We start from the raw sequence: 288,358 nt of genomic DNA, 5'->3' as shown, positions 1-288,358 counted from the left end.
TGGAGATTACTCTATATCTTAATAAATTTGGGTGACTTGATTTAAACCTTCAGTTTTACAATACAAAAGACCATTACCCTTCAAATTTCTTATTTTTTCATAGTCCCTGAGGATACATTCTTGAAAGTCTAAGTAATGTATATGTTGAAGACTGATAGCTGATACAAAGTATCTTATCATCTTCACAACTGCTCACAAGAAATTAATTAATCATTTTTGACTGTTATCAACTTTACTTAAAGACTCCAAGAGCAATGAGAGGAAACTGCATCATGGACTGCACAGTCTTCTGCCTCCTAACTGGTTTTCCCTTTAACATTGCAGTGGCTTCCCAAGCCAGTAACTCACTGTGTGATTATCCCCACAACCTCCTGAATAATAAACTCTAGCTTCCCTTCCCTCATTGGACCTATCCCACTTACTCAGTCCTGAGTTATTCTGCTGATTAATAAGTCATTCTGCTAGTCTATCCCTTTACACAAGTGTCTAAGAATAGTGCTCCCTTGTCTGAAAGTCACTTGCCATTTCCTGATGTTTATATGCTGAGTCTAGACTCTAGTCCAGCATTCCAGGATCCTGGCAATTTTCTGCTTCCACCTTCCAACATACATCACAACTAAAGCCACAAAAAGCACATTCAGGCCTGAGGAGCATGGCAGCTTCTGTCCTGGAACTAGATGGCTGAACCAGAGATGTCAACGGCTGCTGTACCTTTTCCTGCTTCCTCACTGCTCTCTGAGGACCAGAGCCTCTGTTCTTGAGACACCTTCCATATACAAAGCTTTCAGGTACTTCAGTTTCACACTGCCTGGCACAAAGTCAGTATTTTATAATCGTGTGATGAACGAATATATGACAAGCAAATATACAACCATGTTCAAAATCTTCCAAGGAGTTTCACTGCTTAGAGGATAAAGCCCACAATGTATTCTGACGTCAAGGGCCTCAGAGTCTGCACACAGCCTGTTTTTGCCCAGCTTCTCAGTGGTATCCACCCTGTAACTTTAGACTCCCTTCAACTCTTGTCAGAAATATTAAAGGCAAGCCCTGCCTCATAGAGGCAATGGGGAGGGATGAAGAAATGAGAGGGGGCTACGCCTCTGATTTTACCTGTGTAACTGGTGATACCCTGGCGAATTTTTTCACTCTGGCTCGCTCTCCACCTAGAAGGAAGCAGAGTGTCCATGAGCCTCACAGACCTCTTCCAAAGCAACAATAACACAGGCAGTGGCCAGAAAAGAACATTACCAGTCAAATGGTACCTTGGGCAGAGGGTATGAAGTTTCCTCCTTTAAAGGATAACTCAAATGAGGAAATGATGAGCATGATGAGATCTAAAGACCATGGTTTCTTCTAGCTAAAATTCTTCTACCAGATGTTCCCTCTCCCATCCTGAACCTTACGATCTTGATGCATTTTTCCCCTCAAGAATTCTCAAATGTCATTTGATTGGGCAGATAAAAAGACTAAGGTCTGGAAAGGGGCAATGATTTTCCCAGGGTCACCCAGCAACTACAGGAAAAACCAGGACTAAAACCCAGGTTTCCTGGAGCGTGAGCTTGCTCTTTACACAGCACCCTGCTGTGTCCCATTCTGTGGAAGGTGGGACACTTGTTCTGAACCACCTTCAACTCTTGTCCTCTCCCAACTGATCCACAAGGGACATGTAGTAAAAAGCTTTGATTAAGCTTTAGTGAGAGTCCTTATCCTTAGAATATGGTCTCACATCGAGGAGGTAGAAGGGTGTGTGGAGCTGCAGGCAGCATGAGAGGAAACAGGAGGTTCAGAAGGTAAAACCCTTAAAACCCTGTCTCCCTGAGGATTTGCCACATGGGACTATGGAAAGAGTGTAACTTTGTTCACAAATTTCACAAGGTACAAAACCATGTATATCTTATTTTGGGAAAAAATTATACAAAATTACAAATGCATACTTACCAATGAAAACGAAATATGGAAACAATGAAAACTGTAGAAAGAATATCCATGAAAACCCACAAGAACATATAGAAATTTGGTGTCTGCAAAACAGAAAACAGTTATAGGCATTTACAGTTGGAGAAGATTGTAGATCATGTGGATCAAGTCCCTTGCCTGAGCGGGAATGGAGAGGGAGCAGAGCAGGAGGAGGAATCTTGATTCCCGGGACTGAAGTCAAACACAGAGAATACCTGCTGCTAACCTAACAATCCCCCCTTATATGTGCCCAGGGCTCTACAAGGACTAAAACACTTCACACACATCATTTCCTTGGACACTCAACAGAGGTCTGAGAGAGTCCCAAAAATAGCACATAGCAATTCTTCTCTGGACCCAGGACTACAGCCCAAGTTGCTTGACTTCCAGCACTCTACGTGTTCATGGTACAGGTTCCCAAACCTGGCTGTGCATCCAAATCTACCTGAGCTGCAGCCTTTCGTAATACAGCTTCCTGGGCCTCATTAGTGACTCAGGAATCAGAATTTCTGCATCTCTAACAAGCTCCCCAGCAACAAGTAACCAGTCTGTGAACCAGCATTTAAGAATCATTCTTATAAATCATCATGCTTCAAATAAAAATGTTGAAATTATCATCATTAACTAACATGCCCACTTCTCTAGGCTTCTTTCCTACATCACCCATTTCACAGCTCCATTATCTAGGTTCTACTGAGTAATTTTTTTAATTCCCTGGCTTGATCCTCCCTTTCTACCTTCATTTTTTCCACCCCCAATACTATTTGATGATACTAGGTCTGGCATTTTTATCTTTCTTATGTCATTTCCATCCTAATTCAAGATCTTTGCTTGGTCTGATTAATAATGATAACAAGAACAACAACAATAATATGAATGATCAAGTTAATGATGAGAACAACAATTAACACTAATGAGCATTTACAGGAGCGAAGGTAGTATTCTTTGCATGTGAGGTATATTTTCACAGCTAATTCTCACAACAGATCTACTAGGCAGGCAAAATAAAATCTCTTAACGAACTTCTCCTAAGCCAAGGCTCCTAATCCCCAGTAGGCAATTGACTGACTGATGCCTTGGCCTGCTGCAGGCTGCCCACCAGATCAGCTATACAGTCACTAAGAATCAGTTGTTCTTACTGCCCATATGACTTAGAACACCTGTACTTGTTATAAATGTGCAGTGTAATTATTGTTGTTGTTTTAGTCACTACGTCATGTCTGACTCTTTTGTAACCCCATGTACTGCAGCCCCCCAGGCTCCTCCGTCCTTGGGATTTCCAAGGCAACAATACTAGAGTTGGTTGCCATTTCCTTCTCCAAGAGATCTTCCCAACCCAGGGATCCAACTTGTGTCTTCTCCATTGGCAGGCAGATTCTTTACCACTGAACCACCTGGGAAGGAGTTTAATTAATATTATATTAAATCTGTATGATCAGAGTTTTGAAAGTACAACATTTTCCACACACACACAAAAAAAGTCAATGCTTTGAAAAACTCGATGATGACAGAAAAGGTTTTTTAAAAATAAACTGCAACTGAGGAGTGGATTATAAAAATTTGCAGATTCCTCATTCTCCAAATGAACTGAAATTCTTGTACATCAAGGAAACTAAACTTAGAAGTCAAAGCTGGTGCACTGGGAAGCACATACAAGCGAGAGAATACAAAATTCAGTCAGCTGAATGCTCTCAAAAGAAAGACTTTGAGGCTATATCAAAAGGTGAATTATCTAGCTTCATTTTTTTTTTTTTACATGATGGTGTCCAGTTTTCCAAGCCTCATTTATTGAAGAAATTGTCTTTTCTCCATTGTATAGTCTTACCTCCTTTGTCATCAACTAGTTGGCTACAGGTGCATGGATTTATTTCTGGGCTTTCAATCCTGTGCCATTTATCTATAATTCTATCTTTGTGCCACTATCATACTGTTTTGATGACTGTAGCTTTTTAATATAGACCAAAGTCAGGGATCCTGATCCTTCCAGCTCCATTTTTCTTTCTCAATATTGCTTGGCTATTTAAGATACTTTTTGTATCCATAAAAATTTTAAGATTTCCTGTCCTAGTTCTGTGAAAAATGTCACTGATAATTTGATAGGGATTGCACTGAATCTGTAGATTGCCTTAGGTAGTACAGTTGTTCTGACAATATCGATTCTTTCAACCCATGAATATGGCGTACCTTTCTATCCATTTGTGTGTCTTTGATTTTCTCATCTGCATCGTACAGTTTTTGGAGTACAGGTTTTTTGTCTCCTTAGGCAGGTTTATTCCTAGATATTCTATCATTTTGATGCAATGGTAAATGGAATTGTTTCTTGAATTTCTCTTTTGGACCTTTTGCTGTTAGTGTATAGGAGTGCAAAAGACTTCTGTATATTAATTTTGCAACCTGCAACTTTACCAAATTCATTGATGAGCTCTAGTGGTTTTCTGGGAGCATCTTTAGGATTTTCTATGTATAATATCATGTCATTTACAAACAGTGACAGTTTAAGTTCTTCAAGTCTGGATTCCCTTTATTTCTTTTTCTTCTCTGATTGCCATAGGCAGGACTTCCAAAAACTATGCTGAATAAAAGTGGTGAGAATGGACATCCTTGTCTTGTTCCTAACTTCAAAGGAAATGTTTTTGGTTTTTCAGTGTTGATTTATGATGTTCTTTGTAGGTTTGTCAAATAATGCCTTTATTTTGTTGAAGCATGTTCTCTCTATGCCCATTTTCTGGAAAGTTTTTATCATAAATAGGTGCTGGATTTTGTCAAAAGTTTTTCTGCATCTATTGAGATTATTATATGGTTTTTATTTTTCAATTTGGTGATGTGGTGTAATACACTGATTGATTTGTAGATATTGACAAATTTGTGCATCCCTGGGATAAATCCCACTGGATAATGGTGTATTATCCTTTTAATGTGTTGTTGGATTCAGTTTGCTAGTATTCTGTTAAGGACTTTTGTGTCTGTGTTCATCAGTAATACTGTCCTGTAATTTTCTTTTTTTGTGATAGCTTTGGTTTTAGTATCAGGGTGATGGTGGCCTCATAGAATGAGTTAGGGAGTTTTCCTTCCTCTACAATTTTTTTGGAATAGTTTCAGAACATGTGCTAAATCTTCTCTAAATATTTAGTAGAATTCACCTGTTAGGAGCATTTAATCACAATTTCAGTTTCAGTGCTTGTGATTGGTATGTTCATATTTTCTATTTCTTCCTGGTTCAGTCTTGAGAGATCATACCTTGCTAAAAATCTGTCCATTTCTTTCAGGTTGTCCAATTTATTGGCATGCAGTTGCCTGTGTTAGTCGCTTATGATCCATTGTATTTCTTTGGTGTTAGTTGTAACTTCTACTTTTTCATTTCTAATTTTATTGATTGTGCCCTCTCCCCTTTTGCTTGATGGATCTGGGTAAAGGTTTATCAATTTTATCTTTCAAAAAGAAAAACAGCTTTTATTTTTCATTGACTGCTCCTATCATTTTCTTCATCTCTTTATCATTTATTTCTGCTCTGATCTTATGATTTCTTTCCTTCTGCTAACACTGGGTTTTCTTTGATCCTCTTTCTCTACTTGCTTTAGATGTGATGTTAATTTACTTGTCATTTTTCTTATTTCCTGAGGTAAGATTGTATTGCTATGAACTTGCCTCTTAGAACTGCTTTTGCTATGTCACATAGGTTTTGCATCATCATGTTTTCATTTTCTTTTTTTTTTTTTTTTTGCTTGAAATGCTTTTATTTATTTTATTTTTTTTTAATATTATTTTATTAGTTGGAGGCCAATCACTTCACAACATTCCAGTGGGTTTCGTCATACATTGACATGAATCAGCCATATAGTTACACGTATTCCCCATTCCGATCCCCCCTCCCACCTCCCTTTCTACCCGACTCCTCAGGGTCCTCCCAGTGCACCAGGCCCGAGCACTTGACTCATGCATCCCACCTGGGCTGGTGGTTTGTTTCACCATAGATAATATACATGCTGTTCTCTCAAAACATCCCACCCTCACCTTCTCCCACAGAGTTCAAAAGTCTGTTCTGTACTTCTGTGTCTCTTTTTCTGTTTTGCATATAGGGTTATCGCTACCATCTATCTAAATTCCGTATATATGTGTTAGTATACTGTAATGTTCTTTATCTTTCTGGCTTACTTCACTCTGTATAATGGGCTCCAGTTTCATCCATCTCATTAGAACTGATTCAAATGAATTCTTTTTAATGGCTGAGTAATATTCCATGGTGTATATGTACCACAGCTTCCTTATCCATTCGTCTGCTGATGGGCATCTAGGTTGCTTCCATGTCCTGGCTATTATAAACAGTGCTGCGATGAACATTGGGGTGCACGTGTCTCTTTCAGATCTGGATTCCTCAGTGTGTATGCCCAGAAGTGGTATTGCTGGGTCATATGGTAGTTCTATTTCCAGTTTTTTAAGAAATCTCCACACTGTTTTCCATAGTGGCTGTACTAGTTTGCATTCCCACCAACAGTGTAAGAGGGTTCCCTTTTCTCCACACCCTCTCCAGCATTTATTGCTTGTAGACTTTTGGATAGCAGCCATCCTGACTGGCGTGTAATGGTACCTCATTGTGGTTTTGATTTGCATTTCTCTGATGATGAGTGATGTTGAGCATCTTTTCATGTGTTTGTTAGCCATCTGTATGTCTTCTTTGGAGAAATGTCTGTTTAGTTCTTTGGCCCATTTTTTGATTGGGTCATTTATTTTTCTGGAATTGAGCTGCAGGAGTTGCTTGTATATTTTTGAGATTAATCCTTTGTCTGTTTCCTCATTTGCTATTGTTTTCTCCCAATCTGAGGGCTGTCTTTTCACCTTACTTATAGTTTCCTTTGTTGTGCAGAAGCTTTTAATTTTCATTAGGTCCCATTTGTTTATTTTTGCTTTTATTTCCAATATTCTGGGAGGTGGGTCATAGAAGATCTTGCTGTGATTTATGTCGGAGAGTGTTTTGCCTATGTTCTCCTCTAGGATTTTTATAGTTTCTGGTCTTACATTTAGATCTTTAATCCATTTTGAGTTTATTTTTGTGTATGGTGTTAGGAAGTGTTCTAGATTCATTCTTTTACAAGTGGTTGACCAGTTTTCCCAGCACCACTTGTTAAAGAGATTGTCTTTTTTCCATTGTATATCCTTGCCTCCTTTGTCAAAAGATAAGCTGTCCATAGGTTCGTGGATTTATCTCTGGGCTTTCTATTCTGTTCCATTGATCTATATTTCTGTCTTTGTGCCAGTACCATACTGTCTTGATGACTGTGGCTTTGTAGTAGAGCCTGAAGTCAGGCAGGTTGATTCCTCCAGTTCCATTCTTATTTCTCAAGATTACTTTGGCTATTTGAGGTTTTTTGTATTTCCATACAAATTGTGAAATTATTTGTTCTAGTTCTGTGAAAAATACCATTGGTAGCTTGATAGGGATTGCATTGAATCTATAGATTGCTTTGGGTAGAATAGCCATTTTGACAATATTGATTCTTCCAATCCATGAACACGGTATGTTTCTCCAACTGTTTGTGTCCTCTTTGATTTCTTTCATCAGTGTTTTATAGTTTTCTATATATAGGTCTTTTGTTTCTTTAGGTAGATATACTCCTAAGTATTTTATTCTTTTTGTTGCAATGGTGAATGGTATTGTTTCCTTAATTTCTCTTTCTGTTTTTTCATTGTTAGTGTATAGGAATGCAAGGGATTTCTGTGTGTTAATTTTATATCCTGCAACTTTACTATATTCATTAATTAGCTCTAGTAATTTTCTGGTAGAGTCTTTAAGGTTTTCTATGTAGAGGATCATGTCATCTGCAAACAGCGAGAGTTTCACTTCTTGTTTTCCTATCTGGATTCCTTTTATGTCTTTTTCTGCTCTGATTGCTGTGGCCAAAAGTTCCAACACTATGTTGAATAGTAGTGGTGAGAGTGGGCATCCTTGTCTTGTTCTCATGTTTTCATTTTCATTTGTCTCTAGGTATCTTCTAACTTCTTTCATTTCTTCAGTGATCTATTGGTTGCTTAGTAACATATTATTAAGCCTCCACGTGTTTTTGGTTTTTTACATTTTTTCCCCTTGTAGTTGATTTCTAGTATCATAGTATTGTGATCAGAAAAGATACTTGATGTAACTTCAATATTCTTAAATTTACCAAGACTGACTTCGTGGCCCAGCATATGGTCAATCCTGGAGAATGTTCCATGTGCACTTAAGGACAATGTGTATTGTGTTACACTGGGATGGAATGCTCTGTAAATATTAGTTAATATCTGGTCTAATGTGTAATTTAAGACTTGTGTTTCCTTATCAATTTTCCTGTCAGAAAGATCAGCCCATTGGTGTAAATGAAATATTAAAGTCCCCCACTATTACTGTGTTCCTGTCAATTTCTCACTTTATGGTTGTTATTGTTTGCCTTATGTATTAAGGTACTTAATATTTGGGTGGATATATATTTACAATTGTTATACCTTCTTCTTGGATTGTTCCTTTGATTGTCATGTAGTGTCCTTTTTTGTCCCTTATAACAATCTCTATTTTATAAAGTCTATTTTGTCTGATATGAGTATTGCTCATATCAAAATCAATTTTCTTTTGATTTCCACTTACATGGAATATCTTTTTCATCCCTTCACTTTCAGTTTATATATATATCCCTGCGTCTGAAGTGGGTTTCATATAAACATCATACATATGGGTCTTATTTTAGTATCCATTCAGCCAGTGTATGTCTTTTGATAGGAGTATTTAACCCATTTACATTTAAGGCGATTATGGATATATATTTTCCTATTACAATTTTCTTAATTGTTTTGGGTTTGTTTTTACAGGTCTTTTTACTTCTTTTTTTCTCCTGTGATTTAATGACTAACTTTAGTGTTGTGTTTGGATTCTTTCTCTCTTTTGTGTATGTGTATGTACTGTAGATTTTTGGCTTGTGGTAACCATGGTTTTTTTTTTTTTTTTTTTTTTTTTTTTTTCATTTATTTTTATTAGTTGGAGGCTAATTACTTTACAAAATTGTAGTGGGTTTTGTCATACATTGACATGAATCAGCCACGGATTTACATGTATTCCCCATGGGGTTTTGACATAGCAGTCTATATATAAACAAGATTGTTTTAAGGTCTTTTAATTTCACATGCATTTCCAATATCCTCCATTTGTGCTCTCCTCACAATTGACGGCTTTTATGTCATATTTTGGTGCACAGATGATTTTCTATCTTTACTGTATGTTTGCCTTTATCGGTGAGTTTCTCCATTCGTAATTTCTTCTGTCACTATTTGTGGCTTTTTCATTTCTCCTTAGAGAAGTTCCTTTAGTACTTGTTGCAATGCTGGTCTGCTGGTGCTGAATTCTCTTAGCTTTTGCTTTTCTACAAAGTTTTTGATTTCTCCAATGAATCTGGATGAGAGTCCTACAGGGTACAGTGTTGTATGCTTTCCTCTAAGAATTTTAAAGTATCTGGTCTTACATCTTTAATCCATTCTGAGTTTGTTTTTGTGGTAGATTGTTTATAAAAATGGCCACATTATTTGATTCAAAATGCAGGCCTATGTGAAATGTGACTGCACTGTCACTTTCCTTTAAGAGGTAAAGACTGTTTTTCCCCCTGACCCACCTTGAATCTGAACCTAATCATGTGATTTTCTTTGGCCAGTGGTACATTTACAAACATCACACTGGGAGATCCTTAAGAAAGCATGTGCACTGGTGCTTGACCTCTCTGCTGCTGGAAATCCAGCGCCAGCAGGTGAACATGCACAGGCTGGCCTCCTTGAGGATGAGTGACCAAATGAAGGAACTACAGTCATCCCAGGTAAGAACCTAGACATGTGGATGAGGCCATCCTAGACCACCAAGTCCAGTCAAGCTGTCTCAGGCTGGAGAAACAACTCAGCCATCATACGGAATGTGACAGACAAATATTTGTTCATTTTAAGCCACTAAATATTAGGTATGTTTTTTAAACATAATAAAATGGTAATAGACTATATATAACTTATTTCATGATGTCCTGTTCTAACTTTTTCAACAAACAGAACACTAAGCAGACCCATGTGTGTTGGATAAAACTGCTTCTATTGTACTAGTTTTATCTCCAATTTACAAATAAACAATCTAAAGCCCAGCAAGTTAGATAACATTTCCAAGAGTTAACACAGTAAGTGGTTGAGCCAAGATCTGAATCTGCATATTCTGACCCTGAGAATGGACTGCTTAGGAAAGCCTTTAGGATGCTGGTCACCTCCTTAACCAAAGTTACCTTCAGTCCTTTAAACGTCCTTCTTCTAGAAAGAAGTTATTTACTTACATCCTTTTACACTCTTTGATTTTGAAACATATGAATTTATTATAAATTTAAATATTATCAATCCAAGTATTGAAATAAAAAGTTTTATTTAATATATCTGAAGGGACAATTTTGAGTCATTACTGATTTAGGGGGTAGGATTATGAAGGATGCACTGCTTTCTAATTTACATTTTTGTAATAACTGAATTTTATATAATGAAGTTTACACTGCAATTTTAAAAATCAAAACATAAGAAAAGTATATAGTACATACAAGAAGAGGGATAATATGGGGAAAGACAAGTGAAGAGGCTTCACTTGTGCCAAGAGACCTGCCATTCTAGGTTTCCTTGAGGATCATCTGTAGAAACCTCCCTAAGCCACCAAGAAAGAAGGAGTAGGCAATTTTACACTGCCACCAGAGGGCCTCAACGAAATACCGACCCTACAAGACTGTGCCCTTTGCCCTAACTACCTTGTACCTGCTCCTGACCTTGAGCAAGTCAGAAAAAAAAAGGGGGCCAGTAAGGCTGGAAGAATGGAGAAGGCAACCAAAAATATTCAGTCTTCTCATTTAGGTTTCTCTGCCTAAAGCTTTAATTTTCAAGGCAGTTTAGAATTTGAGTTATTATTCTGAACTACACATTTTGATCCTGAACTGAGGATCAAAATTTTTGGTGACTAAACAGTACGTTGAGAGATTATCTAAGAATGACTAGAAAAACTATGGGATCTGAGAGAAATCTCACTCACAGTAAGGAAAAGTCTAGCTCACATAGCAGTTCAAAAAGTCAGCAAAGAGAAATTAAGCTGTTTTCTGTTGTTGCCTATTGTGTCTGACGCAGTCATCCTATTTACACACTGATAAGAAAAATGGGCTCTGTAGCAGTTAACTGGTTAGCTGGGGTTCCCTTCATAGATACCAAGTGATGGGATTCAGCTGGAAGTATAACTCAGGTGTTCAGGCCCCCATGCCTCTGATCATAAGCAGAAACAGGACAGAGGGGAAATCAAGCTAGGTGATGGACACTCACACTCCTTCTCAAAAGCATTTTGGTCAGCACCCACAGTTTTCACTTTGGAATTCAAGTACACTTGAATTCCCACACCTCATGCCACTGTCACTGTTGCTCTGCCTGCAGGTGGGGATGCAGTATCAACACACTGGAGTCAGACACTGTGAATCCTGCATCATGTGAAGCTTCAAACTTCAGATTCCCCGTGCATTACTCCTAGTGGCTAGCTCAGAGGGCTGAATTACAGTATCCAAGAAGGGCACATTGTGGGGATTCAATAAACAGCCAATTATTTATACCAACAGTAATTTCTCCCTGAGAATAACAGAAGGATCTGAGTGAGAGAAGGGACAATGCCATATCTCCAATGTCACATATCATTTCTGCTCTTAAGTAGCTACCCTGGGGACTGCACAGTGGGCAATGTAGGGGTGGGTGGGGACAGAGACTCCCATTGTATCAGTCTAGGAAGAATAATCTGAACAACCAGCTCACCATGAAGTAGTAAGGGTAATTCATCTCATTCAGGACTTCAATGTTGTCTGTGGTCACGGAGTGAATACTGGAGCACCAGACCAATGAGAAAAGCCAAGGTTCATTGACGACGTATAAGTTGATGCTGATATTAGCTGCTTTATATTCTCTGGGAAGAAAAGGAACCCACAGGAGATTTAGATTTAATCTTATTTTTATCATCTAAAAGGTAAACAGCCACAATATCTGTGAAAGACTGTAGCTTAAATCGCCAGAATTAGTTGGACATGGGACGACTTATGACATGACACGTAGAATGAGCTCATGTTACAGTGAGACCCAGAACTGCATTTAATACCTTTCCTCCTCCATCAACAGTAGTATGCATGCCCTAAGGGGAAAAGAAATAAAGGAAGAAAAGAGGAAGGAAGGAAGAAAGAGGGGTAGAGAGTGAAGAAAAGATGGAGGGGGAAATGGGAGGAAGAAAAGCCCTACTAGAATTAGCCAATTTCCATGGTATAAATATTCCTATGTATGAATGCATGCTAAGTCACCTCAGTTGTGTTCCACTCTGAGACCCTATAGACAGGCGCTCACCAGGATCCTCTGTCCATGGGATTCTCCAGGCAAGAATAATAGAGTTTCCATGCCCTCCTCCAGGGGATCTTCCCAACCCAGGGATGAACCCACGCCTCTTACGTCTCCTGCACTGGTAGGCTGGATTTTTACCACTAGCACCACCTGGGAAACCTTAGCCCAATTTCAACCACCACTGTTAAAACAGGTTTGCAAACCTCTTTGGCTCCAATGAGCTAGTATGAGTGAGCTCCACATACTACTGTGAAGCAAATACATTTACTTCCTTCAGAGAACTTACCACTCTCTACTCTACCTGCTTTCCTAACGGTCTTCTTTACTTGACTGTAAGCGTATTAAAGCAGAGATTCTGTCTTATTCATTTCCATATATTCAGTACCTGCTTCATAAATAGTTAACATGAAGTAATAAATAAATGAATACCTATCTGGTAAATATTTACATTTCAAATTTTTAAAAGAATTTTCAAAAGCACTGAGTAGGAGAAATGGAACCCAAATTTCCCTGTGCACTAAATGTCAGTAGATATGCACACAGTATCTATAGCTATGGAAAGAAAATAAGCAGAAGAACATCTAGTAATTCTAATCAAGTTCTCATCTTCAGAGAAAACTTCTCACAAAATATACCATACAAATCCCTTCAAAAATTTTTGTTTTAACCCTGAGATGGCACAGTATATTGGAAACAGCTCTGTACAAGCCTGGGTGTGAATGCAGTTTTGTCATATACTAGCTTGGCAGGTTCTTATTAGGCTCAGTGTATAAATTGGAAAATAAAAAATCATACTACTACATTTGCAGGAGTGCTTGCAATTAGTTACCTAGTATGTTGGAATTGTCTCTAAGACAATTCTACAGATCACCTAAAAGATTTTTTTAATAGAAATAAGGAAATAGTAATAAAAACCTACTTTTCAAAACTTTTTGAAACCAATACACAAAACCATTCCATTTCTATATAGAAATTGAAACAATACCATAAACAATTACTCCAAAGAAAAGTAAATACTTAGGTACTAACTTAACGAAACCTATAAGCCATAAACTACAAAGAACTGATGAAAGTCATCAAAGAAGATTTAAAAAGTGAAGAGACATATGTGTTTATGAATTAGAAGACTCAACATTGTAAAGATGTCAATTCTCACAGTGATCCGCAAGCTTAATGCAATTCCTATGAAAATACCAGAAAGGATTTTTGTACAATTAGCCCAGCTGATTCTGAAATGTATATAGTAAGGCACAGCCCAAAATTAACTAAAATGATACTAAAAAAGAATAAAGTGAGAAAGAATCACACTACCCAATATTAAGGCTTACTATATAGCTACAGTAATCAAAATACTGTGGTCTTAGAGAAGAGAGATTAGTGGAACATAATTTAAAATCACAAAGAGTTGGACACAACTGAGCAACTGAACAATTTAAAAGCCATAAACAGACCCCACACAAACACGTCAAAATGATAATTGTTAAAGGTGCAAAATTAAATCAATGAAATAAAAAGTGTTTTTCAACAAACAGTACTAGAGCAATTGCATAGGCAAAGGCAAAAAACAGAAAACTTTGACCCACACCACATAATTCATATAAAAATTGACTAAAGATGGATCACAGAGTTAAGTACACAATGTAAAATCATAAAGCTTTTGGGGAAAAAAACAGAAATCTTTGAGATCTAAGGGCTAGACAAAGAGCTCTTAGACTTGACATTAAAAGCAAGACTCATAAAAGAGAAAATTGAAAAGGTAAACATAATCAAAATGTTAAGACTTTGTGGAAGTCTTTGCTTTGTGGAAGACTCTGTTAAGGAGATGGTACACTCCTGAAACAGACTGGGACAAAACATTTGCAAACCAAATATCCAACAAAGAACTATACTCACACAAAAAACTCTCAAAATTTAACAATAAAAAAATCAAGCAGTTCAGTTAGAAATGGTATGATAAGACATTTTGCTGGAGAGGATAGACCATGGCAACTTAGCATATGAGAAGATGTTCAATATCATTACTCACCAGGGAATGAAAATTAAAACCACAATGAGATATCACTACACACATAACAGAATGACTACATTTAAAAATAAATCACAATGCCCTAAACTAGCAAGGATGGAGAACCTTTGGATCATCATACATTGCTAGTGGGAACATAAAATGGTATAGGCCCTCTGAAAATGTTTGGCAGTTTCTCATAAACTATATAAAACTTATAAAGTTCCTTATAAAACTCGTCAAACTATCATACCCCAGGATTTGCATTCTTGGGCATTTATCCCTCAGAGGTAACAACTTATATTCACAGCAGGCAATTCTGGGAAGACAGCAGAAAAAGAAGCACCAGGAACCTGCCCCCATCTAAACAATAATTGCACTGGCAAAATCTACCAAATGTAACTGCTTTGGCTCTATGGGGTTTACTGAAGTCTTGAAACTTCCAGGGAAGTTTTATAAGTTATGGTTAACTTTGGTCAATTTCAGTAATTAGCACAGTATCAATTATCCACTCTGCATTCTCAGCCCTATCACAGGCAGCTGTGCCCATGTTCCTGGAGCAGCTTGCACACAGCTTATGGAAGCCAAGATGGGCCAAAAGGTCACTATCCTCGTGTATCTAGGGTACACCAAGATGAACTCAAAGAGATCCACCCTATGACATATTATAATCAAACTTTCAAAAGCCAAAGGCAAAGAAAAGACTCTTGAAAGCAGCTTGTTACATACAATGATCCTCAATCACATCCTGAGCAGATTTCTCATCAGAAATTTTGGAAGACAGAAGGTAGTGAATCCACATAGTCTAAGTGTTAAAAGAAAAGCCTGTCAATGAAGACATTTATATCCAGCAAAGTCTGTCTTTTACAAATAATGGGTGTTATAGGAAAAAAAATCTGACTCCATATTAGATCTGTTTATTCTAATATGCAAGTTAAATTGCATACTCTATTGCAAGAATGCTGCCTACGGCCTGATATATATAGCACAGTTCATTCTCAAGGCTATGACTTATTAAAGTATAACACTTTTCCATTTACATGGAGATTAAAAGTTGTGGAACACAGAATAGCACTTATCTTGTTGGAGGTTTTCAGGAACATTGTGATGTGACCTACGTGGACAGGCGCAACAACAAAAGATACCAAGAAGTTCCAACAACCAACCACATCGTCTCTCCTTTAGGAACATAGAAAGCCCAAATTCTAACTTGGATAAGATGGTGCTTTGGGACATTCATTCACCATATTCTCAGTCTGCTGGCTTTCCAAAGAAAGCTGCTACTCCTTGACCCAGTAACTGTCATGTAGCAAGCAGTATGAGCTTGGATTTAGGTAAAAAATTTTGGTGAATTTAGAGAGGATCCCTGCTGCTCATGGCCAGCTATCCCCAGCTTAGAAATTATTGGATAAGGCCCTAGAAACTACTGGGACCACTTATGCTGAAGATCTACCATACAAAATTCCCCCAAAGTGGCCCCAGCTATCCCAGCACTTGGCAGTTGGAATGAGCAATTGGTATCTGGAAGTCAATAGGTAAGCTGTTGCTGCGTATAAACCAAAAACTTTACTCCTCTCTGTTTGGGGCTTTTCCTCTCAGGCATAAGTCAATTTTTTTTAGGGTACCCTGCTGGAGAGAGGAAAGAGTTGCTGATTTTTATCCGATTTTCAAACTGGTTTATCTGTTTCTTTGAATGAAAGCATCTGTGTGTGCCATTTGTTTGTCTGTCTTATATTTCTGTCTTTAAAACCACTATTACTAAAGAACGTCCTCTGGGGAGTGGTCTGATTACAGTTACGAACCCATGACTAAGAAAAAGAGAATATTCTGTTGTAACAATGTGTGGTCACAGCACCTGTCTGGAACTCCAATGGGATTTATATGGTTATCTTGAGACCCTGTGTACCATGTACTGCCACCTTTGCTGTGTTAATTGCATAATCTGTGATCTCCTGTGTCACTGAAAGTGAAAGTCACTCAGGTATATCCGACTCTTTGCGACACCACGAACTGTAGCCCACCAGGCTCCTGTGTCCATGAAATTTGCCAGGCAAGAATATTGGAGTGGGTTGCCTTTCACTTCTCCAGCCTGTGTCACTGGTATATGTAAAACCCCAAGACCAAACTTAAGAGTTTATTTAGAATTATCTGTTTGCCTTTAAGCTTTTGTTTCACTTTGTTTTGGAACCATTTTTTCATTTACAGTCAAATCAGTCTGTGATATTTAAAAGTTTACTGATGTCAAATGGAAGAAAGGAACATACACACACAAAAAAACTTGTCTGTCTGTGTCTGAGAGTGAGACATTCCCAGTGAGAAAAGAAAATTCCCACTTTGTTCTTAAAACTGAAAGCCTCAGCCCAGAATTCGGCTGATAGGTTTATGCCAAGGCAAAATGGTTATAAGATGATCAATTGCTATTTTTGTTTTACAGTAAAACACTAAAAAAGACTATACAACTCTGCAATTAGAGCTATTCTGTAAAGACTATGGGGAAGAATGATGAAATGCCCTATGTGCAAATATTTGTGCTATTACATCAGGGAAAATTAAAGAAGAAAGGGAACTAGAGTGAGGATATGTTGTTTAAAACCTTTACCTCTCTGCCTGAGCCACCTGCGCCAGCCACTCTGGCTGCTATGTGAATATATCTATGTCTCATTATTTCATTACTTTCCTGTACAGTCAGAGCCAGTTCCCAATGCTGGGGCTCAGGAAATGTTCGAACTGGCTCCCACACCTTATAGGGATCAATTAGAAAATCCTGTATTAGGTCCTGGAGCACAGAGTCTGGTATTGCCATCTTAGACCTGTTAGAACACCAAGTTTGGACCAGGAGTCACTCCCTGCTCAAGTCAATTTCCCCTATGCCATTATCCTGTGAGGGCCTAAATGCAAACAGCGAGCAGGATGGTTTCAATAAATTATTTTTAATTCAGTAAAAAACAAATAAAGACTCCTCTGAATTTTTTCAATGAATTTATCAAGCCCACGGCAGATCCTGGGGTCTCTAAAAGTGCTAGAAATGTAAATATGATAAAATTGCAGACATGAGATGGTGCATTTGGAATGAACCCTTCTCAGTTGGTAGATGCTGCTTTTAAAGTATTCAACAACAGGAAACAATAACAGAAATAAGAAGATGCAAACAGAATGCCACTTTTTTGGCAACAGCATTTGATTCACAGAAGACAAGTAACCAGAATAGCGGTAAGCCATCACTAAGGAAGGAACAATGCACTTACTGTAAGGAGGAAGGACAGTACAAAAAAAGATTGCCCTGGGCTAAAACACCAAAAACAAAACAAAGAAATATAGGAACCTTTCATATGGCAGAAAGGGAGGAAAACTCTGATGAATGAAGAAGCTCAGATTCTCTCTTGGACTTGAGGCACCCAATTACAATTTCCCCACAGGAGCCCAAGGTAAAACTGACAGTGGGGAATGATCTGATTGACTTTCTGATAGACAAGGGTGCAACATACCTTATGGTAAACACTAGGGTGGCACAGAAAACATCTCGATCCATCTCAGTCACAAAACTCTCTAAAGAAGTACAAAATCATTCCTTCTTACAAACTCCAGAATGCCAACTAAGGGACCGCATCCTGAAATACAGCTTCTTATATATGCCAGAGTAACCAATCCTTTTGAGTTGAGATTTCCTTTGTATATGAAATGCTCAAATAACTTTTTTGCCAGAACAGCTTGACATCAGAATCCTACCAGAACATGCTTTAAGGCTAGATGGGGGAAAAAAAAAAGATTATAGATGGCATTCATGAAATGCCCTCTCCAAAAAAGAGACAGAGCTCTTTATCCCCACCCCCAAGGGAATCATGATCTGAACTACATGGACACCTGCAAGAACAGAGGATTCATACACCAAGAAGTTTGCACCAACCAACCACAACCCCTCCACTTGTAGTATAAATGAAGACTAAGTTCTAAGTTGGCGAGATGTTTCTATGAGATACTAGACATCTTCTCAGTCTGCCAGTTTTCTGAACCAAGTTGTTAATACTTGCCCCAAAAAACCATCTCAATTTACTGGCTTGTTGTGGAGCGAGAAATATGAGCATGGACTCAATAAGAGGTGGAAATTAAGACATTCCCAAATGAAAGCTGAGGGAGTTCATGGCCACTAGACTGACCCTGTAAGAAAAATTCAAGGGAGTCCGCCAAGGTGAAATAAAGTCATGAGATAGTAAATCAATGCTGTATGGTAACATAAGGATTTCAGTAAAAGTAAATACACGGGCAAATTTAAAATCTAGCATTACTGTAAAACTGGTCTGTAAATACAACGACTTTAATATGTCTTTATTTTTCACATAATTTAAGACTGAAATACTTAAAGAAAAAAAAACACACAATCATTAGTCTAAAAACCAGTATTTTTGTAACTCTGGTTATCACTCCACATGTTGTTTTCAATATCATTTGAGAAATGACTACATTTAGAAGTATCATTAGTTTATATTTAGGGGCACACAATGAAAAAAGATGTTTTCTGACATCAACAAGCAAAAGGGGTAGGAATGGACCTGTGAAGGAGAAGAGCTATTGCATATCATTGAATTTAAGCTGGTATACATTCAATCACAGTGTCATAATATTACATGGTAAGTGCAATTCCCATGGTAACCTTAGGGAAATTAGGTATATAATATGTAAAAAAGGAAATGAGAAAAGGATTTAAATGTTTCACTACAAAAAATAACTAAACACAAAAGAAAACAGTAAGGCAGGAAATAAGGGGTAAAAGATTATAAAGTATACAGAAAGAACAAGTTAAAACATGACAGAAACAAAATAACAAATATTTACAGACATGACAGAAGTAACATGACAACAGCCCCCCTTATCAGTAATTACTTTAAGTGGAAATGGATTAAACTCTCCAATCAAACAGAGATTGGCAGAATGCATAAAAGCACATTTCACGGTGTTTACAAGAGACTCAATTTTAGATCTGCTATACAACAAAGTGAATCAACTATTGGCATACATGTATTTCCTCTCTCGGACCTTCCTCTTACCCCACACCCACCCGTCTAGGTCAGCCCTAGTCAGCCCCAAAGGAAATCAACCCTGAATGTTCACTGGAAGGACTGATGCTGACGCTGATACTCCAGCACTCTGGCCACCTGATATGAAGAGCTGATTCATTAGAAAAGACCCTGATGTTGGGAAAGATTGAAGGCAGGAGGAGAAGGGGACAACAGAGGACAAGATGGTTGAATGGCTTCACCAACTCAATGAACATGAGTTTGAGCAAGCTCTGTCCTTCACCAGGAAATGGTGAAGGACAGAGAAGCCTGGCGTGCTGCAGTCCATGGGGTCACAAAGAGGCGGACATGACTGTGTGACTGAACAACAACAACTCTGGGTTTTATATCAAAAGTGTTATAACAAGAAGAACACAAAGGGCAGAAAGTAGTAAATAGAACTGTGTTGCCCTAAGGCTTTAATATTTTGTATTTTATATTATAGAATAATATTAATTTACAGTAGATTATAATAATAATTATAATCCCTACAGCCACCACTAAAAAATAATTCAAAAATGTAGAAGTCTATAGAGGAGACAGAAAAGAACACTAAAGAATTAGAAATTAACTAAAAAATTAAAACATAGGAAAGAACAACCAAAACAACTCACCAAGAATAGAGAAGATAAATAGGAAAAAATGGTCTTAATTATAATGCAAACCCAAGTATACCAGGTAAACTAAATATTAATGAACCAACAATTCTCATTAAAAAATAGAGATAATCCTCATAAATATAAAAGCAAACACCAATGTTTATAAATGATGCACTTTAAACATAAATATGCAAAGCTGTTGAAAGACAAAGGACAAAAAAAAACAACACACAAACACTAACTATAAGAAAATGTAGCAATATTAATAAAAGCAATATTTAGACAAGAATTATAACCAGAGACCATGGATATTTCATAATGAAAGGGTGAATTCACCAAGAAGATCTAACAATTCTAAATTTAAATGTATTTTTTAAAAGTGTTTAAAATATAAGCCAAACAACCACAGTAATAACAATAACAATAAACAGAGCTAAAGTGAGAAATAACACAAATCAGCAACCAGAGTGGGAGATATCAATACCCCTCTCTCCACAATTGACAGACGAGGCACTTGGAGCCCTTCATTTCTCTGGTGTGTGGCAGACTGCTCACAGAGGTAAGAGGCAGGTGACATGATCTAATCTTGTCGATATGGTAGCTACTTCTTTTCTAAATAGAATTATATTTACTGTGAAGAGAGGCCTTATGCATAGAATATTTTTTTAAAAAGATCTCCTGGTTGAATATTTATTATATATTTTGTAAGTAATTATAGAATGTGGATTTATGAGGCATGGTTCCCTGGAGAAGGTCACATAAACTACACATCTCTTTGGGAATATTAAATGCAGATGTTCTGTAATGCAAACGCTCCCCTCTAAGTGAAACAGCCCTGCAGAAACTCACTTGGCACTCTTGTCTATTACTGTAGGCCACAGAGTATGAATCCAATAAAAAAAAAACCCTGTGAAGCTGCCATCAGTGACCACCTCTCCTTGCGCTGTCTAAACCTCTTGACTGACTGCTGTACCTCTGAAATCAACAGTAAAGCTTCACAGCAGGTAAGTTCTCTGCTGTGTGCGAGTTTGACCTGCAAGAAACAAAGCGTTAGCTTTGTGTTAACCCAACAGAAAAAGGGGAAAATACAGTATTAAATGTTTAAAAAGACTGTCAACCGATTTAAACTGACCAATATTTACAGAACACCACATCCAAGAGACGAACAGAGCTCATCATTTTTAGGTGGACATGGGAAATTCATCAAGATAAATGATTTAGTAGGCAAGGAGACCAGTTTAAATACATTTAAAGTATTGAAGTCTTAGAGACTTGTTCTTTGATCACAATGAATTTGGAGAAGGAAACGGCAACCCACTCCAGTATTCTTGCCTGGAAAATCCCATGGACAGAGGAACCTGGCGGGCTGCAGTCCACGGGTCACAGAGTTGGACACAACTGCATGACTAACACACACACACACACACACACACACACACAATGAATTTAAGTCAAAAGCAAATAACACTAAGGATAGGTGCATTAATACATTTTTAAAAAGCAATTCATTTCTAAGTAATCTATGAGTCAAGTGGGAAATAAAACACTTTTTAAATGTTTTAAATTGGATGTTGTGGAATGTAAGTAATGCTTGTATGGTAATTTAAAGCTTTAAATGTTTATGCTAGAAGAGAAAATTTAGAATCAAACACCTAATTTTCTACCTAAAGAAACTAATAAAAGAAGAGCAAAGTAAACTTAAAGGAAATACAAAAAAAAAAAATAAAGATAACAGCAGTCAATGAAATAGGAAAGAAAATCTGCAACAGAATATAGCTAATGAAGCTAAAACTTGGTATTTTGAAATGGTTAGTACAATTCATAAACCTCTAGCAAGACTGACCAAAAAAGGGGAAAACAAAAATGTCCAATACCAAAATGTACTGGACCTAGAGGTGACAGCTGAACAACATTCTGAATGTACTAAATTCTACTGAATTTTTACTTTAAATTGGTTAATTTTATGGGAATTTTACCTCAACAAATTAGTTTTCAAAATTAAAAATTTTAAAAACACTTAAAATTCCCACATCAGAAATAAATCAGAGGACATCTTTGTAGTCATATAGTTTTGGTTAAAACAATGTATTTAAAGCATTCTCAGTCAAAATGGTGAGGTCACAATGTCTTGCACTAGTGGTCTGATCAAAATGAACACTCACCATAGAAACTGTATTGGAAATGTGATCGGAATAAATATTCTGATCATAAACAGTATATGACTAGCAAGGTACAACTGCTGAATTTCTTAAAATTCAGTGTGTCTTGAGGAGAAGTGCTTGGAATAAAGTCTGGTTCATGAATAATCACAATCCACCCTGTAGTATAGGTATACTTAAAAAACCCTTATACTCCTCTACTAGAATCTATGGGTTTCCTTACAAAAAGAATCATATCTTGCTTGTGTTGACTTTTCACTAAAACTAGTTGGTCTATATACATATTACTATTTGTGAAATATTTGCTGAGCTAAATTAAACTGCTTTTCTTTTTTGATGTTCAAAACCAAAAGATTTATTATAGACAATTTTTCAAAACAAGTAGCTTCCAAAGTGTCACATTAAACCATGTAAAGTTTAGATAGTGAAATAAGTCACTGAGTCATCAGAAATAGCACTATTCAGTTTCAGTATTTCTACTGCTTATGGTTGCTGATTTCAAGTACCTAGCCTTGAGGTTGGCAAGCTTGCCCTACAGCAGCAACAAACAAGTTGCTAGTCTCAAAATCTCTCAATAGTGAGATACACGTTAGTTGAAGTGAGATATGGCTTTTATTTTCAATTTAAGTGGGTTCTCAAATGGGACTAATACTCTATCATTTTTCTGGCTATGTAAGAAGTCACATATGGAAACTTGAGTTTTTTGGTGCCATTTTTGTGACATGTCTTTGTGCTGAGGGTACACCATTTCTGACTGCCTGAATGGCGTGCCACATTAACAGCTCCTGCTTACCAGTTCCTAAGAGTGAAGATATGCCTGAGTGTTGGGACAGCATTTGCATCTCCTTAAATAATCACAAAATCCTGGGCTGAAGTTGAACATGCACCTAGACACAATCATCTAGCCTATGGCTCTCAATGGGAGCAACAATCATCTTCTCAGATGACATGTGGAAATATCTAGGGCATTTAAGATTGTCACAATGATGCAGTGACATCAGTTCAGTTCAGTCGCTCAGTCATGTCCGACTCTTTGCAACCCCATGAATCGCAGCACGCCAGGCCTCCCTGTCCATCACCAACTCCCGGAGTTTACTCAAACTCATGTCCATCGAGTCGGTGATGCCATCCAGCCATCTCATCCTCCTGCCCCCAATCCCTCCCAACATCAGGGTCTTTTCCAATGAGTCAACTCTTTGCAGTGGCATCACTGAATGCTAAATATCCTACAATGTGGAGGAAGACTCCTGATCAACACAGAACTGAACACTCTCCAAAGTTAGTAGTGTCTCCTATTGGTCCAACCCACCTTCAACCACAAATAAACAAAAAGAGAAACTTCTCTAAGGACACGCTGCTTCTCAGAACCATCCACAGGAATGAACTAATTAGTCAAGACAGGAATAAGGGGTGAGATCCTTCAGAGAGAAACTCTAGAAAATATCCCGTTTGATTATAAAAATTGTTATGGGGATAACACTGCAGAAACTTGTCTAAGTCGTAAGTGTGGTCATCACTTGTCTGATGGGTAGGCCAGGCTTTGAACATGAGTCTGTGGTCTACCAACCACTTGACACATAATAAAAGCTCAATAAATGGAAGCTATTATATTTCAACTACTAGTAATCTAAATAATAATTATGAGAAAAAATTTAACTAGAAACATTTCCTATATGAAAATAAGTAAAAGGAGACAGAAATACATATACATATATGATTTTCTAATGTTGAAAGAAAAAAAAATGACATACTTTTTATCAATTCCCCTATGGTCAAAGAGCCAGGAAAAGTAACACAAGTGCATCCAGCAGCCGAGTGCATGGCTTCAAGTACAAAAAGGTATCATTGGGAATTCCTACTGCCCCCGAGAGATTGTGGATATACATCTGTAACTACAGCTATGTTGATATTTACATCTCTTGACAGATGCCTGTAACTATATGTACATCTACATCTATATCTCCAAGGAAGCTGTGTCTTGGAAGCATTTAGAATTATCTGAAAAATTATTTTAAAATCTAACAGAAAGGGTATAGGGGTTAACATGAGCAGTGACTAATAACAGTTGACTTTGAAAAAGGTACCATTTCATTCCCAGGTGCTTTTAATTCTGAAAATCTGTCCCTAATTATATATTTGTAAATGTGGTATCTGAACGATTTTACTTTATTCTCATACTAGGCTATTTTAAGTTTTTTCCCCCTTTTATTTATTTTTTTAATTTATTTTAATTGGAGGCTAATTACTTTACAATACTGTAGTGGTTTTTGCCATACATTGACATGAATCAGCCATGGCTGTACATGTGTTCATCATCCTGAACCCCCTTCCCACCTCCCTCCCCAGCCCATCCCTCATGGTCATCCCAGTGCACCAGCCCTGAGCACCCCGTCTCATGCATCGAACCTGGGCTGGCGATCTGTTTCACATATGATAATAAACATGTTTCAATGCTATTCTCTCAAATCATCCCACCCTTACCTTCTCCCACAGAGTCCAAAAGTCTGTTCTTTATATCTGTGTCTCTTTTGCTGTCTCACATATAGGGTCATTGTTACCATCTTTCTAAATTACATATGTATGCATTAATATACTGTAATTGGTGTTTTTCTTTCTGACTTACTTCACTCTGTATAATAGACTCCAGTTTCATCCACCTCATTAGAACTGATTCAAATTCACTTTTTAATAGTTGAGTAATATTCCATTGTGTATATGTATTACAGCTTTCTTATCCATTCGTCTGCCAATTTTAAGTTTTTTGAAATAATGATTTAATTATGCCCTGGGTTATTCCTATAAGAGATCTAAATATCTGGATCACAAAGCCATTTATAAGGTACTGTAATCTATCGGGTAATGGCAGAGGAAATCACCAACTTTTTGCGCTCTGACTTTCACTGATAACATTATATATATAAAAAAAAAAGAGCAACAATGATAAGAGATTGGAGCACAAGGAAAAGGTGCTGGAGACTGTCCCAGGAAGAGAGCCTATCATTGATAAATGTTTGTTGCCAGAGGGTGGGAGGGGCAAGAGGAGGAAAATAGGGGATTCCAAACAGATAACCACACACACATATCCTGAGGAGGAACCTAAGTACCTTGGTTGGGATGCAGATTTTGTGCAAGTAAAGCAATACATGCCAAAAGAGATGTGATCAGTTACCTCAATCCATTGTTGTACAACCTCTTATAGTCAACATTTATTCTAGTGATATTTTCATCTGCAAGTTCCTTAAGGGTATAATATGTGCCCACATGCTGAAAACCAGGAGCTTTGCTCTTGATATACTTTCTCTCAGAACCTGGTAACCAAGCAATCTATAAGGAGAAATAGGACATCTTTCAGTGGATAATCAGCAGTCCAGACACAAATAGCCCCATGTAGAATGGGAGGAGAGCCATTCCAGCATGGGTACATTTTACAGGGAGCAGAGAGAATCCAGCCTTTGGTGAAAGAGTCAACCTGACTTAATATTGTCTAATGAACATTTTTAAACAATTTACTTTAAATTGGAAGATAATTGCTTTAGATTGTTGTGTTGGTTTCTGCCATACAACATTTAACAAACTCCTATAATGAGGCTTTCACCAGGGTTGTTCTGGAGCTGTGTTTTCCCAGTTAACTTCATGGGACCAAGGGACCACGGTGATGTCATACTAGCCAAAGTGGATGAGGAGTTGGTAGGTGTGGATGAAAAGTCAGAATTATAAACATCTCCTCTGGCTGATGATGCTGAAAATCATCTTTGAGCAGAGCCATATCCTGCTAACAGGGGATGCTATTATGACTCATCTGTGGAAATAGTTCTATTTGCAAAGATACATACTTGTTTCACTCATAGCATTCTTCCATATTTTGAAATTTTAAGACATTTGGAAAGATTAGCTGCCAAAATGCAACAAGTTCTGAGAAACATGATGAACAAATCTATGCTCAAATAAGAACCAGATGTCCTTTCTATATTATTAATGAAAACCAAGTCCTCAAAGCCTTAGTGTTCCATGCTCAGGCCTTTTCTAATAGATGTATGTTGGTGATGGTGAAGGTCACATTGTATAGCAATCACACACATTCCCTTTTAACACACTGGTGACATTTCATTTGGTTTGGAACAGCAAGCAGCCTCAATGTTTTCCCCAATGATGTAAATTTAACTGGGTCAATCTTAGATTGCCACATGTAGCTGTATAAGCAACCAACTCCATTTCTATAGAGAGCAGAATTATTTAAGGATCCCAGGAAAGATCTACAAGGTAGGTCAGGTTCAAACACTATGCTCTTGGGACAAGCAATCCACCTCCCAACCTCTATCATAAATACTGAGACAGACATACCAGATGTTGCTCAATCTTAGAGTCAAGGATCACTCTTACTACAAGGTGGATATATGATTTTCTGGAAGGATGTCTTGGAGGAGGAGCATTAAGATCAAATATCACCAATTTTTTTTCCTTCTGTGCAATTTTCAATAAATCAGTTAGTTTAGCAATCCTCTGATTTCTTGCTCTTTTCTTATCAGCCTCTGATAAGGGTTTCATATGAAAAAATGGTTTGATCTGAAAATAAGTATATCAGAGAGAACATTGGCTCCATCAAAAGCATTTTCCAATTCTCCTGCACTTAGTCCCACACCCAGCCCTACCTCCATGTTGATACATTACCATTCAATCCACCAGGACTTCTGAAATACTGGTCCTGAGATAAGAGTTGCCAAGAAGAAAAATTAAATGTAATTTCCATTGGAAGTGATGGTATTTTTAATGATTTATTCTATATTATAGAACCTGTTGTATTTGCACTAAAGGTTCTTCCTATTCTTCTCTAGAGCTCCCTTTTTAAACTTTTTTAAAACTCAAGGTAATACAATTCATTTTTAGTTTCAATGGTTTCCCACATTCTCTCTCACTATTCTAGTTATGGGCAATGAAAAAAAAAATACACTTTAGCTTCAGATTGAACTGGATTCAAACCCACCTCTATCATACATCTGCCTCCCTTGCCACATTTACCTGTTACAAACCTTTCCTCTACTTGCATAGCTTAGTTCAAATGCTACCTCCTCATGAAGACTTCCTGAAATATTTCTGAACTAAAGAGACTTTGAAGGCATTAAACTCCAATGACTAATTTTACGCCTCTTTAATTCTGTTCTCTATACTTACTTATTTTTATATGTCTAAAACCAAATTCAAATCTTGGCTTCATATGCTTCTTGCTTTGTAACCTTGGTAAAACCATTTATAGTCTCAAAGTCTTTATTGTTCAAACTATAAAATGGGAAAGGGGAGGAATAATCTATGTATTTCTCATGATTATTTTGATAGTTAAACACAGTAAAATATTTTCTGGGTCTAGCAGAATGCCTGGTACACAGAATACTGCACAATTCGCAACGGTCCCCTCACTTTTCTACTTCTACTCAGTATAACTTTCTCACAGTGGGAACTGTCAGTTTTTTTTTAAGACACAGCATTTTATCTTGCACCTCAGTCATATATATATATATATATACAGTCTATATTAAACTTAGTAGATGGCTACTTTTATCATTATTTGCCAATTTTAGATCACTTGGTAAAGTCGGTGACAGATGGCTATCTTTCAGAAGGAAGCAGTAGCTACCTCACATTTTCTCAAGACTATAAAGTAGCCTTCCTTTGTCTCAACACAACTTAATCTTCATTCTTCTTCTACCCTCTGTATTTCTTCTTGCTCCCATAACACCCTAAGAAAGCTGCTCTTTCTCACTTTTTTCTCAAGAAAGAAAGAATCATATTTTATAATACCAACAAGGCAGATCATCAGTGTTGAATTAAAACCATGGTCGAGATCTGAGCTGAGTCAATAAATCTTTTCTTAATCCTCACAAACATAGGAATTTGCTTCATAACTCAAGATTTCCTTAGACTCTACCAGTTCTACACTAAATGATTCACTTAACTGCTAGACCTTCATGTGGGAAAAATGGTGGAAAAAGCTGGATGAGAAAGATCAAAAATGGATTTAAATAAATCATTTGTGCTTAATTTCTAAAATGCCCCCAAATGGTAAAGGGAATAGGAAATCTATTATACAAGGATATTCATGAAGCCTTTACCTTAAGGACAACTTGAACAAAAAAACTGAAATAGCAAAAACTATCAAGACTAACAGGATGGCTTAAAACTAGATTCCAGTAGTTTTTAAGTGGTAATATTGGTAATCTAATAGCTTAGGTAAATCAGGCCTCACCTTAAAATACTCAGAAAAATATACTGGAATGGGACAAAGCCAGTTTAGACTATCTCCAGCATATGACTGAACATTTTTAAAAGGCTCTAGTAAGTAACAAACTAGAAATGAAGACAAATTCTCCACAAAACACCTTGTTTCTCAAGTAAAAAACAGTATTAAATGGTTTTCAGTTCTCTATGTCTGTGCTTAGAGAAATTATAAGTAGAAGGGCTGCTGGATGATCCAATTTATCAATTTGTTAAGAAACAGGACAATTAGAGTTGTGGCCAGTATGGCAGAGCAGAAAAACCCTCCACTCTCCTTCTCCCATGAACACACCAGAACTACAACTACTGGCAGAACAAGTATCTATAACAACCTAAAGACTTGTAGAGGACTTCCCTGGTGGTACAGTGGATAGAAACCCACCTGCCGATGCAGGAGACATGGGTTCGATCCCTAGTCCAGAAAGATTCCACATGCCGTGGAGCAACTAAGACTGTGTCACAACCACTGGAGCCCACGCTCTAGGGCCCACAAGCCACAACAAGGAGCCCCTGTGCCACAGCCACTGAAGCCTGAGTGTTGCAACTCCAGAAGCTTGTGCACCTAGAGCCTGTGCTCAGCAACAGAAGGAGCCCCGACAAGGGGACGCGTGTATACCACGAGGTACAGTAGCTCCCATTCACTGCAACTAGAGAAAGCCAGAACACAACAGTGAAGATCCAGCACAGCCAAAAATAAATTAAAAAAAAAACTAGTAGAGAACATTTCCACAATTACAGACATAAAAAAGGAATCTAGAGACATTATACAGTTAAGACCCATATGTGAGGGAGGCAATCCACAAAAGGAAGGATAATCACAACTGCAGAATATTCTCCCCAGAATCATGGGGTCTGGGCCCCACATAAGACTCTCCAGTCCAAGGGTCCTCTATTGTTGCTCAGCAGAAGAATGGATAAAGAAGACAGGATACCTATATACAATGGAATATTACTCAGCTGTAAAAAGGAACAAAATTGGATCATTTGTAGAGATGTAGATGTATCTAGATGGTCACAGAGAAAAAGTCAGTCAGAAAGAGAAAAACAAATATCATATGTTAACATTAGCATATATGTGGAATATAAAAATGGTATAATTGTTTTATTTGCAAAGCAGAAATAGAGACACAAATGTGGAGAACAAATGTTTGAACACCAAGGGGGAAAAGGGGATGTGTGGGATGAATTGGGAAGTTGGGTTTGACATATACACACTATTGGTACTATGTATAAAATATACAACTAAGGAGAACCTACTGTATAGCTAAGGGAACCCCATTCAGTGCTCTATGGTGACAAATGGGAAGGAAATCCAAACAAGAAGGGATATATGTATATATATAGCTGATTCACTTTACTATACATTAGAAACACAACAGGGTAAAGCAACTATACTCTGATAAAAATTAATTTTAAAAACACAAACACAAAAAAATAAATAAAAATAAAAACACAAACACATGGAGGCTAAACAATATGCTATTGGACAGTCAACGAGTGACCAACAGGTCAGAAAGACAAAATTTTAAAAATAGCTGGAGACAAATGGAAACCCCGAGATCCAAAAATCTACTGGATGCAGAAAAGGCAATTCTAAGAGGGATGTCTACAATGACACAAGTCTACCTCAGGTAAAAAAGAAAATCTGAAAATATGCACCTAAAGGAAAGTACAAAGTGAAAAAGTAAAATCCAGTCTTAGTCAACGAAAGATATAATGAGGATCAAAGCAGAAAGATACAAAATGGAGACTAAAACAACTAAATAATAGATCAACGAGCCTGAGGGCTGGTTCTTTGAAAAGATAAACAAAATTCATAAAACTTTAGCCAGACTCAACAAGAAAAGTGATGAAGGACCCAAATAAATAAAATTAGAAATGAAAGAGGAGCTACAACTGACACCACAGAAATACAAAGGATTGTAAGAGATAACTGCAAATAAAAATATGCCAATAAAATGGACAACCTATAAGAAATAAATAAATTCTTAGTAAGGCACAATCTCTCAAGACTGAATATGGAAGAAATAGAAAGCATGAACAATACAATTACTAGTAATGAAACTGATAACCTAAAATTCCCAACAACAATACTCCAGCTCCAGCCAGCCAGTTTAACAGGTGGATTATACCTAATCTTTAGAAAAGGGTTAACATCTGTCCTTCTCAAGCTATTTCCCAAGCTTGAAGTTTCATTTTTAAATGGAATCTAAAAACCAAAACATGCAAACATAACAAAATCAAACAGCATCACAGATGTAGAGAATAAACTAGTAGTTGCCAGAGGGAAGGGAGGATGAATAAAATAGGTGAGATTCAGAGGCACAAACTTCCAGTTATAAGATAAACAATAATAAGGAAATTATAAAGCATAGGGAATATAGTCAATAATATTGTAATAATTTTTATGGTGAGAGGGTAAACAGACTTATTGTGATCATTTTGTAAAGCATAAAAATATCAAATCACTAGGTCGTCCATCTGAAGCTAATATAAATTCTAAGTCAATTATACTTCATTTCTTTTTAAAAAGGACAATTATGCAGCCTTCTCAAAGACTCCATTTAGAAGGAAACACTACCACTCAACAAGTAATCCTGAGGAGAACTAGCCAAAAATATAAACAGCAATATCATTTTTTATTGAAACAAGTGCCACTACCTTTACTATTCATCCTACTATGGTAGAAAATCAGATTGCTTAGTGCTTAAAACCACTCAAATGGTGGGAATTTTTAACAATATTAAGTCCTTTCCCATGAACCAATCTATAACTTTTACTTTGAGACCACTGTCATAACACCTCTTTGTTCTCTGCAGCCCATTCCTAAAATTTTTATGCTAGGAATCTTCTTTGCAAAAGAATAGCCAGAATAAAAGCACCACAGAAAAATTAGTATCAGGAGTTGCAGAAAATTGTACTGAATATTATTTGACTATCAGTATGGACACTAGTATATTGATTCAAAAAGTAAATAAATGGTCATGGCAGCAGAATTCCTGAGAGGAAAAGAGCAGGAATAATTACAGTCAAACCTGTAAGAGCTCACATTATCTGTGTTGATAACTTTTGCCTAAAATCTTCCTAGTGCTGAATTTAAGGAAGATCTAACCCAACTACAATGGCAGACTTAATATAACAAGGATTAATTATACCTCATTTTAGTCCAACCAATATATTTCATTTATTTTTCAAAAAAAATTCCAAACTCAGACAGTTGGAGGATATAAATTCATTCAGTATCTGTGAGTTTTTAACCAGTTATATCCAAATGTACTCTCTCTGGTTCTATATTTACTTTCTTTGTGTCCTTAACCTAGCTTATGAAGATCATCAACACTTCCCTGATCAGACCAAAATCAACAATTGGCCTGGAAAGTTAAGTTTCAGGTTTTACTGAAGGGTCATCCTACCGTTCCTTAAGTCTTAAACCAAGATCTTAACTCTATGCGGTAATCCACATTGAAATTCTAAGATTGAATTTATAATTCTATTCACAAATCTTCTAAGGAGAAATTTAGTTCTATAAAACACAGACAGTTCCTTATCCAGGGTTCAGCAAACTTATGTGTCAAGAGACAAGTGTCAAATATTTTTTTCCTTTGTGTGAGACACAGGTCTGTCTCAACTACTGAACTATTACAGTGCAGAAACAGCCATAGACAATTCATAAGTGAATAAGCATGGCTGTGTTTCAATAAAAATTTATTTACTGACACTAAAAACTTGAGTTTTGTTGAGCTGTACACATCATGAAACATTATTCTTCTGATTTTCTCCAGTGATTTAAAAATTCAAAGACCATACACAGCTCTCAGGCCACACAGAACAGCCGCTGGGCTGAATTTAGACAGTAGGCTGAAGTTTGTCAGCTCCTGATCTAGGCCATGATATAAGGTTGGGCAAAAACTTCATTCAGGATTTGCGCAACATCTTACAGAAAAACCCAAACCAACTTTTGGGCCGATATTGGCTAAGGAAGAAATATAACATAATGAGAGATTATGAATCATGAAAAATTATCAAAAACCAACCAACTAAACAAAATTAAGATGATTTCTGGGAACCTCCACCACAGCCTCAGCCACAGGCATTATGGCTTCTGGAGTAACGGTGAATGATGAAGTCATCAAAGTTTTTAACAATGTGAAAGGCTCCCAAAAGTGCACCTTTAAAAAGTAAGATGATTTATTCTAGCTCTAAAGATATCACTAAAAAGAAATTTACATCTATTATTAAACATGAAGTGAAGAAGTGAAGTGAAAGTCACTCAGTCTTGATCAACTCTCTGTGATCCCATGGACTGTGTAGTCCAGAATACTGGAGTGGGTAGCCTTTCCCTCTCCAAACGATTTTCCCAACCCAGGGATCAAACCCAGGTCTCCCACATTGCAGGCAGATTCTTTACCAGCTGAGCCACAAGGGCAAGTAAATGGCTTGCACAGTCTTAACCAGTGGACTGCCAGAGAAGTCCCAGCAAGACCTTTTCTGATCCACCTCCTAGAATAATGAAAGTAAACACAAAAATAAGCAAAAGGGGTCTAATTAAACTTAAAAGTTTTGCACAGAAAAGCACAAACAAAATGAAAAGAAATCCCTCAGAAAAAGAAAATATTTACAAAGGAAGCAACCAACACGGTATTTATCTCCAAAATATACAAACAGCACATGCAGTTCCATATCAAAAGAACAAACAACCCAATCAGAAAATGGGTGGCAGATCTAAACAGACATCTCTCCAAAGACATATGGATTGTTAAAAAGCACATGAAAAGATGCTCAGCATCACTAATTAATGGAGAAACGCAAACCAAAACCTGAATGAGGTATCACTTCACAGTAGTCAGAATGGCCATCATCAAAAAATGCACAAAACAAAAAATGCTGGAGAGCATGTGGAGAAAAGGGCATCCTCCTCGACTGTTGGTGGGAACGTACACTGGTACAGCCACTATGGACAACAGTATGGAGGTTCCTTAAAAAACGAAAATAGAGCTACCATATGATCCAACAATCCCACTCCTGGGCCTATATATAGGGAAAAATATGGCCTGAAAGGACACATTCACCCCAGTGTTCATTGTAGCACTGGGTACAATATTCAGCACACAGAAGCAACCTAAATGTCCACAAACAGGAACAGATAAGAAGATGTGGTACATATATACAATAGAATACTACTCAGCTACAAAATGGAACAAAATAATGCCAGGCGCAGCAACAGAGACAGACCTAGAGACTGTCATACTGAGGGAAGTAACCCAGAGAGAGAAAGATAAATATATGGTATTGCTTCAGTTCAGGTCAGTTCAGTCACTCAGTCATGTCCGACTCTTTGTGACCCAATGAACCGCAGCACGCCAGGCCTCCCTGTCCATCACCAACTCCCAGAGTCCACCCAAAACCATGTCCATTGAGTAGATGATGCCATCCAACCGTCTCATCCTCTGTCATCCCCTTCTCCTCCTGCCCTCAATCTTTCCCAGCATCAGGGTCTTTTCAAATGAGTCAGTTCTTCACATCAAGGTGGCCAAAGTATTGGAGTTTCAGCTTCAAAATCAGTCCTACCACTGAACACCCAGGACTGATCTCCTTTAGGATGGACTGGTTGGATTTCCTTATATGTGTTAAATAAAAAGCCTACAAATGAATTCACCTACAAAACTGAAGTGGAGTTACATATGTGGAAAATAAACTTATGGTTATGGGCTGGGATGAATAAATTGGAAGACGGACTGACACATTTTATTTGCTATTTTACAACTCATTTAATGGCAGAATACATAGTCCTTTCATGTGCATTTGTAACAATACAACAGGTCATATTCTGAACCATAAAATAAATAAACTTTAATAAATATGAAAACATACAAAGTATGTAATCAGACCAGAACAGCATTAAACTAGAAATCAATAGTGAGATAACTAGAAAATCTGAAAGCATCTGGAAATTTTAAAAGAAAATTTCTAAATAAACCATGGACCCAGCAATACCACTTCTAGGCATACACACTGAGGAATCCAGATCTGAAAGAGACACGTGCACCCCAATGTTCATTGCAGCACTGTTTACAATAGCCAGGACATGGAAGCAACCCAGATGCCCATCAGCAGATGAATGGATAAGGAAGCTGTGGTACATATACACCATGGAATATTACTCAGCCGTTAAAAAGAATTCATTTGAATCAGTTCTAATGAGATGGATGAAACTGGAGCCCATTATACAGAGTGAAGTAAGCCAGAAAGATAAAGATCATTACAGTATACTAACACATATATACGGAATTTAGATAGATGGTGGCGATAACCCTATATGCAAAACAGAAAAAGAGACACAGAAGTACAGAACAGACTTTTGAACTCTGGGGGAGAACGTGAGGGTGGGAGGTTTTGAAAGAACAGCATGTATATTATCTATGGTGAAACGGACCACCAGCCCAGGTGGGATACATGAGTCAGGTGCTCGGGCCTAGTGCACTGGGAGGACCCTGAGGAGTCGGGTGGGGAGGGAGGTGGGAGGGGGGATCGGGATGGGGAATACGTGTAACTATATGGCTGATTCATGTCAATGTATGACAAAACCCACTGAAATGTTGTAAAGTGATTGGCCTCCAACTAATAAAATAATATTAAAAAAAAAAAAAATAAATAAATAAATAAATAAACCATGGGCCAGACTTCCCTGGTGGTTCAGCAATAAAGGATTCACCTGCCAATGCAGGAGATGTAAATTCAATCCCTGGGTCGGAAAGACTCCTGGAGAAGGAAATGGCAATTCACTTCAGTATTCTTGCCTGGGAAATTCCATGGACAGCGGAGCCTGGAGGGCTACTGTTCATGGGTCCCTAAGAGTCAGATAGGACTTAGCAACTAAACAATAACAATAAAGAAAATTTAAGGGAAATTTTAAAATATTTCAAAATAAATGAAAATTAAAATACAACACATCAAAATCTATGACACAGTTAAGGTGGTATTAGAGGTAAATGTATAGCATTAAATGCTTATAATGGAAAGAAAAAATAACTAGTAATCTAAAATTGACACTTTTCCAAACTACATAAAACCTAAAATCAAACCCAAAGCAAACATAAAAAAGAAAACATAAAGATCTGAGCAGAAATCAACAAAACCACATACTGCATCTCTAATAAGATCAATACAATGCATAGATCTCTAGGGCAGGGGAGGAAAGACAACTATAAATTATGAAAATCAGGAATTAAAAATGGAATATAACCATTGATCCCAAAGTCATTACAAGGATAATAAAAAATCTTATGAAATCTTAGATATAAAAAATCTATATCCATTCATTCAACCACCTTGATGATACAGAGCCATTACTCAAAACACACAAACTATCAACAAATACTGAAGAATTTCAGATGGCATAGGCTTTCAGTTCTAGAAATTCTACTCAGTTATTTTTATATCTTACATCTCTCTCATGTTATTTTTCTTTAAATCCCTGATACACTTGGAATAACTTTTGAAAACTACCTTTCTCTTAATTCTATCAGCTTTTTTTTTTTCTGAATCTTTATATGTAGTTTTTCTCTGGCTTTAAGCCACATTTTCAACCTTCTTCGTGTGCACAGTAATTTTATTACTGGATCTTATGCACTGTAAGATGTCTGGGTATTGTTGTCTCTCCTAGTTTGTTTTTTTTTTTTTTTTTGGTGGTGGTGATTTAGTCACTAAGTTATATCTGACTTTTGGGACCCCATGAACTGTATCCTGCCAGGTTCCTCTGTCCATGGGATTCTCCAGGCAAGAAGACTGGAGTGGGTTGCTATTTTCTTCTCCTGGGTATCTTCCCAACCCAGAGACTGAACACGGGTCTCCTGCAGTGCATGCAGATTCTTTACCAACTGAGCTACAAGGGAAGTGCTTTTTTGTGTGGGGTGGGGTGGGGTGGGTTATATTATGAACAAATCAATTGGATTTTTTTAAAGTGGGTCTAAAATAGCCTTTAATTTAGAGCTGGTTTAGGCTTGTTACTATGGTATGACTTTTCTGGGGTTTTCACTGAAGTTCCCTCATGTCCATCTTCTAATATGACTAGTTAGAACTTGAGTATCTTCCAGACACATGTGAGCTCTTGTTGTTCTGTCACTCAGTCATGTCCAACACTTTGTGACCCCATAGACTGCAGCATGCCTGGCTTTATTTTCTCAGGCTCCAAAATCACTGTGGACGGTGACTGCAGCCATGAAATTAAAAGATGCTTGCACTCTATCCATTGTTTCCCCATCTGTTTGCCAGGAAGTGATGGAACCAGACACCACCATTTTTGTTTTTTAAATGTTGAGTTTTAAGCCAGTTTTTTCACTTTCCTCTTTCACTTTCATCAAGAGGCTCTTCAGTTCCTCTTTGCTTTCTGCCATAAGGTGATATCATCTGCTATCTAAGATTATTGATACTTCTCCCTACAACCTTGATTCCAGCTCATGCTCACCCAGCCCGGCATTTCACATGATTCTGCATGTAAGTTAAACAAGCAGGGTGACAATATACAGGCTTGATGAACTCTCTTTCCAATTCGGAACCAGCCCATTGTTCCACGGCCAGTTCTAACTGCTGCTTCTTGACCTGCATACAGATTCCTCAGGAGACAGGTAAAGTGGTCTGATATTCCCATCTCTTTAAGAATTTTCTACAGTTTGTTTTATTCCACACAAAGGCTTTAGCATAGTTAATGAAGCAGAATTAGATGCTTTTCTGGAATTCTCTAGCTTCTTCTATGATCCAATGAATGTTGGCAATGGATGTGAGCTCTTGATGTTGTTGTTGTTGTTCAATTGCCTAGTTGTGTCTGGCTCTTTGCAACCTCATGGACTGCGGCACATCAGGACTCCCTATCCCTCACTGTCTCCCAGAGTTTGCCCAAGTTCATGTTCATTGCATCGATGATGCCATCCAGCCATCTCATCCTTTGATGCCCTCTTCTCCTTCTGCCCTCAATCTTTCTGAGCATCAGGGACTTTTCCAATGAGTCGTCTATTCACATCAGATGACCAATATACTGGAGCTTCAGCTTCAGCATCAGTCATTCCAGTGAATATTCAGGGTTGATCTCCCTTAAGATCGACTGGTTTGATCTTGCTGGAGTCTTCTCCAGCACTATAGTTCAAAGGCATCAATTCTTTGGTGGTCTGCCTTCTTTACAGTCCAGTTCTCACAACCGTATGTTCTTAGACTGGTTCAAATAAAAAGCTCCCTATTAGTACTTTGCCCAGCCTTATAGAACTTCACCCTATTTCTGTGTCTCATAGATATTAACAACATATTCAAGTCAATCCCATGCAGATTTCTAAAGGCCTTTCTCTGGAAAGCTTTCTCACTTTTGAACTTCATCCCTCAAAATTCCAGACACTCTGATCTCCCAAAAATCCAATCTCTTTCTCCTCAAATTCACAAGACAGCTATGCTTTCCTCCTGCTATAAGACCTGGAAAGTACATCCAGGCAAAACACGAGGGCAATTATAAGGCTCTCCTAGTATTCCCTTCTCTCATGGATCACAGTTCTGCACTGATTGTTGTCCAGTATCTGAGAATGACTATTTAAGATCTTTGGTTTAGTTTTCTAGTTGTTTAAGGCAGGAGAACACAACCAGCACCTGCAAATAGTCAGAGCTAGAGGTAGAAATGTCCATGCTTCATATATAGCTCAACATTGTGCATTAAGCCTTCAAATATGGGAGGAGTTGTTAAAAAGGGAAATTTTTAATTTCTAGTTAATACTGTGCAGGTAAAATGATAATAGAAATACACTTCAGAGATGGACAATTTTTTTTAACATAATAAAGAATGGATTGGAAGTACTAGGAGAGCTGTTAATGTTCTCAATGTCCATAGTGTGATCTTCCTTTTTGGGCAGGTGGGGGTGCTGAGTGGAATGCAGGATCTTAGTTCCTTGACCAGGGACTGAACCTGTGTCCCCTGTATTGGAAGCATGAAGTCTTAACCACTGAACCAAGACAGAAGTCACAGCATGTTCTTACTCTTAAGGGAAAGAGAAACAGACCACATCTTTTGAAAATAGTTATGCATTATAGCCTATTAGCAGGCTATTGTATTCTCCTTTCTGACACTGCTATTTACTATCATATAATAATCAAATTAATTTTAATTATCATGTGATTTCTGCTTTATTCCCATGTTCATCTGAAGGTTTTTCCTACACGATACAGAACAGAAATAGGAAAAGTTAACCTCAAAATCATGTTTGAGAGGACTTTACAGATACTCTCTTGTCTACTGATATGCAAGGAAGAAACTCGTGGAAACAGCTTTCCTAGTGTAAGCTAACACTGCCATCTCAATTAGATACCAATCCAACTAATCAGGGGACTGAGTCACAATTTCCAAGATTAAATTTTAGAGAGGAGCAGATAACTCCCCAGAAGTACATTGATAACCCTAGATATAGCAGGACATTACCTACAGCAGATTGAACAAACTGATGAGGGCAATCTAATCATGCATATTCATCTTTTCCTTTTGGAAACTGTTGCTACTCCTTTCTTCATATTTGGCCACATCGTGTGACTTGTGGGATCTTCGTTCCCTGACTAGGGATTGAACCCAGGCCCTCAGCAGTGAAAGTGCTGAGTCCTAACCACTGTACCACCAGGTGGGGATTCCCTGTTAGTATTCTTTTAAACATTCTACTTCCTCAGGGGTGTATGAGAAAACCCATTCTCTTTTGACATTTTTTCCGTTACACTTGTGCAAAACATTCTTTTATTTAGTAATTTGTTCTCACCACCCCTCTCAATTCAGGTAAAACTTGCTTTTACTGAGCCACTATGTTTCATGGCAATACAGTCTTTAGCAAAAGCTGAAAATATGTACTCATTTACACTGGGAGATATTGGAAAAATTGATTGTGTCATCAACTGAAGGACCATATTTGAGAATACATGTCATTCAATCTGAAAGAACAAGCCACCAGTCCCCACTAAGGACACATGCATAACTGGTATTTGGAATCAAAGCCCACAGCTTTCCTAGGCAAACAGTTTGGTGTCCCTTGTTGTACTCCATCCCAGCATTATAGTAGGAAGAAAGATCACTGATTACCAGGAACAGGAGAGAGAAATTTGCCCACATTTGTAGGTATATGTGTGAAACCTGATTCAAGTGAACTTCTCAAGTCATAGTAAGAATAAGAGTCTGGAGCAATAGGAACTATTTAAAATGAAATTCTAGATTCCCTATACATGCTCTAGACAGAACCTCATTTATTAAGCTTAATAGTTATTTAACACAATCTGAATCAAGATTTGCTGATTATACAACAATAAATATTATATATATTAACTGATCCTTTAAACTGCACTGGATACAAATTAATAAGGTTAAATAACACAAAATCACAACAAGACCCTCCTCTAAATAATCTACAGAGGTTACTTATGAGCACAAGAGGGAACCTAAATTATTCAAAACTTAGAAACGAAGCATAAGTTCATTGTTGAACCCTCCAATATCATCATAGCACACTGTTTAAACAAGCAAGATGACCTAAAGATCATCTGATGGGAATGTACCTTTCTTTGAATTGTTGTGTCCAATACTTTGGCCACCTGAGGCAAAGAACTGACTCATTGGAAAAGACCCTGATGCTGGGAGGGATTGGGGGCAGGAGGAGAAGGGGACGACAGAGGATGAGATGGTTGGATGACATCACCGACTCAACGGACATGACTTTCAGTAAACTCTGGGAGTTGGTGATGGACAGGCAGGTTTGGCGTGCTGCAGTTCATGGGGTTGCGAAGAGTTGGACATGACTGAGCGATTGAACTGAACTAAACTGATTTACAATGTAAAGTTAGATGTTGACTTCTAGAAAACTGATAAAAGAGGACAGGATTTTTGTCTAGTAGAGATGCAAATGAGTTTTCATAGAGAAGACAACTCTAAAATTAAGTTTTATTGTCACAGAATGTATTAACTGAAATAATACACTAGGTTTGTATCAACTTAGCAATGCAATTCTTAGCATTTCTTTGTTGCACTGAGAATTTTGCACGCTGGTTTCTCACTTTTCTCTTGACTGGGTTTCATCATCCTGTTTGTTCCCATATTAATGTGCTAAATAAAACTTGTACCTAGTTCATTATCTTTATGCATGAGATAAATTTCTCTGTAATCTTGAGATTTATACTTTCACAAAAGGATATAAAAATGTTCCACACAAAGGTTGGTTTTACTAAAAAATAGGAACTCAGCTGAGCTTCCAGGGACAATTCCCAGAACTTCAGTATCTGTTTTTATTTCATTATAGATCAGATTAGGTATTTAATTTTCACAAGTATCTCAAGAATAGTAATTATACTGACAAATGATAATCAACTCACCACCACCATCAATCCATAACTATACACAACCAATAAAGAGCACCCAGAAAAACCTTCACAAACAAAACCAATTTCTTTACTATGAAAAATTATCCAAACATCCAAATCTTTTAAATCATGTGCCAACACCACCTTGACTTCCTGCCTGCACAACATGGAATCAAAGAAAGCTCTACTATGAAACCTAAAAATAAAGCCTCCTAGATAATCATATTTAAGTCAAGCTTTCAGATACCCTTCAGTAACCAGAATAATTGAAAAACTAAACACTGTAAACTTACCACCTAAACAAGCTAAAATAAAACTATTAATCCTATAAAATAAGCAAAACTTTATAACAACAAATCCAATTCCATCACTTACAATAAGACTCTCACAAACCATACATTACACATCAGATTAATAACGGCCTTTTCATTTGGAATACATGTTTGTTAAAACATTACCTATGGCAAACTAGTGAAAGTGAAAGTGGCTCAGTCATGTCCGACTCTTTGTGAACCATGGTCTATACAGTCCATAGAATTCTCCAGGGGTAGACTTTCCCTTCTCCAGGCAATCTTCCCGACCCAGGGAATGAACCCAGGTCTCTCACATTGTGGGTGGATTCTTTACCAGCTGAGTTACAAGAGAAAAGTTTGCTATATGGCAAACTAAGCCTATACTAAAGAAGCCTCTCGAGTCTGTATGTTTCTATTTATTCATGTATGATGAGATTTATATACAGAGCTTACACACACACAGACACCTGGAATATCAGATGGTTACCACTATTTATGGAAACAGCATTTGCAGGCTATATACTCATATGAGAATAAGCATTCTGAGGTGATACAGTCATTATAAACCAACATTCAGCTGTCCCTTAGAGTAACACTTGTTAACAGAATGAATTTGAGGTGGATAGCTCTCTCTTTACCTAAGTCTTAACTTGTCACTTTTTAAACATGAAAAAGGATCAAGTCAGTCTTCAGGATTAACATGTAATATAAATAAAATTCCATTCCACCTAGAACATAACCAAGATTATCTGAAGATGTATTATCCTAATTATACAATTATCTAATAAGAGAGCTATTACCACAGCTAACCCCCAAGTATTATAGCTCTGCTGCCAGAGGCGCTAGCAATATGAATACCTGCTGTCTGACCTGCTCAGATATTTGTTGTCAAAATCAAAGACTCAAAATGAGTATATCTGATTGGTAAAACCTAGGTTGCATGGATTCCCTATAAACATATGATAACCTGGAAAATGTCAGTTGTTTTTTCTTAAACTATCTTGAAAAACAGACTTGACTTTTTTACCCACTTTAAAACATTCAGGATAATTCTAAACTGTCTTACTCACACACTGCTGTATTCTCCTCATAACATGTTTTTCTGATTCTTTTCCCAGTGTATATCCCATCTCTTCTGTACCTCTCCTTTTGTCTCCCTCTCCTTCCCTTTCCCCTTCCTTCCCTCTTTCTTTCACAAACACACACACACACACACTACACATCTTCTTGCTCCACTCTACTGCAATATATGAAACAAACCACCATTATTGCCCATGGCTCCCCTCAGCAATAACCTTCTTTCAGATAAAATGATACCTTTGCATGAAGCTCTCCAATTCTCTCAGGTAGTACCACCTCACAAGGGCATCAAAATTATACTGTACACAGTGTGTTTATTTCTAGGAATGTGACCATGTATAACAAAAGGATTCAGTTTTTTGACCTGGGAAATGTATCTTACCCATGCATCTGAAAACCACTTGCCCGCATTCAGAGTTGACAGGAAACTCCATTCAAAGAAGGAAGGGTTTCTACTGGAGGCATTTGGCATGACCTCCTTTATATTGGTTGTTCTTGTCAAGTCATAGTCATGCATGAGAAAAGGCACCCCATCAATACTGCAGGCATGGGGAGAAAAGAAAAATGGGAGAATTGGCAGAATACAGTCAACTTGGCAGACAGGGTTCTCAGAAAGCCCACCAAGGTCAGAAGTCTAACTAAGGTTCCTTACTCCCTCCCATATCACAACAAAGGACTAAGTGCCAATAATTCACACGTTATCAGTATTTTTATGCCCTAGGGATCTCTTTTTGAGGTTTGTAAATATCATATTATTTATGGTGAAAGTGTAGCTTCCCTATCCAGGGATTTTTTAGAATGGAGGAAAAGGTAATGACCTGAGAATAAGGCAAGTAGGGTAGGGATGAGGTAAGGCCCTGTGCTCCCCAGAGCCACACGAACCAGTTCAGTTCAGTCACTCAGCCCTGTCGACTCTCTGCAACCCCATGGACTGCAGCATGCCAGGCCTCCCTGTCCATCACAAACTCCTGGAGTTAACTCAAACTCATGTCCATCCAGTCGGTGATGCCATCCAACAATCTCATCCTCTGTCATCCCCTTCTCCTCCTGCCTTCACTCTTTCCCAGCATCAGGGTCTTTTCAAGTGAGTCAGTTCTTTGCATCAGGTGGCCAAAGTATTAGAGTTTCAGCTTCAGCATCAGTCCTTCCTATGAATATTCAGGACTGATTTCCTTTAGGATGGACTGGTTGGATCTCCTTGCAGTCCAAGGGCCTCTCAAGAGTCTTCTTCAACACCACAGTTCAAAAACATCAATTCTTTGGCACTCAGCTTTATTTACAGTCCAACTCTCACGTCCATACAAGACTACTGGAAAAACTATAGCTTTGACTAGATGGACCTTTGTTGGCAAAGTAATGTCTCTGCTTTTTAATATGCTCTCTAGGATGGTCATAGCTTTTCTTCCAAGGAGCGAGCACCTTTTAATTTCATGGCTGCAATCACCATCTGCAGTGATTTTGGAGCCCCAAAAAACAAAGTCTGTCAGTTTCCACTGTTTCCCCATCTATTTGCCATGAAGTGATGGCACTGGATGCCATGACCTTAGTTTTCTGAATGTTGAGTTTAAAGCCAACTTTTTCACTGTCCTCTTTCACTTTCATCAAGAGGCTCTTTAGTTTGTCTCTGCTTTCTGCCATAAGGGTGGTGTCATTTGTGTATCTGAGGTTATTGATATTTCTCCCAGCAATCTTGATTCCAGCCTGTGCCTCATCCAGCTCTGCATTTTGCATGATGTACTGTGCATATAAGTTAAATGAGTGGGGTGACAATATACAGCCTTGACTTACTCCTTTCCCTATTTGGAACCAGTCTGTTGTTCCATGTCCAGTTTTAACTGTTGTTTCTTGACTTTCATACAGCTTTCTCAGGAGGCAGGTTAAGGTGGCCTGGTATTCCCATCTCTTGAAGAATTTTCGACAGTTCATTGTGATCCACACAAAGACTTTGGCGTAGTCAGTAAAGCAGTAGATGTTTTCCTGGAACTCTCTTGCTTTTTCAGTGAACCAACGGATGTTGGCAATTTGATCTCTGGTTACTCTGACTTTTCTAAATCCAGCTTGTACATCTGGAAGTTCTTGGTTCACGTATTGTTGAAGCCTGGCTTGGAGAATTTTGATCATTACTTTGCTATGTGTGAGATGAATGCAATTGTGCAGTAGTTTGAACATTCTTTGTCATTGCCTTTCTTTGGGATTGGAATGAAAACTGACCCTTACCAGTCCTATGACCACTGCTGAGTTTTCCAGGTTTGCTGGCATATTGAGTACAGCACTTCAACAGTATCATCTTTTATGATAAAAAGCTCAACTGGAATTCCATCACCTCCACTAGCTTTGTTCATAGTGATGTTTCCTAAGGCCAACTTGACTTTGCAATCCAGGATGTCTGGCTCTAGGTGAGTGATCACACCATCATGGTTATCTGGGTCATGAAGATGTTTTCTGTATAGTTCTTCTGTGTATTCTTGCCACTTTTTCTTAATAACTTCTGCTTCTGGTAGGTTCATACCATTTCTGTCCTTTATTGTGCTCATCTTTGCATGAAATGTTCCCTTGGTATCTCTAATTTTCTTGAAGGGATCTCGTCTTTCCCATTCTGTTGTTTTCCTCTATTTCTGTGCATTGATCACTGAGGAAGGCTTTCTTATCTTTCCTTGTTATTCTTTGGAACTCTGCATTCAAATGGGTATATCTTTCCTTTCTTCTTTGCCTTTAGCTTCTCTTCTTTTCTCAGCTATTTGTAAGGCTTCCTCAGACAGTCATTTTCCCTTTTTCCATTTTGTTTTCTTGGGGATGATCTTGATCAGTGCCTCCTGTGCAATGTCACAAACCTCCATCCATAGTTCTTCAGGCAACCTATCAGATCTAATCCCTTGACTCTATTTGTCAATTCCACTGTATAATCCTAAGTGATTTGATTTAGGCCATACCTGAATGGTCTACTGGTTTTCCCTACTTTCTTCAATTTAAGTCTGAATTTGGCAATAAGGAGTTCATGATCTGAGCCACAGTCAGCTCCAAGTCTTATTTTTGCTAACTGTATAGATCTTCTCCATCTTTGGCTGCAAAGAATATAATCAATCTGACTTCAGTATTGACCATCTGGTGATGTCCATGTGTAGAGTCATCTCCTGTGTTGTTGGAACAGGGTGTTTGCTATGACCAGTGCATTCTCTTGGCAAAGCTCTGTTAGCCTTTGCCCTGCTTCATTTTGTACCACCTTACCTGCATCCTGAGAAATGTGTAAGCAGATCAAGAAGCAAGTTAGAACCAGACATGTAACAACAAACTGGTTACAAGTTGAGGAAGGACTATGTGAAGGCTGTATATTATCACCCTGTTTATTTAACTTATATGCAGAGTACTTCATGTGAAATGCCAAGCTGGATGAAACACAAGCTGGAATCACGACTGCCAGGAGAAATAACAATAATCTCAGATATGCAGATGACACCACCCTTATGGCAGAAAGCAAAGAGGAACTAAAGAGCCTCTTGATGAAAGTGGAAGAGGAGAGTGAAAAAGTTGGCTTAAAACTCAACATTCAAAAACTGAAGATCATGGCATCTGGTCCCATCACTTCATGGCAAATAGATGGGGAGACAATAGAAACAGTGAGAGACTTTATTTTCTTGGGTTCAAAATCACTGTGGAATGTGACTGAAGCCAGGAATTTAAAAGATGCTTACTCCTTGGATGAAAAGCTGTGACAAACCTAGACGGCATATTAAAAAGCAGAGACATCACTTTGCTGACAAAGGTCCATCTAGTCAAAGCTATGGTTTTTCCAGTAGTCATCTATGGATGTGACAGTTGGACCATAAAGAAAGTGACCTATGCTTTTGAACTGTGGTGTTGTAGAAGACTCTTGAGAGTCCCTTGGACTGCAAGGAGGTCAAGCCAGTCAATCCTAAAGGAAATCAGTCCTGAATATTCATTGGAAGGACTGATGCTGAAGCTGAAACTCCAATACTTTGGTCACCTGATGGGAAGAACTGACTCACTTGAAAAGACCCTGATGCTGAGAAAGATGAAGACAGGAGGAGAAGGGGACAACAGAGGATAAGATGGATTTGATGGAATGAGTTTGAGCAAGCTCCTGGAGTTGGTGATGGACAGGGAAGCCTGGCGTGCTGCAGTCCATGGGGTCCAAAGAGTCAGATATAACTGAGTGAATGAACTGAAATGAAGCGCACTTCAATCTCCTGCTGTTCAAGGGTCAACTATGTACTCTTTGTATAATTTTGTGGTTGCCCCAAAGATTCCAAATACGACCCAACAGATCACATTCTACTAGTGTCAACCATCTACCACTTCAAGTATTATGTAGAAAACTGAATACTTTTTAGGTCCCTTTACCCAACCTCCTTCCATTATGATATACATGTCTTAAACATCTCAAAATATACTGAGACCCATATATCAAACAACATTATCACTTTGTCTTTAACTACTGAACAAAATTTTTAAACTCTGGAATAGAAGAATCACCTATTAATATTTATCTTTTTAAAAAGACGTTTATTATTTTTGGCTTAGCTGGGTCTCGCCTGCTGCACATGGGCTTCCTCTAGTTTCAGGAGTGGGTTTACTTTCCTTTGTGGTGGGCGTGCTTCTCATTGTGGTGGATTCTGCTGTCCCAGAGCACAAGCTCTAGGCATGCGCATTTCATTAGTTGTAGCATGCGGGCTCAACAGTTGTAGTGCACAGGCTTAGTTTTCCACATCTTCTGTGATCTTCCCAGACCAGGGATCCAACTGTGTCCCCTGCAGGGGCAAGTGGCTCCTTAACCACAGTACCACCAGAGCAGTTGCCACCTATGTATTTTTTACCCTTTTCTTTGCTTTTTTTTTTTATTCTTCATGTTCCAAGCTGTTTTCCTTACCCTTGTTTTATTGAGATATAACTGACATATAGCATTGTATTATTTTTAGGTGTACATACAGCATGATTTGATATATGCATAGGAGTGAATTTTAACATCATTATCTTTTGTCTAAAGAATTTTCCATTTCCATTTGATTCTTCTTTACTTCTCTTTCTCTGCTAACACCTTCTACTTTTTCAACTAACAAGTGTTCATTATTGTTTGTTGGAGACATATTATGATGGCTGCTTTAAAATTCTTAGAAATAATTCCAACATCTATTTCTCCTGCTGTTGACATCTATTGATTACCTTTTCTCACTGAAGCTGAGTTTTTTCTAGATCTTGCTATGGAAAACTCTGGATTGTATCCTGAGCACTTTGAGTATTTGGAGATTTGAAATCTCATTAAAATCTATTTTAACAGAGATTCAACATATCTAGGTTCAGAAAACATGTCCTGGACCACATTTGTAAGATATGGTTTAATGCCAACTTAGTTTTCAAAGACTCTGCAGAAGTCATTCTACAACACAGATTAAGTGTTCCAACTGATTCTCAAACCTTCTGCTGTGCTGTGTCTGTGTGGTTTCACGCATAGGTTATACAAAGGTCTGCCAAGGATTTTATGAACAGGTTTTTAAATTCCCTTTCTCTAGCATGGCAATTCCTCAGAAAACTAAACATAGATTTACCACGTGATCCAGTAATTCCACCTGGGTACATGCTTAAAAGCACTGAAAACAAGTTCTTGAAAATATACTTGTACTCTAATGTTCATAGCAGCATTTTTCAAAACAGCCAAGAGGCAGAAGCAAGTCAAATGTCCATCAGAGGATAAATGAAGAAGCAAACTGTGATATATATATATACAGTGGAATATCATTCGATCTAAAAAGGGAAGGAAATCCTGTCACATGCCACAACATGGATGAAATCTGAGGAGTGAGTGAGTGAAGTCACTCAGTCGTGTCCGACTCTTTGTGACCCCGTGGACCTACCAGGCTCCTCCGTCCATGGGATTCTCCAGGCAAGAATACTGGAGTGGGCTGCTGAAATCTGAGGACATTATGCTAAATCAAACAAGAAATAGTCAGGAAAAGACAAATACTGTATGATTCCATTTATGGGTGTTATTTAGGGAGTCTGATTCATAGGAACAAAATGTAGAATGGTGGTAAGCAGGGGCTGAGGGGAGAGGAAAGGTGGAATTGTTATTTAACAGGTATCAAGTTTCAGATGTGCAAGATGAACAAGTTCTACAGATTTGTTTCAAAAAAATGTGAATATATTTGATACTAATAAATTGTACACTTAAAAGATAGTTATGATGGCAAATTTTGTTATGTGCTTTTTAAGAGAACTTTTAAAAGGAAGGAAATTCTGACAGATGCTACAATATAGATGAGTCTTGACATGCTAAAGTAAAATGAGCTATACTGACATCATGCTGATGTGAAATGAGCTTAACACAAAATAACAAATACTGTATGATTTCACAAAACAGTCAAATACATAGAGAAAAAATAATGATGGTTGCAGAGGCTTGGATGGAGTTATTATTAACATCTAATAAATAGTTTTAGTCTGAGAAGATGAAAAGTGCTAGAGATCTATGTGGTGATGCTTAAAAGAATGTGGAGGTACTTAATGCCATTAAATTGTACCCTAAAAGATGGTTTAAATGGTAAATTTTATGCTAAGAATATTTTACAATAAAAAAATATTTTTTTCTGGAAAACTTTTCTCAATATTTCTCTGCTCACTCTCTAGCTGAAGAAGAAAGGAAACGGGTACCACCGCTTATACCAGGACAGAAATCATTACACGGATCTGCTCATAGTCTCCAGAGCCAAAGCCGCAAGCTGTGACAGGGTGGGGAGTGGTTTCTGTGTGGTACTCCCCTGAGTAGGACTGGTATTATCAAAACATTTATATCATATTGGATGACCCTTCTACCAGTTATTGGGCTAGAAATAACAATTTTTGTGGAGCTTTTTTCTGTCTGTAGCTATAGATGTTTCCAGATCAGCTCTCTTCAGAGTTCATGTCAGGATACATGAGGAGAAACTGAAATTAGCAAGAGGAAACTTGCTGCCTATTATGAAGTTCCTTTGGTGTTATGAACCAATCCAGTCCACATTCTATTCTTCACCATTCAGAGTCTTCTGTTAGTTGCTTTGTGAGTTTTGTCCAGTATCTTATTTAAAAAAAATTTTTTTTGGTAATTAATGGAGAGAATATGGTGGAATACACAGTAGTAGTTGCAATTTGCACATTCCCCAGAGTCCTGTGTCTCACTTTCAGTAATTAGCCAATTTTACTACTTAGTAATTATAATATGATTTTTCCTGTTTTAGTTATTTTTGTGGTATTCATGTCTTAACTAGACTATGACTGATAAGCAATATTTATTAATGATGAAGTACAGACAATAGCCATCAGTGTGGATGGTGGAGATATGTAGAGGAGGTGGTCATAGGAAATGAAGATGTCAACAGAGAAACTGAGCAGTTGGGAAGATCATCTACAATGTAGTTGAAGTCCCAGAAGAGAAAAGGACAATGGGCCAGGAGCTCACTGTCTCAGCACCATGACCACATTAAGCCATGACGATGAGGAACTTGCACAATGAAATGGAAGCTCTGAAAGAGCATCCAGTTTCAATCCTGATTCAAACATTCTGCATGGAATAGTTGTCACCATTGACAAGAACCCTAGTCTGGGGTCAGGAAATCTAGTTCTAGTTCTGGCTTTATCATGTACATTCTAGCCTTATGTCCTCAGCAATACATTTCTCTTTTTTGAATTCAGGTTCAAACCACAGTGCTTCACTGTGAAATAGGATGTTCATTTCTTTTCTGTTTGCCTCACAGAAGGCTGGGAAGGGAGTAGTACATGCCACATTCTCTAATATAACCATCCGACAGTTCATCTCTATTTTCGGCTGCCCAAGTACATACATTCTACAGAAAAGCATGTGCTTTTTGTCCTCATTCCTGCTATGATCCAAGTCTTCCTGTGTTGTCCTTTGGACATTGCTAGAGCTTACTGCCCAAATCCATGAATATTCTCCCTCACAGATTCTCAGATAAGTCCTTCTAAAATAATAAGCTAATCTGTTCTCTAAAACCTACCATGGCTGCCCAGTACACATTTAGGAATCTCTGTGATCCAGTTTCAGTAAGCCTTGCAGCCATACCTTCCCTCTCACATAGGCCCCTCACATCCCCAAAGTGTACTACTCTTGGCATCCATACAGTCTAGCTCATGGATCTACAAACTTGCTATTTCTCCTTTGGATGCCTTTAACTAAGCTGTTGCCTCTGCCCAGAATATCCTCATTCTCCATCTCTGCTTGGGAAGATACTATTTTTCCTTCAAGGCTCAACCCAAACACTGTTCTGAGCACACAGATCATTTCTCACAAAAGAGGTGACCTCTTCCTCCTCCATTGAGGTTCCACTGCATTTGCCTTACTCTTCTCTGGAAGGCACTCACCACAAATGGTCCTATGCTGGGTTTATTTGTAAACATGCCATGTCTCCTTCACTGGCTGCAAACAGCTCTTAGGCACGCCTCTGTCTCACTCCTCTGCCTCTCATTAGCGCTTAGAAGAAGATAGTAGGAACACAGGTGATGCCGAGGAAATGTTAGCTAAACAGACTGCTAAGCTAGGGCACAGAGGTAAGCTGCAAGGATGTTTGCAGGGAGGACAAATTTGAGCTATGTGTGGAGACTATATAGAGTGTGTGATTTATGAGAATGTAGGGGTGCAGATATGTGGTCTGTAAAGGAGAAGTGATTCATGTATGTGTGTTATGTGCAGATGTGCCAGGTGAATAAGGGAGAAACTCCCAGGGCTTGCCCTCTCTACAGCTTGGGCCAGGCTGGAGTCATCCACTGGTCTTTTCTCCTCCCACCCTGGTCCCTTCTTTCCTACCTTATTTGTATATCACTCTCCAGTCCATGGGCCCCATTTTCAACAGCTTTCTCAAAGGACATCATGGTATTCTCAGGCCCCAGCTGTGGAAGAAAAGGACATCAGGCCTTTAATTTCAGTCTTTTCTGCCAACATCCATTTTAGCATAGGAAGGGGGCACAGTAATGAAAGGACTTTAGGAAGCAGAGTTTGGTTCTCTTGGCTTTTTGTTCTAAGAACCTGCCTACATTCTCCTCTCCCAAATCTGGTTTGGGAATTCTGCTCATCTGAGACAATGTCACTGGACCTAATAAAGAGAAATGGACTGAGAATTAGGAGAAATATGTCCAACCTCTACAAATAATTACTTGTCATCTCAAGCCAACCTCTTTATTTCTCCAGGGGTTTCTGAGGATCTGATGTGCCCTTGTCTCATCCACACCCATGCACACCCACATCCATCAAGCTCAAACTTACCCTGGGTGCACCTCTATGTCCAAAGAAGGTCGGCTTGGGTGCCAATTTCTCCCTCTCCTGAAGGCAGGGGGAGTGAGTCCCAAATGGCACCACATAGAGACATAAGAGGATAAAAAAAAAGGGCAACCCAACAGCCACTTGTAGAGCTGAAAAAGTTGGAATGAGAAAGTGATGAAAAAGAAAAGAGGAATGGAGAACCATCCTAAGCAAATAAGTATCCCCCCAAAATAGTTATAGTAAATATCTAATCCATGGGTTCATTGGCTCTGTGAACTCACAGATTTACTATTTCTCTCAGGTCCCCCACATTTCAATTATTTGAAAGTAAAAGGCTATTCAAATATAAGCATGATTATTAAGTTAAAATTATTGCAAATGAATCTTGGAGTGTGAAGTCAGTGGGCCTCAGGAAGCACTACTACCAATAAAGCTAGTGGAAGTGATGGAATTCCAGCTGAGCTAATTAAAATACTAAAAAAAGCTAGTGGAAGTGATGGATTTCCAGCTGAGCTAATTAAAATACTAAAAGATGAAGGTGTTGTACTCAATATGTCAGCAAATTTAGAAAACCCAGCAATGGCCACAGGACTAGATAAGGAAAGTTTTCTTCCAAATTCCAAAGAAGGACCATGCTAAAGGATGTTCAAACTACTAGACAATTATGCTCACTTTCCATGCTAATAAGGTTATGCTCAAAATCCTTCAAGCTAGGTTTCAGTAGTACTTGAATCAAGAACTTCCAGATGAACAAGCAGGGTTTCGAAAAAGCAGTAGAACCAGAGATCAAATTGCCAACATCTGTTGGATCACAGAGAAACCAAGGAAATTTCAGAAAAACATCCACTGCTGCCTCATTGACTACAAGATAGCCTTTGTGTGGATCGGAACAAACTCTTGAAAATTCTTAAAGAGATGGGAATACCAGACCATCTTACCTATCTCCTAAGAAACTTGTATGTGAGTCAAGAAGCAACAGTTAGAACCTTACATTGAACAATGGACTGGTTCCAAATTGGGAAAAGGAGTACAACAAAGCTATATACTGTTACCTTGTTTATTGAACTTATATGCAGAGTATATCATGCAAAATGCCAGGCTGGATGAGTTACAAACTGGAATCAAGACTGTTGGGAGTAATATTAACAATCTCAAATATTTAGATGATACCACTCTAATGGGAAAAAGTGAAGACAAACTAAACAGCTTCTTGATGAGGGTGAAAGAGAAGAGTGAAAAAGTTGACTTAAAACTCAACACTAAAAAAACTAAGATCATGGCATCCAGTCACATCACTTCATGGCAAATAGAATGGGGAAAAGTGAAAGTTGTGACAGATTTTCTCTTCTTGGACTCCAAAATCACTGGGGATGCTGACTGCAGACATGAAATTAGAAGACACTTGCTTCTTGGAAGGAAGGCTATAACAAATCCAGACAGCATATTAAAAAGCAAAGACATCACTTTGCTGACAAATGTCCATATAGTCAAAAATATGGTATTTCCAGTAGTCTAGTAATGATGTGAGAGTTGGACAATAAAGAAGGTTGAACATCGAAGAATTTGTTTTCGAACTGTGGGGCTGGAGAAGACTCCTGAGAGTCCCTTGGACAGTAAGGAGATCAAAACAATCCTAAAGGAAATCAACCCTGACTATCCATTGGAAGGACTTATGCTGAAGCTCCAATACTTTGGCCACCTGATGCAAAGGGCCGACTCACTGGAAAAGACCTTGTTACTGGGAAAGAATGAGGACAGGAGGAGATGGGGGTGACCAAGGATGAGATGGTTGGATGGCATCACCAATTCAATGGATATGAATTTGGGTGAACTCCAGGAGATGGTGAGGGACAGGGAGGCCTGGCGTGCTACAGTCCATGAGGTCACAAAAAGTCGGACATGACTTAGCAACTGAACAACAACAAAAAATTACAAATACAAATTAACAAGGGAATAAACTGTACAGGAGGCAGGAAGGAGAGGGAATGTTAAGGAGTAGCTTCTCAGAAGGAGGAGGAGTTTGATTGGTTATGAGAAAGCTCTCAAGCCCTTAAAGATCAGCCTAAAATGAGTAGGTATTGATGGCAGAGAGGAATAGTGGAAGGGATACTAGTTGAAAGAAATTCAAATACAAAGCAGACTTTAATACTTTTTAATTTTGTGACTCAGACTTATTGTTTAACCTCTCTGGATATTCATTTTCTTTATTCTGAAAAATGGAGCTATTCTGCTACTAGTATTACCTCATGTAATTGATATGACACTACTGACTCATCATAGACCCTCAATAATCGTTGTATTTCTCTCTCTCCCCCACTCCTCTCTTAAACACACAGACTAATCACAATACCTGTTATCACTGGCAATACCCCAATATTTACTATTTTATACCTCTGAGGATTTAACCTATTTGTATATTTTAAAATTACCATCCATGTCACTTTCACACCTAGCTCTCCAGCTCTAACCTCTCAATTTCGTGAGCATACTACAGCATGTATTTCTTCTTCTTTCATTACTTGTAATCTGGTAACGTCGCATTCTAGCTAAAATTCAGGAAATAAAAAAAAGAGTTCATTATTGTCCCCTTTAAGTTTTTGCCCCCAGAAACATTTCCTACAGTTCACCAGCCACATACACACATAATGGGAACACTACCAATCCTATTTTTCTCTTCCCTGCATCCTTGGACAAGTCAGGAAGCAAGCACTCCTTGTTTAACCAGTAATAATAAAAAGAGACATAGACAGAAGCAGGTTCTTCTGGTTTCTCAGTAAGGGTGCTGAGAGTTAACTCCATTCTCAAAACAGCTTCATGTACAGCTCTGATTCTTATTTGTTTCCATGATATTAGGACAAAGAATGAAGAGGAAAGCAGTGGCAGAGGCAGATATTTCTGCTTCTGTGGAAGTCTTCAGACATGACAGAGACTCACCAGGGACTGCTTTGAAGGACTAAGATGTATCCAGGGGATATCTGCACCTGGTTCTTGAGTTGAAAATAGTAATATTTGAATACAAACTAAAAGAACTATGAAGTGTACCATCACTGGTCAAATAAAAATAAAACACCCTCTACCCTCCCTAAAACTACTCCAATCTACTCCCCGAAAGTTAATGAGACAAAATACTTATTTTCCTAGAAGGAGAATGTCTCTTTAGAAGAGGGACTGCTTAGCCTGGGAAATGCTATGATAGGATGTTACAACAGGCCATGTAGGGTTGTGAGTTGATCACAAGGAGCATGCTTGACTAACGAGATAAATGAGTTTCAAAACAATACAGTGGTGCTTTGCTTGTTCTGCTCAGTAAAGTACAGATGTTAAAGCCAGAGCTGGAAGAATCAGGCAAGGTTCCACCCACAGGACATACCTTCTCCTTCCAAATGGATCAAGTAGAAGGCCACAGGCCATGAAAGCAAAACCATCATAGATATGCTGCTCAGGTGTATGTAGGGAGCTAAGATCTGTGAGAAAATTGAAAAGTCAGCCTGAACGCATCTGGATAGACAGGGCTACAACTAAGAATGGCGCTTACCTGCAGTGACAGCCCGATGGTGAGCCACCTTTCTTTCCAGTAAGTTAATAAAATCCATAACAAAAGTGAGAAAAACGAAATCATTATCAAAATCAGGATCTGGGGAAACAAAAAGAATGTCCTGACTTCCATGTAGTAGGCTTTGATCATAACTGTCCTTGAGAAATGTATATTTGTTCTCACAATTTCAGTGACCTTATTCCTCATCTCCTTAATCTAATCACCCCTCAGACCCCCAGTACTACTTGGATTTAATCGTATTGCTGCCAAGTTTAAGTTATGTAGCATGGCTGGAAAAAAATTATACAGTTATATGGTCTAATGTCTTTACTAATTAATTATTTCCACCTCAGCTGGGTCTTCAATACTGCTTGGCATATCTCACCAAGTTTCAACAATGGCCATTTTAAATATTCAATACCACTTAAAGTGATCCAGTAAAATCACAAGTCAACAGTATTTGTAATTGCCTTTTTAACATGTCTTTCCCAAAGAGACTACAAGCTTATGAGGCCAAGGACAATATTTGGTTAAGATCATATTCTCACTGCCTGACACACAGTAATCATTCAGCAAATAAATATCTGTTGGACAGATTTTAAAAATCTACTATTCATTTTATAGCGAAAGAACACTGAAACCAAGAAGATGCCATTTTAACTTGTTCCCCTTCAAATGTAGTTTTCCTACATCTGTGGTGCCCTCTAGAGACTTCTGTACCTATGAAAGCAACTGAATCCATGATCAAACTTCACAAAATAATTCCAGGCCTTACTGCCTGCAAAGGTTAAGTTTCAAAATTCCAGCTGAGTTATTTCAAATCCTGAAAGATGATGTTGTTAAACTGCTACACTCAATATGCCAGCAAATTTGGAAAACACAGCAGTGGCAAAGGACTGGAAAAAGTCAGTTTTCATTCCAATCTCAAAAAAGGGCAATGCAAACGAATATTCAAACTACCACACAACTGTACTCATTTCACATGCTAGCAAGGTAAAGCTCAAAATCCTTTTAGCTAGGCTTCAACAGTATGTGACCCAAGAACTTCCAGATGTACAAGCTGGATTTAGAAAAGGCAGAAGAACCAGAGATCAAATTGCCAACATCTGTTGGATCATAGAAAAAGCAAGGGAATTCCAGAAAAACATCTACTTCTGCTTCATTGACTATGCTTAAAGCTTTCGACTGTGTGGATCACAACAAACTGTGGAAAATTTTTAAAGAGATGGGAATACCAGACCACCTTACCTGTCTCCTGAGAAACCTATACGCAGGTCAAACAGCAACAGCTAGAACCTTACATGGAACAACAGACTGGTTCCAAACTGGGAAAGGAGTATGTCAATGCTGTATATTGTAACCCTGCTTATTTAACTTATATGCAGAGTACATCATGCAAAATGCCAGGCTTGATGAAGCTCAAGCTGGAATCAAGGTTGCAGGGAGAAATATCAACAACCTCAAATATCCAGATGACACCACTCTAATAGAAGAAACCCAAGACAAACTATAGAGCCTCTTGACAACAGTAAAAGAGGAGACTGAAAAAGTAGACTTCAAACTCAGCATTCAAAAAACTAACCTCTTATTTCTTAAAAAACTGGAAATAGAACTGCCATATGACCCAGCAATACAACTTCTGGGCATACAAACTGAGGAAACCAGATCTGAAAGAGACACGTGCACCCCAATGTTCATCGCAGCACTGTTTATAATAGCCAGGACATGGAAGCAACCTAGATGCCCATCAGCAGATGAATGGATAAGGAAGCTGTGGTACATATACACCATGGAATATTACTCAGCCATTAAAAAGAATTCATTTGAATCAGTTCTAATGAGATGGATGAAACTGGAGCCCATTATACAGAGTGAAGTAAGCCAGAAAGATAAAGAACATTACAGCATACTAACACATATATATGGAATTTAGAAAGATGGTAACGATAACCCTATATGCAAAACAGAAAAAGAGACACAGAAGTACAGAACAGACTTTTGAACTCTGTGGGAGAAGGTGAGGGTGGGATGTTTCGAAAGAACAGCATGTATATTATCTATGGTGAAACAGATCACTAGCGCTGGTGAGATGCATGAGACAAGTGCTCGGGCCTGGTGCACTGGCAGGACCCAGAGGAGTCGGGTGGAGAGGGAGGTGGGAGGGGGGATCAGGATGGGGAATACGTGTAACTCTATGGCTGTTTCATGTCAATGTATGGCAAAACCCACTGAAATGTTGTGAAGTAATTAGCCTCCAACTAACATAATAAAATTTTAAAAATTAAAAAATTAAAAAAAAATAAATTTAGTCCTTCACCAAAAAAAAAAAAAAAAAAACAAACAACTAACCTCTTGGCATCTGGTCCCATCACTTCATGTCAAATAGATGGGGAAAAAAAGGAAACGGTGACAGACTTTATTTTCTTGGGCTCCAAAATTACTGCAAATGGTGACTGGAGCCACAAAATTAGAAGACACTTGTTCCTTGGAAGGAAAGCTATGACAAACCTAGACAGTGTATTAAAAAGCAGAGGCATCACTTTGTTGACAAAGGTCCGTCTAGCTAAAGCTACAGGTTTTCCAGTAGTCATATATGGATATGAGAGTTGGACCATAAACAAGACTGAGCACCAAGTATTGATGCTTTTCAACTGTGGTGCTGGAAAGGACTCCTGAGAGTCCCTTGAACAGCAAGGAAAACAAACCAGTCAATCCTCAAGGAAATCAACCCTGAATATTTTTGGAAGGACGGATGCTGAAGCTGATGTTCCAATACTTTGGTCACCTGATGCAAAGAGTCAACTCACTGGAAAAGACTCTGATGCTGGGAAAGATCGAGGACAGAAGAATTTGGCCACAGAGGATGAGATTGTTGGATGGCATAATCGACTCAATCAAGATGAGTTTGAGCAAACTCTGGGAGATAGTAAAAGACAGGGAAGCCTGGTGTGTGGCAGTTCATGGGGTTGCAACTGAACAAAAACAAAGGAAGAAATATTTCAATTTTAACCAACTCTTCCTGAGAATAAAGAGGGAATTCTCTCTAAATTGTTTTTTGAAGCCAACAAAAAACATTGATACTCAAACTGAACAAGACAATTACAGGAAACAAAACCTACAGTCCAATCTCTTCTATACGTAGACACAAATAGATGTGAAAATTTGAAGAAAAAAAAAACTGTTAGCAGACCAAATGCCTCATAACACAGATATTTAATAGACAAATCAGACTCAACATGAATTTCATGTGATTCTGTGATCTTACTCAACACTAAGCTTTATTAATGATTTAAGGCAACTGACAATTATAAGGTACAAACAGTTTCCTTTAGATAAATCTGTCAAATGTCAAAAAAGGTCTTTCCTTTCCTGTATTAGGATACATGCTCTAGTCTGGAACTTAAAGCGTGAGGTGTGTTTTGAGCAAAGTATGAGAAAACATTTTTCTACAGAAGAAATCTTTTGCATTATGGGGCATCCTTTTCTTTTATATTCCATTAACTATACAACTCCAGCCAGCCATGTCTCACCCTATAAATCTATAACTTCCAGGTTTATTTATTACAAGCAACCTAGATATACAGGTTAGAAACTGCTAGAAATTTTCATAGATAAGGACTCACCATTATCTTTTGGCTAATTAAAATGTTTAGTACATTTATACATGTTTCAATGCGAAGGTTGGGTTATTAGCTATTTAAGAAGTTTTGATTGAGGTCATTCATTGCTCTTTGAGCATGCCTAGGTGGAAGAGAATGCACTATAGGCCTGGTGCTCTTTCCATCTAGGTTTGTTCTTTGCAGGTTCAAACTCCAAGCCCTAAAGAAATTCCCTTGCCGGGGAGATTTGAAAGCCAAGGGTTTAAAGGCCCAACCAAGTTAGTTATCTTCTAAGGGTACTCCAACTCTTCTAATACCCAGCTCCACCACTTCTCAATGGCTATGGATTCATAACTGGAATTAGATCGCAGAATACCTTGAAAGATGAAGCCTTCATTAAATATATTGACCAAAAACAACCCTGTGTGTGGGAATGAATTCTAAAGGTGCTCACTATACAAGGAGAAAGGAAAATAATATTAAATCAGGCTGAATTTATTGATATGGGCTTCCCTTGTGGCTCAGCTGGTAAAGAATCTGCCTGCAATGCAGGAGACCTGGGTTCAATCCCTGGGTTAGGAAGATACCTGGAGGAGGGAAAGGCTACCCACTCCAGTATTCTGGCCTAGAAAATACCATGGGCTATATATATACAGTCCATGGGGTCGCAAAGAGTCGGACACAACTGAGCGACTTTCACTCACTGTGCACTGACCAGCAATTCTAAGCTCAATATATAAAGTATATATATAGTTATATATAAGTTCAATATATAAGTATCCAGATATTATTCATCTCTAATTGTTTATTTGAAAACTTCACTCAGTAGAAACTCATGCTTAATAAACTGGGATGCCAGCAATTTCTTTGTATTGTATTAAAGAAAGAAGACTTCATTCAGCATAGCGGATGAGAATCTGCCTAACAATGCAGGGAACGTGGGTTTGATCCCTCATCCAGAAAGATTCCACATGCCACAGAGCAACTAAGTTCATGTGCCACAACTAATGAGTCAGTGCTCTAGAGCTGGTAAGCCACAACTACTAACCAATGCTCTATAGCCCATAAGCCACAAGTTCTGAGTCCATGTGGTGCAACTACTTAAGCCTATGCGCCTAGAGTCTGTGCTCCACAAAAACAGAAGCCACCCACAATGAGAAGCCTGGGTACAACAAGGAAGAATAGCCCCTGCTTGCCACAACTAGATAAAGCCAGTGTACAGCAAAGAAGACTCAGTGGAGCCAAAATAACAAATAAAGAAAATTAAATTTATTTCTGTCTTTGTGCCAGTACCATACTGTCTTGATGACTACGGCTTTGTAGTACAGCTGAAGTCAGGCAGGTTGATTCCTCCAGTTCCATTCTTCTTTCTCAACATTGCTTTGGCTATTCGAGGTTTTTTGTATTTCCATACAAACTGTGAAATTATTTGTTCTAGTTGTGTGAAAAATACTGTTGGTAGCTTGATGGGGATTGCATTGAATCTATATATTGCTTTGGGTAGTATACCCATTTTCACTATATTGGTTCTTCTAATCCATAAACATGGTATATTTCTTCATCTCTTTGTGTCCTCTTTGATTTCTTTCACCAATGTTTTATAGTTATATATATATAGGTCTTTTGTTTCTTAAGGTAGATATATTCCTAAGTATTTCATTCTTTCCATTGCAATGGTGAATGGAATTGTTTCCTTAATTTCTCTGTTTTCTCATTGTTAGTGTATAGGAATGCAAGGGATTTCTGTGTGTTAATTTTATATCCTGCAACTTTACTATATTCATTGATTAGCTCTAGTAATTTTCTGGGGGAGTCTTTAGGGTTTTCTATGTGGAGAATCATGTCACCTGCAAACAGTGGGAGTTTTACTTCTTTTTTTCCAGTCTGGGTTCCTTTTATTTCTTTTTCTGCTCTGATTGCTGTGGCCAAAACTTCCAAAACTATGTTGAATAGTAGTGGTGAGAGTGGGCACCCTTGTCTTGTTCCTGACTTTAGGGGAAATGCTTTCAATTTTTCACCACTGAGGATAATGTTTGCTCTGGGTTTGTCATATATAGCTTTTATTATGTTGAGGTATGTTCCTTCTAGTCCTGCTTTCTGGAGGGTTTTTATCATAAATGGATGTTGGATCTTGTCAAAGGTTTTCTCTGCATCTATTGAGATAATCATATGGTTTTTATCTTTCAATCTGTTAATGTAGTGTAAATTTTAAAAAATGTAATCATTGTTCCCTTTTAAAATAGTATGGAAGAAAAAATCCAATAATTTATTGACAAAAGGTTATCATTGTTGACGTTATTCAGTCACTAAGTCATGTCCAAAACTTTGCAACCCCATGGAATGCAGCACACCAGACTTCTCTATCCTCCTCTATCTTGAGCAGTTTGTTAAAATTCATGTCCATTCGGTCGGTGATACCATCCAACCATCTCATCCTCTGTGGCCACCCTCTCTCTCTGCTTTCAACAGTTCCCAGTATAAGGGTCATTTCCAAAGAGTCAGCTCTTCACATCAGGTAGCCAAAGTATGGAGCTTCAAGTTAACCATCAGTCCTTCCAAAGAATATCCAGGGTTGATTTCCTTGAGATTGACTGGTTTGATCTCCGTGCTGTCCAAGAGACTCCCAAGAGTCTTCTCCAACACAATTCAAAGGCATCAACTCTTCAGAGCTCAGCCTTGTTTAGGGTCCAACTCTCACATCCATATATGACTACTGGAAAAAACATAGTTTTGACTATATGGACCTTAGTTGGCAAAGTGATGCCTCTGCTTTTTAACATACTGTCTAGGTTTGTCACAGCTTTCCTTCCAAGGAGCAAGCGTCTTTTAATTCTGTGGCTGCAGTCACCATCCACAGTGATTTTGGAACCCAAGAAAATAAAATCTGCCTGTTTCCACTCTTTCCCCATCTATTTCCCATGAAGTGGTGGGACCAGAAGCCATGTTCTTCATTTCTTGAATGTTGAGTTTTAAGCCTGTTTTTCACTCTCCTCTTTTGCCTTCATCAAGAGGCTCTTTAGTTCCTCTTCACTTTTTATCATTGAAGTGGTATCATCTGCATATCTGAGGTTGTTTATATTTCTCCCGGCAATCTTGATTTCAGCTTGATTCATCCAGCCCAGCATTTTGCATGATGTACTCTGCATATAAGTTAAATAAGCAAGGTGACAATATACAGTCTTGATGTACTCCTTTCCCAATTTTGAACCAGTCTGTTGTTCCATCTCCGGTTATAACTGTTTCTTCATGACCTCCATTCGGGTTTCTCAGGGGGCAGATAAGGTGGTCCAGTATTCCCATTTCTTCCACTTCATTGACTATGCCACAGTCTTTGACTGTGTGGATTACAACAAACTGAGAATAATTCTTAAAAAGAAAATATTGGAATGCTATCACCTATGGTCAGCTAACCCATTCCATATTGTGCCCTACAGGAGGTCTCAGAGGACACTGAGAAACACATTGGTGAGGAGAGTGTCAGCATCCTTGAGCTGCACTTGAGCTGCATGGCCACTGCAGTGGCCATGCTTTATGCCTGGATAAAGGTGAGAGGTGCTGCCACAGAAACTGGCTTCCTGAGTTCAAAGGCAGTGATGAGATTCTGCCGTGGCAGAGGCCAAGTAGCAGCGCTCAGTGACAGAGGCAAGGTAAGCATGGTTTCTGTAATAGACACAACCCTGGAATGGTAATCAGAATGGTTTAACCCACAGGGACTCTTGGTAGTGACAAATTGCTCATGGTATCCAAACTCCAAAACCTATGGGAATCTCAGTAACATCTTTATGGTCATGCTTCAATTTCCTCTTTCCCTGCATGATCTTATTACTTCAATTTCCATTCTTTCTAGCTCTTAAATGTATACTTTCAATTCATACTTCCCTTTTGAATAAGAGGAAATTTAAGGGACCACTCAGGGCATTTGACATGTTTCTGCATTTGAGGAAATACAAGGAAAACCACGCCTGAAAAAGTCTATAAATACCAAGAGGCTGTGCTGGAGATGCTCAAGCCCATGGCAAAACAAGACAAGGGAGGCAATGATGGAAATGAGCTGCATGTCTTCAGATGCTGGGTCAGTAATGCCTGTCTCCTCAGAACAAAACAGATGCTTTGTACTTTCTTGTGTATTTTTTTTCCTTGTGTATTTTTAAAGGGCTCCAAACTCAGGAAGAATAAAAAAGACACCAGCAGAGAAATTTTAGAGGGTACAGGAAGATAGGCGTTGAATCCACCAAGAGTTTCAGTCAAGATCTCAACAGAAAGATCTCTGAAAACACACATGGAAAAATCCATGTGGTAAAGAGCCAAAAATTGCAATTTCTTGGTCCTAATGGAACCAAACCCTCCCTGTGGGACTGTGTTCTTTACCCTATCTCTCCTTCCCCTGAGCCTTACTCTGGAAGAAAGGTAAAAGGATAATCATGTTCTCTTCACCACTGTTGGTTTCCAGGCCTGGGTCATGTGAAATAGGGTAAGGAAAATGTTTCATAAAGTTGGAATTCATTACAATGAACTGAAATGTTTAATAATTGAAATGGAATGCCCTTGTAACTATGAAGGACTGGGAAATTAATGGAGCTTGCTCAAGATTTTATGGGGATGGGAATAACAGACACACATAGTAAGTTTAACACAGAGTAGTGAGAAAAAATAACATTTGGGTTAGCATGGTCAGTAAGCCAGTTCCACCTGTTAGAAACTGAATCATTTCAGTTGAAATAGTGTAAGCAGATTTCTTTTTTCTAAGGGAGACAAAGAAAGGGAAGCTCTGTATTTAATACTTCATGCCAAAGAGGCATATTCAGTCCTTGTCTCAGGTCTCCTATTTGAAGATTCAGATGCCCTACCTTATGATACCAGTGCAGGTGTAGTCGCTGTTTTTCCCAACACAATAAAAGTCCAAGTACCTGAAACAAACAAAAAAAAAAAAAAAAAAAAAACAACAGAGGAGAATAATTTGAAATGAAATCACCACGATGCTACCCAAAACACTGTTGTCAACTCAACATTCCTTTCAGTCCAGCATTATATTCACTTCTCGCTACACCTGCCCTTTTCAGCATCAAGGGTTTGTCACACTATTCCTCTGCCTAAAAAACTCTCCCCTTCCATGCCACCAACCCTTCAAACAATGCTCCATGTCACTGCCTACTTGTAACTTTCACCAGCAACCCAGAGAGAGTTTATTATCTTCTCTGCAAATTTGTAACAATCACCACACCGATATTCTTCCAGAATTCCTACCAACTTATTTTCCCTGTGCAGAAGCTTATTCCTAGTATTATGCAGAGCTAGTAAGAAGAGATCAGGAGTGAGGGGCCAGCTCTTTGATAGTCTCATTGAATTTCCTTAAATTTTGCTTCCTCTTCTCATCTAATCAAGTTTCTCCTATAAATGTGCCAACGATAAAATAATAATACTGAAATATTAAAAAAAAAAAAAAGCTCTTCTTTGAGGAACCAGTGCCATTGTTAACAATTGTTAACCACTGTTGTTAATGTTGGTATTAGTCAATAAATCTTAATTAGATTTGAATCCAAGTCTATGCAATCATCAAGTCAGTGTGGAGATGGAGACTGAAAACTGGAGTCTTTAGATGCTAAGGATATTAAAGAGAGTTTGAGTGCATAAGGAACTCACCTTTTATCAAAATAATTTTATGGATATGATTTTATTTGTACTTTACCAATGTACAATACAGGCGAGCTGGTTAGTCTATGGAGTATGGTTCTTGCCTCCGGCATGAGAAGTCCTGAGTTCAGGTCCCAGACAAGACTTTGGGCTTCCCTAGTGGCTCAAGACAGTAAAGAACCTGCCTGCAATGTGGGAGACCTGGGTTCAATCCCTGGGTTGGGAAGAGGCCCTGGAGGAGGGCGAGGCAATACACTCCAGTATTCTTGCTTGGAGAATCCCAATGGACAGAGGTGCCTGGAGGGCTATAGTCCATGGGGTTGCAAAGAGTTGGACATGACTAAACAACTAACATTTCCACTTTTAGGCCCTATAAAATGCCACTTCATTAAACATCATTATCACTCTCAATTGAAAGAAAAGAAACTGAGAATTAGAAGAGTTATGTGACTTTGTTAAGGTTACAAATAACTGAAAGATAAAGAAATAGAAACCTGGTCTTCTCTGTTGCTGCCACTATATCCAAAAAGGGGTAGGACAGAGTAGAAGCTTGTTAAAATACATGACTTACTAGACACTGCAAGTCCATCTTAGAAGTTACCTATACCATTTTATGCTTATTGTGTATGAAGTACAGTTTTGTGGACAAATTCTTGCCCCAAGAACATCATTCATCTGCATCTTCCCCATTAAAAACTAATCTCTGTCTACATACACTCTCCATGCAAAGACTTCCAGAATGATTATCCTAACTAGAAATCTGATTTATGCTAAATGCCTTGGCCTATTTTTCAGGCCTTGCAAAATCTTTGAAAATCCTATCGCTTTATCCATATTCCACATTATTCTTCATTATACCTTATATGTTAGCAGTACTGATTCTTCTGGAGAAGGAAATGGCAACCAACTCCAGTATTCTTGCCTAGAGAATCCTATGGACAAAGGAGCCTGGCAGGCTACAGTCTGCCCTCTTGCTACAGGGTTGCAAGAGTGGGACACAACTTAGTGACTAAACCACCACCATCACTGATTCTTCCTTCTTATCTAGTCAAACTCTATGTATGTCTGTCTTACTGACTTTGTCATGATATCCCCATGTTCTGGAACATTTTTCCTCCATCCCCATAAACATGTCTAAATGTAACGTCCCTTCAAGATCCCCCTCCTGTGCCACCTCTTCCAAGAAGCCTCACTTAATCTTCCTGGCTGGAAGTTAACTCTTCCTTCTCAGTACCCAGGTAGAACTTTATTTAGGACCCTCTAATGACAATTATAATGCTCTGTGTTCCTTACTTTCTATGTCCTAATTCCCTACTAGATTCTACACTCATTGAATTAAGGACAACTGTAACTTTAATTCTCATACTTATCTCTGAAGTGCCCTGGATGAAAACAGAAACCAAATGTCTTTGATCTCTGTAACCTAAGTACTTATCACTCATATATTTTGCTGAAAGAAAAATTAGTGCAAATGTCAACTGATGTGAAGGTTGGGTTCTTTAGTATCAGGGAAGAAATCAATGGAGACAAGAAATTATGAAACCAGACAAAGAAATACATGTACTATGTGTAAGTGGGCACTGAAAAACTCTAGTTACCTAAAAGTTAGTCTCCCATAAGCTTTCCAGTTCTGAAGACTCCTCTGCTGCCTGGCCTACATTTCTCAAACTACAGACTCTGTCTGGTGTGAATTTTCCACACTACACAACACTACTATGACAGGAAACAGGCAGGGTCTCTATTACCTAAACACATTGGCTAAAATGTAATTTGCACCTGGATTAGGGGATTAGCATTTGCACAGCAGAACAGGTTTAACTCACTAGATAATTTGTAAGGCCCAGAAAGACTGATCCTCAAGAGATGGGCTATGAAATGAGTAGTTTAATGAGTAAGTGTATTGCCATATGAAGATTCAGGTGTCTAAAATGACAACACTGAAAGAATTAGAAAATAGCCGTGAAACATAGGAAGAGAAAAAGGATGTTCTGCCACCCTTTCAAAGGATCAAAGTGAAAAGACACACCCTCTAACAGCACAAGCCTTTTTACCCCTCTATCCTTCCTGCCTAATAATTAAGTGGCTGATGAAAACCCAGACTCTGCTAAGAGTGATCTGAGGGCTCCCAGCACCAATTGGGAACCATACCACAGACAGAGCACCTCATTAGGCTACTCAGGAAGGGAGTGGGAGAAATGGGAAATATTACTTACCAGTAGCAATGCTGTGTAGGTAGCCAGGATCCCAAGGAAACTCAGCAAGACAAGGGACCAAAAGAACCAGACTCCTGTACCTAGGAATATAACCCTGCAAAAATGTGTTTCAATTTCTAAGATAAAGAAGTTAGTAGTATCTCTGTCAAGTATAGGGGATAAGACTGGACTAGATGAGGCATAAGAAAACAGGGGAATAAGAAGAGGAGCAATTTGGGAACAGTTATCCTTTGCAGGTATTTAGCTGAGAAGTTTTAATTTTGCTCTACAGACAATCAGGTACATTAATAGGATTCTGTACAACTTGTATGCTTTTTAAAGTGATTTAGAATAAAGACTCAAAAAAATATATACTCTTTAAAAAACAATAAAATGCAGAAATTATGGAATGTCAAAAGAGAAAAAGTCATCCATAAGTTCACTGCCTTCATATAGCTAATATATGCCAATGTGGCAGATTCCTTGTCCTTATGAATATGTTCTCTTACATAATAGCAAGCCACTATATTAACATCTATATCCTGTGTGAGCGATTTGTAGTCCTCCTTGTTCCTAAAGTAGTTTAAAAGTTAAAACTGCTAATAAACTGATTTAAGTTAAACAATGTTATAATTATTCTAAATATTATATGTCATAGAATTTAGACTCTTCATTTCAAGATAACAGAAATTATTTCCTCTCCTTATGAGACCTAGAGAAATTATGTTTTAATGATACAAAATATAGATTATTGAACATATTACTACATTAAATATAAGAAAAAATTCTCTTTAGTCAGGGGTGAGAAGACATACCAAGAGAAAAAGTTAGACAAGCAGTCAACCTAGCAAGGTTGATCCCAGATCAAGACACTGGGAAGAGTATCCTGTAAAACATGACCTCACAGCCAGGAATCAGAAAATGTGTAAGTGATGTTAACAAATTAACCTAATAACGCCAACTAATACAATAACTTCACAAAAATATAATTAAGATAACAATCAGAAAAGAACAATAAAAAATATATTCAAGATCTTCAGAGAGATAAAGGACTCATATCCACATAACAAGAATAGAATGTTTATATGCAAGCAGAATAATGATCAAAAAATGAAATACAGGGGGAAAAACACGTAGGATAGACATAAAGCAGCCTAAAGACAGCCAAAGAATTAATTACATGACTTATCCAGCAGCAAAATTGACTTTATATTCCAAATGAGAAAGAAAAGTTTGGTTTTGTCTTCAATGGGACCTCTATCTTTTCTAATAATTTCTCTAGCCACATTATTTTCTCCCCTCATCAACATAATGGCCTTCTTATCTATTTTCACTCACATGTAAATATTTAATATTAGGTCACTTCCAAATTCTCCCACCAAACAGGTGAAGGTCCCATCTACTTGCTGAGTACTGCTAGCAAAGGAAAAATTGTGGGAGACTTGCAATGTGGAAGATCTGGGTTCGATCCCTGGGTTGAGAAGATCCCCTGGAGGAGGGCATGGCAACCCACTCCAATATTCTTGCCTAGAGGATTCCATGGACAGAGGAGCCTGGCGTGTTAGAGTCGATGGGGTCACAAAGAGTTGGACTGAGTGACAAAGCACAGAGACCTACTAAAAAGAGAACCAATTAAGAATTCTACAAAGGAAAATACAGCAACAAAAATTAAGAATGCAGTGAACAAAGTTAATAGCAGGTAAAACACAGTCAAAATAATTTGTTTAGCAAAAAACCAAGTCAGGAGACAAATATCAAGAAGGAAACAGAGACACACAAAAAACATGAAAAGTACAGAAGAAAGGATATGACACTTAGGGGAAGAAGAGAAAAAGCCTAACACACATGAAACTAAAGTTTCAAAAGGAGAGGCAGCAGAAAATGGGATGAAGGCTTTGCTGGGGGCTCAGTGGTAAAGATCCACCTGCCAACGCAGAAGACACCGGTTCAACCCTTTATCCGGGAAGATCCCACAGGCTAAGCCCGTGAGCCACACTACTGAGCCCACAGGCTGCAACTACTAAAGCCCACACATCCTAGAGTCTATGTTCCACAATAAGAGACGCCACCGCAATGAGAAGTCCGTGCACTGAAACTAGAGAGTAGCCCCTGCTCATCACAACTAGAAAAAAGCCCACATGCAGCAACAAAGACTCAACAAAGCCAAAAATAAATAAGCAGATACTTTAAAAATAGTTTTAAAAAAACGAAAGATAAAGCCTAAGAATTTTCAAAATGATTAAAAACACTGGATTTGTTTGGGATAATTCAGAGAAGTATTCACTGTTGGGATTAGACCTTATGCTATTACAGAAAATGCTAGAGAAGGTTGTTACATCTGCTCTGATAGTTGATCACTGGATGATGTTTATGCCTCTAATTTAAGTACTAGTATATAAGGTTAACTACTAGTCACATATCTTATGTTCAATGACAGAGAAATGAGATAAGCAAAAATTCATATATATATATATATCTCCTTACATATTATATTACAAACATACATTTTATTCATATAGATATATATCATTTAAATAGACATATATATGTGTATATATACACACATATATCTGTATGTTGTTGTTCAGTCTGTAAGTCATGTCCAATTCTTTGTGACCCCACGGACTGCAACACGCCAGGCCTCTCTATCCTTCACTATCTCCTAGAGTTTGCCCAAGTTCATGTCCATTGAGTTGGTGATGTCATCCAACCATCTTATCCTCTTGCTGCCCTCTTCTTCTGCCTTCAATCTTTCCCTGCATCAGGGTCTGGGAAATCCTCTGGTGTCACTAGTGATGATGTTGTGTTAGACTATCTAAGAGGAACATTTTCAGTTAAGGTTGCTATTCAGCTGCCTTTAAAGTAGGGAGATTATTCCGGATTATCAGATTGAATCCAGTGTAATCACATGAGCTCTTAAAATAAGTAAAGAAGGCAGAAAAGGAAGTCAGAGACATGAAAAAGGAGAAATCAGAGAAATTTGAAGCATAAGAAGGAGTTGAAACACCACTGTTAGATTTGAAGATAGAGAAGGTCACAAGCTAGAAGCTGAGAACAACTTCCATCTGACAATCACTAATGAATGAGCACTTCATTTCAACAACCAGAAGAAACTGGATTCTGCCAACAACTTAAATAAACCTGGAAGTGAGTCTCACTCAGACCCCCGGTTAAAAGCACAAGCCAGCTAAGCACCTTGAGTACCCAGGTCATACTTCACTTCTGGCCAACAAAACTGTGAGATAAGAAATGGTATTCTTTGGGGTCACTCAATTTGTGGTAATTTGCCATGGCAGCCATGGAACTACCTATGAAACTACTGTGGCTTTAGGATCAGGGGGAGCTCACTCTTATATTTACACCTTCTATTTATGATGGAGTATTGCTGTGGGGATTCTGAATGATTTTGAGTATGCTTATTGGAGTATGCATTCCAGAACTAGAAAAATAACCACAGGGTGGTCTAGGGACCCACTATGCCCAGTGAAGATATGAGTCTGAACCAGAATTCTATCGACTACCTAATACTCAAAAGTTCCTACTCTTACTAAGGAATCATAGCAGCATTTTATATCTCCAGTTATACATTTCAGAAAGTTCACAGTCAGTGTCCAGGAATCTCATAAAAGTATTTCTTCTCCCCCAATGACAAGAAATCTGGTAAATTATTAAAAGTTCTTCTAGGAGAAAACTAGGAGTAAGACTGATAGCATACAGTTCTGGCTGCGCAGCAATGTCTTTCACCTTCTGTCAATCCCTTTGCTCCATTCAAGGGCCAATTTACTCGGTAAATAAGTGAAATAAAGAACAGGAAAACAATGACAAAATAAACAAAACTAAAATTTAGTTTTTCAAAAAGATAAGCAAAATGACAAACCTTAACAAGACTAACCAAAAGAAATGCCCAAAACAACAGCAGCAACAAAACAGCCCTAAACAGACCCAAGAATCAAGATTGCTGGGGAAAATATCAACAACCTCAGATATGCAGATGACACCACTTTAATGGCAAAAAGCGAAGAGGAACTAAAGAGTCTCTTGATGAAGGCAAAAGAGTAGAGTGAAAAAGCTGGTTTAAAACTCAACATTCAAAAAATGAAGATCATGGCACCTGGTCTTATCACTTCTTGGCAAATAGATGGGGAAAATGTGGAAATTAGTGTCAGATTTCATTTCCTGGGTTCCAAAATCAATGTGGATGGTTGACTGCAGCCATGAAATTAAAAGATGCTAGCTTCTTGGAAGAATTACTATGACAAACCTAGACAGTATATTAAAAAGCAGAGATACCACTTCGCCGACAAAGATCCATACAGTCAAAGCTAGGGTTTCTCCAGTAGTCATGTATAGATATGAGAGTTGCACAATAAAGAAGGCTGAGCACTGAAGAATTGATTCTTTTGAACTGTGGTGTTGGAGAAGAATCTTGAGAGTACCCTGGACAACAAGGAGTTCAAACCTGAGTATTCATTGGAAGGATTTATACTGAAGCTCCAATACTTCGGCAACCTGATGCGAAAAGCCAACTCATTGGAAAAGACTCTGATGCTGGGAAAGGTTGAGAGTAGGAGGAGAATTGGGTGACAGGGGATGAGATAGTTGGATGGTATCACTGACTCAATGGACATGAGTTTGAGCAAACTCTGAGATATAGTGAAGGACAGGGAATCCTGGCATGCTGCAGTCCATGGGGTCACAAAGAATCAGACAGGACTTAGCGACTGAACAAAAACAATAAATTACATTTCTAAAAAGCCTCATACTTAAACAGACCCCTTTCCCCATCAAACACCAAATAATGGGTAAGATATATAACAATCAAGGCTAGAGAAGCTGGAAAAACTGAGAGTTGTCTTGGAGTAAGAGTTTGGCCAGAAGGGTACTCAGATCACACATCATACCTGTCTTTAGAGTTTCAGGAAGCCCTGTAAGGACAGAGAAGAGTAAGACGCTGGAGGTGAGACAGATATCAGGGTTCATGGACAGAGATCATGAAGACCAACTAGTGTAGGCATCAGTAACCCAGATCAAGAAGTTGAGGAACAAGGTATCAGGGAGTCATCTGAATAGAAGGACTGGGGACACCAGAAGCACACAGAAAGCTTCCCCTTGAGCCAGATTTGGTCTAAGAGTGAGAGTGAGCACAGGTGGAAGAGAAGTATAGTAGCTGAGGGTGCTGAGCATGCTTATGCTTCCCCAGAGTCAGGCCTCCCATCCACCAGATGCAGAAAATCCAACTTTGTCCACCCTCCCTCTTATGTAAGCAGATTTTTTTCAGCCTGAAGTAAGATCCATGTGGTAATTATACCAAAGAGCCCTTACACAAATGAAAATACAAAAAGTGAAACTCACCAGTCAAAGCCATTGTATTCATTTGAAGATTCTATCCATGTGAAAAGTAAAAACACAGACAAGCAAAATGACGTAATCAGCCATGGGTAAAATAATCGCTCTCTCTGGGAAGAGACAGAAGGAAATCTCATTTAACTCCATTTATTTATGGCACTTCTGCAACATCTGTTTATACTCCCCAAAGGTCTACATAGTTACAGTGCAGCATTACCCTCCCCTGACTGGAGAGACCACTGTATTCTTCTAACCCTATGGAATTTTTCAAAACTTTATTTATAACATTATCCTGAACTAGAGTTCTGTGTTTATATGTTTATATCTGATGTCACAGTTTCTGCTTTGATGAAAAGGAACTTTCATTACACTTCTATGTATTTCCAATCATGGTCTCTCAACAATCATCTGTTGAATTAATCTACCTCTCCATGTATCAAATGTATGTTCATTCACTGAGTAATTCATGCATTAATTATTCATCATTTCCCTAATGAATAGTCACTTATCTACCCACATTTGGGGGAGAAGAGCATTAGATTAGGGAATAAGTCTTTTTTTTTTTCTAGTAGCTATTTTATAACAGTAGCTATAATGCTAGGGACTTTACAAATTACTTACATTTACTTTAATTCTCATATGCAAGTTATATGAGTTAGGTATTGTTAATCTCATTTGGTAGAAGAAAGAATTAAAACTCAGAGAGGTTAGGTTAAATGACTCAAGGTCACACAACCAAGCAGGGAAACAGCCTGGATCTGTGAGCTCAAAACCAAGATGGAAATGATCTTTCTGGAAACGTGTACAAACTGAACCTTGAAGACAACCCTTGCACTGAAAATTGTATCACAAACTAGCTGAACAATACAATATCAAACTCTTCCCAGGACTATGACTGTATCACAAAAATGAAAAATTTTGCCTCGCTGGGACACTGCATCCAAGCTATTAAAAATGTATAAAATAATCCCTGCCCTGTACAAATTATATGGTTATTGTGAGCACTAAGAATAAGGAAACAAAATGGTAAACAGAGTACTCCAAAATGGTGAGAGATATGATAGGTAACAAGGCACTAAACCACCACTTCTGGAGTAGAAATATGAAGAGAACAGGTTTTGACTCGGATTTATACTCACTCTCTACACAAATCATGTGTGGACTTTTAAAAATACGTATCACATAGTCACTCCCCTGCTTATAACCCTCCCAAAGCAGTCTACTGTATAAGAATATCATCCCAACTGCCTGCCCTGGCCCAAAGGTCGTACATGATCAAGTCTTGCCCATCCCTGACCTCATTCCATTCTACATATTAACTCCATTATTGAACTCCAGACATACTGGTCTTCATGCTTCTACAACATGATCAGATCTGTTCCTTTGTTGTTCAGTTGCTTAGTCACGTCCTACTCTTTGTGACTCCTTGGACTGCAGTACACCAGGCTTCCCTGTCCTTCACTACACCAGACTTCCCTGTCCTTCACTATCTCCTGGAGTTTGCTCAAACTCAGGTCCATCAAGTTGATGATGCCATCCAACCATCTCATCCTCTATTGTTCTCTTCTCCTCTGCCCTCAATCTTTCCCACCACCAGGGTCTTTTGCATTGACTTGGGTCTTTGCATCAGGTGACCAAGTATTGGAGCATCAGCATCAGTCCTTCTAATGAATATTCAGGGTTGATTTCCTTTACGATTGACTGGTGTGATCTCCTTGCAGTCCAAGGGACTCTCAAGAGTCTTCTCCAACACCACAGTCCAAAAGCATCAATTCTTCGGTGCCCAGACATCTTTACAGTCCAACTCTCACATCCATACATGACTACTGGAAAAACGGTTTTAACTATACAGACTATTGTTGGCAAAGAGATGTCTCTGCTTTTTTAATACACTGTGTAGGTTTGCCATAGCTTTTTTTTTCAAGGAGCAGGTGCCTTTTAATTTCAAGGTTGCAGTCACTGTCTGCAGCAATTTTGGAGCCCAAGAAAAAAAGTCTGTCACTGTTTCCATTTTTCCCCCATCTATTTGCCATGAAGTGATGGGACCACATGCCATAATCTTCGTTTCTTGAATGTTGAGTTTTAAGCCAGCTTTTTCACTCTCCTCTTTCACTCTTATCAGGAGGCTCTTTAATTTCTAAGAGTTTCACACTTCCTGGTTCCCCTGCCTGGAATATTTCTGTCCCCATGTGTATACAAGGCTGATTTGATTTTTTAATTTAAGAGATTGTTCACATGACATTGCTTAAAAGCAGTCTTCTCTAACCACGCTCCCATTTTCCGATGTATTATCTTCAAAGTTCTTATCACTATATGAAACCATCTTTCTTCATTACTGTTTTTTATCTAACTCATCCCACTACAATACAAGCCACAGGAAGGCCAGAAGCCTTAGTGGTCTTACTCACTGTGGAGCACATTCAATGAACTTGTTCTTGTTGCATAAACAAATTTCCTTACTTTGATTCTCACTGCTGCCACACTTGCTCAAAACTGTTCAAAGGCTCCCCACTGTTTACAGAACAAAGTTCAAACATTTTAACTTGACAAAGATGCCTCAAAATTTGATGAAAACATTCCTTTCTGACCTGATCACTTACCATTTGTCACCTTATCTGCTCATAAATTCAACACCAGAAATTCACTTTTCCCTAAACACCACTATACTTCTCTATCTCTGGACTTCTGACCACCTGAATTCCTCCACCCAGAATCCCCTACACCATCATTCCTCTAAGTGGAAGATGACTTCACAAGTCAGTGACTCCAAGAACAGCAAAATGATAGCTAACATTTATTGAGTGCTAATTGTGTGCTGAGCCCAATTTTAAGTTTCCACATAACGCTTCTCTCCTCACAACAAACCCAACTGGTGGTTACTGTTGCTACCATCTCCATTACTCTAATGAGGAACCAGTTCACTGGAATGTTAGGCAACTGGCCCAACAGAGGTTAAGCTCTAGTTTGGAGATAGTCAGTGATGAAGCCATAAATTTAATCCAGGCAGTCTTTCCCTAGAACACAAGGAATTTTCTCTTTTGTCACATGCTAGACTCCTTCCCCTGAGCAGAAATAGGGCTTTGAGAATTATCTAAGGACTTTGAGAATTATGTAGTTTAATTCCCTATCTGTAGAGGGGCTCAGAGATAGCACAAAACCAGCCCAAGGGCAGAGATGGAACAAGGACTAAAACATTGTCTCAGGCCCTGGTTCAGGGATTTTTTTCCATTATACCACACTGCCTCTTCCAATGGCATCTTTCCCAGGAAGCCTCCCTTCTTTCACTCTATGTCCTTCTGTATAGCTCTCTTATGACTTACTACATCATCCTTAAGTAATAAGTATCTGTTGAATCAATTTGTTCTTCTCTACTTTTGCCATTACTATGCTAATCCAGGACACCATCAGCTTTACCTTGAATATTGCTGTTGCTTTCTCTTTGAAGGCAAAGACATCTCCCTGCATTACCCTTGTACTTTTTATTGCATCTTCCATATGAAACCATTCCAAAACACAGCGTGGGCAACATTAGAAGCTTAAAATCTTTAGGGATTCTCTTTTCCCCCGATCTTAATTTAGGACTATTTCCTACATGGCAGAGGTCAAATTCTTAAACCCACACGACATCTGTCCCATTCTCTCTCTACACTCACTTCCCATCACTTCTCCATTCATATCCTCCACTCCACCCAAATATACTAAGCCCTTTGACTCCTCCAGTATCATTTCTTCTGCCATCCTCCATTCTTTCCCTATCTATCTTTCCCTATCCATTCTTTCTGATAACTTTACACCTTCTAAATAAAGTTATTTTTGACCCATTAAACATGATGCATGACTGTATATGTAGACATACACACAGAGAGACATGCACACTATATAGCACTTCTCTCAAGCAGAGAATACACACTTTCCCATATCTAAGAAAGTGTGGTCCGTCTCCCTGCCAACTCATATACCAAAGAGCAGCAGCAGAGTGGACGTCTAGCTTTTTTCTTCTGTTGGGCTTCCCAATTGCAACTGTAGCAGCCATTAAGGAAAGTCATATAGCATTCATAGTTGAAGTAGTATTTAATCCAAGAATTAAAGTTTTTCCATCTTCCTGTCTCTTCATTTCCAGTCTCAGCCCTGTTAACATCATCCATGGTTCACCCTTTTGCTGAAATGGTAAATAAAATAGTCAGAATCCAATAGCTTCTTCATGTTTCCTACCCCCACTATTCTACAGAAAAGTCCACCAATAATGGACAGATCTTTCAAAAGATCATAATCTAGGAAGATGAACTGGATTTGATGTAGAAGAGTAGAGCTTCATCCTATCTTTCCTACTAACTAGGTGAGTGTTTATTGCAGATATTGCATCATTCTAAGTTTAGCATTCTCACTGCTAAAATGGTACCATGTTCTCTACCCTAGTTAACTAATAGATGTTGAAAAAATTCAAACTAGATAATATATATGGAATGTGTTATTAAAACAGTAATATGCTCTTGCTGCCAAGTCACTTCAGTTGTGTCCGACTCTGTGCGACCCCATACACGGCAGCCCACCAGGCTCCCCCGTCCCTGGGATTCTCCAGGCAAGAACACTGGAGTGGGTTGCCATTTCCTTCTCCAATGCATGAAAGTGAAAAGTGAAAGTGAAGTCGCTCAGCTGTGTCTGACTCTTAGCGACCCCATGGACTGCAGCCTATCAGGCTCCTCTGCCCGTGGGATTTTCCAGGCAAGAGTACTGAAGTGGGGTGCCACTGCCTTCTCCAATATGCTCTTGAAAGAAGTACATTAAGGCTGCATATTGTCACCCTGTTTATTTAGTTTATATGCAGAGTACATCATGAGAAATGCCAGGCTGGATGAAACACAAGCTGGAATCAAGACTGCCAGAAGAAATATCAACAACCTCAGATATGCAGATGATACCATTCTAATGGCAGAAAGTTAAGAGGAACTAAAGAGCCTCTTGATGAGGGTGAAAGAGGAGAGTGAAAACACTAGCTTGAAACTCAACAGTCAGAAAACTAAAATCATGGCACCCAGTCCCATCACTTCATGGCAAATAGAAGGGAGAAAAGTGGAAATGGTGACAGATCTTATTTTCTTGATTGGATGGCATCACTGACTCAATGGACTTGAGTTGAGCCAACTCTAGGAGATAGTGAAGGACAGAGAAGACTCGCACGCTGCAGTCCATGGGGTCACAAAGAGTTGGACACAACATAGCAACTGAAAAACAACAATAATGACCTTGATATAACCTGAGATCTTAGAGACATGGTTGAAGTATATGAAAAAATACCATCCTTGACTAATGAGCTACTCAGACACACAAGTGTCTGCCCCTTGTTTTTCCTCCCACATGTGGCTTTTCTAGAGTTAGCTTCAATTAAGAATTATGTAATATTCAGAACAGCAATGGCTGAAATAAGCTTATTTTTGCTTTTGCCAACAAAAAAATTTCAAAGGTTTAAGGAAGCAATTATGTGGTATGCTGCTTTACAATGTCATTAGAACCCAGACATCTTTCAGTTTGCTCTTCCACTACAACACATGGCTCCTCAGGGTACAAAATGGCTGCTCAAAGTGTATCTATCATTCCAAATTCCAACTAACAACAAGAAGAAAAGAACAAAGAAGGGTGCTTCCCCTTATTTTAAGGACGTTTCAAGAAGTTGGAGATGACATTTCACTAACAAGGGCTTTCTTACAAGCAAAACAACAACAACTAGATATTAAGGACATCTTGACATCAATACTGCATTTTCTCATCCTTCTGTGCTCAGATAAGGCTCTCAGACATATGAACTTTCAAAGAATGTATGGATTTGGGGGAAATTTTTAACGAAATGTGGCTTCCTTGGTGGCTCATATGGTAAAGTGTCTGCCTGCAATGTGGGAGATCCAGGTTTGATCCCTGGGTTGGGAAGACTGCCTGGAGAAGAAAAACACAACCCACTCCAATACTCTTGCCTGAATAATTCCATGGACAGAGGAGCCTGGTTAGGCTACAGTCCATGTGGTTGCAAAGAGTTGGACATGACTGAGCAACTTCATTTTCACTTTCTTTTAATGAACCAAAAATAGTCTTAGAGATCTTATATCAGGCAATTATCTCTGCCCATGGAAACTTTCTGTTGTGCTCCATTTTGGTTTTTTTGGAAAGGCACTCCAGTGTTGTAGCAAAAAGCAAATAGTCTGAATGTCCACTTCAGGTTAAAATGAAGTAAGAGGGCCTAGGGTAATAACTTTCACATTAAGTGTTTTAAAAACCAGAGCAGCAAAACCTTGTAATACACCTATAGCACCATGTAGCATACTCAGATGGGTATTGCCTGGGTGGTAGGAAAAAAATTAAGCCTACATTAAAGGCTTCTATCGTCTAACCAGACAAACTTAAAGGTAAGTTTCAAAATAATGAAAATATTATTTCCAGGTTACATAAGTTATGGAACAGATCAAGAATACTTTTTTAATATAAAAAGCAGCCAACAAAGCAAAATTCACAATGCCTAGCACCCAATGAAAATTATCAGGATTTTTCCTGATAGAGGCCTCCACGCTGGCTCAGTGTAAAGAATCCACCTGCTATTGCAAGAGATATGGGTTTGATCCCTGAACCAGGAAGATCCCATATGCCATTGGCAACTAAGCCTGTGTGCCACTATTGAACCAGTGCTCTAGAGCCCAGGAGCCACAAGTGCTGAAGCCCACACAATCTACAGTCCATTCTTTTGCAGCAAGAGAGGCCACCACACACACACACACACACACACACACACACACACACACACACACACACACACACACACACGAGAGAGAGAGAGAGAAACCACCACAATGAGAAACCTGCACACTGCAACTAGAGTGTAGCTTGCTAGAGAAAAGCCCAGGCAGCAACAAAGATCCAGTAGAGCCAAAAGTAAATACATAATTTAAAAAAAAAAAAAAAGCAAAAATTCACAATCCCTAAATAAGAAAAAAATCAATCAACAACAACTTAGAAAGTTTCAAATGACAGACTTAGTAGGCAAGGACATTAAAATGTCATTACAATTGTATCCCATGTTCAAGACAGCAGAAGAAGGTGTATATTTGAAGGAAATACATGATTTTTTTTGCAAATATCAACAAGTGTTATTTATTTCACTGATATTTATAATACTTATTCTTTGCAAAATAGTTCTTTTAAAAGATGTAGACTGAACTTCTAGAAATGAAAGATATAACATGTGAGACAAAAAATACACTGCTAAGATTAAGAGGAGACTGTAGAAAAAAAGATTAGAAACTTGAGAATTTTAAAAAAAGAAGAGAAACTGTGACTTGCAGAACAACTTTAAGCATTCTAATATAAATGTGACTGGAGCTGCTGAAAGAGAGGAGGCGACAAAGTAAGGGACAAAAAATATTTGAACAAATTACCATCTTCCAAAGTTGAAAAAATTATAAACCCACAGACCAAGAAGCACCACAAACCCCATAGAAAAGGCACATACAAAAAATAAAACACATCCTAATCAAGATGCTTAAAAACACTGATAAAAAGAAAATCTCAAAGAATGACTCTTGTACATTCTTTCAAAAAATGAGTTCTCTTTAAAAAAAAAAAATGTGAAGCCAGAAAACAGTAGAGTAACATCTTTAAAGAACTGAAGAAATTATTTTATAAAATTTTAAAACAGAATTTAGCACTCTGCAAAAAGAGTTCTAAAAAAGATAGTGAAATAAAGATCTTTTCAGCTATTCAAAAGTAGAAAGACAGAACTTCTATTAAAAGAAACAGAAAGTCTTAAAGACTTTCAACTAAAATCTTTAAGAAAGACTTCCAGTAGTTAAAGAAAGTCTTTCAGTAAGAATGAAAAAGAAACTAGATGGAAATGCACATTTAAAGAAAGGAATGGGATGCCCTGGAAGTATTAAATATATAGGTAGTATACAAAAATGATTTTCTTATTTATAAAATCTACTTAGAAGATAACAATGTTTGAAGGAACAAGTATAAACAATGAATCCTGCAGCTTAAAACAACTGTAGAAGTAAAATGTATGACAGTAATACTTCACAGGCCAGAAGTAAGGAAATGAAAGTATACTGTTTGTTGTACAGTTCTCTACTACATGTGAAGTGGTATAATACCACTTGAAGGTAGACTTGGATAAGTTAAAGACATACACTATAAACTTCCAAAAGATCTGGCCACCTGATGCGAAGAACTAACTCATTGGAAAATACTCTTATGCTGGGAAAGACTGAAGGCAAGAGGAGAAGGGATGACAGAAGATAAGAGGGTTGGATGGCATACCAACTCAATGGACATGAGTTTGAGCAAGCTTCAGGAGTTGGTGGTGGACAGGGAAGCCTGGCGTGCTACAGTCCATGGGGTTGCAAAGAGTCAGATATGACTGAATTACTGAACTGAACTGACATAATATAATAATCCAACAAAGGAGATAAAATTAAGTCATAAATGAAGCAAATACCAAATTTAAACCTAAAAATAATAAATGCCAGATTTAAACCTAAATGTTATCAGTAATGCCATTTAATGTAATGAATTAAAAGCTCCAAATAACAACTGTCTAACTGGATTAAAAGAACAATAGTCATATACACTTTAGAAGAGCTTGGTTTGTTGAGATAGGAGATTAAAAAAAAAAAAAAAAACATAAAACTTGTGTATGTATCAGTGCTTCATCACCAGGATAGTGTCATGTACCAATCAAGGACAAAAACCCCACTCATATACAATCCTAAGAATTTATTGCTAATACATTTGAGTTGACTGACTATTCAGTTCTGTGAAACCAGAAGTCCCTGAACTTTAAACAAATGGTGAAGTAAAGTAGGAAAATGATGGGGCTTTCCAGCCGTTTGACCCATGCCTTAGTACTTACCCACCTCAATAGGTCCCTGAGTCACTCCGCCCGATATGCCACATATACCAGTGTCCCTGTTCCTTGGCACCACCAGGCTCCCCCATCCCTGGGATTCTCCAGGCCAAAGTACTGAAACAGGGTGCCACTGCCTTCTCCATAACAGTCCTAGTATTTGTCAAAATTTTGTAACCAAGGCTTTACTTCCTATGTGACAGCAATTCCCTCATGCATATATCATTAATAATATACCATAGCTACAAAAAGGAGAAATGATATTTTTGACACTGAATGGCCATGATATTCTTTAGACTCCGGAGAAAACTGATTAAAATAAAGTCTTTTTTGAAATTGCAAAACCAGTTCTTCTTGCACATGCAGTTAGGAAAAGGTTAACTTGTTAAAAAAAAAAAAAAATACTTTTTTGGAGCTCCAGTTCTTCCTGGGAAACAAAAAATAGGCCTAAGAAAAAACCTTAAGTTAACTCTTATCATGTCCTTGGGATACACAGCCCACTCTATCTAGGACTCCAGCCATTAACAAATTGGTGGAACTCAAAATAAATAAATAAAACAAAAAGATATTTTTAAATTTGAAATGGAGAACTATGCCTATCTATCTAAAATTATCTATGTCTCAATGTATGTATTTGTTTTTGGATAATATAAAGTTAATAAGCTCTATTTAAATTCAACTTCACACGAACTGAAAAATTTTCAATATTAAATATGTTTATTTAAATATAAATATAATTTAAATATAATTATTTGTTAATCTAATTAAGACATGTCTTAAGTCATCAACATTATATAATACTTTCATTATGCCTTGGTTTAAGGTAAACTAAATTTGTCAACAAAAAGGTAACTCTTTATATATATATACAAATATATAAATGAGATGAAAACTTTTAGATAATTATATTTTTAATAGAATAATCTATTATTATAATCTAAAACAATCTCTTAGGATTGGAGTGACTTAGTTTCTGGAGTTGTACTGAACTAAATAATGGAAGTTTGTTGAATGGCTGGGTCATTTCCAAATGAAGTAGGATTTTGAAGCATTAACTGATGAACATTGGCTTACTCTTACAAGGGGTTTTTCTTGCAGAAGAGCTGAAGAGATTTTGAGCTGTTAATGGATATAAATATATATTTATATAGGAATGGATATATATATAATATAATATGATTTGATAAATATATTCAACAGTCTATAAAATACTAACATACAAGACACTTCATAGTTGCTAAAGTAAAATATATGCTTTTAATCGAAAGATATAAGAAATAGCAAATAAAATGATGAATACAAAAATATCAAAAAGGCTTATGACAAATGAAAGAAAATTTTATGGCAAATAAATGTAACTCATTGTCTCCTGAACTTTCTTTCTCTTCCTTCTTACATGTCTCGATCAATACAAATTCTTCTTTTCTAGGGGCAACACCTCTTTAAGGTAAAACTACACAACATGTTATAACCCACCTATCAACTTACTTCACGATAATGAGAACACCTAATTCTATAAAAACAGACAATGGCTCTGCCTATATTTCTAAGCAGTTCAAACTCTATACATTCATTCTCTATTAAACAGATTACAGACATTCCTTATAATCCACAAACACAAGACATAATTAAACAAACACATTACACACTGTAACTGCAAATAAAAATTAAATAAGAGGAAATACACAGGAACACTTTTATCTTTCTTATCCAGAACAAACTTTACTAGATTCTAATGTAATATATTCTTTAAGCCTATAACTATTAATAATATAACTTTATTTCTGTTTCCAATCTGTAAGATTCTTAAAACAAAACAACATCAACTTCAATGCCTATTTCACAATACAAAACAAAAACAACATAAAAAAAGACACCATTTCCCGAATAAATTATTTGTTCCTAAGAATATAAAAAATGTAAAATATTCACCTTCTTTTCAGGTCTGTCTTGAAAGTATAATCATCTTCTTTAACACACTGAACAGAGAGACTCAACAGTTGCTAAGCTGCATTTCTTTTTCAAGGACAAGGTCAAATATATTTGGATGTGAGCAACATTTCATTTGTCAAGTTGTTCTGCATCACCTTTTCAATAATTTCACTTAGGAAAAAATATTTGAATGGTTACTCCTAATCCTTTGCCCCAAATAACACAAACCACTTACAACACAGTCAAATCCCATTTCTTTTTATATCAGGAAAAATGTATACACTGTATGAAGAGAAAATCAACCCATTAATTCAAAACCACAGCCAAATACCAGTCCCAAACAGATTTCTGAATGATTATTTTTTCTTTTGGACTGAAATATTTCCTAAGAATGTTTTCATCATTAACGTTTTCCTTTATTTTTATAACTATTGTTAATATAACCTTATTGGTTTTAAATTTTTAAATTTACCACAAAGAGATGTTTTGACAAAAACAAAAAACAAAAAAAAAGTTTTGAAACATTGAAGGACACCTCCTTTCCTTTGCCCATTTGATATCAAGATGGGTTAACTAATCAATGGAAATCTAAGAAACTAATCTTACAGGGAAAGGGGTATGCTTCTATTTCTCCAGATGGATCCAACGAGCTCACATGACTTCCTTTTCAGAAGATTCAACCCAAGGGGGCCCCCAGCATTCAGACTAGAGATGAAACAGCAAAAAATCCAGGAAGAAAGAATTCCAATACAAGCCATGGCGACTTTAAAAATTTCCAAAAAACGCCGCACTCGACATCATCAAACTTATGATCTCCCTACTTGGGGACAGATAAAAACCCTTACTAATCAAACTGAAAATCTGATTTCTCAGAAGGGAATGCCTCAGAATCCTGAAAATATTTTTCTTCACTATGCTTGCTTTGCATGCTTTTGCTTCCCCCGCTCAGGCTGACTTGATTGATCATACTTATTGGGCTTATATACCTAACCTTCCTTTTATTGTAGGTTATAAAATGGACAGATATAGGATCAATCATATCCACTAATGAGTCAACACATATGCCTCCTCCTTGGAACTTGAAGGGGCCCTCTCATCCTGAAGAAAAAGAAAAACTAATTAATATCTTTCTAGGTTATGAAATCCTTCCTTTGTGTATGGGCACAACAGAATTATGCATAAATGTTAGCTGACAAACTTAGGCCTTCCCCCTGCCTCCAAAAGAGGACTTTCTGATGCTTCTTGGATTACTCACTGGCCTTTCTTTGTCCATGAATCATGTTTATACTACTAAAACTTTAGGAAAAGAATTAAAGAAAAAACAAAGAACACTATGCAAAGGGTTTACTAATAAGAACTTTAAATATATTCCTGTTCATTAAGATAAATGTCAGGCCAAATCAGGAAAATTAATGTTTATAGCTAATCATACAATTGTCAATTGGGGACCCCACAGTATGTGGTTATTGAACTGCTCAGATGATATTAACAATACTATGTATTATTATATTACTCAAGTAACATGGAAGGTTACTAATACTACAATGGAACATTACCATGACAGAGGACTTCTTGGCTAGCTTGACGATGGAATGGCCCCCACCTTGTCCTCTAATCATCCTTGATAAACAGACTGGGCCTAAACAATGGGACATCTGAAAACTTGCTGCAAACACCAAAGAACTTGGGACTTGGACCAGACATTTCACAGGGACCAATCATAGCTATAGCAATTATTTCTTTCATGATAATCAATCATATTTTATACAAGCCTATGTTTCACTTCTTTTTGCTGTAGCTATAGGAAATTTACAATTCAATAAGACTTTACATTCTGTAACTTGCATAAATTGTAAATTATATACTTGTCTTAACTCCTCTATTTCCTTAAAAGATGACTCCCTTTTGATTCTTCGATCTCAACATAATCTATGGTTACCAATAAATCTCCAGTGGCCCTGAGAAGAAGGTCCCCAAGGCTAGACTTGCTTCCCAGTTATTTACTAAATTGCTCTAGCGATCTAAACGATTCACTGGATGGCTGATTTTTGGCATTATAGGATTAATAACTATTTGCACCATTACTGCCATCACTAGCGTTACTTTACAAACCTCAATTCAAACACATAATTTTATCCAAAATTGGACTAAAGATGCTCATACTATGTGGGCCACTCAGGCTCAAATAGATGAGGATATTCAAAAAGAAATACAGGAACTGAGAAGAGCCATCAAATGGGTTGGGGATCAATGAACAGATGTACAAAAACAGATGATGCTAAAATGTGATTGAAATTCTACTCAATTTTAAGGTACTCCTGTTCATTTCTATAATAGTGCCTACAACTGGAAACAAACCAAGTTTCATTTACAAAACATACATGATAATGCCTTTATGAATGTACAGTTATTACAAAAAAGAAATATGTGAAACCTTTTCTAATAATCTGCCCTCTTCCACTAGTATGGGAACTTTAGCTAAACAATTAGCTGATGAATTATCTGGGCTAGACCCACAAGGATGGTTTCAAAGCCTTACTCATAGCATTGGGTCTAGAACCATAATTTTGGTTAATTGTCTTAACAATTATATTTGTTGTCTACCGTTGCCTTCATGCAAAGATTGTCAAAACTAAACAAACTCTGATGGTCAGAACTCTTCTTACAAATATTATAAATAAATAAGGGGGAATTGTCAGGGAGTGTTTGACAGGAGGATTCCTACGTGCTGTCTCTCATGAGTCCTTTGTCCCTCTTCAAGCGGAACAGAACGCTGCTCCCAGGGACTGAAGTCACTGTGTGAGGCAGGCTTGGGTCTCCTTCAGTAAACATTCTCTTTAGGACAAAACTGCTTAGTCTTGCTCCCCCTTCATGAGATATGGATTGTCTCCTGAACTTGTGACTAGGATTACCCCTTGTTCCCTTGGTAACGGTTACTGTATGTTTGGTTTTCTGATCTCTATCACTCCCGAAAGAAGTTTCTTGTACCACAGCCTATATGTACTCATAGAAAAATCATTAAAGCACCTTTGCTCCATCAGAGCTTAGGTCCCCGGGTCTTTTTTTGTCTCTCTCTCTTTCTCTCTTTTACTTTCTTATCATCGACTCCGTACCACCAGGTTCTGGTCCACTAAAGGACCCCAACATATTCATCCTGCTTTTCTAGACTGGCCTCAGCTAATATGACCAGACAACTCTGCTCCAGGTGGCCTGAGTATATTCTAATGGTGATGGAACTTGTCCAGGAGAAGAAGTCCCAAGGTACAAGCCAAATTCAACCTTTTGCTCTACGGGATAACTTCATGTCAAAGTCAAAAGCAAAGCATATCAACTTATGGTAGGAAGCAAATGTAAATTTGAATAGCAAAGGGTATGAAGAAAAGGCTGTAACTAAAGAAAGGGTGAGAATTGGGAACAAATGACATCATGTATCTCACTGGTTTACCAGCATATCAAAAAACCTTGAGGGAAAGAAACATTAGTAGAGACAAAGAAGGACATAATAATGAAAAGTGATTCTTTTAAAAATCATTTTTCATATATATGCATCCAATCACCTAGCCTCTAGAGGAAATATACCTAAGTTCACAATAATACTGGGAGATTTAGCACACTTCTCTCAATAAAGGATATAATAAGCAGACAAAAATTCTGTAAGAATTCTGAAGATTTAACAACTCTACTAATAAACTAGTTTTTCCATTTATAGAATACTGTACTCAATATATGCAGTATGTATATTCTTCTCCAATGAAAATGGAGCATTTATCAACAGTGATCACATACTGAGCCACACAACTGATTGTGTTAAACATCTAAGAATTGAAATTGAAACCATGTCCCATAGGGTTAAAAAAAAAAAAAAGCCACCCTGAAACTATGCACCATAAGATTACCAGAAACTGGTGAGTAACAGAAACTCTTAAGCTTGTCTTATAGATCAGCAGATAACAGAACATCTTGTTTTTAAAAACTCTCTGCTTATAGCCTGCCTTCAATGAGCAAGTTTCCTTAATTATTTCTTGCAGAATGGATACTCTTCAAGCTTCACGTAGCTTAGGAACTTAAGAGTCAGTTCCTGTCCAATTTGAGCCAGCTTGATTATTCAGGACCATCAACCCTAAAACTGCGCATGTACAAGTGTCCAGTGGGTGACCTTTTGACTTCAAAAGGCCACAAACTTAACCATATAATCATGCTAAACTGCCTCCACTTATGAACATGTATCCCATGAAGAAGAATGTAACTCAGACACATCTACACAGAAGACCAGTTACCTCACCTTTTCCACACCTCTGATTACCTTTTCCCATGCAAGACCACCCAACTTTTTTATCCCATAAACATCTGAAGCCCCACACTTTCAGGAAGCTGGATTTGAGATTTATTTTCCCAGCTCTGAGATTTAGTCTCTGTTGCAAACCTCAGCATCTTAGTGTTTGGTTTCCGACATATCAGGCAAATGATTCTGTAACAAAGTTGGTAATCAGTCAGGAGGTACGTGCAGATGGACTTTTTGCCCATAGTTTATTAGTGGCTTTCTGGTATTGAGCAAGCAAGCTCAATGAGCCCAACAGATGGATAAGCCCAAGCAGCTGCCTGGTCCACTGGGTCCAGGGACCACTCCCTGGACTTCCACGGACATGGGGCCATTGACCTTTGGCACATAATTTTGCTTTACAGCTAAGAAATAATTTGTGGGTCTGGAACACACTTTTGGGTGGGTAAGCTCACTAAAAATTACCAGGGAAGACCCATTAAAAATTACTTATGCCTAAATTGTCTAAATCATGGGTTAGAAGTCCTGCTGGTGGGAATTCGGCAGAATCATGGGATAGAGGTCCACACTAATAGATACAATACAAAATGTTTTAGGTACTGAGATAATCTAAACCTGGATTAATATCCTGGGCTTCTGGCTTCTAGTTTTATTTTTGGCCCTATTTGTCTTGTCTATGTTTGAACACCTTATTTGTTAATAATTGGCTATATAGGGGTTAAGAAATTGGAAAGATTTGCATTGTATACTAAAATAAAGCTATAAGAAAATGGGAAATTTGGCTTCTAAAGCCTACCAGCTCTCAGACAGGCAGTGACCTACTGGAATTCCAGTTGATTCATGAACATGGAGCCAATTGGTATGGAACCAATATTTGCAAGTACTTATTTAACTGAGAACTGAAGGAAACCTTACTCTAAAATGGCCAAGATGGGAGGGGATCTTTTGACATTTAAATACTTGGATTTTTTGCATATGCCATTAAAGAAGCTGCCTTGATAAAATATCTTTTCAAAATTCTGATCGTGAAGGAAGATAAACATTCCTAGGAAAAGGCTTAAAGTTATCACCCTATCATGTTCTTGAAATGCAAACACAGTCCACAAAGCCAGAGATTCAGTTCAGTTCAATTGCTCAGTCTTATCAGACTCTTTGCAACTCCATGGACTGCAGCACGCCAGGCCTCCATGTCCATCATCAATTCCCAGAGCTCACTCAAATTCATGTCCACTGACGGTGATGCCATCCAAACATCTCATCCTCTGTTGTCCCCTTCCCCGCCTGCCTTCAATCTTTCCCACAATCAGAGTCTTTTCTAATGAGACAGTTCTTTGCATCAGGTGGACAAAGCTTCAGCATCAGTCCTTCCAATGAACACCCAGGACTGATCTCCTTTAGGATGCACTGGTTGGATCTCCTTGCCGTCTGAGGGACTCTCAAGAGTCTTCTCCAACACAGTTCAAAAGCATCAATTTTTCAGTGCTCAGCTTTCTTCACAGTCCAACTCTCACATCCATACATGACCACTGGAAAAACCATAGCCTTGACCAGACGGACCTTTGTTGGCAAAGTAATGTCTCTGCTTTTTAATATGCTATCTAGGTTGGTCATAACTTTCCTTCCAAGGAGTAAGCATCTTTTAATTTCATGGCTGCAATCACCATCTGCAGTGATTTTGGAGCCCAGAAAATTAAAGCCTGACACTGCTTCCACTGTTTCCCCATCTATTTCCCACGAAGTGATGAGACCAGATGCCATGATCTTAGTTTTCTGAATGTTGAGCTTTAAGCCAACTTTTTCACTCTCCTCTTTCACTTTCATCAAGAGGCTTTTTAGTTCCTCTTCACTTTCTGTCATAAGGGTGGTGTCATCTGCATATCTGAGGTGACTGATATTTCTCCCGGCAATCTTGATTCCAGCTTGTGCTTCTTCCATCCAGCCCAGCGTTTCTCATGATGTACTCTGCATATAAGTTAAATAAGCAGGGTGACAATACACAGCCTTGACATACTCCTTTTCCTATTTGGAACCAGTCTGTTGTTCCATGTCCAGTTCTAACTGTTGCTTCCTGACTTGCATACAGGTTTCTCAAGAGGCAGGTCAGGTGGTCTGGTATTCCCATCTCTTTCAGAATTGTCCCCAGGTTATTGTGATCCACACAGTCAAAGACTTTGGCAGAGTGAATACAGCAGAAATAGATGTATTTCTGGAACTCTCTTGCTTTTTTGATGATCCAGTGGATGTTGGCAATTTGATCTCAGGTTCCTCTGCCTTTTCTAAAACCAGCTTGAACATCTGCAAGTTAACGGTTCACGTATTGCTGAAGCCTGGCTTAGAAAATTTTGAGCATTGCTTTACTAGCATGTGAGATGAGTGCAATTGTGCGGTAGTTTGAGCATTCTTTGGGATTGCCTTTCTTTGGGATTGGAATGAAAACTGACCTTTTCCAGTCCTGTGGCCACTGCTGAGTTTTCTAAATTTGCTGGCATGTTGCGTGCAACACTTTCACAGCATCATCTTTCAGGATTTGAAATAGCTCAACTGGAATTCCATCACCTCCCTAGCTTTGTTCGTAGTGATGCTTTCTAAGGCTCACCTGACTTCCCATTCCAGAATGTCTGGCTCTAGGTGAGTGATCACACCATCGTGATTATCTGGGTCATGAAGATCTTTTTTTTACAGTCTTTCTGTGTATTCTTGCCACCTCTTCTTAATATCTTCTGCTTCTGTTAGGTCATTTCTGTCCTTTATCGAACTCATCTTTGCATGAAATGTTCCCTTGGTATCTCTAATTTTCTTGAAGAGATCTCTAGTTGTTCCCATTCTGTTGTTTTCCTCTATTTCTCTGCATTGATTGCTGAGGAAGGCTTTCTTATCTCTGCTTGCTATTCTTTGGAACTCTACATTCAAATGGGAATATCTTTCCTTTTCTCCTTTGCTTTTCACTTCTCTTCTTTTCACAGCTATTTGTAAGACCTCCTCAGACAACCATTTTGCCTTTTTGCATTTCTTTTCCATGGGGATGGTCTTGATCCCTGTGTCCTGTACAGTGTCACGAACCTCCGTCCACAGTTCATCAGGCTCTCTATCAGATCTAGTCCCTTAAATCTATTTCTCACTTCCACTGTATAGTCATAAAGTTTTTTATTTAGGTCATACCTAAATGGTCTAGTGGTTTTCCCTACTTTCTTCAATTTACATCTGAATTTAGCAATAAGGAGTTCATGATCTGAGCCACAGTCAGCTCCTGGTCTTGTTTTTGCTGACTGTATAGAGTTCTCCATCTTTGGCTGCAAAGAATATAATCAATCTGATTTCAGTGTTGACCATCTGGTGATTTCCATGTGTAGTCTTCTCTTGTGCTGTTGGAGCAGGGTGTTTGCTATGACCAGTGTGTTCTCTCGGCAAAACTCTATTAGCCTTTGCCCTGCTTCGCTCCGTACTCCATGGCCAAATTTGCCTGTTACTCCAAGTGTTTCTTGCCTTCCTACTTTTGCATTCTAGGACCCTATAATGAAAAGGATGCCTTTTTTGGGTGTTAGTTCTAAAAGGTCTTGTAGGTCTTCATAGAACCATTCAACTTCAGCTTCGTCAGTGTTACTGGTTGGGGCACAGGCTTGGATTACCGTGATATTGAATGGTTTGTCTTGGAAACGAACAGAGATCATTCTGTCATTTTTGAGATTGCATCCAAGTACTGCATTTTGGACTCTTGTTGACCATGATGGCTACTCCATTTCTTCTAAGGGATTCCTGCCCACAGTAGTAGATATAATGGTTCTGAGTTAAATTCACCCATTCCAGTCCATTTTAGTTCGCTGATTCCTAGAATGTCGACATTCACTCTTGCCATCTCCTGTTTGACCACTTCCAATTTGCCTTGATTCATGAACCTAACGTTCCAGGTTCCTATGCAATATTGCCCTTTACAGCATCGGACCTTGCTTCTATCACCAGTCACATCCATACCTGGGTATTGTTTTTGCTTTGGCTCCATCCCTTCATTCTTTCTGGAGCTATTTCTCCACTGATCTCCAGTAGCATATTGGGGACCTACCGACCTGGGGAGTTCCTCTTTCAGTATCCTATCATTCTGACTTTTCATACTGTTCATGGGGTTCTCAAGGCAAGAATACTGAAGTGGTTTGCCATTCCCTTCTCTAGTGGACCACATTCTGTAAGAGCTCTCCACCATAACCCGTCCGTCTTGGGTGGCCCCACACGGCATGGCTTAGTTTCATTGAGTTAGACAAGGTTATGGTCCTGTGATCAGATTGGCTAGTTTTCTGTGATTGTGGTTTTAGTGTGCCTGCCCTTTGATGCCCTCTCGCAACACCTACCGTCTTACTTGGGTTTCTCTTACCTTGGAGGTGGGGTATCTCTTCACGGCTGCTCCAGCAAAGCGCAGCTGCTGCTCCTTACCTTGGACGAAGGATTAATTTTAGAATTTAAATCTGGACAGAGAAAGAGGGGTGGGGGAATGAAGAGGTCTTTTAAACTCAACGGAGGAAACAGAACTTATCCCAACTTTTTTGTTTCTATTGTTTTACAAACTGCTTTATACTGTAATACCTAATTAATGACTAAGTTTTTAAATGAAGGTGTGAGGTCTCTAGGTATGTATTTGTGTACTTTATAAGTGTGACATATCTTTACCTCTGAATGCTTTTAACAAAATGAATTTATAATTGAGCTCTACTTAACTGGCTTATAGGAAATCAATTACTTATATAAATTCTCAGAAACATGGGGGAAAAAACCTAACCTGAATGAACTTCAGGTTCATGATAGCTGGTAAATATTGAGTATTAAATTCACATCTGGTATTAATATTAGTTTAAGATTGATTTAATTAACGTAGGCATATCTTTACTGTCACCAACATTAAGTCCAATACTTTTATTGTATCTACTTTAACTAAAAGTTAAAGTTAAATTCTTTCTGTTGCAAAATGTTTCTGCAAGAAAAATTTGATATGATGAAACTTTTAAGAAAATTAAATGTAAATGTCTCACAGACCTCAAACTAATGGTTACCAAAGGGGAACATGGGGGGGAGTGATAAATTAGGAAATTAGAGTTAACATATACACACTACTATATATAAAATAGATAACAAGGACCTACTGTATAGCACAAAGAACACATTCTTCAATAACTTATATGGGAAAAGAATCTGAAAAAGAATGTTGTATGTATGTGTGCGTGTGTGTATGCATATGTGTGTATGTGTGTATATATATATATATATATATGATTGACAATGCTGTACATCTGAAATTAACACATCATAGTAAATCAACTATTCTCTGATAAATTGTTTTAACTAAATGTAAATGACATAAGAACCTTCTTGGTGAAATCTTTAGGAATAATGAATTTGCTGCTCTGCTGCTCAAGTGCTCATCATATCTGATTCCTGGTAACCCCATGGACTGTAGCCAGTCAGGTTTCTCTGTCCATGGAATCTTCCAGGCAAGAATACAGGAGTAGGTCGCCATTTTCCATTTCACGGATCTTCCCAGCCCAGGGATCAAACCTGCATCTCTTATGTATCCTGCATTGGCAAGATGGTTCTTTACTACTGCACCATTTGGGCAGCCCAATTATATTTTAGGCCTATCTATTTAAAAATACTCTCTCAAAATATTCGGTAATTTTAAAGTTTAGAGTTTTGCTAAATTATGTTCAATGATAGGAAGGCATTAAATATCCAGATCACTTCTAAATAAGATAAAATATGGCAACTTTAATTGCTAAACAAGTCTAAGTTTACCTACTTTTATCGTCTTATGAGAGAAATATTAAAGATACTTCGGGTTCATCGGATGTATGTCTTGTACCACATTGAGGAAAGAAACTATGCTATGAGAAAATGTATGCTGCTAGAGGTGTAGAATATGTTCATAAGTTAGCCAATCAGAAAATTCTGCTATGTTCACAACTGCTTGATTCTTCGTTTTCACTAAAGACTAATATTTTTAAGAGACAAAAACTGTAAAATATATTTACTTAAACGGGCATGTTAAAAGACAGAAATGTTAAGGATCTAATAGAAGACGAAGGTATTAGGAAGGGGTAGCAAGAACACAGAAGAACTATACAAAAAAAAGGTCTTAATGACCTGGATAGCCACAATGTTGTGGTCACTCACCTAGAGCCAGACATTCTGGAGTGTGAAGTCAAGTGGGCTTTAGGAAGCATTACAGGAAAAAAAGCTAGTGAAGGTTGATGAAATTCCAGCTGAGCTATTTAAAATCCTAAAATATGATGCTATTAAAGTGCTGAACTCAATATACTAGCGTATTTGGAAAACCAAGCAGTGGCCACAGGACTGGGAAAGGTGAGATTTCATTCCAATCCCAAAGAAGGGCAGTGCCAAAGAAAGTTCAAACTACCATACAATTGTGGTCATTTCACATACTAGCAAAGCAATGCTCAAAATCATTTAAGGGAGGCTTCAGCAATACATGAACTAAGAATTTTCAGAGGTACAAGCTGGGTTTAGTAAAGGCAGAGAAATCAAACTGCCAACATTTCAATGGAACATAGAGAAAGCAAGAAAATTCCAGAAAAATACCGATGCTAAAGGCTTTGTGTGGATCACAGCAAACTGTGGAAAATTCTTAAAAAAAAAAATAGGAATACTGGATCACCGTATCTGTCTCCTGAGAAACCTGTATGCAGATCAAGAAGCTACCGTTAGAACTAGACATGGAACAACTGATGGGTTCAAAATTGGGAAAGGAGTACAACAAGGCTGTATATTGTCACCATGCTTATTTAACTATTTGCAGAGTACATCTTATGCTTTTTCAAAAATGCTTCATCTTCAAGAAGACTCAAAGAAAGGACTAATACAGGTTTTAGATAACTTTCAGATCACACCACTGAACAGAAGACGAAATTTTAAAATTCTAATGGAAACCCTGATGGTTTCATAAAAATGTTAACAAAGTATTAAGATCAATGATTAGATATATAGGGTGGAGTGATCTGATGAATATGGTTATAACTTTTATCATTTTTATCTGAAATATTACTGGCTTTTAATCTATGTTTTCCAGATATAGGGGAAGCTTTCCCCTTAAGCTAGTAATCAGTTGAGGCAATCTGGTAAATTATACCATTTTAAGTAAAGTTGAAGCCTTTATCTTTTCTATCCAATCCCTCCAGAATTGGGAAACTCTTTTACTATGTTTATTTTCATGGAAATACAGTTATTTGAATGAGTTAAATAAGAATTTGTTCTCCTTACAACAGGACACAGTTGAAAATATTGCTGATATTATCATGGTTTTGACTGAAATGTCCTATTTGAAGAATACATAATCAAATATGATCCAACAGCTATAAGGAACTAAAGTGGACTCTATGGAACCATAAAGCCCCTTGAAAAAACAAACCTAGTTGAGTAACAGAAATTTAACGGTATATTTTCTGACTGCAGTGCAGTCAAGTTAGAAATCAATCATAATATGATAATCAGAAAACTCCACATTTCAGGAAATAAACACTGTATTTATAAAAAAAAATTATGGGTCAAAGGAAAATAAACACAATTAAAATCAGAAAAAAGTTTTAACTGGTGATGAAATTTCACTAACTGGTGTTGCAAATGCTGGCCTGTCAAAAAAGGTGTTGTGAACAAAAGTTTTGTGACTAGGAGGAACATAAACTGCATGAATACTAAATAAAAGTCAGCATTTTAACCAGAATCATTACCATAACCATGTACCATGTATCTACAGATACTTCACATTTACTTCCAACAGTCAAGAGTAGCCAAATTCACATAAAAATTAAGTAGTATTTAGGAAAAGACTAAGACTCTGTTTCCCTGGGAAAAGGAAATGGTAACTCACTCCAGTATTCTTGCCTGGAAAATCCCACGGACAGAAGAGCCTGGCAGGCTACAGTTATGGGGTAGCAAGGAGTCCGACATGACTGACCGACTGAGCACAGGGACAGGCTTATCAACATGATTTCCCTCCAACAACTTTTCTCTGGTTTCCAAACCCATACAATCAAAACTGTACTGAAATGTCCATCTGGACTTCTTACAGGCATCTCAACCTTATTATGTCCTAAACTGAACCCCCGACCTTTCTCCCCCAAACCTACTGCTCTTATGTTCAGTCCCAACTTAGTACAGGGCACCACTGTTCACAGAGTTGCTTGAGGTAAAATCCTGGACATGCCGCTCAGGACTGAGAAACGGAAATACGTCCTGCCATAAAAATAAAACTAGAAAACAAGACAGAATATATAGAGCACCCTTCACATCTGCGGGGACTTCCAGAGAAGCCGAGGCACGAAACCTGCCCAGGGGCTGTAGGGCTTCGTGGGGCTTCTGGGACCCACTTAGGTGGAAGCCCTCGGTTCTCAAGCGACCTCCCGGCAGCAGGGGTATAACGGCAGCTCCGGCTTCACCCGCGGTGAGCTGATAGGATACAGTGCCTCACTCAAGTACGCCGGCCAACTTAAGAGTGTTAACGTACCTTCCTCTTTCTAGAGATACTTAAGGAAAGCACGGAGCTGGACTCAACACTTACGTGACTTCAAGATCCCAAACCTAAATCTAGAATTCAGGGTAGAGAAGACCAACGTCTTTCAAGATGGCGGCCAGGCAGAACGAGGCCTAAGGGGGCAGTTGTGGGTAGGCGTGGCCAGGGGCGTGGCCTTAATGCCCAGTCAAGCACCAAGACTGAATCTAAAGTTAACCCCAAACTTACAGTGCACCACACTTTAAATGTCTTTTAAGGTATACCATGTTTCCTTCTCTTCTTTTAAAAATAAACTTAATTTTAACCAGTCATTTAGTTCAGGCATTAACTATTTTTATAGCCCACGTAGTCACTGATTGTCCCTTCTTTTCAAATAATTTTTCTTGCTTTCTTTTTCTTCTTCTTCACTGCAGGCTCTGTCACCTTGGACTTTTTGTGACCTCATGGACTATATCCCGCCAGGCTCCACTAGGTCCATGGAATTTTCCAGGCAAGAATACTGGAGCAGGTTGCCATTTCCTCCTCCAAGGGATCGTGTTGACCGAGGAACGAATCTGTGTTATTTGCATCTCCTGCCCTGGCAGACGGATTCTTTACCACTGTGCCACCTGGGAAGCTTTTCTTCACTAACCTGCTTCAAAAATGGACTTGTTTTAGCTTTCTTTAATATCTGATTCTTCTGGCTATTTCTCTAGCTCTGACCTCATTTTGAGCTCTAGATTCTTACATCCATCAATCTACTGGTCATCTTTGTCTGAATGTCCTTCTGTAGACACCTCAAACTCAGTAAACCTTAACCTGAATGATCTTTACCTTCAAATCTACTCCATCTTCTGTGCCTCCAAATTTATGAATGACAAGATCTGAAATGGACGCCTCATTCTTAATAGCTTACTTTCCTTTGCAACACCCCTCCCATTTATACCAAACAAATTCTGGTTATTATACCTCCTATTCACTTCTATTTATTTCTCCTACTCATTCCCTTGTTGATTTCAATGTCCACTAGGCCCCTAAGCAACTCCTTGTGTAGTACTACTATGGTTAAGTTGTTAAGGTAGTTACTTAGTAGACTCCCAAAGAATCTCACTACTTCCCCAAATTCAAGTAGTGATCTTTTTAAAATGCAAAGTTGAATATGTTTAAAATTCATTCCAAAGGTTAAAGTTTAAGCTCCTTCAATTAGATCTTTTCTTTCTCTCCAGCTACATCTTCTCCCAACTCCCCTTCATCCTCATTCATATTGAAACTCCAGCAAAACCAAATCTCTTGTACTACTCTCCTATACCATTATGTACCTTTCTTCATGTTTTCCCTACTGCAAGGCTGACCCATTTCCCATCTCCAGCTTTCACCCAGTTAACACTTCTTGTTGGTGTAAGACTCAGTTCAGGAAGTCTTTACTGATCATCACCACATATTCCTCACCAACAGATTCAGCTGAATACTTCCTCCTCTTATCTTATATGTCCCTTGAAATGGTTGCACCCATTGAGGTTAGGTAGCAATTAAAGGATTAAGAAATCTTTTGATATGATGATTTTCTGAAACTTCATTCTGACTTCTTCTTTAGACATCTTTTCCTCTTCTCTTATCAACAGAAAATGAAACAATCTCTGGAGGTTGGTCCCAGGTTAGGGCAAATATAGGACTGAAATTAAAAGATGCTTGCTCTTTGGAAGAAAAGCTATGACAAACCTAGACAGCATATAAAAAGCAGAGACATTACTTTGCCAGCAAAAGTCTGTATAGTCAAAGCTATGCTTTTTCCAGTAGTCATGTATGGATGTGAGAATTGGACCATAAAGAAGGCTAAGAACTGATGCTTTTGAACTGTGGTGTTGGAGAAGACTCTTGAGAGTCCCTTGGACTGCAAGGAGATCCTACCAGTCAATCCTAAAGGAAATCAGTCCTGAATATTCATTGGAAGGACTAATGCTGAAGCTAAAGCTTCAATACTTTGGCCACCTGACGTGAAGAGCCAAATCATTAGGAACGACCCTGATCCTGGGAAAGATTGAAGGCACGAGGAGAAGGGGACGACAGAGGACAAGATGGTTGGATGGTATCACCAACTCAATGGACGTGAGTTTGAGCAAGCTCCAGGAGATAGTGAAGGACAGGGGAGCCTGGTGTGTTGCAGTCCATGGGGTTACAAACAGTCAGACAAGACTAAGCAACTAAACAACAACAACAAGGTCTGATCCTATCACTCCTGGTTTTAAAGCAGAAGCAAGACAAAATTAAAGCATGCTAAGCAGAATATAAAAAGGATACCAAAGAGTTTATCAAATAAGTCTAACCATCACATCTTTATTTCAAAGAACATAAGTACTCAATTTCTGTGGGAGTCTTCAAACTTGACTATAAAAAAGTCAATAAAGAAAGGTGACTTGGTGACATGATGTAATGAAAGAGACCACAGGCTCCCACTGCTATTTGGGAAATATTTTCTCCCAGCTTTACTGTCCCAAAAGAACTGACTCAATTTTATAGAATCATTATTCACCCAATTAAACTTTTATTTTGTAATGAATATTGTTCAAAGTCTAATGGACCATGTATGATCCTACACAAAATATGTGATGAACTCATAAAAGTTTATGCTGGAAGAACTCAATTATCTTTTCAAGACACTCTCAAACCTGCAAACAAAGATCGTCAGTCATTCTTTTAAAACTCCACCCTCCTGTAGAATAGGGGCTCTGAGTCAAATAGTTTCCATAATGAGCAAGCCAACCTGATAAAGTTTTTTCTAGTGATCACTGTCACACTATCATCTTGGGGGGAATTCTACTAAAAACAAAGTAAGAGAGTTTGCATTTGCTATTGTCCATAAAGCCTGTTTCATATACTTTATAAATATATGTACACACGCACACATTGTCATGTGTTATTTAAACATCAAGGATAGCATACTGTCACACAGGCCTTTCTGTACAGGAGTGGCTTATCAGAAAAATATAAGAACCTAGTAATATTACAAAAACACAATCAATTCCTAACTTGCCCTGCAGCCTATAGACTAAGCAATATCAATCCCGACCATTTTTTGTAACTTTCTAATTATTGTAAGAGCAATTCTATCATTCACTGCTTGGACTAATAGATGACTTACGAGTTGTTTTAAATATCAGTTACTTAAATCTGCAAAATAATAAAATTGACACAAAAAAGGGATAAACTTGAGACCTCACCTCACCAGCTGAGTGGCAGCCTCTGATTTCTCTTTCTAGGTAGTATGCTGGGCAGTATGCCAGACCCTAGTCAACTGTACAGCAATGTATCAAGCCCAAAGGCTGGATGTTCTCTTCACTAAATACATATGGTATTCCTAGTTTAAACACTATTCTTTTTACTAAAAGTAATGAATCTTCTCATGTTTCAATAAAAGCTCACTGAAATTAGTACTTTTTGCTTTTAATATACCTAGAAGAAGAACTGAACAGCAAGCCTGAAAGAGCTACTGAATGGTAATATTAGAATTTAACCCCTTAACAACGTGACAAGAAAAGCAAGAGAATCCCATGCTTTTATACAGAGTATCCTCAAGTAGCCTGAAGTGGATATAGGCTGTTAAAAATGTTGATTGATCTTTGATTCTGTGAACAGAAAAGCAGTTATTGACCAACATGCTTAAGCATAACATAGTTGTTATTCTTGTATAAAACCTCCATTTGAGTGCCTGTTAAAATCAAGACATAAAGTCTGACAAACCAGGTAATTCCAAGCATTATAAAATAGGTCTATATTTGCTATGTGTTAGCGATTGTGTTAAATGCTTTGCACATCCTATTTTATTTCCTCAGAGTCTTAGAGTTAGATACTATCATTTTTCTCATTTCACAGATCTAGAAACTGAAGCTTAGAAAGGTTAAGTAGCTTCTCCACAGTCACACATACCTCTGACAGAGCCAAAAATTAACCCAGCCCATGTGATTCCAATTACACTGTGCTACACTGTTTCCTTAGACCTGGGCTCTCCAGTTAGTGGCTATTTATGTTTTAATTAATAAAATTAAATAAAATGTAAAAGACAAATCCTCATTCATTAACCACATTTCAAGTATTTAATGTACTGAACAACACAGGTAGAGAATCCATTACTTCAGAAAGCTTATCAGATAGTTACAATTTGGAGTCACAGGTAACTGGGATGCGCTTCCTCTTTTCTGATCATGAGGATTACATAGCACACCTTGTTACTTTAACTTCTAGGAGGTTCAATTCTAAAGTTTAAGCTCAAGTATAGCAATATTTTAGCCCCTGTAATCAACCTGTCTCTGCTTATCTTTCCCTTGTTTCAAAGTTTCCAAAGGAACTTTTTGTTCCTTTCCAAAAATCCTTGCTGCAGGTTTTCTTAAACAATTTGAGTAAAAGGAGTAGAATATAAATATAAATAAATAAAAATAAGGACATAAATAAATAATGATGATCTGAATTCTACATGACCTTCCTGGTATAGTATGCAGAACAGGACTCATGATGAACCACCTATATGCTATCTACAACAAACTCACTTCAAATGTAACAGTATGGGTTGGAGTAAAGTAAATGAATGGAAAAGTGATATCATGGCAACATGACTCAAATGAAAGCAGAGGAGGCTACATTCATGCCAAATAAATTATATTTCAGAGCAAATATAATTACTAAAAACACAGAAGGGCATTATATAATGATGAAAGGATCAATCCACAAATAAGACAGCAATCCTAAATTTGTGTGCAGCAGGCAACAGAATTGCAAAGTATATGAATGGAAAACTGATAGAAGTGAAATGCAAAATAGACCCACAACAGTTCGTCTTCATTATCAAAGTTTCAAAAATTTACAGGACAACTACACTGAAAATCAACAAACACTTAAGAGGAATTCAATAAGAACATCAACTGATAGGATCCAACTGATATTTACAGAATAATCCACCCAGCATCATCAGTATGTACATGCATTTCAAGCGCTTATGGAACATACACCAAAACACACCATATTCTAGGCCTTAAAACAGATCCTGTTTTAAAGGAATTTAAATCACACACAATGTGTTCTGTGATACACTGGAATCAAACTAGAAATCATAATAGGAAGATAACATGAAAATCTACAAATATTTGAAAATTTAACCATACACTGTTAAAAGACCTATGGGTCAAGGACCAAGTCTTAAGGTAAATTTTAAAGATACACTGAACTGGAAGATGGTGGAATAGGAGATTGTGGGGGTCATTGCTCCTCATAAGTATATCAAGAATATATGTACAAACGGAACAATTCTCTCAGAGCACCTACTGAACATTAGCGAAAGACTTTGAACACATAAAAGAACAACAACAACAAAAAAATCCTCTAGTAACTGGGTAGGATGAAAGGGAAAAAAAAAAAAGAGGAATCAAAAAAGGGACCAGCAACTCTGGCAGGAAGTTGAAGGGGAGGGGAGGTCCCTGCATTTAGAAAAATCTCACGATGGGGAAATCAGCTGGGATAGAAAGGGAGATCAAAGGTCTTGAGACAGACAGGACAAAGGAAGAATTGCTTGCACGGTCTGTGTGGCCATGTGAGCTCTGTGCATCCCAGCCTGAGTCATGAGGCTCCTGTTATGGAGAGGGGCTGGTGCTGCAAAGTGGGTTCTGGAGCATGGACCAGGGAGGGAACTGCTGTGAAAAGACAGCCTAAGGAGGGACAGGAGTAAGGAGCAATACAATCAATAAAATTTGCAGGAAAAGTCCAGGATCCCACAGAAGCAAGGTATCATTATTGAGTGGTATGCAAGAGGCAGGGCCACCAGTACAACCCCTTTCCCCACCCACCAGTTTCTCTGGTCCATGTGGGCACAGAGAGGGACTCACACAAGAGCAAGCATGCCCCAGACTATTGCAACTGCCTGTCAGTTCCTAATGGCTGAGGCAATCCGCACACACCCTAACTGTGGCTGCTGCAACCGCCCCCCCCGCCCAGGACTGAAGAAGTAAATGTGCCCCAGTGAGGCCTTGCTTTGCTCCCTGTTGCCTGTGTGGGGAACACGTGCCTGAGGGTGACGCACATGAAGAGGTAGAGGCCAAAATAGAAGCTGAGCCCCAGGGGCAGTGTCACTAAGGAAGAAAAACGAAAATATTTTGCCCAGCTCCTCAAGTCACACATTAAATTCTCACAACAGGCTTGGTAAATCCTACATCTGTGGAATACCTGAATAGACAATGAGCGGTCCCAAAATGGTTATCAGTCTAGCCTTAACAACAGTGGACATTGGAGGCAACTATACACAGTACTTGGGCCAGATGAGAGTCTGAACCGGCACCACAGTTCCAATAGCAGGTCCAGAGACCTATCTACAGATATTGGAGGGCCTCCTGTTGGAGGCTGAGATTGTCTGCGGTTCACTGTCGGAGCAACAGCGCTGACAGAGGAGGCCCCAAGGAAATATTCTTCTTATTCTTTCCTTGTTTATTTTGTTTTCCCAGTGGATGGTGGTGTTGTTTATATTATTTATTTTTTTTAAGTGTACATTTTTATTTTGCTCTTTTTACTTTTTGTGGTTTTCTGGGGTTTTCATCTTGTTTTTATGCTTTTTTTTTTTTTCCTTTTTTATTATTTCTATGTACTTATTTTTCTTTGTTTTTTCCTGTACGTGAGCTTTCTGTTTTTGTTTTAGTTTTCATTTTTTTGTTTTATTATTTTAGCCTTATTAACTGTTCTCATGTTTGAATTCTTTCGTTTGTTCTTTTTCTCTTTTCCTTTTTTCTGTCTGCTTCTTTGTTTTTGTTAGTTTCATTGTTTTTATCATAATTCTTGAATGTTGTGTGTCTGTCTGTTTTCTTAATTCTTTGAGAGAGAGTGTGTGTGTGTGTGTTGTCTCCAGGTTGCTGCTGTGTGTTTGGTTTTGATTTTGCTGTTTTTTGGGGGGTTTGTTTTCTGTTAATTTTCTTTTCCTTTTTCTTTTCTTTTTTGTCTGGCATGGAGCATGACTTGTGGGCTCTTGGTTCACTGGCCAGCCATCAGGCTTGGGCCTCCAGGGTCGGAATATGAAGTTCAGGATGCTAGACCACCAAAGAGTTCCAGGGCCCAGGTAATATTAAATAGTGCTCTGCCAGAAGTATCAACCTTGACACCAAGACTCAGCTTCACCCAAATGCCTACAGGCTCTGGTGCCAAACACTTCACACCAAACAAACAGCAAGACAGGAACACAGCTCCACCCATTAGTAGACAGGTTGCCTAAAGATGTACTAAGCTCACAGACACTCTGATACACACACTTGACACAGGCAGAGGCAAGGAGCAAAATAACTGCTGAGGACCAGAATTTAAAAAAATGAATGAGAAGAAACAAGGACAGTCTCAGAGACCTCTGGGACAACATTAAACACACCAACATTCAAATTATAGTGATTCCAGAAGAAGAAGAAGAGGAGAAAGAGCCTGAGAAAATATCTGAAGAGATTATAGTCAAAAACTTCCCTAATCTGAGAAAGAAAATACTGAATCAAGTCCAGGAAGCACAGGGTCTCATACAGGAAAAATTCAAGGAAACATACGCTAAGAACATATTAACCAAACTAATAAAGATTAAATACAAAGAACGTATATTAAAAATAGCGAGGGAAAAGCAACCAATAACGCTCAAGGGAATCCCCATAAGGTTATCAGCTAATTTTTCACCAGAAAAACTGCAGGCCACAAGGGAGTGGCAGGACATATGTAAAGTGATGAAAGGGAAAGCCTACAAAAATATCACTCTACACAGCGGGGACCTCATTCAGATCAGACAAAGAAATAAAAAACTTCACAGATAAGCAAATCTAACACAATTCAGCAACACCAAACTAGCTTTACAACAAATGCTAAAGGAGTATCTCTAGGTGAGAAATACAAGAGAAGGAAAAGACCTACCAAAACAAACCCAAAACAATTAAGAAAATGGTAAGAGAAATATACATAGCAATAACCTCCTTAAATGTAAATAAATTAAGTGCTCCAACCAAAATGACACAGACTACCTGAATAAATACAAAAATAAGACCCATATATACAATATCTACAAGAGGCCCACCTCAGAACTAGGAACACTTACAGACTGAAAGTGAGGGGATTAAAATATATTCCAATATTCCATGTAAATGGAAATCAGAAGAAAAGTGGAGTAGCAATACTTACATCAAATAAAATTAGACTTTAAAATAAAACCTATCATAAGAGACGCGAAAGCACACTACATATTGATCAAAGGGTCAATCCAAGAAGGAGATAAAACAATTGCAAATATTTATGCACTCAACATAGGATTACCTCAATACATAAGGTAGCAAAGAGTAATAGTAATAAAAGAGGAAATCAACAGTAACACAGAAATAGTAGGGGACTTTAAATATTCCACTTATACCAATGGAAAGAACCTCCAGAGAGAAAAATTAATAAGGAAACAAAAGCCTTATATGACACATTAGACCCAGAGATTTAAGTGGCATTTATAGGACATTTCCTCTGAAAGCAGAAGGATACACTTTCTTTTCAAATGCACACAGAATATTCTCCAAGACAGATCACACCAGGTCACAAATGCAGCCTCAGTAAATTTATGAAAATTGAAATCATATCAATCATCTTTTCTGACTACAACACTATGAGATTAAAAACCAAAAACAGAAAGGAAAAAAAAAAACTTTAAAAAACACAAATACATGGAAGCTAAACATGCTACTAAATAACCAACAGATCACTGAAGAAATCAAAACGGAAATCAAAAAATTCTCAAAAATCAAAAAATTAGAAACAAATGACAACAAAAGCACAATGACCCAAAACCTATGGGGTGCAACAAAAGAAGTTCTAAGAGGGAAGTTTTCAGCAATACAAGCCAACCTCAGGAAATAAGAAAAACATCAAATAAAGAACTTAACCTCACACCTAAAGCAAGTAAAGAAAGAAGAATCAAACAAAAAACAAAAACAAAACACCAAAGTTAGTAGAAGGAAAGAAATCATATAGATCAAGGAAGAAATAAGTAAAACAGAAACAAAGAAAGCAATAGCAAAGATCAAGGAAACTAAAAGCTGGTTCTTTGAAAAGATAAACAAAATTGATAAACCTTTAGCCAGACTCATCAACAAAAACAGGGAGAGGATTCAAACCAATAAAATTAGAAATGAAAAAGCATAACTTAAACAACAGAAACCACAGAAATACAAAGGCCTGTAGGAGACCACTACAAGGAACAATACGGCAATAAAGGGGATAACCTGGAAGAAATGGACAAATTCTTAGAAAAGTACAGCATTCTAAAACTGAACCAGGAAGAAATAAGCAATATGAACTGACCAAGTAATTAAATTAAAACTGTGATTAAAAATCTTCCAACAAACAAAAGTCCAGGACCAGATGACTTTATAGGTGAATTCCGTCAAACATTTAGAGAAGAGGTAACACCTATCCTTCTCAAACTCTTCCAAAAAAATTGCAGACGGGAGAACCCTCACAAGCTCATACTACAAGGTCACCATCATCCTGACACCAAAACCAAAGATAGCACAAAATAAGAAAATTATAGGCCAATATCACTGATAAACGTAGAAGCAAAAATCCTCACAAAATAGTGGAAAATCAATCCAACAATACCACAATCACATACCATGATCCAGAGGAATTTATCCTGGGGATGCAAGAATTTTTCAATACATGCATATAAATCAATGTGATACACCACATTAAGAACTTAAAAGAATAAAAACTGTATGATCATCTCAGTCGAGACAGAAGAGATTTTGACAAAATTCAACACACATTTATGATTAAAAACTAACCAGAAAGTGCACACAGAAGGAATCTACTTCAACAAAGACTACATATGACAAATCCACAGCAAACATCTATTTCAATGGTGAAAAACTGAAAGCATTTCTTCTGACACCAGGAACAAGACAAGGATGTCCAATCTCACCACTTTCATTCAATATAATTTTGGAAATCCTAGCCATGGCAACCAGAGAAGAAAAGAAATAAAAGGAATCTAAATTGGAAAAGAAGTAAAATGGTCAATGTTTGCAGATGACATGATACTACACATAAAAATCCTAAAGATGCTACCAGAAAACTACTAGAATAAGCAATGAATCTGTTAAAGACAGTACAAAATAAATGCACAGAAATCTCTTGCATTCCTATACCTTAACAATGAAAAATCAGAAAGAGAAGTTAAGGAAACAATCCCATTTACCAACACAACCAAAAGAATAAAATACCTAGGAATAATCGTGTCTTAGGAGGCAAAAAGACCTATACTCACAAAACTATAAAATACTGCTAAAAAAAATTAAAAATGACACAGAAAGGTGGAAAGATATATTCTTGGATTGGAAAAATTAATAATGTGAAAATGATTATACTACCAAAGGAATCTACAGATTCAATGCAATCTCTATTAAACTACTAATGGCGCTTTTCACAGAATTAGAACAAAAGGTTTTAGCATCTGTATGGAAACACAAAGGACCATGAATAGCCAAAGCAATTCTGGGAAGGAAAAATAGAAGTGGAGGAAACAGACTCTCTGACTTCAGAACATACTACAAAGCTACAATAATCAAAACATTATGGTAGTGGCACAAAAACAGAAATGTAGATCAATAAAACAGGACAACAGGATCAATGGAGAAGACAGTCTTTTCAAAAAGTGATACAGGGAAAAACTAAACATATACATGTAAAAGAATGAAATTAGAATGCTACCTAACAGCATACACAAAAATAGGCTCAAAATGGAATAAAGACCTAACTGTAAGACTGGATATCACAAAACTCTTAGAGGAAAACATAGGAAAAAACAATCTTTGACATAAATCACAGCAAGGTCTTTTTTGATGCACTCCCTACAGTAATGAAAATAAAAACAAAAATAAACAAATGAGACTTAATTAAGCTTAAAGCTTCTGCACAGCAAAGAAAACCATAAACAAGATGAAAAGACAATCCTTAGAATGGCAGAAAATATTTGCAAAATAATGCACAAAGGATTAATCTATAAGGATTAAAATATAAAAACATCTCATGTAGCTCTATATTAAAAAAAAACAAAATAAAAAAGTGATGGGCAACAAATACTGGAAGAGATGCTCAAAGATTACTCATTATTAGAGAAACACAAATCAAAACTGCAGTGAGGGATCACTCCATACCAGTCAGCATGGCCATCATCAAAACATCTACAAACAACAAATGATAGAGAGAAGGTAGAGGAAAGGGAACTCTCTTGCACTGTTGGTGGGAATGTAAATTGATACAGCCCATCATACAAAATGTCGGGCTGGATGAATCACTTGCTGGAATCAACACTGCCAGGAGAAATATCAACAACCTCACCTGAGGTTATAATACCAGATATATAATATATATATTATATATTAAACATATTATATTAATATTATTGTATTAATTATATATTATTAATTATTATATAATTAGTAATTGTTATATTGATTATAATTAATATTATATTTAATAATAATTTATAATTTATATATAAATTTTATATATTTATTCATATATTATATATTAATTTATATTTATATATTTATATATAAAATATATATTTTATTATATATTATTATATAATTATATATATAAATTATATATATTTATGTATATATTATTATATAATAATTATAATAAATTATAATTATTACTATATTTAATAATAATTTATAATGATTAATAATTGTTAATGTTATTATTAATAATATTGTTAATATTCTATTAATGTTAATATATTATATTGATATATAATATTATAATATATATAATATAATTGACCACCATTCTAATGGAAGAAAGTGAAGAGGAACTAAAGAGCCTCTTGATGAAGGTGAAAGAGGAGAATGAAAAAGCTGGCTTAAAACTCAACATTCAGAAAACTAAGATCATTGCATCTGGTCCCATCACTTCATGGCAAATAGATGGGGAAACAATGGAAACAGTGACAGATTTTCTTTTCTTGGGCTCCAAAATCACTGTGGATGGTGACTGCAGCCATGAAACTAAGACACTTACTCCTTGGAAGTAAAGCTATGACAAATCTGGACAGCATATTATAAAACAGAAACATCACTTTTCCAACCAAAGCTTGTCTATTCAAAGCTATGGTTTTTCCAGTTGTCATGTATGGATGTGAGAGTCGGACCATAAAGAAGGCTGAGCACTGAAGAACTGATGCCATTGAATTGTGGTGCTGGAGAAGACTCTTGAGAGTCCCTTGGACTGCAAGGAGATGAAACAATCAATCCTAAAGAAAATCAACCCTGAATATTCACTGGAAGAACTGATGCTGAAGCTCCAGGTGGCTTTGGCCACCTGATGTGAAGAAATGACTCACTGGAAAAGACCCTGATTGTGGGAAAGATTGAAGGCAAAAGGAAAAGGGGATGGCAGATGATGAGATGGTTAGATAGCATCACTGGCTCAATGGACATGAACCTAAGCAAACTCTGGGAGATAGTGGAGGACAGAGGAGCCTGGCGTGCTACAATCCATGGGGCTGCAAAGACTAGGACACAACTTAGTGACTGAACAACAATAACAATGGATTCCTTAAAAAACTAGCAACAGAACTACTGTATGACTGCAATCCCACAACTGGGCATATATGCCAAGAAAACCATAATTAAAAAAAACACATGTACCCCAGTGTTCACTGCAGCACTTTTACAACAGCCAGGACACAGACAGATGAATGGATAAAGAAGATAATGGAATATTACTCATCCATAAGAAGAAAGAAAACTGGGTCACTTGTAGAGATGTGGACAGACCCACAGTCTGTCATATTGAGTGAATTAAGTCAAAACAAGCAAAACAAATACCATATATTAATGAATGTATATAGAATCTAGAGAAACAGTACAGATGAACCTAGCTAGAGGGTAGGAATAGAGATGCAGATTTAGAGAATGGATGTGTGAACATGGGGGAAGGGAACTGGGAGGGTGGGATGAACTGGGAGATTAGATTTGACATAAATATAATACCACGTATAGAATAGATAGCCAGCGGGAACCTGAGGTACAGCACAGAGAGCTCAGCTCGGTGCCCTGTGATGACACAGACACGTGGGTGCAGTGGGGGTGAGTGAGGGAATACATGTATACAAATAGCTGATTCACTAGGCTGTACAGCAGAAAGTAACACAACACTGTAAAGAAATTATACTACAGTTGTTTAAAAAAGGCTAGTTGGAAAACAAGAAATCCAACAAAACTACTCCAGTCTCTAAAATAAATGGATACTTCTGATGCTAAAACCCACTTTGCCAGGGTTGATGAGTGAGAATACAGTAAACCTACGGAGAGAAAAGGAAGAGCTGTCCTCACCTGGTAGGAGCTACAGGTTACAAATTTAGTGACAAATTCTAAGGTGTCAATCTCCTCTGCAACCATGCTGTCTGGAGACTTTGGCCAGGCAGTTTAGGCCATAAGACTTACTCAAGGTCAGGTTTGAACTGCTGGGATGACTTGGCTATGAAAGTGTCCAGGTCAGGCACACAAGCAGCAAAGCATCCCGCAGTCTGGTGTATATACTAACCGTTTGTTGGTCAGTCGCTCAGTCGTGTCCGACTCTGCGAATCCATGGACTGCAGCACACCAGGCCTCCCTGTCCTTCACCTTCTCCCAGAGCTTGCTCAAACTCATGTCCATTGAGTTGGTGATACCAGTCAACCATCTTGTCCTCTGTTGTCCCCTTCTCCTGCCTTCAATCTTCCCCAGCATCAGGGTCTTTTCTAATGAGCTGGCTCTTCACATCAGGTGGCCAAAGTATTGGAGCTTCAGCATCAGTCCTTCCAATGAATATTCAGGACTGATTTCCTTTAGGATTGACTGGTTGGATCTCCTTGCAGTCCAAGAGACTCTCAAGAGTCTTCTCCAACACCACAGTTCAAAAGTATCAGTTCTTCAGTGCTTAGCCTTCTTTATGGTCCACCTCTCACATCCATACATGATTACTGGAGAAACCATAGCTTTGACTATACAGACATTTGTCAACAAAGTGATGTCTCTGCTTTTTAATACACCGCCTAGGTTTGTCACAGCTTTTTTCCACAGAGAAAGCATCTTTTAATTTCATGGCTACAGTGATTTTGGAGCCCAAGAAAAGAAAGTCTGTCACTGTTCCCACTGTTTCCCCATCTATTTGCAATGAAGTGATGGAACCGAATGCCATGATCTTAGTTTTCTGAATGTTGAGTTTTAAGCCAGCTTTTCACTCTTCTCTTCCACCTTCATCAAGAGGCTCTTTAGTTCCTCTTCACTTCTTAGGTGTTCTCTTAACTTCATGGGCTGTGTAGTTGTTCCTTAGGATTGGGATCAGCTATTATTTCTCTCAGTAATCTCTCTGGTCCCTTCTCTCTCTCTTCTGCTGTTGTCATTACCCTAATGTTGCCCTTCCTAGAAGAGTGAGATAGATTTAGTGGAATTTCTTCATTCTTACAAATATTTCTCTTTCCTTTTCTATCTGTATCATTTTAAAATTTCTATCTTTGAGCTCACTAATTCTTCCATATATTCTGCTCTAGTTCCAATGTGTTCTAATGCATTCTTCATCTTATTTACTGAATCTTCAGCTCTAGATTTTGTTTTCTTCTTTTCAGATATTCGATCTCTTTGGTAAATTATTCCTCTGTTCATTAATTTTATTTTTGAGCTCATTATCATTAAAATGCTTTTCTGAGTTTTCTTACAGCCCGTTGAGTTTCTTCATGACAGCTGTTTTCAATTCTTCACCAGTTAGGCTGCAATATTTTATGACTTTTAAGTTTTGTTTATGAAGAATTGTCATTTCTTTGTTTGGTACAGCATTACTATGGTTCTTATGGTGACTGATGAGTTGTTTCTCTGCTAAGGCATTTGAAGTAGTGAAAAGCCTTTCGACTTGGTTCTAACAATTCAACAGATTAGAAATGACAGGTCTTTCATTTTCCAGTAGGTGGCAGTATAGCACATCTGATTTCACTTCGCCGATCTACCTCTGATTATACTTGAGAGTGCACACTTGATATCCCCCACTGTCTGTCAGAAGTTTCGCCCCTTGCCATTACTATCACGTTTTGTGCTTCCATGGTCACTGACACCTTGCTACTACCAGTGTCACCGGTGATGCTTCCTGGGGCACCAGGATGATGGACTTTTCTGTTGCTTCTGGGCTCCTGCAGGCTTCACTCCTGCGCATGGGGTGGGGGTGGGCAGGGAGCTGGGTCAGGTGGACACCTCTGCCACGTTCGTGCCGTCAGGTTCTCAGGCTCCCATCCACTACTGTGGGTAGGGGTGGGGGCAGAATTGTTGGTAACTCTATGGCTGGAGGCGTAGTGCTCACTGCTTCCCAGTTACCTTGGCCTTAAGAGTCACTGTAGCCGGGAATCCAAAGTCATGTGCACCACCTCTGCTGCTGCTCCTGGATTCTCTGGGACTGTGGACTAAACTGTTGAGACCAAGGGCCTGGGACTCTGCACTGCCTCTACTGGTTCCCTGGTTCCACCCCCCTATCTATCTTCAGATGAGAATTCTCCAGCATCGTGATGTGTTGGGCATAGGCACCATTGTTGAGTTGTGGATATTTTATGGTTATAGATTGAGGAGAGAGTTATCTCAACACAAGAAGACCTTCTCCAAGACGCATTACACAAAAACTATCAAGAGTCAATGACAACTATACTACCCAAGTCAATCTACTGACTCAGTGTAATTCCTATCAAATCACCAATGACATTTTTCATAGAACTAGAACAAAAAAACTTTTTAAAATTTGTATGGAGACGCAACATACCACAAATAGTGATAACAACCCTGAGGGAAAAAAACCACTAGGTTCTTTTGTTTCCTAAAACTCTATAGAGAAGGGGATTTCATCACTTTCCTCATCAACATATTCTGTTTCCACAGGTGATGGCTTTGAGTGGTAATATCAACAACTACCAGAATCAAGAGATACTGGTTTTTGTGCCAGACTTCTATTTCTTATCCTTATGTTCCTAGGCAAGGTGTATCACTCTAAGCCAGAGTTCTCATCTATAAAACACAGTAATGACAGCACATCTCTGCCTACTTCACAGGGCCACCTTGAGGAAGAAATGAAGTGATATGAGTATAAAAACACTTTGTAATTGGTTAGGAGCTAGAAAGATGTAAAGAATCAATTAAAGGATCATTATATCTAATAACCACAAACCTCTTTTTTAAAAAGCCAATGACCTTAATTCACTCATTCGTTCATTGTATATCAGTCTCTGTTTGAAGTTCTGGGGTTATTTTAAAGAACAGAACAGATAAAGTCCCTGGTCCTATGGCTTCCATTGTAGAAGATGATATAGTCAAAATTAATCGTCAAAATGTCAGGTAGTAATAAGATAAAGATAAACATAGGAGAGTAGAGATTGGTTCAAAGTGGGGAAATATTACTCTAGACAGAGTAGTCTTGGAGAGGTCTCTACAATAACAAGTTATATAATCACTGGACTGAATGAAATGAAAGAAGAAGCCATTCGACCCTCTGAGAAAAGACTGTTCTTTGCAGATGGAAGAAGTACAATGGCTCTAAGGTGGAAACATGTATAAGAAGTGCATATGATTTAAAATGGTTGAAGTCTGGGTAATAGCAGTAGGAATCTCTGATGTCCTACCCCAGGGTAGCTCCCATTCAGCTCACCCCACCTCGATCAGAAAGGAGCTTCTTCCAAGGAAGGTATGCTGTAACTACTTGATCCAAGAGGGCTCACTTTCATCTGGAGCAGTGGGCAATGCCCAGGCCCAGCGGTGCCATCTGCTACTAGCCTAAGATTGCAATACTGAATAGGGCAAACAAATTTCTGCCTGACGTTGCTCATAGACATAGCAGACTTTAGAGAGAGGCCTCAAATTCTTCATACACGCCTGACTGTGTGAACATATATAAACTTCCCAAATTAGATGAAAGATATTAATCTAGATATCCAAGAATCTCAATAAACATCAAGTAGTAAAATATATACAGTTTCACACACAGACACATCATAGACAGATGCTTGAAAGTCAAAGCCAAAGTAAAAATACTAAAAAGCATTAAGAGAAAAATGGCGCATAATATAAAAGGATTAAAGTTAAAACCTAAGTTAAACTTAAGTTTTAATATAAGTTAAAACCTAACTCCCAATCTGAAACAATGAAGGTGAGAGAGCAATGAGATGACTGACATACTCAAAGGGATGAAATTGTTTAAAAATCCCAACCAAGAAACCTATATCCAGTAAAACAATCTTTAAAAAATGAAAGTGAAACAAAGACATTCCAATATAAACAAAGACTAGGAAAATTTGCTTACCACAAGACCTGTTAACATATAATACTGAAATAAATCTGTCAGGCTGAAAAAAAACCACAAATGGTAATTCAAGTCCACAAGTACAAATGAAGAGCAGAAGAAATGGTAAATATGTAAATTAACATGAAATATTCCATAAATAAACTTTTAAAATAAATTTTATTAACATTTAAAAACAAAAAAAACTATGAAACAACAGTTATAACACTTTACTGCTGGGCTTATACATAGATGCATCTGTACATATGTGTGTGCATGTGCATATGTACATGTGAGTATATGGTAATAATATCACAAAGCAGAGGACAGGGAATGAAGCTGTACTGGAACCAAATTTATGTATTTTATTGGAAAGCACTTTGTGTTGATCTGAAATAGAATATAATAATATATTGAAATAGAGTATAATAAATTAAAATGTATATTTTAATCCTGAAGGCAACCACTAAGAAATATAGTTTTTATAAAAGAAGAAAAATAATAAATTAATTTATTCAACAAAAGAAACAAGAACAGAAAAAGCTAGGTTCCATATACAAAACAAATAGCAAAATGTCAAATGTAAAGCTAAACATATAAATAATGACACATTATAGATTCAAAGACATGAGTAAGTTGAAAGCAAAATAATGGAAAAGACGTATCATGGAAACAATGATTACAAGAGACTGGAAGTGTCCATGTTAATATCAATTAAAATAAGCTTTAAGAAATATCACCAGAGATAAAAAAAAAAAAGGATGTTTCATAATTATAAGAGTTGATATACCAAGATTTAACAATTATGAATGTATATGCACCTAACAAGAAAGTGGTTTTGCATAAAACAAAAGATGACAGAATTAAAGGAAAAAAAGAAAATTCTACAGTCATAGCTGAAGAGCTCACTACTCTATCTCAATAATTAGCAAAACCGGAATGAATATTAGCAGGGATATTCAAGACACAAACAACTGTATTAATCAACCCAATATTCCACCCAAGATTTGCGGAATACAATTCTTTTTAACCACATATGGATCATTTTTTAGCACAAACTATATGATAGGTCATAAAACACATCTTCATAAGCTTAAAAGGATTCAAAATAAATAAAATGTATTCTTTGACTACAGTGGAATTAAATTAAACAACAAGAAAGACATTTCTCCAAAATGATAAATGACCAATAAACACATGAATAGATGCTTAACATCATTATCCATTAGGAAATACAAATCAAAACTACAGTGAGATACCACTTCATACCCACTATGATGGATATAAAGAAAAGACATACGATAACAAATGTGGGGGAAGATACAAAGAAATTAGAACTATAATTGCTAGTGGGAGTGTACAAAAGTACAGCCACTTTGGAAGGCAGTTCCTCAATAGGTTAATTATAGAGTCGCCATATAATCCAACAATTCTATTTTTAGGTAAACACCCAACAGAAATGAAAACATATATCCACACAAAAGCATGGCTATTCATATAAGCATTATTCATAATAGCCAAAAAAGTGGAAACCCAAATGCCCATCAACTGATAAGTGGATTTTCAAAATGTTGTATACTGATACAACAGAATATTATTAAGACACAAAGGGGAATGAAATACTGATACATGATAAAACAGGAATAAACTTGCAAACTTTATGCTAAGTAAAAGAAAGCTAGAGACAAAAGATTACCTGTTGCCTGAATCCATTTACTTAAGATTGTTTAGAAAAGGTAAATTTATACATATAGAAATAAGATGAGTAGTTTCCCATAAAAGAGCCTGAATGGCCAAAGCAGTCTTGAGAAAGAACAGAGCTAGAGGCACCAACCTGCCTGACTTCAGACTATGCTGCAAATCCACAGTCATCAAGACAGTACAGTGCTGGCACAAAGACAAATACAGACCAAGGGGACACAAGAGAAAGCCCAGAGACAATCCATGTACCTAGGTACAACCTATCTTTGACAAAGGAGGCAAAATTATACAACAAACAGTCTCTTCAATAAGTGGTGCTGGGAAAATTGAGCAGCTACATGTAAAAGAATGAAATTAGAACACTTTCTAACACCACACACAAAAATAGACTCAAAATGGATCAAAGACCTAAACGTAGACCAGAAACTATAAAACTCTTGAAGGAAAATATAAACAGAATACTGACATAAATCACGGCAAGATCCTCTATGACCCACCTCCGAGAACAATGGAAATAAAAAAAAAAAAAAAAATGGGACCTAATTAAACTTAAAAGCATTTGCACAATGAAGGAAACTATAGGCAAGGTAAAAAAAAACAGTTCTCAGAATGGGAGAAAATAATAGCAAATGAAACAACTGACAAAGGATTAATTTCCAGATGCAGATCAATTCCAGAAAAACAAGCAATCCAATCAAAAAGTGAGCAGACCTAAACAGACATTTCTCCAAAGATGATATAGATGGCTAATAAACACATGAAAAGATGCTCAACATCATTTATTATTAGAGAAATGCAAATCAAAACTATAATGAAATATCATCTCACACCAGTAGAAGGGCCATCATCAAAATGTCTAGGCCCTACAACAGATTTCCCAACCTGGGGGTCCAGCAAAGGAACTGAGAATCCTCAGGGAATTTGACTTTGAAGGCCAGTGGGATTTGATTACAGGACTCCCACGGGACAGGGAAACAGAGACTCTTAGAGGGAACAAACAAAAACCTTGTGTGCACCAGGACCCAGAAGAAAGGAGCAATGGCCCCGCAAGAGACTGAGACAGACCTGTCTGTGAGTGTTCGGGAGTCTCCGGAGGAGGCATGGGTCAACAGTGGCCCGCCTCAGGGTCAGCTACACTGACTGCAGCAGTCCTGGGACGCACGGCAGGCTGGCATAAGTCCTCTTGGAGGAGGTTGCCATTACCCCAACCATAGTTTGGCCTCAGGCCAAACTACAGGGAGGGAACACAGTCCCATCCATCAGTATAAAATTGGATTAAAGATTTACTAAGCATGGCCCAGGAGAGCAAGACCCAGTTTTCCCCACAGTCAGTCCCTCCCATCAGGAAGGATCCACAAGTTTCTTATCCCCATCCATCAGAGGGCAGACAGAATGAAAACCACAATCACAGAAAACTAAGCAAACTAATCACATGGGTCAAAATGTCTACAGTCAATAAATGCTGGAGATGGTATGGAGAAAAGGGAATTTTCTTACACTGTTGGTTCAATTCAGTTCAGTTCAGTCGCTCAGTCATGTCTGACTCTTTGTGACCCCATGGACTGCAGCACACTAGGCTTCCCTGTCCATCACCAACCTCTGGAGCTTACTCAAACTCACGCCCATTGAGTCGATGACACCATTCAACCATTTCATCCTCTGTTATCCCCTTCTCCTCCCGCCTTCAAACTTCCCTAGCATCAGGGTCTTTTCCAGTGAGTCAGTTCTTCACATTAGGTGGCCAAAGTATTGGAGATTCAGCTTCAGCATCAGTCCTTCCAATGAATATTCAGGACTGATTTCCTTTAGAATGGACTGGTTGGATCTCCTTGCCATCCAAGGGACTTCAAGAGTCTTCTCCAGCACCACAGTTCAAAAGCATCAATTCTTCAGTGCTCAGCTTTCTTTATAGTCGAACTCTGACATCCATACATGACTACTGGAAAAACCATAGCCTTGACTAGACAGACCTTTGTTGACAAAGTAATGTCTCTGCTTTTTAATATGTTGTTTAGGTTGGTCATAACTTTTCTTACAAGGAGTATGTGTCTTTTAATTTCATGGCTGCAGTCACCATCTGCAGTGATTTTAGAGTCCAAAAAAATAGTCAGCCACTGTTTCCACTGTTTCCCCATCTATTTCCCATGAAGTGATGGGACCAGATGCCATGATCTTAGTTTTCTGAATGTTGAGTTTTAAGCCAACATTTTCACGCTCCTCTTTTACTTTCAACAAGAGGCTCTTTAGTTCTTTTTCACTTTCTGCCATATGGGTGATGTCATCTGCATATCTGAGGTTACTGATATTTCTCCTGGCAATCTTGATTCCAGCTTGTGCTTCATCCAGTCCAGCATTTCTCATGATGTATTCTGCATGTAAGTTAAATAAGCAGGGTGACAATATACAGCCTTGATGTACTCCCTTCCTTATTTGGAACCAGTCTGTTGTTCCATGTCCAGTTCTAACTGTTGCTTCTTGACTTGCATACAGATTTCTCAGGAGGCAGATCAGATGGTCTGGTATTCCCATCTCTTGAAGAATTTTCCAGTTTGTCATAATCCACACAGTCAAAGGCTTTGGCATAGTCAATAAAGTAGAAATAGATGTTTTTCTGGAATTCTCTTGCTTTTTCTATGATGCAACGGATGTTGGCAATTTGATCTCTGGTTCCTCTGCCTTTTCTAAAACCAGCTGGAACATCTGGGAGTTTTCACGTACTGTTCAAGCCTAGCTTGGAGAATTTTCAGCATTACTTTGCTAGCGTGTGAGACATGGAATAAGGGACTGGTTCAAAATTGAGAACAGAGAATCACAGGGCTGTGTACTGTCACCCTGCTTGTTTACCTTCATATGCAGAGCACATCGTGTGAATGGGGCGCTGTATCAATCACATGCTGGAATCAATGTTGCCGGGAGAAACAACAATCCCAGATATGCAGATGATACCACTCAAACAGCAGAAAGCAAAGACAAACTAAAGAGCCTCTTGATGAGGATGGAAGAGGAGAGTGAAAAAGTTGCCTTGAAACTCAACATTAAAAATATAAGAGCATGGCATCTGGTCCCATCACTTCCTGGCAAACAGAAGGGGAAAAGTGGAAACAGTGATAGATCTTATTTTCTTGGGCTCCAAAATCACTGCGGACAGTAACAGTAGCCATAAAATTCAAAGACACTTACTTCTTGGAAGGAAAGCTATGACAAACCTAGAGAGCATATTTAAAAACAGAGATATCACTTTGCTGACAAAGGTCTGTATAGTCAAAGCTATGGTTTTTTCAGTAGTTGTAGGATGTGAGAACTGGAGCATAAAGGTTGAATGCCGAAGAACTGATGTTTTCAAATTGTGGTGCTGGAGAAGACTCTTGAGAGTCCCCCATTTTTCCTTCAATGGGGGCTCAGAGTCAGAGCCCAAAGAGCCCCAAAGCATGAAGAAGCTTCAGATGGAGACCAGCTAAGCTCCATGGGGAAAGGACAGCAATAAAAAATGTCTCCTCTGTCATCTTATCCTCCTTTTAGTTCATCTTTAGAACTCTCAGAACCATTTAAGAGACACTTTATTTTTTGCTCTTTCTACTTTTTTTTTTAATAAAAGTCTTTCTATTTTTTAATATAAGTCCATAGACAATAGCTCTCATTCTCCTTCCTCATTTCCATTTTTTTTTAAAAATGTTTTCCTTCAGAGATTCCCTGTCCCCACTAGGAATTTTTAAACCAAACACCCCAACTTGGCAGCTTTTTCTGTGAAGTACAGAAGCTGACCAGACCTCTGAGGACATGGTGTCCTGATCACCCACGAGCTGCTCTAGCCCTGCCCGCACATGCCGGGTGGGCTCCGGCCCCTCACGGGCCTCTCCTCCCAGGCCACCTTCACCTCTGTTTGATAGACTTTGAGAATCTGAGGACTGCCCTACTTTCAGAAGACGACCAGTCTAGAGTAATCAGAGTAATTCCTCCTTTGTTTAAGGATTTTTTCCCCCTAAAGGGCTATTTATCGCTTCTACTGAAAGACCAGATCCTTGAAAAAGTTTGTGGTATAAACGGAACTGGGGACAGATTTGCAGTGCAGAGTGGCCTGTTTCACGCCTACTTGTTTCAGCCAGCCTTAGGGAGGCTGTAAGACACTTGGTGCAGTGTGAGGGCAGCGGTGGAGTGGCAGCCTCCAGGGAGGGGAGTGGTAGCGGGTGGGCCAAGGAGGGAGGATAGGGTAAGGTAGAGGTTTTGTACTGAGGGCCAGTGATGATGGTGTGATTTCCTGCTACTGAAATTTGAATCTGAGTGAATCATTCCTATTTCTGATAATGTCGGTATTGCAAAACAACAGATTCATAAAGTAATGATCAAATCTTCCTTTCTTTCCTTTAGTATTTCTAAGAAATAGAGCCAAGTGATTTTGTAAATACCAAGAGCAATTCACCTCATACTAAACCCACACCCCACTGTGGACCCCTCCCCACCTTTGCCCCACTCCCCTTCAGACTGTCCTGGAATCTGTCCCTATAATGTGATCCAGCCCTGGTCCTGGCAGTGGTCAGTAGATCCCAGTGAAGTGTTTTGTTTAGGCCTCATTTGTCTTTTTCCTACTCTGTTCCAGCATTTGCAGGTTTCTAGTGTATATGCTGTAGTTTCAGTCCACATTTGATTCCATTCCATGGAAATAAAAAGCATGTTGTACATACTGCTGAAGAATCACCTTGCAAGTTAAGGCTTCCCCCTTTACTGTAAGACTATAAATAAAAAGTTATCCTTAAAAAAACAGCAGTATTCTCTCAGATATATCACAGCTTACTATTATTCATAAGACCCTTCCAAATATATCTACATCTCATCTTATCTGCTCTGGAAAACAGAATTCATAAGCTGAGGAAGACAGAGGGGCCCTTGAGGTCATTTAATTTTACTTTCCACCCAATTCATCACTGATTTTTGTAATATCCCTAACTGACAAGGCATTCACTACAACTTCAGAGGACAGAATAAATGACTTTAAAATTAATAGAATCTGCTTCCTTCAACAATCAAGTCTTAATCCTGGTTTTGTAGACCCAAGCAACTCAAAAGAAAAAATTTATCTACCAAATTCAGCTATTTGAAGACATGTCCAGGAAAATCAAAGTGTATTATGCTCACTTTATTGATGAAACAATTGAAGCTCAGAAAGGCAAATTCGTTTTTGTAAGGTTCAACTCTACAAATGAAAAACTGAGTCTAGCAGGCAGTTCTTCTAGTTCTAAGGTTAGAATTTCTACAGCGTTAATATGCTAAAACTGGAAAGGATGCTTACTGTTTATTAACTCCAAGTCCTTTACTCTGAGGCCCTGCGTAGACAAGTGACCAAGGTGAGTGCCCTTGGTCTGCATCCAGACTCTGCATCTGCCACACTGACCTGATCCCTAAAAATCATACCTGCCCATATCAGAATAGAGGAAGTAAAGGCTTACCAAAATGTTAGGATTATAATCTTCAGCTACTTTACCTCCAAAGGGAAAAAGACAAGGGATTTAGTCAATAAACAATTAGTTAATCCTTTCTTGAGAGCTAAGGAAACCTATTCAGTAAAGCAGTTTTCAAGCTCAGAGTATAATAATCATAGTGTTATTGGTACTACAGGCCCAACACCATGCTAACCACATTATAAACATTACCTCCTTTAATCTTCACTACAGCTCTGAGTACTATCAGCATGTCTATTTTTATAGATTTGAAAACTGAAGTTACAGAAAGTTAAGTAATTTACCCAGTAATTACTTAACATATATATTGGTAGGAGTCAAGAGTTGAACCTTTGTGCACTTCTAAACACTATGCTAGAACCGTATTCATATCATCAACTGTATCATCATCAAGCCTCGACGGCCAAAGAGGTTTCCTGCATTTTAAGAGAAAGTAATCCATGGCTGGTACCATCCTGAGCCACATCCATAACACCTCATGACTAGTTTTTAGTTTAGGACACTTCTACATCCATGTCTATTCCCCACAGGAAGATTAAAACTTAGGAAAACAGAAGTTTTAATCATCTCAAGTCTAATGAAGGCAGGATCTTATTCCTAAGAATAGATCCAACTTTCACAATAAGATAACTACCACAGTTCATTGATTCTTAGATATATATATATTTTTTTTTTCACATTAACACCTCTGAAACAGAAATGTATCTTGCAAAGATATTTCCATGGTTGAACTGACAACTTTTTTCTCTAACGGCATATAAACTAGTGGTGTATCTTACAATGAATGAAAGCGTAAACTTAACGAAATGTGAAACACAGATCCAACAAAGATTACAGCAAAAACATAAGATCAAAGACCAAGTATTATATTTTATTTTATTCTTAAATTCTTAAAGGTCTAAGAAGAAACTAACTTCACCAGTTCACCACCAAAGGAATTAAGGACAAAAGCCTAACAAATTTAACCTAATTCTCACCAAGAACCAAGCCCAAAGGATGTCCAAGATTCCAGTCTCATCGGATAAGAAAGTACCAGGTACAGCTTCTTTGATCCTATGACAAATGGTGAATACATAAGCTGTGCTAACACATTCTTAAAACAATTCTCAACAGCCATCTGTACCTTGGAGAAACAAGTTCAGGACTGATTCACATTTTTTTTGGTCCAAAAGTCCATCACCTTAGACAGAAAAAAAGTGCAATACTATGCCTTCACCTTATGCCCTAGGTATTCTGGTAGTAAATATATTGCCACTGTATTAAAAACAGGTAAGCATTGCTCTTTTTAAACGTGATTTACAATTTCTGTATATCAAAATTACATTCCATAGCCTAGAATGACAGAATGCAAAGTACTTTCAATCCTTTCATTTTACAATAAATAAATTAAGGTTCAGAGGAAAAGAAACAGGTACAAGGTTACATAAATCAGTGGCAAAGTGAGCTAAAGCCCAAAACTTTGGGTTGTCCATCAAAAGGGTTTGCTTATCACATTAGCTACTAATTGGTACAGAATATAAAGCACTAAAAAAATAGGAAACATGACCAAAAATTAGCACAAAGGATTGATTTGGGGTTATAACACAGCAAAGTGTTTAAGGGTCCAAGCTGAAAACACATTTCCATCACACAGCAGTTAAGTCATTCTGAGTAAGTCACTTACTTTCCCAAAGCCTATTTAATTCACCTGAGTTTGCAAAACGGGGATAATACTCTTTTCCCTACCAATCTCTCAAGGCCATCATGAGAATCAAATGAGATAATTCATGTGTAAGAATATACAAATTGAAGTAGTTTTATCATAATTAGTAGTATGAGAAGAAGGGACAGTTAACCCTAGTCTTCAACTTCTAGAAAATTAAAAATTCCTCACATACATGCATACACACATACATATAAGTCTGCACAAATTTATACACAGAGAAGCAACTGTATGGGTATGTATCTATACATATCCACTCAGGGTTATCCATTTATGCATGCACAGAGGAACATACACAGAATTACCTGCATCTGTATATCTATACCCATATTCAGTCATAAACACTGAAGTGGACTTTAATTTCAAACATATGCAAACCCACAGAGCTATGCTTCCATATACATAAATGGCATTTGTACACATCTACACACATACACATAAAAATAGATTCTTCCAAAGACTTTGCTGCTGAGATTTTCAAGGCCAGCTTCTAATCTGATATCTCCACAACAAACTCTATATAACACAAGCCCTGATATCCTGACTAGAAAACTTCCCTACCCACCATTTTTCAATCCCAGTGCCTCCTTGGAATGATCCAGGCCTCCAGTGAAGGAAGTGAGACAGGCCCAGCAGGCCAGATGTCAGGAGGGACCTATGCTAGGGACATCATGACCCTCTCCAGGGCACAGCCATGAAGCATGAGCAAAGCTGCAGTCTGTCATCCTCACCATCTGCGCCCTTTGCTGCAAGGCAGATTCTTGCTGGGAAAAGCATCCTCAAAATTGACTTGTTCAGCCTGGCTCTCACCTTCCCCAGTAATACTGCCCTTTTAAAGAGACAGCCTGAACACCAGAAAGATCTCTGGACTCAGAGTTAAGACCAATGGTTAAGAGAGCACTAATTTCGCCACATTAGAAAGGCATGTGAGGCTCTAATGTCTGCAAAACAAAGGAGAACTGAAAGTGGTTTATATTAAGGATACATCTTCCCCTAAATTCTAAGCTGCCATGTAAAAGGCAAGTTTCCAAAAATATAAGCCTTCTTATGAGTTGCCTAAGAAAAGAAAAAAATCTCTCTGCTATGGAAGGGGGTTCTCCAAATACAGTTACTAGAAGCAAGTGGCAAACTGTAAAGGTGCTGGTTCAGGAACCAGGAGACCTGAATTCTAATCCCAATTTTGTGATTAAAAACATTCTGAAAAACATAGTCCTTTATATATATACACACACATATATATAAACATAGTCATATATATGTTTATATATAATATATATATAAACATAGTCATATATATGTTTATATATAATATATATATAAACATAGTCATATATATGTTTATATATAATATATATATATAAACATAGTCATATATACATATAAAGAGTACACATAAAGACCATTTATTATTACTGGCCTGTTTTTTATTTGAATGATAAAAATCAGTTCCTTGAGCAAAAAACTGGGCTTGCCTACCTAAAAGATACACAGTAAACACACTATCACATAACTGCTGTGCTGTGTGCTTAGCCACTCGGATGTGTCTGACTCTTTGTGACCCCAGGCCTGCCAGCCTGCTAACAGCCTTGCATGTCTGTCTTATAGGGAATGCCAGAGCAGTAAGCCCACTCACTTCAGACATCAAATATCACGGAGTTAGCTCCATCCACAGGGATTCTCCAGGCAAGAGTACTAGAGTGGGTTGCCATGCCCTCCTCCAGGGGATCTTCCCATCAGGGCTCGAACCCAGGTCTCTTGCATTGCAGGCAGATTCTTTAGCATCTGAGCTACCATGGAAGCCCATGAATAATGGAGTGGATAGCCTATCCCTTCTCCAGGGGATCTTCCCAACCTAGGAATCAAAACAGGGTCTCCTGCATTGCAGGCAGATTCTTTACCAGCTGAGCTACCAAGGAAGCCCTTCACATAATAATTGTTATCAATTAAGAACAAATATGATAATGATGGTGTTATTTCCTATGGTGCTGTTTTATAACCTATAAAAAACTTCTAATCAGGAAGTTACCTACTTCTGTTAGAAATTTTTTGAGTTATAAAATTCTAACACATCCAGAACAGCCTGTGGGCTTTTCTTCTGCTCCAACTCAGTGATATTTGATGTCTGAAGTGAGTGGGCTCACTGCTCTGACATTCCCTATAAGACAGACATGCAAGGCTGTTTAGCAAGGCACAGTCCCAGGGACACTGAAGCAAATTCAGAACTAACTATGATAACTGACAGCAGCTAAAGATGACTTCATATATATTTATAACTGTTATATCTTCTTCTTGGATTGATCATTTGATCATTGTGTAGTGTCCTTCTTTGTCTCTTTTCACAGCCTTTATTTTAAAGTCTATTTTCTCTGATATGAGTATTGCGACTCCTGCTTTCTTTTGGTCTCCATTTGCGTGAAATATTTTTTTCCAGCCCTTAACTTTCAGTCTGTATGTGTCCCTTGTTTTGAGGTGGGTCTCTTATAGACAGCATATATAGGGGTCTTGCTCTTGTATCCATTCAGCCAGTCTTTGTCTTTTGGTTGGGGCATTCAAGCCACTTACATTTAAGGTAATTATTGATAGGTATGGTTCCATTGCCATTTACTTTGTTGTTTTGGGTTTGTGTTCATACAACCTTTCTGTGTTTCCTGTCTAGAGAAGAGCCTTTAGCATTTGTTGAAGATCTGGTTTGGTGGTGCTGAATTCTCTCAGCTTTTGCTTGTCTGTAAAGTTTTTGAATTCTCCTTCATATCTGAATGAGATCCTTGCTGGGTACAGTAATCTGGGTTGTAGGTTATTCTTTTTCATTACTTTAAGTATGTCCTGCCATTCCCTTCCGGCCTGAAGAGTTTCTATTGAGAGATCAGCTGTTATCCTTATGGGAATCCCCTTGTCTGTTATTTGCTGTTTCTCCCTAGCTGCTTTTAATATTTGTTCTTTGTGTTTGATCTTTGTTAATTTGATTAATATGTGTCTTGGGGTGTTTCACCTTGGGTTTATCCTTTGGGACTCTCTGGGTTTCTTGGACTTGTGTGACTATTTCCTTCCCCATTTTGGGGAAGGTTTCAGCTATTATTTCCTCGAGTATTTTCTCATGGCCTTTCTTTTTATCTTCTTCTGGGACTCCTATGATTTCAATGTTGGGGTGTTTCACATTGTCCCAGAGGTCCCTGAGGTTGTCCTCATTTCTTTTGATTCTTTTTTCTTTTTCCCTCTCTGCTTCATTTATTTCCACCGTTTTATTTTCGACCTCACTTATCCTATCTTCTGCCTCCGTTATTCTACTGTTGGTTCCCTCCAGAGTGTTTTTGATCTCATTTATTGCATTATTCATATTTAACTGACTCTTTTTTATTTCTTCTAGGTCCTTGTTAAACATTTCTTGCATCTTCTCAATCCTTGTATCCAGGCTATTTATTTGTAATTCCATTTTGTTTTCAAGATTTTGGATCATTTTTCTTATCATTATTATAAATTCTGGCTTCACAGCTGAATTCCACCAAAAATTTAGAGAAGAGCTAACACCTATCTTACTCAAACTCTTCCAGAAAATTGCAGAAGAAGGTAAACTTTCAAACTCATTCTGAGGCCGCCATCACCCTAATACCAAAACCTGACAAAGATGCCACAAAAAAAGAAAACCACAGGCCAATATCACCGATGAACATAGATGCAAAAATCCTTAACAAAATTCTATCAAACAGAATCCAACAACATATTAAAAAGATCATACATCATGACCAAGTGGGCTTTATGCCAGGAATGCAAGGATTCTTTAATATCTGCAAATCAATCAATGTAATACACCACATTAACAAATAGAAAGATAAAAACCATATGATTATCTCAAAAGATGCAGAAAAAGCCTTTGACAAAATCCAACATCCATTTATGATAAAAACTCTCCAGAAAGCAGGAATAGAAGGAACATATCTCAACATAATAAAAACTATATATGACTAACCCACAGCAAGCATCACCCTCAATGGTGAAAAATTGAAAGGATTTGCCCTAAAGTCAGGAACAAGACAAGGGTGCCCTCTCTCACCACTACTAATCAACATAGTTTTGGAAGTTTTGACCACAGCAATCAGAGCAGAAAAAGAAATAAAAGGAATCCAGATAGGAAAAGAAGAAGTAAAACTCTCACTGTTTGCAGATGCCATGATCCTCTACATAGAAAACTCTAAAGACTCTTCCAGAAAATTATTAGAGCTAATCACTGAATATAGTAAGGTTGCAGGAAATAAAATTAACACACAGAGATCCCTTGCATTCCTATACACTAACAGTGAGAAAACAGAAAGAGAAATTAAGGAAACAATACCATTCACCATTGCAACAAAAAGAATAAAATACTTTTAAGAGTGTATCTACCTAAAAAAACAAAAGACATACACATAGAAAACTATAAAACACTGATGAAAGAAATCAAAGAGGACACAAATAGATGGAGAAATATACCGTGTTCATGGATTGGAAGAATCAATATTGTCAAAATGGCTATACTACCCAAAGCAATCTATAGATTCAATGCAATCCCTATCAAGCTACCAACGGCATTCTTCACAGAACTAGAACAAATAATTTCACAATTTGTATGGAAATACAAAAAAACTCGAATAGCCAAAGTAATCTTGAGAAAGAAGAATGGAACTGGAGGAATCAACCTGCCTGACTTCAGGCTCTACTACAAAGCCACAGTCATCAAGACAGTATGGTACTGGCACAAAGACAGAAATATAGATCAATGGAACAGAATAGAAAGCCCAGAGATAAATCCACGAACCTATGGACACCTTATCTTCGACAAAGGAGGCAAGGATATACAATGGAAAAAGGACAACCTCTTTAACAAGTGGTGCTGGGAAAACTGGTCAACCACTTGTAAAAGAATGAAACTAGAACACTTTCTAACACCATACACAAAAATAAACTCAAAATGGATTAAAGATCTAAATGTAAGACCAGAAACTATAAAACTCCTAGAGGAGAACATAGGCAAAACACTCTCTGACATAAATCACAGCAAGATCCTCTATGACCCACCTCCCAAAATATTGGAAATAAAGGCAAAAATAAACAAATGGGACCTAATGAAACTCAAAAGCTTTTGCACAACAAAGGAAACTATAAGCAAGGTGAAAAGACAGTCTTCAGAATGGGAGAAAATAATAGCAAATGAAGCAACAAAGGATTAATCTCAAAAATATACAAGCAACACCTGCAGTTCAATTCCAGAAAAATAAACGATCCAATCAAAAAATGGGCCAAAGAACTAAACAGACATTTCTCCAAAGAAGACATACAGATGGCTAACAAACACATGAAAAGATGTTCAACATCACTCATTATCAGAGAAATGCAAATCAGAACCGCAATGAAGTACCCTTACACGCCAGTCAGGATGGCTGCTATCCAAAAGTCTACAAGCAATAAATGCTGGAGAGGGTATGGAGAAAAGGGAACCCTCTTACACTGTTGGTGGGAATGCAAACTAGTACAGCCACTATGGAGAACAGTGTGGAGATTCGTTAAAAAACTGGAAATAGAACTGCCATATGACCCAGCAATCCCACTCCTGGGCATACACACCGAGGAAACCATATCTGAAACAGACACGTATACTCCAGTGCTCATCGCAGCACTGTTTATAATAGCCAGGACATGGAAGCAACCTAGATGCCCATCAGCAGACAAACGGATAAAAAAGCTATGGTACATATACACAATGGAATATTCAGTTCAGTTCAGTTCAGTCGCTCAGTTGTGTCCGACTCTGCGACCCCGTGAATCGCAGCACACCAGGCCTCCCTGTCCATCACCAACTCCCGGAGTCTACTCAAATTCATGTCCATCGAGTCGGTGATGCCATCCAGCCATCTCATCCTCTGTCGTCCCCTTCTCCTCCTGTCCCCGATCCCTCCCAGAATCAGGGTCTTTTCCAATGAGTCAACTCTTCACATGAGGTGGCCAAAGTACTGGAGTTTCAGCTTCAGCATCAGTCCTTCCAATGAACACCCAGGACTGATCTCCTTTAGGATGGACTGGCTGGATCTCCTTGCAGTCCAAGGGACTCTCAAGAGTCTTCTCCAACACCACAGTTCAAAAGCATCAATTCTTCGATGCTAAGCTTTCTTCACAATCCAACTCTCACACCCATACATGACCACTGGAAATACCATAGCCTTGACTAGGTAGATCTTTGTTGGCAATGGAATATTACTCAGCCATTAAAAAGAATACATTTGAATCAGTTCTAATGAGATGGATAAAACAGGAGCCCATTATACAGAGTGAAGTAAGCCAGAAAGATAAACACCAATACAGTATACTAATGCATGTATATGGCATTTAGAAAGATGGTAATGATAACCCTATATGAAAGAAAAAGAAACACAGATGTATAGAACAGACTTTTGGACTCTGTGGGAGAAGGCAAGGGTGGGATGATCTGAGCAAATAGCATTGAAACATGTATATTATCATATGTGAAACAGATCACCAGTCCAGGTTGGATGCATGAGACAAGTGCTCAGGGCTGGTGCACTGGGAAGACCCAGAGGGAGGGGATGGGAAGGGAGGTGGGAGGGGGGATCGGGATGGGGAACACATGTAAATCCATGGCTGATTCCTGTCAATGTATGGCAAAAACCACTACAATACTGTAAAGTAATTAGCCCCCAACTAATAAAAATAAATGAAAAAAATTTTTTTAAATAATAAAGAGGACTTCAGTCATTCCTTTCTCTCTCTTCCATCAGAGCTCCTCACAAGCCTCTCTTATAGCACATCTCACTATATCAGTCATTTCTCGGGATGGTTGCTCCTCCTTTAGAGCATGAATCATGTCTGATTTGTCTCTGGATCATCAGTACCCAGCACATAGCTTACTACCAAAAGAACACTTAACCCAGGTCTATATAAGGAATGGTGATGCAAAGGATTCTCTAGTACAATTCTGGAGGGGAGGAAAGTGTCCCTCTCAAGAATATAAGAAGAGGACTTCCTTGGTGGCAAAGTAGATAAGAATCCATCTGCCAAGGCAAGGAACATGGGTTCAATCCCTGGTCTGGGAAGATTCCACACATCCAGGAGCAACTGAGACCATGTGTCACAACTCCTAAGCCTGTGCTTTAGAGCCTGAGAGCGGCAACTACTGAGCCAGCGTGTGGCAGCTACTGAAGACCAAGCACTCAGAGCTGTGCTCCGCAGGAGAAGTCACTGTGACAAGAAGCACACTCACTGCAACAAAAAGGAGTTCCCACTCGCCACAACTAGAGAAAGTCTGAGTGCAGCAGCAAAGACCCAGGGTAACCAAAAGTAAATTACTTAATTAACTTTAAAAGTGTTTTTTAAAAGACTGTAAGAAGATAGTAATGAGGGTCTCAGGCAAAGAGAGAGACATCAGAAAGTCTGGAAAGAACTGAATCTAACAGTGTATAATATAACCAGTACTCTGAAAGACCAATTTTGTGACCCAGGACTTACTCTAAACTCACCTGGGACAGCATCAAAACCAATGTGAATCATGTGCTCAAAATCTGAACGAAGAGAAATCTCTGGCCGTTCCTTCTTTTGCCTTTTTTCTTCCTTGCAAAAGAAACAGGGACAAGTACATAAATCAAGGACATTATTATACTTATAGGCTTATTTAGCTATCTATTGAGCTCTAAACTCCTATAAGGGCTTCTCTGGTGGCTCAGACAGTAAAGACTCTGCCTCCAACGTGGGAGACTCGCATCCAATCCCTGGGTCAGGAAGATTCCCTGAAGTAGAGATTGGCTACAGTCTCCAGTATTCCTGCCTGGAGAATTCCATGGACAGAGGAGCCTGGCAGGCTCCTACAGAGGCCAAGGACTCTCTACTTCACAAGTGTATTTACAGAGCCCAGTGTGGGACATGAGTGCTCAATTCATGATTAAAGGCTTAATTTTTCATTGATCCCCACAGGCAGTCTGGCCCAGAGCCTAAGCTCTAAACCACTGTGCTATGCTGAATCCCTAGGCTAGGACCTTAAAGAATCATTAATTCCAGGAACTTCCCTGGTGGTCCAGTGGCTAAGACTCCACATTCCCATTGCAAGGGGCCTGAGTTGGACCCCTGGTCAGGTAACTAGATCCCACACGCTACAACTAAAGATCCAGCGTGCGGCAAGTAAGAAATGTTGCAGTCAAATAAAATAACCTATATCAAAAAAAAAAAAAGAAAAAAGAAAAATCATTAACTCCAAATACTTGTTGTCATCCCTCTCTCAACAAGGGTCTTGCATAAAGTAGATATTCACTAAGGTCCTGATATCCTGGCAGGAAAAATGTGCATATTTTAAGGAGCTGTAGTGCTAAAGTACCTTTGTTAGGGGATGAATTGTTTTTTTCCAGATTTCTATGTCCTAATTCCCAGTACCTCAGAATGTGATCTTATTTAGAAATAGGGCCTTTGCAAGTATAACTAGTTAAATTTTGGCCCACACTGGAGTAGAGTGGGCCCCTAGTCCAACGAGTCTCATCAGTTCAGTCACTCAGTCGTGTCCTACTTGTGATGTCATGGACTGCAGCACACCAGACTTCCCTTTACCAACTTCCAGAGCTTATTCAAACTCATGTCCATCAAATCGGTGAAGCCATGCAACCATCTCATCCTCTGTCATCCCCTTCTCCTTCCATCTTAAATCTTTCCCAGCATCAGACTCTTTTCCAATGAGTCAGTTCTTCACATCAGGTGTCCAAAGTACTGAAGTTTCAGGTTCATCATCAGTCCTTCCAATGAGTATTCAGGACTGATTTCCTTTAGGATGGACTGGTTGGATCTCCTTGCAGTCCAAGGGATTCTCAAGAGTCTTCTCCAACACCACAGTTCAAAAACATCAATACTTTGGCATTCAGCTTTCTTTATGGTCCAACTCTCGCATCCATACATGACTACTGGAAAAACCATAGCTTTGACTAGATGAACCTTTATTGTCTGGTATACTTATTAGGAAAAAAAAATTGGGACAGATGCATACAGTAGAACATCTTAAGATAAAGGAAGAGATCAGAGTGATGTTTCTTCAAGCCAAGAATCACCAAAGATTGCCAGCAAATTACCAGGAGCAAGAAAAGAGGCATGGAACAGATTTTTCCTCACAGTTCTCAGAAGGATCTAACCCTACAAACACCTTCATCTTGGACTTCTAGCCTCCATAAATGAAACAATAAATTTCTGTTGTTTAAACCCCTTAGTTTGTGGTAATTTGTTGAAACAGCTCTAGCAAACTAATATAACCCTCGTCCAACTGTGTTTCAGGTTCTTCCAATTAGCTAGACCTCAGCAGGCATCTGCAAATGCAACCCAGCTGAAACAGGCTTAAATATTTACCTTCCTAGGCTCAGCCTGATGATCTTTCTTCCTAGATGGGAACCTACAGAGTCCCATCTGTAGAAACCCTCTGTTTCCTCCAGCCAGTGTTCCTCCTCCTTCGATGTCATAGGAAGGAGGTAGAGGACAGGGCTGTTTGGTCTAAACTCCCAGAGAACTCCCTACAGATCACCTGGTGGTACTGGTTTCAGGGGATAACTGCAAAAGCTACCATTAATGGTAGCCAGGCATGCACTAAGAATTTTGTATGCATTATTTCACCAAATACTCATGAAATGCTACAAAACAAATATTAATATCTCCATCTTATAGATAAGGAAACATAATTACTTCTTTTTTAATAATTTGCTTGACCTTGCCTGAGTATCAGTGACATGTATAACATACAAGTATCAAACTTGACATCTAGGCAAACCAGAAACACTTTGAAGGCCTGTGAGGCAAGGCCAAAATATCCCTTCTTCAAGGCAAGTGAGTGAGGAAAAGCCAGGAGTCCTGATTCTCTGACTTTTCCCACTACCAATCTCCCAGAAAAACCACCACAATTTCTCCTTGGAGGAAAAGTTATTCTCCACACTATCACAGTCATGGCACAAAACCCTTGCCTCCATGTCAATCTAGACATTTTCCCACCTATAAATACCCAGGATCAAACACCAGCAAGGCTCAGCACTAAAGAATGGAAGCCCCAAATTCACCTCTAAAAAAATTCACTGAGCAGTATCTTGGCTGGGCTCAGACAGGGGCTGAATGCCAGGCGTGTCTGGACCTCTCCTTGGAGTTCATATTAAAAGAACAGGATGCTGCCCATTAGCTAAAACAAGGCCCCCAGATTCACACTTAAGGCCCCAGTGCCCAGAAGAGCTGGCTGCACTTACGTGATCCACTTATTCTAACACTTGCTCTATTGCCTTCCCAGGTTGACAATTCTGAGCTGCACTACCAGACTTAATAGTCCCAGGGCCAAAGAAAGTGTAAGTATGTTACCAAAAAAGCCCATTTTAAAATCCCTGGGAAATAAACATAGCATCTGGTGATAAAGTCTAGCCTTTTTTTTTCCTTTGTGGTGCTTAGCTTCACTTGCTTAAGGGTAGCTGTGCTGAGGCCCCATACTTGGGGTCTTCAGACCAGAATTCCTATTGAGAAATGGATTCTCTCAAAACTGAAGCTCCACAGGCTGTGGGCAGAAGCTCAGGCAAGACATCACATTCAAGATGGCGGCAGCAGGCTGTGTGCAGAGGCGCTGCACCCGGCACTGATCGCCAGCACAGAAAGCCCGCGAGAACTCCACCCCATCCCCACTGAGAACTCAATAAAGCAGCCCCACCCACGGTCTCTCAGGGAGAACTGGGGCGCCAGAGCACAGTCTCACACCTCTCGGTTCTCTCCCAAAGAATAAAACTTTCCTTGGCTTCTGAACCAAACTCAATCTCACTCCATTGGCTCAAACGAACACCAGGCAGGAGGACCCCTGATGGGGCCTGACTCAAAAGGGTCAAGAAGAATACCCATAGCACTTTGTAATAGACTCACATTTCATAATAGCTACAATAATCACCTCCATTTGCATCATGCTCTAGCGTTGACAAAGCACTTTCACGTATGGCTGTTCATTACACAGGGGTCCTCAACCCTTGGGCCTTGGACTAGCACTGGCCTTCAGCCTGAGAGAAACCTGGACGCACAACAGGAGGTGGGTGCAGGGCGAGCGTAGCTTCATCTGCTGCTCCCCCTTACATCACTGCCTGAACCACGCCTCTCCACTCCCACGCCCATCTGTGGAAAAACCATGTTCCTCAAAACTGGTCCCTAGTGCCAAAAAACTTGGGGACTGCTGCATTAGACCCTCAAATCAACTGTGTGACAACAGGACAAGGATTATAGTACTCATTTGACAGAAGAAATAGAGGTGTCAAGAAGTTAAAAGCCTGCCCAAGGTTACAGAGCAAGCTAGCAGTGGATCTGGGGCCAAGATTGAGGTCTTCAGACTCCCAGCCCCAAGGCCTTTGTATTCTGTCGCTCTGCCTCCTCTGGACAGCGGCCACCAATGACGGTATTCTGTCACCTCTCTCCCAATGCAGTCCCCAAGTTATTAATGATTTTATCTTCTATACAGTGTCAAATTTATTCACTATTCTCCATCACCACTCTATTTCAGACATTCTTTTCTGTGGCCTGAATCATTCTAATAGTCACCTGTCACCTGCATTCTGCTCCCCTCCAATGCAAACAGTGGCCAGGGTGAGCCATAGCCTTGCTCCTCAGCATCAGCATCCATAAAACTGCTGGAAATGTGGAATCCCAAGCTCTACCCTAAACTACTGAATCAGATCTAAATTTTAATAAGACCCCAAATGATTCATATAAATTTTACATATACACGTAAGATTTGAGAATCAACAGTATGAGAAGGGAAACCAGAGACAGGAAGAAAATATTTGCTAAAGATATACAGTTGGCCCTCTGTATCCATGGGCTCTTGATCCATGGATTCAACCAATTGTGGATCAAATATACTTGAAAAAAATTTCAGAAAGTTCTGAAAATCCAAACTTGAAATGCTTCACTGTTAACTGTTTACATAGTATTTACACTGTAATTGCAGCGATTTACATAGTATTTATAATGTATCAGGTGTTACAAGTAATCTAGAAATAATTTAAAATATATGCAAGAATGTATATAGGTTATAAACAACTATGCCATTTTATGTAACAACCTAATGTCTATGGTGATGGACAGGGAGGCCTGGCGTGCTGCGATTCATGGGGTCGCAAAGAGTCGGACACGACTGAGTGACTGAACTGAACTGAACTGAATGTCTATGGACTGTGGTACCTGCGGGGGTCCTGAAACAAATTCCCCATGCATACTAAAGAAGGACTGCATCTGATAAAAGATTATCATATAAACTGTACCAAGAACTCTTAAAATCCAGCAAGAAGAAAACAAAAAACCTGATTAATAAAATGGGCAAAAGATCTGAACAGACACTTCACCAAGGAGAGACACAGTCAGAAAAGAAGCTCAGTACCATGTCATTAAGGAACTACAAATTGTAACAATGGTGAACTATCACTTCACGCCTATTAGAATCGCCAAGATCCAAAACTGACAACACCAAATGCTCATGAGGATATGGTGCAATAAGAAATTTCATTCGTTGCTGATGGGAATGCAAAATGAAAGACAAGTTGGCAGTTTCTAAGAAAATTAAACATACATTTACAATACAATCCAGCAATCATGCTCCTTGGTATTTACCCAAGTGAGCTGAGAACTATGTTCACAGAAAGCTTGCAGATGGATATTTATGGCAACTAAACTGTCAAAACTTGGAATCAGGATGTCCTTCAGTAGGTGCATGAATAAGTACACTGTGGTACATCCAGAAAATGAAATATTACTCAGCACTAAAAAGACAGGAGCTATCAGGCTATTAAAAAGACAAGAACCCTTAACTAAAAATTATTAGGTGAAAGAAACCAATTTGAAAAATCTACATACTCTAGGATTCCAACTAGATGACATTCTGGGAAAGCCAAAACTGTGGAGACAGCATAAAGATCAGTGGTTTTCATGCGTTAGTGGGGAAAGAGGGGTAAATTGGGGGAGCAGAGAGAAATTTTAGGGCAGTTAAAACTATTCTGTATGATACTATAATGGTGGAGGCTTGTCAATACACATTTGTCCAAACCCATAGAATGAACGACATCAACCATTAACCCCAATGTAAAATATGGACCTAAATGAAAATGCTGTGTTGGTGTAGGTTCGATTATAACAAATGTTCTACCCAAGTACAGGATGTTGGTTGTGGGGAAGATTGTGCACATGTAGCAACAGGAGGCATTCCACTTAATTTTACTGTGAACCTAAAACTGCTCTAAAAAATACTCTATTTAAAAATAAATAAATTGGGGAAGTTCTGCTCTGAAGACTTGTATCCCCTCCTTCATCTCCCACAACTTATGCTTCATGCACTCTACACTCAATACACTGAACCGGTGATGGTTCACCAAATAATAATGGGCTCTTTCACACATCTTCACTTTGTCTCAAGTTGCTCCTTTTGCCTGTGAATCCTGCCTTTCCCTTCCCATCCCACCTAACCACACAAACCCTTTTATTTATCCTTGTCAGATCTCAACTTAATGGTCATCCCTTCTGTGGAGCTCTCCCTGATCTCTCATGTTGGCATTTTTTCATCCTCTCCTCTATTCCCAGAGTGCTATTATAATAACTGTCTGTTTTCTGGGTCAATCTTCCCAACCAGACTGAGCCCCAAGTGCCAGGGCCATGTCTAATTTACCATGAATCTGTGTGCCGAGCAAATGCTGGGCATAAAACATTTGTTCAGATAATGAGTGAAGAATAGACTAAATGACCAAGCCCCAAACTCAACCTGACAAGGAGTCTAAGGAATATACCTAAGATATGCAAATTCTCTCCAGGGCAAGGAATAAATGCTTTCATTTTTACCATCTCTGACCTGACCTACACAATCCTGTTTTAAAACCTGTTCTGTGGGAGCTCAGAATACTGGCCAAAAGATATACTTAAGTCCTCATGTCTCCACAGAACTAGCACAACCCTAACAAAAAGCAACAAAATGAGGAGAGAAATAAGATCTAGAATTCAAGCCAGTTTTGCCTCTACCACACCATGTAGTCCAGGTTCTTAACTCTCTCACCTGACCCACGGAAAGAATGGACTAGATGTTTATTATTATTATTGAACTAAACTGACTTACAAACTATATTAGTTGCAAGCCAACAGCAAAGTGATTCCATATTTTTACACATTACAAAATGAACACAATAATGAGTCTGGTTACCATCTGTCACCATTACAATATTACTGACTATATTTTCTAATCTGTACATTACATCTCCAGGATCTATTTATTTTATATCTGGAAATTCATCTGATATACTGTGTCATTTAATGCCAGTGTTTACTGACTTTTCTGACTAAACTAGCTAACCACTGAGATAAGTGGGATGTTAAAGTCCTTTACTATTACTGTGTTACTGTCAAATTCTCTCTTTACATTTGTTAATATTTGCAACAAAGGAGGCTGAGCACTGAAGAATTGAAGCTTTCTAACTGTGGTGTTTGAGGAGACTCTTGAGAGTCCCTTGGACAGCAAGATCAAACCAGTCAATCCTAAAGAAAATCAACCCTGAAATTCACTGGAAGGACTGATGCTGAAGCTAAAGATCCAGTACTATGGCCACCTGATGCGAAGAGCCGACTCAATGGAAAAGACCCTGATGCTGGGAAAGACTGAGGTCAGGAGAAGAGAGCAACAGAGGATGAGATGGTTGGATGGTATCACTGACTCAATGAACATGAGTCTGAGCAAACTCGGACAGAAAGTGAAGGACAGTGAAGCCTGGCCTGCTGCAGTCCATGGGGTTGCAAAGAATCAGACACAACTTAGCAACTAAACAATAGTAACACCAACAACATCTGCTTTATGTATTTAGATGCTCCTATGTCAGGGGCATATATATTTAGAATTGTTATATCTTATTCAATTGATTCTTTTATCATTATGTAATGTCCATCTTTGTCTCTACTTACAATCTTTGTTTTAAAGTCAATTCTGTGTTATATGTATTGTTACCCCTGCACTTTCTGTTTACATTCGCACGTAACAACTTTTTTCCATTACCTCACTTTAGCCTGCATTTGTTTTTTTAATCCATTCAGCCATTCTGTCTTTTCACTGGAGCATTCGGTCCATTTACACTTGGAGTAATTATTGATAGTATTTCTTTACTGACATTTCTGTGGGGGGCGTTCACCACATTTTTATTCCTCTCCTTTTGCTCACTTTCCCTGTGACTTGATGATAGTGTTTAGTGTTACGTGTGGATTCCTTTCTCTTTTTTTCCATTATAGATTTTGGATTGTGGTTACTTTGAGGTTCTTATATAACAACGTATTGTGTGTGTGTGTGTGTGTGTGTGGTGACGATCTTAAGATGATGATCTCTTCAAGTTTGAATGCATTCTAACAAGTCTGCAGTTTTACCCTGCCCACTTTAACTTTTCTTACATCATATTTTACTTTTACTTCTTTGGTTTTATGGGTTCTTTAAGCTATCATTACAGATATAGTTGATTTCACAACTTTTGTCTTTTAATCTTCTTATTGGCTTTATAAGGTGTTGATCTATCACCTTTACTGTATGTTTGCCTTTGCAAATGAGATTTTTTTTCTTTTTAATTTTCATATTTCTAGTTGTGGTCTTTTTTTCACTTAGATAATTCCTTTTAATATTTATTACAAAGCTGGTTTAGTGGTGCTTAACTCTTTTAGCTTTTGTTATATGTAAAACTCTTTGTCTCTCCTTCAAGTTGGAATGAAAGCCTTGCCAGGCAGAGTATTCTTGGTTGCATGTTTTTTCATCATTTTGAATACGTAGTACCACTCCCTTCTGGCCTACAGTTTCTACTGAAATTCAGCTGGTATTCTTTAGAAGTTCCCTTGTACATAGCTAGCAGATATTCTCTTGCTCCTTTTTAAAATCTCTGTATTTATTTTGGCCATTTTAATTACAATATGTCTTGGTGTGACTCTCTCTGGATTCATCTCACCTGGGACTCTGTGTCTTCCTGGGCCTGGGTGTCTGTCTCCTTCCCCAGGTTAGGGAAGTTTTCAGCCATTGTTTATTCATATAAGTTCTTTGCCTCTTTTATCTCTTTTCTTTTCCTGAGACCCCTATAATTAACTGTTAGTAGGCTTGATTTTTTCCCAGAGGCCTCAAGCTATTTATATTATTTCTTAAAACTCTTTTTTATATTTTCTGTTCAGCTTGATTTCCACTCTTCTGTCTTCCAGTTCACTGATCCATTCCTCTGTATCATCTATTCTACTGTTGCTTCCTTCTTGTATATTTTTTATTTCAGTGATTGTATTATTCATCTCTTTTGGTTCTTCTTCATATTTTCTAAACCTTTGTTAAATTTTCACTATGTTCATACATTCTTCTCCCCAAGTTTGTTATACATCTTTAGGATCTTTTCCGTGAACCCTTTATGGGGTAAACTGTTTCTCTCCACTTCACTTGGTTTTTTTCTATGATTTATCTTGTTTCTTCATTTAGAATATATTCCTCTGTCTACTCATTTGGCTTACTTCTCTGTTATTTTCTATGTATTACATAGGTCCATCATACTTCCTAATTTTGGAGAACTGATCTTATGGAGATGTCCTCTGGAGTTCCCCTCTGGTCATCAGAGCTAAATGCCCTACGAGTGCCCCACTGTTGGTTTTTCAGGTCCTACTTTCATGACAACACTAACTATTGTGGGCACCCTAGTACCTGGGGCTGGTCTCTGGCCTGGTTTGCTGTAAGGATCTGCTTCCTTCAGTGGCAATCAGTCCACAGGAGGCAGGACCTTGTCCTAGCCTGGCTGGCCTGCAGACCAGGAGTTTCTGGGGTTTGTTCCAGCCTAAAGCTTGGCAAGGCCAGGTCCAATTGTGGCTGACTGCATGGCCATGTGGTCCCAGGGACCATGTCTGCCTGCTGGTTGGTGGAGCGGGGTCCTGGGATGGCTGGCTATAGGACTCTGGAGGTCCTGCAGTTGTCAGCCAGTGGTAGGCCAGGCCTGGTTTTGGTACAGCTAGCTGCCAGCCCAGGAGGGCCCTGGGGCTGGTACCAGCACACAAATGAGTAAGGTCAGGTTACTACTCAGCTTTCTCTTTGGTCTTGGGGGGCCATGGGACTGGTGCTGGTATACTTGTTGTAGGCAAACTCCTGGCACCAACAGGCTAGAGAGAGGTTTCCAAAATGATGCTTGCCAGTACCAGTGTCCTTGTGGTATGATGAGCTCTCCCAAACGGCTGTCAGCAGAGCCTGTGCTCCCAAGGGGTGTCTCTGTTGCTTTCTGCTCCTCCAGGAGGCTCTCCAAGTATCAGCAAGTGGGTCTGAACCAGGCTCCTTTAAAACTACTGCCTCTGCATGGGACATGAATCTAGTGAGATGGTGTGTGTGCCCTTTAACAGCATAGTCTGTTGCCTACAATGCTCCAGTCCTCCCACACAAACGCTCTGTTGACTTTCAAAAGCTGGGATGCTTTTTAATTTTATTTATTTGTTTTTATTTTTCGGCTGTGCTGGGTCATTATTGTCATGTGGTCTTTCTCTAGTTGTGGCGAATGGGGCTACTGCAGACGCAGTGCATGGGCTTCTCATTGCAGTGGCTCCTCCTACTGCAGAGCAAGGGCTCCAGGTGCATGGGCTTCAGGAGTTGCAGCATGTTAGCTTTGGGAGTTGTGGCACAGGGGCTTAGTTGCCCCACAGCATGTGGAATCTTCCCAGACCAGAGATCGAAACCATGTACCCTGCATTGGCAGGTGGAGTCTTTACCACTGTGCCATCAGAAAAGCTTTCCATTGGCTTTCAAATCCAGGTATTTTGAGGGCTCACCTTCCTGGTGCAGGATTCCTGGGCTAGGGGAGCCTGCTGTGGGACTGAGACCCCTCACTCCTTGGGGAACACCTCTGCAACTGTGATTATTCTCCTGTTTATGGGTGGCCTACCCAGGGGTGTGTATCTGGCTATACTCATCTCCGTCTCTCTTACCTGTCTCATTGTATCCTTCTTTATCTTTTCAGTTGTAGGAAATCATTTCTGTGAGTCTTAGACTGTTCTCATCTATGGCTGCTCATCTATGGTTGTAATTTTGGTGTGCACATGAAAGAAGGTGAGCTGAGGGTCTTTCTCCATCTGCTTGGCCCACCTAGACTGGATGATCTTAAGTGTTCTTCCAGCTTCTATATTCCAAATGTCTCTGAAAACAGAAAGATAAGCACTCTCAAAGCTCTGTTGCTATGTTTCTTCCTGACACAGCATCCCACTGTTTTTAACAGGTACTTCATGCACATAATCTCATATAATGACTACAATCCTGATGGTCAATTTTTACTAGGAGATTAGGAAACTAAAGTATAGAACTGCCTACAATTATTTAGGTAATCGAAATTCAAAGCGTCTGCCATCAGGGCCAAGGCCCATTACCTTACCTCCCTTAAAAAATTTTCATGTTGAGTCAAGAAAACATACTTTTTGGTATAATGAGGAGAAGAAACAACATTAAATAAGAATTTACCATGTATAAGATACTGTAACACAATTATTTTCCTTAATTCTTACAATCCTATGGGATACATTATTACTACTGTCATTTTAGAGATGAGAAAACTAAAAACATTAAATAATTTGCTCAAGCTCATACAGCTAGTAAGAGCTGGGATTTGAACTCAGGTCTCATTTCTATGGATTTTTCTTCAGTATCTTTTTTTATTCTGTCTTAACCTGAAATAATTCTTCTGATATTTGAATTGCTTTCAGTAGGACATTTTCTTTAAATCATAAGGTATTCTCCATCTGGGTTATCAGAGTACAAAATCCCTTCTCTCCCCCAACCCCCAACCAAAACAAACAAACAAACAAAACCCCAAACCCACAACGCAGCTTCAAATAAGCTTTGAAGAAATGTGACTCTAAATACTTACATATGGGTCAAGAAATAAATAACAAACTATTTGCAAAAATACATAAGCTTATACACATCATTAGATTTATGCCAGTTCACAAAAAATACCAGAACATAAAAAAACACTATATAAATTAGTTAAAAACTCAGACATATGATTTAAGACTTCCAAGGATGCTTCTCTCATGCAGGTCATGGTTGAAAAGTCAGATTTTTCTACCTTGTAATCTAAACCATAAAACAACCATTTTTATTCTTTGAACACTAACAGCACTAATCAAAAAAGGAAAAAAGACCTTCCATGCACACTGACATCATCTCGCACACAGTTAAAATATACCATTCTTGACATTTCTGTAACACACAGTACTAAAAATCACATGCCTCAAACCATTTGGAAGTAACTTTCTGACATATTTTTGCTTTCATTATTGCTCCTTACCACACTGCTCAGATAACACTTTGCTAACATATTGAATGGGTGACTAGGAAGACACAGGGCTAGGAACAGATATATGGATTTTGCTCCTTTTTTTTACTAACCCAGAATTTAATTCTGTTGGGATTTTCATAATTATGTCTCCCAATTTTATCTTTTGGGGCAAAATTCTGATACCACAGCTTAGTTTGACTGGAATAAATACTCCTTAGATGTCTGGCCAGAGACTTTGCTAACAACCCCAAAGATGCCATCTTCTTTCAGTAGATTTCATCTGAGCATTACTGCTCACTGTATCCATTTTCCTGCTAAATATGCAAGTCCCTGGGATGGTTCCAAGGACAGTGCCTGAACATTTTTATACTGGCAAGGCATTTTTTAAAAGGGTCAGATTGAACTATTCTAGGACTAATCCTGTAAAGACGAGGAACCATTAATGTGGGGGGGGGGGGCGGGGTAGAAGAATAGGTTGTTACCACATTTGAGGCAGTAATAGATATATCCAGTGTAAATTTCCCCAATATCTTAATGAGAACTATTTGCCAAGATGCCAGCTGCTAGGGTTTAAGTTATTTACATATATAGCCATTTTCCCTCTAGCAACAGCTGAGTTGAGATGAGAAAAGGAAAGCTAAGAGTGTATCAGGGCCAAATTAAGCAGTTATTTATGACATAGATGCATCTATCTTACTCATAGTCAGAATGCATGAGACATGCTGCAGGGCTTTGGAATTGCCTTCTCTTCCTAAATTTCCTCTCATCTAGTTACTTAAAAGATTTTAGGCAAAAAAAAAAGTTATATTACACTTATGTCTTAATAGATTTTTGTTTTGTATTTATATGCCCTATATTTTAATATTTTATTTATATGTTATTAATATACTGTGTAATATATCATCATAGGCATGAAATGTCAAATACAAAAAAGGACAAGGAACTTTGGTAATAAGGATGTGAAAGAGAGTGGCTCAGAGGATGAAGTAAGTGTACAGAAAAGAACCCCAGAGAAATGAAACCATTTAACTCACGAGGAAATATACAGGGCAATGCTGAAGTTGGCTCTGCTTCCACGGGTCACTTTTCACCCCACAACCTTTGTGTATACCTCTCAGATTTCCACCTCCAAGTTTTTGCTTACTTTTTCTTCTCCTTGCTTAGAATGTTCTTCCTCTCATTCTCCCCATCAAGCCCTCAACCATCATTTAAAAACTAGTCCTAGTCCCACTTCTCCATTGAAGGATTGCCTGACCTCTCCCTTCTCTGAGAAGACCCAAGACACTAAGTCTGCCAAACCACCATGCATTTAGTCATTTCCCGATTTGTATGACTCTGACGTTTTTAAGACTTAACCTCCTTATCTAAAATGTAAGCTTCTTGAGGACCAAAATCATGGCTTCTTTTTTTTTTTTTTTAAGTCTTTACTGGGTTTGTTACAACATCGCTTCTGTTTTGTGTTTTGGGTTTTTTTGGCCAGGAGGCATATGGGATCTTAGCTCCCCCAACCAGGGATCAAACCCAAACCCCTGCATTGGTGGATGAAGTGCTAACCCTGGACTGTCAGGGAAGTCCCTTGTGGCTTCTAATCACGATCATTATATTTCCAAATCCAAAGTAGGACCCAACACCAAGATTACTTAGATTAGGAGCACCCAAAAAAATATTAGGAAATGATCTTAGAGATTATGTTACTTTACTCCTTGAGGAAAAGAGGGCTGCATCATGGCAGTAACACTCAGTTTACCTGATCTAGTCCTTCATCCTCTGTCACATCCCCTGACCCCCACTGACTGACTCGACTGAAAGCAACTGCTGGCTGAAATAGTTTAATATAGACCAAGCCTGAGAAATCATAAGAGGAAGAGCTTAGCTCAAGTGGGAGAGAAGGAGAGTGTGGGAGGGAAACGAAACCTAGCTGACAGGACTTATCATGAGTGCTGTGCAATTTAGGCTGAGTAGTTATTGGCTAGGGGTCACAGCAAACTACAGTGTACCTGAGGAAGGAAGCAGAAGAGAACTGAAGAATCCATACAACTGCAGAGCTCTCTGGCACTCAGTAAATATCTTCTAGAAAGTTAACAATCACCTCCCTTTCATGCGTACAGCCCTTCACAAAGTCCAGTCACAGTCACTGTCTAACTGGTTCCTCACAAACATTCCAGAAATCAAACAGTATGGACTTCCCCCATTTTACAGCTAAGCATACTGAGGTCAGCATATATTCTTTTAAAGAAATATATCTTGCCCAGATCGCCCATCTGTAACATTGCTGTCTCTCATTGTTTTAGTTTATAACCCTGAAAATCAAAGCAAACTGATGATAATACAAATGCTTCTGGTCCATAAAGAAAGAAAGAAATATATCCTTGAGAAAGAATCAAAGGAAGATGGAGCCAGTATATCTTTACTGTTAATTCAATTTACAAATATAGGAAAGTAACTTTCTTTCTCTTAGTTCAAATTCTCAATCTATAAAACCAGTCAACGATCCATGCTCAGGCTAGAGATAAAGGCCAGGAATAAACCATCTTTCTGGAGAAGATACTACCTCAAAGAACCCATAAAGGATAAATAAGAGTTGGTCAGGTAGAAACAGGGAAGGGCATTCCAGAAAGATACAGAATAAACAAAAACCCAGAGGAGTAGATGGTAATCTTTATTTCAGCTTCCTGCCTGCCCAGCAAGCCAACCAAATTTTATAAACTGTTACAAAGGATATACTCTGAGCTTGAGATGGAGGGAAGATTAAAAAAAGAAAATGAAGCAAACTCAGGATCCTGATAGTCCCATATCCCCAACCACAAGTATCAGGATCCCTGGGACTACTGTTGCTTCAAGGTAATGTTTTCATTTGGTTTGATTTGTTTTATGGTAACTAAAAGTATAAGTCTGGAAGCATCTGATGAAAGTTTGTGCCTACACAAAAACATGTAAATAAATATTCAGAGCAACATCATTCAAGAGTCAAAAAGCAGAAACCCAAATGTACCTCAACTGATGAATGGATAAATCAGAAGTGATACAGCCATATAATGGAATGTTATTCAGTCCAGAAAAAGAAAGAAAGGAAGAAAGAAATCCAGATCCTTGTTATTAAAACATCATGTGAAATCACTCGGTTGGGTCCGACTCTTTGTGACCACATGGACAGGTTCCTCTGTCCAAGGGATTTTCCAGGCAAGAATACTGGAGTGGGTTGCCATTTCCTTCTCCAGGGGATTTTCATGACCCAGGGATCGAACCTGGGTCTCCCACAGTGCAGGTAGACTCTTCACTGTCTGAGCTAGCAGGGAAGTCCGTCATGAAAGAACCTTAAAAATATTATGTCAAGTGAAAGAAGCCAGTCACAAGAGGCCATATATTCTATTTAATTTATGTAAAATACCCAGAAATGGCAAATCCACAGATGGAAAGTAGATGAGTGGTTGGCAGGGGCTGGAGTAAGCGAGAAAAGAGATGTGGATACTAACAGTTACAGGGTTTCTTTTTAGAGTGATGAAATTGTACTATGATTAGATAGTTGCGATGTTCATACCATCTTGTAATACACTAAAAACCACTGAACTGTATACTGTGAGATGGTGAACTATGTGGTATGTGAATTGCATCTCAATGTTTTTTTAAAAATTATAATTGACCATATTTACAAAATAAAGAAGAAAATGTATGTGAATCAATTACTGCCTCAAAGGATTTACTAAAATTTGACATCCAACTGTGATTAAAATTTCTTAGTAAAATGAGATTACAGGGGAATTTACTTCATCTAATAAAAGCTAATTACTACAAACCCTAGGGCAAACACCATACTAAATGGTGAAATGTTCATAGTTTTCCCTCTGAGAATAGAAATAAGATAAGGATGTGCTACCACCACTTCTATTCATCTTAATACTGAAGGTATTAGCCAGTACAATTAGGAAAGTAAAAGAAGAAAAAAGAAGAAAGATTAGAAAGCAAGAAATAGAACTATGACAGCTTATAGATAATATGATCAAGTATACTACCACAGAAAATTCTAATAGAAGAAAAATTTCATACCTTAGAGTAGGTTAAGATTTCAAAAAGAGAATACAAAGCATTTTTAATAAAAAGGAAATAGTTAACAAATTTGACTATATTAAAATTCTATCAAAGACACCATGTCATGCATCTATCAAATATACCATTAAGAGCATAAAAAGACTATCCTGAGCATAAATCCAGAAAAGACAAAAACTCTAATTTTAAAAAATACATCCACCCCAATGTTGACAGTAGCAAAAACATGGAGGCAACCTAAATGTCCATTGACAGATGAATGGACAAAGATGTGGCACATACACATAGTGAAATATTTTAAGCCATAAAGAAAAATGAAACACTGTAAAACAATTTGCAGCAACATGGCTGGACCCAGAGACTTTCATACAACGTGAAGCCAGACAGAGAAAGATAAATATCATATGATATCACTTATATGAGGAATACATAAAAATGACACAAATGAACTTATTTAGAGAACAGAAATAGACTCACAAACACAGAAAACAAATTTATGGTTACCAGTTGGGAAAGGAAGGGGGATGAATAAATTAGGGGTTTAGGATTAACAGATATATACTACTGTATACAAAACAGATAAGCAACAAGGATTTACTATACAGTACAGGGAATTATGACTTCCCTGGTGGCTCAGATGGTTAAGCGTCTGCCTACAATGCAGGAGACCCAGGTTCAATTCCTGGGTTGGGAAGATCTCCTGGAAAAGGAAATGGCAACCCACTCCAGTATTCTTGCCTGGAAAACTCCATATCTTGTAGTAACCTATAAAGGAAAAGAAAACTGAAAAAGAATATATATATACATATATGAAAGTATACCTGAAACTAACATAACACTGTAAAGCAACTATACATCAATAAAAAATTAATTAATTTTTATTTTTAAAAGAGTATATTACTTAAATCAACTTTATATCCATGAATTATACAATGGATAATAATCTTAAAAGAGAGTATTATAGAGCAATGAAAAAATTTGACCAATATATAGAAAAAGAGAAAAAAACAAACAAACAGAAATACCTTACAATTGATGCTAAATTTAATGAAGGCAAAGAAAAGAATATATACTGTATGATCCTATGTATAGCAAGTTCAAAAACAGGCAAACTCATTCATGTTGTTTATCTTCCAAAGGAGAGAGATGCTAGTGTCTGAAAAGGAAAGCACAGGGAGCTTAGGAGGGGCTGGTTATATTGTATTTGTTGGTCAAGATAGTGGCCACACAGGTACAGTCAATGTGACAGTTCACTGAGCTGTACACTGCTGAAGGGTGCATTTTTCTGTATAAAGATTTAACAGTACAGTGGAAGAAACTCCAAGAATCATGGTTCACAAGCTACATATGACCTTACAAATCATTTAATCCAACTTATTCATTTTACAGATAAGAAAGAAATTGAAGCCAAGAGAAGGTCATGAGGTTGTCAAACAAGTGGAAACATTGCAATAGGAACAAAACCCCAAACAGGATATTTTAAAGTGTTATTACTTAAGAGAATCTTGAACATGTGGTTGGTTGATATACCTAATACTTAATCTATGAGATAAATATTATTATGTATGCATACTACAGGTAAGATAACTGAGATGAAGAAAGGTAGAGAGACTTACCAAAGGTCACAAAGTCAGGGGTGGTCAATGGTGATAATCTTAAGTGCTTGAACTCCAACATAGCTACTTCTACATGCACCGTGTCTTCTTCATATTGCAGACTAAGTGAATATGAATGGATGTCATTAAATGCAAATTTGCTTTAAAATAAGTTAAAAGAACTAACCAAATCAGCTCTACTGAAGGGCTTAGTCTGAACATCTCTAGGATGGGAGCCTTCAAACAGTACATGGTATCTGAGGACTTAGAAGAATTAAAGAGCTAGTCCAGAGGTCAAAACACAAAAGTCCAAGTGCAGATTCCATTCATTGCAACTATGTAACATGTGATCTTGGGCAACTCCTTGACTCTCTGAGCACAAGAGTATCAGGGTTGTACAGTGGAGAGGTCTCTGGAATAATAGAGAAGAGCTATAATCCCAGATCAGTCATATTAACTATAAGACCCTGGGCAAGTTACTCAAACTGGGTTACCTCAGTTTGCTGTCTACAAAGTGAAATATTCATCTCCTTGAAAAACTGATATATTTCACAAACATCAAAGATCCTAACATAACATGTGGTAACTAAAAGGCTCTCAATAAATAGTAGCACAGTTACTGCTGTTACTATTTTAGGATTATTACTATTGTGTTAGTACTATATGCTATTATTTTTATTACTATTGTTCTTATTATTTTAAGGATCAACTAAGATTTTTTAAAAAGTATGTGCTTTGTAGAAGTTAAAGAGCTTTACAAACATGAGTTATCATTAATGAAGGAAAGTGTCAGAGTAAGATTTCCCAACCCACTCATTAAGACAAAGAAACCATGACTGAGGAAAAAGAAACAAATCATATGATTTCATGAAACCAGAGCTAACAGGCTGGAGGAAATAAAAATGGAAACAGAAGCCTGAAACCCCACTCATCCTTTCTTTGATCAAGTCTATTTAGCTTCTGGTAGCATGGGAAATGAGACTGACACTGCAAAATCCCCACAGATCATTGACCTTGTTTATCTCTTTTTTAAGATTTTTTAAGATCTTCAAGAAGCCCTTCCCATCGGTTAATCTTAGCTAATCTGAGCCCAAGGCAGCAAAAAAGCTCCAAACAAGAGGGATAAACACTGACTTAGTCCAGGTTTTAAATCAATTTTGTTAAACTCTTCCCAAGCTTAGAGAATTCCACCTTGGTTGTGAAAATGAGAGCCAGAAAAAAATTCTAAACTACATACTACTGGACTGCATAGAATAAACCAAAGGCTCCAGATCCTAACCATAAGAACCAGGCAATCCCACATGGAATTCTGCAACTCAGCACCAACGATGAAAGGCCCTCAATTACAGCTTCTTGCAATCATTTATGCATCTTCCCCACCCCCAGGCACACACTGAAGCCACATTAGAGGTCAGCATTAGATAATGGCCACAGATATTCTAACCATTGCCAGCTCAAATCTCAACCACTAACACAGCCCACAGGGTTCTTTTCTTTCTCATCTTCCAAATCCCCTTACAGACCCAAACCTACCCCTCTGGAAATTCTGACTCCAAAAGTTTGGGTGGGAGCCAGGCATCTGTGTTTTAGAAAGGCATCATGAGTGAGTCAGATGTGTAAGCTGGTTAGGAAACAACAGAGTATATTGTGATGTAGTACATATTTAAAGAAGACAGTTTCACACTCATCCCTGCCACTTTCCAGCTATGAGACCTTAATCAGCTTACTTTTCTCTAAGCCTCAGCCTCCTCAAGCGAAATATGAGTTGCTGTGGATATCAAAGAAAACAAGATACAAGGTTTCCTTTAGAAATAAAATAGACATGGCCAAGATAGTGGAGTCGGAAGACCCTGAACTCACCTTCTTCCACAAACACAGCAAAATCACAATTTGCAGAGCTATTATCTATGAGAATGATCTGAAGACTAGCAGGAAAGACTAACCACGCCTAAAGATACAGAGAAGGAACCACAACAAGATGGTAGAAAGGGCAGAGATGCAGTCAGGGCCCACTCCCCTGGGCTAGTAACCAACAAACAGGAGAAACATCATAAATGCATAAGTTCTCCCTAAGGAGCGAGGGGTTGGGCTACCCCTCCTGTGGGTCCTGAACCAGGAAAATGAGGCTCCAGAAAGTCTGGCTTTGAAAACCAGTAGATATTCTACAGGAGAGCTGGAGGAAACAGTGACTTCACTCTAATTAGAGCGGTACACTCAAAAGCTCACACACTCCAAGTTCCAGTGCAGAGGCAGCAGTTTGAAAAGAGGCTGAGTCAGACACAGTTGCTGATGTTGAAGAGCCTCCCAGAGACCAGGAGGCAACTGGGACTCTCCTAAGGGAAAGCACTGCAGGTGGCAGCCATTCTGGGAGCTTTTCTATTGAGATAACAACGGCACTGGCAAGATCCATTTTCAAGTCCTCCTTGCATGTCACCAATTAGCACCAGAGGCTTTCTAATACAACAATGGGCCAGCAACAGCTCATATCCCCCAGCCAGGCCACACAGACAACCTTACCGGAAGCATCCTCCGCTCTCCAATGGGCTGGGAGCTACCAGGCCTGCTGGAAGGCAGGGTAGCTGACCAGGCTGAGGGCCAGTCCTATCTATCAACACACCCTCAACAGTCATCTGTGTCACAACAGTGGCCCACATAGAGGGCAGCCTAGAGCATCTAAGTAGGTAAATACAGGAGAGCATGCTGCTGAATGCCAGACTGTTGGCTACACAAGGTCACTTCTCCAAGATCAGAAGTGCAAGCAACACAATGAACATGTAGGAAGAAAACACAGAGAAGTGAGCAAAATGAGGATCAGGGGATATGGTCCAAACAAAGGAATAAGACAACGCCTCAGAAAAAGAACTAATAAAGTGTAGATAAGAATCCGCCCCATAAAGAGTCAAAAATAATCATCATAAAGATGTTCAATGAACTCAGGAGAATGAATGAACAGAGTGAGAAGCTGAACAAAGACTTAGAAAATATAAAGGAACAGATCACAAGAATATGATAACTGAAGTAAAGCATACACTGGAGGAAACAACAGTAGAGGAGATGATACAGAGGCATGGATAACTGAACTGGAAGGCAAAGTAGAGAAAATCACCTCTTAAAAAGAAAAAAAAAAAAGAATTTTAAAAAATGAGAGCAGTTTTAGAGATTTCTGGGACAACATCAAGTATAGTAACATTCACAGTACAGGGGTCCCAGAAGGAGAAGAGAGAGGGAAAGTGGCAGAGAATTTATTTGAAAAAATAGTAGCTAAAACCTTCCTTAACCTGGGAAAGGAAACTGATACCCAACCTCAGGAAGCATAAAAAGTCCCAAACAAGATGAACCCAAAGAGATCCACACAAAGATACGTTATACTTAAAATGGCCAAAATTGAAGGTAAAAAGAGAACCTTAAGAGCAGCAAGAGAAAAGCAATGAGCTATGTATAAGGGAATTCCCATGAGACAGTCATGACTTTTCAGCAGAAACTCTGCAGGCCAGGGGCAGTAGCACAATATATTCAAAGTGATGAAATGAAAATACCCACAACCAAGAATACTATACCTAGCAAATTTATCATTCATATATGAATGAGAGATAAACAGTTTTACAGACAAGCAATAGCAAAAAGAGTTCAGTAGCACTAAACCAACTTTATAAGAAATGTTAAAGGGACTTCTCAAGAGGGAAAAAAAAGACTACAACTAGATACATGAAAATATGAAAGGATAAATCTTACTGGTAAAGGCAAACACCCAGTAAAACGAGTAGATCAATGCCTTATAAACCTAGTAGGAAGGTAAAAAGACAAAGCAGTAAAATCATCTACATTCACAAGTAATTAAGAGATAAACAAACAGAAAAACTATAAAATATATCAAAAACATTAAAGGAGGGAAGTGGGAGTACATACATAGGGTGATTGAAATGTGTTCAAACTTAAGGGTTTATCAAGTTAAAATGATTATATTAGTATGTATGTATGTGTGTGTATATTACCTCACACTTGCCAGAATGGCTATTACAAAAAAGACAAATAACAAGTGTTGGCAAAGATGTAGAGAAAATGGAACTCTCATGCCCTGCTGACAAAAATATAAATTCATACAGCCATTACTAAAAATGGTATGAAGTTTCCTCAAAAGATTAAAAGTCAAACTACCACACGACCCAGAAAACTCACTCCTGGTTATTTACCTGAAGAAGATGGAAACACTAACTGGAAGAGATATGTGCACCCCAGTGCTCACTGCAACTTTATTTACAATAACCAATTTTTGGAAGCAAGCTGAGTGTTCACCAACAGATGAATGGATAACGAAGATGTGGTATAAATACACAATGGGATATTTAAGCCGTAAGAAAGAATGAAATCTTGCCATTTGCAACAACTGCTAAATGAAATGTCAAGAAAGAAAGACAAATATCATGTGATCTCATTTTTATGTAGAAACTGAAAAACAAAGCTAACAAAAAATTAAAACAAAAAGGACTCATAGACACACAGAATAAATTGGCCAGAGTGGAGGTGGGAAGGAAGGTGGAGGAAATAGGTAAAGAGAAATAAGAGGTCCATTTATAGAGTGTACAAGCCAGGGGGATAAGAAATATGGTCAATAATACTGTATGAGAAAAAATGGTTACTAGACTTATCATGGTGGTAATTTCATAATGTATGAAAATGTCAAATAGCTATGCAGCATACCTGAAACTAGCATAATATTCTATGTCAACTGTATTTCAGCTTGGGGGAAAAAAAAAAAAGAAAGCAGCTTTAAAACTCGTCTATCCTTCTCCATCAGAGGGCAGAGAGAATGAACACCACAGTCACAGAAAACTAACCAATCTGATCACATGGACCACAGCCTTGTCTAGCTCAATGAAACTATGAGCCATGCCATGTAGCACCACCCAAGATAGACGGATCATGGCAGAGAGTTCTGACAAAACGTGGTCCACTGGAGAGGGAATGGCAAACCACTTCAGTATTCTTGCCTTGAGAACCCCATGAACAGTATGAAAAAGCATAAATGTATGACACTGAAAGATGAACTCTCCAGATCAGTAGGTGCCCCATATGCTACTGGAATAGAGTGGAGAAATAAATCCAGAAAGAATGAAGAGATGGAGCCAAAGCAAAAACAACACCCAATTGTGGATGTGACGGGTGATGGAAGTAAAGTCTGATGCTGTAAAGAGTAATACTGCATAAGAACCTGGAATATTAGGTCCATGAATCAAGGCAAATTGGAAGTGGTCAAACAGGAGATGGCAAGACTGAACATCAACATTTTAGGAATCGGCAAACTAAAATGGACTGGAATGGGTGAATTTAACTCAGATGATCATTATATCTACTCTGTGGGCAAGAATTCCTTAGAAGAAATGGAACAGCCATCATAGTCAACAAAAGAGTCCAAAATGCAGTATTTGGATGCAATCTCAAAAATGACAAAATGATACCTGTTTGTTTTCAAGGCAAATCATTCAATATCACAGTAATCCAAGTCTATGCCCTGAGCAGTAATGCTGAAGAAGCTGAAGTTGAATGGTTCTATGAAGACCTACAAGACTTTCTAGAACTAACACCCAAAAAAGATGTCCTTTACATTATAGGGGACTGGAATGCAAAAGTAGGAAGTCAAGAGCTACCTGGAGTAACAGGTAAATTTGGCCTTGCAGTACAAAATGAAGCAAGTCAAAGGCTAACAGAGAACATGCTGGTCATAGCAAACACCCTCTTCCAGCAACACAAGAGAAGACTCTACACATGGACATCATCAGATGGTCAACACCAAAATCAAATTGATTATATTCTTTGCAGCCAAAAATGAAGAAGCTCTATTCAGTCCACAAAAACAAGAACGGGAACTTACTGTGGCTCAGCTCATGAACTCCTTATTGCCAAATTCAGACCTAAATTGAAGAAAGTAGGGAAAACGACAAGACAATGCAGGTATGACCTAAATCAAATCCCTTACAATTATACAGTGGAAATGACAAATAGATTCAAGGGATTAGATCTGATAGGCAGAGTGCCTGAAAAACTATGGAGGAGGTTTGTGGCAATGAACAGGAGGTGGTGATCAAGACCATCCCTGAGATAAAGAAATGCAAAAAAGCAAAAATAGTTATCTGGTGAGGCCTTAAAAATAGCTGAGAAAAGAAGAAACACTAAAGGCAAAGGAGAAAAGGACAGATACACCCATTTGAATGCAGAGTTCCAAACAACAGCAAGGAGAGATATGAAAGCCTTCCTCAGTGATAAATGCAAAGAAATAGAAGAAAACAATAGAATGAGAAAGACTAGAGATCTCTTCAAGAAAATTAGAGATACCAAGGGAACATTTCTTGCTAAGATGGGCACAATAAAGGACAGAAATGGTATGGACCTAACAGAAGCAGAAAATATTAAGAACAGGTAGCAAGAATACATAGAAGAAATATTCAAAAAAGATCTTCACGACCCAGAAAACCACAATAAGTGTGATCACTCACCTAGAGCCTGACATCCTGGAATGAGAAGTCAAGTGGGCCTTAGGAAGGTCACTATTAACAAAGCTAGTGGAGGTAATGGAATTCCAGTCGAGCTACTTCAAATCCTAAAAGATGATGCTGTGAAAGTGCTGCACTCAATATGCCAGCAAATATGAAAAACTCAGCAGTGGCCACAGAACTGGAAAAGGTTAGTTTTCATTCCAATCCCTAAGAAAGGCAATGCCAAGAATGCTCAAACTACCAAGAAAGCTCAAAATGAGTACAAATGTACTCATCTCACATGCTAGCAAAGTAATGCTCAAAATTCTCCAAGTCAGGCTTTAACAGCAGGTGAACTGTGAACTTCCAGATATTCAAGCTGGATTTAGAAAAGGCAGAGGAAGCAAGGATCAAATTGGTAACATCTGTTGGATCATCGAAAAAGCAAGAGTTCTGGAAAAACATCTACTTTTGCTTTACTGACTTTGCCAAAGCCTTTGACTGTGTGGATCACAATAAACTTTGGAAAATTCTGAAAGAGATGGGAATACCATACCACTTGACCTGTCTTCTGAGAAATCTGTATGCAGGTCAAGAAACAACAAATAGAACTGGACATAGAACAACAGACTGGTTCCAAATCAGGAAAGGAGTATGTCAAGGCTCTGTATTGTCACTCTGCTTATTTAACTTATATGCAGAGTACATCATGAGAAATGTTGGACTGGATGAGGCACAACCTGGAATCAAGATTGCCGGGAGAAATATCAATAACCTCAGCTACGCAGATGATACCATCCTTATGGCAGAAAGCAAAGAACTAAAGAGCCTCTTAATGAAAGTGAAAGATGAGAATGAAAAAGTTGGCTTAAAACTCAACATTCAGAAAACTAAGATCATGGCATCCAGTCCCATCACCTCATGGCAAATAGATGGGAAAACAGTGGAAACAGTGGCTGACTTTATTTTGGGGGGCTCCAAAATCACTGCAGATGGTGAATGCAACCATGAAATTAAAAGATGCTTGATCCTTGAAAGAAAAGCTATGACCAATCTAGACAGCACATTAAAAAGCAGAGACATTACTTTACCAAAAAGGTCCATCTAGTCAAATCTATGGTTTTCCCAGTAGTCATGTATGGGTGTGATAGTTGGACCATAAAGAAAGTTGAGCACCGAAAAACTGATGCTTTTGAACTGTGGTGTTGGAGAAGACTCTTGAGAGTCCCTTGAACTGCAAAGAGATTCAACCAATCAATCCTAAAGGAAATTGGCCCTGAATATTCATTGGAAGGACTGATGTTGAAGCTGAAACTCTGACACTTAGGCTACATGATGCGAACAACTGACTCTGGAAAAGACCCTGATGCTGGGAAAGACTGAAGGCGGGAGGAGAAGGGGACAAGAGAGGATGAGATGGTTGGATGGCATCACCGACTCAATGGGTATGAGTTTGAGTAGGCTCTGGGAGTTGGTGATGGACAGGGAAGTCTGGCATGCTTCAGTCCATGAGGTCACAAAGAGTTGGACATGACTGAGCAACTGAACTGAACTGAACTGAGAGATTCAGAAATACCACTGTAAAATTACAATCACAAGGCCAGAAAAACATCCTAAAATCCTTCCTGTGGAAGGTTACATGGAACACCCTCCCCACCTTCCAAACTCCACTCATCCCTCATCTAAATTCTCCCAGACTCTCCTCTTAGAACCATGGACAAGTCATTGTGTCCCTGTCCTTTTTTTTTTTTTTTCTTTTTTTTTTCTTTTTTTTTTTTTTTTTTAGGCAAAGAGCGCAAGGGCTCCCGCGAGCACCCACGTGCCGTCATCTTCCCTCTCCCTGCCGCGTGCGCGCACGGAGGTGACAGCCGCGCGCCACCAGCCCCCCGGCCCCGCTCGCCCCCCCTGGGAAAGGGGACGGCGGGCTGTGGCGCCCCGGGACTCTCGTCCGCGCCACGCCTCTCCCCACGTCCCCCGTCCCAGCCCGCGGGGCCTGTCCTTTTTTTTAAGTCTCCCACAGGCTCCCCTGAGTCTCAAAAGGCTGGCTCAAGTGTTAATGATTAGGAAATGTCAGATACAGAAATAAGGAATAGCTGATGTGAGGCCCAAACAGATTGTGAAGGCTGAGACTTCCTGGGACAGGCAACACCTCAGCTTTCCAGGGAGACCCTGGAGGGAGTGTTCCTGGCAGACAGTTTGGCCTGAGCAAAGACCCAGAGGTGTGAGCTCAGGCCTGGGCAGGAAGTACAAGTGGTTGAGTGCTGACGGGCATGAGGTGTGAAGCAGGAAAGGCAAACTTAAGCCCAGTTGGGGGCAGCTTCATTCCTACCCCAAACATATAGAACATTTGCTGCTCTGGGTTCCCCACCTTAAGGGTGAACCCAGACTCTGGGTTTTCTTTTTTTTACTAGCAAACTACAGAGCCAAACTTTCATGTGCATGCATACTAAGTTGCTAAGTCATGTCCAACTCTTCGCAATCCTATGGGCCGTAGCCCATCAGGCTCTGCCATCCATGGGATTCTCCAAACAAGAATACTAGATTGGGTTGCTATGCTTTCCTCCAGGGGATCTTTCCAACCCAGGGATTGAACCCGCATCTGTCTCCTGCATTGGTAAGCAGGTTCTTTATCACTAGCACCACTTGGGAAGATCCTCTTAATTGCCATCAACAAGTACGGGATCAACCTCATCAATCCCAGAACCATGGTGAGCAGTGACAGGGAAGAACAGGTAGAGGTAGGCTTTTCTGTCTGTACTTCTAACAAAGGCCCCCAGACCCAGACTCCAAGAAACCCTATCAGCCACCACCATCCTCACTTCATCCACCCTGCTGGCCACGTGTCTTGAGAGGTTGTCCATGTTTGCTGTGTCTACTTCCTTACCTCTCATCTCTCCATCAAAACTGCTCTCTGAGTTACAAAGTCCTTGCTTGAGTTACAAAGTCCTAAATCCATTCAACTCTTTAGTGCTTGGTCTTTCAGCATCATCAGATGTTACCACCCACTTCCTCCCTCCAAAATGCTCTTTGCTCACATTAGTCAGGGTGGCTGTCTGTGCTGGGGTAACTGATGCTCAGATGTGTGGGCCTGAGCAGTTCCTACCAAAGGGCACAGAAGGCAGAGTCCTACCACTGACACAGGAGGGCACACCTGGGGCTGCTGGTAAAGAGGGCATGACCTCCAAGCTCCCCTTGGCCCCATGGGTCCACTTACCTGGTTTTCCTCACATCTTCCTTGGTCTTCCTCTCAGGCACTTCCCTGGGCTGCTTCTCTACTCTGTGTTCCCCAAGGCTGTGTCTTCTTGTATCTGTCTTCCAATTCCACTGAATCATCTTATTTGGGATGACAGTTTCCATTTCTTGAGGCTCTTAAAATTCCAATTCCAGCCCCACACACCTGACGGGCTCCTGGGCTTCCTTGGCAGTCCCACTAGCTGGTCCCAACCACGGCCTGCCTCCCACAGCAGCTCTGTGGCACAGCTGGACTCTACCCTCTGGCTCCTTTCCCCATCTGAGGGCCCGAGGCTTTCATGTGGGTGGTGACTCTGGGCTGGAGCTGAGGACAGTGAGGCCAGACAGTCCAGCTGTGCAGCTTCAGACTCCCATTGCTCCCACAGGACATCCTGAGCACTCACCCCTTCACCAAGATCTCCAACTAGAACAGAGGCAACACCCTGCACATCATCATATACATGGGAATATGAGGTCCAGAGGAGGGGGAGTAGGTGATGGTCACACAGTGGGATGCAACTCACTGCTTCTAACACTGGGTTCTTAGTTCTAGTTTCCCTTGATGGCCAAAGGTCACTGGGTGGACATGGGATTAAACGCATCACCCCACTGGGGAATCGGCCAGCGATAAGCTATGAGGAAGCACCCCACGCACACTGTCCGACAGGACTGTGAGTGGGCTGAGAGCTTTGCCCTCGCTCACGCCCATGCCACCTCGCCTTCTCTGACTCTGGACGGCATCACTCTGGAACTCCTCCCTTGACCCTGTCAGCCTGAGTGACCGCAGAGGGCCCCAAAGATTGTATCAATTACTTTCTGAGTTCTTGAGAGGCTGCCTTTATTTACAGGCTGATGTTCACCACAGCCACTCCTTTAGAGGGGAATATTATGAAGGGTTAGGATGAGACAGATCCTCTGACACCTGGAGGGAAACCAGCTCCAGCTCCAGGATAACAGGTATTTTCCATTTGCTCATCCCCTTGAAATGCATTCTTTATAGAAAGACTAGACCAGAATGGTTTTTGTGAGTCTCCCTAGCTCTCCTGAACTCCTCTGTTGACCTTTCTCTACCATCAGGTCACCCTGAGGTACAGAGAGGAAGGAGAAAGCGAGTGTGGCTAAATTTCCTCCAAGGACATCCTGTACGGGAATGATGACACACTAGCAGAGGAGGAATGTACTATGTAAAAGGATTCCTCAGAGGAGAATTCAACAGCAGGGGTCTCAGGGTTGATTTTCAGGGTTGGGGTGTCTTTGGTGGGTTCTGTGGGTCTAGACTCTTTGTGGTAGGGAGTCATTATGTTTCAGTTGTGAGGGAGGTGTCTGTCTGATGATCACTTAGGTACGAACTTGGGTTGATGGTCTTCTTGGGGGATGCTGGTGCTACGACCTCCCCCTTGTGGGCCTCTGGTAATTAGACCTGCCCTCTGGAGAACACTGGTGGTTTGACCTTCCCCTTGAGGGGCACTGGTGGTTTGACCTCTCTCTTGGGGGATGCTAGTGCTCTGGCTTCCATCTTGGGGGGTACTGGTGGTTTAACCACACCCTTGGGGTGCACTGGTGGTTTGACCTCCCCCTTGAGTGGCGCTGGTGGTTTGATGTCCCCCTTGGTGGACACTGGTGGCTTGATTTTCTCCTTGGGAGACACGGGTGGTTTGACATCCCCCTTGGGGGACATTGGTGATCTGATGTTCTTGGCAACCCCTGGTAGCATGTTTCCCTTAGGAGGATCCTGACGGTGTGACAGCTTCCTCCTCGGGGGCTGCTGTGATACAGAAGGAGCTTGGGTATTTGAGGGTTCTTTTGATCTAGGCTGGCTGGAAGATGGCCAGAGTCCAAGGGTTTCCAATGACCCTTTTTCTATGTTAGAGGCTGTTTCTTGAATGTCTGTAGAAGACAGAAAAGACATAAGCACAGATTCCTCAATGTCACAATACCCCAATCTATGTCTGTTATGTAGTGAACTCATAGTTACCTATTAAACATTACAATCATTCCCATCTCCTCAGGCTCATTCTCCTGAGCTTCCTCCCCTAAGATTTTGGGCAAGCTTATATCAAGCCCTTCAATTCTGCCTGGCACAAAAAAGTCCATTATTTGAGGGTAAGGCTTACCAAGGAAGCTCTCAGAAAGAAAGGACTAATATTTGCTTAAAGATTATATATATGTGTGTGTTTGTGTGTATGTTTTATTATAATTGCTTCTAAATCAACTTATATAGAAAAAATGAACACATTTTGCCACTAAATTGTTAGATTCTTGAGGGACAGGACTTTGATTTCCTTGCCACTATATTTCCATTACCAGAAAAATGTCTGTCACATACTAGGTGCTTGTTAAGTTTTTTTTTTTTTTTTAACTAATTTACTGATAAAAAAAAAAAAAATTGGTAATAGAGAGCTAGAGAATTCAGACCTACTTCATACTCAAGACAATTCTTTAAATGGATAAAACACAAAGAAAAAACTTATTTAAATTAAGAGTTCATAATAATAGTTTAAAATCATGAAAAATATGATAACCTAAAGAGGTAAGCCCACAATACCGTCTATAGGATACTCACTTTAGATATAAAAATACTTATAGATTAAAAGTAAAAAGATAGAAAAAGATATACCATATTAACTCTACTGAAAAGAAAGATGAAGTTGCTGTTAATATTACACCAAGTAATTCAGAGCAAAGACCAGGAATAAAGGAAGGAATTTCATAATCAAATAAAGAGATCATCTTATCAAGAAGATATATAATTCCAAATATTTGTGCAACTATGAGTTTCAAAACACTTAAAGCAGACACAAATAGGACAGCAAAGAGAAATAAACAAAACTACAATTACACTTAAAGATTTAAATACTTCATTCTCAATAACTGAGCCAAAATCCATAAGATATAGAAGAGCTGAAAAACACCATTAATCAACTTTTTCTAATTGACATTTATAGAACAGTCTACCCAATAATAACAGAATACATATTCTTTTCATATGCACATGGAAAACTTACCAAGATAGAACATACTCTGGGCCTCAAATTGTGATAATAAATTTAAAATGATTAAGTCATACAAAGTATGTTCTCTGACCATATGGAATTAAAGTAGAAGCTAATAAAGACAGCTGGAAAAATCCTCAATATTTGGAAACTAACATACTTCTAAATAATCCACAGGACAAAGAAGGACAAACATTATCTGATTTTAAGACTTGCTATAAAGCTACAGTAATCTAGGTAATATGATATTGGCATAAATATAAACAGATAAATAAAACAGAAATCAAGAGTCCAGAAGCAGACCCACAAATAAAGAAATCATTTTTCATTAATGTACAAAGGTAATTCAGTGGAGAAATGATAGCTGTTTACTGAAGTATAGTTGATTTACAATGTTGTATTAGTTTCAGGTGTATAGTGTAGTGATTCAGTATTTTTGCAGATTATATTTCATTAAGTGTTATTATAAGATTTGGGATATAATTCATCTGTGCTAAACAGTAAATCCTTGTTGCTGGCAGACAGGTAATGTTTGTCCTTCTTTGTCCTGTGGGTTATTTAGAAGTATGTTAGTTTCTAAATATTGAGGATTTTCCATTTATCTTTATTAGTTTCTACTTCAATTCCATATGGTCAGAGAACATACTTTGTAAGACTTGTTTGTACCTGTTAATCCCACACCTCTAACTTGCCCCTCCCCTCCTCCCTCTCCCCTTTGCTAATCATAAGCTTGTTTTCTATGTCTGTGAGTCTGTTTCTATTTTGTATACAGATTCATTTGTACTATTTTTTTTTTAGATTCCACGTATAAGTTATACAATATTTATCTTCTCTGACATTTCACTAAGCATAATATCCTCTAGGTGTATCCACATTGCCAGAAATGGCAATAATTCATTCTCATTTATGGCTGAGTAATATACACATACACATACATACATCCCACATCTTCTTAACCATTTGTTGATGGACACTGGGTTGCTTCCATGCTTTGGCTATTATAAATAGTGCTATTATGAACACTGGGTATCTCTTTTAACTAATGTTTTCATTTTTTCCAGATATACACCCAGGAGTGGACCTGCTGATCATATGGTATCTCTATTCTAAGTTTTTTTAAGGAACCTCCATACTGTATTCCATAATGGCTGCATCAATTTACTTTCCTACTATGTACCTGGGTTCCCTTTTCTCTACATCCTCTCCAACATTCATTATTTGTAGACTTTTTGATGACAGTCACTCTGACCAGTGTGAGGTGATCTCTCATTGTGGTTTCGATTGGCATCTTTCTTAACAATTAGTGACGTTGAGCATCTTTTCATGTGCCTGTTGGCCTTCTGTATGTCCTTTTTGGAAAAACGTCTACTTAGATCTTCTGCCCATTTCTTGACTGGATTTTGTATACTGAGTTCTATGAGCTGTCTGTATACTTTGGGAATTAATCCCTTGTCAGTCGCATCACCTGCATGTATTTTCTCCCATTCCTTAGGCTGTCTTTTTGTTGTTGCTGTTTTCCTTTGCTGTGCAAGAGCTTTTAAGTTTAACTGGGTCCCATTCCTTTGTTTTTATTTCTTTTGTCTGGGGAGACTGATCAAAGAAAATATTGCCATGATTTATGTCAGGTTCTCTTCTAGGAGCTTTATGGTGTCACGTCCTACATTTAGGTCTTTAAAATATGTTGAGTTTATTTTTGTACATGGTGTGAGGGAATGTTCTAATTTCACTGTTTACATGTGACTGCCCAGTTTTCCCAGCACCACGTATTGAATGGACTATCTTCTCACCATTATGTACATTCTTGCCTCCTCTGTTGTAGATTAGCTGACCATAAATGCATGAGCTCTTCTTGAAGAGACTATTAAAGGATGAACTACAGTCAAAAAGAAAGAAATGGGAAAACTACAGCAAAATGATTGTCTTAGTGAATTTATTTAACTAAAAGATGTCTTAAGACTAAAACAAATACAGGTATAATGTAAATATTACAAATCTCGCCAGTACAAAACTAGGAGGCGAAGAGGAGGAGGAGATTTAAGTTGGCTAATTATTTACCACTCAGTTTATCTTGAGGAAGTGATAGTGGTGATAGTTCAAAAGGTATCAACTAGTGCTAATAAATCAAGTAAGAGAGGTACATTATCCAAGTAAGGATTTCTACAGAATAATACTGGTTAGTTGTGCATCTCTCCACACATTCTCTTAATGACTGTAGAGAGCAACAAGGAGAAAAAAAGCACTCAGAAACACCCCATGAAACAAAAGAACAAGGAAGAATACAAACCTCAAGTTCAGCAAAGGTGTGGAAGTAAAGCCCAGAAAGCAACAGAATTGGTGCTGGAGCTTCTAGTGTTGAGAAGAGAACAAGGAGAGTTGTGAAGAAAAGTGAAAAATTCAGAGAGGCTTTTGTGTGGGTGGCATCTGGAAAATTTCAATGAAGATCTACCCTAAGAAGGAGAACATGTTGAACAGAAACTACTGAGAGCAGGGGCCCAGTTTCAATCCCTGGTCAAGGAGCTAAGATTCCACAACCCATGCAGAACAGCTGGAAATTTTTAAAAATTAAAAATAATTAATTCTTTTTTTTTTAAAAAAAAAAAGAAGGGCTTCCTAGGTGGCTCAATGGTAAAGAATCCACCTACCAATGCAGGAGACATGGGTTCAGTCCTGAGGTTGGGAAGATACCTTGGAGAAGGAATCAGCAACTCACTCCAGTATTCTTGCCTGGGAAATCCCAAGGACAAAGGAGCCTGGTGGGTTACAGTCCATGGGGTCGCAGAAGAGTCGGACACAACTTATCAAATAAACAAACAAAAAAAAAACAACAAAAGGAATGAAAAGGAGTTTTCAAAGTTGAGGGTATTAAAGGAAGTCTTAGAAGACTGCTTGTGATGGCAAGAGAGGGAAATATATTAGAAAGTGGTGGCATTCTACGTAGGCAGCAGTCAGTTTTAAAGAAAAGTAAGGAGGCAACTGACATTAGGGAGGCTACTGAAACAGACAGAATAGAAAGATCATGGGAACACTGATTCCCAAAAGGTCACTACACATTAAAGAAACTGTCTTTAATTTGAGCAATAAGAAAAGGCACTTTCAAACTAAGAAAAGTGGAAAATATCCAAGATTCTCCTCTTCTATCACATAGAATTGCCCTGCTAATTGGTCCATGAAGTTCAATACATTCTATTATAAATAAGAAAAATTACACTGAATTATTTTTACAAGGATACTTGAGGACCAATAGAAAATAACAGTCATAATAAATTCTGGGCAAGAAAATGCATATTAAAATTTGTGACATGAAGCAAAGTAAAATTCCAACATGAAGTAAATAAAAATTTCACACAAGCAACTACATACTTGAAAGAGTACCATGAAGCAAAAACTCAGAGACAATGTGGGAAAGTAACAGAAAAATGTGAAACAGAAACTGAAGGGATTGATGAAAAATGAAGAAAAAGATTATTAGCAAGAAACACAAAGGATAAAAATTTAGTAAGTGCATAGAAAATAGCAATGTCCAAACTCAAGAAAATAAAACAAATGAAGAAAATAATAAAAACAGATTAGAGAGAACTTATAATGAACAATTTAAAAAGGAAATTTTTTAAAAATCCACTTACAATGGAATCAAAAAGAAGTGAAAGTACTGAACACTGAAAAGACCAAAAAAATGCTGCTGAAAGTAATTAAAGAAGATATTTAAAATAAGGAAATGTACCTCATGTTCACGGATTAGAAGATTTAATACTGTTTAGAGGACAATGCTACCCAAAGTACTTTACAGATTCAATGCAACCTCTATCAAGTTTCTCATGGTATTTTTTAATATTAAAATTCATACAATTGCAACAGAAGCTGGGAAGGCAAACAATCTTAAAAAAGAAGAACAAATGTGGAGGACTTACATACTTTGAGATTTTAAAACTTACCACAAAACAACAGTAATCAGAACACTGTGATACTGGCATAATACAGACATATACACCAATGGAATAGGAGAGAACATCCAGAAACATGGTCAATTTATTTTAGACAAGAGTACTAAGACCATTCTATGAAAACTGGATATTCACATGCAAAAGAAGAGTTGGACCTTTACTTTATACCACATATGAAAATGAACTCAAAATGGATCAAAGACCTCAAGGTATGTGCTAAAATAGTAAAACTCTTAGAAGAAACCATAGGGGAAAATCTTCACAATGAAACACTCAAAAAAATATACTCAAAAGAATTAAAAGCAAGGACGTGAATAGATATTTGTGTATAGCAGCATTACTGTAGTGTACCATAGTGAACACTCTTTGGCACTGCTCTTCTTTGGGATTGGAATGAAAACTGACCTTTTCCAGTCCTACAGCGAGAGTGCCTGAAGAACTATGGACAGAGGTTCATGACATTGTACAGGAGGCAGGGATCAAGACCATCCCCAAGAAAAAGAAATGCAAAAAAGCAAAATGGCTGTTGGAGGAGGGCTTTCAAAGAGCTGTGAAAAGAAGAAAAGTAAAAAGCAAAGGAGAAAAAGAAAGATATACCCATATGAATGCAGAGTTCTAAAGAATAGCAAGGAGAGATAAGAAAGCCTTCCTCAGTGATCCATCCAAAAAAATAGAGGAAAACAATAGAACGGGAAAGACTAGAGATCTCTTCAAGAAAATTAGAGGTTCCAAGGGAATATTTCTTGCAAAGATGGGCACAATAAAGGACAGAAATGGTATGGACCTAACAGAAGCAGAAGATATTAAGAAGAGGTGGCAAGAATACACAGAACAACTATACAAAAAAGATCCTCATCCCAGATAATCATGATGGTGTGATCACTCAGCTAGAGCCAGACATCCTGGAATGTGAATTCAAGTGGGCTTAGGAAGCATCGCTGCAAACAAAGCTAGTGGAGGTGAAGGATTTCCAATTGAGATATTTCAACTCCTAAAAGATGATTCTGTGAAAGTGCTGCACTCAATATGCCAGCAAACCTGGAAAACTCAGCAGTGGCCACAGGACTGGAAAAGGTTAGTTTTCATTCCAATCCCAAAGAAAGGCAATGCCAAAGAAAGTTCAAACTACTGCACAATTGCACTCATCTCACACACTAGTAAAGTAATGCTCAAAATTCTCCAAGTCAGGTTTCAATAGTACGTGAACTGAGAACTTCCAGATGTTCAAGCTGGATTTAGAAAAGGCAGAGGAACCAGAGATCAAATTGCCAATATCCGCTGGATCATCGAAAAAGCAAGAGAGTTCCAGAAAAATATCTATTTCTGCTTTATTGACTATGCCAAAGCCTTCAGCTGTGTGAATCACCAGAAACTGTGGACAATTCTGAAACAGATGGGAATACCAGACCACCTGACCTGCCTCCTGAGATATCTGTATGCAGGTCAAGAAGCAACAGTTAGAACAGGACATGGGAAAACAGACTGGTTTCAAATCGGGAAAGGAATACATCAAGGCTGTATATTGACACCCGCTTATTTAACTTATATGCAGAGTACATCATGAGAAACACTGGGCCGGATGAAGCACAAGCTGGAATCAAGATTGCTCGGAGAAGTATCAATAACCTCAGATATGCAGATGACACCACCCTTATGGCAGAAAGTGAAGAACTAAAGAGCCTCTTGATAAACATGAAAGAAGAGAGTGAAAAAGTTGGCTTTAAACTCAACATTCTGAAAACTAAGATCATGATATCCCGTCCCATCATCTCATGTCAAATACATGGGGAAACAGTGCAAACAATGACAGTCTATTTTTTGGGGATCCAAAATCACTGCAGATGGTGACTGTAGCCATGAAATGAAAAGATGCTTGCTCCTTGGAAGGAAAGTTATGACCAATCTAGACAGCATATTAAAAAGCAGAGACATCACTTTGCCAACAAAGGTCCATCTCGTCAAAGCTATGGTTTTTCCAGTAGTCATGTAAGGATGTGAGAGTTGGACTATAAAGAAAGCTGACCACCAAAGAATTGATGCTTTTGAGCTGTGGGGTTGGAGAAGACTCTTGAGAGTCCCTTGGACTGCAAGGAGATCCAACCAGTCCATCCTAAAGGAGATCAGTCCTGAATATTCATTGGAAGGACTGATGCTGAAGCTGAAACTCCAATACTTTGGCCACCTGATGTGAAGAGCTGACTCATTGGAAAAGACCTTGACATTGGGAAAGATTGAAGGTGGAAGAAGGGGACGACAGAGGATGAGATGGTTGGATGGCATCACCGACTCTATGGACATGAGTTTGAGTAAACTCCGGGAGTTGGTGATGGACAGGGAGTCCTGGCATGCCGCAGTCCATGGTGGTAAAAAGTCGGACACAACTGAGTGACTGAACTGAATTGAGTCCTGTAGCCACTGCTGAGTTTTCCCAATTTGCAGACATATTAACAGTTGCACTTTAATAACATCATCTTTGAGGATTATAAATAGATCAACTAGAATTCTGGCACCTCCACTAGCTTTGTTTGCAGTAATGCTTCCGAAGGCCCACATGATTTCACACTGTAGGATGTGTGGCTCTAGGTGAGTGATCACACGAACATCAACATCCGGAGTCATTAAGACTTTTCTTGTAGAGTTCTGTGCACTCCTGCCACTCTTTAATCTCTTCTTCTGTTGGGTCCTTACCATTTCATGTCCTTTATCATACCCATCTTTGCATGAAATGCTGCCTTGATATATCCATTTTCTTGAAGATTCTCTAGTCTTTCCCATTCTATTGTTTTCCTCTATTTCTTTGCATTCTTCATTTAAGAAGGCCTTTTTATCTCTCCTTGCTATTCTCTGGAACTCTGCATTCAATTTAATATATCTTTCCATTTCTCCCCTGCCTTTTGCTTCTCTTCTTTCCTCAGCTATTTGTAAAGCCCTCTCAGACAACCACTTTGCCTTCTTGCATTTCTTATTCTTTGGGATGATTTTGGTCACTGACTACTATACAATGTTACGAACCTCCATCCATAGTTCTTCAGGCGCCCCATCTACCAGATCGAATCCCTTGAATCTATTAATTATCTCCACTGTATAAGGGACTTCATTTAGGTTATACTTGAATGGCCTAGTGATTTTCCCTACCTTCTTCAATTTAAGCCTGGATTTTGCCACAAGGAGCTCATGATGTGAGCCACAGTCAGCTCCATGTCTTGTTTTTGCTGACTGTATAGAGCTTCTCGATCTTTGGCTACAAAGAACATAATCAATCTGATTTCAGTATTGAACAGCCGGTGATATCCATGTATAGAGTCATCTCATGTGTTGTTGGAAAAGGGTGTTTACTATGACCAGTGTGTTCTCTTGACAAAACTCTGTTTGCCTTTGCCCTGTTTCATTTTGTACTCCAAGGCGAAACTTGCCTGTTACTCCAGGTATCTCTAGACTTCATACTTTCGCATCCCAATCCCCTATGATGAAAAGGACATCTTTTTTTGGTGTTTATTTTAGAAGGTATTATAGGTCTTCATAGAACTGGTCAACTTCAGTTTCTTTAGCCTCAGCAGTTGGGGCATAGACTTGAATTTCTGTGATGTTTAATGGCTGACCTTGGAAATGAACTGAGATCATTCTGTTGCTTTTGAGATTGCACCCAAGTACCGCATTTCAAACTCTTTTGTTGACTGTTAGGGATATTCCACTCCTTCTAAAGGACTCTTGCCCACAGCAGTAGATATAATAGTCATCTGAATTAAATTCTTGTCCATTTTAGTTCACTGATTCCTAAGATGTCATTGTTCAGAGTCAGCATCTCTTGCTTGACCACATCCAATTTACTGTGATTCATGGACTGAACATTTCAAGTCCTATGCAATATTGTTCTTTATAGCGTTAGACTTTACTTTTACTACATCCACAACTAAGTGTCCTTTCTGCTTTGGCCCAGTTGCTTTATTCTTTCTGGAGCTATTAGTAATTGCCCTCGACTCTTCTCCAGTAGCATTCTGGACACCTTCCAATCTGGGGGGCTCATCTTCTGGTATCACATTGTTCTGCCTTTTGATACAGTTTATAGGGTTGTCACAGCAAGAATACTAAAGTGGGTTGTCATTTCCTCCTCCAGCAGACCATGTTTTGTCAGAATTCTTCACTATGACCCATCTATCTTGGGAGGCCCTGCCTGTCATGGCTCTTAGCTTCACTGAGTTACACAAGCAATGCCATGATAAGACTGTGATCCATGAAGGGGAGGGGTCTGTAATCCTCTCCAGAGAACAGGGAGATCAGTGATTGCCATCATTACTCTTTCCCTCTGCCCTGCCCCACATCACAGGTTTCTACAAGAAAAGAGCTTGTACATACATAAAGTGCCCAGCCTTTCGTGGCTGCCACCCAGAGGATATATCCCACAACAGCCTTGCTCCGGTGGCCAGTGGGGCTTGTGTTCATAGGTTCACTGGGATGGTAGCTAAGAAACAAATAGTTCACAACTATCAGTCCCCCTAGGGCTCAGTGCAAAGGGAAGAGACAGAAACATGCACCTCCCAGTCTTCCCCTGAATGTGGTATATTTGCATATTTTAAAAGTTTTTAACTGAGGGTCTGGCTTCTAATCAGCCTGTATCAAAGTGCTGACTAAGATTCTCTCCTTTGGAACACTGAGAGTACTTGGAACTCTTTCATCTTCTAGGGCCACTATGAACCAAGCAGACATCTTTGCCAATTAAAACGTGTAAGCTAGGGCAGGGATGATGGATAAGGTTCAATTTCTACACCATACCACTCCTTCAAGGCTGGGAGAGGTAGCTGTTTTATCTAATGCATAGAAACCAACAAAGAGCCAAGGAAAAAGAATAAATAGAGGAATATCTTCCAAATAAAGAACAATGGCCTTAATGAAAAGGAGATAAGTGATTTATCTGATAAAGAGTTCAAAATAATGGTCCTAAAGATGATCACCAGGAGAACAAGGCATAAGTAAAATGAGAATTTTAACAAAGAAATACAAAGTATAAGAAAGCACCAAACAAATCACAGAGTAGAGAAATACAGTAACTAAACTGAAAAATTCAATAGAGAGGTTTAACAACAGACTTGACGAGCCAGAAGCAACAATCAATGAACTTGAAGATGGAACAGTGGAATTTACCCAACCAGACAAACAAAAGAATCAAAAATAGTGAAAATAGTTTAATGGATTTATTGGCCCATATCAAGAGGAACAATATGCACATTGTAGAGATTCCAGAAGTAGAAGAGAGAGTGAAAGAAAGAAAACTTCTTTGAAAAAATGATAGCTAAAAACATCCCTAACCTGGAGAAGGAAACAGACATTTAGATCTAGGAAGTTCAGAGAGGTCCAAATAAGATGAATGTAAAGAGACACCAAGCAAGATGTACTATAATTAATTATCAAGCATTAGAGACAAGAAGAGAATCTTAAAATCAGTGAGAGAAAACAACTTGTTACGTAAAAGGGAATCCCCAAAAGGCAATCAGCAGATTTCTCACCAGGAACTTTGTAGGCTAAAAGGGAGTGGCACAATATATTCAAAGTGCTGGGGGAAAAAACTATTGACAAACAACACTCTATCCATCAGAGGAATCCTTGTTATTGAAAGAGAGTTAAAGGGTTTTTCAGACAAGCAAGACCTGAAAGATGAAAGAATTCAGCACCACCTGACTGGCCTTACAGGAGCTGTTAAAGGGATTTCCTTAGGCTGAAGCAAAGGGATATGAACTAGTAACAGGAAAATATATAAAATATTTAATGTAAAATATTTTACATTATTTTAAATATTGAAAATATGTAAAATATAAAATGTAAATCTCACTAGTAAAGGTAAGTACATGGTTAAATCTGAAAATAACCTAATGTTGTAATGGTTATATGTTAATCACTTATATCTCTAGTATGAAGGATAAAAGACAAAAGTAGTAAAAAATAACTACAATATTGTTAATGGATACACAATAGGTAAATTGTGACATCAAAAACATAGATCATTGGGGGTACAGTAAAAACATAGAGCTTTAGCTTTAAAGTGTTCAATTTTAAATTATTATCAACTTAAAATAGACTGTTAAAAATACGTTTTATTTAACCTCATGGTAATCACAAGGCAAAAACCTGTACTAGACACAAAAGATAAAGAGATAGGGATCTAAACACACCACTACAAAAAATCATCAAACCACAAAGACAGAAGAAAGGAACAGAAAAAAGAATTACAAAACAGGCAGAAAACAACTAGTATAAAGCACATACCTACCAAAAATTGCTTTAAATGTAACTGAACTAAATTTTCTAAAAAGACCCAGAGTGGTGGCTGAATGAATAAAAAAACAAGACTTAACTATATGCTGCCTATAAGAGATATTCACTTCAACTTTAAGGACAGTAGAGCTTGAAAGTGAAGAGATGGAAAAAGATATTCTATGCAAATGGAAACCAAAAGAAAGCTAAAAGAAAAAGTTCCATCGATGGTTGCACAGCACAACAATGTGAACGTACTTAATGCCACTGAGTCATATATTTAAAAACGGTAATCAATTTTGTTATGTAAATATATTTTATCACAAGTTTCTTAAAAACCAACAAAAATATTGTTATTAAAATTTTATTTGACTAATGTTGTCTAGTCTACTCAATGTGCACTCTCTGTTCCTATCCTTTTCCAAACCATACCCATCTTCAAATTCCGGTTCTAATTCTTCCTAGTCTTCTTCCAATCCCAAAACATGTCACTTTTTCTCTGGATTCCAAGAACTATTACTGTCGGGATGAGTTCATTTGACAATTAATGATTCCTGTCTGGTGACAGATCTTCCACTTTATCTTAAATAATTATTCAATTATTTATATATACATAAATAACTAGATTTATCTTGACTTGATAATAACATGATAATTTTGATGCAATAATTTTGACTAGATTATGTATATGTATACTAGATTAAATCTTATCTGAGGGAGTGATATTATCCTACTCTTAGAGTCAGTCAAGAAGACAAGGTTCTTGAGCTTATGCCTGTGTTTGAAAAGTAATGTATTTTAAAATACTCCATTTTTTCTCATTGTAGCACTTCTTTCACTTGGTATATCCCAGGTATTTCTGTTTTCAGATTCTTCAGGTTGATAAAGCTTTAGACACTTGCTGCAGCTCTAATGACTCAAGACCTAGAGACATTGTGTTGGTGTGGGGTTATACCCATCACCCCACTGGGGAATCAGTGAACAAGGTATTATAAAGCACCCCACTTCATGCCAGAGGACAGAATGCATGTGTGGGATAAGATCTTTGCCCCTGACTCACGCTTATGCCACCTCTCATTCTCAGGATGGCAACACTTTGGTACTTATCCTCTAGTCTTTGTCAGCCTGAATGATCACAGAGGGGTCCAAAGAATACACCATTTACCTTCTGAGTTCCTGAGAGTTGCCTTTATTTACATGCTAATGTTCACTACAGATGAGATAAAACCTAATACCCAGAGAACAACCAGCTCCAGCTCCAAGATTACAACTATTTTCCCCTTGTTTGTCCCCTTAGTATGCACTCTTTAGAGAAAGGCGAGACCAGAATGGTTTTCCTGAGAGCCTCAACAGCTCTTCTGCACTCATTGCCTGACTCCTCTCCACTGTCACCATCCTAAGTTACAGAGAAGAGGAGGAAGAAGGGAGCAAGTTGTGGTTAATTCTTTGCAGACAGGCTTAGGAGGAGGAGGATGGGCTGGATGTGGTGAAAACAGGAAGGGATTCCTCGGAAGATTTAGTATTGGGGGGCCTTTCAGTTTGTTTCTGAGGATGAGAGACATCTATGGAGGAAAATATTCCAGTCGCCTTCAAGGCTGATGAAGATTGGTAGGTGGCCTCTCTGGCAGAATCCCGGATGGGTGCTTGGATAGATTCAGAGGCCTTCAACGTGGGGACCAGTTGTCTAATGTCATCCTCGCCAGGCACTGGTGTCTTGATGGTTTTGCTGACTTGCTTTGATTTGCTGGCTTTCTTCATGGGGACTACTGAAACACAGCTAGAGTATGGGTATTTCCTTACATTCTTAGTTAAAGCTGGGGAGAGGTCTGCGTGAGTCCAAGGAATTTCTGTAACTCGGGGGACAGGATCTACGGATATACATGAAGGTTCTTGACTCTGACTTTCTCCTGTTCGGAGGCTTGTACTCAGAGATTCTAAGGGATAGAAAAGACAAAAACACAGATTCCGCAAATGTCACTTCTCCAATATTTGCCAGTCACATGGTAAAATTCTAGTCATCTTTAAAATGTCAGCTCCTCAATTATCATCTCAGATTTTTTTCAACTATTTCTCTCCCTACCCACTTTCCTATGGTCTTCAGTTCATCAAGGTGCTGGAGTTTGAGACATTGCTTAATTCACTTTTTAGTTCTAGTAGGTTTTTCAGTTGACTCCTTAAAATTTTTCATATAATAATAAATGCAAATTAAGGAGTTTTGTTTCTTCCTTTATGCCTATTATTATTTTACTGAACTGGCTAGGATATCCAGTACAAGGCCAAACAGAAGAAAGCAGTAAGAGCTGGTACTGTTGCTTTATTATTTCTTAAAATTGAAGTTTAGTTGATTCACAATGTTGTATTAGTTTCTGGTATACAGCAAAGTGATTCAGTTATGCATATATACATATATATTTATTTTTTTCAAATTATTTTCCATGACAGTTTAGTAAAGGAAATAACAGTTCCCAATGCTATACAGTAGGATCTTGTTGTAGTAATTTGTATCTGCTAATCTGCTAAATTTCTAATTTATCCTCCCCGACCCCTTCCTTTCCTTTCGGTAACCATAATTTTGTTTTCTATGCCTCTGAGTCTGTTTCTGTTTCATATATAAGTTAATTTGTTTCACATTTTAGATTGCATACATAGTGTTTGTCTTTTTCTTTCCGACTTAGTATGATCATCTCTAAGTCCATCCATTTTGTTACAAATATCATTATTTCATTCTTTTACATTGCTGAGTAGTATTCCATTATAAATCATATTTTTATCCATTCACCTATCAATGTACATTTAAGTTGCTTCTATGTCTTGGCTATTGTAAATAGTGCTGCCATAAACACTGGGGTGCATGTATCTTTTCAGTTCAGAATGCTGTCCATATTCCCAGGGGTGGGATTACTAAATCACATGACAACTCATATTTTTCTGAGGAACCCCCATACTGTTTTCCATGCTGAGTACATCAATTTACTTTCCTACCACCCATGTAGGAGGGTTTCCTTTTCTTGACACCCTCTCCAGCATCTGTTATTTGTACTTTTTAATGATGGACATTCTGACGGGTTTGAGGTGATACCTCATTGTAGCTTTGATTTCCCTTTCTCTAATAATTAAGTGATATTGAGCATCTTTTCATGTGTCTATTTGCCATCTGTAAGTCTTCTTTGGAAAAATGTCTATTTAGGTCTTCTGTCCCTTTTTCACTTGCGTTGTTTTTTTGTTATTGAGTTGTACGCTATTTGTATATTTTGAAAATTAAGCCCTTTTTGGTTGCATATTTTGCAGTCTGTAGGTTGTCTTTTCACTTGTTTATAGTTTCCTTTGCTATAGAAAAGCTTATGAGTTTGATAAGGTCCCATTTGTTTATTTTTACTTTTATCTTTCCCTTGAAAGACTAACATAAGAAAATATTGGTATGATTTATGTCAGAGAATGTTTTGCCTATATTCCAAGACTTTTATGGTGTTATGTCTTTAAATCTTTAAGCCATTTTGGGTTTACTTTTGTGTATGGTGAAAGCGTGTGTTATAACCTTATTGATATACATGTGGCTGTCCAGCTTTTCCAACACCACTTCCTGAAGAGACTATCTTTTCTCCAGTGTATACTGTTGCCTCCTTTGTCAAAGATTAACTGCCTATAGGTGTGTGGGTTTATTTCTGAGCTCTCTATTCTGTGCCATTGATCCATATGTTTGTTTTTATGCCATTATCATGATGTTCTGATTACTATAGACTTGTAGTGTTGTACAACATCTGGGAGGGTTATGTCCCTGACTTTTGTTCTTTTTCCTCAATATCACTTTGGTGATTTTGAGTCTTTTATGGATCCATAAAAATTTTATAATTATTTTAATTCCGTGAAAAACTTCATGGGTAATTTGATAAGAATCACATTAAATCTGTAAACTGCTTTGGGGAGTATTGCCATTTTAACAATATTAGTTTTTCCAATCCAAGAGCATAGGATATCTTCCCATTTTTTGAATCACTTTCAATTTCCTTTATCAATGTCCTATAGTTGTCAGCATATAAGCCTTTCACCTCCTCAGTCAGGTTTATTCCTGAGTATTTTTTATACAATTTTAAAAGAAATTGCTTTTTTTACTTTCCTTTTCTCATATTTTGTTGTTAAGTTTAAATAAATGCAACAGATTACTGTATGTTAATCCTATATTCTGCCACCTTGTTGGATTCATTTATCAGTTCCAATAGTTTTTGTATGGAGTCTTTAGGGTTCTCTATATATAGTATCATATCATAGTAAAATGACCATTTTACCTCTTCCAATTTAGAAACCTATTTTTTTTCTTTCTTATCTAATTGCTGTGGCTAGGACTTTCAATAGTATGTTGAATAGAAGAGGTGAGAGTGGGCATCCTTGTCTTGTTCTAGATTTTAGAGGGAAGGCTTTAAGCTTTTCACCACTGAGTATTGTGTTGGCTGCAGGTTTGTCATAAATGGTTTTTATTACCTTGAAATATATTTTCTCTATACCTACTTTGGTAAGAGTTTTTATCATGAATGGATGTTGAATTTTGTCAAATGTTTCTCCATCATTTATTGTATTGGCAATCTCTCTCTCATCTTACTACAAGTTTATAAATTTTATTAATCTTCTCAAGAACCAACTTTTTTTTCTCTGTTTGTGTCTTTTCTATGTCTTTGATTCCTGCTGTCTTTATTATCTCTTTCTTTTACTTAGAAAATATTTACTTTATTTTTTCTAGATTTTTAAGGTAGAAATGATGAATACTAAACCAATATTTCTTCTAAGATTTAAACTTAGAAATCTCCTTGTAAGTCCTGCTTTAGCTATACTACAAAAATTTTGCTACTGTATATGCCTTATCCTTTAAAATATTTTCCAACCTCCTTTTTTTAAATTTATTTAATTGGAAGCTACTTACTTTACAAAATTATAGTAGATACACTGATATGAATCAGCCATGGGTATATGTGTGTTCCCCATCCTGAACCCCTCCCCCCACTTCCTTCCCCATCCCATCCCTCTGGGTCATCCCAGTACAACTGCCCTGAGCACCCTGTCTCATGTAACGAACCTGGACTGGTGGTCTGTTTCACATATGATAATATACATGTTTCAATGCTATTCTCTCAAATCATCCCACCCTCGCCTCTTCCCACAGAGTTCAAAAGACTGTTCTATACATCTGTGTCTCTTTTGCTGTCTCGCATATAGGGTTATCATTACCATCTTTCTAAATTCCATATATATGCATTAGTATATTGTATTGGTGTTTTAATTTTGGTGTACTTTACTCTGTATAATGTGAAGTCGCTCAGTCATGTCTGACTCTTTGTGACCCATGGACTGTAGCCCACCAGGCTTCTGCATCCATGGAATTTTCTAGGCAAGAGTACTGGAGTGGGTTGCCATTTTCTTCTCCAGGGGACTTTCCCAACACGGGGATCGAACCTGGGTCTCCCACATTGCAGGCAGATGCTTTACCATCTGTGCCACCAGGGAATCCCTGTATAATAGGCTCCAGTTTCATCCACCTCATTAGAACTGATTCAAATATATACTTTTTAATGACTGAGTAATATTCCATTGTGTATAAGTACCACAGCTTTCTTATCCACTCATCTGCTGATGGACATCTAGGTTGCTTCCATGTCCTGGCTATTATAAATAGTGCTGCGATGAACACTAGGGTACACGTGTCTCTTCCAGTTCTGGTTTCCTCGGTGTGTGTGCCCAGCAGTGATTCCTGGGTCGTATGGCAGTTCTATTTCCAGTTTTTTAAGGAATCTCCACATTGTTCTCCAGAGTGGCTGTACTAGTTTGCATTCCCATCAACAGTGTAAGAGGGTTCCCTTTTCTCCACACCCTCTCCAGCATTTATTGTTTATAGACTTTTGAATAGCAGCCATCCTGACTGACGTGTAATGGTACCTCACTGTGGTTTTTATTTGCATTTCTCTGATAATGAGTGATGTTGAGCATCTTTTCACGTGTTTGTTAGCCATCTGTATGTCTTCTTTGGAGAAATGTCTATTTAGTTCTTTGGCCTATTTTTTGATTGGGTCATTTACTTTTCTGGCATTGAGCTGCAGAAGTTGCTGGTATATTTTTGAGATTAATTCTTTGTCAGTTGCTTCATTTGCTATTATTTTCTCCCATCCTGAAGGCTGTCTTTTCACTTTGCTTATAGTTTCCTTTGTTGTGCAAAAGCTTTTAAGTTTAATTAGGTCCCATTTGTTTATTTTTGCTTTTATTTCCATTACTCTGGTAGGTGGGTCATAGAGGATCCTGCTGTGATTTTTTTTTCTTTTTTTTTTCAATTTTTCTGTGATTTTATTTTATTTTTTTTATTAGTTAGAGGCTAATTACGTCACAACATTTCAGTGGGTTTTGTCATACATTGACATGAATCAGCCATAGAGTTACACGTATTCCCCATCCTGCTGTGATTTATGTCGGAGAGTGTTTTGCCTAAGTTTTCCTCTAGGAATTTTATAGTTTCTGGTCTTACATTTAGATCTTTAATCCATTTTGAGTTTATTTTTGTGTATGGTGTTAGAAAGTGTTCTAGTTTCATTCTTTTACAAATGGTTGACCAGTTTTCCCAGTACCACTTGTTAAAGAGATTGTCTTTTCTCCATCGTATATTCTTGCCTCCTTTGTCAAAGATAAGGTATCCATAGGTGCATGGATTTATTTCTGGGCTTTCTATTTTGTTCCATTGATCTATATTTCTGTCTTTGTCCCAGTACCATACTGTCTTGATGATTGTAGTTTGCAGTAGAGCCTGAAGTCAGGCAGGTTGATTCCTCCAGTTCCATTCTTCTTTCTCAAGATTGCTTTGGCTATTCGAGGTTTTTTGTATTTCCATACAAATTGTGAAATTATTTGTTCTAGTTCTGTGAAAAATACCATTGGTAGCTCGATAGGGATTGCTTTGAATCTATAGATTGCTCTGGGTAGTATACTCATTTTGACAATATTGATTCTTCCAATCCATGAACACGGTATGTTTCTCCATCTGTTTGTGTCGTCTTTGATTTCTTTCATCAGTGTTTTATAGTTTTCTATATATAGGTCTTTTGTTTCTTGAGGCAGATATATTCCTAAATATTTTATTCTTTTCATTGCAATGGTGAATGGAATTGTTTCCTTAATTTCTCTTTCTGTTTTCTCATTGTTAGTGTATAGGAATGCAAGGGGTTTCTGTGTGCTAATTTTATATCCTGCAACTTTACTATATTCAGTGATTAGCTCTAGTAATTTTCTAGTCGAGTCTTTAGGGTTTTCTAGGTAGAAGATCATGTCATCTGCAAACAGTGAGAGTTTTACTTCTTTTCCAATCAACCTCCTTTATGATTTATTTTTTTAACACTCAGTGTTAAGAAATACACTAACTTCTGGAATCTAGAGGTATTTATAGATGTCATATTAATGTTTGTCTCTAATTTAATTTTGCTGTGATCATGGAATATATCCTGTAAGATTTCAGTCTTCTGAAATTCATCCATCGATGACACTTTCTACATATTTTTATTTTACACATTCCTTAATTACTGAAATTTTACATCATTTTTACTACTTTTGTCTTTTAATCTTAATGCTTGCTTTATAGGTGATTGAACCCCTGCCTTCATTATATATGTAAATTTTCCAGTGAGATCATAATTACTGCATGTTTTCTTATTACCATTTAGTGTCATTTCTTTTCAGTTTAAAGAAGTCCCTTTAATATTTCATGTAGAACAAGTATAGGGGCAATAAACTTCTTTAGCTTTTGTTTATCCTAAAAACTCTTAATCTCTCCTTAATTCTGAACGTTAAACTAGCTGTGTAGAGTCTGTGATGGGAAGTTTTTTCCTTTGAGCACTTTGAGTATATCATGACACTCCTTTATTACCCCGAGTTACTTTTCTCTTCCTGCTTTAAGGATTCTCTTTATTCTTAACTTCTACCATTTTAGTTGCAATGTGTCTTATGTGTGTCTCTTTGGGTTCCTCTTATTTGGAGCTCTTTGGGCTTCCTGGACCCAGGGGTCTGTTTGCTTCCCCAGATTAGGAAATTTTTTAGTCACTATTTCTTAAAATAATTTTTCTGGTCCTTTCTCTCTTCCCCTTCTGTGACCCATATAATGCAAATGTTACTCCACACAATGTTGTCCTAAAGGCAACATATGGTATCTTCACTTTTTAAAATTCTTCATTTTACTGCTCTGTCTGAGGGAGTCAGTCCCATCACTTTATCTTTTAGCTCGCTCATTTGTTTTTCCACCTCATCTACTTTGCTGCTGAGCACCTCTAGTGTATTTTTCAGTTTAGTCATAACTTCTCTTTGGTACTATATTCTCTATCTCACTGTTAAAGTTCTCACTGTGTTTATCCTTTCCTGAGTTTGATGAGCATATTTATGATCATCATAGTGAAGTCCCATCAGGTAGACTGCTTATCTCAGTTTCATTTAGTTATTTCCCTGAGGTTTCTGTCTTGTTCATTTGATTGGACTATATTCCTCTGTCTCCTCATTTTCCTTGATTTTCTGTTTCTTTCTATGCATTAGGTAAATCAGCTATCTCTCCCAGGCTGTTGAAAGGATTGTCATGTACTCTATTTGAAGAAATATGCCAGGTACACTTGAAAAGACCATATATTCTGTAGTTCTTGGGTAAAATGTTATATGCCAGTTAGGTCAAGATGGCTGAAAGTGCTCAGATTTCTATATTTATTCTTGTTTTATTTTTTGGTTTTTAATTGGTGTTTTAAGTATTAAGTGAAAAATATTAAAATCTCCAACTATGATATCTCTTTCAGTTGTTGACTAACATGTTCTGAAACTCTTTTACTAACTGAAAGCAGTTATAACTACAATGTCTTCCCTGATATACTGACATTTTAATCATTATGAAATCTTTGTTTCCAGTAATTTTCCATGCTTTAAAGTTTATTTTTTCAGAAAATATTTTTATATTTATTGTTTGCATGGCATATCACTGTCCCATCCTTTCACTTTGTAATCTATTTGAACCTTTGTATTTGAAACATTAGTTCTGTAGAGAGCATATGGTTGGGTCTTGCTTTTTTCCTATCTTGCATGAAGTCTCTACTTTTGAGTATTTGTTTCTTTGATATTTAAAGATTAACAAAGTAGTTGAATTAACCATAACCAAGTTTCAACTTGTCTCCTATTTGTTTTGTATGTTATTTTTCCTTCCTTTGTCCTTTTTTCTCTGAATTCACCTACTCTAAAGAGATATTCTCCTGCTGGCATTGAAGAAAAATCTGCCACATTTTGAGAGGACAAAATGATCAGGACTGGATACAGTTTCTAAACTCAAAATCAAAACCCAGTCAACAGTAATCACAAAAACAGGAGCACTTTAGTCCCAAAACTTTAAGGAACTAATATCAGCCAATAACCAGTGATCTTGGAAGCAGAATCTAAGTCTCAGATGAGACTGCTGCCGAGGCGAACACCTCAATGTTAGCCTGGTGAGACTCTATGAAGAGGACCAGACAAACACATGCTTAGACTCCTGACCCACACAAACTCTGAGATGATAAATTTGTGTTGTACTGAGCTACCAAATTTGTGATAATTTGTTCTGTATCAATAAAAACCTAATATATATAGAAATATAATCTACCCAAATGAAGCACAGACGTTAAACAGGCTAAAAATAAAAATGAACAGAATTTTGCTAACTTACAGGAAACCAAGAAAGAAGATAGAGGCAAAAAATTCTGAAAATCAAAGACTGAAAATTTATCCAATTTGATAAAATTATACTCTGATCTAAGGATCTCAGAAAACTCTAAGCAGGATGAACACACACACACACACTCACTCATATACACACTTAAACACAACAAAATAAACTATAATAAAATTACTGAAAACCAATAATAAAAGCAGCAACCTTAAAAAGCAGCCAGAGAAAAATGACATATTACCAGTAGATGAACAATGATTTTTTAAATGGAAGATGTTTTTATAAGACTTTTCATAAGAAACTATATGAGACAGAAGACAAACAATGAACTTCTTTAAAGGGCTGAAAAATGTATCCGAAAGCTCAGGAGGTGATGAAAGCCGTCTGGAGGCAGCATTAGGTGCAGCAGTATGTGCCCATCTCGGAGATGGTTATGGTACAAGATGTGAATTATGCTTAATGTTCAAAGCTCTGTTCTCCTCAACCTAAATGAATCTGGGCTGTGGTTTTGGCTTCTTTTTGGTCATCTTTGTACCTTTTCTCATTCTGAACTTGTCCCCACTCCTTCTAGGAGTTGGGGTGAGGCCCTAGAAGTGTCTCTTGGAAGTACTCAAACAGCTTTTCAACACATTTACTTAGATCAGGAAAAATTGGTTTCTCTAAATGGGCAACTGGAAATGGTATAAAAAAACAGGAAAAATTTCAATTTATTTCTTATTCACCTTATTTCCTTATCATCATTTCAACATGGTGTGAAGCTGAGGTCAAGTTAACTGTACTTTTATAAGGCATTTTAGACATGTCTTTTATCCCAATTTAAACAGATTTTAACAGTCTTCCTTCAAAACTTCTCTCATTCATGCATTCCTCAGCTATTCCATATTCTGTCCATTTCTTCACTGGATTACTGTTACAGGCTGAATTTTGTACCCCACATTCATATATTGAAGCCATAATCTCCAGTACCTGAAAATCTGACTATATATGGAAACTGGGCCTTTGAAGAGGTAGCTAAAATGAGGCCAATGGGGTGGGCCCTGATTCAAATCTGACTAGAGTAGAAAAAATTTGAGACACTGGGCAGTGGTGGGTAGAAGTGTGTGCAAAGAAGAAAGGCTGTGAGGACACAGCAAGAAAGTGGCTATCTGCAACCAAAGAGAAAGGCTTCAGAAGAAACCAAACCTGCAGACACATTGATCTTTCACCTCTAGCCTCCAGAACTATAAGAATCAGCTTCTGTTATTTAAGCCACCTAGTCTGTGATATTTTGTTTTCATAGCCCTAGTATACTAATGTAACTACTAAAAATCGTAAGGGAACTGGAACATGGCCTTCAGACTTCTTACCAGCTAGCAGAGTGATCTAAAAATCCATAGAACTCAGTTACTTGAGATCTCTCAGTCCCTTAAGAGATTCAGTGAACTTGGCTTAAACCTTCAGTTTCACAGAATGAAAATCCATTTCATTTATTTCATTTAATTTCCTTTCATTTCATTTGAGTTGTTCTGATGAATAATAAGTTATTCTGCTATTCTATCCTTTTACACAAAAGTCCAAGCATACTGCTGCCTTGTTTGAAATTCATTTGCCATCTCCTGATTGCTTATATGCAGAGTCTATGTTCTTTTCAGCATGCCCCCTCCACAATTTTCTCCCTCAACCTTCCAACATACATATCACAATTAAAGTCGCCTCTAGCACACAGCCCTGATGAGCATGGCAGCCTCACTGTCTTATACCTAGGCATCTGACCCAAAGGTATCAATTGCTATGCCTTTGCCTACTTCCTCACCACTCTCTGTGGGCCAGTCCTCTCACCTCTTGATCCACCCTCCACAGACAACTTTCAGTTCCTTTAATCTCTCTCACAGGGCTTGGCACAAAGTGGATATTCAATAACTATGTGATGAATAAATATATGAACCGGTGAACAAAAAAAATATCCATTTCAAAACCTTCCAAGCAGTGTCAACACTTAGAAGATAAAAGTCCACAATGAATCCTGATGCCAGGGGCCCCCAGAATCTGTGTCCAACCCATTTATCCCAATTTCTCAGTGGTCCCCACTCCCCAATTTCAGACCTCCTTCAACTCTTGTCAGAAACATTAAGGCAGGCCCTAAATCCTGGAGGCAATGGGTAGGGATGATGAGAGTGGGCTAGGCCTCTAACTTTACCTGTGTGAATGCTGGTGCTGTTGAGTAATTTTTCTTTTTTGCTCTCTTTCCACCTGGAAGGAAGCAGAGTATCCATGAGCCTCATGGATCTAATCCAAAATAGGCAACAATTCAAGGCAGTGGTCAGAAAAGAACTTTATCCAATCAAATTCTATGTTAAACAGAGGGTTTATAGTTTCCTCCTTTTTAAAGGATAGCTCAAATGAGGAAAAAATGGGCATGATGCGATCTAAAGACCATGGTCTCTTCTAGCTAAAAATTTTTCTACCAGATGTTCCATCTCTTACCCTGAACTTTGGAATCTTGTAGCATTTTCCCCTCAAGAATTCTCAAATGTCATTTTCTCAGACAAATACAAAAACTATGGTTTGGAAAGGGGCAGTGATTTCGCCAGGGTCACCCAGCAACGATGGGAAAAATCAGGACCAAAAGCCAGGTTTCCTGGAGGGTGAGCCTGCTCTTTACACAGCACCCTACTGTGTCCCATCCTGTGGAAGGTGGGAAGAGGGAGGCACTTGTTCTGAACAGCCTTCAATTCCAGTCCTCTCCCAACTGATCCACAGGGGATCTGCAGTAGCAGGTTTTGATTAAGCTTTAGCTATGTCAGTCACTCAGTCATGTCTGACTCTTTGTGACACCATGAACTATAGCCCACCAGGCTTCTCTGTTCATGGAATTCTCCAAGCAAGAATACTGGAAGGGATTGTCATTCCCTTCTCCAGAGGATCTTCCCCACCCAGGGGTCAAATCCAGGTCTCCTGTATTGTAGGCAGATTGTTTACTATCTGAGCCACCAGGGAAGCCTGTCAGAGTCCTTATTCTTAGAATATGGTCTCAGGTAGAGGCAGGAGAAGGGGTGTGAAGGCAGCATGAGAAGAAATCGGAGGTTCCGAGTCTCCCTGAGGACCTGCCACATGGGATTATGGGACGAATGTAACTGTCTTCCTTCAAATTTCCATAAAATGATTTATATTTTTATTTTGGGAAAAAATCATATAAAATTACAAATATATGCTTACCAATGAAAATAAAGTATGGCAACAATGAAAACTGCAGAAAGAATATCCATGAGAATCCACACAATCAAATAGTACTTTGGTGTCTGCAAAGCAGAGAACACAGTTAAAGGACTGACAGCTGGAAGGGAATGTAGACATGTGGGTCAAGTCCCTGGCTTGGCTGCCAGGGATGGAGCAGGGGCAGCACAGGGAGAGGAAACTTGACTGCTGAGGTTAGCTTCGAACACAGAGAATACCTGCTGCTAACCGATGTAATCCCCCCGACATGTGCCAAGGGCTCCACAAGGGTGAAAACACTTCACACACCTCACTTCCCTGGACCCTCAACAGAGGTCTGAGGGAGTCGCAAGCAAGTCGCAAGTCACATAGAAAGTCTTCTCTGGACCCAGGACTACAGCCCAAGTTCCTTGACTTCCAGTGCTCTACGTGTTCATGGCACAGGTTCCCAAACCTGGCTGTGCATCCAAATCTACCTGAGCTGCAGCCATTAGTAATATAGCTTCCTGAGCCTCACTACAGACTCAGAAGTTAGAACTTCGGCATTTTTTTACAAGCTTCCCAGGAACAAGCAACCAGTCTGTGAACCAGCATTTAAGAATCATTCTTCTAAATTGTCATGCTTCAAATAAACATACTGAAATTACAATTCTTAATTAACACATCCACTTCTCCAGGCTCCTTGCCTGAATCTCTGATTTCACAGAGCTCCATTTTCGAGGTTATCTTGTATGAGTTTTTTCACTCCACAGCTTTCTGGTTTTTTGTTTCTGGCTGCACTGGATCTTCGTTGCTGCACTCAGGCTTTCTCTAGTTGCAGTGAGTGTGCTACTCAGGCTTCTGTGTGGGGCTTCTCTTGTAGAGCACAGGCTCTAGGCGCGGGGGCTTCAGTAGCTGCAGCACACGGGCTCAGCAGTTGTGGCACAGACACAGGCTGAGTGGTTCTGTGCAGCCTACGGAATCTTCCTGGACCAGGGATCAAACCCGTGTCCCCTGCACTGGCTGGCAGATTCTTACCCGCTGCACCACCAGGGAAGTCCTTAACTCCCTAGTTTGATTATCCCTTTCCACCTTCACTGCCTCTCCTCTAGTATTACCTGATGGTACTGGGACTACCATTTTTATTCTTTCATATGCCATTTCCACCTTATCCCAGGGTCTTCCCTTGGACTTAATAACAGTGATAAAAATAATAACATAAGCAATCATGATGATGATGAGAACAACAACTAACATTAATGAGAACTTAAAGGAGCTAAGGAAGTGTGCCAAGCACTTTAAGGGTATTTTCACAGCTTATCTTCACAACAGCTCTACTAGGCAGGTACATTAGAAGCTCTTAAACCACTTCCACTAAACTGAGGTTCTTAATCCCCTCTGGGAACCTGACATAGACGTTTTGGCCTGCTCCAGGATGCCCATAAGGTGAGCTGTACAGTCACCAAGAATCAGTTATCCTTACTACCCAAATGGCTTAGAACAGTTGTACCAGTTGTTAACAACTGTGCAGTATAATTCAGTTTTACTAAAACCTGTAAAGTCTGAGTTTAAAAAGTATGTCATTTTCTTTTTTTTTTTTAAAGTATGTCATTTTCAAGGAAACTAAATCAGTGTTTTGAAAATCTTGTTGAAGACAGAAAAGGTCATTTAAAAAATGAGCTGCAATTGACTTAGGTGTGAGAGAAACACTAAGAGATGGGGTGGAGGAGGATTCTAAAAATCTGTATGGCTTCCTCATTCCAGTCATTTCTCCAAATGACTTCAAGTTCTTGTGTTCTAAGGAAACAAAACTTAGAAATCATAGCTGGTTCATTAGGAAGAACACACAAGCAAGAGAATACAGAATTCAATCAGCTGAAATATACTCAAAGACCTGAATCTATGTCAAAAGTTGAATGAATATTTTAAATTAAAATGTGTGAGGTAGATTATTTATAAAAATGATCACAATATTCCTCCCCAAATGCAGGTCTGTATGCAGTGTGACTCTGCTGTTCCTCTCTAACAAGAGGTAAAGTTTGTTTCTGTCCTGCCCCACCATGAATCCGGACTTGACCATGTGATTATCTTTGGCCAATGGAACATTAGCAAACATCAAAGTGGGAGATCCTTAAAAAGACACATGCACTGGGGCTTGCCTTTCTCGCTGCTGAGAACCCAATGCCACCAGGCGAACATGTGTAAAAAGCTGGGATATATGTATACCTATGGCTGATCCATGTTGAGGTTTGACAGAAAACAGCAAAATTCTGTAAAGCAACTAACCTTCAATAAAAAATAAATAATTTTTTTTTTTTAAAAGCTGGCTTCCTTGAGGATGAGTAACCAAATGAAAAAAGACTGCAGTCATCCCAGGTAAGATTCAAGAAATATGGATGAGGCCATCCTTGATCACCCAGTCTGAACAAACTGGCTAAGACCAGAGAAATCACTCGAACGTCATACAGAATATGACAAATATTTGTCAGTTTTAAGTCATTAAGTATTAGATAGGTTTTTTAAACATAGTAAAATACTAATAGACCGTATATCATTTATCTCACAATTTCCCAATTAAAATACTTGAATTAACAGACTGATAAGCAAAGAGGATTATGTTGGATAAAATTGCTTCTTTGTGGTATTTTTATCCCCAATTTACAAATAAACAAACTGAAGCCCAGACAGGTTAACTGACATTTCCAAGTTCACAGAACAGGTGGTAGAGCCAAGATTTGAATCTGCATATTCTAACGCAGAGTGCGGGCTGCTTAGGAAGGCCCCTGGGATACTGGCCCCACCTCCCTAAACAAATTGACCTTGGGTTCTTTAAAAAATCACAAGCCAGGTGTAGAAAGTTTTTTATTTACAACTTTTACACTCTTTGAATTTTGAATCATATGAATTTATTATCAATTCAAGTATTAAAATGAGAAGTTTTACTTTGTAAAGTTTTATTTAATATATCCAAAAAGACAACTTCGAAAAACAACTGACTTAGGGAGACAGGATTATGGAGGGGTGTACTGCTTTCTATATTTATGTATTTTTATAATGATTGAATTTTATATAAAAAACAAGCTTACTTTGTAATCAATTTTTAAAAACAAAAATGTTAGAGAAGTTTATAGTACCATACATGAAGCAGGATAGTATGGGGACAGACAAGTGGAGAGGCTTCACCTATACCAAGGGACCTCCTTTTCGGTAGGTGACCCTACCAAAAGCTGCCCAAGGCACCAAGGAAGAAAGGATAAGCAGTTTTACACTGCCACCATAGGGCCTCAATACAGTTCTGGCCCTATGAGACTGTGCCCTTGGCCCTGACCACTTCGCACCTGCTCCTGACCTTGACCAAGTCACAAACAAGGGCCAGTGAGGCTGGAGGGATGAAGAAGGCAACCTAAAATATTTAGGCTTCTCATTTAGGTGTCTGTGCCTAAAGCTTTAACATTCAACATAGTTAAGAGTTTGGGTTATTATTTTGGACTAGACACTTTGATCCCGAATTGAGACTTTTTGGTCACTAAATGGTACTTTAAAAAAACTTTTGCAAGGAAGACAGAGAGTCTGTGTCTCTCCATGCCCAAGATACTCACCAGACACTGGAGGAGACTCCCCATAGTGAAGCTGACAGGAGAAGCCCGAGGGGTGATCAGGTACTAGGCAGGGAGGAGAGGGGGAGGTCTAGGCCAGGGGACTGTCAGGGCTGCTGGGGGACAACGGGGCCTGGGTGGTGGGGGCACAGTTCAGGCACTGGAAGAGGAAGGCTTGCTTGGTGGGGAGGAGGAGGGATCTTTAGGGGCTCAGATGCCACTAGCAGAAGTCCCTGAGGTTCCCCTTGTACTTGTCCTCAGGGAGATCCCTGGGGGCCCAGGCCTGGACCCTTGCCCTCAGGGGCCTCCCCTGACCTCTGGAGCCCTCTCCACCTTCTCAGCCAAACCCTCTTCACTGTGGGGCATCGTCCACCTCCAGGGAACCCTCCACACTTCAAGGCCCGCTCCGCCCAGGGAGGTCCCTTAAGCATGAGACAGAGTGGGGAGAAGAAAAGGGCAGGCAGGCTGGAAGCAGCTCCCATGGGGTTTGAGGAGCAGGAAACTGCCTGGTGTTCCCCTACCCACTCAGCCCTGGGAACCACCTGAGGCCCCATGCCCAGCCCTCTGCCCTCCAGGGCCTGGTTTCCTAGTCCCTCTGGGCAGTCCTGTGAGGTCCCCCTCATCCCTCCAGGGGCCCCATCGGCCCTTTGGACCAGACCTTCCACCCCATGGAACCCCTCTCTCTGCCCTCCAGGGACCTATCTTCCCTCTGGGGCCCTTTCCTTCCTCCGGTTAAGCCATCTGCCCTCTGGAGCCCTCTGGGTACCCTCGGCCCACATAGGTCCGGCAGGCACAGGAGGAAGGAAGAGGAGAGGGAGCCATTTCTAAAGGGGGAGCGTCCCTCAGGATGTGTAGGAACAAGAACCTGTTTAGTGTCCCCCTACCTCCTCAGCCCAGGGAGTCTCCTGGGGACCCAGGCCTGATCCTCCACACCCCAAAGCTGGAGGCACAGAATAGGCTCCATTGGCTGGGTGGAGCGAGAGACAGTCCGACCCCTATCCAGCACCTTTTCTGGAGGCAAGGGTCCTGAATAAGGACTTTCAAAGAAAGTGAAGTCGCTCAGTCGTGTCCAACTCTTTGCGACCCTACGGACTGTAGCCCACTAGGCTTATCCGTCCATGGGATTTTCCAGGCAAGAATACTGGAGTGGGTTGCCATTTCCTTCTCCAGGAGATCTTCCCAACCCAGGGATTGAACCCAGGTCTCCCGCATTGTAGGCAGAAGCTTTACCATCTGAGCCACCAGGGAAGTCCAAATAAGGACTTTACCACTACCTAAATCTCACTCCAGCTATTGTGCCACTGCTTAAACCCTTCCCAACCTACGCCCCACCCTTCACAGCCCAGGATTTTTCTGCCTTTTTTTTTCCCTGTTGTTGTTTGGTTGTTTTTTGAAGAAAAACAAATAAAAGGAATCCAGATTGGAAAAGAAGAAGCAAAAGACTTTCTTTGCAGAGGATATGATACTATACATAGAAAACCCTAAAGATGCCCCCAGAAAATTACTAGAGCTAATCAATGGACATGGTAAAATGGAAGGATATAAAACTTATACACAGAAATTCCTTGCATTAATATACACTAACAATGAAAAATCAAAAAAAGAAATTAAGGAAACAATCCCATTCACCACTGTAACAAAAATAATCAAATACCTAGGAATAAACCTAACTAAAGAGACAAGGGACTTGTATGCAGAAAACTATGAGACACTGATGAAAGAACCAGAAGATGGCATAGATGAAGAGATATACCATGTTCTTGGATTAGAAGAACTAATATTGTGAAAATGACAAAAGCAATCTACAGAGTCAAAACAATCCCTATCAAACTATTAATGTATTCTCCACAGACTTAGAGCAAGAAAATTCATAATTTGTATGAAAACACAAAAGATCCCAAATAGTGAAAATAATCTTCAGAAAGGAAAATGGAGCTGGAAGAATCAACCTTTCTAACTTCAGACTATACTACAAACCTACCGTCATTCAGACAAAGATGGTACTGGCACAAAAACAGAAATACAGACCAATGGAACAAGATAAAAAGGCCAGAGATAAACTCATACACATGTGGGCACCTTACCTTTGACAAAAGAGGCAAGAATATACAATGAAGAAAACACAATCTCTTCAGTAAGTGGACTGGGAAAACTGGACAGCTACATGTAAAAGAAAGAAACTAGAATATCTCCTACCTAACACCATACACAAAAATAAACTCAAAACGGATTAAAGATTTAAATATAAGGCCAGAAACTGTAAAGCTCCTAGAGAATAACACACAGTACACTACTTGACATAAATCACAGCAAGATCCTCTGTGAACCACCTCCTAGAATAATGGAAATAAAAACAAAAATAAACAAATGGGGCCTAATTAAACTTAAAAGATTTTTTTAAAGCAAAGGAAACTGTAAATAAAATGAAGAGAAAACCCTCAGAATGGGAGAAAATAATAGAAAATGAATCAACTGATGAAAATCTCCAAACTATAAAAGCAGTTTATACAGAGCAATACCAGAGAAACAAACAACCCAACTGAAAAATGAGCAGAAGACATAAACAGACATTTCTCCAAAGAAGACATACAGATGGTTATTAAACACATAAAAAGATGCTCAACAATGCTCATTATTAGAGAAGTGCAAATCAATACTACAATGGGGTAGTATGACCCAATAATCTCACTACTGGGCATATAGCCTGAGAAAACCATAATTTTTAAAGATACAGGTACCCCAATGTTCATCACAGCACTATTTACAATGATAGGCCATGGAAGCAACCTAAATGTCCATCAATAGATGAACAGATAAAGAAGTTGTGGTACATACATACAATGGAATGTTACTCAGCCATAAAAAGGAACAGATTTGAGTCAGTTCTAATGAGGTGGATGAACCAAGGGTCTATTATACAGAGTGAAGTAAATCAGAAGGAGAAAAACAAATACCATATATTAATGCACATATATATGGAATCTAGAAAGATGGTACTGATGAAGCTATTTGCAGAGTAGCAATGGAGACACAGACATACGGAACAGATTTATGAACACAGTGGGGGGAAGGGGAGGAAGGGACAAATTGAAAGAGTTGAAACATTACCATATGTAAAATAGATAGCCAGTGGAATTTGCTGTGTGACACAGGGAGCTCAAATCTGGTGCTCTGTGATAACCTGGATGGGTGGGATGGGGTGAGAGGTGGGAGGGAGGTTCCAGAAGGAGGGGACATATGCATGCCTATGGCTGATTCATGCTGATGAATGGCAGAAACTAACACAATATTATAAAGCAATTATCCTCCATTTAAAAATAAATTTAAGTAAAAAAAAAAAAATATAGCAGTCAGCATAGTTTAAAGTATGTCTCAGTAATAAACCAACACAAAAATTTCAATGAAAAAAGTCTACAACAAATTCCGGAGAGGATGTGGAGAAAAGGCAACCTTCTTGCACTGTTGGTGGGAATGTAAATTGACACAGCCACTATGGAGAACAATATGGAGATTCCTTTAAAAACTAGGATAAAACTACCATATGATCCAGCAATCACACTACAAGGCATATACCAAATTCAAAACCTGACAAAATCATAATTCAAAAAGACACACATACCCCAATGTTCACTGTAGCACTATTTATAATAGCTGGGACATGGAAGCAACCTAGATGTCCATCAACAAATGAATGTGAAGAAGTTGTGTTAAATACAAAACAATGGAACATTACTCAGTCATACAATGGAATACATTTGAGTCAGTTGTAGTGAGGCGGATGAACCCAGAACCTATTATTATTATACAGAGTGAAGTAAGTCAGAAAGAAAAAAACAAATAGCGTACATTAATACATACACATGGAATCTAGAAAAATGGTACTGATGGATCTATTTTCAGGGCAGGAATAGAGGTGCAGAAACAGAGGATACATTTGTGGACACAGTGGGGGAAGGGGAGGGTGGGATGAATGAGAAAGCAGCACTTAAACATATATATTACCATATGTAAAATAGAAAACTAATGATGGGAAGTTGTTGTAAAACACAGGGTGCTCAACCCAGTACTCTGTGACAACCTAGAGGGGTGGGATGAGGTGGGGTGGTAGGTGAGAGGGAAGTTCAAGAGGGAGAAGACATATGCATATTTATGGCTTGATTCACACTGCTGTATAAAAGAAACCAACACAACATTGCAAAGCAATTATCCTCCAATTAAATTAAAAAAATAACCTATAAGAGTGACTAAAAAAACTATGGGATCTGAGTGAGATCTCATTCAGGGGAAGGGAAAGACTAGCTCAGAGCAATTTAAACAGTCAGTGGAGATAAAGTATTTTCTGATGCTGACTGTCCCATTCAGTCTACATAATCTATACCAACTACGTATGTATGTATGTATGTGTAAAGTTCCCTCCACAAGTAATAAGTGAAGGGATTTGGCTGGGGTTACAACTCAAGACTTCAGGTCCTCAATTCTCTGGCCATAAGCAGTAGCAAGACAGAAGAGAAAATCAAACTAGGTGGCTGGACACTTGCTCATCTTTCAAAAGCATTTTGCTTGGACACACAGTGCTTACTTTGGAATCAAGTACACTGGGTTTTCTCCCCACACCTCATGCCACTGTCATTGTCGCTGTGCCTTCAGGAAAGTGAGGCTGCAGTAACACACCTCTGGATTCAGACCTCACTCTGAATCTTGCAACATGTGACGCTTCAGATTCTCCACAGGGATACTTCCAGTGGCTAACTCAGCAGTTTAAAAACTACATAATGCATGAAAGGCACATTGTGAGGATTCAATAAACAGCAATTATTATACCAATATTAATTTCCCCCTGAAAATCACAGAAGGATCTGGGTGAGAGAAGGGAGAATGCACATCTCCAATCTCACATAAGTCTCTGCTCTTAAGTAGCTACCCTGGGGAGTGCATAATGGGCAATGTAGGGGTGGGTGGGGGACAGAGACTCCTATTATACCAGACTTGGAAGAACAATCTGGACGACCAGCTCACCATGAAGTAGGAAGGTTGAGTCATCTCATTCAGGACCTGAATGTTGTCTGTGGTCACAGAGGGAATCCTGGAGCACCAGGCCAGTGAGAAGAGCCAAGGTTCATTGACGAGGTATAAGTTGATGCTGATGTTAGCTGCTCTATATTCTCTAGGAAAAAAAAAAAAAAGAACCCACAGGAGATTCAGAGTTAATCTCACTCTCATCACCTAAGAGGGAAACAGTCACTATATGTGAGAAAGGATGTTGCCTAAATCACCAGAAGTAGGTGGTAGTAGGACAACCTATGATATGACATGCAGAATTAGCTCATACTGCAATGAGATAAAGGACTGCACTTAATACCTTTGCGACTATGCCTGCAGTAGTATTTTAGTAAACTGGCTTCCTCAAGGAAAGAAAAATGAAGGAGGGAAGAAAGGAGGGGAGGGAAGGAGGAAGGAAGGAAGGGCGGGGGGAAGGGAAAAAAGGAAAGCCCTAACAAATTCCTAATAGAACTTGTCAATTTCCATGGTATAAATACTCACAATTTGCTCCCGTAAGCTGACATGCACCAGCTCCAGTACACTATTGGGCAGCAAATGCACTTACTTCCATCAGAGCACTTACCGTCCTCTACTCTATGTGCCTTCCTATCAATCTTCTCTACTTAACTGTAAGCAAATTAAAAGCAAAGACTTATGTCTTACTCAACTCTGAATATTCAGTGCATGCGTGCTAAGTCACTTCAGTCCTGTCTGACTGTTTGTGACCCTTTGGACTATAGCCCACTAGGCTCCTTTGTCCATGGGATTCCCCAGACAAGAATACTGGAGTGGGCTGCCATGCCCTCCTCCAGGGTATATTCCCAACCCAGGGAGAGAACACGCATCTCTTAAGTCCCCTGCATTGGCAGGTGACTTCTTTACCACTAGTGCCGCCTGGGAACCCTCTGTATATCCAGTGGTGGTAGTGGTGGTTTACGTACCATAATACCTGCCTGGAGAAACAGTTAAATGAAGGAATGAATAAATGAATACTAATTTGGTGAATATTGAAACTTCAAATATAAAAAAAACTTTACAAGCATGAGTAGGGGGAATGAAACACAGCACTTCCCAATGGCCGAATGAAATGTCAGTAAATATTTGTGCACTATCTGTAGAAAGAGTAGAAGAACATCTAGTCAAGTTGTCATTAGAGATTAAATTTCTCAGAAAATACAACATGTAAGTGCCTTCAAAAGACTTTTTAACCCTGAGATGTTATAACATATTGAAAACAGCTCTGCACAAGCCTGGGGCTGAATCCCAGCTCTGTCACATACTAACTTGGCAATTTCTTAGGCTCAGTGTATAAACTGTAAATAAAAATAACCATACCACCTTTACAGGAGTGCTTGCAATTAGTTACCCAAAATGTTAGACTGTGTCTAAGACAATTCTACAGATCATCTAAAAGTAAGGAAATGTTTTTTGAAGCTAAAAGTTTTTTTCTTAAACTTTTTGAAATTAACACACAAAAACCAATCACATGTCTGTATGTTAATAAGCATACAGAAATTGAAATATAAAACAATACTATTAACAATCACTCCAAAGAAAATTAAATAATTAGGTATAACCTTTAACAAAATAAAAGAGGATCTGAAAATCTGTAAAAACTACAAGTCGCTCAATTGAATCCAATGCTTTGCGACCCAATGGACTGCAGCTAGCCAGGCTTCTCTGTCCACGGAATTCTCCAGGCAAGAAAACTGGAGTGGGTAGCCATTCCCTTCTCCAGGGGATCTTCCTGACTGAGGGATCAAACAAACATCTTCTACATTGCAGGTGGATTCTTTGCTATCTGAGCCACCAGGGAAAGAATATGTTTAAAACACGTGCCACAGCTACTGAAGCTCACACACCCTAGAGCTTGTGCTCCACAACAAGAGAAGCCATAGCAATGAGAAGCCTGCACACAGAATAGCCCCACTCATAGCAAGTAGAGAAAAGCTGGTATAACAACAAAGACCCAGCATAGTCACAAATAAATAAATAAAATTATATAAAAAAAATAAGAGAAGTCTTTGAGATCTAAGAGCAAGACAAAGAACTCAGACTTGACATTAAAAGCATGATTCATAAAAGGTAAAACTGACAAATTAGACTCCATCTAAAGTTTAAAATTCTGCTCTGTAGGAGACTCTGTTAAGAGGATGTTACAGTCCAGTCATACTGGGACAAGATATTTATAAATAACATATCCAACAAAGGACTAATAGCTATATTATAGAGAGACCTCTCAAAACTCAATTAAAAAAAAATCAAGCAATCCAATTAGAAAGGACATGAAGAAACATTTCACTGAAGAGGACATACCATTGAGAAATAACCACATAATTATATGTGCTACATCATTAGCCATCAGAGAATGAAAACTAAAACCACAATGAGATGTCACTACACACTTAAAATGGCTACCAAAAAGTAATGATGATGCCAAAAATTGGTAAAGATATAGAGACTCTGGGTCATTATATACTGCTGACAGGAACGTAAAAGTTTCCCCCCAAAAGTCTGGCACTTTCTCATAAAATTAGACAAGTAATTACCATAACCTAGCAACTATATGCTCAGGTCTTTATTTCATAAAAACAAAAACTTATGCTTACGAGAGAGAATTATTGGAAGATGATTGAAAAGGAAACATTAGGAATCTCTCTCCCCACCTAGACAACAACTGCACTAAAAGAATCTGCCTAATGTAACTCTTTTGGGACTATGGAATCTGTTGAAGGCTTTCAACTTCTAGGGAAGTTTTGGATGATAAGTTATAGTTAACTTTGGTCACTTTCATCACCTGGTCCAGTAGCAGTTGCAGTACGCGAGTCCCTAGCACACGGCAGCCAGTTGGCCCCATATTCCTGAGGCAGACCGGACAGTTTGTAGGAACCAAGGTGGGCCAAAAGGATCTTATCCTTCAAATAATAGGAATCTGTGGTTTGATGGCTGACTGATGCTTCTCCTCACACAGGTGTAGACAGAATGGGGATGTCATGATTGTTGTACCTCCCCCTATTGTTACAAACCTCTCCCACTGAAGTGACTACCAGGGGTTAAAAGGGTCAATACCCTTCCCTCCCCATTGTTCACTTTTTTCCCCTTTTGGAGATGAATGAGAATAAAAACACAATATACTAAAACCTGGCATGCAGCAAAAATAATGATGGTGGGTAAATTCACAGTTATACACACTTACATTTAAAAAACAATAAAGATCTCAACATCCAAATTTTGCAATTTAAGGAACTAGCAAAAGAAGAATAAATTGATCCAACATAGTGAAAAGAAGAAAATAATAAAGATTAGAGCAGAAATAAATGAATCATAAAACAGAAAACCAATAGAGAAATTCAATGAATGAACCTGAAGGTTAGTTCCTCAAACAGATCAACAAAATTGGTAAGCCTTTACCCAGATGTACTACTAATTAAAAAAAAAAGATTCAAATTACTGAAATCAGAAATAAAAATGGGGACATTACTATTTTACAGAAATAAAAAGGATTATAAGAGTGTACTATGAACAGTTGTATCCCAACAAACTGGATAAACTACATGGACAAATTCCTAAAAACACAAAACCTATTTTGTAATCATGAAGAATTAGAAAATGCAAACAAACTACAATGAATAAGGAGACTCAATCATTAACCAAAATCTTCCAACAAAGAAAAGTCCTAGGCCCATTGCTTTCACTGCTGAATTCCACCAAACATTTTGAGAACTAATACCAACTCATTAGGATGGCTATGTAAAGAAAAAGAAAAAACAAAAAAAAAAAGAAAAAGAAAAAACAAAACCAGAAATCAACAAGAATGTGGAGGATGTAGAGAAATTAAAACTCCTGTGTACTCTTGGTTTTTGTGGAGAACAGTATGGCAGTTTCTCAAAAAGTTAAAAATAGAATTACCATAAGATCCAGCAAGTCTGCTTAATAGATATATGCAAAAATAATTGAAAGAAGGGTCTTGAAGATACATATATATATATATTTGTATATTCATGTTCACAGCAGCATTATTCACTCTAACTAGGGCTTCCCTGGTGGCTCAGATGGCAAGAATCTGCCTGCAATGCAGGAGACCTGGGTTTGATCCCTGGGTTGGGAAGATTCCCTGGAGGAGGGCATGGCAACCCACTCCAGTACTACAGCCTGGAGGATCCCCATGGACAGAGGTGCCTGGCAGGCTACAGTCCATGGGGTTGCAATGAATCAGACACGACTAAATGACTAAACTCAGCTCAGCACTGCACATAACATGGAAGCAGTTCAAGTGTTCATCAACTGTTGAATAAATAAGCAAACTGTGGTATATATATGCAATGGAATACTATTTAGCCCTCAAATAGAAAGAAATTCTGCAATGGACGGATTTAACATGGATGACCCTTGAGGACTTTATTCGAAGTGAAATAAGCCAGTTATAAAAAGACAAATATCTGTATGATTCAACTTATATAAGTCAAGATAAGAGAGAGAGAGAGCAGAATGGATGAAGGAGTCGTTAGGGATATTATTGTTTAATGAGTATAGAATTGAGCATACAAGATGAAGAGGTAGATTGATGGCAGGAATGGTTGTACAGTGTAATCAATGTATATTAAAATGATTAATTAAGATAGCACATTTTACATTATGTATATTTCTACCATGGTTAAAACATTTTTAAATGACTAAAATCTGTTACATTCACATGAAAACCTGTACACAAATATTCAAAACAGACTTATTTAAAATAATGCATAAACAAACAACCAGACAGCCTTATGTTGACGAATGAGTAAACAAATTTCAGTACATCCATACAATGGAATACTACTCAGCAATGAAAAACAATAAACTATTGATAAATGCAATAACCTGGATAACTCTCAAAGGGAACTCATTGAATGAAAAAAAGCCAATCACAAATGTTTACATATTTTAAGATTCTATTTACATTATATTCTCAAAATAACATAATAATCAAAGTGGAGACTAGATTAGTGATTGTGAAGAGTTAGGGTTTGAGGTGAGGGGAAGCGGAAGGAAGTAAGAGGACTGTGGCTATCAGAGAGGAACAACAGGAATACTTCTGGTGATGAAACCAGTCTGTCTTGGTTGTGGCACTGGAATCACTGCCCTACACGTGTAATAAAACTGCACAGCACTATATATACAAACACATACAAAATGATATAAGCAAAGCTGGGGAAATCTGAGTAATATTGGTGGACTACACTGACATCAATACCTTGGTTTTGATATTGTACTAAAATTTTACAAGTTTACCATTGGAGTAAACAGGATAAAAGGTATACAGCATCATTTTGTATTATTTCTTATAAGTTAGCATGCAATTATCTCAAATGTTTAATTTAAACTTTAAATTTAAACTTAATTTAATCTTAAAATGTTTAATTTTAAAAATATTACTGATAGTTTTAAAAATATAATAAAAATGTACTCTGGGGTTTATAACTAAAATATTATTCATCACAACAGGTGCACAAAGGACAGCAGATAGTCAGTGGAATTAAGATTTCAATATTCTATACTCTATGTTGTGGAAAAACTATCCAAAGGTGAATTGTAATAAGGTAAGGATACTTCTTATAATTTCTAGAGCAACTAGTAAAAAAATAATTCAAAAATGTAAAAAGTCAATAGAGAAGATAGGAAATAATCAATGAACTTAAAACATTGAAAGTTAGGATGACCAAATTGAAAGAATGACCAAATAACCAATCTAGAATAAAGAGGACAAATAGGAAAAATGGCAAGATGTAATATAAACCTAGGTATATTCATTAGTAAACTAATAATTAATGGGTCAGATATTCCCACTGAAATATAGTCCCACTATACTCAGATAGTCCCACTAAATATAAAAGCAAGAACAGATATGGGCTTCCCTTGTGGCTCAGCTGGTAAAGAATCCGCCTGCAATGTGGGAGACCTAGCTATGATCCCTGGGTTGGGAAGATCCCTTGGAGAAGGGAAAGGTTACCCACTCCAGGATTCTGGCCTGGAGAAATCCATGGACTGTATAGTCCACGGGGTCGCAAAGAGTCGGACACAACTGAGCGACTTTCACTTTCCCTTTATCAGAGATACACCTTACTTTTTAAAACCTTTTCCTTTTGCATTTGGGTATAGCCGATGAGCAATGCTGTGATGGTATCAGGTGAAGGGTAAAGGGACTCAGCCACACCTATACATGTATCCACTCTCCCCAAACTCCCATCCTGACCGGAAGGTTCAAGACGCCACATAACACTAAGCAGAGTTCCATGTGCTATACAGGAAGTCTTTGCTGCATATGCATTTCAAATATAGCAGTATGGACATGTTCATCCTAAATTCCCTAACTATCCCTTCCCCCTATCTTTGCCCCCGGCAACCATAAGTTTGTTCTCTAAGTCTTTGAGAAAGAGATGTACTTTAAATATAAAGACACAAAGCAGTTCAAAAACAAAGAACAAAAACAGAAATGCCACAGAAACACTAATTATAAGAAAGCCAGTGTGGCAATATTAATAAAATCAATCCTTAGGCAACAATTATAACCAGAGAGAAGGGACATTTCATAATGAAAGGATGGGAATAAATCCATGAAAAAAATCTAACAATTCTAAATGCAAATACACCTTAAAAAAAAAGAGTTTAAAATATGAGAAGCCAAACCACCACAACAATCACAATAACAACAAAAACACAGCAAAAGGGAGAAATACAGAAGTCAACAGTCAGCTGGAAATATTACATCCCCTTTTCTATAACTGACAGATGAGGCACAGGGAGCCCTTAATTTCTCTCTGACTGAAGAGGTTGCTCCCAGAAGGAAGAAGGCAGAAGACATGGTCTCATCTCCTTGTCAACATGATATCTACATATTTTCTAAATAGAACAATAATATTTGCTAGAAAGAAAGGTCTTTATATATAGAATATGTTCTTTAATGGATGTTCCTGGTTGATTACTTTTTATTACACATTTTGTAAATAAATACAGAATGTGGATTTATGAGGTATGCGTCCTTGGGCAAAGCCACAAAAGCTATGAAATTCTCTGGGAGTATTAAATGCAGATGTTTTGTAACTCAAATGTTCTCCTTCAAAGTGAAATAACCCTGTAAAAACACATTTGGAGCCTATATCTATCACTGTGGGCCATAGGTTATGTGTCCAATAAGGCAAGAAACCTGCAAAGTTGAAATCAACGTCCCTGACCTCTGCTTGCTTCATCTGAGCCTCCTGACTGCCTTTTGCATCACTGAAATTAATAATAAAACTTAAGAGTAAGTTCTCTGATGTGTATGAGTTTGATCTGCAACCTAATGCTTTGTGTTAACTCCACAGAAAAAGCAGGAGGAAAATGCAGGATAAAATACTTTAAAAGACTATTAACCAACTTAAACTAGTTGTATATTTTGGAAATTAAGCCAGCCCCTGTTGGAATCATTTGTGATTATTTTTTCCCAGTCTGCAGGTTGTCGTTTTGCTTTCTTTATGGTTTCCTTTGCTGGGCAAAAGCTTTTAAGTTTGATTAGGCCACTTGATTTTCTAATAGGACTCAGGATATGATTGATTCCTCTTAAAGTCTGATGCCAGCTGATACTATTCCCATATAACTATGGCCAAGGAATAACTTTTAAAAATTGCTACTAAAAGAATTAACACTGGGGAATCTGTCAAACCTATATTTAAACCTCAGTGTGGTCCCCTACTAACCAACTGTATGGACTTTGGGGAAATATTAACACCTAACCTCCCTGAACTTTTCCTCTTTAGAGATAAGATTCCTCATTTGAAACATGGGGAGTGATGCTAATTTATAGGGCACAGCATGTAACGATGGTGATGATGAAACAACAGGTAACATTTACTGTGTTCATACATTTGCCTATCATTTTGCTCTGTGCATATATGTAGTATATCACTTAATCTTTTAACCATTCCATCAGGTTATTGTTATCCTTAAATTACAAATGAGAAAACTGATTATTAAAACTTGTCCAAAGTCACATGTTTAGCTGATGAGTAAGCCAGAATTTAAAAAAGAGCCTGTGACCAACCAACAGAACTTGACACATAATAAAGGCTCAGTAAGTGAAAGTTATTATAATTACTTTCAACTACCAGATTAATCTAAATTATGATTAGCAGAGAAAGAAAACACCTTGGAGTCATTTTTTCTTTGATAAAAAGTAGAAAGGAAGAGACATACACTCAAAACAGAGGAATAGTTGGACAAAGAGAAATCTACTGAATAGGAAAGAGAGGTAAAACATATATAATTTTCTAATGCTGAAAGAAAAATATATATATATATATATATATATATTTTATGATCAACTCCCTCATAGCCAGAGAGGCTGGAAAAGCCAGAACATGAAAAGAGGTAAATCCAATAGCCTAGCTCATGACTTGAGATACAAAAATGAATCTACAGGAATTTCTGTAGCTCAAAGAGATTTTGGAGATATGGAAATACGTATTTGTATCTGGACAAAACACATATATATGTTCAGTTTCTGAAGCATTTAGAATCATCTGAAAAGAACTTTCAGATATACAAGCTGCATTTAGAAAAGGCAGAGGAACCAGAGATCAAATTGCCAACAGCCACTGGATCATAGAAAAAGCAAGAAGAATTCCAGAAAAACATCTACTTCTGCTTCATTGATTATGCTAAAACCTTTGACTGTGGGAGTCACAAAAAACTGTTGAAAATTCTTCAAGAGATGGGAATACCAGACCATCTACCCTGCCTCCTGAGAAACTTATATGTGGGTCAAGAAGCAAAACAGTTAGAACCAGACATGGAACAATGGACTGGTTCCAAATTGGGAAGGAGCACGTCAAGACTGTATACTGTCATCCTGCTTATTTAACTTATATGCCGAGAACATCACGCAAAATGTGAGACTGGATGAAGCACAAGCAGGAATCAAGATTGCTGAACAAAATATCAATAACCTCAGATATTCAGATGACACCACTCCAATGGCAGAAAATAAATTGGAACTAAACAGCCTCTTGATGAGGGTGAAAGAGGAGAGTGAAAAAGCTAGCTTAAAACTCAACATTCAAAATACTAAGATTATGGTATCCTGTCCCATCACTTCATGACAAATAGATGGGGAAAAAGTGGAAACAGACTGATTTTATTTTATTGGGCTCCAAAAGCAATGCAGATGGTGACTGTAGTCATGAAATTAAAAGACACTTGCTCCTTGAAAGACAAGCTATGACAAACCTAGACAGCGTATTAAAAAGCGGAGACATCATTTTGCCAACAAAGGTCTGTATAGTTAAAGCTATGGTTTTTCCAGTAGTCACGTACGAATGTGAGACTTGGACCATAGAGAAGGCTGAGTGCCAAAGAACTGATGCTTTCAAGCTGTGATGCTGGAGAAGGTTCTTGAGAGTCCCTTGGACAACAAGGAGATAAAACCAGTCAATCCTAAAGGAAAGTGAAAGTGAAAGTCACTCAGTCGTGTCCCACTCTTTGTGACCCCATGACTACACAGTCCATGGAATTCTCCAGGCCAGATCCCTGGAGTGGGTAGCCTTTCCCTTCGCCAGGGGATCTTGCCAACCCAGGGATCAAACCCAGGTCTCCCACATTGCAGACAGATTCTTTATCAGCTGAACTACAAGGGAAGCCAAGAATACTGGAGTGGGTAGCCTATCCCTTCTCCAGCGGATCTTTCCTACTCAGAAATAGAACTGAGGTCCCCTGCATTGCAGGCAGATTCTTTACCAACTGAGCTATGAGGGAAGCCTCTATCCTAAAGGAAATCAACCTGAACATTCACTGGAAGAATTGATGCTGAAGTTAAAGTTTCAATACTTTCGCCACCTGATGCAAAGAGCTGACACAATGAAAAAACGCTGATGCTAGGAAAGATTGAGGGCAGTAGAAGAGGGTAACAGAGGATGAGAAGGCTGGATGGCATCACTCACTTAATGGACACGAGTTTGCGCAAACACCAGGAGACAGTGAAGGACAGGGAAGCCTGGCATGCTGCACTCCATGGGGTCGCAAAGAGTCAGACATGACTTAGCGACTGAACAACAATGACATAGGGACTAATGTAAGCAGTGACTAGCAATAATTAAATCTGAAAAAGTTACCATTTTATTCTCAGGAGTTTTTAATCCTGAAAACTCTGTCTCCGATTATGTAATTATAAATGTGGTGATTGAAAATTTCAGTTTCTTCTCATGCTTGGCTGTTTTAAGGGTTTTTCTAATAATGATTTAACTATGTTTCAAATTATATCTATGAGAAATCTGGGTATCTGGATTACAAAGTTATTTACTAGGTACTTCAATCCATCTGGTAATAGCAGAAGGAAAGCAACCACTTTTCGAGTTCATTTCAGTGATCACTTTATACAACAACAAAAACACCCAACACACAGAAGCGTGTGCTGAATGAGAGACTGAAGCATAAAGGAGAAGGGGCTGAAGAGCATGTTCCAGGAACAGAGTGTAACTTGGATAAATGTTTGTTGGCACAGAGTGAGGGAAGGGTAAGAAGATGGAAACAGGGGATTCCAGAATGATAACTACACACAGAAATCCTGAGATGGGAGGAGGAACCTACGTAGCTTGGCTGGGATGCAAATTTCCTGCAAGTAAGGCAATCTGTGCTGAGGAAAGTGTGGTCAAACACTTACCTCATCCCATTATAGAACAAGTTCTTATAGTCAACATTTACTCTAGTGATATTTTCTTTTGTGAGGCGTTCAACAGAGAATAACCGGCCCACTTGCTGAAAACCAGGAGCTTTTTTCTTGACATACTCCCTTTCAAAAGCTGGCAACCAAAAAATCTGTAAGGAGAAACAGGAAGTCTTTCAGTGGATAATCAGCTGTCTAGGTACAAACAGATCCTATATAGAATGGGAGGAGCCCCATTCCAGCATAGGTAACAGTCTATAAAGAGCAGAGAGATTCTAGACCTTGGTGAAAGAGTCAACCTCGCTAATACTGTCTTATAAAGGGGCTTTCACCAGGGTTGTTCTGGAGCTGAGTTTTCCCAGTTAACATCATGGAACCAAGGGTCCTCCATGTCACCACACTAGGTAAACTAGGTATGGAAGAAAGGTTAGAATCATAAACACCTCTTCTGACTGATACTAAAAATCATCTTTGTGAGAGGTTATTTCCAGCCAACAGGGAAGGCTATTATGACTCATCTGTGGAAATAGTTCTATTTGCAAAAACAACCCACATATTTGTTTCTTTCATAGCATTCTTCCATATCCTGAGAATTTGACATGTGGAATGACTGCCCAAATGCAGAGTAGCTTCTGAAAAATATGATGAACAAATCTCTGCTCTAATAAGAACCAGATGTCCTTTCTATATTATTAATGAAAGCCAAGTCCTCAAAGTCTTGAGTGTCCCATGCCCAGACCCTTTCTAATAGATGTATGTTGGTGATAGTGCAGGTCACATCATACAGCCATTAAACACATATTCCCTTTTAACAGAGGGGTGACATTTCATTTGGCTTTGAATAACAAATAGACTGTGTTTTCCCCCACTGACACAAATTTAACAGGATCATTCCTAGATTGCCAAATATAGCTAGCTGTATAAAAAGTCATCTTCATTTTTATAGGGAGCAAAATTATTTAAGGATCCCAAGGAAGAGCTACAAGGTAGGTCAGATTCAACTGCTATGGTAGTGGGACATGTGACCCACCCACCAACCTCTACCATAAATACTGAGATAGACATACCAGACGTTGCTCAATCTGAGAGTCAAGGATTATGCTTACTACATGGTGGACATACAAAGCTCGGAGAGAATGATTCGGTGCAGGGCCATTAAGATCAAAGATCACAAACTTTTTTTCCTTCTGTGCAAGTTCCAATAATTCAGTTAGCTTTGGAATCTTCTGATTTCCTGCTCTTTCCCTATCAGCCTCTGATAAGGGTTTCATACCAAAAAATGGTTTGATCTAAAAATACATAAGAGAAAACACTGGCTCCCATAAAAAGCATTTTCCAATTCTCCTGCTTTTAGCCCCACATCAATTACCATTTAACCCACCCATCAGGCACTCTGAAATACTGGTCCTGAGATAAGAGTTGCCAAGAATAGAAATTAAATGTAATCTCCATTGGTAATCATGGTATTTGGAAGGATTTATTCTATATTGTAGAACCTATATTGTTGATTTAATCTATATTGTATTTGCACTGAAGGTCTCCTCATGTTCTTGTCTTAAACTTCCTTTTCAATCTTTTTTTCTATAACTCTCCTCAAAGTATTACAATTCCTTTTCAGTCACACTGGCTTCCCACACATACTCTCACTGTTCAGGTTGTGTGCAATAGAAAGAAAGTATGCTTTGTCTTCAGACTGAATTGGAATCAATTCCAGTGCTGTAACTCATTTGTCTTTCTTACCATATCCACCTGTTAAAACCCTACCCTCAAACTGCAAAACCCAGTTAAAATGCTACCAACTTCCTGAAGTGTCCACTTAAACACTCCTAAACTAAAGAGACTTCAATGGTGTTAAACCAGAGTGACCAATTTTTATGCCTTTGTAATTGTATGTCTCATCCTGCCTTCTAGTCATTTGTATATATCCTAGATCAGAGTCAAACCCTAGCTTCATGTACTTCTTGCTGTGTAACACTGGTAAAACTACTTAAAATGTCTAAGTTTTCATTACCCTAATATAAGATGGAGAAGGGGAGAGTAGTAAGTGTATTTCTAGGATTATTTTGAAGATCAAATATCATGTTTATATTATATTTACCAGGTCTAGCAGCATGTCCAGTACACAGAGAAGTGCACAGTTCATTCATAACAGTTCCCTCACTCTCTACTGCTTCTACTGGAGAGCAGCTCCCTAATGGCAGGCACTGTCATAATTTCTTTGCTGTACACAGCATTTCATTTTATTCCTCAGTCCGTACATATATTAGCTATATTAATGTAGGTACTTTCATTGTCATTTGCCAATTTTAGATCATTTGTGTGTAAAGTCAGTGATTAAACACTGTCTCTCAGGAGAAGGACACAGCAGCTACACTTCACATATTCCCAAGACTAAAATAATATTTTTCTCTATACAACTTTATCTTCTCTCTCCTTCTCACCTTATTTCCTTTCCTTCCTTTACTTCCTAAGCAACCTGTCCTTTCTCATCATTTTCTCAAGAAAGAATCAATCACACTGAACACTGTTCTCATGCTATACCTGAAGGCAGATTATAAGTGTGTAATTAAACCCTTCTACGTCTGAGTCGAGGTCTATAATTAAAGGTTTTCTTAATCCTCAGGAAAACAGAAATTTGCTTTGAAATACAAGATTCTGTTAGATTCTATCAGATCTAGACCAATTGATTCACTTAATTGTTAGAACTTTGTGTGGGGAAAAAAAAAGATTGTTAAAAGAACAGGATGGGAAAGATCAAGAAAGGATTTAAATAGCCCAGCTGTGCATAATTTTTTCAAAGTCCTGGAATGGGTTAAAAAAAAAAAAATAAGAAATGCACAGCTGCTAAGTCACTTCAGTCGTGTCTGACTCTGTGTGACCCCATAGACGGCAGCCCACCAGGCTCCCCCGTCCCTGGGATTCTCCAGGCAAGAACACTGGAGTGGGTTGCCATTTCCTTCTCCAGTGCATGAAAGTGAAAAGTGAAAGTGAAGTAGCTCAGTCGTGTCTGACTCTTAGCGACCTCATGGACTGCAGCCTACCAGGCTCCTCTGTCCATGGGATTTTCCAGGCAAGAGTACTGGAGTGAGGTGCCATTGCCTTCTCCGAGAAATGCACTATACAAGAACATTTATTACTGAAGCCTTTAATGATAAAGTGGATGAAAAACACAAAATAGTAAAACTATAGAGATTAATCAATAGAAAAGTTTAAAACTAGATTTCAGTAATCTCTAAACAGCATTATGAGGTAGATCTAATATCTGAAGTAAACTGAGCCTCCTTTTTATATTGGGTTGGCCAAAAAGTTCATTCCAGGTTTTCCATATCATAGAAATATTTTGGTCAACCCAATATATAAAACAGGCGGACTTATTCAGAAAAATAAACTGGAACAGGACAATGCCAATTTAGATTATCTCCAATATAAAGTTGAACATTTTCAAAACAATACTAAAAGACCCTTGGTTCTCTATGCCTATGCTTAGAAAAATTACAAGTAGAAGGGCCATTGAATGATCCAATGTATTGTACTGGTTTAGAAATCTGAAAATTTATAAATTCGGCCCAATGATGCCACTTAGAGGGAAACAATACAACTCAACAGACAATTATGAGAACTGCATGTAAGTATCAATGAACAGCAATACAGTTTTCTTGTTGATATAGGTACCTTTATTATTAATCTCACTACCAAAAAAATCAGATTTCTCAGTGTACTAAAACCAAGAAGCGGTATTTTCTAACAATCCTAAGTCCTTTTCCATGTCCTTTTCTATAAATGACATAGGAACACTCCTTTCTTCTCTACGGCATGTTCTTATTGTTAGGAATCTACTTTGCAAAAAGAACCAGCAAAAGAAATGCACCACAGACAAATAACTGTCAGGAGTCACAGAAAATTCTATACTCAATATCAAATTATATCTGTGGACATTAGTATACTGAGTTTAAAAAATAATCAGATAATTACCCATGGTACTTAGCAACTGAACAACAAAAACCAGAATCCCTGAGGGGAAAAGAGGCAGAATAATTAGAGTCAAACTCGTTAAGAGTTCACATTGACTCTATTGACACTGTTGCCTAAAATCCTGTTAATGCTGAAGTTGGAGCAGATTTAAGTCAATTTTGCTGTGGTTGTTCAGTTGCTAAGTCATGTCTGACTCTTTTGTGACTCCAAGGACTGTAGCCCTCCAGGCTCCTCTGTCCATGGGTTTTCCCAGGCAAGAATACTAGAATGGGTTGCCTTTTCCTTCTCCCAGGGGATCTTCCCAGTCCAGGGATCAAACCCATGCCTTCAGCATTCCTATACTGGCAGGCAGATAGTTTACTACTGAGCCACCAGGAAAGCCAATATAACAAGGATTAACTATCTCTTGTATTAGTCCAAGCAATATGTCTATTTTACATGTTTTTTAAAAACACCAAAACTGAGATGGTGGTCCTCTACCAATATCTGTCAACTATTAACCAAAGAGCTACACCTCATTTTCTAGCACTGCTTAACCTGTATGTACTCTCTTTGGTTCTATCTTTACTTTCTTTCATGTTCCAGCTGATAAAGATAACCACTATTTATTGCTTTCACCAGAGCAAAATCAACAATTTACCTGAAAAGTTATGTTTCTATCATTTACAGAAGGCCCACTCTACTTTCTCAAGTCTTTTTTTTTTTTTTAATTTTTTTTTTTTTATTTTATTTTGTTAGTTGGAGGCGAATTACTTCACAACATTTCAGTGGGTTCTGTCATACATTGACATGAATCAGCCATAGAATTACATGTTTTCCCCATCCCAATCCCCCCTCCCACCTCCCTCTCCACCCGACTCCTCTGGGTCCTCCCAGCCCACCAGGGCCGAGCACTTGTCTCATGCAACTCACCTGGGCTAGTGATCTGTTTCACCATAGATAATATACATGCTGTTCTTTCGAAACATCCCACCCTCACCTTCTCCCACAGAGTTCAAAAGTCTGTTCTGTACTTCTGTGTCTCTTCTTTTGTTTTGCATATAGGGCTATTATTACCATCTTTCTAAATTCCATATATATGTGTTAGTATGCTGTAATGGTCTTTATCTTTCTGGCTTACTTCACTCTGTATAATGGGCTCCAGTTTCATCCATCTCATTAGAACTGATTCAAATGAATTCTTTTTAACAGCTGAGTAATACTCCATGGTGTATATGTACCACAGCTTCCTTATCCATTCGTCAGCTGATGGGCATCTAGGTTGTTTCCATGTCCTGGCTATTATAAACAGTGCTGCGATGAACATTGGGGTGTACGTGTCTCTTTCAGATTTGGTTTCCTCGGTGTGTATGCCCAGAAGTGGTATTGCTGGGTCATATGGTAGTTCTATTTCCAGTTTTTTAAGAAATCTCCACACTGTTTTCCATAGTGGCTGTACTAGTTTGCATTCCCACCAACAGTGTAAGAGGGTTCCCTTTTCTCCACACCCTCTCCAGCATTTATTGCTTGTAGACTTTTGGATAGCAGCCATCCTGACTGGCGTGTAATGGTACCTCATTGTAGTTTTGATATGCATTTCTCTGATAATGAGTGATGTTGAGCATCTTTTCATGTGTTTGTTAGCCATCTGTATGTCTTCTTTGGAGAAATGTCTGTTTAGTTCTTTGGCCCATTTTTTTATTGGGTCATTTATTTTTCTGGAATTGAGCTTCAGGAGTTGCTTGTATATTTTTGAGATTAATCCTTTGTCTGTTTCCTCATTTGCTATTATTTTCTCCCAATCTGAGGGCTGTCTTTTCACCTTACTTATAGTTTCCTTTGTTGTGCAGAAGATTTTAAGTTTCATTAGGTCCCATTTGTTTAGTTTTGCTTTTATTTCCAATATTCTGGGAGGTGGGTCATAGAGGATCTTGCTGAGATTTATGTCGGAGAGTGTTTTGCCTATGTTCTCCTCTAGGAGTTTTATAGTTTCTGGTCTTACATTTAGATCTTTAATCCATTTTGAGTTTATTTTTGTGTATGGTGTTAGAAAGTGTTCTAGTTTCATTCTCTTACAAGTGGTTGACCAGTTTTCCCAGCACCACTTGTTAAAGAGGTTGTCTTTTTTCCATTGTATATCCTTGCCTCCTTTCTCGAAGATAAGGTGTCCATAGGTTCGTGGATTTATCTCTGGGCTTTCTATTCTGTTCCATTGATCTATATTTCTGTCTTTGTGCCAGTACCATACTGTCTTGATGACTGTGGCTTTGTAGTAGAGTCTGAAGTCAGGCAGGGTGATTCCTCCAGTTCCATTCTTCTTTCTCAAGATTACTTTGGCTATTCGAGGTTTTTTGTATTTCCATACAAATTGTGAAATTATTTGTTCTAGTTCTTTGAAGAATACCGTTGGTAGCTTGATAGGGATTGCATTGAATCTATAGATTGCATTGGGTAGAATAGCCATTTTGACAATATTGATTCTTCCAATCCATGAACACGGTATGTTTCTCCATCTGTTTGTGTCCTCTTTGAGTTCTTTCATCAGTGTTTTATAGTTTTCTATGTATAGGTCTTTTGTTTCTTTAGGTAGATATATTCCTAAGTATTTTATTCTTTTTGTTGCAATGGTGAATGGTATTGTTTCCTTAATTTCTCTGTTTTTTCATTGTTAGTATATAGGAATGCAAGGGATTTCTGTGTGTTAATTTATATCCTGCAACTTTACTATATTCATTGATTAGCTCTAGTAATTTTCTGGAAGAGTCTTTAGGGTTTTCTATGTAGAGGATCATGTCATCTACAAACAGCGAGAGTTTCACTTCTTCTTTTCCTATCTGGATTCCTTTTACTTCTTTTTCTGCTCTGATTGCTGTGACCAAAACTTCCAACACTATGTTGAATAGTAGTGGTGAGAGTGGGCACCCTTGTCTTGTTCCTGATTTCAGGGGAAATGCTTTCAATTTTTCACCATTGAGGGTGATGCTGCTCTTTCTCAAGTCTTAAACAAAAGATCTTAAGGATATTCAGTAATCTTGTAACCTAACTTGAAATTCTAAGACTGACTCTGTAATTCTCTTCTCACAGTTTCTAAGGAGAAATTTTAAATCCACAAAATAACAGTTCATCAGACAGAATTCAGCAAACTTGCTCTGTGAAGGGCCATACACTAAAGATTTTTGGTTTTGTTAGTCTCTGTCACAACTATTCAACTCTATTATAAGACAAAAGCAGCCATAAACAAGTTGTAAGTGAATAAGCATGGCTATGTTCCAATCAAATTTTATTTATGGAAATCGAAATTTAAGTTTTATATAATTTTAACATGTCAGGAAACATTATTCTTTTGATTCTCCTTCAACCATTCAAAAATACAAGAACCATTCTGAGCTCACAAGCTGTACAAAAATAGTCAGTGGGCTGCATCTGAACAGCAGGCCATAGTTTGCAAACCCCTGGATCCAGGTCATGACATATTAGCTAAGGAGAGACATAATTTAATGAGAGATTACAAATTAACCAAACTTATCCATTGTCAAATACTAAAGACGATTAAGATGATTTCTGGGATTAACTGGATATTAGAGAGTATAGGTAGCAAGCTTTTTTGAAATACACAGGTTTGTGTAAGTCAAGTCTTGACTTACACACACATCTTAGAACCATTCTCACAAAACACAGGAAACAAAAAGACCTTTAGCAATCTCTAAATATTTCTTCCAGATCATCAAAAATCCGTTTTTGAAAGTAAAATGGAAGGCCATAGTCCAAGGGTACTAATTTAACAACCTGACATACATCAAAAAGTCTGCCTAATAATGTCTATTCCCTGAATCCAAGGCTTTTTATCTTTGGCTTAGAAAAATATGTAGTCTTAGCAAAACTAGCCTAATAAACTTCAGACCTTACACTAGGTTCATCTTTCTATTTTATGGTACCATATTCAATGTAATCCCTCTTGCTAACTTAAAATATCCAGTATTTTTTTTTTTTTTAGTTGGAGGCTAATTACTGTACAATATTGTAGTGGTTTTTGTCATACATTGACATGAATCAGCCATGGATTTACATGTATTCCCCATCCCGATCCCCCCTCCCACCTCCCTCTCTACCCGATCCTTCTGGGTTTTCCCAGTGCACCAGGCCTAGTTGATTAATTACCAAACACTAACTTTCTCTTTTTCATATTACCATTCACTAATATCACACTCTTAATACAGCAACTGCATTACCCTAATCAACAAAGGAGAATTTCATCACATCTGTAATTTGAGAACTGTCCATACATGGAACATATCTTTTGGATGCCCCTAAATCGAATCTTGGTTTAATGTTATTTACTCTTGGTTAAACTTAAAAATGAAAAAAGGTAATAATAGGTCAATTATGCAATTTTTCTAGACTCTCTTATAGAATCCCAAGTCCAAGTCCATTACCAAACAACAAATTGGCTCAATTGGCCAAAATTATGGCTCTCTCTAGGACATATGGGATTATTAAAATAATTGTTTTTTGCTTTTCAGGTGGCTCACAACTATAGAATGCTACGGGGAAAAGATTTTTAATCTCTTCATGCTAAGTCGCTTCAGTTGAGTCTGACTCTTTGGATCCTATGGACTGTAATCAGCCAGGCTCCTCTGTCCCTGGGATTCTCCAGGCAAAAATACTGGAATGGGTTGCCATGCCCTCCTCCAAGGGATCTTCCTGACCCAGGGATCAAACCCACATCTCTTGCGTCTCCTGCATTGGCGGGCAGGTTCTTTACCACTAGCGCCACCTGGGAAGACCAACCTCTTCAGACACATCAAAAATGAATAATAAACACACATATTACTAGATGTTTTGCAGCTCCCCAAATAAACTGCTGTGCTAAACTAGAGCTCCACTTATAGGAAATGTTTTGGCAAATCATACTAAACAGAATGCTCTGACTAATGCCCTTAGACAAGGACCTCTTATAGAGAAGACAGACCAATGTACTGAATTCAAGAATTCCATCATTAATGCAAACATGGTAATCTTAGAAAAATGTATTCTTTCACAGTTTGGAAGCCAGAAGTCTAAAATCAAGGTGTTGGCAGGCCCATGCTCACCCTATTGGCTCTGGGAGGAAATCTGTTTCTTGTCTCTGCAAGCTTCAAGTGACTGCTGGCATGCCTTGGCCTTCTTTGGCTAATAGCCATAACACTCCAATTCTTACCTCTGTGATTACATAACTTCCCTTCTCTGTTTGGTCACTCTTATGTGTACATCTATTCTCCCCTTGTCTCTTCATTACAACAATATGTGATTATATTTAGGGTCCACCCAAACAATCCAGGATAAGTTCCTACTTTCCAGATCCTTAACTTAATCACATCATTTGCTTTATGATAACAGTCACAGGTTCTAGGGATTATGGTGTGACTGTATTTTTTTTTTTTTGGTGTCCCCAATCAACCTACTATACCAATTTTATCAGTAACAACTATTTGTGTAAGTAATACCTAAATGAAGTGAAATATCCTTGATCTAGCAGTAGAAGATTTAAAAAACATCTTGGGGTGTAATAATGAATGTTTGTCATGACAATTCTTTTTTGAAAAGTACATAAAACTTCAGTAAAGTTAGTTGTGCCTCTTGTATAACTCCTGTAGTTTTTTAATATGTGGGAATCAGGCTTTTTGACATTAACTCAAGACAAGGTTAAATGTTCTATAGGGCTGCTGCATCCTTTCAAATTGCAGGACTCCCCAAACCCTCAGAAAACAATATCTGCTTCTAAAGAGACTGAAAAAATAGCATATTTCCTAGGAAACAGCCTTCTAAGGATAGTGAGCCCATTACCAGGAACTGAATAATTCAAAATAATTATCAAAAATTTGACTTTTACTTTGGCTGATATAATAAATATATAATTTATTACAATATAATAAATAACATAGCCCCAGTTCTTGGAATTACAACAAAACAATTTAAATTCTTTAGCCTGAGAAGTAATGGAAAATTTTAAAAGCCCTATATTAACTTTTGACCAACTAGCACCACCACTTGTGCTGTAGCTCCATAGGGTGGATGGTGTCTATTAAGGCAATTAAAATCACTCTCATTGGCCTTGGTTTTACAGCAGTGGATGCTACTTGAAGTATTTTGGTAAAATTATTACTGCCATTAACTATACATTTTCAATAACACTGAGAGAGAAGAAATAAGTATAACACACATATTTGCCTACTAAGCCCCATATACAAGACAATCATTCATTCAGCAACTTGCATCGTGTGCTCATAAAACACAAATCATGCTCTCAAGACATGCACAGTTTAGAAAGGGATATAAGACAGACAGACAAATAAAACACAATTTAAGTTCCCATCCGAAGCTCTCACTACCTACCCATTTTCTTGTCTACTTCACAAAATAAACAGTCATTCCACTTAAGAAAATAAAATGATAAAAGATCCATGACAGCAGTCACTGAAAAGTAACCTTCTTAGAGCTAGACTACAGTAACAATAAGACAAAATTTGCAGAAAGCTTCAAATGCATTATTTAACTTGACCTCAAAACTTTCTATTAAATATGAAAAACTGAAGTTTAAAGGAATGTTACATGCCTAATGATTCAACTAACAGGGAAATGATAAGTGACACCCAACTGTTCATGAACAATTCCAGGCAAAAATTCAGTCCTAATGCTAAGACTCCTTTCTTGGGTGTATTATTTCCCACTATAGGTATCATGCTAGAATGAAGGTATTCATTACCAGTTATGAGTGATATGGCAAGATTGTTCTGGAATGTATGTTAACTAACTACCTTCTTTACCAAGAAATCTTTTTATGGAAAGAAAAAACTGAACTAAATTGTGTGTTTAGTGATACAGCTGATATAAAGTATTTGGTTGTTCTAGAATAATAACAATTAAAGACAAATAGGTGGGTGCAATAAGTTATAGAAGATATGAGAGAAAGTGAACTATGTTTACTTTCAGTACAGTTCAGTCATTTACTTGTGTACATCTACTTGTGACCCTATGGACTGCAGCACACCAGGCTTCCCTGTCCTTCACCAACACCCAGAGCTTGCTCAAACTGATGTCTATCAAGTTGGCAATGCCATCCAACTATCTCATCCTCTGTCACCCCCTTCTCCTCCTGCCTTCAATCTATCTCAGCACCAGGGTCTTTTCCAATGAGTCAGATCTTCGCATTAGGTGGCCAAAGTATTGAGATTCGTCTTCAGTATCAGTCCTTCCAGTGAATATTCAGGACTGATTTTCTTTAGGATTGACTAGTTTGATCTCCTTGCAGTCCAGGGAACTCTCAAGAGTCTTCTCCAACACCACAGTTCAAAAGCATCAATTCGTCGGCACTCAGCTTTCTTTATACTCCAACTCTCACATCCATACATGGCTACTGGAAAATCCATAGCTTTGACTAGATGGAACTTTGTCATATGCTGCCTAGGCTGATCATAGTTTTTTCTTCCAAGAAGCAAGCATCTTTTAATTTCATGGCTGCAGTCACCATCTGCAGTGATTCTGGAGCCCCAAAAAATAAAGTTTATCACTCTTCCATTGTTTCCCCATCTATTTATCATGATGCCATGATTTTAGTTTTCTGAATGTTAAGTCAACTTTTTCACTCTCCTCTTTCACTTTCATCAAGAGGCTCTTTAGTTCTTCTTTGCTTTCTACGATAATGGTGTCATCTGCGTATCTGAGATTATTGATACTTTTCCTGGCAATCTTGATTCCAGCTTGTAATTCATCCAGCCCGGCATGCTGCATGATGTACTCTGTAGAAGTTAAACAAGGAGGGTGATAACATACAGCCTTGACTTACTCCTTTCCCAATTTGGAACCAGTCTGTTATTCCATGACCAGTTCTAACTGTTGCTTCTTGACCTGCACACAGATTTTTCAGGAGGCAGGTCAGGTGATCTGGTATTCCCATCTCTTTAAGAATTTTCCACAGTTTGCTGTGATCCACACAGTCAATGGCTTTGGCGTAGTCAATAAAGCAGAAGTAGGTGTTTTTCTGGAACTCTCTTCCTTTTTTGATGACCCAGTGGAGGTTGGCCTGGTTCCTCTGGCTTTTTTCTAAATCCAGCTTGATCATCTGGAAATTCTTGGATCATGTACAGTTGAAGCCTCACTTGGAGAATGTTGAGCATTACTTTGCTAGCGTGTGAGATGAGTGCAACTGTGCATTAGTTTGAGCATTCTTTGGCATTGTCTTTATTTGGGACTGGAATGAAAACTGAACTTTTCCAGTCCTATGGCCACTGCTGAGTTTTACAAATTTGCTGGCATACTGAGTGCAGCACTTTCACAGCATCGTCTTTTAAGATTTAAAACAGCTCAACTGGAATTCCTTCACCTCCACTAGCTTTGTTTGCAGTAATACTTCCTAAGGCCCCCTTGACTTCACATTTCAGGATGTCTGGCTCTAAGTGAGTGATCACACCATTGTGGTTATCTGGGTCATAAAGATCTTTTTTGTATAGTTCTCTGTATTCTTGCCACCTTTTCTCATATCTTCTGCTTCTGTTAGGTCCATACATATCTGTCCTTTGTTGTGTCCATCTTTGCATGAAATGTTCCCTTGGTATATTTAATTTCCTTGAAGCGATCTCTAGTCTTTCCTGTTCCATTGTTTTCCTCTATTACTTTGCACTGATCACTGAGAAAGACGTTCTTATCTCTCCTTGTTATTCTTTGAACTCTGCATTCAAACAGGTATATTTTTCCTTTTCTCCTTTGCCTTTAGCATCTCTTCTTTTCTAGCTATTTGTAAGGACTCAGACAACCATTTTGCCTTTATGCATTTCTTTTTCTTGGGAATGGTCTTGATCACTGCCTCCTATACAATGTCACAAACCTCCGTCCATAGTTCTTCAGGCACTCTATCAGATCTAATCCCTTGAATCTATTTATCACTTTCACTGTGTAATCATAAGGGATTTGATTTAGGTCATACCTGAATGATCTAGTGGTCTTCCCTACTTTCTTCAACTTAAGTCTGAATTCTGCAATAAGGAGTTCATGATCTAAATCATAGTCAACTCCCAGTCTTGTTTCTGCTGACTGTATAGAGCTTCTCCATCTTTGGCTGCAAAGAATATAATCAACCTCATTTCGGTTTGACCATCTGGTGATGGTCAATAGAGTCTTCTCTTATGTTGTTGGAAGAAGGTGTTTGCTATGACCAGTGCATTATCTTGGCAAAACTCTGTTAGCCTTTGCCCTGCTTCATTTTGTATTCCAAGGCTAAATTTGCCTGTTAGACTCCAGGTAGTGCTTGACTTTCTACTTTTGCATTCCAGTCCCCTATAATGAAGAGGACATCTTTTTTGGGTGTTAGTTCTAGAAGGTCTAGTAGGTCTTCATAGAACTGGTCAACTTCAGCTTCTTCAGTATTACTGGTCAGGGCATAGACTTAGATTACTGTGATATTGAATGGTTTACCTTGAAAATGAACAGAGACCATTCTGTCATTTTTGAGACTGCCCCCAAGTACTGCATTTTGGACTCTTTTGTTGACTATGAGGGCTACTCCATTTCTTCTAAGGGATTCTTGCCCACAGCAATAGATATAATGGTCATCTGAGTTAAATTCACCCATTCCAGTCCATTTTAGTTTGCTCTTCCCATCTCCTGTTTGACCACTTCCAATTTGCCTTGATTCCAGGACCTAACATTCCAGGTTCCTATGCAATATTGCTCTTTACATCATCAGACTTTACTTCCATCACCAGTCACATCCACACCTGGGTGTTGTTTTCACTTTGGCTCTGTCTCTTCATTCTTTCTGGAGTTATTTCTCAACTCTTCCCCAGTACATATTGGGCACCTACCGACCTGGAGGATCAATTTCATATCCTATTTTTTTTGCCTTTTCATACTGTTCATGGGGTTCTCAAGGCAAGAATACTGAAGTGGTTTGCCATTCACTTCTCCCGTAGACCACGTTTACTCAGAACTCTCCACCATGACCTATCCGTCATGGGTGGCCCTACACAGCATGGTTCATAGTTTCATTGACCTAGACAAGGCTGTGGTCCATGTGATCAGATTGGTTAATTTTCTGTGACTGTGGTTTTCATTCTGTCTGCTCTCTAAGGAGTAAGGATAAGAGGTCTATGGACGCTCCCTGATGGGAGAGACTGCTGTGGAAACTAGGTCTTGTTCTGATGGGCGGGGCGATGCTCAGTTCAGTTCACTTGCTCAGTCATGTCCAACTCTTTGCGATCCCATGGACTGCAGCACACCAGGCCTCCTTGTACATCAACAACTCCCAGAGTTTACTCAAACTCATGTCTATTGAGTCAGTGATGCCATCCAGCCACCCCATCCTCAGTCGTCCCCTTCTCCTGCCTTCAATCTTTCCCAGTCATCAGGGCCTTTCCAAATGAGTCAGCTCTTCGCATGAGGTAGCCAAAGTATTGGAGTTTCAGCTCAAACATCAGTCCTTCCAATGAACACTCAGGACTGATCTCCCTTAGGATGGAGTGGTTGGATCTCCTTGCAGTCCGAGAGGCTCTCAAGAGTCTTTTCCAACACCACAGTTCAAAAGCATCAATTCTTCGATGCTCAGCTTTCTTTATAGTCCAACTCTCACATCCATACATGACTACTGGAAAAACCACAGCCTTGACTAGACGGACCTTTGTTGGCAAAGGAATGTCTCTGCTTTTTAATACGCTGTCTAGGTTGGTCATAACTTTCCTTCCAAGGAGTAAGCATCTTTTAATTTCATGGCTGCAGTCACCATCTGCAGTGATTTAATAAAGTCAGCCACTGTTTCCACTGTTTCCCCATCTATTTCCCATGAAGTGACTGGACCAGATGTCATGATCTTAGTTTTCTGAATGTTGAGTTTTAAGCCAACTATTTCACCCTCCTCTTTCACTTTCATCAAGAGGCTTTTTAGTTCCTCTTCACGCTCTGCCATAAGGGTGATGTCATCTGCATATCTGAGGTTATTGATATTTCTCCCAGCAGTCTTGATTCCAGCTTGTGCTTCATCCAGCCCAGCGTTTCTCATGATGTACTCTGCATATAAGTTAAATAAGCAGGTGACAATATACAGCCTTGACATACTCCTTTTCCTATTTGGAACCAGTCTGTTGTTCCACATCCAATTCTAACTGTTGCTTCCTGACCTGCATACAGATTTCTCAAGAGGCATGTCAGATGGTCTGGTATTCCCATCTCTTTCAGAATTTTCCACAGTTTGTGGTGATCCACATGGTCAAAGGCTTTGGCACAGTCAATAAAGCTGAAGTAGATGTTTTTCTGGATTCTTTCGCTTTTTCAATGATCCAATGGATGCTGAAACAGTATGAAAAGGGGCCATGCTAAGTAAATCTTTAATTCAATTTTCTGTTGATGGGCAGGGCTGTGTTCCCTCCCTATTATGTGATCTGAGACCAAGCTATGGTGGAGGTAATGAAGACTACGGCGACCTCCTTCAAAAGTTCCTGTGCACACACTGCCACACTGAGTGCCCCCAACCCTGCAGAAGGCCACCGTGGACCCACAATGCCTCTGGAGACTCCTGGACACTCACAGGCAAGTCTGGGTCTGTCTCTTGTAGGATCACTGCTCCCTTCTCTTGGGTCCTGTTGCACACAAGGTTTTATTTGTGCCCTCCAAGAGTCTGTTTCCCCAGTCCTGTGTAGGTTCTGGTGGCTCTATGGTGGGGTTAATGGCAACCTCCTCCAACAGGCCTTACGCCACACCCAGGTCTGCTGCACCCAGAGCCCCTGCCCCTGCAGCAGGCCACTGCAGACCCATACCTCCACAGGAGACACGTAGTCAAAGGCAGTTCCATCTCAGCCTCTGGGGGGTCTCCTGGTGTACACAAGGTTTTGTTTGAGCCCCCCTCAGTGTCTCTGCTGGGTATGGGTTTGATTCTAAATGCAATTTTGCCCCTCCTACAGTCTTTGCTCTAGTTTATGATAAGTGAAAATAATGAATGTGGTATCACTTAAATGCATTAAAGTTTTGACAAAGTTGGTTCAGAAATAAATTCATTTAAAATGTTTTAAAGTCCTCTGAATCCTTTACCAACAAATATTACTGCAAGATTGTAATTCAATTTTCTCTTTGTAAAATGACAAACTGATCATTCAGTATTCAGTCTTCTCCTTAAGATATGGATTAAATCTTTATTTACATGTGGGTCATCTATCCAAATAGTAGAGGTCCTATCAGTTCAGTTCAGTCATTCAGTCATGTCCAACTCTTTGCGACCCCATGAATTGCAGCACGCCAGGCCTCCCTGTCCATCACCAGCTCCTGGAGTTTACTTATACTCATGTCCACCGAGTCAGTGATGCCATCCGGCCATCTCATCCTCTGTCGTCCCCTTCTCCTCCTGCCCTCAATCCCTCCCAGCATCAGGGTTTTTTCCAATGAGTCAACTCTTCACATGAGCTGGCCAAAGTATTAGAGTTTCAGCTGCAACATCAGTCCTTCCAATGAACACCCAGGACTGATCTCCTTTAGGATGGACTGGTTGGATCTCCCTGCAGTCCAAGGGACTCTCAAGAGTCTTCTCCAACACCACAGTTCAAAAGCATCAATTCTTCGGCGCTCAGCTTTCTTCACAGTCCAACTCTCACATCCATACATGACCACTGGAAAAATGATAGCCTTGACTAGATGGACCTTTGTTGGCAATGTAATGTCTCTGCTTTTTAATATGCTATCTAGGTTGGTCATAACTTTCCTTCCAAGGAGTAAGCATCTTTTAATTTCATATATTTCCCCCCAAATAACAGTGTGTTTTGGACTAACTTTGGCATGCCTGGTATTGTTTTAAATAAAAACAAAAATTCCTCATTTCTGAAGGAACTCAAGTCCTTAAAATTGTTACCTTCTGCTATTTTTATTTTAGAACATTGTATTATTGGTCTTCTTAATAGAGATTAAAACTACAAACATTTATTGTTCTCAAATACTTAATATTCTTACATGACCAACCCACTGCAACTAACATTTTTTTATATAAACTTCCAAAACAGGACTCTAATTTCAGAAATACAGAACTCCTTGAACAACACAGGAGTTAGGAGTGCTGACCCCCACACAGTTAAAAATCTGACTATAACTTTAGAGTCAGTCCTTTTTATCCAGTTTTGCATCTGCAGATTCAATGAACCACAGATGGTGTAGTACTTAGCATGCTCTTTTTTAATCTGCATAAAAGTAGACCTATGCAGTTCAAGCCCATGTTGTTCAAATGTCAACTGTAAAACTACTAAATACTTCTGCAACCCAAATTATGTGCCATCTCTTAGACAGCAAAGTATCAAAGGTTGACTTCTTCATACTATACAAATTATAGTTCTTACAAGCAAAAAGGATGCCAGAAACAATCAGAATTGTTTGATATCAGAGTGCATGCGCTCCATATTACTTTTAATGTCGGCACTATTCCGTGTTTTGAAATCTTTGTTAAGTGTATGTTTATCATTATAAGCAATAGTCAAATGGTTTTCCAGAGTTGGCTGTATCATTTTGCATTCCTACCAGCTATGCATGGGAGTCTAATTGAACCATATTCTCTAAGGCTTTTTAAAGTCATTCTATAGGTTTTACAGTAATATCTCATTGTGGCTTAAACTTACATTTCCTTAATGATTAATTGAGCATCTTTCCATGTGCTTATTTGTCACCCATGTGCTATCCATTCATCTTTGGTAAAGTAGTTAATCAAATATTTGGCCATTTTTTAAATGGCTTAATTTCTTTTCTGAATTTGAGCTTTTAATATATTCTACATAGAAGTCCTTTGACAGATATGTGATTTGAAAATACTTTCTCCCAGTTTGTGGTTGTGAGAAAACAATGTATTTCACAGGGCAAAAGTTTTTCATTTTGACGAGGATCAATTTATCAGCTTTTTTTTAAGGATCATGCTTTTGTTGTTCTAAGAACTCTTTACCTAATCCAGAGTCACTGCAATTTTCTTCTACACTTTCTACCAGAAGTTTATGCTGAACAAGAAAAATAAAAGATTTTTTAGTGTCATTTATTCATTCTCTGATGCTCTTTTTTTCATGTAGATCCAAGTTTCTGACCTACATCATTTCCCTTCTCTCTGAAGAACTTCTTTTGATGTTTCTTGCAAGGTAATTCTCTTGGTGACAAATTATGTTTTTGTTTGAGAAAGTCTTCAGTTCTTTAATTTTGAAGAATAATTTTGCTCGATATATAACTTTAGGTTACTGGGTTTCTTTCTTTTAACATTATAAATAGTATATTCTTTTCTTATTTGAATGGTTTCTGATAAGAAGTTTGGTGTAATTATCTTTGATCCTCTATAGGTAGGGATTTTTACCCCACTCTTTGGATCCTTTTGTCTTTGGTTTTCTGCAATTTAAATATAACATGGTTAGGTATAGATCTTTTTGGTATTTATCTTGCTTGATGTTGTCCGAAGCTCCTGGATGTGTGGTGTTCAATTCACTTACATTTTTTGTTTGTTTGTTTGTTTTAAGGAGAGGAGTGACAGCTTCCAAGATCTTTGAATATCAAAGTTGAAATTGGAAGCCCCCTCTGATTAGATTAAGGGTGGTGGGGGGAGGGAGTTTCTATAAATAATGACTTTGTATTCTATGTTCACCCTAAACTCATCTATTAATTCTTGGGTATTTTTGTAGATTCCTTAGTATTTTATATATAAACAATTAAGTTCTCTGCAAATAGAAATAGTTCTGTTTCATCCTTTGCAATCAGTATGCTTTTTTTCTTACTTATTGCACAGGCTAGGACTAACAACATGATGTTGAGTAGAGTGATGAGGCATGCTTCCTTTTTCCAGGTCTTACGGAAATGAGTTCAGTCTTTCAGCATTTAGTACAATGGTAGCTGTTAAGAAAGTTTCTTTCTATTTTCAGTTTTCTGAGAGAATTTATTAAGACTGGATGTTTAACTTTATCAAATGATTTTTCTGCATATATGAAGATGATTATATTATTTCCTTCTTTGTATATGTTAATATTATAAAATTTACTGATGTTCAAATGTGAACCAGATTTGCATTCTCAGGACAAAACCCTTTTGGTCATGACATACTATTCTTTTTATATATTACTATATTCAGTTTGTTAATATTTTGTTGAGGACTTTTACATTTTATCCACAAGGGATATCATTCTCAAAATTTCTTCAAATGCCTGGAACTTCCCTGGTGGTACAGTGGCTAAGTCTTCATGCTCCTGATGCAGGGGACACAGGTTCAAGCCCTAGTCAGGGAACTAAGATCCAGCATGTCCCATGGCACAGCCTTAAAAATATTTCTTCAAATGCCTTTCTAGAGATCTGTTATCACAGAAATGTTGCTATCATAAAAATGTATTAGAGATTATTCTTCTCTCTTCTATTTTGTGGAAATTATCTGTAGAATAAGAAATAGTCTAATTTCTTCTTTGTGCATTTTGTAGAAATCACCAGTGAATATACATCACCAAATGGAATTTTCCGTTGGAAGTATTTCCACTACAAATTCAGTTTATTTAATAGATATAATACTATTTAGGTTATGTACTTCTTCTTGAGTGATTTTAGGTAGTTTGCATCTTTAAAGAATTGTTCCATTTCATCTAAGTTGTCACCTTTATTAGCACAGAGTTGTTCATAGAAAATGCTGTGCTGTGCTTAGTCGCTCAGCCATGTCCAACTCTTTGTGACCCCATGGACTGTAGCCCGCCAGACTCCTCTGTCCATAGGGATTCTCCAGGCAAGAATACTGGAGTGGGTTGCATGCCCTCCTCCAGGGGATCTTCCCAACCCAGGGATAGAACCCAGGTCTCCAGCATTTCAGGCAAATTCTTTACCAGCTAAGCCACCATGGAGGCCCAAATCCCAACTGACTAGAGATTTATCAATTCTGTTGATCTCTTTAAAGAATACATTTTTGTTTCACTGATGCTTTCTGTTTCTCTGTTTCTATTTCGTTGATTTCTGTTATTATGTATTTTCTTCTGTTCATTTTTTGCTTAATTTGCTCTTCTTCTTCTAATTTCTTAAAGAGAAAGCTTAGATTATTTATTGGAGACTCTTTTAAAATAAGCAGATAAACCAAGACTTTTTCCTCTAAACACTGTTTAGTTGTAGGCCACCAATTTTAATATGCTGTATTTTTATCTTCTTTCAGTGCAAAGTATTTTCTAACTTTCCTTGACAATTATCTTTTACCTATGGGTTATTTAGAGGTTTTCTTTCTTTCTTCTTTTTTTAATATTTGGGAAGTTTCCAATTTTAAAAAAGATCCAAACAGAAATTCTAGAGTCAAAGAACTCAACAAATGCAGTAGAATTCACTGAAAACAGAGTAGATCAGATGGAAGAGAGAGTAAGTGAGCTAAGACAGGAATCAAAAAAATACTTTGAGCAAAAGAGGAGAAAGAACTAAGGATTTTGAAAGTAAAAAAAAAAACAAAAACAAAAAAAAAACCCTACAAGAGCTATCAGACTCCATTATGAGAGCCAACATAAGAATAACAGATACACCAGAAAGAGGAGAAAAAGAAAGTGGGCAAAGCAAATAATAGCTGAGGAATTCTAATCCTGGGCAAAGACCAAGACTTACAAACCCATGAATTTAACTGAACGTCTTATTATCTCAACGCAAAAAGACATTCTCCAAGACTCATTATAAGGAAGTTATCAAAAGTCAATGATACAGAAAAAAATCTTAAGGACTGCTGTGAGGGAGTGGAGGGGGAGTAACCTAAAAACAACACCACCACCACTAGACAATCATCAAATTTCTCAGCAGAAACTCTACAGGCAAGGAGGGAGTAGAATGACACATAGAAAATATTGAAAGCTAAAAATGCCAGAATAGTCTATCAAGCAAAATTATCCTTCAGATATGTAGAAGAAATAAAGGCTTTCCTAGATAAACAAAAGCTGAGGAAGTTCACCTCCATTAAACCTGCCCCACAAGAACTGTTGAAAAGAACTCTTCTATCCGAAAAGACAAAAGTACACAAAACTCTGAGTAAAGTGATAAACAGGATTAGGAAAATGTAACTCTATTTTAGAAAAGGTTTAAACATTTAATTACAGCATAAAAGTTAAAGAAAAAAAAACACTAATACAAACTAAAGTTACTGTATTTCAGTAATGAACTCACAGCATAAAAAGAGATAATTTCTGGCAGCAAAATTATAAAAAGGGAAGAACAAAAGGATAGGACCTGTATGAGTAAATGAAGATAAATTGCTATCAGTAGAAAAAGGACTTTAATTTATGAGATATTTTATACAACCTCATGGTATATGAGTTTCCCCAGTTTCCCCATGGGGTTTCCCCAGTGGCTCAGTAGTAAAAAATCCTCCTGCAATGCAGGAGAAGCAGGAGATGCAGGTTCGATCCCTGAGTGGGGACGATCCCCTGGAGGAGGAAACAGCAACCCATTCCAATATTTTTGCCAGAAAAATCCCACAGACAGAGGAGACTGGAAGTTTACACTCCACAGGGTTGCAAAGAGTTAGACATGACTGAGCAACTGAGGTTACTACATGCAAGGTAACCACAAAATAAAAACATTTAAAAAGGGGGAAACTGAGCACACTATCATGGAAAACCACCAATTTAAAAAGCTATACAAAAAGAAAGCTATACACAATGGTACTGATTAACTTATTTGTAGGGCAGGAATAGAGACACAGATATAGAGAATGGGCTTGCAGGGGAAGGAGTGGGTGGGATGACTTTAGAGAGTAATACTGACATACATACATACACTGCCGTGTATAAAACAGATTGCTAGTGAGAAGCCGCTACATAACACAGGGAGCCCAGCTCAATGCTCTGTTAAGACCTACAGGGGTGGGATGGTCCGGGGGTAGCTCAAGCGGGAGGGGATATAAATATATACTTATGGCCGATCTGCGTTGTGGTACAGCACAAACCAACACAACATTGTAAAGCAATTACCCTCCAATTTAAAATAAAATTTTAAAATTGTTTTTAATTTTTTAAAAAAAGCTTTACAGAGAGATTGGCCAAGATGACAGAGTAGGAAGACCTTCAGTTCACTTCCTCTCATGGGTTCACCAAAATTACAACTATTTAAAGAGCAACGATTGATGAGAAAGACCAGAATCGAGCAGGAAAAAAAATCTACAAGTAATATATAGAGTAGAAATCATGAGACATATAGGAGGGGTGAGGTCAAAGTTCCCTTGTGGGCAACCCACAAATGAGAGGTTAACTGCAATTGTAGAAGTTTTTCCCAAGAAGCAATGGTTCTGAGTCCTACATTGGGCTCCCCAGCCAAGGGGTCCTGCACCAGTGAGATTAACCCCCCCAGAACATTTGTCTATGAAGGCCAGCAGGGCTTACTTCTGGAAGACCCAGAGGACGGTGGGAAATAGAGACTCCATTCTTAAAGGGCAAACACAAAATTTCCCATGATCCAAGGCAGAAGCAGAAATTTGAAAGAAGCCTGGTTCAGACCCATTGGCTGATCTTAAAGAGTTTCCCAGAGAGGCAAGAGGTAACTAGAATTTATCCTGGAGACAGACACTGTAGCAGCCATTTTCAGGAGCTCATTCTACCACATGGACATTGGTGCTGTCAAGCACCATTTTTCAATCCTCCCTCCAGTTTATTAGCACTGGGACCCAGCCCAACCTACCAGTCTGTCAGCACCAGTATTGAGACACCTCAGGCCAAGCCAACTACCCAGGTGGGGACACAGCCCCACTCACCAGCAGGCAGTCTGCCTTATGACACCCTGAGCCAACAGGTGACCATGACACAGCCCATACACTAGACAGGCACTAGTTCCAGGACCTCCAAGGCCCTGCGGCCAGAGATCCTAGAACCCAGCTCTGCCAGCAAGTGGACTGGCACTAGATCTAAGACTCAGCTTCAACCACTGGTGGGTGGGAACCAGCAACAGGATCTCTTGGGCACAGAGCCTACTGACCAGCAGACGAACACCAGCCCAGGACCAGTGTAGCCCCAGAACATGCCATAGCAGGCCCTAAACCACATATCAGCTGGGCCTAAAGCACACATGGGCAGGCTGTTACCAACCTAGGACCCCCTAGGTCACAGCCCTACCCACCAGAAGACCAACACCAATTCTGAGACACATTGGGCCCCTCACCCACTGTCCCAGGACATAGCCCCACCCACTAGTGGGTTTACAAAAGCTTTTGGACAGCTTGAACTTCACAGTCAGCTGTGTAAGAAACCAGCTCCACACAACAGCAGGCCACACCAGCTCTAGGACCCACAGGACCCTGCATCCAGAGATCTCAACACCTGACTCTACCCACCAGTGAACTGGCACTAGCCCATGATGGCCCAGGCCCTGGCCACACTAGCAAGTCACATTAGCACCAAGATACCTTAGACTTCTCAGTCAGTCAGTTTGGGATCAAGTCCTACCCACCAGCAGTCCAGTACCAATTTTGAGACACCTCAGAAACCACAGCCAGTCATGTCAGGAACCAGTTCCCCCACTAGCAGGCCAACAAAAGTAGTAATATCAAGTTCATCTGCAATAAGTATTAAGGGATACAAAACAGAAAGAAGTAAAACATAACATCAAAAACCATGCAGAAAGAAGACTGAAATTCAGGATTATTAAAATGTATTAGAAATTAAGAGATTAGAAACTTCAAATAATCACACACACCATTGCTGTTATAAACCTCACAAACCAAAAGCCACAAATCTACAACAGATACACACACAAAAAAAGAGAAAGGAATCCAAACATAACACCTAATGCAGTCATTACATCACAAGGAAAAAGGACAAAAGAAGATGAAAGGAACAAAAAAGAAATATAAAAATAATTAGCATAATGTTATTTAGTCGCTAAGTTATATCCAACTCTTTTGTGACCCCCATGGACTGCAGTCCACCAGGCTTCTCTATCCATGGGATTTCCCATGCAAAATATTGGAGTTGCCATTTCCTTCTTCAGAAGATCTTCCTAACCCAGGGATCAAACCCGTTATCTCCTGCATTGGCAGGCAGATTCTCTACTGCTGAGCCACAAGGGGAGCCTGGAAATTAGTATATACCCATCAGTAATTACTTTAAATATAAATGGACTAAATGCTCCAACCAAAAGACAGAGTGGCTGAATGAATACAAAAACAAGACCCATATATATGGTACTTACAAGAGATTCACTCCAGATCTAAAGACACACACATAGAGAAAGAAGGAGGTGGGAAAAGACACTGCATGCAAATGGAAACAAAAAGCCAGGAAGAAACAGAAAATATCAACAGACAAGTTATCAGTACTGAAGCTGAATCAGTATTAAAAAAAAAATTCCCAACAAAATCCAGGATCACAAGGTTTCAATGTTGAATTATATCAAACATTTAGAGGAGTTAACATTTATCCTCCCCAAAACATTCCCAAAAACTGCAGAGGAAGGAATGTTTCTGAACTCATTCTATGAGGCCAGTATCACCCTAATACCAAAACCAAAGACAGGACACACACAGAAAAAATTACAGGTACAAAAATTCTCAACAAAATATTAAAAACTGAAGTTAACAATACATTAAAAGATCCATACACCATGATCAAGTGGGATTCGTCCCAGGGACATAAGAATGCTTCAATACCCACAAACCAAACAATATGATACACCACAATGACAAGCTGAAAAACAGAAATGATATGATCATCTCAATAGATGCAGAAAAGCTTGTGACAAAATTCAACATCTATCTACGACAAAAAGACTCTCAACAAAGTAGGTATTAAAGGAACATATGCAAACATAAGAAAGACCATGTATAAGTCCACAGCGAACATCATATCCAAAGGTGAAAAGCTGAAAGCATTTCCTCTAATTCAAGATCAAAACAAGGATGCCCACTCTCACTGCTTTTATTCAACATGGTATCGGAAGTACCAGTCACAGCAATGAGAGAAGAAAAAGAATCTAAATTAGAAAGGAAAAACTAAAACTGTTTGCAAATGACAAGATACTATACAAACAAAATCCTAAAGCCACCAAAAAACTACTAGAACTCATTAATAAATAAATAAATTTAAGTAATTTATTATAAATAAGTAATTTATAAAATTTATAAATAAATAATTTTTGTAAATAAATTTATAAATGAATCTGGTAAAGCTGCAGGATACAAATGAACTATCAGAAAGAGAATTAAGAAAACAATCCCATTTATCATTGCACCAAGAAGAATAAAATACCTAGGAATAACTAAGGAAGTAAAGAATTGACCTCAGAAAAATGCAAGATGTTGATGAAATAATTGAAGACAATATAAACAGATGGAGAGAAACACAGTGTTCATGGATTGGAACATTAAAATATTGCTAAGATGACAATATTACATAAGCCATCTACAGATTCAATGCAATTCCTGTCAAAATATCAATGGCATTTTTCATATATCCAGAACAAATAATTTAAAAATCTGCATGGAAACACAAAAAAGACTGAAGAGCCAAAACAATCTTGAGAAAGAAGAAAAGAGCAGGAGGAATAAAGTTCCCTGACTTCAGACTACACTACAAAGCTACAGTAATCAAAGCAATATGGTACTGGGACAGAAACAAATATATAGATCAATGAATCAGAATAGAGAGCCAAGAAATAACCCCACACATATATATCCAAAGAAAAGGAAAACACTCTTTTGAAAAGATACATGCACCCCAATGTTCATAATGGCATTATTTATAACAGCCAAGATATGGAAGCAACCTAAGTATCCATCAACAGATGAATGGATAAAGAAGATATGCTACATATATATATATGTATGTATGTATTTATATGTATATATATACACACACAGACACAATAGTATAACTCTTCTATGTAGTATATATATACAATGGTATACTCTTCAGCCACAAAAAAGAAGGAAATCTTGCCATTTGCTACAAAGAACTTGAAGGGTATTATGCTAAGTGAGATAAGTCATATAGAGAAAGACAAATACTGTGTATTTTCATTTACATGTGGACTCTACGAAGTAAAACAAACAAATGAACATAACACAACAGAAATAGACTAACCCTAAATGCAAACAAATTGAACTCATCAATCAAAAGGCACAGAGTGACTGGATGAATTAAAAAAACAAGACCCAACAATATGCTGCCTCAAGACAATCATTTCAGTTATAAAGACACACACAGGATCCAAGTGAATGGGGTACAAGATGATACTCCAAGCAAATGATAACCAAAAGAAAATCGGTGTAGCCATACTTAGGACAGACTGATCTCAAGCCAAAAATGATAGCAAGAGATAAAAATAAATATATATGATGATATAGTGATAAAGCTGTCATTATATCAAGAAGATATAGCAATCATGTATGTTTATAACACCCAAGGAATTAGGGAAGAAACAGAGAAAAATACAACATTAGGGGACTTAGTATCCCACTAAGAACAATAAACATATCAGTCACATAGAAAACAACAAAACGACAGAACTGAACAACACTTTAGAACAAATTAAATTAACAAACATATATAGAACACTCCATTCTACATCAGTAGAATGCATACTGTTACTGTTTTCAAGTATACACAGAATATTCTCCAGGACAGGTCATATCATGGGCCACAAAAAAAAATCTTAGCAAATTTAAGAATGCTGAAATAATACCAACACTCTTCTCTGACCACAACAGTATGATATCAGAAATCAACAACAAAAAGAAAGCAGAGCCACAAATCTTTGGGAACTAAACAACACACTTCCAAATAAGCACTATATCAAAAAAATCAAAAGGTTAATTAACAATTATCTCAAAACAAACGAAAGTGAAAATAAACAACATACCATATTTTCTAAGATGCAGAAAAAGCATTTCCAGGAGGAAAGCTTATATCAACAAATGCATACAGTAAGAGATGAGAAAGATCTCAAATAAATTATCTAGGTTTACACCTCAAGTAACTAGGAAAAGAGGAACAAATTAAGCCCAAAGTTAGCAAAAGGAAGGAAATAATAAAAAATCAGAGCAGAAATAAACATAATAGAAACCAGAAAAACAATCGAAAAAAATCAATTAAGCTAAAAGCTGGTTCTTTGAAAAGATAAAAAAAAAATTAATAGATGTTTTGCTAACTAGGAAAAGAGAGATGACTCAAACAATTAAAATTAGAAATGAAAGAGGAGACATTACAACTAATACTACAGAAATACACAGAACTGTAAAAAACTACTATGAACAATTCTATGCCAACAAATTTACATAACCTAAAAGAAATTATTATACTTCTAGAAACAGGCAATATGTCAAGATTGAATCAGGAATACATAGAAAATCTGAACAAATCAATAATGAGTCACGAGGTTGAACCAGTCATCAAAAATCTCTTAATGCATAAAACTCCAAGACCACATGACTTTAAAGGTGAATTCTACCAACCATTTAAAGAAAAATTAAGACCTATCCTCCACAAACTCTCCAAAATATCAGGGAAGAGAGAACACTTTCAAACTCACTCTATGAAGTCAGCCTTATACCAAAACCACAGGAAAAGAAAACTATTGACCAACAGTCCTGATAAATATGATGGTTTACTCACTAAGTCATTTCCAACTCTTATGACTCCTCATGACTGTAGCCCACCAGGCTCCTCTATTCATGGGATTTTCCAGGCAAGAATATTGGAGTAGACTGCACTTCCTTCTCCAGAAGATCTTCCCAACCTAGGAACTGAACCCGGGTCTCCTGCATTGAAGGTAGACTCCTGCACTGCAGGCAGATTCTTTACCAACTGAGCTATGAGTGAAGCCAGTCCTGATAAATATAGGTATTAAAAACTCTCCACAAGATAATAGCAAGCCAAATTCAAGGATTCATAAAAAGAATTATATACCATGACCAAGAGGAATTTATCCCTAAGATGCAAGGACAAGTCAATGTATGCAAATCAATTAACATAATTCATCATATCAACAAAATGAAAAATAAAAATCACATGATCATCTCAAAAGATGATGAACAAAATACAAAAGCCTTTCATGATTAAAAAAGCTCTTAACAGATTAGGTATAAAAGGAACACATATCAACATAACCAAGGCCATATCTGACAAACCCATGGATAACATTATACTCAATGGAGAAAAACTGACAGGATTCCTCTAAGAGCAAGAATAAGACAAGGAGGTTCACTCTCACCACTCCTATTCAATATAGTACTGAAAGTCCCAGTTATAGAATTAGGCACGACAAAGAAACAAAAGGCATCCAAATCAAAAAGGGAGAAATAAAATGGTTGTCATTTGTTGATTACATGATCTTGTATGAAGAAAATCCCAAAAAGCCAGTCAAAAAACTGTTAGGATTAATCAATTTCAGTAGAGTGGCAGGATGCAAAAGAAACATAAAGAATTTGGTAGCATTCCTTTACACTACTGATGAAGCATCAGAAAAAGAAATAAAGAAGACTATTCCATTCATAATAGTATTAAAAACAACAGATACATAGGAACAAATTTAACGAAGGAAGTGAAAGATGTGTATGGTGAAAACTATGAGACTTTGATGAAAGAAGACAAAAACAAATGGAAAGACACTTTGGGTTCATGGATCATAAGAATTAATACTGTTAAAATGGCTATATTACCCAAAGCTTTGAATCTACAGATTCAAAGCAATCCTCATCAAAATACTGAAGGCATCCTTTACAGAGACAGAAGAAACAATCCTGCAATGTGCATGTAATCACAAAAGACCCTGAATAGCCAAAGAAATTCTGAGAAAAGAAGAACAAAGCTGGAGATACCATACTTCCTGATTTGAAATTATACTTTAAATCCATAGTAATACAAATAATATGGTACCAGCCCCATAATAGATACAAAGACCAATGGAACAGATTAAAATGTCCAGTATTAAGCTCTGGAATTATATGTGCTGTGCTTAGTCGCTCAGACGTGTCCAACTCTTTGTCACCCCATGGACTTGCCCACCAGGCTCCACTGTCCATGGGGATTCTCCAGGCAAGAATACTGAAGTGGGATGCCATGCCCTCCTCCAGGGGATCCTCCCAACCCAGGGATCAAACCCAGGTCTCCTGCACTGCAGGCGGATTCTTTACTGTCTGAGCCACCAGGGAAGCCCCTGAGATCATATGGTCAACTAATATTCAAGGGGAGAGCCAAGAACACTCAATGGGGAAAAGCCAATATCTTCAACAAATGGTACTGGGAAAACCGGAGAAACATATGCAGAACAATGAAATTGAACCCGTGTCTCACACCACTCACCAAAACTAACTCAAAATGGATCCGGACTTAAACATAAGGTTGATACCATAAAACTCCCAGAGGAAAATGCAGAGAAGCAGCTCACCAATATTGGTTTTAGCAATGACTTTTCTGGACACAATGCCAAAAGCACAAACACCAAAAGCAAAAATCAACAAACGGGACTACATCAAACTCAACCTCCTTTATGGCAAAGAAATAATTAACAAAACAAAAGACAGCCAAGAAAATGGGAGAAAACTTCTGCAAACCATATACTGGATGAGGGGTTAATATCTAAAATATATAAAGGAAGTATATAATAACATAACAATAATAAATGTGACTAGAAAAATGGACAGAAAAACTAAATAGATATTTTCCAAAGAGGACATCAAAACAGCCACCAGGCACATGAGAAGATGTCAAAATCACTAATCATCAGGGACATGCAAATAAAAACCACAATGAGATTATCACCTCACACCTGCTAGAATGGCTATTATCAAGAAGACAAGAGACAACAGATACCAGCAAGGATGTGGTGAAAATGGAAAACTTTCACACTAACTGGCAAAGCAGTCCAACTATTATGGAAAACAATGTGAATTTTCCTGAAAAAATTAGGAAAAGACCTATCAAATGATTCAGCAACCCACTTCTGGATATATACCCAAAGGAAATGAGAACAGGAGTTCAATGAGATATATGCACTCTCATGTTCACTGCAGCGTTATTCACAATAGCCAAGATATGGAAACGACTTAAATGCTCATCAACGAATGAATGAATAAAAATGATGTAGTGTATATACACAACAGAATATTATTCAGCCATGAGAAAGGAAGATATCCTGCCATTTGTGACAATATGGATGAACTGTGAGCACCCAGATTATGCAAGGTAAGTCAGACAGAGAATGATAAGTACTACATGATATTATTATACATAGAACCTAAAAGTGTCAAACCTGCAAAAAGAAAAAAAAAAGTAAAACAGTGGTTACCAGGGGATGGGGACTGAGGATAAGATTGATAGTATTGAAGGGTACAAACTTATACTGAGCACTAAACAAGTCATAGAGATCTAATGCATAATATATTGAATATAGGTAATAATAGTGTGCTTTAAAGTTTACTTGTCTGCATGCCTTTTATCTTTCCTTCCACAATACATTGTCTAGGACCTCCAGTATGTTCAGCTGAAGTGGTAAGGAAGAGCATTCTTTTTAAAAAAAAAAATTATTTTATTGAAGTATAGCTGATTTACAATGTTACATTAATTTCTGCTGCATGGCAAAGTTTATATACAAATACACATTCTTTTTTACATTCATTTTCACAGGATATTGATATGGCATGAGTCCCTGTGTTACACACTAGGACCTTGCTGTATATCCATTCTATATATAATAGTTTGCATCTGCTAATCCCAAACTCCCAATCCACCCTTCCCCATACTTGATCCCTCTCGGCAACCACTCTATGTCCATGTGTTTGTTTCTGTTTGGTAGATAAACTCATTTGTGTCATGTTTTATATTTCACAAATAGGACATAGCACATGGCATCTGTCTTTTTCTTTCTGACTTGCCTCACTTAGTATGATAATCTCTAGGTCCATTATCTCATTGTTTTTTATGGCTGAGGAGTATCCCACTGTATATATGAATCACTCTTCTTTATCCATTCACCAAAGACGGACATTTAGACTGTGTCCACATCTTGCTATTGTGAATAGCGCTCCTTTGAATTACAGTTTTGCCTGAATATGTGCCTAGGAGTGGGATTGCTGCATCATATGACAACTCTATTTTTAGTTTTTTAAGGAACCTCAATAAAATTTTCCATGGTGGATACACCAATTTACATTAGGGAAGGAAGGCACTCTTGCCTTGTTCCCAATGTTAGAAGAAAAACATTCATTTTTTCACCATTAAGAATGATGTTAGCTATAGGCTTTAAAGTTTCTCCTTTGTTAGTTAAGGTAAGTTCTCTGCTATTCTTACTTTTAAGAGTTTCTAAACACAAACAAAATTTTTGATGAATGTTGTCAAATGCTTCTGTGGCATCAATCTAAGGGATCGTGTAGTTTTCTTTAGACTGCTGATATGATAAATCACATTGACATTGACTAGTTTGTTTTTTTTTTACTGTTGAATGAGTCTTGTACTCCCAAGATGCACCTAATCTTGATCATGATATATTCTCTTTTTTATATAGTCATGGATTTGAGATGCTAGTATTTTGTCAAAGTATTTTCTATGTTCTTAAGTTCTAATCATCACTGATAAAGAGGGACATAATATTATGATTATATTTTCTATTACTACTGAAACAACACAAATTTAGTGACTTAATACAAATGTATTATTTTATAATTTTACAGATTGGAAGACTTCTCTAGGTTTCATTTGACTAAAATCGAGGTATCAACAGGGCTGTTCTCCTCTCTAGAGTCCCTTGGAGAGGGAAAATCCATTTGCTACTTATTCAGGTTGTTGGCAGAATTTAGCTCCTTGTGGTTATTAACACTGAGGTCACCTATTTCCTTGTTGTCTATCGACTAAAGGCCATCCTCATCTTCTAGAGGCCACCAGCATTTCTTGGCTCATAGCCCGGTTTCTTCATTTTCAAAAGCAGCAACAGTGGGTTGAGTCTTTCTCATGCTTTAAGTATTTCCAGCCTTTTCTCCACTAATGCAGCTCTCTAACTGCAACTAGGAAAGGTTCTCTGTTTTTAAGGACTCATGATTAGATTGGGCCCACCAAGGTAACCAAGGATAATCTCATCAACAGAGAATCCATAACCTCTGCAAAGATCTTTTTACTATGTATGACAATATACTTACTGCTTCCAGGAATCAGGGCATGGCTTTCTCTGGGAGGCCATTAGTCTGTCATAAAAAAGGCAGATTCACCAAGGAGACATCCTAATCCTACGTATGTCTGCTCTTAACAACAGAACTTCAAAATAAATGAAGGAGACCTGACAGATCCAAATATACATATACATATATATATGTATATATATAAATCAACACGTATGGTTGAAGACATAATTATTCCTCTGTCAGTAATGGATAAAATAGGCAGAAAATTCTCAAGAAGAGAGACAATCTAAACATTATTAGTCAACTTGATTTAATATATATAAAACAATTTTCTAAATTCATCTCATATGCTTTTGGAGTATTAAGACAGGCCATATTCTGAACAATAAAATGAATTCTAGTAGATATGAAAGAACAGCAATCACACAAACTAAACACTCAGATGAGAACAGGATTAAACTAGAAATCAATAACAAGAAAATAACTTCTGGGACATCTGCAAATGTTTAGAAATTTGAAAAAACATTTCTAAATTATCCATAGTCAAGGGAGAGGATTAAGGGGAAATTTTTATATATTCAGAAGTAAACAAAAATTAAAATGCAACATATCAAAATCTGTACAGGATTACCTTGGTGCTACGGTGGATAGGAATCAGCCTGCCAATGCAGGGGGACACGAGTTCAATCCCTGGTCCAGGAAGACTCCACATGCTGTGGAGCAACTAAAGCCCATACGCCACAGCTACTGAAGCTCACACACCTACAATCTAGGTTTCACAACAAGAGATGTCACGCAATGAGAAGTCCTTACACCACAATGAAGAACAGCCCCCACTCACTGCAACTAGAGAAAGCCTGTGGGCAGCAGTGAAAACCCACCACAACCAAAAATAAATAAATAAATGACAAAGTCTGTGTGATGCCACTGAAGCAGTGCTTAGAGATAAATACAATAAATGCTATGATAGAAAGAAAAAAAGACTTAAAATCAGTAACCTAAGTTTCTACTTCAGCAAGCTAGAAACAAAAGATAAAAATGAAACTCAAAGCAAACAAAAGAGTCCATGTTATAGATAGCCAACGGGAATTTGCTGTATGGCTAAGAAAACTCAAACAGGGGCTGTTATCAATCTAGAGGGGTGGGATGGTGAGGGAGATGGGCGGGAAGTTCAAAAGGGAGGTATGGTACTGGCACAAAGACAGAAACAAAGATCAATGGAACAAAATAGAAAGTCCAGAGATAAATCCATGCACCTATGGACACCTTATCTTTGACAAAGGAGGCAAGAATATACAATGGAGAAAAGACAATCTCTTTAACGAGTGGAGCTGGGAAAACTGGTCAACCACCTGTAAAAGAATGAAACTAGAACACTTTCTAACACCATACACAAAAATAAACTCAAAATGGATTAAAGATATAAACGTAAGACCAGAAACTATAAAACTCCTAGAGGAAAACATAGGCAAAACACTCTCTGACATAAATCAGAGCAGGATCCTCTACGACCCACCTCCCAGAGTAATGAAAATAAAAGCAAAAATAAACAAATGGGACCTAATTAAACTTAAAAGCTTTTGCACAACAAAGGAAACTGTAAGCAAGGTGAAAAGACAGCCTTCACAATGGGAGAAAATAATAGCAAATGAGGCAAATGACAAAGAATTAATCTCAAAAATATACAAGCAATTCCTGCAGCTCAATTCCAGAAAAATAAACGACCCAGTCAAAAAATGGGCCAAAGAACTAAACAGACATTTCTCCAAAGAAGACATACAGATGGCTAACAAACACATGAAAAGATGCTCAACATCACTCATTATCAGAGAAATGCAAATCAAAACCACAATGAGGTACCATTTGATGCCAGTCAGAATGGGTGCTACCCAAAAGTCTACAAGCAATAAATGCTGGAGAGGGTGCGGAGAAAAAGGAAACCTCTTACACTGTTGGTGGGGATGCAAACTAGTACAGCCACTGTGGAGAACAGTGTGGAGATTCCTTAAAAGAACTAGAAATAGAACTGCCATACAACCCAGCTTGAAAGAGACACATGTACCACAATGTTCATCGCAGCACTGTTTACAATAACCAGGACATGGAAGCAACCTAGATGTCCATCAGCAGACGAATGGATAAGAAAGCCGTGGTACATATACACAATGGGATATTACTCAGCTATTAAAAAGAATGCATTTGAATCAGTTCTAATGAGGTGGATGAAACTGGAGCCTATTATAAACAGTGAAGTAAGTCAGAAAGAAAAACACCAATACAGTATGTTAACACATATATATGGAATTTAGAAAGATGGTAATGATGACCCTATATGTGAGACAGCAAAGGAGACACAGATGTAAAGAACAGACTTTTGCATTCTGTAGGAGAAGGCGAGGGTGGGATGATTTGAGAGAATAGCACTGAAACATGTAGATTATCATATGTGAAACAGATCACCAGTCTAGGTTCGATGCATGAGACAGGGTGCTCAGGGCTGGTGCACTGGGATAACCATGAGGGATGGGATGGGGAGGGAGGTGGGAAGGAGTGTCAGGATGGGGAACACATGTACACCCATAGCTGATTCACATGAACATATGGCAAAAACCATCACAATATTGTAAAGTAATGAGCCTCCAATTAAAATAAATTTTAAAAAATTAAAAAAAAATTTTTTTTGAATCAGCTTAAAAAAGGGGGGAGGGGATATATGTATACCTATGGCTGATTCACGTTGAGGTTTGACAGAAAACAACAAAATTCTGTAAAGCAATTATCCTTCAATAAAAAAATAAATAAATTTTTAAACAGCAAAAGAAGCAAAATATAAATATTTGAGTAAAAATCTATGAAACTTGACAACAAAAAGCAGTAATCAATGAAATCTTCCAGTTCTTTTGACAATGTCAATGCAGTTGATATATCTCTAACCAACTGAACAGAAAGAGGAAAGAATTACAAATTATGAAAAGCAGGGATAAAAGAGGAAATATAATCACTGGTCCCACAAGCATTAAAAGGATAACTAAAAATAAACAACTCTGTCCATAAATTCAACAACTTAATGCTACAGACTAAGTCCTTAAAAGACAAAAACTATCAACAATCACTGAAGACGAGATAACCTGAAGGACATATATCTATGAATAAAACTGACTTTATAAGTAACAACCTTCCAAGACAATTTGAGGCTCAAGTGTGTTTATAGTTGAATTCTACCAAACACATAGGAAGAAATAACACCAATTCTACACAGGTTCCTCCAAGAAACAGAAGAGGACAGAACATTTTCAACTCATTTTATGAGGTCAGCATTATCATAACACCAAAACCAGACAATGACATTATCAGAAAACTGTAGACCAATAATCCCTCATGAAAATCTTGGGAATTTTAAATTGCAAATACTATAGCTTGTTAGTTATAGGAACACTATTTGGTTCAAAAAATTTATTGGAGTATAGTAGATTTACAATGTTGTGCTAGTTTCAGGTGTAAAGTGAATCTGTTATACATACATTTATCAATTATACATATACATATATCCACTCCTTCTTAAATCTTTTCCCATATATGCCCTTCAGAGTATTGAGTAGAGTTCCCTGTGTTATACAGAAGGTCCTTATTATTTATCTATTTTATATATAGTAGTGCATATTTGGGAGAAGGCAATGGCAACCCACTCTAGTACTCTTCCCTGGAAGATCCTATGGACGGAGGAGCCTGGTAGGCTGCAGTCCACGGAGTCGCGAAGAGTTGGACACGACTGAGCGACTTCACTTTCACTTTTCACTTTCATGCATGGAGAAGGAAATGGCAACCTGCTCCAGTGTTCTTGCCTGGAGAATCCCAGGGACAGAGGAGCCTGGTGGGCTGCCATCTATGGGGTCGCGCAGAGTCAGGCACGACTGAAGCGATTTCGCAGCAGCAGCAGCAGTGCATATATGTTAATCCCAATCTCCCAATTTATCCCTCCTCCATTACTCACTGGTAACTAAAAGCTTGTTCTCTACATTTGTAACTCTATTTTTGTTTTGCAGGTAAATTCATTTGTACCCCCCTTTTTTTTGATTCCACATAAAAGCACTATCATATGATACTTACCTTTCTCTAACTTACTTTACTCAATATGACAATCTCTAAGTCCCTAAATGTCAATCAATAGAGGAATGAGTAAAGAAGATATGGTCCATATATACAATGCAATATTACTCAGCCATAAAAAAGAATGGAATAATGCCATCTGCAACAACATGGCTGGAACTAGAGATTTTAATAGCTTTTTAAAAGTCCGTTTCTGTCTACAAGTCACTATCAGTCTGTCTTTTCTGAAATTTTAATGAGCAGTTTTGCTCCTGGTTTTAAGCTACATTTCCCTGCTTTTTTGCATGCCAAGAAATTTTATTATTGGCTGTTGGACACTGTGACTGTTATACTGTTAAGAGGCCTGACATTGTTGTCTCTTTTAAAGTGCAGTAAAAAAATTTTGGCAAGCATTTCGATTACTAGCAAATCAAATGGATATTGTTTAGAGCAGGTCTAAAGGCAATTTTAATAGCCTTTAATCTAGGGCTTATTTATCCCTATAGCTGAGGTGTGACCTTTCCAGAATTTTTACTAAAGGCCCCGTGTGTCCAACAAAGCCTATCTTCTAATATGGCTAGTTAGAACTTGAATATCTTCCAGATCTATGTGAGCTCTTAGAATGATTCCACTAAAAGCTTCCTAGTAGTACTCTGCCCAGCCTTGGGGAGGTTCACCCTATTTGTGTGCCTTTTAGATATCAGCAAGATACTCAAGCAGACCCCACACAGATCTCCGGAGGTCCTTCTCTGGAGAGTTCTCTCCTTTGGGTAGTCCTCCCTCAAAACTACCACCACCTCTATCTAAAAAAAAAAAAAAAAAACAATCTCTCCTCAGCTCCACAGGACCACCACGCTCTGCTTAGGTTCCTCCTGCTGTATGACAGCTAGAACATGCCTCTAGGCGCAATACGAGGGCAATCAGAATGCTCTATTATTCCTTCCTTTCACAGCTCGGCACTGACTGTTGTCCAGCATCTAAGAATGGATATTTCATATACTTTTTCTGGTTTTCTAGCTATTTATGGCAAGATGACACAGCTAACACCTGTACACTGTCATGGCCAGAAGTAGATACATCCATGCTTCATATATGGTTCAACACTATTATAAAAACTGCCCACATGTTAAGATATGGCAGAAGCTGTAAAATATAAAAAGGGAACTTTTATCATCCCAGTCAATATTTTGCAGGTAAAATAAAAATATAAATACATTTCAGAGTTTGACAATTTTTTATATTTTAAAGAATGAACTGGAAGAATCAGGAGAGATGTTAATGTTTTCAATGTCTATAACATGTTCTTACTCCTAAAGGAAACAGATCAAATCTATATAGTTATGTACTATATTCTATTAGGTAGGCTTCCTTGGTGGCTCAAATGGTAAAGAATCTGCTTGCAGTGTGGGAGATCTGGGTTTGATCTCTGGGTTGGAAAGAATTCCTGGAGAAATAAATGGCAACCCCCTCCAGTATTCTTGCCTAGAGAATCACATGGACAGAGGAGCCTGGAGGGCCACAGTGCATGGGGTCACAAAGAGTCACACTAACAGACTACTATATTCTATTAGTGTTTTATTTTCCTTTCTGACACTGTTGTTTACTATAATAAATTAAACAGATTCAATTTAGTCATCAAGAGGTTTCTTCTTTCTTCCCATGATTGTCTGAAGGTTTTTTTTATATAAGATACAGATCAAAAATTGGAAAGGCTAGACTCAAAATCTTGTTTGAAAGGACTGTACAGACACTCTTATCTTTTGATACACAAAGAACAAACTCATGAAAACGCTTCCTAGTGTAAGCTGACACTGTTCTCTCAATCAGACACCAATCCATCTTATCAGAGGACTGAGGCAGAATTTCAAAGATTAAGTTTTAGAGCAGAAGTGGTTAACTTCATGGAAGCACACTGATAACCCTAAACATAGCAGGACATTACCCATGCCAGACTGAATGAACTGATGAGGTCAATCTAATCATGCTAATTCATTTTGGAACTTTATTGGTACTCTTTTTAATATTCTATTTTCTATTAGGCATATGAGAAAACCCATTCTCTTTTTTACTTTCCTCTAATTCTTACCTTGTGAAAAACATTCTTTGTATTTATTGATAGTATCTTATTTTCACCATCCCTCAGAATTCAGGTACAAATACTTTTTACTGAGTCTTTATGTCTCATGACAATGTAATCATTTCCATGAGCTTAAATAAAAATCTGTCCTTTCACTGGGATATTACTGAACAAATTGATTGCATAATCAAAGCCATACATAATGGACGATATTTGAGAATACATTTCATTCAGTATGATATGGCAAGTCCCCCGTCCCCACTAAGGACACAGATAAAATTGGTATTTGGACCAATGCCTACCAGCCTTCCTAGGCAAACTGCTTCATGTCCATTGTTGTACACTGTCCCAGCATTACAAATAGTAAGAAAACCACTGACTTGCAAGAAAAGGAGAGAGGAATTTGTCCACATTTGTAAGTGCAGAGGTGAAACCTGGCATAAATGAATTTAGTTTGTAAATAATAGTGATAAAAAGACCTCTGGAATAATAGAGACTGCTAAAAATAAAATTCTAGACGCTTTACAAACTTTGTGATGGAACCTAATTTAAGTGGCCTGAGCAGTTGTCTAATATGATCTGACTCTAGATTTGCTAGAGTTAGATCTGACTCTAGAGCTAACAAGGAACCTTATGTGTGTTAAGTGACTGTTTTAACTACACCGATGGAAGTTAATGAAGCCACATGATGCAAAATCACAATGAGACCAGTCTCTACTCTATAGAAGTTATTAATGATCCCAAGAGGAGACTTACATTATTCAAAACTTAGCAATAAGGCAAAAGATAATATCATGGTAACACACTGTTTAACAAGCACACCTAAGGGTCATCTGACTCTTAAGGAAATGTACCTTTCTTTGAATTACCGTGTTCTACTGATTAGGGTCAGACTATGTAAAGTTAGATAGTGACTTGTAGACAACTAATAAAAGTGGAAATGATTTTTGTCCAAGAGATGTACATGATTTTTTATAAAAAGGATAACTCCAAAAGTATGTCTTCATTGCCATACAGTATATTAACAAGGTAACATACTAGGTTTGTATCCAACTTAACAATATGATTTCAGCATTTCTTTGTTGCTCTGACTATAGGCATAATGAGTTCTTACATATTTTAAGTGTCGTTCTGCTTATTTCATTAATGTGTTAAATAAGATTATAATCTGCTCACTATATGCATGAGCATTACATTTTTATACTTTTGAGATTTTTTGAGGTTGAAGCTTTTTAACTGTGGTGCTAGAGAAGACCTCTGAAAGTCCCTTGGACTGCAAGGAGATCAAATCAATCAATCTTAAAGGAAATCAACCCTTAAGGTTCATTGGAAGGACTGATGCTGAAGCTGAAACTCCAATACTTTGGACACCTGATTCAAAGAGATGACTCACTGGAAAAGTCCCTGGTGCTGGGAAAGATTGAGGGCAGGAGAAGGGGGCGACAGAGGATGAGATGGTTGGATGGCATCACTGACTCAATGGACATGAGTTGGAGCAACCTCTGGGAGATGGTGAAGGACAGGAAAGCCTGGTGTGCTGCAGTCCATGGGGTCACAAAAAGTCGGACATGACTTAGCAACTGAACAACTTTAGAGATTTATATTTTCACAAAAGGATATAAAAATGCTCCACAGAAATGTTGGCTTTACTAGTAAAATAAGAACTCAGCTGATCTTCCCGGGGCAATTTGCAGAACTTCTGTATCTCTTTTTATTTCATTATTCAGTTCAGTTTAGTCGCTCAGTCATGTCCAACTCTTTGTGACCCCATGGACTGCAGCCCACCAGGCTTCCCTGTCCATCACCAACTCCCAGAGCTTGCTCAAACTTATGTCCATTGAGTCGGTGATGCCATCCAACCATCTCATCCTCTGTCATCCCCTTCTCCTTCTGCCTTCAAACTTTCCCAGCATCCAGGTCTTTTCCAATGAGTCAGTTCTTCGCATCAGGTGGCGAAAGTATTGGAGTTTCAGCTTCAGCATCAGTCCTTGAAATGAATATTCATGTACCGGAAAAACCACACATGACTACTAGAAAAACCATTATAGATCAGGCTCATTTTCACAAGCAATCTCAAGAATAATAACTATACCAAAAAATATAAGTTGTGCCCGACTCCTTGCGACCCCATGGACTGTAGCCTGCCAGGCTCCTCTGTCCATGGGATTTTCCAGGAGTGGGTTGCCATTTCCTTCTCTAGGGGGTCTTCCAGACCCAAGGATTGAACTTGAGTCTCCTGCACTGCAGGCAGACTCTTTACCACTGAATCACCAAGGAAGCCCTCAAATAGATCAGTTGATCTTCCAGGGACAATTCCCAGAACTTCTATATCTATTTTTATTTCACTATAGGTCAAACTATTTAATTTTCACAAGTAATCTCAAGAATAATAACTTTACCGTCAGATAGTAATCAACTCACCACCACCACCAATCCATAACTATACCCAACCAAAAAAAGAGAACCCAGAAAAACCTTCGCAAATGAAAGAATTTCTTTGCTCTGAAAAATTATCCAATCTTACAAACCTTTTAAATAATGTGCCAACACCACTTTGACTACTTCTGACCACACAGCATGCAAGCAAAGAAAGCTCTACAAACGAACCTAAAAATAAAGCCCCCTAGATAATCATATTTGAAGTCAAGGTTTCAGAATACTCTTCAGTGACCAGACTAAAGGTATAACTAAACACTTGCAAACACACCACCTAGATAAAATAAAACTATTAATCCTAAAACATACAGATAACATTACTAAAATAACATATCCTATCCCACCACTTAGGTCAGTATGACTTTTACAAACCAAAAATTACACAACAAATATTCTAACAGCTTCTCATTTGGAATACATACTTGCCAAAACATTACCTATGGTTATCAGGGCTTCCATAGGTGGCACTAGTGGTAAAGAACCCATCTGCTGAAGCAGGAGATTTAAGAGATGTGGGTTTCTTCCCAAACCCTGGGTTTCATGGAGGTTCAGTTGTTGAATCTGCTTTCCAATGTATGGTATTCTTGACTGGAAAAACCCATTGGCAGAGGAGCCTGGACGGCTACAGCCCAAAGGGTCACAAAGAGTCGGATACAAATGAAGTGACTTAGCCCATGGCTAATTAAACCAATATATATTGTCCATACTATTGGAGTCTCTCTAGTCTGTATATTTCTATTTATTCATGTATGATGAGACATATACAGAGCCTACATACACACAGAAACCTGGAATATCAGATGTATCCCTTTATTTCTCACATGGAAACAGCATTTATAGGCTACGTACTCATATGAGAATAAGTATTCTGAGGTGATACAATCATTACAAATCAATGTTCAGCTATCCCTTACAGTAACACTTGTTGAAAGACTTTTAAGTGGATAAGTATTTCTTGATGTAAGTCTTTACTTTTCACTTTTAACATGACAAAGGGTCAAATCGGTCTTCAGGATTAACATCAAATATAAATAAATTCCATTCCCTCTAGTACATAATCAAAAATCCCTGAAGATTTACTTCACAACTACCTGATAGGAGAGCCGTTACCACAGCTGACCTCTAACTATTGTAGCTCTGCTGCCATAGGTACCAGCAATATGAGTGCCTGCTGTCTGTGCTGCTCAGATGTTTGTTGTCAAAATCAGACTGAAAATGAGTATATCTGATTGGTGAAACCTAGGTCACATGGATTCCCTGTAGACATGATAACCTGGAAAATGTAAGTTGCTTTTTCTTTAACTATTTTCAGAAGGCAGGCTTGACTTTTATCAGATTTAAATCTGACTTTCTATTCAGGATAATTCTAAATTCTCTAACTTGTTATTTAAACACTGCCAGGAATCAAACTCGGGTCTCCCACATTGCAGGCAGATTGTTTACCATCTGAGCCACCAGGGAAGCCCTAAGTTCAAGAAATTCTTGGATAAAAAGGAAGTAAATAACAAGAATAAGTTTAAGGCTTGTTTGCAGAATTTCCAGCAGCAATTTGACTGACTACATTACTGGAATAACATTCCTGCGAAGTCTAACTATAGTCACGCTACCAAACTGGGATGAAATTGTGTGCACACTTGCCTATCCTCATCTAAAGGCTTTATCTCCAGGAGCAGCACACGACCTCATAAGGAAGAGGGAGTTCAAGGCAGGTTTCTTCAAGTGGAGAATGTGTCTTACCAGAGCTTGTGAAAACCATTTGCCTGCATTCAGAGTCGACAGGAAATCCCAATCAAATAAGGAAGGGTGTGTCAAGGAGGCATTTGGCAGGACCTCCTTGATATTGGTTGTTCTTCTCAGGTCAGAGTCATGCATGAGGAAAGGCACATGATCATAACTGCAGGCAGAGGGGGAGAAGAGCGAAAGAGGTGGATAGGCTGAATTCAGCACTCTGGCAGACAGGGTTCTCAGAAAGCCTATCAAGCTCACAAGTCTTACTAGGTTCCTTACTCCCTCCCTTGTCTTAGCAGAGGATTAAGTACAGGAATTTATACTGTAATATACTGTATACTGTAACTTATACTGTACTGTAAAATATTGACATGTTTCTGCCCAAGGAAGCAATCTTCTGTAATGTCCAACAAGCCTGCTGCGCTGTGCTTAGTTGCTCAGTCGTGTCTGACTCTCTGTGAACCCATGGACTGGATCCCGCCAGGCTCCTCTGTCTAGGGGGATTCTCCAGGCAAGAATATTGCAGTGACTTGCCATGCCCTCCTCCAGGGATCTTCCTGACCCAAGTATCAAACCTGGGTTTCCTGCGCTGCAGGCTGACTACCGTCTGAGCCACCAGGAAAGCTCCAATAAGTCTATTAGCTATGGTGAAAGAGTAGCCTTCCTATCCAGGGAATTTATGGATCTAGAAAATAATAGGTAGAGCAGTCATCTGAGAGTAAAGTAAGTGAGAAGTGAATGCGGCAAGGTCCTGAAGTCCCTAGAACCATACTAAGCAGGCACCTACACAATCTTCCTATGTTTTTCTGATTCATTTCCCAACTGGCAACTGCCCTGAGTATTTCTGGTCCTAGATTCTCATATCAGGTGGCATCATTAGAAAAGTTTATTATCTGAAAACTTCTGTTACCAGCTATTTGCCTTGAAGAATCTGTTTTTATGAAAATCTCTTTCTTTATGATTAAAATATACATGAGAACTCTGTAATGATCATTAAGGAGTAACAGGATTGAGACCTAGCCCCCTCCCCATAAACAACTAGAAAACTGGACAAAACAAGAGAATTAACTTTTGTAGGAAGTGGACAATGGGGAGCATAGTGTAATTATTTCTGAGAAAAGGCAAACAAATGAAATGGGCTTTACCATTACCCAAGCTTCCTTCTTGCAGGTAAATACTGGAATGTGGCATGGGGCAAGGTGGACATGCATGATAAGTCGATTCAAGTTGGGTCTCACTCTTTGCAACCCTGTGAACTGCAGCCCAGCAGGCTCCTCTGTCCATGGGATTCTCCAGGCAAGAATACCAGAATGGGTTGCCATGCCCTCCTCCAGGGGATCTTCCTGACTCTGGAATCAAACCTGAGCTCATACATTTCCTACATTGGCAGGCGGGTTCTTTACCACTAGCACCACCAGGGAAGCCCATGGAGCAAGGAGGGGAGCATCTAATAAGTACCCAGCTACAGTACTGAAATGAGAAGAAGACGAGAAGACTAAGGAGAGGTCAAGAAAGCTAGAATTTATTGGCTAGAGTCCCACTGGGAATGGAGGTATGCAAAAAGAAAGCATTCTGGAAAAATATGTACAAGGATCCCTTGAAGTATGGCTAAATATCAATTTGTAAATGTACAGAGTAAAACTCTTATGGAGTTTGCCAAGAATAACTTCCAAGAAAAGGAAAATAACCAGAAAGTTCTAAGACAATTTACAGAGCTCACAAAGGGATGTAACTCATTCAAGTTCTATCAGTGGCATGACCTCAGTAATAACAAGGATACACCTTTGAGATGGGAATGATTTAGAACTAGAATTACTTTAGAATCTCCATAAAAGAACTTAAAAACAATCCTCCAAAGGATCAAACTAGTCTGGAAGTAACTTAATTGCCTGCTAGAATAAGCACCAAATTCTTTACTGGAATACAAAAAATATACCACCCAGAATGGTAAAGTCACAATGTCTGGCTTATAACCAAAATTTACCAGATGTATAACAAAGTATAAAAATGTAACATAACCTAGAGAAATTACTCAGTAAAGACAAACTTGGAAATGACAGAGGTGACAGAATTAGTAAACAAGAATATTAAATCAAGATAAAAAATATAGATGATGTAGGTAATAGATGCAAAGGAACACAAGAACATATAAAGACAGAACTCTAAGAGTTGAAAAAGAAATAAATGGAAATTCTAGAGATAAAAAATATAACTGAAATGAAAATTTCACTAAATGAATTTAACAGCATATTTGATATTACAGATGATGTTAAGATCAGTGAATTTGAAGGTGCAGCAGTAGTCTATCCAAATGAACTGTAAGATCATATCAAGCAGGATTATATATGTGCAGTTGCAGTCCTAAAAAGAGGGGAGGAACAGAAAAAAATCTGAGGAAGTAAAAGTAAAAAGTTCAAAAATTTATAAAAGTTGGGCACCAACAGATCCAACAACACTGATGAATGCCAAGAAAAGTAAATGTAGGAGGACACGCACACAGGCACATACCCCACACTATGTGCATGTGTATATGACTGGTGAAAATTGATAAGGAAAAGAAAATTGTAAAAGGAGCCACAGGGAAAGAAAATACATATTTAGAGAGAAACAAAGATAAGTATATAGCAGACTTTTCAACAAAAATATGAGATACAGAAAACAATGAAACAACGTATTTTAAATGGTGAAGGAAGAAAACAACTATCAACTTAAAATTCATCAAAAATGAAAGAAGAGATGATGCTGAGAAGATGACAGAGTACAAAGCACCAGGAATGTCTCCCCACCTAGACAGCAACTGCATTCGAAGACTGTCTGATGTAATTCTCTTGGAGGTTTGGAGTATATGAAAGGCTTTCAACTTCCACAGGAAAACTCAGGTGTAGACTGGGGTTGACTTCAGTCAGTTTCAACTCTTAGCACAATAGCGGCTACCCATTACCCACCCCTATTCACATGGCAGACAACTGTGGACAGGTTCCTGGAGTGACTTGCACAGCAGCCGGTGAGTGCCAGGGTGGCAAAAAAAATCCTCTATTCCAAATACAGGGTTTCTCTGCTCTGGTCACTGGGTACTTCTTGTCACAAAGGAGCAAAGAGATAAGACTGTTGTTGCACCTTCTTCTGCTGTTGCAAAGCCCTAGCCCTCTAACAGAAATGACTTTCACAAGATTTAAAGGGCAGCACCCTTTTCAACCCTCATTTATGTTTCTCCTTTTCTCCTATTGTAAATCAGTCATTAAACAGTAGCTTTATATTAAGCAATCTACATTAAAAAATTAAAATATTAAAAATATCTGTACATACAAAGAGAAATTAGAAAGTGACCATACATGGCCAAGGGAAGACCAGAAAAACCTGAAAAACACTCAAGTTTACACCTCAGGCTGATCCACGGCATAGAGACATCTAATAAAAATTAAAACAACAACAAAACCCAGCAAACCCAAAGGAAGGGGGACAATCTAATTTCCAGCATTACCATACTACTCATCTCAAATGCCCAGTTTTTAATCAAATTAAAAAAAAAAAATCACAAGACTGACAAAAAGAAAGTATGGCCCATTCAAAGGAAAAAAATCTACAAGAACTGTCCCTGAGAAAAAGCTAATGGTGTATATACTAGATAAAAATTTTAAAACAATCATATTAAAGACACTGAAAGAACTAAAGAAAGATGTGGATAAACTCAACAAAATAATGTATGAACAAAATGGGAATATTAATAAAGAGATTTCTTAAACCCGAAAAATAAACCAAAAAATTACAGAGCTAAAAAGTACAATAACTGAAATGAGAAACTGACTACAGGGATTCAAAGGCAGATTTAAACAGGCAAAAGGAAAACTCACTGAACTAAAAGATAAGACAATACAACTTATTGAATATAAGAATAAAAAAAGATTGTGTAAGAGTTAACAGACTCTAAAGGATACCCCAATATCAAAGCCAGACAAACTTACAAGAAAATAAAATTACAGAACAATATCCCTTATGAACACTGATGTAAAAAAACCTCAATAAAATATCAAATAAAACTCAGCAGTATATTCAAAAGGATTGTATGTGAGATTTAGTCCCAAAATTCAAGAATGTTATTGAAATCCATCAATGTAATAAACCACATTAAAAGAATGAAAAAAAAAAACACAATTATTTCAAGTGATACAGAAAAGGAATTTGACAACATTTAACACCCTTTAATGATAAACATTCTCATTAAGCTAAAAATAGAAACTATACCAAAGTAATAAAAGACATATATGAAAAAGCCATGGCAAACACCATATTCAATGTTGAATGACAAAAAGCTTTTCCTCTAAAATTAGGAACAAGGTAAGGTAGTGTGCTTTTGGCACTTTTACTCAAAGTGACGCTAAAAGTTCTAGCCAGAGCAATTGAGCATCACAGAGAAATAAAATGGATCCAGGTTGGAATGGAAGAACCTAAAATTACTTCTGTTTTCATATGGTATTATCTTATATGCTGCCTTCATGGATCATAGTCTTGTCATTGGTGAAGGGGCCTGCATAACTTCAATGAAGCTATGAGCCATGGCATGCCATGCCATGCCACCCAAGACAAATGAATCACTGTGGACAGTCCTGACAAAATGTCACTGAGAAAGGAGTGGCAAACCACATCAGTATTCTTGCCTCAAGAACCCCATGAACATTAAGAGTATGAAAAAGCAAAATGATATGACACTGCAGATGAGCCCCCCAGGTCAGAAGGTGTCCAATATGCTACCTGAAAAGAGCAGAGGGCAGTTACCAATAGCTCCAGAAAGAATGAAGCTGCTGGGTTAAAGCGAAAAGGACGCTCAGTTGTGGATGTGTCTGGAGGTGAAAATAAAGTCCGATGCTGCAAAGACTAATACAGCATAGGAACCTGAAATGTTAGGTCCATGAATCAAGGTAAATTGGATGTGGTCAAACAGAAGATGGCAAGAGTGAACACTGACATCTTAGGAATCAAAGAACTAAAATGGACAGGAATGGGCAAATTTAATTCAGATAACCATTATATTTACTACTCTGAGCAAGAATACCTTAGAAGAAATGGAGTAGCCCTCACAGTCAATGAAAGAATACAAAATGCAGTACTTGGGGGCAATCTCAAAAACAACAGAATATTCTCAGTTCATTTCCAAGGCAAACCATTCAATATCACAGTAATCCAAGTCTATGCCCCAACCAGTAATGCCCCAAGAGCTGAAGTTGACCAGTTCTATGAAGACCTACAAGACCTTCTAAAACTAACATCATCTTTCTAAATTCCATATATATGTGTTAGTATGCTGTAGTGTTCTTTATCTTTCTGGCTTACTTCATTCTGTATAACCCTATATGCAAAACAGAAAAAGAGACACAGAAGTACAGAACAGACTTTTGAACTCTGCGGAAGAAGGTGAGGGTGGGATGTTTCAAAAGAACAGCATGTATATTATCTATGGTGAAACAGATCACTAGCCCAGGTGAGATGCATGAGACAAGTGCTCGGGCCTGGTGCACTGGGAGGACCCAGAGGAGTCGGGTGGAGAGGGAGGTGGGAGGGAGGATCGGGATGGGGAATACGTGTAACTCTATGGCTGATTCGTGTCAATGTATGACAAAACCCACTGAAATGTTGTGAAGTAATTGGCCTCCAACTAATAAAATAAAATTAAAAAAAAAAAAACTAACATCAAAAAAAGATGTCCTTTTCATCACAGAAGATTGGAATGCAAAAATAGGAAGAGATACCTGGAGTAACTGGCAAGTTTCGCCTCGGAGTACAAATTGAAGCAGGACAAAGGCTAACAGAGTTTTGCCAAGAGAACACGCTCGTCATGGTAAAACCCTCTTCCAACAACACAAAAGATGACCACACATAGACATCACCTACAGGTCAATACTAAAATCAGATTGCTTATATTCTTTGCACATGAAGATGGAGAAGCTCTATACACTCAGCAAAAACAAGACCTGGAGCTGACTGTGGTTCAGATTATAAGCTCCTTATTGAAAACGTCAGGCTTAAATTGAAGAAAGGAAAACCTCTAGGCCATTCAGGTATGACCTAAATCACATCCCTTATGACTGACTATACAGTGGAGGTGACAAATAGATTCAAGGGATTAGATCTGGTAGACAGAGTGCCTGAAGAACTATGCAGAGAGGTTTGTAACAGTGTATAGGAGGCAGAGACTAAAACCATCCCAAAGAAAAAGAAATGCAAGAAGGCAGAGTGGTTGTCTGAGGAGGCTTTACAAATAGCTGAGACAAGAAGAGAAATGAAAAGCAAGGTAGGAAGGGAAAGATAAACCCAACTGAATGCAGAGTTCAAGAAAATAGCAAGAAGAGATAAGAAAGTCTTCTTTATGAACAAGAAGAAGAACTGTAGAGAAAAACAACAGAATGGGAAAGATTAGAGATCTCATCAAGAAAGCTAGAGATACCAAGGGAACATTTTTGTAAGGATGGGCACAATAAAGGACAGAAATGTAAGCACCTAATGGAAGCAGAAGAGATTAAGAAGAGGTGGCAAGAATACACAGAGGAACTATTCAAAAAATTGTCTTAATGACCAGGATAACCATGATGGTTTGTCTAGAGCCAGTCATCCTAGAGTGTGAAGTCAAGTGGGCCTTAGGAAGCATCACTACAAACAAAGCTAGTGGAGGTGATGGAATTCCAGTTGAGCTATTTCAAATCCTAAAAGATGATGCTGTGAAAGTGCTGCAGTCAATACACCAGTAAATTTGGAAAAGTCAGCAGTGGCCACAGGATTGGAAAAGGTCAGTTTTCATTCCAATCTCAAAGAAGAACAGTGCCAGAGAATGTTCAAACTACCCGAAAAATTGCATTCATTTTGCATGCTAGTAAGGTCATGCTCAAAATCCTTCAAACTAAGCTTCAGTAGTAAATGAACCAAGAACTTCCAGATGTACAAGGTGGGTTTATAAAAGGCAGAGGAACCAGAGATCAAATTGCCAACATTTGTTGGATCATAAAGTAAGCAAGGGGAACTCCAGAAAAACATCAACTTCTGCTTCATTGACTACACTAAAGCCTTTGACTGTGCAGATCACAACAAACTGTGGAAAATTCTTAAGAGATGGGAATACCAGACCATCTTACCTGTGGCCTGAGAAACTTGTATGTGGGTCAAGAAGCAACAGTTTGAACCTTACATAGAACAAATGACTGGTTCAAAAGTGGGAAAAGAATAAGAGTTATATACTGGCACCCTGTTTCACTTATATGCAGAGCATATCATGCAAAATGCAGAGCTGGATGAATCACAAGTTAGAATCAAGGCTGCTGTGAAAAATATCAACAACCTCAGATGTGAAGATTTTACCACCCTTATGGCAGAAAGCAAAGAGGAACTAAAGAGCCTCTTGATGAAGATGAAAGAGGACAGTGAAAAAGCTGGCTTAAAACTCAACATTCAAAAACTAAGATCATGGCATCTGGGCTCATCACTTCATAGCAAACAGAAGGGGAAAAACTGGAAACAGTGGCAGATTTTATTTTCCTGGCCTCCAAAATCACTGCGGACAGTGACTTCAGCCAAGAAATTAAAAGATACTTGCCCCTGGAAGGAAAGCTATGACAAACCTAGACAGTGTATTAAAAAGCAGAGACATTACTTTGCTGACAAAAGTCTGAGTAGTGCAATGAATTTTTATTTTTATCCCTGTGCCCAATTTTAGAGTAAAAAAAAAAAGTCTGTATAGTCAAAGCTATGGTTTTTCCAGTAGTCATATACAGATGTGAGAGTTGAACCATAAAGAAGTTTGAGTGCCAAAGAATTGATGCTTTCAAACTACAGTGCTAGAGAGTCCCCTGGATTGTAAGAAAATCAAACCAGTCAATCCTAAAGGAAATCAACCCTGAATATTGACTGAAGGGACTAATGCTGAAGCTATATACTTTGGTCACTTGATACGAAGAGCCAACTCACTGGAAAAGACCCTGATGCTGGGAAAGACTGAAAGCAAAAAGAGAAGAGGGCAGCAGAGATGAGACAATTAGATACCATCACCAACTCAATGCATATGAATTTGAGCAAACTCTGGGAGATAGTGAAGGATAGGGGAGCCTGGCAAGCTGCTGTCCACAGGGCCACAAAGAGTCAGACGTGACAATGACTGAACAACAAAAATTCTTATATGCAGAAAAGCCTAAAATTTCCTTAACAAAAAGAAACAGAATAAATAAATTCCACAAAACAGCAATACCAAGGAAACATCCAAAAATCAGTTGCATTTCTATGCACTAAGAATGAAAAATCTGTGTACAGGTTCATGGAATAACTTGCAAAGCATGGTAAGACTCAGGGTGTCAAAAAGAGATCCTATACTCCAAATAAAAGAAATCTCCACTCTGGTCACTAATTACAGAAATTACAAAAACAATGTTATTTAAAATGGATTCAAAAAGAAAAAAATACTTAAAAGAATGAATTTAAAACAAAGCAGGTGAAAGATTTATGCAATGAAAACAAGAAAATATTTCTGAAAGAAGTGGAGGAAGACACAGATAAATGTAAACACATCCAAGGTTCACTGATTGAAAAAATTAACATTGTTAATATGTTACTATTAACCAAAGCAATGAGAAGATTCATGCAACTCCAATCAAAATCTCAGTGACTTCCCCCTAGTTTTATTCAAATATACTTTACATACAGCACACAAGAGTTCCTTTCTCTCCACATCCTTGCCAATATTTGTAATTTGTTATCTTTTTGTTAATAGCCATTCTGACATGTGTGAGGGGATATCTCATTGTGATTTTGATTTGCATTTTCCTGTTGATTAGTGATATAGAGTATCTTTTCATATGTCTGTTGGCCACATATCTCCTTTAAAAAAATGTCTATTCCGGTCCTTTGTTCATTTTTTAGTTGGTTGTTTCTTTGATGCTGACTTCTATGAGTTCTTTATATACTTTAAGATATTAATCACTTGTCAGATATGTCATTTGCAAATATCTTCTCCCATTCAGTACACAGATTTTTCAATTTGTTGAGTTTCCTTCACTGAGAAAAAGCTTTTTTCATTTGATGTTGTCTCATTTATTTTTGCTTCTATTTCCTTAGCCTAACGAAACAGACCTCCCTTCAAAATTCCAAGACTTAAGTCAAACAGTACATTACCTATGTTTTCTTCTACAAGTTTACGTTTTATAATCTTACACATTAGACTTTAACTCATTTTGAGTTTATTTTGTATATGGTGTGAGAAAGTGGTACAGTTTTCCCAACACCATTTTTTGAAGAGTCTTTCCTTTCCCCAATGCATATTTTAGTCTCCATGTATATATATTAACTGCCCATATAACTATGGACTCATTTCTGGGCTCTCTATTCTGTTCCACTGATCTATGTGTGTTTTTGTGCCTACATCATCTTGTTTTGATTACTGTAGCTCTACAGTACACTTTGGAGGGACTCCTCCATCTTAAGACTGTTTTGGGTACTCAGAGGTTTTCTGTGTTCCCATAAAAATTTTGGAATTATTTGTTCTAGATCTGTGAAAAATTCAGTTGACATTTTAATAGAGATTGCACTGAATCTGTAGATTTCATCGGGTTGGTATGGTCATTTTAACATTATTAATTCTTTCAGTCCACGAGCATGGTGTATCTTTCCATACTTCTCTGTCATCTGCAGTTTAATTTATTATGTCTTGCAGTTTTCAAAGTGTAGATGTTTTAGCTCCTTAGTAAGATTTGTTTCCAAGTATTCTACTTTTTTTGATGTCATTGTGAATGGGATTATTTTAATTTCTCTTTCTGATAGTTCTTTTAGTATATAGAAATGCAATATATTTCTGTGCATTAATTCCATAGCCTGATACTTTACCAAATTCATTAATGAGTCATTGATAGGTCCATAGCAAGCTCTTCTGCTCCTTTATATTTCTGTGCTGTTTGTGGTTAAGTTTCCCTTAATCATTTCTGACTTTATTGATTTAGGGTTGTTTTTTTTTTCTTGAAGATTTAGGCTAAAGATTTAACAATCTTGTGTCTCTTTTCAAAGAACCAGTTCATACTTTCGGTGATTGTTTTTGTTGCTTTATAATTTCTCTCTTACTTATTTCTGCTCTCAGCTTTATGATTTTTCTTAACTTTTGAGTTTTGTTTGATATTCTTTTTCTAATCATTTTAGGTGTAAGGTTATGTTATTTACTTATTGTTTCCTAAGGTTGGCTTGTAGTACTACAAACTTCTGTCTTAAAACTGCTTTTGCTACATTCCATAAATTTTAGATCACTGTTTTTTCATTTTGCTTCCAGGTATTATTTTTTCTTCTTTGATTTCTTCAGTGACTCATTGGTTGTTTAGTATCATTCTTTAGCCTCCACGTGTTTTTATGTTTTCCAGGTTTTTTCCTTCTAATTGATTTATATGCTTATAGCACTGTGGTTGAGAGAGAGGTCTGATATAATTTCAGTGTTCTTAAACTTACTGAGGCTTGTTTTATGGCCTAGCATGTAATCTGTCCTGGAGAATGTCTGATTTGCATTTGAAAAGAATAGGTATGCTGCTGCTTTTTAATGAAATTTTATGGAATGTGATGCTGCTTACATATTTAGATATATTATATATATATGTATATATATATATATAGCTAAAGTGGGAGACCACTGTGATCTTAGGAGACAAATGCTGCCATTACTTTTAATACTTGGATGATAAATTCCTGTTGTAAATGCAATGGTAAGTGGTTTGAAGGGGCAGTCTGTAGGAAAATCAATTGTTAAAAAGAATATGCCATAGCATTGAAACAAGTATACTGTCAAGGATGAAACAGATCACCAGCCCAGGTTGGATGCATGAGACAAGTGCTCAGGGCTGGTGCAATGGGAAGACCCAGAGGGATAGGATGGAGAGGGAGGCAGAAGGGGGGATCGGGAAGGAGAACACATGTAAATCCATGGCTGATTCATGTCAATGTATGGCAAAAACCACTACAATACTGTAAAATAATTAGCCTCCAACTAATAAAAATAAATGGGAAAAAATTAAAAAAAGAATATGCCGCCTTCATATAGGCTATCATTAGGTACCCTAATTATGGTTTGCCAATGAAATCCATCTGCACCAAATGGACCTGAAAAAACACTGATGAGGGCTCATGGGCTAAGTCATTAAGATCCTTATTAACCCATTTCAACATCGCAGTCTGGGCTTCTCATCTGGCTTCTCAATATCTTGGTGTGTACTCAAATGTGTGGCCAACCAGCTGATTATCCTAGTGACTGGGAAGGACTGCCTCACTGTCCCAAGTCAGTTCTGCCAGACATTAAGTGCAGAAGGGCTAGGACCTTCCTCAAGCCACTGTTGGCCTTCTCCCCATGCAGTAATCGGTCCTCCTGGCCCTACAAGGCTCACAAGCACAACACAGCCACAAGATGCCTGGTCTGACATCATATTTTACACCTTCTTATTTTGTGCATCCCTTAACTACTTATTGTGGATATAGATGACTTTCTTACTTTTACCTTGCAACCTTCCTACTAGCTTTACAAGTGAATGATCTTCTACATTTACTGCATATTTGCCTTTACCAATGAACTTTTTCCTTTCAAATTTTTCATATTTCTAGTTGTGGCCTTTTCCACTTAGAGCAGTCCCTTTAACATTTCTGGTAAAGCTGGTTTCATGGAGCTGAATTCTTTTAGTCTTCAGTTCAGTACAGTTCACTCAGTCGTATCCGACTCTTGTGACCCCATGGACTGCAGCACACCAAGCTTCCCTGTCCTACACCAACTCCGGGAGCTTACTCACACTCATGTCCACTGAGTTGGTGATGCCATCCAACCACCTCATCCTCTGTTGTCCCCTTCTCCTCCAGTCTTCAATCTTCCCCAGCATCAGGGTCTTTTCCAATGAGTCAGTTCTTTGCATCAGGTGGCCAAAGAATTGGAGTTCCAGCTTCCAATGAATATTCAAGACTGATTTCCTTTAGGACTGACTGGTTGGATCAAACTTTATTTCACCTTCAAATGTGAGTGAGAACCTTATAGAGTATTCCTGGTTAAAGATTTTTCCTGTTTATTATTTTAAATAACTGACCTTCATGGCCCGTATAGTTTCTGCCAAAAACTCAGCTCAGAATCTTATAGGAATTCCTTTGTACATAATTTTTTGCTTTTCCCTTGCTGCTTTTAAGATTTTCTCTTTAACTTTTGCCATTTCAATTATAATTTGTCTTGGTGTGAACTTCTTTGGGTTTGATCTGTTTGGTATTCTCTGTCCTTCTTTGACTTGGATGTCTGTTTCCTTTTCAAGGTTAGGAAAGTTTTCAGCTATTATGTCTTCAAATATATTCTCTGCACACCTTCTCTCTCCTCTTTCTGCTGCTGCTACTTGCTGTTTAGTCACTAAACCATGTCTGACTCTTTGCAACCCCAGAGACTATAGCTTGTCAGTCTCCTCTATCCATGGGATTTCCCAGGCAAGAATACTGGAGCAGGTTGCCATTTCCTTCTTAAGGGCTTATCACTATTAGACTCCCCCACCCAAATGTGAATGTTAGTATGCTTAAGGTTGTATCAGAAGTCTCTGATTGTTGTTGTTCAGTCACCTAGTCATGGCCAACTCATCATGACTCCATGGACTGCAACATGCCAGGCTTCCCTATACCTCATCATCTCCTAGAGTTTGCCCAAGTTCATGTCAATTGCATCAGTGATGCCATCCAACCCTCTCATCCTCTGTCACTCTCTTCTCCTTCTGTCTTCAATCTTTCCCAGCATCAGGGTCTTTTCCAATGAGTCGGCTCTTTGCATCAGGTGGCCAAAGTACTGGAGTTTCAGCTTCAGCATCAGTCCTTCCAATGAATATTCAGGGTTGATTTTCTTTAGGATTGACTGGTTTGATCTCCTGGCCAGTCTAAGGGACTCTCAAGAGTCTTCTCCAGCACCACTGCTGCCAGCGTCTGTGTCCATGATGAGTTTCAACTACCTCCTGTCTCTCCAGGAGGTTGTCAAAGATCAAGTGAGTCTGACCAAAGATTCTTTCAAATCACTGTTTCTGCCCTGAATCTCATGAGTGTGTGAGCGTTTGTGTTTTCTATTTAAGTATGGAGTCTCTACTTCCCACAGCCCTCTGGCTCTCCTAAAAGTAAACCCTACTCACCCAAAGTGAAATGCTCTTGGGTGCTCATCTTCCCAGTGGAAGACCTCTGAGGTGGGAATCCCAATGTAAGGCTCAAACTCCTCACTCCTTGGGAAGAACCTCTGTGATAATACTTATAATTGCATTTGTGGCTCGCCTACCCTGGGGTATAAAGTCTTAACTATACCAAATCACTGCTCCTCCTACCTGTCTCACTGTGGTTCCTTCCTTATATCTTTATTTGTAGAAGACCTTTTCTGCTAGTCTTCAGGTCATTCTCACAGATAGTTTCTCTGTAAGTAGTTGCAGTTCTGGTGTGCCCATGGAAGAGACAAGCTCATGGTTATCCTACTCTCTTATTATCTTGGCCTCCAATGACATTTTTTGAAGAAAGAAAAAGTCATCCTAAAATTCATATGGAATCACAAGGGATCCCAAACAACCAAAACAATTTTAAAAAATAAAAACAAAACTAGAGTACTAACGCTTCTTGATTAAAAACTTACTACAAACCTACAGTAATCAAAACAGTAGGGTACTAGAATAAAGACAAACAGACAAGGAACAGAACAGAGTCTAGATATACCCTTGCATATATGGTCAGATGACCTTTGGCAAGGGTGGTAAGACCACTCAACAGGGAGAAAAAAAACAATCTTTTCAACAAATGGTGCTGGATATTCACATGAAAAGAATAAAACTGGACCACTGCCTAAAATTGCATACAAAAACTCAAAATGGATCAAAGAACTAAATGTAAAAATTAAAACAATGTATCTCTTAGTAGAAAATATAGGGGGAAATATATTTGGCAATGATTTGGCAATGATTTCTTGGATATGAAAATAAAGATACAGGCAACAACAATGTAAATAAACTAATTGGCCTTCATGAATATTTAACATTCTGTGCATCATAAGACAATATCAATAGAGTAAAAAAGTAACCTACTTTTGCTTTTAATGGGAAAATATTTGCAAGTTAAATATCTGATAAGTGATTAATATCCAATATATAGAGAGAACTTCTAAAACTCAACAGCAAAAAAAAAAAAAAAACCCTAGAAAAGAATCTGAAAAATGACAGAGAGAGAGAGAGATCTGAATCACTTTGCTGTGCACCTGAAACTAACACAGCAATATAAACCAACTGTATTTCAATTTTAAAAAATGAAGTTCAGTAAACTAAAAAACAAACAAAAAAAATTCAAAAATGGGCAAAGGACTTGAATAGACATTTCTCCAAAGAAGACTATAAATAGATAGTGAGTATAGGAAAATATGGTCAACATCACTTATCACTAGGGAAATGCAAATCAAAATTATAATGAGATATCATACTTTATACCCATTAGATGGCGCCCACCAAAAGAACAGAAAATAACAACTGTTGGCAAAGATGTGGAGAAATTAGAAGACTTCTACACTGTAAGTGGGAACATACGATGATGCAACTACTGTGGAAAACTCTAGGACAGTCCTTCAAAAAATTAAAAAGAGAATTATCATTGTAACTCAGCAATTCCCTTTCTGGACATATACCTCCAAAGAACTGAAAGCAGTCTCAAAGATATATTTATACACCCATGTTCAAAGCAGCATTATTAACTATAACTAAAATGTAAAACCAACCCAAGTGTCAAAACTGATGAAAGCAAAATGCAAGTATATATATACGGTGGAATATTATTCATCCTTTTAGGATGGCAATTTTGAAATAAAATATGAATGAACTTGAAGGCTATAAGACTGACAGACATGCCAGTCACAAAAAAATCAAATACTATATGAAATATACATTTATAAGAGGTACCTAAAATACAGAAAAAATCATGGAAACAGAAAAGTACAATGGAGTTTCTAGGAGCCAGGGGGGTGGTGGAGGAGGGAATGGGGCATCATTGTTTAATGGGTCTAAAGCTTTTACAAGATGAAAAGAAGTCACAGAGATAGTTGGCTGAAGTTTCCACAATGTTAAAAATATGTAAAATACCACTGATACATATGTCTTAGAATAGTAAGCATAGTAAATTTAATGTTTTGTATTTTACTTCAAAAAAATTTTAATTGAAAACATGAGGCCAACACAAAATATTTATGTGGCAAAGCAACCTCAATAACCTAATTGTCTTCTTGGTGAGTAAGTACATTTCAAAGTAGAGAAATGAAGAATTAAATATATGTATGTTCAAAAAAACCATACATATGTCATTAATATTTGTACTTGAATCTTTGGGTATTTGGAATTTTAGGTAAATTTTAAGTAAAATTATCTTTAAGGTAATTTGGAAAGGTAATTTACAAAGGTAATCTTTGTAAATCCAATTTAAAATACGAAATTGAGTAACTGATCTAGATTTGTGATTATAAGTTCACATCTCATTTATAAAAGGATTTGAAATATATCAAACAATGTATATAGTTATACATTTAATGTGTTAGATTTGTAAGAATTACTCAAGTATTCTGAAAAGACTGAAACTGCAGTACCTAAAAAAGAAAACACATTAAATGCATAAATGCAGTTTGAAATATCTAAAGCATTTAACTAAAATGCCTAAGTATTATTCAAAGGCCCTGGAAAATGTTATTTAAAATGTTAAGATTCATAAAAGGAATAAGGTTCTTTGTAAACATGCCATGTCTCCTTCACTGGCTGGGAACAGCTCTTGGGCAGAACTCTCTATCTCACTCATCTTCCTCTCCCTAGCACTCAGAAGGATACAGTAGGTGCCCAGGGAATGTTAATTAATTAATTAAATAGGTTGCTAAGGTAGGGCATGGAGACAAGTTGTCAGCATGCTGGCAGGGGACACAAATTTGAGCTACTTGTGGAGACTATATTCAGTGTGTGATTTATGAGCCTGTGATTGAGAATGCAGGGGTGCAGATATGTGGTTTGTAAAGGAGAAGTGATTTACGTATGTGTGTTATCCACAGATGTACCAGGTGAATAAGGGAGAAGCTCCCAGGGCTTGCCCTCTCTACAGCTTAGGCCAGGCTAGAGTCATCCACTGGTCTTTTCTCCTCCCACCCTGGTTCCTTCCTTCCTACCTTATATGTACATCACTCTCCAGTCCACAGGCCCCATGTTCAACAGCTTTCTCAAAGGCCATTATGGTATTCTCAGGCCCCAGCTGTGGAAGAAAAGGACATCAGGCTTTTAATCTCACAGTCTTTTCTGCTGACATCCCTTTTAGGGTAGTGATAGGACCCAGTAAGAAAGGACTTTAGAAAGTAAAATTTGGTTCCCTTGGCTCTTTGTTCAAAGAACCTGCCTACCTTCTCGTCTACCAAATCTGATTTGGGGACTCTGCTCATCTGAGGCAATGTCATTGGACACAATAAAGAGAAATGAACTGGGAATTAGGTGAGTTCAAGTCCAACCTCTACAATTACTTACTTATTCTTGTCATCTCAAGTCAACCCCTTTACTTCTCCAGGGGGTTCCGAGGATCTGATGGGCCCTCTACACCCATGCACACCTGTACTCACCCACATTCTTCATGCTCAGACCTACCATGGGTGCACCTCTATGTCCAAACAAGTCCGGCTTGGGTGCCAATTTATCCTTCTCCTGAACGCAGGGAGAAAAATTCCCCAATGGAAGCAAATAGAGACACAAAAGGATAAGAAAAAAGGGCAATCCAATAGCCACTTGTAGAGCTGAAAAAGTTGAAGGAAGAGGAAGTAAGGAGGAAAAAAAGGCAAACAGGAATGGAGAACCATCCCAAGCAACTAACTATCCCCAAGCAACAACCAATAAATATTCAGTCCATGGGTTCACTAACTCTGTAGACTCACTGATTTACTCTATATTTCTTTCACATCCTTATGTTCTCTCAATGGTTTGAAAGCACAGGAATATCCAAATATAAGCATTATTATTAAATCACTACTGTTACAAATGTAAATTTACAAAGGAATGAATTGTACAAGAGGTGAGAAGCAAAGGAAAAAGAGGGACTGTTAAGGAATATCTTCTCAGAAAGAGGAGTTTAGTTGGTTCTGAGAAAGCCCGGAAGCCCTTTAAAAATAAGCTTTGTTAGTCACTGAGTCATGTCTGACTCTTTGTGACCCATGGACTGTAGCACACTGGGCTCCTCCATCCATGGGTTTCCCAGACAAGAAGACTGGAGTGGACTGCCATTTCCTTCTCCAGAGTCTCTTCCCAACCCATGGATCAAACTCACATCTTCTGCACTGGCGGGTGGATTCTTTACCACTGAGCCACCAGGGAAGGCCAACGATAAGCTTTAAATGCCTCTGTATTTCAGGCAGTAAGGTAGAGTAGAAGGGACAGTGCTGATGTGTGTTTGTGTCCAACTCTTTGTGACCCTTTGGACTAGGCTGCAAGGCTTCTCTGGGATTTTTCAGGCAAGAATACTGGAGTGGGTTGCCATTTTCCTACTCTAACGGATCTTGCTGAACCAAGGATTGAACCTGCATCTCCTGCATGGCAGGCAGATTCTTTACCTACTAAGCCAGAAGCCCAGAAGGGATAGTAGTTGACAGAAATGTGAATTCAAAGCCAGATGCTACCACTTCTTCATTGTGTGACTCAGATATGTTGCTTCACCTCTCTGGGTCTTCATTATCTTCATTCTGAAAAATGGAGCTATCTTGCTGCTAATAGCTGCTTCACAGAGTTGATATGATAGCTGACACCACAGGTACTCAGTATTTTGCTCGCTCTCTCTCTCTCACACACATACACAGAGCCTGACCATAGTACCTATTTTTCATTGGCCATTTCCCACTTACTATTTTAGACCTCTGAAAATTTTACCCAATTGTAAGTTTTAAAATTACCACCTATGTCACTTTTGAACATAGATCTTCAGCTCTAACCTCTCAACTTTGTGAGCACATTACATCTGTTTCTTTTTCTCTCATTACATGTCATCTGGTATCTTCTGAATCTAGCTAAAATTTAGGAAAAGAAAAGAGTTAATTATTGTTTCTTCTAAGATCCTGCCCCCAGAAACATTTCCTAAAATTCACCCTCCACCTACATATATACGTGTATACAAACACACAAGGGCAACACTGCAATCCTAGTCTTTCTCTTGCCTGTATCTTTATACAAGCAGGATGCAAGCACTCCTTGTTTAACCAATAATAAAAACGACACAGACTGGTTTCTCAGTAAGGGTGTTGAGAAATAACTCCATTGTCAAAACAGTTTCATGTACACCTCTGATTCTTTTTTGTTTCCATGATATTAGGGCAAAGAATGGAGAGGAAACCAGTAGCAGAGGCACACATTTCTGCTTCTGGGGCAGTTCCCAGATGTGACAGGGACTCACACGCTTCTACTCTTGAGTTACTAAGATGTACCCATGGACATCTGCACCTGGTTCATCAGTTGAAACTAGTAATATTTAAAAACAAACTTAAAGAACTGGGATTTATACTATAATTCTAGTCAAATAAAATTGCCTCTATTCTCTCCCTAAACCCAATCCATTTCAAGACAGTCAATGTAAAACAAAACAGAGAAAATTCTTACTTTTCTAGAAGGAGAATCCCTCTTTACAAGAAGATTGGTTTGATCAGGGAAATGCTATGATAGGTCATGTGGGGTTGTCTGACTATAAGGAGCATGACTGAGTAATAAGCTGAATGAATTTCAAAGAGGTATACTGGTGGCTATCCATCCAGCTTGTTTTACTGAGTAAGATACAGAAGTTAAAGGCAGAACAGAAAGGATCAGGCAAGGTTTCACCCACAGAACATACCTTCTCCTTCCAAACGGATCAAGTAGAAAGCCAAAGGCCATGAAAGAATAACCATCATAGCTATGCTGCTCAGGTGTATGTAGGGAGCAAAGATCTGGAAGAAAGCCAAAAGTCAGGCTGAACACATTTGGACAGACAGGACTACAACTAAGGATGGTGCTTACCTGCAATGACAGCCCGACGGTGAGCCACCTATCTCTCCAGTAAGTGAACAGACTCCAGAAAAAAAATGAGCACATCACAATCACTAGCAGAATCAGGATCTGAAACAAAAAGAATTTCCTGACTTCCAAGCACTAATCTTGGATGAGAACCGTTCTGAGGAAATGCATGTGTCCCTATAGTGTCTGGGTTCTCATTTCCTCACCTTTTAACCTAACCAACCTGAAAATGCCCAATATTAGATGAATTCAATAATTTACCTTCTTTGCTTCCTGAAGAAAAAAAATTACACAGCTATGTATATGGCCTGATACCTTTACTAATTTATCATCTCAACCTCAGCTGGGCCATCAATACTGCCTGGCATGTCTCACTCAGCTTCAATAATGGCTATTATAAATATTCACTACTTTTTTACATGACTCAATATGGTAACAAGTAAAAAATATTTTGTAAGTAAGTACCTTTTCAGTGCATGTTTTCCCTAGCAGACTGTAAGTTTCAAGAGGTCAAGAACAATGTTTGTTTATAATTATATCTTCACTGCCTTGCAGAATATAAAATACCCAATAAATATTTGTTGAACAGATGAAAAATATCTGCTGGCCAGAACACTAGTTATTTCATTGAGAAAGAACACTGAGACCAAGAAGATACAATTTTAAAATTTTCTCCTTCAAATACAGTTTTTCTGTTTCTGTGTTGCCTGTAAAGCATACTTGGTGCCCACTCTCTCATTATCTTTATAAAAAAGCAATTGAATCCATAATTAAACCTTCTCACAAAATAATTCCAGGTCATACTGCCTTCAATGGTTAATTTTCCAAACATTTAAGAAAGAAATATTTCCACTTTAACAAGCTCTCCTAGAGAATAAAAAAGAGGGAATGCTCTCTAACTTGTCTTATGAAGCCAACAAAACATTGGCACTCAAATTCAATAAGCACAGTACAAGAGAGAAAAATTATAATCCAATTTCTCCTGTATACAGATGCAGAAATCTTAACCTATTAGCAAATCAAATGCATTACAACGCAAGGGTTTAATTGTCAAACAAGATTCACACAAATCTTCTGTGATTCTGTGAGCACACCCAACACCAACCTTCACTAATGATTTAAACAATATAGTCAATTAAAGATAATTTTTTTTCTCATGGAAAAATCTATCAAATGCAGTTATTCATAAAAATGTCTTTCCTCGAGGGAGGAGCCAAGATGGCGGAGGAATAGTACGGGGAGACCACTTTCGCTCCTACAAATTCATCAAAAGAATAACTGAATGCAGAGCAATCTTCACAAAACAACTTCTGATCACTAGCTGAGGTCATCAGGCACCCAGAAAAGCAACCCATTGTCTTCGAAAGGAGGTAGGACAAAATATAAAAGATAAAAGGGGAGACAGGGGAGCTAAGGACAGAGATCCATCCTGGGAAGGGACTCTTAATAGAGGAAGTTTTCAAGCACCGGGAAACCCTTGTACTGGCGGGTCTGGGGGAAGTTTTTGAACCTCGGAGGGCAACCTGACTGGGAGGGGAACAATAAATAAAACTCATAGATTACGTGCCTAAAAGCAACTCCCAGCAGAAAAGTACCCCAGATGCCCACATCCGCCACCAGCAAGTGGGGGCAGAACGGAGAGGAGCGGGCGGCATTGCTTAGGGTAAGGACTGGGCCTGAGTGCCCTGAGGACAATCGGAGGGAGCTCTTGTGAGTTACCAACTTAAACTGGGGGACAATAAAAAAGAGAGAGAGAAAATTAACCGGCCCAAACACACTGCCGGCTGTTCGCAGAACAAAGGGACCGAGCAAAAGCTCGCAGGCTGTGGACCGACCCAGCCCCACCGACGGCTGGAGGCAGGGGGGTGGGGAAAGGGGCAGGCTCGGCCCCAAAGACTGCATCCCCTATCACACTGCAAACAGGCCTCCACCTTCTAATCAAAGACCTCCTGAGATTCTGGATGATCGACATCCGCCAGGGAGGGTAGCGGCGAGACACAGGGCGCAGGCACCCGACCGCTGCGGGCGGGGACTGGGGCTGGGGACGCGGAGGGCAGAAGGCGCATGCACCCGACTGGCGCGGACGGAAACTGAGGCTGGGATCGTGCAGGGCAGAAGGCGCGCCGCACCCAGGGAGAGAGCGCCCGTCAAGCGCCTGGCTGCCTGAGCCGCTCGGCCAAAACGCAGGCACAGCTTTGTGTTCCGCGCTTTTGTGGATCACCCGAGGGCTGGAACGGCGTGCAGCGTGGGGCGCGCTCCATACAGAGCAGCCGGGAGCCTGAGCAGCGCAGACAGAGAAAACAGCGCCAGCCCCTCCCTGCAGCGCCAGCCCCTCCCCGGAACGCAAAGGAACTAGCAACCTGAATAAGAGACCACCTCCGCCCGCCTGTGTCAGGGCGGAAATTAGGCGTGGAAGAGACCGGCAAACAGAAGCCAAATAAACAAAGGGAACCGCTTCAGAAGGGACCGGTGCAACAGATTAAAATCCCTGTAGGTAACACTGACTACACAGGAAGGGCCTGTAGATATTGAGAAGTGTAAGATGGAACGAGGAGCTATCTAAAACTGAACCGAACCCACACTGACCGCAACAGCTCCAGAGAAAATTCCTAGATATATTTTTACTTTTTTTTTTTTAGTTAAAAAAAAAAAAAAAAAATTTCTTTTTTCTCTTTTATTTTCTTTTAAAATACCCTATTACTCCCCCATTACTCCATAACTTTCATTTTCATAGATTTTTATGATTTTCTTAATTAGGAAAAAAAAATTTTTGTTTTTTTTTTTCTTTCTTTTTTTTTCCTTTTTCTCTTCTATTTTTCTATTTTTCTTTTTCTCTTATTTCCTTTTAAAGTCCTCTATTACTCCTCTACTACTCCTTAATTTTCATTACACTATAACCTTACAAAAAAAAAAGAGAGAGAGAAGCCCTATTTTTAAGCCGAACTTCATATATATTTCTAAAATTTTTGTGTGTGTGTTTTGGTTTTTGCTTTTAATATAGTGTTTTTAAGAGTCTAACCTCTACTCTAGATTTTTAATCTGTTTTTCAGTATATGATATAAATTGTGGACATTTAAAAATCCAGTATTCAGTTCCCATTTTTATTCAGGAGTGTGTTGATTATTCTCTCCCAATCTTGACTCTCCTTTTTCTACCTCAGAACACCTCTATTTCCTCCTTCCCCTTTCTCTTCCCAATCCAATTCTGTGAATCTTTGTGGGTGTCTGGGCTACGGAGAACACTCTGGGAACAGACAACTGCACAGATCGATCTCTGTCCTCTTGAGTCCCTCTTTTGCTCCTCCTGCTCATCTCTATCTCCCTCCTCCTTCTCCTCTTCTTCATGTAACTCTGTGAACCTCTCTGGGCATCCCTCCCTCACGGGGGAGAATCTTTCGCCATTAACCTAGAAGTTTTATTAGCAGTGCTGTATAGTAAGAGAAGTCTTGAGACTACTGGAAGAATAAAACTGAAACCCAGAGGCAGGAGACTTAAGCCCAAAACCCGAGAACACCAGAAAACTCCTGATTACATGGAACTTTAAGTAATAAGAGACCATCCAAAAGCCTCCATACCTACACTGAAACCAACCACCACCCAAGAGCCAATAAGTTTTAGAGCAAGACATACCACGCAAATTCTCCAGCAATGCAGAAACATAGCCCTGAACGCCAACATACAGGCTGCCCAAGGTCACACCTAACACATAGACCCATCTCAAAACTCATTACTGGGCACTCCATTGCTCTCCAAAGAGAAGAAATCAAGTTCCACGCACCAGAACACCGACGCAAGCCTCCCTAACCAGGAAACCTTGACAAGCCAATCTTCCAACCCCAGCCACTGGGTAAAACCTCCACAATAAAAAGGAAACACAGACCTTCAGAATACAGAAAATCCACTCCAGACACAGCAATCTAAACAAGATGAAAAGGCAGAGAAATACCCAACAGGTAAAGGAACATGAAAAATGGCACCAAGTCAAACAAAAGAGGAGGAGATAGGGAATCTACCTGAAAAAGAATTTAGAATACTGATAATAAAAATGATCCAAAATCTTGAAAACAAAATGGACGTACAGATAAATAGCCTGGAGACTAAGATTGAAAAGATGCAAGAAATGTTTAATAAAGACCTAGAAGAAATAAAAAAGAGCCAATTAAAAATGAATAATGCAATAAATGAAATCAAAAACACTCTGGAGGGAACCAAGAGTAGAATAACGGAGATAGAAGATAGGATAAGTGAGGTAGAAGATAAAATGGTTGAAATAAATGAAGCAGAGAGGAAAACAGAAAAAAGAATCAAAAGAAATGAGGACAACCTCAGGGACCTCTGGGACAATGTGAAACACCCCAACATTCGAATCATAGGAGTCCCAGAAGAAGAAGACAAAAAGAAAGGCCATGAGAAAATACTCGAGGAGATAATAGCTGAAAACTTCCCCAAAATGGGGAAGGAAATAGCCACCCAAGTCCAAGAAACCCAGAGAGTCCCAAACAGGATAAACCCAAGGCAAAACACCCCAAGACACATATTAATCAAATTAACAAAGATCAAACACAAAGAACAAATATTAAAAGCAGCAAGGGAGAAACAACAAATAACACACAAAGGGATTCCCATAAGGATAACAGCTGATCTATCAATAGAAACCCTCCAGGCCAGAAGGGAATGGCAGGACATACTGAAAGTAATGAAAGAGAATAACCTACAACCTAGACTACTGTACCCAGCAAGGATCTCATTCAGATATGAAGGAGAATTCAAAAGCTTTACAGACAAGCAAAAGCTGAGAGAATTCAGCACCACCAAACCAGCTCTTCAACAAATGCTAAAGGATCTTCTCTAGACAGGAAATGCAGAAAGGTTGTATAAACATGAACCCCAAACAACAAAGTAAATGGCAACGGAACCATACCTATCAATAATTACCTTAAATGTAAATGGGTTGAATGCCCCAACCAAAAGACAAAGATTGGCTGAGTGGATACAAAAACAAGACCCCTATATATGCTGTCTACAAGAGACCCACCTCAAAACACGAGACACATACAGACTAAAAGTGAAGGGCTGGAAAAAATATTTCACACAAACGTAGAACAAAAGAAAGCAGGAATCGCAATACTCATATCAGATAAAATAGACTTTCAAATAAAGGATGTGAAAAGCAACAAAGAAGGACACTACATAATGATCAAAGGATCAATCCAAGAAGAGGATATAAAAATTATAAATATATATGCACCCAACATAGGAGCACTGCAATATGTATGGCAAATGCTAACGAGTATGAAAGAGGAAATTAACAGTAACACAATAATAGTGGGAGACTTTAATACCCCACTCACAACTATGGATAGATCAACTAAACAGAAAATTAACAAGGAAACACAAACCTTAAAGGACACAATGGACCAGCTAGACCTAATTGATATCTATAGGACATTTCACCCCAAAACAATCAATGACACCTTTTTCTCAAGTGCACACAGAACCTTCTCCAGAATAGATCACATCCTGGGCCACAAACCTGGTCTTGGAAAATTCGAAAAAACTGAAATCATTCCAGTCATCTTTTCTGATCACAGTGCAGTAAGATTAGATCTCAACTACAGGAAAAAAATTGTTAAAAATTCAAACATATGGAGGCTAAATAACACGCTTTTGAATAACCAACAAGTCATAGAAGAAATCAAAAAAGAAATCAAAATATGCATAGAAATGAATGAAAATGAAAACACAACAACCCAAAACCTATGGGACGTTGTAAAAGCAGTGCTAAGGGGAAGGTTCATAGCATTACAGGCTTACATCAAGAAACAAGAAAAAAGCCAAATAAATAACCTAACTGTACACCTAAAGCAATTAGAGAAGGAAGAAATGAAGAACCCCAGGGTTAGTAGAAGGAAAGAAATCTTAAAAATTAGGGCAGAAATAAATGCAAAAGAAACTAAAGAGACCATAGCAAAAATCAACAAAGCTAAAAGCTAGTTTTTTGAAAAAATAAACAAAATTGACAAACCATTAGCAAGACTCATTAAGAAACAAAGAGAGAAGAACCAAATTAACAAAATTAGAAATGAAAATGGAGAGATCACAACAGACAACACTGAAATACAAAGAATCATAAGAGACTACTACAAGCAGCTCTATGCCAATAAAATGGAAAACCTGGATGAAATGGGCAAATTCTTAGAAAAGTATAACTTTCCAAAACTGAACCAGGAAGAAATAGAAGATCTTAACAGAGACATCACAAGCAAGGAAACCGAAACTGTAATCAGAAATCTGCCAGCAAACAAAAGCCCAGGACCTGATGGCTTCACAGATGAATTCTACCAAAAATTTAGAGAAGAGCTAACACCTATCTTACTCAAACTCTTCCAGAAAATTGCAGAAGAAGGTAAACTTCCAAACTCATTCTATGAGGCCACCATCACCCTAATTCCAAAACCAGACAAAGATGCCACAAAAAAGAAAACTACAGGCCAATATCACTGATGAACATAGATGCAAAAATACTTAACAAAATTCTAGCAAACAGAATCAAACAACATATTAAAAAAAATCATACACCATGACCAAGTGGGCTTTATCCCAGGAATGCAAGGATTCTTTAATAGCCGCAAATCAATCAATGTAATACACCACATTAACAAATTGAAAGATAAAAACCATATGATTATCTCAATAGATGCAGAGAAAGCCTTTGAGAAAATTCAACACTCATTTATGATTAAAACTCTCCAGAAAGCAGGAATAGAAGGAACATACCTCAACATAATAAAAGCCATATAGGACAAACCCACAGCAAGCATTACCCTCAATGGTGAAAAATTGAAAGCATTTCCTCTGAAATCAGGAACAAGACAAGGGTGCCCACTCTCACCACTACTATTCAACATAGTGTTGGAAGTTTTGGCCACAGCAATCAGAGCAGAAAAAGAAGTAAAAGGAATCCAGATAGGAAAAGAAGAAGTGAAACTCTCGCTGTTTGTAGATGACATGATCCTCCACATAGAAAACCCTAAAGACTCTTCCAGAAAATTACTAGAGCTAATCAATGAATATAGTAAAGTTCCAGGATATAAAATTAACACACAGAAATCCCTTGCATTCCTATACACTAACAATGAAAAAACTGAAAGAGAAATTAAGGAAACAATACTATTCACCATTTCAACAAAAAGAATAAAATACTTAGGAGTACATCTACCTAAAGAAACAAAAGACCTATACATAGAAAACTATAAAACACTGATGAAAGAAATCAAAGAGGACACAAACAGATGGAGAAACATACCATGTTCATGGATTGGAAGAATCAATATTGTCAAAATGGCTATTCTACCCAAAGCAATCTATAGATTCAATGCAATCCCTATCAAGCTACCAACAGTATTTTTCACAGAACTAGAACAAATAATTTCACAATATGGAAATACAAAAAACCTCGAATAGCCAAAGTAATCTTGAGAAAGAAGAATGGAACTGGAGGAATCACCCTGCCTGACTTCAGACTCTACTACAAAGCCACAGTCATCAAGACAGTGTGGTACTGGCACAAAGACAGAAATATAGATCAATGGAACAGAATAGAAAGCCCAGAGATAAATCCACGAACCTATGGACACCTTATCTTCAACAAAGGAGGCAAGGATATACAATGGAAAAAAGACAACCTCTTCAACAAGTGGTGCTGGGAAAACTGGTCAACCACTTGTAAGAGAATGAAACTAGAACACTTTCTAACACCATACACAAAAATAAACTCAAAATGGATTAAAGATCTAAATGTAAGACCAGAAACTATAAAACTCCTAGAGGAGAACATAGGCAAAACACTCTTCAACATGAACCACAGCAGGATCCTCTATGACCTACCTCCCAGAATATTGGAAATAAAAGCAAAAATAAACAAATGGGACCTAATGAAACTTAAAAGCTTCTGCACTACAAAGGAAACTATAAGTAAGGTGAAAAGACAGCCCTCAGATTGGGAGAAAATAATAGCAAATGAGGAAACAGACAAAGGATTAATCTCAAAAATATACAAGCAACTCCTGAAGCTCAATTCCAGAAAAATAAATGACCCAATCAAAAAATGGGCCAAAGAACTAAACAGACATTTCTCCAAAGAAGTAATACAGATGGCTAACAAACACATGAAAAGATGCTCAACATCACTCATTATCAGAGAAATGAAAATCAAAACTACAATGAGGTACCATTACACGCCAGTCAGGATGGCTACTGTCCAAAAGTCTACAAGCAATAAATGCTGGAGAGGGTGTGGAGAAAAGGGAACCCTCTTACACTGTTGGTGGGAATGCAAACTAGTACAGCCACTATGGAAAACAGTGTGGAGATTTCTTAAAAAACTGGAAATACAAGTGCCATTTGACCCAACAATACCACTCTTGGGCATACACACCGAGGAAACCAGGTCTGAAAGAGACACGTGCACCCCAATGTTCATCCCAGCACTATTTATAATAGCCACGACAGGGAAGCAACCTAGATGCCCATCAGCAGATGAATGGATAAGGAAGCTGTGGTACATATACACTATGGAATATTACTCAGCCATTAAAAAGAATTCATTTGAATCAGTTCTAATGAGATGGATGAAACTGGAGCCCATTATACAGAGTGAAGTAAGCCAGAAAGATAAAGATCATTACAGCATACTAACACATATATATGGAATTTAGAAAGATGGTAATGATAACCCTATATGCAAAACAGAAAAAGAGACACAGATGTACAGAACAGACTTTTGGACTCTGTAGGAGAAGGCGAGGGTGGAATGTTTCGAGAGAACAGCATGTATATTATCTATGGTGAAACAGATCACCGGCCCAGGTGGGATGCATGAGACAGGTGCTTGGGCCTGGTGCACTGGGAGGACCCAGGGGAATCGGGTGGGGGGGGGGAGGGGGGATCGGGATGGGGAATACATGTAACTCCATGGCTGATTCATGTCAATGTATGACAAAACCCACTGCAATGTTGCGAAGTAATTAGCCTCCAACTAATAAAAATAATTGAAAAAAAAATTTCTTTCCTCTCCTATATTATGATACACGCTGATCCTGGACTTAAAATATGAAGGGTGTTTTTTTGTAGCAATATTTTTTGGAATCCATTTTCTTGAATAATGGAAATAAAAACAAAAATAAACAAATAAGACCTAGTTAAACTTAAAAGTTTTTGCACAGCAAAGGAAATAAAATGAACAATGAACAAAATGAAAAGACAATCCACAGAAGAAGACAAAATATTTGCAAATGCTGCAACTATCAAAAAACCAAACAAAACAACCCAATCAAAAATGGGGAGAAGACCCATTTTTGGGTCTTCATTTTTTTAAATAGACCTTTTGCCAAAGAAAACATAGATAGCCAACAGGGAAATGAAAAGATGTTCAACATCGCCAATTACTGGAGAAATGCAAATCAAAACAATGAGGTATCAACTCACACCAGTCAGAATGGCTGTCAAAAAATGTCTACAAATAATAATTGCTGGAGAGGTGTAGAGAAAAGGGAACCCTGCTAAACTGTTGGTAGGAATGTAAACTGGTGCAGCCAAGGGAAAACGGTTGGAGGTTCCTTAAAAAACTAAAAGTAGAGCTACCATATGACCCTGCAACACCACTCTTGAGCATATATCTAGAGAAAAACATGGTCTGAAACAATACATGCACCCCAATGTTCATTGCAGCACTATTTACAATAGCCAAGACATGAAAGCAACATGAATGTCCATCACCAGATGAATGCACAAAGAAAATGTGGTACTTAGATACATTGGAATCTTACTTAGCCATAAGAAAGAATGAAATATTGCCTTCTGCAGCAACACGGATGAATCTTGACCTTGTCAAATTAAGTATGTCAGATTGAAAGGAAATATCATATGATTTCATTTATATGCAGAATCTTTAAAAAGATACAGATGAATTTATTTACAAAACAGAAATAGATTCACAGACACAGAAAACAAACTATGGTTGCCATAGGGGAAAGGAGAATGGGGAGGGGAAAATGAAGAGTTTGGGATTAACAGATACACATTACTATATATGAAATGGATTTAAAAAGAAGGATCTACTGCATAGCACAGGGAACTATACTCAACATCTTACAGTGATTTACAATGGAAAAGAATCTTAAAAAGAATATATATGCATGTGTGTTTATAACTGATCACTTGGCTGTACCCCTGAAGCAACACCGTAAATCAACTAAGCTGTTGTTTAGTTCCTAAACTGTGTCCATTTCTGGGCGACACCATGCACTGCGGCACGCCAGGCTTCCCTGTCCTTCATTATCTCCCAGAGTTTGCTCAAACTCATGTTCATTGAGTCGGTGATGCTATCTAACCATCTCATCCTCTGTCATTCCCTTCTCCTTTTGCCTTCAATCTTTCCCAGAATCAGGGTCTTCTCCAGTGAGTCAGCTCTTCACATCAGGTGGTCAAAAGTATTAGAGCTTCAGCTTCAGCATCAGGCCTTCCAATGAATATTCAGGGTTGATCTCCTTTAGGATTGACTGATTTGATCTCCTTGCAGTCTAAGGGACTATCAAGTCTTCTCCAGCACTACAGTTTGAAAGCACCAATTTTTCAGTGCTCAGCCTTTTTTGTGGTCCAACTCTCACAACTCTCACATGACTACTGGAAGAATCATAGCTTTGTTTAAAAGGACCTGTGTCAGCAAAGTGATGTCTCTGCTTTTTAATACACTCTCTAGGTTTGTTGTAACGTTTCCTTACAAGGAGCAAGCATCTTTTAATTTCATGGCTGCAGTTACCATCTGCAGTGATTTTGGAGCCCAAGAAAGTAAAATCTTTCACTCTTTCCACTTTTTCCCCTTCTATATGCCATGAAGTAAATCAACTATACTTCAATAAAAAGAAATTTGTTAATGTGAGGTGTGTTTTGAGCAAAGTGTATGGAAACTCTGATTCACAGAAGGAGCCTTTTGAGTTATGGAGCATCCTTATCTTATATCCTATTAGTTATGCAACTTGGGTCAGCCATGTCTCCCACCATACAAATTTATAAATTTCAAGTTTATTTACAATAATCAACCCAAATATACCAGGTTATATTCTGCTAGAAATTTTCATAGATAAAAATTCTTCATTATCTTTTGACTAATAACTATTTTTAGTATGCTTAAATACCTTCAGTATGTTTATAAAGAGTTTTGATTGAGGTCATTCATTCCTCTCTGAACATGCCTAGGTAGAAGGAGAATAGGTTATAGGCCTGGTGCTAACCCTTTCCTTCCGGGTTTATTCTTTGCACACTAAAACTGAAACTCCAATCCCCACAGAATCCCTGTTGCCAACAGAAGCAATCTCTCCTCACAAGTCCAATAAACCTAATCCTTCAATGGATGAAGCCCTGACTAAGGTGGTCACCTTTCAAGGGGATGCCCACTCTTTCTCATACCTCACCTGTATCACTTTCCATGGTCTACAGATTTATAATAAGAATTAGACCCAAGAATACTTCAAGAGATGGCTTTATTAAATTTGCTGACCAAACTCTACAGTATATGTGGAAAAAAATCCTAAGATTGTTAAACAAGAAGAAAAGAATTCAAGACTGGGCTAAACTTAAGCATGTATGGGCTTCTCCTGTGACTCAGCTGCTAAAGAATCTGCCTGCAATGCAGGAGACTGTTCAATCCCTGGGTTGGGAAGATTCCCTGTAGAAGGGAAAGGCTACCCACTGCAGTATTCTGGCTCGGAGAATTCCATGGACTGTATAGTCCATGGGGTCGCAAAGAGTTGGACATGACTGAGCGACTTTCACTGTGTGTGTGTGTGTGTGTGTGTGTGTGTGTAGTTTATTTATTTATCCATCCTCAAGGAAATCAACTCTGAATATTCACTGGTAAGACTGGTGCTGAAGCTGAAGCTCCGATATTTTGCCACCTGATGCAAAGAGCCAACTCACTGGAAAAGACACTGATACTGGGAAAGTTTGAGGGCAAGAGGAAAAGCGAGTGACAGAGAATGAGAAGGCTGGATGGATCACTGACTCAATGGACACGAGATTGAGCAAACTCAGGAAGATAGTGAAGGACAGGGAGGCCTGGTGTGCTGCAGTTTATGGGGTCGCAAAGAGTTGGACATGACTTAGTGACTGAACAACAACAAAATTTGTTGATATGTGTGCACTTATCAGAGATTCTTAATTCACTATACCAGAATTCAGGTATTATATATTGTAAAATGATTCTAACTGCTTATTTCATTTTCTGAAACCTTGGCTCAGTAGTAGCCTATGTGTGCAAAATGTACATTGGGGAAAAGACAGTCTCTTTAATAAGTGGTGCTGGGAAAACTAGAGCAGTGCATGTAAAAGAAAGAAATGAGAACATTTTCTCACACCATATATAAGAATAAACTCCAAATGGATCAAAGATCTAAATTTAAGACTGGAAATCATAAAACTTCTAGAAGAAAACACAGGCAATAACAATCTTTAACATAAGTCTTAGAATATTTTTTGGGTATGTCTCCTCAGGCAAGGAAAAAAAAAAACAAAAATAAATGAGACCTAATTAAAATTAAAAGCTTGTATACAGTAAAGGTCCATACTATTTCTGTCCTTTATTGAGCCCATTTCTGCATGAAATGCTCCCTTGGTATCTCTAATTTTGTTGAAGAGATCTCTAGTCTTGCCCATTCTATTGTTTTTCTCTATTTCTTTGCACTGATCCCTGAGGAAGGCTTTCTTATCTCTCCTTGCTTTTTTTTTGGAACTCTGCATTCAAATGGGTATATCTTTCCTTTTCTAACTTTGCTTTTCACTTCTCTTCTTTTCATAGCTATTTGTAAGGCCTCCTCAGACAGCCATTTTGCTTTTTTGCATTTCTTTTTCCTGGTGATGGTCTTGATCCCTGTCTCCTATACAATGTCATGAACCTCTGTTGATAGTTCATCAGGCACTCTGTCTATCAGATCTAGTCCCTTAAATCTATATGTCACTTCCACTGTATAATCATAAGGGATTTGATTTAGGTCATACCTGAATAGTTTAGTGGTTTTCCCTACTTTCTTCAATTTAACTCTGAATTTGGCAATAAGGAGTTCATGATCTGAGCCACAGTCAGCTCCAAGTCTTGTTTTTGCTGACTGTATAGAGCTTCTCCATCTTTGGCAGCAAAGAATATAATTAATCTGATTTCGGTGTTGACCATCTGGTGACATCCATGTGTAGAGTCTTCTCTTGTGTTGTTTTCTTCAAGAAAATTAGAGGTACCAAGGGAACATTTCATGCAAAGATGGGCTCAATAAAGGACAGAAATGGTATGGCCCTGACAGAAGCAGAAGATAGTAAGAAGAGGTCGCAAGACTACACAGAAGAACTATACAAAAAAGATCTTCATGACCCAGATAATCATGATGGTGTGATCACTCACCTAGAGTCAGACATCTTGGAATGCAAAGTCAAGTGGGCCTTAGGAAGCATCACTACGAACAAAGCTAGGGAGGTGATGGAATTCCAGTTGAGCTATTTCAAATCCTGAAAGATGATGCTGTGAAAGTGCTGCACTCAATATGCCAGAAATTTGAAAAACAGCAGTGGCCACAGGACTGGAAAAGGTCAGTTTTCATTCCAATCCCAAAGAAAGGCAATGCCAAAGAATGCTCAAACTACCAAACAATTGAACTCATTTCACACGATAGTAAAGTAATGCTCAAAATTCTCCAAGCCAGGCTTCAGCAATACGTGAACCGTGAACTTCCAGATGTTCAAGCTGGTTTTAGAAAAGGCAGAGGAACCAGAGATCAAATTGCCAACATCTGCTGGATCGTCAAAAAAGCAAGAGAATTCCAGAAACATCTATTTCTGCTTTATTGACTATGCCAAAGCCTTTGACTGTGTGGATCACAATAAACTGTGGAAGATTCTGAAAGAGATGGGAATACCAGACCAACTGACCTGCCTCTTGAAAAACCTGTATGCAGGTCAGGAAGCAACAGTTAGAACTGGACACGGAACAACAGACTGGATCCAAATAGGAAAAGGAGTACGTCAAGGCTGTGTCTTGTCACCCTGCTTATTTAACTTATATGCAGAGTACATCATGAGAACCGCTGGGCTGGAGGAAGTACAAGCTGGAATCAAGACTGCCAGGAGAAATATCAATAACCTCAGATATGCAGATGACACCACCCTTAAGGCAGAAAGTGAAGAACTAAAGAGCCTCTTGATGAAAGTGAAAGAGGAGAGTGAAAAAGTTGGCTTAAAGCTCAACATTCTGAAAACTAAGATCATGGCATCCAGTCCCATCACTTCATGGCAAATACATGGGGAAACAGTGGCTGACTTTAATTTTCTGGGCTCCAAAATCACTGCAGATAGTGACTGCAGCCATGAAATTAAAAGACACTTATTCCTTGGAAGGAAAGTTATAACCAACCTAGACAGAATATTAAAAAGCAGAGACATTACTTTGCCGACAAAGGTTCATCTAGTCAAAGCTATGGTTTTTCCAGGAGTCAAATATGGATGTGAGAGCTGGACTATAAAGAAAGCTGAGTGCCGAAGAATTGATGCTTTTGAACTGTGGTGTTTGAGAAGACTCTTGAGAGCCTCTTGGACTGCAAGCACATCCAACCAGTCCATCCTAAAGGAGATCAGTCCTGGGTGTTCACTGGAAGGTCTGATGTTGAAGTTGAAACTCCAAAACTTTGGGCACCTGATGCGAAGAACTGACTCATTTGAAAAGAGCCTAATGATGGGAAAGATTGAGGCAGGAGGAGAAGGGGATGACAGAGGATGAGATGGTTGGATGGCATCATCAATTCAATGGACATGAGTTTGGGTGGGCTCTGGGAGTTGGTATTTGACAGGGAGGCCTGGTGTGCTACAGTTCCTGGGGTCACAAAGAGTTGGACATGACTGAGCTACAGAACTGAACTGATACAGCAAAGGAAACAATCAACAAAATTAAAAGACTATCTTTTGAATGAGAGTAGATATGTGGAAATCATATGCCTGATAAGGGCATCCAAAATATATAAAGAGCTCATACAGCTCAACATTAAAAAAAAAAGAAACAACTCAAAAAAAAAAAGAAAGAAAGAAACAACTCAATTTAAAATTGTGCACAAGACCTGAACAGACATGTTTCCAAAGAAGACATAGAGATGGCGAAAAAGGCACATGAAAAGGTGCTCAACGTCACTAATCATCAGAAAAATGCAAAGCAAAACCACAATGAGGTATCACCTCACACCTGTCAAAATGGCTATTGTCAAAAACTCAACAAATAATAAATGCTGGCAAGGATGTAGAATAAACGGAACCCTAGTACACACTGGTACAAATATAAATTAATACAACCACTATGAAACACAGTATGGAGGGTCCTCAAAAAAATTGAAAACAGAACTACCATATGTTCCAGCAATTCCATTCCTGGGGTTATGCTAAGGAAAATGAAAACATCAATTCAAAAAGATATATGCACCCCAATGCTCACAGCAGCTTTATTTATGATAGCCAAGTTGTGGAAGCAACCTAACTGTTCATCAACAGCAGATGAATGGATAAAAAGATGTAATGGGTGTGTGTGTGTGTGTGTGTGTGTGTGTGTGTGTGTGTACATACACACAATGAAATACAACTAGGACATAAAAAAGAATGGAACTTTGCCATTTGCAAAAAATGGATGGGTCTGGAGGATACTATGCTTAGTAGAGTACGTCAGACCAAGAATGAGAAGTGTTGTATGTTTTCATGCATATGTAGAATATACAAAATGAATATAATAGAACAGAAACAGACTCACAGATACAGAAAATAAACTAGTGGTTACTAGCAGAGAAAGGAGCAGGGGAGGAGCTAGATGGGGAAAGGGGATTAAGAGACACTAACTACTAAATATAAAACTTAGTAAGATACAAGGATGTAATGTACAGCACAGGGACTATAGCCAACAGCTTATAATAACTTTAAATGAAATATAATATAAATATATTGATCACTATGTTACACACCTAACACTAATATAATACTGTAAACCAACTATACTTCAATTTTTTAAAAAATGGTAGCCGATGCATTATAAAATTGGGATGCCAGCAATTTCTTGGTATAATATGGAAGAAAGAATTCAATGGTTTATTGAAAACAGGTTTCTGGAATGCTATCACCTATAATAAGCTAACCCACACCATACTGGCCTCTATGGGAGGTCTCAGAGGACACTGAAAAACACATAGTGACAAAGAGTCAGCATCCTTGAAAAGCACCGTAGTGGCCATGCTTTATGCTTGGATAAAGGTGAGAGATGTTGCCACTCAAACTGGCTTCCTGAGTTCAAAAGCAATGATGAGATTCTACTGTGGCAGAGGCCAAGTAGCAGCACTCACTGCCAGGGCCAAGGTAAGCATGGTTTCTGTAAAAGGCACAAGGCTGGAATAATAATCAGAATGGTTTACCCCATAGGGTTATAACTTGATAGTAACTAACTGATCATGCTATCCCAATCCCAAAGTAGATGGTGATCTCAATAGGCCTGTTTATGTACTTTTCAGTCTACACTCTTTCCCTTAAGAACTTACAACTTCAATTTCCATCTGTTCTAATCCTTAAATTTACATTTCAGTTCATTCTTTTCTTTTGAAAAAGAGGAAATTTAAGGAGACCACTCAGAAAATTTGACATGCTCCTGGATTTGAGGAGATACAAGGAAAACCATGCCTAAAAAAAAGTCTATAAATACCAACAGGCTGTGCTGGAGATGCTCAAGCCCATGGCAGTATAAGACAAGGGAGGCAATGTTGGAAATGAGCTGCATGTCTTCAGATGCTGGATCAGTAATGACTGCTTCCTCAGAACAGGTATGGATCCTTTGTAATTGCTAATATAACTTTAAAGGGCTTCAAACTAAGGGAGAGTCAAAAGGACCTCAGCAGAGACGCATCAGGGCCTACAGGAAAACAGGCATTCACTTTACCAAAGGAGTTGCAATCAAGGTTCTCAGCAGAAGGGTCTCTGAAAATATACATGGAAAAATCCATGCTGTTAAGAGCCAACAACTGCATTTACTTGGTCCTGATAGGACCAACACCTCCCTGTGGGACTGTGTTCTTTTATCCTATTTCTCCTTCCCCTGAGCCATACTCTGGAAGAAAGGTAAAAGGACAATCATGCTCTTTCCACCACTGCAGGTTCCCATGCCTGGGTCATGTGAAATAGGGGAAGGGAAATACTTCATGAAATTGGAGTGAAGCGCAATCTTTAATGAATGAAACAAGACTGTTCTTGTGACTATAAAGGACTGAGAAAATAATGGAGCTTGCCTAAGATTTTATGGGAATGAGAAGAACGGAGTCACAGAGTCCATAGTACAGAGAAAAAATAAAGTTTATGTTCAGTTCCTTCAGTACATCAGTTACCTTTCTTACAAATTTAACGATTTCAATTAAAACAGTGTAAGTAGACTTTTTTAATAAGGGGAACAACAAAACAAAGGGAAGCTCTGTGTTTGACACAATGCTAAAGAAGCACATTCAGTCCTGGTCTCAGGACTCCTATGAAGATTCAGATGTCCTACCTTATGACACCAGTGCAGGTACAATTCAATCCCCTCCCAAAGCAACAAAAACCCAAGTACCTGAAAAAAGAAAAGAAAAAAAAAGATTACTTTGAAATCCCCAAGATGCTGCCAAAAACACTTTGCTGAATTCAAAATTCCTTTCACAGTCTGGTATTACATTCACTTCTCGCTACATCAGCAGTTTTCATATGCTGGAAATTTGCCATACTGTTCCTCTGCTGAAAAGCTCCCCCCTCCCCATGCCACTGAAGCTTCAAAGAAAGTTCACATGTCACCTCCTACTTGTACCTTTCACCACCAGCCCCTGGAAGAATTTATTATTATCTTCTCTGGGATTTTGCAAAGTTAGTATATTGATATCTTTCTTGAGTTCCTACCAATTTCTTGGTAGGTATTACTCAGTCACTTCTTAGAGAACAGAGGTCAAGGGCCAGCCTTTTCAAGGGTCATCTAAAAAACCTGTCTTGAGGAACCAGTGCCACTGTTATAACTTCTAGCCACTATCATTAACATTGGTATTTAGTCAATAAATCTTAGATAGAATTTGAACCTAAATCTAGCCAGTCACCAAGTCAGTCTGGAGACAGGAATGAAAAAACAGAGTCCTCAGATGCTTAGGATATGAATGAGAGAATGTATGAGGCAGATTTTTATCAAAACAATTTCATGAATATAGTTCACTTGTTCTTTATTCAACCTTATAAAATACCATTTTATTAAATATTATCTTGCTCATTTGGAAGAAAAGAAACTGAGGCTCAGGATTCTGAGGCTCCAGACCACAACTTCCAGGATGATTTTCCTAAATAGAAATCTAATTTATGCTTAATGAAATAACTCACTTTTCAGGCCTTCCAAAGTCTGTTACAAGCCTACTAAAATGATGTTATTAAAAAATAATAAAAAATAAAATAAAATGATGTTATTCCTTTTTCTTCAATATCCCCTGAGTTCAGTTAAGTCGCTCAGTCATGTCCAACTCTTTGCGACTCCATGGACTGCAGCACACCAGGCCTCCCTGTCCACCACCAACTTCCAGAGTTTGCTCAAACTCATGTCCATTGAATCGGTGATGCCATCCAACCATCTCATCCTCTGTAGTCCCCTTCTGTTCCCGCCTTCAATCTTTCCCAGCATCAGGGTCTTTTCAAATGAGACAGTTCTTCGCATCAAAGTATTGGAGCGGCCAAAGTATTGGAGTTTCAGCATCAGCATCAGTCCTTCCAAAAATCAGGACTGATTTTCTTTAGGATTGACTGATTGCATCTCTTTGCAGTCCAAGAGACTCTCAAGAGTCTTCGCCAACACCACAGTTCAAAAGCATCAATTCTTCAGCGTCCAGCTTTCTTTATAGTCCAACTCTCACATCCATACACGACTAGACAGACCTTTGTTTTGACTAGACAGACCTTTGTCAGCAAAGTAATTTCTCTGTTTTTTAATAAGCCGTCTAGTTTGGTCATAGCTTTTCTTCCAAGGAGCAAGCATCTTTTAATTTCATGGCTGCAGTCACCATCTGCAGTGATTTTGGAGCCCAAGAAAAAAGTCTGTCACTGTTTCCACTCTTTCCCCATCTATCTGCCATGGAGTGATGGGACCAGATGCCATGATCTTAATTTTCTGAATGTTGAGTTTTAAGCCAACCTTTTCATTCTCCTCTTTTGCTTTCATCAAGAGACTCTTTAGTTCTTCTTCACTTTCTGTCATAAGGGTGGTGTCATCTGCATATCTGAGGTTATTGATATTTCTCCCAGCAATCTTGATTCCAGCTTGTGCTTCATCCAGCCCAGCATTTCTCATGATGTATTCTGCATATAAGTTAAATAAGCAGGGTGACAATACACAGCCTTGATGTAATCATTTCCCTATTTGGAACCAGTCTGTTGTTCCATGTCCAGTTCTAACTGTTGCTTCCTGACCTGCATACAGATTTCTCAGGAGGCAGGTAAGGTGGTCTGGCATTCCCATCTGTAAAAGAATTCTCCACAGTCTGTTGTGATCCACACAGTAAAGGGCTTTGGTGCAGTCAATAAAGCAGAAGTAGATATTTTTCTGGAACTCTCTTGCTTTTTTGATGATCCAATGGATGTTGGCAATTTATCTCTGATTCCTCTGCCTTTACTAAATCCAGCTTGAACATCTGGAAGTTCCCAGGTCATATACTGTTGAACCTTGCTTGGAGAATTTTGAGCATTTCTTTGCTATAATGTGAGATGAGTGCAACTGTGCGGTAGTTGGAACATTCTTTGGCATTGCCTTTCTTTGGGATTGGAATAAAAACTGACGTTTTCTAGTTCCGTGGCCACTGTTGTTTTTTCAAAATTTGCTGGCATATTGAGTGCAGCACTTTAACAGCTTCATCTTTTAAGATTTAAAGACTATTATAACTTTATATCTCATACCTGTCACTCTGAAGTGCCCCCCTGAAAAGAGAATCTGCACATGTCTTGTTGATTTCTGTATCCTCAGTACTTATTATCACTCATATAATGATCAACACATTTTGTTGAAAGAAAAATTAAGGCAAATATTAACTGACTTGGGGGTTGAGTTCTTCTGAATCAGACAAGAAATCAGTGGAGACAAGGAATCATGGAATCAGAGAAAGATATTTATGCCCCATATATAAAAAGGCACTGAAAAACTCCAGTTACCTAAGAATCAGTCTCTCACAAGCTTTCCACTTCTTCAAATTCCTCTATTTCCTGGCCTGGATTTCTCATACATGACCCTACTGTGTCCAGAAACAGAGGCAGGGTCTCTATTGCCTAAAGATATTTGCTAAAATGTACTCTGTACCTAGACTAAGTGAAGTCGCTCAGTTGTGTCCGATTCTTTGCGACCCCATGGGCTGCAACCTACTAGGCTCCTCAGTACATGGAATTCTCCAGGCAAGAGGACCAGAGTGGGTTGCCATTTCCTTCTCCAGAGGATCCTGACCCAGGGATTGAACCCGAGTCTACCACATTACAAGCAGACGTTTTACAGTCTGAGCCAACTAGTTAGTGCACCTGGACTAAGGGACTAGCAACTGTGCATTAAAACAGGTCTGACACACTAGCTAATTTATAAGACCCAGAAAGATTTACTCTTAGGGGATAGGCTTTGTATGGAATGAGTAGTTCAATATGTAAAGGTACTGCCATATGAAGGTGTGAGCATCTAAAATGATAATACTAAGTATACCAGGAAATAGGCTATGAAACAAGAGAAGAGAAAAAGGATGTTCTACCACTCTTTCTAAGGGTCAAAGTGGTAAGACACATCCTCTAATAGCACAAGCAGTTTTTCCTCCATCTATCCCTCCTGCCTAATATTCAGGTAGCTAATGTAAATGCCAACTCTGCTAAGTGTGATCTGAGGTTCTGAGGGCTCCCAGCACCAACTGAGAACCATGCCACAGACAGAGTACCTAGTGAGGCTACTCATGAAAGGAGTGGGAGAAATGGAAAACACTACTCACCAACAGCAATGATGTGTAGGCAGCCAGGATCCCAAGGAAACTCAGTAAGACAATGGACCAGAAGAACCAGAGTCCTGTACCTATAAAAATGACCCTGCAAAAATAAGTTTCAATCCTTAAAATACAGTTAAAAAAAAGAAAGAAAGAAAGAAAGAAAGAAAATTAGTAGCATCTGCATCAAGGATAGGGCAACAAGACCAACTAGATGAGGTATAAGAAAACTGGGAGATAAGAGAAGCAATTTGAGAACAGATGGGTGAAGAACTTTGGGGATATTTAGTGGAGAAGTTTTAACTCTGTCCTATAGGTAACTGGGTACTTTAAATAGGGCTCTGTGTAAGTGGTATCATTTTTAAAAAGTTATTCAGAATATATATTCAAAACACATATTCTCTTTAAAAAACAATATAATATAGAAGTTCTGGAATTCTAAAAGAGAAAAAATCTACTGCCTTAATAAAACTTAACACTTTCCATTTTAGAAGATTACTGGTTCATGTGAATGTACGTTTTCTTATATAACTGCAAGCCACCATGTCAATTTCTCTATCTTGTGTAAGGTATTTGACCCCTTTAAAAACTGTTTTGACATGTTCTATTCCTAAAAGAGATTATGAGAGAAAATTGCTAATGATAAGCTAAGAGAAACAGGATTAAACTTGTTCCACGTTTTGTATGTCAAAACTGTTTTAGACTGTTCATTTCAAGATAACAGAGATTATCTTCTCACCATATAAAACCTGGAGAAATATTTTAACAATACAGACCTATAACTTTTCTTACTGTACTTTGAAGACACTGCAGTTTTTTACAAACTGAAGGTTTGTGGCAACCATACATCAAGCAAGACTACTGGCGTCATTTGTCCAACAGCATTTGCTTACTTCCTATCTCTGTATCACATTTTGGCAATTCTTGCAATATTTCAAGATTTTTCATTTCTATTATATTTGTTGTAGTGATTTGTGATCAAGGATCTTTAATGTTACTACCACTACTCGCTGAAGGCAGGTTATTCATAAATAGCTATGGTTAGTTATCTAGCAATAAAATAATTTTTAACTAAGCCATGAACATTTTTTATAAATAATGCTATGGTACACTTACACACTACAGTATAGTAACAGTATAGTATAAAAAGAACTTTTATGTGCACTAAGAAATTAAAAGACTGTGTGACTTGCTTCATTCCTATATTCACTTTATTGCTGTGGTCTGGAAATAAACCCTCAATATCTCCAAGGTATGCCTGTATAAAATATAGATGTATGAACAAAAGCCACATTACAAATAAGTAAGGAAATTCTCTTTGGTGAGGAGTTATAATACATCAAGAAGAATGTAACAAGCAAGCAGCTATCCGAGTGAGAGCTATCCAAGATCAAGACTCTAAGAGTACTCTGTAAAACATGAACTCACAGACAGCAATCAAAACATGTAAGGAGTGTCAACAAATTCACACAGCATGTCAATGAAAAGAATAACCTGAACACTAAAAACATAATAGAATGATCAGAAAAGAACCACAAAATAATCAAGATCTTTAGAAAAATAAAGGTCTCACATTCATATAACTAAAATAGATGTTTTAAAACAAGCACATTAATTATCAAAACCATAAAATGGAGATCTTAGAAAACATGCAAGATAACCTATAATGGAAAAGGTCTGAAAAAATATATATATATGCACGTGTGTGTGCACATCTATATATATGTAGCTGAATCACTTTGCTCACACTTATAAATTAGCTATTTTGTTGTTGTTTTAGTTGCTAAGTTGTGTCCAACTCTCTGTGAGCCCTTGGACCGTAGCCACCAGGTTCCTCTGTCCATGAGTTTCCCACGCCACCATACTAGAGTGGGTTGCCATTTCCTTCTCCAGAGGATCTTCCTGACCCAAGGATCAAATCCGCACCCCTTGCATTACCAGGTAGATTCTTTACCACCAAGCTACCAGGGAAGCAAATTGCTATATTTTGATTTTTTTTTTAATGAAAGATGGACTTAATAGCTGTTGAGATATAATCAAAGAATTCAGCAAACTGCTTAGCCAAGTAAGGATACTGACTTCATTTCCCAAGTGAGGAAGTTAAAGTTTACTATTTAATGGTGCCTCTATCTTTCCTAATCATTTCTCTAGCCACATCTATTTTCTTTCACTCCCTTTGAACCTAAAAGGTCTTCTTTTGTACATTCAATTACATATAAATATTGATATTGTTATAGTTTAGTTCAGCTCAAAATCCTCTCACCAAATTCAGGTAAAGTTACCACCCACTCACCATGAACTGCAGGAAGAATTTTACACAAGTTTGTTTGTTTGTTTTTTCTCCTTTCATCTTCTACTTCTTCTTGACCTATGGAGTTGTACTCAATATAGGTAGTAGTAGTCAAGTAGCACGGAAGTGAGAAGAATGAAAAGGAGTTTGTTTAGCTGAGTGGAATTGAAAAAAGTGTTTCGTGGCTGTCACATTTTTAAATTGGGTATATACAATTGCTCAAGATTATGCAGTAGACTTCATTCCACATGGATTGTCCATTTTAGGATTCTTCTGACTTACTATTTTCAAGCAGTTTCCTCTGTTCTGCAACATTGCTTTACATCTCTCTAGCAGAATAATCTGGAGAAGGCAATGGCAACCCACTCCAGTACTCTTGCCTGGAAAATCCCATGGACGGAGGAGCCTGGTAGGCTGCAGTCCATGGGGTCGCTAAGAGTCGGACATGACTGAGCGACTTCACTTTCACTTTTAACTTTCATGCATTGGAGAAGGAAATGGCAGCCCGCTTCAGTGTTCTTGCCTGGAGAATCCCAGGGATGGGGGAGCCTGGTGGGCTGCCGTCTATGGGGTCACACAGAGTCGGACACGACTGAAGCGACTTAGCAGCAGCAGCAGAATGATCACACACCTTTTTGGATGAAGTCCTTCTCATCCAATAGAGACAGCCCTTGTCTGGCAGCCCAGTCAGTCTTCCCATCTACATCCAGTCTCTGCGCTCATATTTAAAGAAACCTTCTAGGAGCCTTTCCTTGCTTTCCCAGAGATACAAGGTGCAGACTTCTGGCATGCTCTCCCAATGTCTACTATACACACCACAATGCTTATCAGCAGAATCAACTGTCAGCAGACAGAAACTCTGAGGAAAAACAAAAGACACAACAGGTTCTACATGAGGACACACACAAGCCATGGAGCTTTTGTCTACCACCATGTCAAGAGCCAATTCTTTGCAACCCCGTGAACTGCAGCATGCCAGGCTTCCCTACCCTTCACTATCTCCCAGAGTTTGCTCAAACTCATGTCCATTGAGTCAGCCATACCATCCAAACCCCTCCTCTGTCACCCCCTTCTCCTACTGTCCTCAATCTTTCCCAGCATCAAGGTCTTCTCGAATCAATCAGCTCTACAAATCAGGTGGCCAGAGACTGGAGCTTCAGCTTCAGCATCAGTCCTTCTGATGAATATTCAGGGCTGATTTCCTTTAGGATTGACTGGCTTGATCTCCTTGTTGTCCATGGGATTCTCAAAAGTCTTCTCCAGTGCCACAATCTCACATCCGTACACGACTACTGAAAAAAAGCATAGCTTTGACTAGAAAGACTTTTGTCGGCAAAGTGATGTCTCTGCTTTTTAATATGCTGTCTAGGTTGGTCATAGCTTTTCTTTCAAAGAGTAAGGGTCTTTTAATTCCATTGCTGCTGTCACCATCTGCAATGATTCTGGAGACCAAGAAAATAAAATCTGTCACTATTTCCACTTTTTCCCATCTATTTCCTGTGAAATGATGGGACCAGATGCTATGATATTAGTTTTTTGAAGGTTGAGTTTTAAGCCAGCTTCTTCACTCTCCTCTTTCACCTTCATCAAGAGGCCCTTTAGTTCATCTTGGTTTTCCACCATTAGGGTGGCATCATCTGCATATCTGAGGTTACCCATTTTCTCCCAGTAATATTGATTCCAGCTTGTGAGCCATCCAGCCCGGCATTTCACGTGATGTATTCTGCATGTGTTAAATAAGCAGGGTAAAAACATACAGCCTTGATGTACTCCTTTCCCAATTTTGAACCAGTCCACTGTTCCATGTCCGGTTCTAACTGTTGCTTCCTGACCTGCATACAGGTTTCTCAGGAGGCCAATAAGGTAGTCTGGTTTTCCCTCTCTTCAAGAATTTTCCAGTTTGCTGCAATCCACACAGTCTAAGGTTTTAGTGTAGTCAATGAAGCAGAAATAGATGTTTTTCTGGAATTTTCTTGCTTTTTCTGTGATCCAAAAGATGTTGGCAATTTGGTCCCTCTATCTTTTCTAAATCCAGCTTCAACATCTGGAAGTTCTCGGTTCATGTACTACTGAAGCCTAGCTTGAAGGATTTTGAGCATAATCTTGCTAGCAAGTAAAATGAGTGCAATTGTATGGCAGTCTGAACATTATTTGGTATTGTCTTTCTTTGGGAT

The 288,358-nt window shown here is 38.4% G+C and overlaps 2 protein-coding genes and 2 non-coding genes across 4 annotated transcripts in view; 1 reads left to right on the top strand and 3 right to left on the bottom strand.

Moving 5' to 3' along the window:
• The window catches only part of LOC136169203 (glycerophosphodiester phosphodiesterase domain-containing protein 4-like), a 116,411-nt gene extending 7,671 nt beyond the window's left edge, over window positions 1–108,740 (bottom strand). The window contains exons 1-15 of the mRNA XM_065937017.1: window positions 108,675–108,740; window positions 95,090–95,255; window positions 91,236–91,267; window positions 63,397–63,456; window positions 54,951–55,049; window positions 54,786–54,879; window positions 53,884–53,961; window positions 51,419–51,564; window positions 50,963–51,045; window positions 42,536–42,692; window positions 26,495–26,716; window positions 25,323–25,477; window positions 11,770–11,917; window positions 1,939–2,021; window positions 1,111–1,163 (exon numbers count right to left, since the gene is read on the bottom strand). Coding sequence (XP_065793089.1) covers window positions 1,111–1,163; window positions 1,939–2,021; window positions 11,770–11,917; window positions 25,323–25,477; window positions 26,495–26,716; window positions 42,536–42,692; window positions 50,963–51,045; window positions 51,419–51,564; window positions 53,884–53,961; window positions 54,786–54,879; window positions 54,951–55,049; window positions 63,397–63,456; window positions 91,236–91,267; window positions 95,090–95,255; window positions 108,675–108,740 — 1,642 coding nt within the window. The remainder of the gene's footprint in view (window positions 1–1,110; window positions 1,164–1,938; window positions 2,022–11,769; window positions 11,918–25,322; window positions 25,478–26,494; window positions 26,717–42,535; window positions 42,693–50,962; window positions 51,046–51,418; window positions 51,565–53,883; window positions 53,962–54,785; window positions 54,880–54,950; window positions 55,050–63,396; window positions 63,457–91,235; window positions 91,268–95,089; window positions 95,256–108,674) is intronic.
• TRNAE-UUC (transfer RNA glutamic acid (anticodon UUC)) lies at window positions 38,994–39,070 on the bottom strand. The gene has a single exon. It is a non-coding gene; the product is annotated as a tRNA-Glu (tRNA).
• A 36,715-nt stretch (window positions 108,741–145,455) lies between the features above and the next one.
• On the top strand, window positions 145,456–145,527 carry TRNAC-ACA (transfer RNA cysteine (anticodon ACA)). The gene has a single exon. It is a non-coding gene; the product is annotated as a tRNA-Cys (tRNA).
• A 12,016-nt stretch (window positions 145,528–157,543) lies between these two features.
• On the bottom strand, window positions 157,544–287,843 carry LOC136169202 (glycerophosphodiester phosphodiesterase domain-containing protein 4-like). Its single transcript, XM_065937016.1, has 16 exons — window positions 287,766–287,843; window positions 286,889–287,043; window positions 283,904–283,997; window positions 280,438–280,497; window positions 262,846–262,944; window positions 262,682–262,775; window positions 261,792–261,866; window positions 260,461–260,606; window positions 259,995–260,077; window positions 243,836–243,992; window positions 202,553–202,774; window positions 201,483–201,637; window positions 190,790–190,937; window positions 182,202–182,284; window positions 181,183–181,235; window positions 157,544–158,016 (listed from the first exon to the last, which is right to left on the bottom strand). Exons 1-16 carry the CDS (start codon window positions 287,841–287,843, stop codon window positions 157,544–157,546), a joined length of 2,175 nt encoding a protein of 724 aa, XP_065793088.1.
• Window positions 287,844–288,358: the final 515 nt, after the last annotated feature.

The sequence above is a fragment of the Muntiacus reevesi genome, chromosome 5 (assembly GCF_963930625.1).
Source record: "Muntiacus reevesi chromosome 5, mMunRee1.1, whole genome shotgun sequence".
NCBI lineage: Eukaryota > Metazoa > Chordata > Mammalia > Artiodactyla > Cervidae > Muntiacus > Muntiacus reevesi.
This window is presented reverse-complemented; position numbering and strand designations above follow the sequence as displayed.

Coding starts and splice junctions, on each gene's coding strand:
- LOC136169202 (XM_065937016.1), bottom strand. CDS start 287,843: ATGGGTAACCTCAGATATGCAGATGATGCCACCCTAATGGTGGAAAAC. Junction 260,078..260,460: donor GACATAGAGGTGCACCCATG/GTAGGTCTGAGC, acceptor TTTCTTCCACAG/CTGGGGCCTGAGAATACCAT. Junction 201,638..202,552: donor CTCAGATTGAGCAACGTCTG/GTATGTCTATCT, acceptor TTCTCCTTACAG/ATTTTTTGGTTGCCAGCTTT.